At 41.7% G+C, this 203,684-nt stretch overlaps 1 protein-coding gene across 1 annotated transcript; it reads right to left on the bottom strand.

The window, feature by feature from the left end:
- Window positions 1–46,047: 46,047 nt before the first annotated feature.
- Window positions 46,048–168,974, bottom strand: CALB1 (calbindin 1). The gene is made up of 11 exons (XM_089679689.1): window positions 168,825–168,974; window positions 168,494–168,570; window positions 160,762–160,836; window positions 91,068–91,148; window positions 87,965–88,021; window positions 83,994–84,071; window positions 69,329–69,384; window positions 62,069–62,108; window positions 61,926–61,979; window positions 53,427–53,498; window positions 46,048–51,388 (listed from the first exon to the last, which is right to left on the bottom strand). Exons 1-11 carry the CDS (start codon window positions 168,901–168,903, stop codon window positions 51,275–51,277), a joined length of 783 nt encoding a protein of 260 aa, XP_089535815.1. The 5' UTR covers window positions 168,904–168,974; the 3' UTR covers window positions 46,048–51,274.
- Between the last annotated feature and the right edge of the window lie 34,710 nt (window positions 168,975–203,684).

Here is a 203,684-nt window from a genome sequence, read left to right as displayed (position 1 = left end):
CCCCTGTGTGTTTTTTTGCAGTATATGGTTGGATTCCCCTGTCTGAGTAGGGCTGCACCACTGAAGCATTGTTCCAGAGTAATTATAGACTCCACATGGGATCTTGGTCTGGTGGCTGTCCTTTTGAGCAATTGAGTAGTTTGTTCTTTTGTTGTTGTTGATCATTGTCATGTTGGAAAGTGAACGTTCGGCGTATTCTGAGCACTGTGGAACAGGTTTTCAATGAGGATATCTCTGTACTTTGCTCCATTCAGCTTTCCCTCAACCCTGACCAGTCTCTCAGTCCTTGCTGCTGAAAAATACACACACACACAGCATGATGCTGCCTCCACCATGCTTTATTGTTTGGATGCTATTGGGCAGGTGATGAGTGGTGCCTGGTTTCCTCCAGACATAATGTTTAGGCCAAACCGTTCAATCTTGGTCCGACCAGAGAATCTTGTTCCTCAGTCTGAGAGTCCTTTTTTGCAAATGCCAAGCGGGCTTTCATGTGTTTTGCACAGAGGAGAGGCTTCAGTCTGCAGTGATGGTTGTCCTTCTGGAACTTTGTTCCATCTACACACAGGATCTCTAGAGCTTAGTAAGAGAGGTGGTCAAGAACCCGATGGTCACTCTAAGATCAGCTTTTGGAAGACTCCTGGTTGTGCCAAACTCTTCCATTTGAGAATTATGGTGCTTGTGGGAACCTTCAGTGCAGCAGAATTTGTTTTGTAGCCTTTTCTAGATCTGTGCCTTGTAATAATCCTGACTCTGAGCTCTGTAGGCAGTTGTTGACCTCATGGCTTTTGCTCTGACACAGTATGCATTGTCAGCTGTAAGGCTTTTTATAGATAGGTGTGTGCCTTTTCAAATCATGTCCAGTCAATTTAATTTACCACAGGTGGACTCCAATCAAGGCATAAAAACATCTCCAACAATCAAGAGAAATGGGGGACACCTGAGCTAAATTTCAAGTGCTGTTGCAAAGGGTCTGAATACTTATGCCAATGTGATATTTCACTTTTTCCTTTTTTCATAAATTTGCAAACATTTCTAAAATTCTGTTTTCACCTTGTCATTATGGGGTACTGAGTGTAGATTTAATGAGGAAAAAAATGAATTTTAAGCAACTCTAGTATCAGGCAGCATTATACAAAATTGAAAAAAGTGAATGAGTCTGAACTTTATAAATGCACTGTATATGAGTAAGAAAGGTGCAAGTGTTTAGGGTGGCTGCAAAAGGAAATAAGTATTAGCAAGTTAGTAGATACAATATTGCAGGGTGGGTGGGCTCTTGTCATAATGTGAAGTATGCATATCACAGTTTCACATTATGGCACACTAACCTACCAGTGTGCCTTCCTCTAGTGATGTAATATCCCTTCTCCCCCCACCCCCAGAGTTTCCATCTACAGTCTGATATATACTGCCATTCTTCTTTAGAGTCTTCTGTGGCCTCCATTTGGCAGCCACTGATGATGTCACTCTTACACATGCAGGCTGAAGTTATATTGTCCTGGGACCTGGCTATATTCTTGTTATTTTACAGATGTTAGGAATGAGCCAGGTGTATACACAATATCGGGCAGTGTGCCGAAGATGTACTGTATACTTTGCCAAAGCACAGGTTTTTCCCATAAAGGCAAATCTTTTGTGACTTGGCCAGAAATGGCCTAAAAAAGGAGCAAATCAACATTTTCAAGCAGCACTCACAGCAGTTGGGCTAAACAGCGATGAGATGACAAGTTCCTATGATCATTGAAAGTGTGAAAGATTTTGTTGGAAAGTCTGTAACCAACGGCAAAAATGTCTTTTTCTGTAGGAATAAAAAGGAAACAAGCTTTAACACACGTGCCATTAAACGATTGAAGAGTGCTCCCGGTGTGCATAATGCCTTGACAGATGAGCAGATGTTGCACTGTTTGTCCTTGATAACATTAACCCTAACATTGTCCCCAATAAGCTGGCTATACACTTTACACTGCCACTGTACAATCTCTGTTCAAAGATTTTTCAACAACTGTTTAATATAAAGGAATGCCTAACTTATCCTTTCAGTTCAAATTTAAAGAGACCTTGTCACCCCCGATTGCATATGATGATTAACCTGCCAAGTACAGTCAGGTCCATAAATATTGGGACATCGACACAATTCTAACATTTTTGGCTCTATACACCACCACAATGGATTTGAAATGAAAAGAACAAGATGTGCTTTAACTGCAGACGGTCAGCTTTAATTTGAGGGTATTTACATCCAAATCAGGTGAACGGTGTAGGAATTACAACAGTTTGCATATGCGCATCCTACTTGTTAAGGGACCAAACGTAATGGGACATTTGGCTTCTCAGCTGTTCCATGACCAGGTGTGTGTTATTCCCTCATTATCCCAATTATAATGAGCAGATAAAAGGTGCAGAGTTCATTTGAAGTGTGCTATTTGCATTTGGAATCTGTTGCTGTCAACTCTCAAGATGAGATCCAAAGAGCTGTCACTATCAGTGAAGCAAGCCATCATTAGTCTGAAAAAACAAAACAAACCCATCAGAGATAGCAGAAACATTAGGCGTGGCCAAAACAACTGTTTGGAAGATTTTTAAAAAGAAGGAACGCACCGGTGAGCTTAGCAACACCAAAAGACCCGAAAGACCATGGAAAACAACTGTGGTGGATGACCGAAGAATTCTTTCCCTGGTGAAGAACACACCCTTCACAACAGTTGGCCAGATCAAGAACACTCTCCAGGAGGTAGGTGTATGTATGTCAAAGTCAACAATCAAGAGAAGACTTCACCAGAGTGAATACAGAGGGTTCACCACAAGATGTAAACCATTGGTGAGCCTGAAAAACAGGAAGGCCAGATTAGAGTTTGCCAAACGACATCTAAAAAAGCCTTCACAGTTCTGGAACAACATCCTATGGACAGATGAGACCAAGATCAACTTGTACCAGAGTGATGGGAAGAGAAAAGTATGGAGAAGGAAAGGAACTGCTCATGATCCTAAGCATGCCACCTCATCAGTGAAGCATGGTGGTGGTAGTGTCATGGCGTGGGCATGTATGGCTGCCAATGGAACTGCTTCTCTTGTATTTATTGATGATGTGACTGCTGACATAAGCAGCAGGATGAATTCTGAAGTGTTTTGGGCAATATTATCTGCTCATATTCAGCCAAATGCTTCAGAACTCATTGGACGCCGCTTCACAGTGCAGATGGACAATGACCCAAAGCATACTTCAAAAGCAACCAAAGAGTTTTTTAAGGGAAAGAAGTGGAATGTTATGCAATGGCCAAGTCAATCATCTGACCTGAATCCGATTGAGCATGCATTTCACTTGCTGAAGACAAAACTGAAGGGAAAATGCCCCAAGAACAAGCAGGAACTGAAGACTGTTACAGTAGAGTCCTGGCAGAGCATCAGGGATGAAACACAGCGTCTGGTGATGTCTATGCGTTCCAGACTTCAGGCTGTAATTGACTGCAAAAGATTTGCAACCAAGTATTAAAAAGTGAAAGTTTGATTCATGATTATTATTCTGTCCCATTACTTTTGGTCCCTTAACAAGTGGGAGGCACATATGCAAACTGTTGTAATTCCCACACCGTTCACCTGATTTGGATGTAAATACCCTCAAATTAAAGCTGACAGTCTGCAGTTAAAGCACATCCATTGTTGTGGTGTATAGAGCCAAAAATGTTAGAATTGTGTCGATGTTCCAATATTTATGGACCTGACTGTATATGTTCTCATATAGCGATGACTTAAACCCCTTTGTCTTAAATATTTGCCCCACTTTGCCTGACATAGAACAACTATTTAGAATCCCCCTCAGAAGTTTTCAGAAGGATCAAAGGTTCTGTATGCCAGCAAAGTTCTCAGTTGACCCTCTGCACACTGCCACACACTCCTATATACAATACTTCTAGCAAACATTTACATTAAAGCAGAGATTGCGCACCAAGAAAGGTTTGTTCAGTGCACAGTGTGTGAAAATGTATGTCAATGTTCAGAGAGTTCATTGAAAATTTTCTGTGTTAACAGGTGGTACCCCCCCAACACCTCCAGTATACACTCACCAGCCACTTTATTGGGTACACCCGTTCCATTGCTTGGTAACACAAATTGCTAATCATCCAATCACATGGCAGCAACTCAATGCATTTAGGCATCTAGATGTGGTGAAGACGACTTGCTGAGGTTCAAACCGAGCATCAGAATGATAAAGAAAGGGGATTGAAGTGACTTTGAACATGGCATGGTTGTTGGTGCCAGACGGGCCGGCCTGCCTATTTCAAAAACTGCTGATCTGCTGGGATTTTCACGCACAACTATCTCTAGGGTTTACAGAAAATGGTCCAAAAAAGAGCAAATATCCAGTTAGTAGCAGTTGTGTGGGCACAAATACCTTGTTGATGTCAGAGGAGAATGGGCAGACTGGTTGCTGAGACATTCAGATGGTAGCGTCAGAATTTGGCTTAAACAACATGAAAGCATGGTTCCATCCTGCTTTGTATCAATAGTTCAGGCTGGTGGTGGTGTAATGGTGCGGGGATTATTTTCTTGGCACTAGCAAGGTGTATCTAATAAAGTGGCTGGTGAGTGTATATCAGCAATTTGATTTTAGGTAGAAACATTGGCTCTGACATCACCCATAGTCCTGAAAGAAGATGGGAACCCTTACAGGATCTACATTAACAGATCCCAATGTTTCTTGGGCTGCTGCCACTGTTTGGACTGTAGTTTAAGTAATAAAGTAAAGGGAAACGTGTTAGGAGAAAAATGTAGGCTGGCAGTTTTGAACTCCACTGAGAATGCTAATTTGCTGGCTGCCATTCACATAATCACATAATTAGTCTGGCTGAAAAAATACAAAAGTCCATCCAGTTCAACCACTAGAGAAAAAAAAAAGTTATAATCCCATACCCACAGTTGATCCAGATGAAGGCAAAAAAAACCCCAGCAAAGCATGATCCAATTTGCTCCTGCAGGGAAAAAAATTCTTTCCTGATCTCCCGAAAGGTAATCTGATATTCCCTGGATCAACTTTACCTATAAATGTTAGTATCCAGTTATATTCTGTGTATCTAAGAAATAATCCAGGCCTTTTTTAAAGCAATCCACTGAGCTGGCCAGAACCAATTCTTGAGGGAGTCTATTCCACATTCTCACAGCTCTCACTGTGAAGAAACCTTTCTGTGTTTGGAGATTAAATTTCTTTTCCTCCATTATTCTCCACCATTCTGGTTCTTTGACATCAGTACTTTGACCTATATAAAAATATATAATCCCCCCTGCGCTCCACTGGTATGAACAAACACAACCCCAAAGATATGCAAGCTGCTACCACCTATTCCCAATACCACAGGATGTATGACATAAAAAAACAATATTGGTGAAGCGCTTCACATGAAAAACTAAATAAGTAGGTGCAATGATATAAAAATACATATAAAGTGACCACACTGTATTGAAAGGTATTGATAACTAATGCTAAATAATCCCCCCAAAAAAATATATAAGTGCCAAGTGCTGGGAGTGCAAAACAGGTCATGCGTTTGCTGACTAGATCGTGCCAAAATAAAATATATGCACAGTAAACATATTACACAATAACATTACACACTCTAACTGAAAGTAAAAAGTGCTCAGTAGGAGTATGAATATTGGTTAAAGTAAAATCCACAATAAAGTGAAAAACAGGTCATGCGTTTGCTGACTAAATTGTGCCAAAATACAATATATGCACAGTGAAATAATACACAATAGCAGTGCACACTCTAACTGAAAGTGACAGGTGCTCAGTAGGAGTATAAATAAATGGTAAAAAGTAAAATCCACAATAAAGTGCAATAACAAAGTGCTTGACATTTCATGTGCAAATAAACACCGCGATGTCAGTGCTTCAATTCTCCACTCCAAACATGATGCGTGTTAGCATGCCACACGTGTATATCGTAATCCAAAAATGGCTAAAGTGCCTCCTCACCTTAACCATGCGACCCCTAAGGGCCACAATGCTTTAGGTAATATAGCTCCACCAGACTGGGAATCTCTGTAATAATACTCCTGTAGTACCACTCGATCTCCTCTGCCAGGTCACTTATGCCCTCAGATGGTAATACCCCCAGGATTATCACAAGGCCATAGAGAGGTAGACAAAGAGAACCTCCATAGTGAAATGCCGTTTATTCCATATAGCAGATAAAAACAAGCCAAAAGAGAACACTCACAGTATAGCAGATCTCATACAGCTGGTCTCCCATGTGCTGTGGGTGTACTGCAAGGTGCTGGGTGTTCAATGATGGCGTCTGCTGGAAATGTTTAACCAGAAGTACTTTGACCTAGAGCAAGTGCAAAAATGCAAAATTCCAACTTGTCTCATTCAGTTGATGCACTCTTGTTGTGGTTCTTTCACGCACAGGCCACTAATTTGTTGAGCAGTAGTCGGCAATTGCAGCTCTTGTATTTATCTTATGTCAGGCATACTTTAAAGAGCAAGGCAAGATGGATGAGATAGGGTTGGTTTAGTAGCAGTTGGGGCTGCTCACTTAGGAAATTGAATGTTCTATTTGCAGAGTGAATGCTAATGAATAATGTGAACCCCTGTTCATTCTGAATACCATATCCTGCAAGGGGTTTTTATTAGCATATGATTGGGTATTTAAGGTGAATGCAGGTTCAATGCTTTTATAAATGTTCACTTTGTAAAGTGAATATTGCTCCTTTAGTATTATTAATCCCTAACTGTTTAATGGAATTCCCTGACCTGGTTATGCCACAGGTACCAAGACTACTTTCTAAATTGCATCCGGTATAGAGAAAGACACCAGTGTTGCTAAAGTGAACATAATCTTCTATTTTAATCTCAGCAAGGAAAATTATGTTCCTAACTGAAACCCAATGAATGCTTGGCTAGTTTTTCGTATTCAGATTTTGTTATCTCTTTAGATGCATCCCCAGTAAATATTACCATTACTTGATTTAAAGCTGAATTACAGGCAAATATACAACACAATAAATGCAGCTTTCTAATCATTAATACGTCATTAAATGTATTCTTTTTAAATACAAGCATTGCTAGTACCTGAAGAGGCACTGGGGACTTTGCATTTTTATCCTGATAAGGGAAAACTTCAAACAAGCTTAATAGCTCTGGTGAAGTGACTCTCACACAGCAAGATTTCCTTTGATGGTCACCCAACTCTAGCTCAAGCCGTAAAAATACAGAAAGAAGTGACAGGTCAAAACCAAATGAAAGAGTCCAATATCATTTTATTGTTGGTAAAAAAAAAAGTAATCCAGAGAAAAAAAGCATCCAGAGAAAGATACAGTATCTCCTACAAGAACAAGAAACAGCACAAGGGACACATCACACTATGTCCCATGTGCTGATGTTTTTGATATTAGCCAAATTTGGGTATTACTGTAGAATTCTGGGCTTTACTTAACTATGTTAAAGTGGTTCTAAAGCATAAACATACTTTATGCATTCCTTGCATTAAGGAATAGCTCCTTACCCCCCTGCCCTCCTTTTACTTACCTGAGCCCTCTTTTGTTTTGTCTGCAGCTCTTCTTTCCCCTCACTTCAATGTCTCGCTGGCTTTGCTGGGGCACTTGGAGCCATTGGCTCCTGTTGCTGTCAATCAAAGCCAGTGATGGGGGGACGGGAGCGAGCCCACACAAGCTGCTTCTCATGAGGGCACTGGACAGAGAAGAGGAGCCAGGAGTGCCATCAGGGGACCCGAGAAGAGGTTTAGGGGGCGCTCTGTCATTCCATCTCACAGAGCAGGTAAGTATAAAGATAAACTTTAAATACCCCCCCCCCCCTATCACCTATACTAACTAACCGGTGGCTATACTTACCTTTTTTCAGGCCACTACAGATCAGGCTCCCCTGTATCAGAAGTGACTTCAGAGGGGAGAATGAAGCGCCAACAACATATGGGCCACAGTAACCCTATGGGTGGCGTCATTGCTCAGGCATAACCAGCCTTTGTTGGAGCACTCCCTCTTCTGCCCTGCACTGACTGACATGGGAAATCATGTGACTGGACCAGAGTGGCCTGAAAAGGGGTAAGTATAGACATCTTTCTTACACAGGTTAGTTAGCATAGGTAATAGGAAGAAGGAGGGGTAATATTTGTAAGCATAGCTAGGTAAAGCTTGGAATTCTACTTTACAGTGCTTGTAAACCTCAGACGTGAAATTTGAACAAAGCATATCCCTCCATAGTGTGTAGAGAAAAAAGGTGACGAAGAGGGAGTTCCAGCAAATTGACAGCCCCCGCTCTGTTGCTGTGTGAATGGGGGGTGTCCCTTCCTTCCAATAAGCAATTGGAGCTCTGCTCACTGAGCTCTGAAAAGTGTAACTTGAGCTCTGCCCCCTTTTTTCTGAACTCTCAGACAAGATGATAAATTCCAGACTTTGAACAGATGTAGAGAAGAGAATACTGCAGATTAATAGGTACAATTTATGAAGGAGGATTTGTTTCTTCTCTATGTATCACCTGAGGATAATCCCTTCACTAGGTATACAGTTGCAAGAAAAAGTATGTGAACCCCTTGGGATTACGTAGAGTTTTCCATGAATTGGGCATAAAATGTGCTCTGAACGTCATCTAAGTCACAACAATAGAAGAACACAGTCTGCTGAACATAATACTACACAAACATTAGATGTTGCCATGGTTTAATTGCACGTAACATGTAAACATTCACAGTGCAGGGGGGAAAAAGTATGTGATGCCCTAGCTTAATGACTTCTCCCAGAGCTAATTGGAGCCAGGAGTGAGCCAACCTTGACTCCAATCAGTGCAATGATATTGGATGTGTTGCTGACAACTGTCCTGCCCTTAAAAAACACACACCTGTTTTGGGTTTACTGGTTTCAAGAAGCACTGTCTGATGTGAACCATGCCTCGCAGAAAAGAGCTCTCAGAAGACCTACCATCAAGAATTGTTGACTTGCATGAAGCTGGAAAGGGTTACAAAAGTTTCTCCAAAAGCCTTGATGTTCATGTGTCCACGGTAAGACAGACTGTCTACAAATGGAGAAAGTTTAGCACTGTTGCTACTCTCCCTAGGCGTGGTCGTCCTGTAAAAATGACTGCAAGAGCACAGCGCAGAATGCTGCATGAGGTAAAGAAGAATCCCAGAGTGTCAGCTAAAGACCTACAGAAATCTCTGGCACATGCTAACATTTTTGCTGACACATCTACAATAAGGAAAACATGAAACAAGAATGGAGTACATGGGAGGACACCACGGAGGAAGCCATTGCTGTTCAAAAAGAATATTGCAGCATGTTTGAAGTTTGCAAAAGAGCACCTGGATGTTCCACAGCACTACTGGCAAAATATACTGTGGACAGATGAAACCAAGATTGAGTTGTTTGGGAAGAACACACAACACTATGTGTGGAGAAAAAAAGGCACAGCACACCAACATCAAAACCTCATCCCTACTGTGAAACATGGCGGAGGGAGCATCATGGTTTGGGGCTGCTTTGCTGCCTCAGGGCCTGGATGGATTGTTGTCATTGATGGGAAAATGAATTCCAGAGTTTATCAAGACATTTTGCAGGAAAACGTACGACCTTCTGTCCGCCAACTGAAGCTCCGCAGAGGATGGGTGATGCAACAGGACAATGACCCAAAGCATACAAGTCATTCAACAAAACAATGGCTGCAACAGCACAGAATACGCCTTCTGGAGTGGCCCAGTCAGAGTCCTGACCTCAACACAATTGAAATGCTGTGGCATGACCTTAAGAGAGCGATTCACACCAGACATCCCAAGAATATTGCTACACTGAAACAGTTTTGTGAAGAGGAGTGGTTCAAAATGACTCCAGATCGTTGTGCAGGTCTGATCTGCAACTACAGGAAACGTTTGGTTGAGGTTATTGCTGCCAAAAGAGGGTCAACCAGTTATTAAGTCCAAAGGTTCACATACTTTTTCCTCCCTGCACTGTGAATGTTTACATGTTATGTGCAATTAAACCATGGCAACATCTAATGTTTGTGTAGTATTATGTTCAGCAGACTGTGTTCTTCTATTGTTGTGACTTAGATGATGTTCAGAGCACATTTTATGCCCAATTCATGCAAAACTCCACGTAATCCCAAGGGGTTCACATACTTTTTCTTGCAACTGTATGTAAGGGTTTACGACTCTTAAGCATCTATCAGCAATTGAAATACTAATTTTGGATGCTTTGACCATTTCTTTTACAAAATACTGTAGTTAGAACCCACAAAGAGATAAAGATTTTGGTTCCTTAGCCGACAGGTCATAGAGTACATGAGTTCTGTCTGCAGGTAACCAGTAAATTGAAAAAAATAGGGAAAAAATACAAAGGAAAAGGGTTGCCATAGTTACAAGGGAAAATAATGTATATCTTTGTAGAATGAAAGAAAAGACAGTAGGGATTACTGGTTTATTATAAAGGAATGGTGTCTTAAGAACAAAGTCTTATTCTACAAAGGAAGATTTAAGACACAGCAGATAGTTATTACAGATGCCAGCACAGATCACGCATTGGGGTCCAAACAACCTTTTGAAGTTGGATCTATAATAATACTTGATTAAAGCAGTTTTGAGAAGTACTTTCACTTCTACACCTTCGAGAAGAAAGGACATGTTTTAAAGAAGGAGCAGAATAATATGATACATTTAATATTTGTTATCTGTCGCACAAAAGCTTAGGATAAGGGACCATTAAACTTTCAATATATATATTTTTTTACATGCTATTTCTTTTATATTTGTTCTAACAAAATATTCTTCTTTCTTGACCAGTGCACATTTGGCTGCTTCATGGAGAATGAAATATATACTGGAAGAAAAGTGGTAAGAAGGAGAGTATGAGGAGGAGATGGATGGAAGGGGCACACTGCATTGAAGATGGTAAGGAATGCTGAATAGGATGACAGTGCAGGGGAAAGAGACACAAGGGATGTGATAAGAGCAGGACTGAACTGACAACTCATGGGGCCCCCGGGCAATAGGGGATCATGGGGCCCCTGTGTCCTTGCCCAAACAAAAAAGCCTATGAAAAAGGTACAAGGGGCATCTCATGGGGCCCCCTACTGACCCCGGGCCCTCGGGCAGTGCCCGAGTTTCCAAATGGTCAGTCCGCCCCTGGATAAGAGAGAGATCATCAACTGGAAATGGGTGAAGCTAAGCAAACGTTGGGGAAAGGGACGAAATATTGGATAGAAATTAAAAAGAAATGGCAGGGTGGACTTGGTCTGGTGTATACCTTCTTTACAACTCTCCCCCCCCCCTTTTTTTTTTTCTTTCCTTCCTTTACTCTTTCTTCTCTCGACTTTCTTCTGTGTATTTTTTTTGTATTACTTACATTGGTACAATATTGGTCTGTATTACGCACCTCTGCTCAGGTTTCAAGAGTATAGTCTATAATACAAGGGTGCTTCTCCCCCTCAGGAGGATAAGAGGATGTTGTATTTGAACTGATTGTAGTGTTATTACCTCCACTCCCCCTGTTAACCCTCGTATCCCTTTTGAGGTACTATCTTTATGGCCACCTATGTATAACTTATTTCTGTAAACGTTTCATTTTGATCAATGCTTCAGTGTTTTTGTGCTGTTTTGTTATTTCAATAAAAGGATTAAAACAGAAAATGAGAAGAGCTTATTGTATGAAAGGGGCAGAACATGTGCATGTAATTTTACCTAAACCCAAAACTAAAATTGTAATATATTGTAGCTTACTAGTTCTTGGAGTGGTGGCCGCATTTGTTTTCTGCTTTTTTTCACCTGGCAATCCTATAAATAACACAATTCATGTCACATCACTCCCCCACTGAATCTATGGAGAGAGTCATAGTTGTCACCCTAGGCTACAGCCCTGATATAGACTACAAACGTTTGTATCTCTTCATGTCCATTACATGGGTGGTGGGTGAATTGGTAGGTTACAGAAGGTAGCTAGAAAGGAAGAGATTATTTGGTGCAATTCACAGGAATTGACACGAGCGCTGCATTTTAGCAAGATCAGCTGGTATTTTCTGTGTTTGCTGGAAATGCTGTTAGCATGAAAAAAAGAAAACAAATGCAACCACCACATCAATAACTGTAGCTGTATTATAAGCACATTGAATAGAAGGCCACATTGAAAGGGAATTTAGTATCAGGGTGGTAAGGGAGAGCACATTGGGAAACTATACTGGATGGATGGGGGAGGGAGAGGGAGGGAGCATCAGATGGCAGTAACGGAAGAAGTGCACATCAGATAGAAAGGAATAATGGAAACCTTGGAACCCAACGTGGAGAGTAAATCCTCCATTCCAAATTCAATAAATATTTAAAGTATAGACACCAACGATGAGCAGTGGCCCATAACAACCAGATCATCAGAGTATCCTGTAATCAGAGCAATGAAAAGTGTTTGAAATAAAAAAGTGTATGTAAACCCAAGAGCAAAAATGTAATATAATGCAGTATATCAGTCCTTACACCATCTGTGTACAGAACGCCTCCAGGTAGACATATTGCATTGAATTTTAGAGAATATTACAGCACTGCAGATTCAAAATGAAAGCTAATTTTAATAACATTCAATTACAGTGGGCTCCATTCATAAAGCGTTATTTTCCTCTTTAACCGCTTCCCGTCCGCCCTATAGCAGAAGAACTGCTACAGGGCGGCACGGGGGCGCAAAAGCACATATATATACGTGATTTCACAGTTCTGGGTAGGGGGCGCGTGCGTGCGCTCTACCTGTGCTGCCATTCATGGCCTCGGCTGTCAATCACAGGGTTCTGGCCGGTGATTACTCGCCAGCACCCTGTGATTGCCGAGTATCTCCGACGGGGGGGGGGTGAACTGTTTGTAAACAATACAGTTCTCTCCCCTATCAGCTCCTGCACACTGCTTTGTATGGCTCTGCATGGGGTGAAAATAAGTTTAACTTACTACATACAATGGGGTGGATTTACTAAATGAATGGGGTTGATTCACTAAAGGCACATAGACTGAGCACTTTGCATGTGCATTTGCTCCAGAGCTTAAAAAATGAGGGGGAGTTCTGCTGACTTCCATCATCCAATCATGTGCAAGCAAAAATACTCTTTTTCTTTCCTTGCAAGTGATTATGTATTCTTTGTAAAGTGATGCTCATGTACTAATCTCTGGACCAACTTGCAAATTTCACAGTCTATTTGCCCTAAAGTAGAATTATACACAACACATTTTTTTCCATTTTGGATAAAGTAAGAGAGGGTTATAACCCCTGTCAGTTTTTTTTTCCATCTGTATCCCCATTGGAAGATTACTTTTCTGGGGACAACCCAAAATTTGTGATTTTCACTTTCAATGACAATGGTAAACCGGACATTTAGTGAGGGTGAATCTCCATAATGGGGACGCAGAGATCAATGAAATCCTGACAGGTGCTGTAATCCACCTTCACTCTATCCAAAAGTTAAAAAAAAAATAAATTGTTATTCTTTAACCACTTGCCAACCGTGCTATAGCTGAATGACGGCTACAGCTCGGTTGTCCAGTTCTGGAAGGGCGTCATATGACGTCCTCCCAAAACGCGTCCTCCTGTGCGCCCCCAGCGGTGCTCACTCAGAAATCTCCATGATCGCTGTGTCCTACTGACACAGCTGATCACGTGATGAGGTAAAAGGCCAATCAGATCCAATGACACAGCAGATCACCAAGTAAATACAGTTGCCAGTTATTGGCTGCACTTTCCTCACGTTGTCACAGCGTGAGGAAAGTACTGCCGATAACCGGCAACTGTCACAGAGCAGACCGGCACTGATTATCAGGGCACTGATGATCAGTGCCCACCAATGCCACCCATCAGTGTTGCCCAGCAGTGCCGTCAGTGCCAACTGCCAGAGGCGCCTATGAGTGTTGCCCATCAGTGCACATCATTGCTGCATATCAGTGCCGCCTCATCAATGCCCACCAGTCCCGCCTCATCAGTGCCACCTCATCAGTGCAGCCTATCAGTGCTGTCTATCCATGCCACCTCATCAGTGCTGCCTATCAGTGCTGTGTATCAGTGCAGCCTCATCAACGCACATCAGTGAAGGAGAAAAATTACCCGTTTGTCAACTGTTATAATAGAAACAAAGAAAAACTTTTTTTTTTTGCTCTTTTTTTTTTGTTTATAGCGCAAAAAATAAAACACCAAGGCGATTAAATACCACCAAAAGTAAACTCTGTGTGAAAAAAATTTCATATGGGTACAGTGTTGCATGACCGCGGAATTGTCATTCAAAGTGTAAGAGCGCTGAAAGCTGAAAATTGGCCTGGGCACAAAGGGGGTAATAGTGCCCAGTAGGCAAGTGGTTAAATAAATCAACCCCATTGATTTCCATATTTCCATATTTAGGTTTCTATAATAGGCAGAAACTACTCAAAATTGCCTATTACAATTTTTCCAATTCTTGCTTTTCTGGACCACTAATTGTTTACTGCATGCATTTCATTATTTAATTCCTTCTGTGAATTCACCTTTTATGCAGTATTTACTGAGCATTTTGAGTGTTTTGCAGTAAATACTGCAAAGCGAAATAGTGAATTTTACAGTTTCTGGATCACATTCAATATTTAGGCAAAATTTGTCCAGACACCTAAATATCGCATGTGATCTGCTTTGGTGAATGGAGTCTACTATGACTTGTGTTGCAGTTGTATACACTCTTTTTTTTCCCCACAAAAGTGAAGTTACCCTTTAACAAAAATATCATAGAACTGAGAATATTCAGCAGCAGATAAATCAAACCTCTAGCCAATTTCACAATATTTTTTTAGCTAGGGCAATGAAGGGTTGTAATTTAATTTATGTCAGGTTTTCATCTATGTCTGTGACCCATTTATGTATTTAAGCAGAAAACCACAGACAGCAATATATACATTGTTCTACCTTTTCCTCACTGATCTAAAATGTTTTTATTATATATTTATATACTGCATGTGTGTGTATATATATATATATATATATATATATATACACACATAACACACACTGTATATATATATATTTTTTCTTTTAATATGTGTATGTCACTGGAAATGTAAAACATTTTGAGAATGGAGTCCTGGAGTATTATGTGCACAGCATGGTTGAGGCAATTGGGTGGAGCTGGGAAAGCAGATGGAGAGTTTTCAAAAAAAGTTATAAGCTGCTTTCACACTAGCAGCCGCGTCTATTACCCTCCTGAAAAGTGGATTGCATTTCAGATGGCGGGTAAAGGTGGTTTGCAGGCGTTCAGGAGGCAATATTGCTACCTTCTGCTGCCTGTCTTTTTGGCCTATATTTTTGGGCTCATGGTCGAAGTCCCATTCACTAACATAAGAGAACTCGCAGGTGGTACTGCCTGTCAAACTTGGCATGTTCTATTAAAATTGCAACGGCGATATGTGCGAACAACACCATGTTCACTTGTATGTGGGAAGTCAGGGGGGGGGGGGTGTACGGGACAGAGAAAACCATGGATCAACAGACTGTTTTTACTGCTGAACCCCCCCCTACCGGAAGCCTGTTTGAAATGAGCCATAGGTTGCAAGAGATCAGATTAAGCTAATACCACAAACAAACTGAACGCAGAAATATATATTGCGGGTGGGTGAAAAAAAGGTATGTTTCTACAAATAGTAACTCCAAGGAACATCCTGTGCTGACCAAAATATATATATATAGATACATATATATATATATATATATATATATATATACTCAGCACGTTCTATAAAAAGTGACTAGGGTAAGTGATGCTACCAAAATTCTTGCAGCAGCAAGCAGCAGCAGTTTTATAGCATATAGGCCTCTTGCACACTACTACCTAAAAACGCTCAGTTTTCTGGCATACAGGTGTTTCTTTTTTTACTGATCTAAATGCAGCCCATTGTTTTCAATGTGCCTGTACACACACATAAACATGAACTGCGTATAGATCAGTAAAAAAAATAAAATAATACAGAAATCTGAGTTGCCGGTCAATATTTTTGCATGTATACGTGCAAATACGCACAAATCCACACATATGCCACACTTCCTTCATTAAAATAAAGCTAGAATGAATACCATCGTTACCGACAGATTAGACACTTTTTTAACTCACACTTTGGCCTTATACCATCTTCTCCGATTTCCTTTTTTGAACGTATCAGCCGAGACTCTCCTAGGGGTAGGGGTCTTATTTCTGATCTGTATCACCAATCGTTGGTCTGTCTTTTTCATACACCCCCCCTATATAGACAAAAATGGGAGGAGGATAGTGGTATCACTTTTTCAGATGAAGACTGGGATTCCATGGTGGACAACATATGTAAGTGTTCTCGGTCTCTTTCTGTTCGTGAGACGGCCCTTAAGGTTTTAACCAGATGGTATTATACCCCATCAAGACTACATGTAATGTTCCCACAAACATCCCCTTTATGTTTCCGGGGCTGTGACCTCCCAGGTATTTTGGTTCATATATTTTGGGATTGCCCAACCTTATCTATGATTTGGTGCAAGATATCGGAGGTGGCTACCTCACTGGTGGGTACCCCGGTACGATTGTCTTTACAGACCTGTCTCTTGGGGGCTCATATCCCGGGGGTCTCTGATGTTATTATGAGATTGATACATACTATATGAATTGCCACTTTATGGTCTATTGCCTTACACTGGAAATCCAATTCTGTACCCTTGGCCTCTGTTTTACACAGAGTTGATGCTGTAATGCTCATGGAACGTATTCATTATACCCTACTGGATAAGATGCACTTATTTGATAAAAAATGGGAGTCATGGAAGGATTATAGACATTTATTGTATGATTAACAACATTCCCAATGAAAGTTGACTGGCATATATTGTTGACAGATGTATCATACAACCTACTTTATCATCTACGTATTTCATGCACTTGCAACCTACTCTTTTCTTTTCCTTCTTTTTCTTACATTAATATACTTTTCTAAATTGTACTTTTCAAAAGTGCCTTGTTTTTGCTGTAACTATCATTCGAAAATGTACTGTTGTTTTACAGTCTACTCTTGTACAATAAAACCGTTTGTAAACAAAAATAAAGCTAGAATTTCCTATAAATTTCTACACTTGTGTGTGCAAGCTGATAAATATACAGCCCATCCTAGAGTTTTTTTCTGCTTGGAATGTCTGATGCTCATACATCAGTACAGTGTGCAAGAGGCCTACAGGTTTGTATCATATAAAACATGCAGATAATGCTGCTAACCAGATGTAGAAATATCTGTGGATGTGTTGAGATGGGAATGCGGGTAATATCATGCATGCATGACAAGAGAAGGCAGTTCTGGTTTCCTTATTATGGAAATACTGAACACGCCAGGCAGGTAAATAGATGGAAATAACAAACTGATTTCCGAGAAGAGGACAATGAAGAAGTGACAAACATTTCACAGGTCACTTTACATTTACAGAAACGAATGGATAATTGTATTTATATGAGAGCTTTGTGTAGCCTAGCGAGTTATACTGCATTGTGATGAATGGCTCAGTCCTGGACTGAATTAAATTAACGTATCACAAATATTTTATCCTCCAACAATATGTAAATATATACTATATTAAAGCCTGACTGATTATTGTAATGCGCGGTGTTAAATATAGTAACACTTCTAATTCTTTTTATCTGGCTGGACCAACAAAAATTCTATTTGCATCTAATTTAATTCGAACAATTTATGACCTGCCCTTTATAATAACCAATCCAGTTCTGAAGTTCCCCTTTGCTCCTTTTTTTTTAGCTAGAACAACTTTTTCTTAATCACTTATTATGGTAAGATAAATAAGAGGTGAGGCCTATTTCTAAATATTGGAAAAAAGAAAAATTCTTTAAAAACTGGATACTTATTCATATCTTTCAGTGAAATGTACTTTATTCTCTAGAAAAATTAATTATATGAAATGTATTTGCTAGGGATACAACTGCAAATTCAATGTAATGCAATTGTGGAGAAGTAGTTAAAGTGACACTAAAAAAATCTATATGTATTCTTAACTTTAAAAAATGTTCCTTCCATTGCTCTCTGTCTCCTCCAAATTCTTTTTTTTGCCGCTGTGATATGTCTTCCTGTTACAGGGTGGCTATGTTCATTCTCCATGTTCTTGCTGTATGTAGGAATATAGCCACCCTTCCTTGCTTGCTTCTGAGATGGACTAGGGGCTATGGACTGTGGGATTTGTAGTGTGCATAGAGAAGTGCACATAACCGCAACTGACGTGTACTGCTTGTTCCAAACAAACAGAAGTGAGGGAGAAAAGGAAAGATTTAGGAACTAGTGGAAGACATTACAAGGAGGCAGAAAACACAGCTAGAAACAATTTAATTAAAAATAGATTACAGGGCCATTAAAGTGTAACTACACTGCATCATAGAGCCACAAACTAAAAATGCTGTTTGATTCATTTTTAATATTCAAAGCAAACTCACCGAAGTCTCCATGCTTTGTTTTGCTGAGAAAGCACTTTGACAAATACACCCTAGTATTTGTCTGTGATCATCATGAGTAAGGGCAGATAACATTCCTTCCTTTCTTCCAGGCAGGATGGTGTGCTTAGCTGAAACGTGTTGACCCTTGGGGACGCATGCGAACACTGAAATTATTTTCTGTACTTTCTGTACTGTATTTTCTATACTGATATGGACTGGGTAATGTGTTAGGAACATAAGGATGCCTCATTGTTTGATGGAAATGAAAATGATCAACCTACAGAGTACTGAAATCAAAAACACCCTGAAAATCAAATGAAAAAATGATGCACCAGGCTAGTGCATTTTGCTGAAATCTCATTGCAGCAACTCAAAACGGTATTCAGTAGTTTGTTTGGTCCCCACGTGCTTGTATGCATACCTGACAACGTTGGGGCATGCTCCTAATGAGATAAATGGATGGTGTCCTGGGGTATTTCCTCCCAAATCTGGACCAGGGCATCACTGAGCTCCTGCACAGTCTGAGGTGCAACCTGGTGGCATTGGATGGACTGAAACATGATATCCCAGAGGTGTTCTATTGGATTTAGGTCAGGCAAGCGTGGGGGGCCATTCAATGGTATCAATTCCTTCATCCTCCAGAAACTGCCTGCATACTCTTGCCACATGAGGCTGGACATTGTCGTGAACCTGGAGGAACCCAGAACCCACTGCACCAGTGTAGCATCTGACAATGGGTCCAAGGATTTCATCCCGATACCTAATGTCAGTCAGGGTGCCATTGTCTAGCCTGTAGAGGTCTGTGTGTCCCTCCATGGATATTAATAATAATAAATAATCACCCTAAATCCCAAATTCCTGTATAAGCACACTTCACCCCTTCCCTTAGAGGTGTACAAAATATACAAATAATATGCTCAGTGATAAAATAATAACAATGACCCTTTCCTCCAATCTGTGAGTATAATAAAGTCCCGAAGATAAATCAAAAGTCCATAATCAAATACCAGAAATTATTTTAAAAAAATCAAATATCCCTTCAAAAATAAATAAATCAAAAGTGTCCAAAGATTGTGATAATCTCCTCAGCCTCTTGCAGCAACTTGATTTACCTCAAACAAAACAAAAATAAAAAACCACATAGTGCATTATCCTTAATAAATACAAATTATATAAAAAAAAACCATCCAGTGATATTTCACCCAAGTGAAAAAGGTGTAAACAACAAAAACATGTGCCAATACACTATGTATAGTGAAAAACCGTGCAAGTGAATCACTCTTTTTTTGTGCTTATAAACACACGCCACAGAGTCCACTTCTACTAAAGTAAGGAGTGAATACCCTTACCAATATTTAAATCACTTTATGCCTTAGTAACAATCCCCAAGAAGACTGTATGATGGGATGAGTTATTTTCGGCCAATATCCTCACATTTCACTTCCACCTCATAGTACCATGTGGATCCATCCACACTAGTATTTCAGACCGGTCTCCACCATATCCGCCATCCAGATACCCATGTATGAAACAAATGATAGTGTAATACCGCCACACACTCAAATTCAAAAGCTTTAATGGTACTGCTTACAGTGTTAAAATCTTTCATGACATATATGGAAAAACCTTTTTGCCGTCACCAATCCAGGAGAGTCCGAACCGCTTCTCACAGTCACTATTCCCCTCTTCAAGATGGCCGCCGCTCCACTTCCGGTTCCTCGTTTGCGTCTGACGTCACTTCCCACTGACGCGTTTCGTCATTGGACGTAATCATAAAGGGGGCCCTCCATATCCCTCCATGGATATGCCTCCCCAGATCATCACTGACCCACCACCAAAACGGTCATGCTGAACGATGTAACAGGCAGCATAACATTCTCCATGGCGTCTCCAGACCCTTTAACATCTGTCACATGTGCTTAGGGTGAACCTGCACAAAGGAGCAGATACTAGTCCTACCTATGGGTTAAGGACCAAATACGGCCCTCTCCAGCTCTCCTAGAGTAACTGCCTGTCTCCTGGAATCTCCTCCATGCTCTTGAGACTGTGCTGGGAGACACAGCAAACCTTCTGGTAATGACACGTATTGATGTGCCATCCTGGAGGAGTTGAACTTCCTGTGCAACCTCTGTAGGGTCCAGGTATCACCGTATGCTACCAGTAGTGACACTGAGCCTAGCCAAATGCAAAACTAGTGAAAAACAGTCAGAAAAGATGAGTAGGGAAATAAATATCAGTGGCCTCCACCTGTAAAACCATTCCTGTTTTGGGGGTTATCTCAGTGTTGCCCATTTAGTGCACCTGTTGTTAATTTCATTAACACCCAAGCAGCTGAAACTGATTAACAACTCCCTCTGCTACCTTACTGAGCAGATCAATATCCCAGAAGTTTAGTTGACTTGATGCTATATTCTGATTAAAAAGTGTTCCTTTAATTTATTTGAGCAGTGTATTTTTTATTTAATGTCGTTTGTATTGTGTGAGTTTCCTGGAAGCACATATAAAGTCCTTTCATATATGTCTAGTACTTAGTTGAAAAAACCCATCCTTCCCTCCTCAAGCCTCCTGGGATGTAGGACATCAGTTTCCTAGGCTTTGAAACCTGGAAAGAACCGAAGATATACTTCACTCTCTCAGTCAACACTGACTATTTTGAATCCTTATGCTGCCAGCATTAGTTAATAGAAAGTATATCCTATTTACTTGTTTGAAACTTTTTTTTAAATATTTCTTTAGTTACTTCCTTGTTTCCATGCCTAGGCAAATGATGTCATACATCCCAGGAGTCTTCAGGAGGGGAGGAGGAGCTTTCTCAGCTAACCACACCCTCCTGCCTGTAAGCCCGAACTCGGGGCAGATGGAATCCAGGAAGTAATTGCTACATGAATCATCTGCCCTTACTCAAGATGGCCATGGCTAAAAATGCTAGCGGATGATTTCTCAGCAAAATAAAGCATGAAGACATGGGTGGATGGGTGAGTTTACTTTGAATGTTAGAAACAAATTAAATTGTGTTTTTAGTTTGTGGCAGATACATTGTAGGTCCACATTAAGTAGTGAATGTACACAGATGATTTTTGGAAAATAAGGATATGGCTTAGTGTCACTTTAAATTTCTCAATAGCAATAACATATCACTCTTGTAGTCCTTTACTCAGATCAGATATTTATTGATATAACTGTTCCAGTCCCTCTAAACTTTATTTTACATGGTTGCCTTCACCTATTCTGTTTATCCAGTGAAACTTCAAAGTAAATAATTGCAAGCCTGTCACCCTGTATATCAGCAGGCATATGGTGACAGTTCTCTGAAAACAGATGGGATCTCTTCTTCATTTACACACCTTGACCCAATCTCTGAGCAGTGCCAGCCGTGAATTCTTTATGGCTTAGTGGCCTCTTCGAATCTGTAAATTTAGTAATGCTTGGTACTGCAAAACTGTGAACAATCTAGATTTTATCGCACTTTCTATGTTTTCCCATCTAGCACTTAATAAAGTATGTCAGCAGTTTTTACTTTCAATTATGTCTCAAGATGAAGAGGAATAATTCTCTTCCCAGAACATCTGACTGCATCAATTAAGGTGGTCAGAAGGTTATCTTGTTGATGTAATCTCAATTCTTATCAGTTTAGGAAGTTTAATTCTGCCTCTTCATTTCTTGACTTTATTTGTTATCCTTGAGGGATTGTGATTACACATATTTTACTGGGTACACTAAAATAGCTGGAAGACACTTCTTTTTTTAAAATGAAAAATTAAACAGAGACACGAGTCAATAAAAGAAAAGCCTTTTAATACAGTCTACCCTGTCCTATATGGTGACTTTTTTTCACTGTCTAATTTTTTAATCCTTTAGTAATTTCTCTGAAAAACTGACACCTACCTCACCCAACATCACTGCACAGGGCTAAACCGACACAAGAGGAGCGATGCGTGCTGCTTCAGGGGGTTGTGGGGCTATGCAGATTACATTGTAATCGCGCCTCTCCTGGTGTAAACTGCAGGGCTTGGCTCTCAGTTTAAATGCTGGGTCCTGCCCTGTGTGTCAGGTTTGCTTATAATGGCTACAGTATGAATGAAAGCTGTAAGCAACCATTACAGGCCTTATTCATAAACACATCATAAGAATATTGTTACAATATATTTATGTTTTCAGGTTGTATGTATAAGCAGCACTTGCAGGTTTCATTTATAAATACATTGTAACAGTATTGTTATGATACTTTACATTTTTGTAAGTGCTTATGAGCACTGATCTATACAATTTATTTTAATTCAACCCTTTAATAAAGTTTAGATATCCCTAATTAGGATTTATTAATGATCTTATCTATTTCTTCATTTTATTTTTTTTTTTTTACTTTTTCTACCACAAAAATACACAGAAATTGTGCAAAAGGGATCTCAGTTGATTTGCACCGAACTTCACACGTTGTATCAGAAACATCATTAGTGTCTCCACAAAAAAATCACTTACAGTTGTGTTCAAAATAATAGCAGTGTGTTGAAAAAAGTGAATAAAGCTCAAAATCCTTCTAATAGCTTTTATTTCCATACACACAAATGCATTGGGAACACTACACATTCTATTCCAAATCAAAACGTGAAGAAAAATATATCACAATTGTGTTGTTCCTCTAAAAAAATTGAAGAAAAGTGAATATTAGACTTCAAAAAAATAGCAGTGTTTGTTTTCTTCTTTACAAACTCAAACATTCACTATATAAACTGAAAAATGTTTGTAGATTTTGCTTTCCTTTGAATCACTTAATTAATATTTAGTTGTATAAGCACTGTTTCTGAGAACTGCTATACATCTGTGTTGCATGGAGTCAACCAACTTCTGGCACCTGTGAACAGGTATTCCAGTCCAGGATGATTGGACTACATTCCACAGTTCTTCTCTATTTCTTGCTTTTGCCTCAGAAACTGCATTTTTGATGTCACCCCACAAGTTTTCTATTGGATTAAGATCCGGGGATTGGGCCACTCCATAACGTCAATCTTGTTGGTCTGGAACCAAGATGTTGCACGTTTACTGGTGTGTTTGGGATCGTTGTCTTGTTGGAACACCCATTTCAAGGGCATTTCCTCTTCAGCATAAGGCAGCATGACCTCTTCAAGTATTCTGATGTATTCAAACTGATCCATGATCCCTGGTATGCGATAAATAGGCCCAACACCGTAGTATGAGAAACATCCACATATCATGATGCTTGCGCAATCACGCTTCACTGTCTTCACATTGTACTGTGGCTTCTTGCGGGGGCTTCTTGCAGATAGCTTGGCTTCACATAGGCGTCTTCTAATTGTAACAGTACTCACAGGGAACTTTACACCTTCTTTGATCTTCCTGAAGCTGATTGTTGGCTGGGTCCTTGCCATTTTGGCTATTCTTCTATCCATTCGAATGGTAGTTTTTCGCTTTCTTCCACGTCTTTCAGGTTTTGGTTGCCATTTTAAAGCATTTGTGATAATTTTAGCTGAGCAGCCTATCATTTTCTGCACTTCTTTATATGTTTTCCCCTCTCAGATCAACTTTTTAATCAAGGTACGCTGTTCTTCTGAACAATGTCTGGAACGACCCATTTTCCTCAGAATTTCAGAGAGAAATGCACTGTAACCAGCATGTACAACATTTGCTGCCTTCCTTCCTTAAATAAGGGCAATAATTGCCACCTGTTTTTCAAAGAATGAATGACCTCACTAATAGAACTCCACACTGCTATTATTTTGAACATGCCCCTTTCAATTAGTGATTCAATTACACAGAATCAGCAGCATGCATGTCATGACTGTTGGGTCTGTTGGATTTCTATTACTCTACTACACCTGCTAGTAAATTATTTGCCATGTAGAAATATCATTTCCACCAAAAACAGTGATTGATCAGGTTAGTGATGTCTGACTGCTATTATTTTGAACACAACTGTATAATGACTTATAAACTACATTAGTTTCCAGATGGTAGAAGAAATTTTGTTTAATATAATGTTTAAAAAAATACTTTTAGCACAATGCAACAACCTCATCTTGCCTTCTCCCCTAACTGGTCAGTTTTCTGTAGTACAAAAAATGGCAACCCTAGGGCCAGTGTACGGCAGCTCTCCTTTCTGTATAGATCACAGGTTTGGCCACTGTTGGCTTGAAAACAAGAGGGGAGGGGAGGTGTGGGAGATACACTTTTCGTATCCTCGCTTTGGCTATCAGAAAACCTTCTCTGATCACTGCTTAGGATGTACCATAATAATAGCAGTAGCATGGATGTCACCAGATCAGACTACAGCATTCTTTCTCAACCTTTTCACACAGAGAACCCCTTAAAATAACTTTCTGGTCTCTGGAACCCATATTAAGAATTACTATATCTATAATGCATTGGAAAGAATTCCCCCCTTGCAGATAGCTAAAAAGATCATTGGTGTCTTTTTTTTTTTTTTTTTTTTTAATTTAAATATTTATTAAATTTTTCATATTAATACAAAAACTCAAAAAGGGAAGTAATTCTCATACAGATAGACATTTATAACATTTCTGCCTTTCCCTTACTAAAAACTCTTTTCTTTCCCATCCCACTACCCCTTCTTCCCACCCCTCCTCCCCCTCTGCAGACTCTAACCCATTCTATTCTCTTGAGGCTTTTTAATTTTTTGTTAACATCCTAGTTCATGTTTTCCTATATTTCTCTTTCATTCCTGCTCTTTCCCACTTTTCCCATCTCCTGAGATAAACTCTCATTCTATCTTCCTGCATATGATATGATCTTTCCATTCTACCTATCTGGTTTACTCTGTTAATCCAGTCCACCTCCTTCGGTACCTCGACTCTCCGCCAAAACTTGGGTATCAACCCTTTCGCCGCATTCAAGAAGTACCAAATACCTGAATCTTTATATTTATTTACAGATGTCTCCACATTGTGTAGAAGACACGTCGTTGGGTCTACTCCTATGTCAATTTCCGTTATTTCTTTAATCAACTTGACTATTGTCTTCCAAAAAGCCTGGATTTTCGGACATTCCCACCATATGTGAAACACCGTGCCTATATCTCCACATCCTCTCCAACACATATTTGAACTTTCCCCATTCATCTTGTGTTCTACACTCGGTGTGATGTGCCATCGTGTCACGCACTTATAATTAACCTCCACCTCTCTCATACTAACATTATCGTGTATCAATCTAAACATCTTTCTCTGTCTATCTTCATCAAACCCAACTCCCATATCTCTTTCCCATTTTGTCATAAAGTTTAACTTTGTGTTTGTGTCTAATTCTATGAGTATTCTATACACTTTTGAAATACCGTGTTTCCCATCCCTTCGTGTCTCCAACAACCTTTCAAACATATTCCACTCCTGTTTTATTCTCAAAGGTTTCGGTAGTTTTCCAATAAAACTTTTCAATTGATGGTATTTCCACTCATCCATTCTAATAAAAATGTCTCCCTTCTTCTCTATTAACTCTTTAAGTGGTCTCAATTCTCCCTCCACCAATACATCTCTCAGTTGGGTATCCTCCTTTCTAAACCATCTCCCCGATATCTTGTTCTTTCCCGGAGGAAAGTACTCAGAATTCGTGAGAGGCATTAATATTGAATTAAATTCCCATTTCATATTTTTATGTAAATTGTCCCATACTCTAAAAACATTTAAAGTGTAAATACTTGTGGTTTCTTTAGTTCCCCTGAACTGTGGTGGGACCCATATCATCTGACTCAATCTAATGCCACTAAGATCATTTTCAATTGTTACCCAACTTTTCCCCTTATGGTTAAATGTCCAGTCATATATTCTTGCCAAAACCACTGCTTTATAGTATCTCTTGACATCTGGTAAACCCAATCCCCCTTTCTCTTTAGTCCTACTCAATGTTTCATATGCTATTCTAGGTTTTTTATTCTTCCATATGTATCTTGTTAACATTTTTTTCATTATCTTAAAGAAGGCTTCTGGAATTTTAATTGGTACCATTTGAAATCTATACAGTATTTTAGGCATAATTACCATTTTGACTAAGTTTATACGTCCTATCCAGGATGGATTTCCTCCTTCTAGTCTTTTTAAATCTTCCCTGATCTCATTTATCAATGAGATATAGTTTAATCTATACAAATGCTTAGATGAGGTAGTGAGTTTTATTCCTAGGTATTTTATCTCTTTTTCTCTCCATATAAAGGGGAATTCTTTTTGTAATTTTTCTTTTTCGTTCTTTGATATATTAATATTCAGAATCTCTGTTTTCGTTGGATTAATTTTTAAATTTGATAGTTCACCGTACTCCTTCAGAATCTTCATTATATTTGGGAGAGTTATTCGGGGATTCCCCACGTAGAACAATAAGTCGTCCGCAAAGGCCGCTACTCTATGTTCTATGGATTCTATCTGAATTCCCTTTACCGATCCGCTGTTTCTTATTATTGACAACAGAGGTTCGAGTGACAATACATACAGCAGGGGGGACAGAGGACAGCCCTGTCTTGTACCATTTGACATTCCAATGGGTTCTGATCTCTCCCCATTTACCGTGATGATTGCAGTAGGCTCCCTATATAGTTTACTTATCCACTCTCGCATTCTATCTCCTATCCCCAGCACTTTTAAGTTATCCATCATAAAGCCCCAGTCCACTCTATCAAATGCCTTCTCCGCATCAATTGACAAGAGCACCACCGGGGCTTTCCCTCTTCTACTCTTCTGAATAAGCATCAGGGTTCTCAAGCCGTTATCTCTACCTTCTCTCCCCGGTACAAAGCCCACCTGATCTCCGTGGATCCATTCAGGCATCAGATCTCTCAACCTGTTTGCTAACACCTTTGCATACAATTTAGTGTCTGTGTTCAATAGTGAGATAGGTCTATAGCTGGAGCACTGCGATGGGTCCTTTCCCTCCTTGTGAATAAGTACTACATGTGCCTGTAGGGATTCTCTCCTCACTTCCATCCCACCTCCCAGAGCATTCATATATTTCTCCAGCATGGGTAACAATACTTCACTAAATTTCTTATAGTACCTAACTGTATAGCCATCCGGACCTGGACTTTTTCCCCTCCTGTACTTCTTAATGCTATTTTAATTTCTTCCTGGGAGATTTCTGCGTCTAGGGAGTTCAACTGTGCTTCACTTAGTTTTGGTAATCCCGCATTTTTTAAGTATGTCTTCTTTTTTTCCTTCATTCCCTCTTGGGCTTCTTTTAGAGGGTCTTGGGGGCTAATATTATATAACTTTTTGTAATACTCCGTAAACACTTTAATAATCTCTTTATTTGAGTGGACCAGCTCCCCCTTTGAACTTTTTATCTTTTCTATATAATTCCTATTTTTCTTTTTATTCAAAGCTCTCATTAGATATCTTCCTGGTCTGTCTCCCCATCTATACCTCTCGTTCAAAACCCTGTTGTATACTCTTCTCTTCTCCTCATCCATCAACCTCTCTAGCTCCTCTTTTTTATCCAGTAAGTTCTGTCTCGTATCTTTTGTTATTTTCTTCTTATGGATCTGCTCCAAGTCCAATATTTCTTTTAAGAGCCCACTGACCCTCTCTCTTCTTTCCTTTTTCTTCCTTGCTCCAGCCGCAATCAAGATTCCTCTTATGAATACCTTATGACTTTCCCAGACTGTAGCTATCGATACTTCCTCTGTTTCGTTCTCCTTAAAGTATACCTTAATCTCTTTCTCAATTTTCTGAACTATATCCTCATCCAGTAGAAGAACCTCATTTAACCTCCACCCTAATCCTCCCGTCCACCTTCTTCCCCATCTCAACTTCATCGCGACCGGAGCATGATCCGAGAACGTCCTTGTCTCTATGTCAATTTTTACCAGATGATCTATTAGTTGATGTTCTATTAAGATGTAATCCAACCTCGAGTAAGTCTCATGTGTATTAGAGAAGAAGGTATAGTCTCTGTCTTTCATATGCATTATTCTCCAGGTATCCACCAGTTGATATTCATGCATCACTTTTTTCAAAGCTCTCAGAGACCTACTCCCCTCTCTTTGCACAGGAGAGGTATTATCCTTTTGTGGGTCCATACAAAAGTTTAGGTCACCAGCTACTATCAAGCGCCCTTTTTTAAAGTCCATTAATTTTTTCAACAAGCCCTTCATATACTTCTCCGAGTTTTTATTGGGACAATATATATTGGCTAAAGTACACTCAATCCCCTGAAGTCTACCTTTTAAAAATAAGAACCTCCCCTCCGGGTCGGTTCTTCTATCCTCCAACTCAAATCTCATGCTCTTTGCCAAACCTATTGCAACCCCTTTTGCTCTTTTAATTGGAGAATCTGCATAGTACCATGTTGGATAGTATTTGGATTTCAATTTCACGTTTGCCTCTATCTCAAAATGCGTCTCCTGTAAAAATACCACTGACGTAGCCCTGTGATGTAACTCGTTAAACAACCTAAATCTCTTCCCTGGACAACTCAGCCCGTTCACATTATAGGTTATAAACTGTAATTCTTCCATCTTTCCCAATTAAGTCCATCTCTCTTTCAGATTGCCTCTTCCTCTTTATCCCTTCTGTCCTGCAGAGTATTGACCCAATACCTCCTCCCCTCCCTTCCTCCCATCCAACTCTCATCCCCCCCCCCTCCCTCCCTCCCCCCTCTCCCACCACCCCTCCCATCCTCCCCTCCCTTTCCCCTACCCGTTTTTAGGCCTATAAACTGCCTACAAATCATTTGTGGATCTATTTCCACCATTGATTTAAAATTTGGGGAGTCAGCTCCGCCTATGTACGGTTCACCTCTCCTCCAGCCGCCCCGATTCCCTCTCTCTGTCATCTAGATTCAACAAGAGTCTTTACTCTTTACCTCCCTGCCTTAATCGGAGCCTCCAAGCAGGTCTCAGCATCTGGAGGGGGAAGGCCAGAGGCGAGAGAGAGAAGTAAGAGGAAAAAAAAAAAAAAATTCATTTTCCACTTAATTCTCCCTCCCCTCCCCCTCCACCCCCGGGGCCTCCCTCAGCCCGACCTGTTGCCAGTCCTCTTTTCTTATAACATTTATGTTTCCTATATCTTCTTTTTCTTCTTCCCACCCAGGTATCTCCATTCTTTGCAAGTCCAGTCTATCACAGAAATCTCTTAATTCATCCGGAAATCTCAAATACGCTGTGACCCCATTTTTCCAGCCAATCAGAAATGCTGAGGTACCCCATCTATACTGTACATTCTGTTTTCTCATTTGCTCCAACAGGGGTTTCAGGGATCTCCTTCTCCTTAGGGTCTCTACTGTTAAGTCCGCATAGATTTGGATAGTCAAGTCTCCACACTTAATTAATGATCTTCCCTTGGTCTTCTTCCAGATCTCGTCTTTGGCCCCAAAATTTTGGAACTGGACAATTATGTCCCTCGGTCTTTCCTTCTCATTAGCCCGTTTGAACTTTCCTACCCTAAACACTCCGTCCAAATCGATCCCATCAGATTCCGGTTTATCTCTTATGGAGTTTAGGGTTTTTTTAACTAGTTCATATAGTATTTCCCCTTTAGCGGTCTCTGGGATTCCTCGTATTCTAAGATTACTCCTTCTTTCTTTATTTTCTTGAACTTCCATCCTAAAGATCATTTTTTTCTGGTTATTTTCTAATTGACTTATTCTTTCCCTTAAATTATCTATTTTCTGGGCCTGGATTTTAACTTTCTCCTCCGTTTCTTCCACTCTTAATAGAAGGTGACCTAAATCATTTCGAATAGCTGTCATTTCATGTTTTATCGTTTTTTCCAAATTTTGAAACATTTCTGCCATCTCCTTCTTATTTGGTAACTGTAGTTCACCATCTAATTCTTTTTTTCCCAAGCCCTCCACTATTTGTTGGCTACCGCTGCTGTTCGTGCTCCATGATAATCTAGGGCTATTTCCTGAACTAGTGTCCATTTCCCCCTTTGCACCTTGGGCCCTTTCTGGCGTAGTATTTCCATATGATGTAAATTTCTTTATTGTTCCTGTTTGGGCCCCTTTGGGCCCTGCTCCCTTGGGACCTTTGTTCTTCATATCTTCTATATATCTTGATAGCCTTGCGATTTTTCCTATATCCTTTACTCTCCTGGGACACCTGGGCCTCCTTTCTTCTTCTCTTCTATCCCCTGGGAATCCTCCCCTCTTTGACCCCTTGGACACCTGTATCACTCAGGGGTTCACCATGCAATAAGCCCCCAACAGTTTTCACTCACCCTTCTCTTCTCAGGACGGTGGTTCCAGGCTTATGTGGAGGGCCTTCACTGCTGCTCAGTCCTGGGGGGGATTCCTCGGGGTATCCGATACTTTGTTTCTTTCTTTCCACCTCCTTTCTCTCTCCTTGAGGATGGTCTTGGGGAAGAAGAATAAATGTCCTGATATTTGTGGGTCTCCCTGACCCAGGATCAAACAGCCGGCCCGGGGGATGCAGTCAACTATAAGCTGGCGGCACTTTATTTTATTAGAGCACCAACCAGCCTCCTCTTTCCCTCCGAGGTCCTCCTCAGCTGGTCCCTTTCTCCTGCTTCACTCCTCCACTGGCCGCACAGCTTTCCAATCCTGTAGCACAGGGGTAGCCGTCGTGTCACTGCCGCTCTGACAGGGAGCCGGCCGGCATCTCTGCCTCCCAGTGATGCCTTGCGGCGAGCAGCGTGCTCACACCGCCCTGCTTCGTCTCCCCGGCAACCCGACAGCTGCACTGGAGTCTCCGCAGCGAGATCACCTTCCGGAGGTCCGTGCCCGCTCTCCTCTCCCCGCGCCAGTCTCTCCCCGCTTGGAGCCCTCCTCAAGCAGGTAGGGCTTCACTCCATGAGGGTCTCGGGAGATTAGTTTGGAGGTTTATCGGAGAGCACTCACATCGTGCTCTCCGACGCCGCCATGTTTAGGCTCCGCCCCCCTCGAGTAGATCCCGAGGTCTAATGCATTGGTGTCTGAGAGAACTTATTAGAGTGGCAAAAATTGGTCATTGTTCAAGGAACCCTTAGTAACCTCTAGAGGACCCCTAGACTGCCATGGAACCCTGGTTAATAAACCCTGGATTAGAGGTATGAAATTGTGTGAATCACTCCCATTCTGCCTCTTCTTTCCCATTTCAGCAGTCAGTGCATGCACATCCACTATCAGCCTGATCATACATTTCAGCTGATGTGTAGGAGATTATGGAAATTTATATGTAATAAGTATTACATGCAACTAAACACCAGCTTTTAAAATGATTATAGCTTTTTTTCCCTTATAAAATATATTTGTCCTTATTTGATGTTTTTTCATGTGCCTTTATTTTTTCCATAGCTAAATATTTCAGTTTCCTTCAGAAAACCAAAACCCTCTGGGTCAACTACATACATTGCAAAAAAAGACAACTCTGGTATACTTGCCTCTGTTGTATTTATGAGGGTTATTTACTAAAATTGGAGAGTCTAAAATCTGGTTCAACTCTGCATAGAAACCAATCAGCTTCCAGGTTTTATTGCCAAAGCCTAATTGAACAAGCTGAATCTAGAAGCTGATTGGCTACCATACACAGCTGCACCAGATTCCGGTTTTATTAAATCTCCCCCCAAAGTGACCATTCCCAGTGTGATAATGCATGTGGCTGATCTGTAGGTGGCATACATCCTAATCAGAGAAGAACACCCATTGTGGTAAATCTAATGATTTTGCCAGAGCTTCCATATTCCATGCAACAGGTTACTCTTAATGTGATCTCATTTCATTGCAGACTTCTAGAAGAGACAGTCAATTACAACAGCAGAGGAATTAATTTTATGGGAAATGCTGTTGACAAACTAATAGCAATTTACCAAAGTTGCAAGTAAGGTTGGAGTTAAAAGAAAATGTGGCTTTCTTCAGACTGAAATAAAAAGGTAATCAAAAATAACTATCAGCATTGCTCTTTAATGTACAGTATATCTCAGTGACAAGGCACATGGCTAATAGGGCAGAGCTACAAGGGATATGCCAGAATCCCCCCTTCACTCTTAGTCACCCATCACATCAGATGCCCCCCTATACATGAGAGCCCCTCATCACATCAAAATTTTCCCTATACATGAGTTCCTCATCACATCAGAACCTCCCCATCACATCAGAGTCCCTCCATTACAGAGCTCCCCACTCACAGAGCCGTGGCAAGAAAAATTGGTCTACCTGATATAGAAGAAGTGGATCCTTAGAATAAATGTAAATATCATATATTTGTGTTCACTGTTAAAATGAAACATTGTTATCGCTGTCATCTCTCCCTGTGACATGAAAAAGCTCTTTCCTTACCTGCTCAATAACATTACAAGGAGGTAAATAAGCTTGGCAGGGTTCCCAGTCGTTATTATGCAAATTGTATTTTCTGTAAACAGCAGAGCATATTCATTGTAATTACAGAAGATAATTACATTTCATGGATTGCCCTGATTAAGAATTAAAAACATCATAAACTGGGTGTTCTTTTTTAATTCTTCAGCATTGTGTGTATTTATTGAGTACAGATTGTTGCAGATAGTTTATCCGAAATGGACAGCTTTATTTTATTTTCATAGTCCTCTTTTCTCATTAGAATCATGAAAACACAGAACTTATAATTTGGGATGCAACAAATTTATATTTTAGTTATCAACTAAATTAAAGTTAAAAAAAAACTCTACTCAGTGTCGGATCAATCACCACACTAAACGGGAATTGTGTATATATTAGAAACAATACAAGTCATAGAGATAATCTACTGATAACAGTCTTACATAAGAGGACAAAAGGACCCCTCAGTGTCTTAACATTCATTCCATCTGTCCAATGGCAAAACCATACCACCATTTATACACAACTTTTCTGATTGCTCCTGACACTGTAGAGATGTTTGAACTGATTATTTTACATTTGTTTTCTTGAGACTTAGCTATCAGTGAGCAAGGCCAATTTCAATGAAGACTTGAAGATATGACCAGCAACCAGATTCTGTACCCAGCAGAATATCTACATTGCCTATTAAAAGGTCATCCAACACACCTAGGAATGGGCACATTCGCAACAACATAATTACATAGATGCCCAGCTAGCATCTGATTGAAACAAATTTGAGGAGACCTTCTTGACTTGGCTGGGAATCCAACAACTTTAACCACTTCACACTGAACACTTTCACCCCCTTCCTGCCCAGTTCAATTTTCAGATTTTAGCTCTGTCACACTTTGAATACCAATTACTCAGTCATGATCACAACACTATACACAAATTACATTTTTATTATTTGTTTTTTAGACAGATTTCTTTTGGTGGTATTTAATCATCACTTTGCAAATAATTGATCTTTCTTTTTAAATTCTGGCTAAAATGTATTCTACTATATTTCTTTGGTAAAAACAATACAAATCAGTGTTTATTATTTACTCTGTGTGAAAGTTATAGAGTCTGCAAACTATGGCATATATATTTGAAAACTTATCAATCCTGATGTACTGATGGCTTATCTCATTTCTTGATGCTCTAAAATGCCAGGACAGTACAATGAACCTTCAAATTACCCCTTTTTTGGAATATAGAAAGTCCAAGGTAAGAGGCATGATGAGTTTTGTGTCACAATTATTTGGAAAATGAAGAAATTAAATAAAATTAGTTTCTTTTTCATTCTTTTTTTACACACTGTTACCAGAGCAGTACAGCGTCACCATATGACTGGTATGGCGGTGATCAGGGAAACTGACTGTTGACAGTATATAAAAAATAAATAAACAAAAAGGTGCTACTGTACCGCTCTGCAGAGGGGATCAGATTTTTTTTTACACTATGATTGCATATTACAGTGATGAGCACTGTTATAAGCAATCATTTTTATGAATGCAATTCATTCATGTGCCATTTTGTACAATTGTGATAGCTGTGTTTCGCCAGAGCTATCACATGGAACAGGTGCGATGTGATTGGCCCTGTCTGTACCATGTGATCCCTGTGACCAATCACAAAGATCACAGTAGTACACAATGAATGGTTATGAATGAAAGCCGTTGTGTACAATTGACATGTGATCGCTGTGGTTGGTCTCAGCAATCTCGTGGTAGCAGGGCTGGTCAGGTACAACAATCTGTATTCCTCTTTGTCACAGTGGCTGACAGATCTCCACTGCATGGCCCCTAGGGTGCTCATAAGGTACATGCCTGGAGGACATCACATAACTTCCACCCACAACAAGGGTGCTCCCACCCAGCTTTTTTTTTTTAAATAGGCTAGGCGGGAGGTGGTTAAAGTTGTGCCCACTCCTAGGTGTGTTGGATGACGTTTTAATGGGCATGAGGTCTCCATAACATAATTATTATGAAGACCCAGGTGGCATCTGGCCAACACAAATCTGAAGAGGCCTTCTTAACCTGGTCCTGTTCACTGACTTACGGGGACAGCATATTTTATTCTAGTGAGTGCCAGGTCATATCAACACACTAATCAAAAGCCGTCTAGCCTGTACTGTCTCCCCTGCAAGGAGAGGAGAGAAAGCCATGGGGCTGCTTTCTCTCCTCTCCTACAGCGGAGAATCCGGAGCATCTGCCTCCATCCTCCACCTGATAGCCAACACCAGTATATACATCCCCACTCTCTGATCGCTCACACAGCATGGGATCGATGCAGGGAGATTTCCCGCACACCTCCTGTGTGAACTCAGGCTATGACAAGCCTGGGTTCACACAGGAGCTGTGAAGAAACCGCATGTGATGTGGACAGGAATCAAATTCCTGTTCAAAACGCATACTATTCTTTGCAATGCAATTTATGTCCATACATTTTGTATTGACGCAAATTACACCGCAAGGTATCGGTTTGGATATTGGTAGCATTTTCACGAGTATGAGTATCGGTACCAGTGCATCCTTACATTTAACTTTTTTTTTAGTTCAAATATGTCTCTATTAATGGTGTCTCAAAAGAGGAGAGGGTTGATCGGATCGTGCAGTACAGATGCTATAGAGATAATAGCTTACGGCTTAAATCAGGTCCACCTAGAGTGGGTCTTCCCTGGGGTGTTGCTGTAAGCTGCCAGCAGGCAGATTGTTTAATCGATCAATATATGACAGTGCCTCCAATATGAAATTAATTATTAAATATAATTACACTGACCAGTTATTAGTCCCTATATTTGTGCTCTATGCAGATGTTTTTAGGCACAAAAGAAAGCATGGACTATGGAGAAGGAAAATAAATAAAAATGTATTTAACAATTAAGTCCCAAACAATCATGTATAGCAGCAGAATTAATAGTGTTATGTAGACATGTAAATTTATATTCCTCAGTGAATACCTCCACATATACAGATAAATTATATGCTGAATATTAGCTGAATTCGATAATTTGCTTTCTATTCGTAGGTATCATACCTGTGTGCCAATAATTGAACTGAACTAGCAGACAACCAAGTAAGCACTGCCAGAATGCCCCCCAGATTCTTCTGTATCAGAATAAAGGGGTTGAGTCTATTCTACAAGCTGTGTTAATGCAGCTCATATTTAACTACTTAATCTCTAGGGGCTGGCTATGATGCCATGAACGGAATATATCAAAATCTAGCACACAAATAAGGCAATACATCGAGGTAAGTTACATTCAGGAGTAAGATGGAATTTTCAAGTACTGATCAAACTATACTATATCCAAGATGTTATTGGTGCTGAGTTAAGAGCCACACCCTGGTAGGACCTTTAAGGAGATCGATTGAGTGTCTCAGACAGAGAGAGCGAGCTGTAAGAGAACGTACTGAGGAGGATGATGATTCAAGATGGTGATTCAAGATGATCACAGATGACGAAGCTGTGAGATGGACTTGGAGATCAAGATAGTGATAGAACTGAAGATCAAGATCAAGGTGAACCTGAGGATCCCTTTTCTCTCTCAATATTCTCTTTTATTCCCAAAAACTCCTATTAACTAGGGATCAACCCAGAGGGTGTAGTTTGGACTATTTACTTACCTCTGATTGGGGAGCAATATCACCAATTAACTAATTATTTGCACAGCAAGTAGGTTAACATATCCACCAGATGGCATTCTAGACTAGAAATCCCTATAGTAGGTCTTCTGGGAATAACATTGGAAATTATTTGCTTCAATCTTATAGTGGATAAAATATTTTTATACCTAGATTAATTGAAATATGACCGTTTGCTTAGAGGGTATATAGCTATATTCATTTGCTTTATCCAGAGATTCATTTTAAGATACTAATGATTACTCCTTAAAATATTTGGTACAAATTTGCACCATTTTCCATCTTACTCCTGAAAACATATAGATTATAAAACACATATATTTCCTATGATAAGGACTACAGTAAACATAGACATGGTAATATTATTATGATTGAGCTCTTTTGGATAGTATAACGTTTGAAAAGTGGATTAAGCTTGGTTTACACTTTTGCGGCTCTGTGAGCCACGTTTGCATAGCCACGGCAGCCCATTCATTTGAATGGGTTACTGTGCCTGCATTCCATGTAGGAAAAAGGTTCCTGCACTTTTTTAAAATGTCAGCATCAGGGAAAAGCACCATGCAATTTCCTGCATCTTCCTGCACCCCCATATGTGCTGAGTTTTTAGATGTGTGGGGTGCCATTAAGAATGAATGGCAGCTTTGCGTGTTTGTAAAAGTGCAGCTCGTTTTGGCTGCGGGTGGTTGTGGGGGCAGAAACTGGAGCGATTCTAGCACCCGCAACAACCCGCACAAGTATAAACCTAGCCTTGACTTTTTACAGTGTTTTTCGAAAGTGTCCCACAAGTATCAAATATTTTATCTTATAAAATTATAAAATAGACCTAATAACCTTCTCCTTGATTCTTCTCAGGATTAAAGGATAAGTTCACTTTTTCACAAAAAATAATAAATGCACATTTTTTTGCAGGTAATAAATGTGCATTTAATATTTTTGTGTTAGGAACCTGTAAAGTACTGCAACAGCAATCGTTCAGCAAATCACTGGTGCCATGCAAGTCTCCTGCACACTGTCAGTGTAACTGCTTGATCGGACATCCCATACGGGTAAGCCGATACTTGCTGACAGGAAGACTCAAAGAACCACCACAGCACTCACAGCACTTGGGTAGTTCATTGAGGACTATGAGCTAACAGCCACTAAGGCTGTTGGAACTTGTAGTCCATTCGTTCACAGAACACTGTGAATGAATGACGTGGCCATGTGGATGGAATTACTTCAAATTACTCACAAAGACACCAAGTTACTCACAATATTCCAAGGTACTCCAAAATTACACATATTACTCCAAGTTACACTAAATTACTCGCAGCACTCCAGGCTACTCCAGTTTACTCACAATACTCCAAGACCACTACCAATGCCCCAAGTTACTCACAGTTAATCACAATGGCCCAAGTTATTCTCAGTACTCCAAGAATGCTAACAGTACTCCAAGTTACTCCAAAATCATTCACAGTACTCCAAATTACTCCCTATTTTGACAATACTCCAAGTTACTCCAAATTACCCACAGTACTCCGAGCTACTCCAGATTACTCCAAGTACTTCGGATTACTCCCAGTACTCCAAGTTGCTCCAAATTACTTCCAGTACTCCAAATCAATTCCAATACTCAAGTTGCTCACAGTACTCAAGTAATACTCACTATACTCCATGCTACTCACAGTGCCTTCTCCCCTGATTCAGTACTCACAGCCCTCATAGTACCCCAACTCCCCTGCCATCATTCCTATCAATGTGTTCAGCACCCTCACTCATAGCATGCCTGCAGCTCCTCCTGACAGTGTGTCCCGAACAGGGATGTAGATGGGGGGGTTCAACACCCCCAAATATCCTTCCCAAAAAAATCAAATGCAACTGTCTTGACTTCCTGCCCTATGACAGCACAGCAGTCAGTGGCGGAGTGTAATGAAACAGCAGCAAGCAGAATGTGTGTGATATAAGACATTAGGCAGTAGGCACATGTCACACTCACTGCCGGTCTGTCTGTCGGGCTGAGGTTGACAGATGATCTACTAGTAACCAGGCAATTGAGCACAGTGCTGTAGCAGCCGGTGTGCGCCATGCTGAGGGAACTGCTGCTGTCCAGCTCCAGCCAGGCATGTCCCAACTCCCATACCCTCACTCACAGCTTTTGCAGGCAGTGCGGGCTTAAGCGGCAACTGCTTTGGGCCCTACAATAATGTCTCTGCCTGGGGCAGCTGCCCCTTTTGCCCCACATTAAAGACAGCCCTGACAATACAACAAGGCAGTTTTATTTAGCTTTTTCAGCTTGTCTCACATATCCAAATGTCTGATACCATTTCAGTGTACCCAGTATTGTTCTTTCCAGGTGTTATTCACTGGTAAGTCCAACTCATTGTTTTGGGTTGTTTGTACTCCAGCAATAACTCTGTTTTATCAAATATTCCTTCAACCTCCCTTTAGTTCTGGGACTGGTAGACATTAATGTCTCCTGTAAGATTGAGTTAATATGAGAACTAGGCAACTTCATATTTTATAAATCAGAAAAACCTGACACCTAGTGCAGTCTCCTCCCTGCTTGCAGTGCATAGCCCTCTCCTCTTCTAAGAGTGTCTAATTATACTCAGTTATGGTCTAATTATACTGTGCTGGCCTAGCTCCTCTGCCCCTCTCTCCATCTCCTTGCATAACCTTTTATGTAGCAGCCAGGGAGTGACAAGTCTGAGTTTCCTGGGCCAGATGACATCAACATAGAAGAGTGATGGCAGAAAAAGACCACCAATGGTCTATCAAGTCTGCCACTTTTTTTTTACATATTTTTATTATTTGAGTTATTTGTTTACTTTTAACTATTTTTTTTTACTTTTTTGTCTGAGTATACATCTATCTTTGTTCCAAACATATTTGAATTCACTTAAGCTAAGTGTATTCTGACAGCAGGGGACTCTTCCCGCTGTCAAACTATAAATACACGCTTGGGAAGATTCCCCTATTCACCTTGAACAAAAAAACTGACCAATCTATGCCGAGCTTTACTGCTGACTGACTAACTTTTGGTAATATAATACTTTCTAAGGTAAGTTTTAAACTTTCCTCCTGCTAGTTAGAGGTCATGTCCCCATATTTTTATCTTGTCTTCATACTAAAAATACTGCCCGCTTATTCACCCTCTTGATGTATTTAATGGTTTCAATAATGTCTTCTCTTTCCCTTCTTTCCTTGAGACTTTGTACTATATATTAAAGTGACTGCAAAGCTTAATTTTTTTTTAAACGTGAGAAGTTCAGCTAAAGCTTGTTTGGCTGTATGTCTGTGGACCACAGGAGTGCAGTTCATTCTGTACTTCTGTGAACTGTTTTCAGCCGGCAGCGGGATAAAGTCCGCTGGTGATTGACTTTGCTCAACGATCCAGGCTGGGGAAAGATCACAACTTTAAAGTTGGGATCTACCCAGATCCTTGGATCGGCACCTGAGCCAGCTACTCCTGCCTCCTCCACAGCCCAGCGTTCCAGTGAGTACGGGGTGGGGGGTAGATCAGAGAGTGGTGGCTGGCAGTCACCAGTTCTCTGCTCATGGAGCACAGAGAACTGAGCGATCAGCAGCCTTTGATTGCTCAGTTCTCAGTCTTAGAGTCAGCGGGGGACAGATGCAGCATCGGACCAATGCTGCATCCACCTAAGTTAGTATGATTTTAGAAAAATAAAAATAAAAAACCCTCAACTTTTAAACTTACCTGATAAACCCACATCAGCCCACAAACAGTCCTGCTGCCAAATGCCAGATTCACCATTCTGGGTCTCATATGAGATCTTGTAGAATATTCAGATGTTTCTCCTCTAATTGTTTTCCGAAATGGCTGTCCTATGTCTGAAGAACTGATCTGGTAAAACTTTGCAGATCATAAATAAAATCTGTAGATATGCAAGGTCAGTGCTGGTACAGAACATCCTCTGTAATAGGTTTCTCTCTCTGCTCTTGGTAGTCTTGAAGGCTTCATAACCTTTACATCTACCATAACCTTTCAATACTGAGAAAGTTTCAGCCTCTCCTCAAGTTTCTGCGCATTGCGTCAGTGCAGACACTACACTAATGTTCTCTACTGTCAGCTATTCTACCAAGTATTTTCCATTAATCTTGTAGTTGACTCTAAGGTTAAAGCTGTTCGTTGTAAAGACGTGACTCTAAGTGCTCTTTGCTGCAGTATAAATCGCAATTTATGTTTTTTGTGAATTTGGATTCTCACTATTTCTAACTGAGTACTTTTTAATGCCTTAGGCACCAGAAGCTACAGAGCTCAACACAAAAATAAAAAAGTAGAATCAAAATAAGGCACTGTTCTTGCCAACCAATTATTTTCTAGCTACCATCTTTTTAGTGCAGGTTGGAAGATAGATGATACCAAAGGCACTCTGGTAGTCTGTTATGGGGCAGCATGTTGACTAAGTGGTTAGTATTGTGATCAAGCCCCACTTTAAACATTATCTGCCTCGAGATTCTTTGTTCTTCTAAGTATATGCAGGTTTCTGCCAACAATCCAAAAACTTACTAGAATGTTAACTGGCTTCCATTCATAATTGTTACTGTGTATGAGTGGGAGATAAAACGAATCTCTAACATAATCCATCTAGTCAATTATAGTCAATTAAAGAGCCTGAGATGGGTGACTCATCCCAGGAGATGTTTAGTCCAAGGATAAGTCAGTATGAAAGCCTGTTACTTTAATTTCTTTACAATTTGGGAAATTCAGGTTGGTTTTTAGAAATTATTTCTGCAAGCTGGAGACCTAAAGCTGGACACCAAGCAGAAATAAAAGAAAACTAAATGCTCTGTGCTTATTAATAAGTCTCTACCTTTTTTTCAAAAATAACACAGTGGCTAAATGGTTAGCACTTCCGCCTGGCAGTACTAGGGTCGTTGGTTTGAATCCCAACCACAGCACCACCTGCCTGGAGTTTGCATGTTCTCCCTGTGCCTGCGTGGGTTTCCTCCGGGACTCCGGTTTCCTCCCACACTCCAAAGACATGCTGGTAGGTGAATTGGATCCTGTCTAAATTGGCCCTAGTATGTGTATGTATGAATGTGAGTTAGGGACCTTAGATTGTACGCCCCTTGAGGGTTAGGGACTGATGTGAATGTACAATATATATGTAAAGCGCTGTGTAAATTGACGGCGCTATATAAGTACCTGAAATAAATAAATAATGTTATGCTTACCTGCATTACCTGAATCTTCCCTTCTCATGTCCCCATCAGTGCTGTTGGCTCCTCCTCTTCTTGGTGCACCACCATAGGAAGCCGCTTCCTATCGGAGTATACCTATGGGCTTGCTCTTGAGCCAGGACGTGTGCATCTATAGAATGCCCATGCACTACTCTCTCCTAATAGGATTTGATTGACATCAGCAGAAACGAATGGTAAATGCAGGGAATGCATTAAGGTAAAAAATGTCTTGCCATTAGAACCAATTTATGCTCCTTCAGTCTCTTCTCGTATGTTTTATCCCTTAGACTTTCATAATTTTTGGTGCCCATCTCTGGACTCTTATCAGTATATTTTTGTAAGTGAGGTCTCCAGAACTGGGCACAGAATCCTAAATGAGGCCAAAGTAAAGATCTCTTTAGGGGAATGAGGACCTCCTTCCTCCTGCTGGTGATCCCTCCAAATAAAATCTATTTAAAATGAAGGCTGCAAATGTTTTAACTGTTCGCCAAATGACAGCAACATAACAAGGGAATTAAGTGCTGAGGTACCAGGCAGCTAAAGAGGGAATAAACCAAGGCCTACAGAGAGAAGGCTGAAGATTTCTTGTGTTACCATGTCATTTAATCAGTAAAAACATAAAAGGAAACGTAATCCTTCCTCACTGTATCCAAAACTAGAAAGGTTTTTGGCATGACACAAATTGCCTGCTAAGGAACAGGAAGGGTTTAAAGTTAATGTAAACCTCTGAAATAAAGAATGAACAAAGCATAACGGTTTATAATGTGTACAAGTTTCAGAACATTGTTGTCATGAGACATAAAACAGAATTGCTCACTAATGAACAAAGCATATCCTTCTATAGTGTGTCTCTACCTTTTTTATTTAGTTGCAACTAGTGTAAGTACCTGAATTTGACTTGAAATCACCCTCTTGCAGTCACACATACAGTGGCACTCAAACTGGAAGATAGAGGAGCAGGACTGGAAGCCAGTCATGTTTGTGCATTCATATGGAACATGACATTAAGAGGAGAGGACACAGTGAGCAGATAGATTACCTTAACAGTCTCCTGCTACTCATCCAGTGGGGATGGAGAGAGGACATCACTGTATTCCCATTACAATCTATAACTGTAACAAAGTAGTGTCATCCCATTAAATGTGCTGTCTGGTAGGGCTTGGTATATTTTTAAAAAAACTTGTTGGACAGAAAATTGGTTGGAGAGTAAAACAGCCCCTTCTACAGTCAGGTCCATAAATATTGGGACATCGACACAATTCTAACATTTTTGGCTCTATGCACCACCACAATGGATTTGAAATGAAATGAACAGGATGTGCTTTAACTGCAGACTGTCAGCTTTAATTTGAGGGTATTTACATCCAAATCAGGTGAATGGTGTAGGAATTACAACAGTTTGCATATGTGCCTCCCACTTGTTAAGGGACCAAAAGTAATGGGACAGAATAATAATCATAAATCAAACTTTCACTTTTTAATACTAGGTTGCAAATCCTTTGCAGTCAATTACAGCCTGAAGTCTGGAACGCATAGACATCACCAGACGCTGGGTTTCATCCCTGGTGATGCTCTGCCAGGCCTCTACTGCAACTGTCTTCAGTTCCTGCTTGTTCTTGGGGCATTTTCCCTTCAGTTTTGTCTTCAGCAAGTGAAATGCATGCTCACTCGGATTCAGGTCAAGTGATTGACTTGGCCATTGCATAACATTCCACTTCTTTCCCTTAAAAAACTCTTTGGTTGCTTTTGCAGTATGCTTTGGGTCATTGTCCATCTGTACTGTGACGCAGCGTCCAATGAGTTCTGAAGCATTTGGCTGAATATGAGCAGATAATATTGCCCGAAACACTTCAGAATTCATCCTGCTGCTTTTGTCAGCAGTCACATCATCAATAAATACAAGAGAAGCAGTTCCATTGGCAGCCATACATGCGCACGCCATGACACTACCACCACCATGCTTCACTGATGAGGTGGTATGCTTAGGATCCTTCTCCATACTCTTCTCTTCCCATCACTCTGGTACAAGTTGATCTTGGTCTCATCTGTCCATAGAATGTTGTTCCAGAACTGTGAAGGCTTTTTTAGATGTCGTTTGGCAAACTCTAATCTGGCCTTCCTGTTTTTGAGGCTCACCAATGGTTTACATCTTGTGGTGAACCCTCTGTATTCACTCTGGTGAAGTCTTCTCTTGATTGTTGACTTTGACACACATACACCTACCTCCTGGAGAGTGTTCTTGATCTGGCCAACTGTTCTGAAGGGTGTTTTCTTCACCAGGGAAAGAATTCTTCGCTCATCCACCACAGTTGTTTTCCGTGGTCTTCTGGGTCTTTTGGTGTTGCTGAGCTCACCAGTGCGTTCCTTCTTTTTAAGAATGTTCCAAACAGTTGTTTTGGCCACGCCTAATGTTTTTGCTATCTCTCTGATGGGTTTGTTTTGTTTTTTCAGCCTAATGATGGCTTGCTTCACTGATAGTGACAGCTCTTTGGATCTCATCTTGAGAGTTGACAGCAACAGATTCCAAATGCAAATAGCACACTTGAAATGAACTCTGGACCTTTTATCTGCTCACTGTAATTGGGATAATGAGGGAATAACACACACCTGGCCATGGAACAGCTGAGAAGCCAATTGTCCCATTACTTTTGGTCCCTTAACAAGTGGGAGGCACAAATGCAAACTGTTGTAATTCCTACACTGTTCGCCTGATTTGGATGTTAAAGCTGACAGTCTGCAGTTAAAGCACATCTTGTTCATTTCATTTCAAATCCATTGTGGTGGTGTATAGAGCCAAAAATGTTAGAATTGTGTCGATGTCCCAATATTTATGGACCTGACTGTATGTTATCTTCTGTATGTTTTCCTGTAGTGTGAAGTTCTCACTTGATAGGTACAACCTACCTGGGCTATCTTATTGACACCAGGAGCTAGCAACAGATATTGACACTATAGGGTTTATTCACTAAAGCTGGAGAGTGCAAAATCAGGCTCACTTCTGCATAGAAACCAATCAGCTTCCAGGTCTTATTGTGCAAGCTTAATTGAACAAGCTGAGCTTAGAAGCTGATTGGCTACCATGTACAGCTGCACCAGATTCTGAGTTGACCAGTTTTAGTAAATCCACCCCTATGGGTTTGATTTACTAAAAGCAACTAGGCTGTTCACTTTGCAAGGGAAATTGTACTTTGAAAGTGAGTTTTCCCAGAGTGTAGTGAATGTGATAAAAGTCAGTTGCCAACATTTTGCAGTTACCTAAGGCCAGCCTTTGTAGTTTGTAATATTTGAATTCTAGTTTCTGGCACTGGCCATGGAGATACATTGCTTTCTTTATACACTTGAGGTCAGTAGCCCATATATGGACCTTTGCTAATAGAGACTGGTATAAACTATGCTTGTAACAAAATTGTGTAAAGCCAACCAAGCATATAATAAAAAATTGCAAAACACTTGTCAGTTACCTAGAGAAATAGGAAACTGGACTTACACGCAAATCAAGACTTTTCCTTTGAATGCTGGGAATGCCTACTGCCTCTTCATTGTAAGCATCCCTATTGGTTTTGTACCATGATGGGTAACCACAATGACCAACTGAGAGGCAACATTGTCAACCTCAACTTTTGCAGGAAAAATGGAGATTTGAATAAATCCTCAGCTGCCTAAAGTTATATAGCTATTAATTGTTGTGATGTGCAATTTTCATTTAAAATAGAATGCTGTCCAGCACTGTCAGTCCTATTCTGGGCTGAATGATGTCCAACATTACTCAGCCCACTTCCTATTAGTCCAAGCGGTCATACACAAATTCCTTGGGAATGCATCATCATGACAGAGTGGCTCACTGAAGAAAATTGCAGAGATGTTCCTACATGAGTGCTGTTCTATGCATAATTCTGAGAAAAACAGGATCCTACAAGTCACATGACCAGCCAGAAGACAGCTTGTAGGCTAAGTGTAGAATTGCGACTAAACTGCCATGCCTCTGAAATGTCCGGTAAATGTTGCACCAATGTGCCGCAACCATGTGTATTGCACCAAGTTGAGGACCATTTGTGGCATGTTTCCATTAGCTTGAATTGCTTGCATTCTGCATTGATATCACCCCCCAAACACGACAGGAACAATAATGCTTCCTGTGAGCACAAAGCAAAGCATCACAACACTGCCTTTGCAGTTTAGGAGGTGGGGGGGCATAAAATGAGGTTAAACTGCATGTTTTTAAAGCCAAACCACAAGTTTAAATGAGAATTCATTAAAAAAATATAAGTGCAGGTGGTATAAAGTATAAGGTATAAGGTGGGATGAGAATTAGAGGAAAAATCAACAATGCTGGGGAACATTATCTTTTTCTTGTAACCCCTTTTATTTTCTTTCAATTGACTATTCACTATCTGTGGAAATATATATGTTATAATGTGAATTTCTTAGTACTGTATTTTCTTTCCTGGTAAACATTTGCTATTACTAAAACTACAATGAAAATATAAAAAAAACAGTAGCAGCCACACAGTCTGGGTTTTGTGCACTGAATTTTATTTAGAGAATACAGAGAACATGGTGTAAAATATTATTTCACTAGAGTATTTGTCAGGATCTGCAGATCAGTGCAAATCACAATTACAAAGCGTCTTCATCAAAGGGGGTGTGCATTCTACATGACCAACTTTTCAGAATTCTGCAGACCATTCCATGTATGTATGTAGCCAGTAATATGTCATACCTGTTATAACATCGGCTGCTTGGTTGGCAAATACACTTTATAATAGAACACATCTGTTTATACAAGTGTGTGATTCTATTTTGCTGATCTAATATAGAGGCAAGTAGCAATGTGCAAATAGTAATAGTCTACAGCAACCAAAGATAATTTTTCATTGTCCCTAGTACTCTTTAGATAAATGACATATTGCGGTTGCTATGTGTTTCTGCACAGCATTTGCCTTTTTGTATTTTGTTTCAAAGTGGTGATATTACCATTACAACTTCAGAGTAGTTTAACATGCAAATTTTTAACTGATGTCAACTGAAAGTACAAAGTTTTCTGCAGGCAATATAGAAACAGTTGTAAAATAAATTATCTGGCTGTTTTGCAAAATAGATCCATAGTGTGTGCATGGTATTGCTGTGTGTATTTGATGCTCGTAGTTTATGGTTGTAGAGCTGAAATCTGGAACCTTTTGGGATAAACTCATGGGATATGCTACTGAGGACTTGTGGAGGTCCATGTGTCAGGGCTGTCTCTTTCATTACTGGGAGAATGACTTGGAATGTATATTGGGCATTGGGTAGTGCTTGTTTGTGTCAGTGATGAAGCAAAAATAAGTATGCAGGTCTGGAGCCTTAACTTCCATAAACAATGCAGCAGTGGCTTATCCATATTTGAATCTTGGCATGATATGTTTACAGTGTATCTTTACTAAAAAACTTCTTGTTGTTTGTGTTGTTTTGGATAGAGTAAGGAATGGTAAGAATCATTCTTTTTTTTTTTTTTGCTGTATGGGTCCCATTGGCGGGATGTCTCTTCACCTTTTGCTTTTCAGGAACAACAGTAAGTGACAGAGAATATCTCCAAAGTAAGTAAAAGGAAGATGTTCTCTTAGACAGCTGTCACCAGAACAGATAAACCTATTAGATTTCCCCGCAACTCCTGTTTTTCACTATACATAGCGTAGGATTCTCCTATCACTTTATGTCACAGTGACAATTGTCATCACCAGGAGATGCTTGGGACAAACAAAGGTCTATACTCAAAAAAAGGTAATGAAAAAAACAAACAAGGCAGACACTTTAGGCCATTTGATCTTTACTGCCATCACTCCTCTATGTTTCTACTGCAAATAGAGGGATATAAATCTCAATCTGAACTGCATATAGTATGTAGATCATGATTATAACTTCCAGGTCACTGACTGAGTTCCCTGAACCAGGGAACTAGCATTTACAGAAGGCAGTAAGCAAAGATAGCCTATATATTTCTTTCAGTACATTTGCTTTTTTATTCTGTCTATGACCATAGGTCTTTAAGGCTACACAGCCACATACAGTGCCTTGAAAAAGTATTCATACTTTCATTCTTGGCATTTTCCACTTTTTGTTATGTACGTTTATGTTTTTGGTTGTAACGTGACAAAGTGTGGAACATTTCAAGTGGTATGAATACTTTTTCAAGGCATGGTATATTGCCTATAGATCTGTGTATTACTCTCCAGAGTTTAACTTATGATCTAATTTTTTAGCACCATAAAGATGTACATCACCCTTTTTCATCTTGAATCTATATACAAAGATAACAAGGCAGCTTGCCACTTATCACTGGTCCTGTGGGCTGAATGTGGAAGAAAACTAAGCATATTTTTGCTGCCTCGGAGGAACACCATAAAAGAAAAATTATAGTAGGGGTTACAATTTTCCATTATAAAGTATGCCTCCCTCTTCCCTTGTTTTGCTTTCCATTGTAATGTTACGGTATAAGAGCACATGTACAATGAACATGAAATTCCACAACCCACCAGCCTCAGCATTAGTAAGGAACTAATAAACTTGCATCTTAGCCATTGAAAAATTCTGCTGTTCACAGTACAGCTTGTCCAGGACCAGGACAATGTTTATGGATCTCGGTGCTTTTTCCTATCATTTTTTAAATATGGAATCCATACTGAGCAAAGAATGCAAGGGAATGAAGGCTTTTGCTATGACTACTTTGGCACAGGTGCCAGTCTTGCTGCCAGTGTTCTTTATGGCCTCTCAATCAGCCATCATCTAGACTGTATGCACCCTATCCAAATGGGCGGTAGAGGCGCCAGTAATAAATATTGTGCTGGTTATGGGTAGCTTATAGCAGCATTTTGTGAGTAAGGTCTGATTATTATTGCTGTGGAGGCCAACAGTGGGGGTTTTTTTTTCAAGTGCATTTATCCTTTAATAAATAGACTGAGAATCATTACCTGACTTTAAGGCAAAGGACCATTTTTTTACATTCATACAACTGTGCAGAGCACTAGGTTTAAAAATGAGAAATAGGGGCCATTAATAAGTTCCTTATCAGTGTATATTTGCACAAGTAGCCATAAATTGTGCGTCCTTAAACAAAGGTAGACAGGCTGCAGCTGCCACCCACATACTCTCATCCCTTCAGTCAGTCGGTGTACAGTATTTTGTAACAAGATTAGCAGCTTAGAAATAAATAAGTCCTGGCATAGTTTCATGTAGCTTTTCAGAAGTTAGTGAACAATGTATTCCCTATGTCATGGCAGCCATGTGCCAACGAAAAAAACAAATACATGTAGTGTTCCTGCATATTCAGGGGGCCCAGCAATAATGTCACTTAAATAGATAACACTCTAAAATGGCCATATTTGGAACCAATAGCATTTGTGCAAAGCATTTTTACTGTTTCCTATGCAGATGTTATGAGGCCAGAGGCAGGGAAGAGGGTGCTGAGCATGTCTCTTTATACCCCAGTAGACTGCAAAAAGCCTTCAAATTCTTTTCCATCAAGTTCCAAGATGGCAGCCCATATGTAAATCCAGGCACAGACACATACCTAGATTTTACCACTTTTGCCTTCCGTACTCCCATGTTTTTCCTTAACTTTTGAAGGATTTATATACTTTTCTGTCAGCAGCAGTAGAGTAGAAATGCAGACATTTGCTAATGAAAATTCTAGCCACAAATCTTTGTAGTGAATTTAAAGCTCAATGAATATACCACAAACACAGACTTAGAAGTATTGAGCACAGTGGGTCTCTTTAGGAAATCACTGAGAAAACCAGTAACTGGCCTGTGGAGAATGGCAAAAACAGTAATTGTGGATGGCCAATACATATTTGACTGGGCTATAAACATGGAAAATGTTATCTAGATTTCCTGTTTAAAATTGGGAAAATCCAGATGATGACATATGTTGGTGAATAATGTTCATTTGGACAAATGTGCAGGAGAATCTCAACAACAAATGTGATTTTAAAAAGGTGACAAGTCACATTAAAAACCCAGCAAATTGATCAGTACCAGTTTACAAACATGTCTGAAATATTTTATCTGGACATTTATTCCAATGTAATGATCTTAGTGACTTCAGAATTGAGGTTCTGGGGTCACTTACCAATAAGGGATATCAACCATCTGCATGGCACTTGTGTGCTTTTCCTGTGTTGGCATGGGTTTAATTTCTGTAAGTCATGCCACTTTGATCATTGCTACTCCACAGAACGGTCATTTTGCTGGTAGACATTTCACTGTTTGTTTATATCTCCTAATGAATTCAATACACTTTTCCTTTTCTGTTTTAGGATAAGTGGACTTTCTAATTCTGTTTTTTAAAGAGAAACAGTCTTATTAAAGAATCAGAATACTGAGTCTTAAATTATTATAATTGCTAAGCTTACTTAGAAACTATTTTTATTTGATTCCTTATTTTGCTTAATGCACTCTGCATGAAGATCATTCTAGGCCCCTGTAGTTAGAGGTCACATTACAAGGCAATGTAAAATGAAAAATATAGGCAACTACAAGGCTCTGTGTATAATACTGTTGAGGTTACTTTAGGAGCTGGAAGACAGCATTTGTTATCTCTATGAGTTTATACAGTTGATGGGGCATTAAGTATCAGATCTCAAGCGGTTTCTCCTCTGTAGCTCTGAGATAACCTCAAACCAGGGTCGGACTGACAGCTCATGGGGCCCCCGGGCAATAGGGGATCATGGGGCCCCTGTGTCCTTGCCCAAACTCAATAAAGCCTATGAAAAAGGTACCAGGGGCATCTCATGGGGCCCCCTACTGACCCCGGCCCCTCGGGCAGCGCCCGAGTTTCCAAATGGTCAGTCCGCCCCTGCCTCAAACTTTCTAAAGTTAAATAAGGAGGTAATTGATGTGAGTACACCTCTTCCCACCCACTTCAAAGCTCTTCTTTGTCACCTCTATTTCTTGGTTCCACCGGGAGCCTGCTCCACATCACTTGCAAACAGAAAGAACAGGGTGCAAACCTATGACATCCTGGAACTCCAGTTTAGTTTAATGAGCAGGCTAAGATAACATCCAGCACACTGCACTGCTCACCTCCCACCTCAAACGATGTTCCACCACATTTCAACCACAGCAGGGTAGGCTTAGGCAGAGCTTAGGTCCCATGACTAAGCTCTGTTGTGGGTGAAACACGTTGGAACGGTGTTTAAGGTGGGAGGTGTGCAGTGTGTGTTGGATATCATCTTAGCCTGCTCAATAAACTAAACTGGAGTTTCAGGAAGATATTGGTGTGCATCCTGTTCTCTCTCTATTTATATAAGGGGATAAATTCCCATTTTTCATACAATATAGAATTATCATAATTTAAGGGTAAAATATTCTGATTCTTGTATAAGCATAATTGTGACTAGTTCACTTAAAAATGGCTGTCAGGACATGCTAGGACTTGTATTGCCGCAAAAGCCAGGGTTTCATATACAATGTTCCACCCAAACTAAAAATTGTATGTCCAAGCATATCAGAACCCTTACCAATGTACAGATATACATTCTCTCTCTGACAAAGACATTCTCTTATTTTTCTACCTTATAGTTACAAAAACTGTACATTACAAACAGTATAGAAACAAACCAAATGAAAAAGAAAATAAAAGAATAATTTGCAGCACATTCTGGCTAATTTGCTCTATGTGATTTAGATTTACAGATAAAAAATAGCAAAGTTTAAGACTTCTAGTTCCTATCCAGTACAGTAAATGGAAGATCCAGGAGAGTTGCTAGTTTTCATCAGCACAGAGGACTAGAGCCAGCTCCGTTCTGTATAGCTTTCCGCCGTCTGACAAAGCCATGATGTTCTTCTTGTATGACGGGATGCTGTTAATGTCTAGGTCCTATTTAAAGAACGGACAATGCTTTATAATCCAATTTAGTTCATCAAATAATCATCCTAGTTTGCATTCAGGCCAAAGATTGTCACATTTTCTTAAAGGGAAAAGCAAAGGGTTAACTTTTATGCCAGACTCCAAAATAATTTATACTTACCTTTCCTAACCCCTGACATTTCTCTGGCTGTCCATATCAGCATGCTTGTTTCAGGTCGGTGCTAGCAAGTCAGAGCAACAGCCAAATAACTACTATTTTCAGAGGTCATAAATGGATGCCCCTTTATTTTTCTGATGAAAGGGTTACTTTAAACATTTCCCTATACAAGCTCCCACAGGCTCAACATATAATATAGAAACATTTTGAATCAAGATGTAGCCTTATGACAAGCAAACTGTAGATCTTTTCTGGAGCTCATTGCTAACCCCTTTTTTGCCATTATATGTTGGTGACAAACTTAACCTTTATATTCTGATGATTAGGTTGCCAGTTGATAACCCTGAGCAAAGGGGAGCATCCATCAATTGCTGAGAATGACCTACTGCATTAATTTAAAAAGCACTGGATGCTTTTCTTGCCACTAAAGTAAGTCAATCTAGGAACACTTGGCCTACAGTGAATGATCAAATGCAAGAAAATGCAAGAATGATTATCTACAAACAAATCAAAGTAAACCAGTACCTTTGTTAGTGGTACTGAACTGGGTTCAGCACCACAAATGATTCATGCACACACATTTAGAAGACCTATCCAGCATCCCAGTAGCTCTGAACCTCAAGGAGCTATTCTACACCATGCCATTTTCAGCAGTTCCTCGTATCAAAAGCCTGTCTTTCCCTCATTCCTATTAGGTAATAAGACCACCATTCATAGTGAGGATCCAATAGAAATGTACAAGATTCTGCAGATCCGTTCTTGACTGTATCAGGAAGTATTGAGTTTTGCATGTTGTAGTACAGCTCTGCAGTATTCATTGCACCCAGGACATATACCTGCACAACTAGGTACATTCTACTATGGTACAGACAGGTTTACTTTATTAAATACAAAAACAACAATAAGAGAAAAAAACCAATAAGGAAAGTAAGGTAATAAAAGGAACTGGTCTGGCTGTCTTTGAGGACAAGAAAAACTGGCCTTGGAGGTTTTCTTGTGCACCAAACCTTCCATAATTGGTGGCAGTTTTTTTCAGCCTTGGAAAATACATACAGTATGTATGTGCAAAGTGAAGTAATCTATACTAAACAGTCAAACCAAAAAAGTGACATGTCTTTTTGGCAGAATATAAATTATCCCAACTGCATTCCGTATATAAGTATTCCTTAACAGATTGCTCTATACTGAGAAAACATTAATATACGTTTCATTGTAGAACTAGGAGTGTGCACAGATGCACTGTCATAGACAGCTGCTGGCACTACACAGTCTTTAAAGAAAGAAGTCTTGGCCACATCTATCCCCCAGTATGCATTCACACCACCTGGACCATTCATACCTGTGGCTGCTCCATACTCATGGTGGGCCTTGCCAAATTAATGAATGGGTTGATTGGCGTGAATGTGCAGAGCTGGACATGGACTGGAATTCTTTCTGCAAAGGCTGTGCTATGTCCAGGCAACTAGGAAGTGGGAATGAATTTAAGTATTTTGTTAGGTGACAGGGAATGTAGGTGGGGGGACATTCTAAAAGTGAAGCTGTCCTTTAAGGTAAGGGATATGAGGGCGAAACACCAATTGTACACTTGTTTTCAGTATCAAAAGCCCCACAATGAGTAATACAGGTGCTAAAAACTGACTACATTGCTTAGGGTTACTGCACCTTGCACATCACCATTGCTGTTTGCACTGCCCTATTCAATAAGCCCAACTATTTCTTTTCATATAATTTTTAAGCAGCACCTGTATCTGCATTATAATGGCTCAGGCAACTTAATGTGTCTCTACCAATTACAGGTTTCTCTTTATCCCTCTTCATAAATTAGTCAGGTTTTTAAAACCTAATTTCAAACCAAATTATAATTTCCAAAAATAAAAGTCAGAGCTTTACCTTTTTATTTTTTTCACAGAGATCTTTCAGCAAGGCATCCAATTCATTATCATCTATATAGCCGCTGCCGTCCTGCAAGATAAATGGAAAGCCGTCGAGTGAAAGACGTGCATTTAATGTGCTGCGCCGCTGCCTTCCAGTCTGAGCTTCATGTAAATGAGCTCAGCGAAGAATTTTTACTTTATATTTAATGGACTCTAAAGTTTAATGAAGTCTCTTGTTTTATTAAGTCAGACAGTCATAGCTGGGAAATTGCTTGCTCCACACAGCTATGGACAAAGATGGACTCCTGGGACAACGAGAGGAAATGCTCAGTGTGATGTCTGTTTTCAGCTGGAGGATATCTTTCCAGCTTTGGCCTCAATGCATTAAAGTAAGTAAACTATAACTGCATGACATTGGAGGGTTGATTTACTAAAGGCAAAAATACTGTGCACTGCAATTGAAGTTGCTCTAGATCTGAAGGTAAGCGCTGCTGATTCCTATCATCCAAAAATGCTGTTTTTTATTTTTCTTGCATGTGACCGGGTATTCTTTGCAAAGTGAAGCTTTACCTCATTTACCAAGCTCTGAAGCAACTGCAGTTGCAGTGCACAGTATATTTGTCTTTAGTAAATCAACCCCATAGTTTTTTAAGCTCCGTAACAAACAGGCAGTTACTGCTTTTTGTTTTTTAAAATACACTTATTTTCACTGTTATTTTTTATCATTTGTGCTGCTATCGCTTTTCAGTCACTTCTAGTATATAAACACTCACTTCATTGATAGCTACATAGCATTTCGTAGTGTAGGTTTCCTAATAATGGTAGTGGACCATGCCTGCAGAATGTGTCAATTGTAGCCTCCAGGAGAAGCCCATGTGACAGGGTGACAGCACAGGAGCATAATTGGGAAACAAAGACAGAAGGGGTTAGTTACTAAAACTGAAGAATGCAAAAGCAGTTTCCAGTTTTTATTGCCAAAGCTTAATTGAACAAGCTGAAGTTATAAGTTGATTGGCTACCATGCACAGCTGCACCAGTGAGTGATCCAGGTTTAGTAAATCTCCCCCAAAGTGTTGTCACCCTATAACAGGAAATGCCTTAACAGGGCCCTTCATGGTACGACCATCTGGTATTATTCAAATGAAAGCTGCACATTTAAAAATATTGAAATTGACTTTTTAAATTACATGGACATGTAAAAATTATCAGGTTGTAGTAATTTGGTTTACATTAATTATGCTTTTGCTGGTGTAGCTGCATACCATCATCATGTTGTGTATTTCATTTTTCACATTTGTACCAAACATAAGAAGAAGGGATTTACTGTGAAAGTGTCCTAAAAATACTTCCTTTTCAGAATAAAAACCCTTCTTGTGAAATTGTTATTAGTTAGAAGTTTTCCAGTCTCCTGAAGTCAGGAACATTTGAAGAATTTTGACTCGTGTGTATCCAGTCTCATTAGCCATAATTGTCGAGGTCTCAACCAGGTGAAGAGCCTTACTCCTTTGGCACAAAAAAGATCTTCACCTGTCTTGCTCTAGTTAATGCTGGTCATACACGATTAGAAAATCGTTAGAAAAAAAATGGATGGATTTATAAAGATCTGTCGAATGTGCAAGCGATAACGCCATCACTGTATCAAAATTAACAACATAAATGGTAAATCTTTTGTCGATCGATTACACAATGTTGATGGACTTCCAAGGTTATATCTTAGCACACGCATGCGCTGTAGATTTTTTCTAACTGCTTTGCAATTATAATCGAAAATAGCCCACAAAAGTTTTGAAAATCAAACAATCGAGCATATTGAACACTTTTTCGAACGATTTTCTAACCGTGCATGGCCAGCATTAGATGTGATTTTAATCAATATAACATAATGGAAGGGGCGAGAACAAACACACACACTATGTTGCAAAAAATTTTGGGACACCCCTCCAAATCATCGGATTTAGGTGTTCCAATCACCTCCATTGCCTAAAGTGTATAAAATGAAGTACCTAGGCATGCAGACTGCTTCTACAAACATTTGTGAAAGAATGGGTCACTGGGGAGCTCAGTGAATTCAAGCGTGCATCTGTGACATTTCCTTGCTACAAAATATTCCACAGTCAACTGTTAGTGGTATTATAACAAACTGGAAGCGAACTTGGAACAACAGCAACTCAGCCACAAACTGGTAGGCCACGTAAAATGACAGAGCGTGGTCAGCGCATGCTGAAGTGCACAGTGCGCAGAAATCATCCATTGCCTGCAGCGTCAATAGCTAAAGACCTTCAAACATCATGTGGCCTTCAGATTAGCACAACAATGGTGCATAGAGAGCTTCATGGAATGGGTTTCCATGGCCGAGCAGCTGCATCCCGGGCTTACATCACCAAGTACAATGCAAAACGTCAGATGCAGTGGTGTAAAGCACGCCGCCACTGGACTCTAGAGCAGTGAAGACATGTTCTCTGGATTGATGAATCACATTTCTCTGTCTAGCAATCTGATGGACGTGTCTGGGTTTTCCGGTTGCCAGGAGAACAGTACTTTCCTGACTGCATTGTGCCAAGTGTAAAGTTTGGTGGAGGGGGATTTTGGTGTGGGGTTGTTTTTCAGGGGTTGGGCTTGGCCCCTTAGTTCCAGTAAATGGAACTCTTAAGGTGCCAGCATACCAACACATTTTGGACCATTTCATGCTCCCAATGTTGTGGGAACAATTTGGAGATGGCCCCTTCCTGTTCCGACATGACTGCGCACCAATACACAAAGCCATAAAGACATGGATGAGTGAGTTTGGGGTGGAGGAACATGATTGGCCTGCACCCCAACCCAATAGAACACCTTTGGGATGAATTAGAGTGGAGACTGCGAGCCAGGCCTTCTTGTCCGACAGCAGTTTCTGACCTCACTAATGCGCTTCTGGAAGAATGGTCAAACATTCCCATAGACACACTCCTAAACCGTGTGGACAACCTTCCCAGAAGAGTTGAAGCTGTTATAGCTGCAAAGGGTGGGCCAACTCAATATGGAACCCTATGAACTAGGACTGGGATGCCATTAAAGTTCATGTGCGTTTAAAGACAGGTGTTCCATTACTTTTGGCAATATAGTGTATGTTCTTATTCAGTCTGAGCCTGGACTACATATTACAAAAAGGGAGGCAAGAGAGTTATTTGGTTATATTTAGTGAGTTTACCTAATTTGGGTAAACTCACTAACACCCTGGGAAACATCTCTTACATGCCTGAGTCCCACTCTGTGTACCTTTATATAATACACTCCTCTTCATACTACTATCCTCTGTTCCCAAATCTCATTTCTTTACCCCTCTGCTCCACCCCAAAACTTGCACATCTCCCCCTCATTGCTATCATCTCCCTACTACTGCTCTCATCACCCCCCAAAATGCCTCTTCTACTCCTCATTTTCCTCTCCTCCATTCCCAAAATCCATTCACTATATCCCTCTGCTCCTCCTAAACATTTGTATATTGTGTCCTCACTGCTTCCTTCGCCCCTCTATGGCACCCACCACCTCCTCCTATTACTCCGCTCTCTCACTGACCCGAACACCTCCACTAGGAGTTTCTCACGCTCCTGCACATCCCGCTCCCATGCCACTTTTCTCACCCTTCTCCTCCTCCTAGCCGCGGGAGACATCTCCCCGAATCCTGGCCCTCCACCACCTCCCTCACCCGCACAACACCCTCCCGCCTCCATGTCCTACCGCAACCCCCGCAACCTAGTATCTGTCCCCCTGCTCCCTAAAATCTCCCCCCCATTTTCATGTGCACTCCTGAACGCCCGATCGGTGTGCAACAAGCCTACCGCCATCCACGACCTCTTTGTTTCCCGCTCCCTCAACCTCCTGGCGATCACGGAAACCTGGATCCAGCCCACTGACTCTACCTCCCCTGCTGCACTCTCCTATGGAGGTCTCATCTGGACCCACTCACCCAGACCTAACGGTCGTAAAGGTGGTGGGGTTGGTCTGCTCCTGTCACCGCAGAGCACCTTCCGAGTCCTCCCAAACCCCCCCCCCCTATCCTTCTCCTCCTTCGAGGCCCACTGCGTCCGACTATTCTCCCCAACCCCCCTGAAGATTGCTGTGATATACCGGCCTCCTGGATCCATACCCCGCTTCCTGGAAGACTTCTCCTCCTGGCTACCCTTCTTCCTCTCCTCTGAGCTACCCACCATCATTCTTGGGGATTTCAACATCCCTGTCAACCTTGACAACCCGGACACAGCCCGTCTCCTCCACTTAACCTCCTCCTTTGCACTTGCACAGTGCATACAATCCACCACCCACTCCGACGGTAATATCCTTGACCTTGTCTTCTCCAACCGCTGCGCTCCCCGCAACCTCACTAACACCCCCTTCCCTCTCTCTGACCACAACCTGATCACCTTCTCTATCTCCTCGTCCTCCAACGCCTACCCCTCCAAATGTCACACTACTACCAGCCGTAACCTCCGCAACCTTAACCCTACCCCCCTCCACTCTGCAGCTGATCAACTCCACGACCGCATCCTCCCCCTGTCCTGCCCCGACTTGGCTATGACTGCCTACAACAACGCACTGTCAGCAGCCCTTGACTCACTAGCGCCTTTAACCACACGCAACATCAGACTCCGACCGCTCCAGCCCTGGCAGACTGATCACACCAAAACCCTCAAACGACGCAGTCGTGCCCTGGAGCGACTATGGCGCAAAACAAAATCCCAACAAACTTTCACCTGCTACAAATCTGCCTTCCGCACCTACACCTCCTCCCTCCACGCAGCCAAACAAGCCTACTTCCTGACCCTCATCAAGGCCCTCTCCTCCAATCCTCGCCGACTCTTCTCCACCTTCAACTCTCTACTCTCTCCACCCCCACCTCCACCCAGCACCTCACTCACCGCCCTTGAGATTGCCAATCACTTCAAAAACAAGATTGACACAATTCGCAAGGACATTGCCGCAACTCACACGCCCTCTCAACCCGTCCCCTCTCACACAGCTACCCCATCATCCCCCCTCCCCCTCGACATTACCCGCAGGGACTTCGTCACTGCTCAAACTCCCTCCAACCCCGTTCCCCCTCACTCAGCTACCCCCTCATCACCCCTCTCCCACGGCCCCACCACTGCTCTGACCTCCACTCCCACCCCACCCTACATTCCTCATACTGAAGCTCCCCCAACACTCCACACCTTTGACCTTACTACCATCGAGGAAGTCTCCAAGATCCTCTCTGATGCCCGCCTCACCACCTGCCCCCTCGACCCTATCCCCTCACAATTCCTACGACCTCCCTCCCCCTCCATACTACGCTCCCTCACCCACATCTTTAATCTCTCCCTCTCCTCCGGCACTTTCCCCTCCCCACTGAAGCATGCACACATCACCCCCATACTTAAAAAGCCCTCCCTGGACCCCAATGACCCGAACAACCTCAGACCCATCTCCCTGCTCCCATTTACATCTAAACTCCTCGAGCGCCTCGTCTACACCCGCCTATGCTCTCACCTCAACGACAACAACCTCCTCGATCCCCTACAGTCTGGCTTCCGCCCCCTACACTCCACCGAAACCGCCTTACTCAAACTCTCCAACGACCTTCTAACCGCCAAAGCTAATGGCCACTATTCGGTGCTCCTACTCCTTGACCTCTCTGCGGCCTTCGACACAGTTGACCACCCCCTCCTCCTCAAAATACTACACTCCCTCGGCCTCAGAGATTCTGCTCTCTCCTGGCTCTCATCCTACCTGTCACAACGCTCTTTCAGCGTTACCTATAATGCTACCACCTCCCCCTCACTCCCCCTCTCTGTTGGGGTCCCTCAAGGCTCTGTCCTTGGGCCCCTTCTCTTCTCCATCTACACCTCCTCCCTTGGCCAACTCATACACTCTCACGGCTTCAACTACCACCTCTATGCCGACGACACACAAATCTATCTCTCAACCCCCCACCTTACCCCCTCGGTCTCTGCCCAAATCACACACCTACTGAGCGACATATCAGATTGGATGTCGCTCCACTTCCTTAAACTGAATCTCTCCAAAACCGAGCTCCTTGTCTTCCCCCCAGCCCGAACCCCACCCCCCATTGACTTCTACATCACATCCAACAACGCCAATATCAAACCCGCTCTGCAGGCCAGAGTACTTGGTGTCATTCTGGACTCCAACCTATCCTTCCAGCCCCAAGTCCAAGCTTTAACAAACTCGTGCAGACTCCACCTCCGCAACATCGCCAAAATCCGCACGTTCCTAACCCCAGAAACCACTAAACAGCTCATCCACTCCCTCATCATATCACGACTCGACTACTGCAACTCCCTCCTCACTGGCCTGCCTCGCCGCTGGCTATCCCCGCTTCAGTCGATCCTGAATACGGCTGCCAGACTCATTCACCTTTCCAACCGCTCCATTTCCGCCACCCCCCTCTGCCAATCCCTCCACTGGCTTCCGATTGCGCAAATTGATCAAATTTAAAATCCTAACACTGACGTACAAAGCTGTCCACCATACTGCCCTGAACTACATCACTGACCTAATATCCAAGTACCGCCCAGCACGCACACTCCGCTCCTCACAAGACCTCCTTCTCTCTAGTTCCCTGGTCTCCTCCTCCCATGCCCGCCTCCAGGACTTCTCCAGGGTGTCACCCATCCTCTGGAACTCCCTGCCCCAACCCATCAGATTATCACCTACTCTCCTCTCCTTTAGGCGCACCCTGAAAACCCATCTCTTCAGGGAAGCCTACCTCACCCCCTGCTAACTTGCTGACCTCCTCCACTCTTCCTACCACTCCATCCCCCACAGCTATCTCCTCCTGTACCACTATCCCATCCCTTCTAGATTGTAAGCTCGAAAGAGCAGGGCCCTCGATCCCCTCATGTTTTGCATTGTATTGGTATTGTTCTGTCACATGTTCTGTCCCCCTTTGTAATGTACAGCGCTGAGTGAACTATTGGCGCTTTATAAATACTGTATAATAATAATAATAATAATAATTTGTTTACTATGGATCAACATCTGCTATAATTGGACAAAAACTGTTTATATTTCTCTGAACCTTCAAGATTGTCAATGTCAATTGAAGGTTGGTATTCAATACTTTAAATTAGGCTGGGGGTTATGGGGCAATTTAGACAGATTTTATTTAAGCATATTTTTTAAATGAGCCAAATTTGTGAAAACCTTCAATTCAATCTGTGCTCACTTTAACATTGCCACACCACCTAGCACACCTCTACAGGTGCCTGCATGTAATGTCACATTTTTTGAAGTATTCCCTGAGAGTCCCTAAATTCAGGATCTCTAATATGCAAATAGAGATGTCAGTGCCTGAAGCTATGCTCAGCCCTACCCCTTCTTATGCTTAGTCTCACTAACCAATTGTAAGACTAAACGCAAAATAAGTAATCATAACCTTTAAATATGTAAAGTCAATGGATTTTTTTTCTTACATGATTTAAACATCACTTTGCTAGGGGCACTAGAGGTTGTCTGGTAGGCTAAATGTTCAGTCTGATACCATCTTAAGGAATCAGTTCTATTGTAAGTTGAAGGATGTGGGTTTGTGAACAGTTCATTAATAAGCTAAAAATATGAAAATCTATCTTGTTACATAATTATCTTTGTGTATCTTCCATGTAATGCTATTCATACTTGTGTTTTGCAATAATGTTCAATGGTGCTCACAAAGTGTTAACAACCAGAAAAGAAATGTTTCAATCCACTTAGAATTAAATATATTCTATTAAATATATTTATTTAAAGGGTGATTCCATATTTTCCATAGAATAGTTTAGAACATAACTTTTTGTCTAAGTATCTGATGGTAAAACCTTTCAAGTGTAAAGCACAGCAAGCTCTCAAGGAACAGAGATCCTTTTTCAGCAAGATGAAGAAGCCTTTGAAAGTTTGCTATGGTTTCTGGCAGTTATCTATTAATGGTATTACCTTCAGCTAGTTATTTAGACAAAAAGTACTATTCTGAAACTATTTCACAGCTTCTGACTGCACCTCTACTGTAAGGAAAGTCCCTCTTTTGGAACCAAATCCCTCTATCCCTTATTATTTCTGTCTTAACCCTTTTGGGGACATATAATGTGTTATAATTCACTAAACACTTCAATGTCTAAAGGCCTGTTACACATGCACACTGCAGTAATGCATGGTAAAATTACTGCAGTACGTGTGTTGTTGCGTTGCTGTGAACCCCAAGGCGCCCCCACTGCAAACATGCGCAGCGACATACCACTACAGAATGGATCTTGCACTATTTTTTCCATTCACTGAGTGCAATACAGCCCAGCCCAACACAACAAGCACAGTGCAGTGCAAATGGGCCCTAAATGATTTAGGTTGATTTTTTAAATATTAAATTAAAAAAATAGTTGTGAGAAAAAATCATGAGTAGTTTAAAATAAAATGTTCTGTGTAAATTCTTTTTGGTGCACATAATTGGGCTGTGGTAGAAAATCTACATAAACAACAATGCAATAAATACAGAATTATCTTATCATACCTTATCATATAATTCAAAAGCCTTATTGAACTCTTTGTTACACATCTTGACACCCTAAAAATGAAAGGATAAAAGGAATACATTTAGAATATTTGGCTCCTTTACCATCATATTACTGTGTTGGAGTAAAATGTGATTCATACCTGGAATTTAAGAAGGAAGTTTTCTTGTACAGGTAGTAACCTATGAGAAAAATGCAAAAAAATACCAAGACTGCAGTTTAAAATCACAAGTCAAATTTACAGTTTATTTAAATGGTTAGTAAATAATTCACACAATCAAGACTTCCAAAAAGGGTTTTAAAGTGACACTAAACAATATCTTTATTCTCCAATACAATTCATTCACTACTTAATGGCCATGTAAACTATTTTTAATGAAATTGTTTCTTAGTGTGTCTTTCTGCCTCCTTGTAATATCCTCCATGAGCTACCCACCCTCTCCTTTTCCTCTCACTTCTATTTTTTTGAAATGAGCAGTGCTTGTTGGTTACGGTCATGTGCAAAAGGTATGGCAAAAGGGCCACCTTAATCATTCTTTGCTCTCCTCAAAACCCTGATCTATGATGTTGTGAAAATGAAAACTAATCTAATGCCACCTGTCCTTCCCCTACTCAGTTTGCATCTCCTGTTTATTCTACATCTGTCATATTCTGGATATCCAGTTGTCCATACGTTTACATTTTTACCCCACTTCTCAAACAATGCTGGGTTTAATAATCTGAACTAGTCAAATTCTCATCTAGATCTTGGTGCTTTTATGATAAGGATGAATTTACATAGACACTATTAAGGAACATACTGTAAGGAAGATGATTTCTGCACACCTGTGGATCAACATTTCTCACAACCAGACCACACTACGGAAGGCATGGAAGTTTCAGCTCTTAAAGGGAACTTCAAAACTACTCAGGGAAGTAAAACTTTTGAACTAAGAATGATAATTCTATTTGACACAAAAGATACGGGACTAAATGTTGACCTTGGCTTTCTAAATCATTATCCAAAAGTTTTAGGACCATCCTCCTCACCTTTGTGACTGTTACTCCCCCTCCCAGTCTATTGCCCTCTCTCTGCCTTGTCTCACTAACTATCCAAGTTTAACTACTATTGCTTTGTATGTTTGTTTGTACCTTTTTCCCTTAGAAATTCTCTTACTTACCATTCTGCTAAAACTTTGTGTATTACTACTGCTTTGACCTTGAAGAAGGTGGTACATCCCAAAAATGTGGATGTAAGTGCAAATAAAAAAAGTATGACACAGAGTACTCAATTGTTTTTAAGATTGGTTATATGCTCACATTTTACTTACAACATTTATTTACTGCACTGAAGGAATCATTTTCTTATATCCTTTTTTTTAGCTTAAAGGGAATTTGTTAGGAAATACATATTAGGAACTGTCATTGCTGTCGTATTTTGAAGATATGGGTTCAGGGGATCATCATTAGGTTATTCACTATGTCACTGCCCTACAGCAAATTATGTGCATGGGGAATCCCAGCACCCGCTTCACCATCTTGTTCTGGATTAGTGTTTCATCAAATAGTGAAAGGAGGATAAGAAGGAAATCCTTGAATAATGTAGTGTACCTTCAAAATTATTGCAGCAATGAATGCTTGTGTATTTCTTTCTTAACTCTTGTTAGTCAGTACACACCTGCCATTAGTGAAAGTGACTCTGACTAAGTCTATACAAAGTTCATCTGTTCTAGTAGGAATTTTCTAACATTGACTCAGTTGCCTCTCACAACAAAAGCCTTGTTCCACAAAGCGCTTACAAAGCATCAAAGTGATCTCATGATAGGAAGGTATCAGTCAGGAGAAGATACAAAAAACTTTCCAAGGCATTTGATATACCATGGGACCAACAAGGAGAGAAAATATGGCACAAAAGTGACATTACCTAGAACTGGATGATCCTCCAAAAATTATAGAAAAAACATCAAGAAGAAAACTGGTCTGGGAAGCTGCCAAGAGGCCTACAGCAGCATTAAAGAAGTATAGCCAAAGCATTTGGGCTATACTTTTCCTGGGGATCACAGGATTGCAATTCATTCAGCACTCCTTGAACCATTTTCAGTCGGCAGCACGCTAAAGCACAACGTTGTCTGACGTCACTCAGCCGGGCCAGGTTCTAGAAAGACCAGCAGCTGGCTCAGCCTCTCAGTGAGTCGCTGAGAGCCTGAGTCAGCTGCTCTTTCCCTTTCCACAGCCCAGCTCTCCAGTGAGTGCTGGAGGGGCAGAGCCAAAAGCCAGTGTCTGACAGTGACCACTCTCTGCTCAAAGCAGAGGGGAGAACTGAGCGATCTCAGTTCAGAGCCAACAGGGAACAGCTGCAGCATCAGACTGATGCTGCATCCACCTAGGTGAGTATAAAGGTTTTTTTTTTGTAACCTATACTTCTCTTTTAATCCACCTAGGTGAGTTTAAAGGGTTTTTTTTTAACCCATACTTCTCTTTTTTCTTACTAAAATAACATTCAAGCCTGGTACATTTTGCAAAAAACTACATCATGTCTGGTAAAAGCATGTGGGAAAATACCGTATTTTATGGTCTGATAAGACCAAGATTAAACTTTTTTGGCAATAATTCCAAAATGTATATTTGTCACAAAATCAACACTGCACATCACAAAAAAACACTATACCTATAGTGAAGCATGGTGGTGGCAGCTATATGTTTGGGACTACTTTTCTTCAGCTGGATCTTCAGCTTTTGCACCATGTGATTTCCCATCGGTTCATGCACCTGCAAAAGCGCTATGGTTTGAGATGTGTGGGGGTGCCATTAAAAATGAATGGCATCCCCCTGAGTTTTTAATCCCTTCGCACCTAAGGGTAAAACAAATCTTAACGCCTAAGTGCAATTTTGCAACTTTGACGTGTTAGCAAAACTGTACATATCATCAGAACTATTTTGTTTATCCAGGCGAATTATACTTTGTTTTTTTAGGACAAATTTGACTTTCATTTGGTGGTAAATAGTAATAGATATCTCCTGTTTTTTTAATTTTTATCAAAGCAAAACTGGCCCAAAATGGTAAACAAATTTTTTTTTTAATTTAGCTGTATATTTCTTGTCAATACGATAACCTACCATCAAAGAACAACCCAAAATAATTTTTCCTGCTCCTGACAATTGCAGCGATATCACATATGTGTATTTTAGTTGTTGTATGTACCTGTAATACAGCCCAGAAGCAATAGTGTGCATTTTGCTTTTTTTTTTATTCTGCCACTAACTAAACACTGATACTAATTTAAAAATTAAAAAAAAAAATCCTGACCAAAACAAAAAATTCCTGTCCCTTGACCCTGACCTTGGCAGAAACACTAACCCTGGCACTGACCTAGATCAAAACTTGATCTAAATTTACCGTATTTGCCAGCGTATAAGACGACTTTTCAACCCCTGAAAATCTTCTGAAAAGTCGGGGGTCGTCTTATACGTCGGTATGTCAGGGCGGCACTTTTTCCAGGGGCGGTGTCCTCCAACGGACACTAAGTACAGGGGTGGGCAGAGGGGCTGCTGTACCTTACCTGGCTCCGGTCCCGGTCCCACGATGATCCGGTCCAGGAAGCGCGGCTGCTCCTTCTTTCAGTTCGGCCGCTCGATGGTCACGCGGCCGCTCGGCTCCGCCTCCTTACCGGTGATTGGGCGCCAGCGCACACAGGCGACCAATCACCGGCGAGGAGGCGGAGCCGAACGGCCCCGCGAAAATCAAGCTGCCGAACTGAAAGAAGGAGCAGCCGCTCCTCTCCCCCACTGACACTAACGATGGGGCACTATTCCTCCTCCACACTGACAGCCATGATGGGGCACTATTCCTCCCCCACTGACACCAATGATGGGGCACTATTCTCCCCACTGACACCAATGATGGGGCACTATTCCTCCCCCACTGACACCAATGATGGGGCACTATTCCACCCCCACTGACACCAACGATGGGGCACTATTCCTCCCCCACTGACACCAATGATGGGGCACTATTCCTCCCCCACTGACACCAATGATGGGGCACTATTCCTCCCCCACTGACACCAATGATGGGGCACTATTCCTCCCCCACTGACACCAATGATGGGGCACTTTTCTCCCCACTGATACCAATGATGGGGCACTATTCTCCCCACTGACACCAATGATGGGGCACTATTCCTCCCCCACTGACACCAACCATGGGGCACTATTCCTCCTCCCCACTGACACCAACCATGGAGCACTATTCCTCCTCCCCACTGACACCAACGATGGGGCACTATTCCTCCCACTGACTAATGATGGGGCACTATTCCTCCCACTGATACCAATGATGGGGTGCTATTCCTCCCACTGACACCAATGATGGGGCATGATTCCTCCCACTGATACAAATGATGGGACACTATTCCTCCCACTGACACCAATGATGGGGCATGATTCCTCCCACTGACACAAATGATGAGGCACTATTCCTCCCACTGACACTAATGATGGGGCACTATTTCATCCACTGACACCAATGATGGGGCACTATTCCTCCCACTGACACTAATGATGGGACACTATTCCTCACACACTGACACTACTCATGGGGCACCATTAGTGTCAGTGGGAGGAGTAGTGCCTCATCATTGGTATCAGTGGGAGGAATCATGCCCCATCATTGGTGTCAGTGGGAGGAATAGTGCCCCATCATTGGAATACCATACTGAAATAGCATACCATATTGAAATCAAATCTGATGTTTTTTTCATTTTTATTTGGTGTGCGTTGGAAGAGGGGTAGTCTTATACGGCGAGTATAGCTCAAACCCTATATTTTAACAGGAAAAGTAGGGGGTCGTCTTATACGCCCAGTCGTCTTATACGCCGGCAAATACGGTAATTTTTTTTTCAATTATTTTTATTTAATTTTTGTTTTTATTTTACACACACTTAAGGGACAGAGAGAGATACATTGTATCTTCTCCATTCAGAGAGAGAAAACAAGGGGGCAGGCTTCACTGTAATTGATCACTGTGATAGCCAATCAGAGGCTATCACAACAATCAGGTGACCTGGAATTGGGAGTTCAGGTCTCGATCGTTAGAACTGGACCACGGTTTTCAGTGAGAACTTGGCCTTTGTGCTGGGAGTGCTTCACGCGGTGTGCTCCCAGCACAAAGACAGGTATGCAATTATGTGGCCCCATGGAAAAAAGCCCAGTCCAGTTGGGCCGCATATTCGCATACATTTGGAGTGGAGGGGTTAAACAGCAGTGTGTTTTACAGGTGTGGGAATTGCAGCCACCAGCGACAGTGTGAGCCAGGCCTAAGTCAAGGTGGGGGGGGGGACAGTTCTAAGTATCAGTCAATTTTGGCAGAAAATCTTACGGCCTCTGCTAAATCACTGAAGATGAAGAGTAATTTCACCTTTCAGCACTATACCAACCCAAAGAACACCTCACCAGAAGAGGATCAAAGTTTTGGAGTGGCCCAGCCGGAGCTCAGACTTGGACTGTTGGTGAACTAGGGGTCTTTGGGTGACCTGAAGAGGGCTGTGCACAGGAGATGCCCTCACAAACTGACAGATATGGAGCGCTTTTGCAAGGAAGAGTAGGCAAAGATTCAGAAGACAAGATGTGCCATGTTAATAGACTGTTACCTAAAAAGACTGAATACCATCATCAAATGTAAAGGTGCTTCAACAAAGCATTAGTTTAAGGGTCTGCATATTTGTGCAACCACATAATTGTAAGTTTTATGTTTTTGTTACATAGTTACATAGTTAATCTGGTTGAAAAAAAGATACATGTCCACCTAGTTCAACCATTAAAAGGGGGGATAATATATATATATATATATATATATATATATATACATATATACACACACACACACACACACATACATACAATCCTATATAAACATTCCTAAACCCACCTCATAGCTGATCCAGAGGAAGGCAAAAAAACCCAATATAGCATGATCCAATTTGCTTCAGGGAAAAACAATCCTTCCTGATCTCCCAAGAGGCAATCGGATATTCCCTGGATCAACTTTACCCATACATATTAGAATCTAGTTATATTATGTCAATTTATGAAAGAATCCAGGCCTTTTTTAAAAACAATCTATTGGGTTGGCCAGAACCAGCTCTTGAGGGAGCCTATTCCACATTTTCATAGCTCTTACTGTGAAGAAGCCTTTCCGTATTTTGAGATTAAATCCCTTTTTCCTCCAGACGTAAACTGTGCCCCCTTGTCCTCTGTGATGACCTTAAAGTGAATAAATCTACACCAAGTTCACTATATGAACCACTGATGTATTTATACATGTTGATCATATCCCCTTTAAATCTCCTGTTCTCAAGAGAGAATAAATTCAGTTCCTCTAATCTTTGCTCATATCTGAGCTCCTCCATGCCCCTTATCAATTTGATTGCCCTTCTCTGCACTTTTTCCAGTTCCCCAATGTTCTTTTCGTGAATTGGTGCCCAAAACTGAACTGCATATTCCAGATGAGGTGTTCCTAATGATTTGTACAGGGGTAATATAATATCTCTCTCTCTGGAGTCTATACCTCTTTTAATACAGGAGAGGATTTTGCTCACTTTAGAAACCGCAGTTTGGCATTGCAAGCCATTATTAAGCTTGTGATCTACCATGACTCCCAGATCCTTCTCCACCATTGATTCCCCCAGTTGTACCCCCCTAGTATGTATGATGCATGCATATTCTTAGCCCCCAAGTGCATAACCTTACATTTATCAACATTAAACCTCATTTGCCACATAGTTGCCCAATTAAACAGTGCATTGAGGTCGGCTTGTAAATTGGAGACATCCTGTAAGGACGTTATTCCACTGCACAGCTTGGTGTCATCTGCAAAGACTGAAATGGGATTTTTAATCCCAGACCCTATATCGTTTATAAATATATTAAAAAGTAAGGGTCCCAACACTGAACCTTGGGGTACACCACTGATGACCCCAGACCATTCAGAGTATGAATCATTAACCACTACTCTCTGAATACGATCTTTTGGCCAGTTTTCTATCCATTTACAAACTTTGTTTTAGTGTGTTTTTAATTGAATTGCAGAGTATAGGTCACATTAAAGGTGGAAAAATTCAGAAGTGATTTATCTTGGTCTGACTTTTTTTACACATCAAGAAACCTGGAATTTTTACAGGGGTGTATAGACTTTTCCTTTCCACTGTATATCCTCTACAGTCTACACAGTATTCATACATACTACCTTCCTGATGTACTGCACTGTTCTTGCCAAGTGCCAATCACAGCACACATCAAGGTTACCAGGGCATTCATAAAATCGCTGTCTAATGTTTACTGCTGCACTCGGGGGTGCACTGTTCATGGCTGTAAATGGCTTAATGGACAATCAGACAGACATTTAACCTTTCATTTCTACTCTTACCGTGCCATCTCTGTAAGTCCTAGTTTTCCATCATTATTTGAATCAAACATCCTCAGCTGGAAATGAAAAAAGAAAATGAGACTGTAAATCTTGTACACACAGCACACATTACACTTTGATAAGCAACATGTTCCTTATCATTTTGTCTTTTCACACATGTGTTCTGTTTTCATTTTATATAGACATCAAATGGGCATGTATATTAGCAAAACTTGCTTGTTTTCTTTATAACAAAGACCCACAAATAACAAACCTATAAGTGGAAAACCATTAAAACATTTGTGACACTTTTCTGGAGGTATTGGCCCTTTAAAACATGGACCAAATTCACGAAGGTAACGGTGCTGACCAATCAAAATTCATTTAGCCTGTACTGTCATCCCTGCAAGGAGAGGATTTCAAATCCCCATGGCTTCTCAACTCTCCCACAGCTGAGAATCTGGAGCATCTGCCTTCATCCTCTGCCTGATAGCCGACACCCATGTATACATCCCCAAACGCACTTCTCTCCAATTCTCCGCTCAGCATGGGATTAGTGCAGGGAGGTTTCCCGCACCACTCCTGTGTGAATGCAGGCTATAACAAGCCTGAGTTCACACAGGAGCAGTGTGGAAACCACATGTGATTCAGACAGGAATCGCATTCCTGTTCAAAGCGCATGATATTCTTTGAGGTGCAATTTGCGTCTATACATCGGTATCGGTACTTGTACTTATGGATCAAAAAATTGTATCAGTCCATCCCTAATATATACCATAATTTGTAGACTAACTCTCACACAGACTAAATAATATACACTATTTGGGGTTACGTTTACCAAAGAAATGTAGCAGATTACAGGTTGGCCTAAATTTATGATAAAAGATTACTTGTTTGCAAAATGTTATAACAGAAACAAAGAAAAATGTGGGGTTTTTTTTTCAAAATTTTGGGTATTTTTTTGTTTATATAGCAAAGAATTAAAAACCCAGTGATAAATAAATACCCACACAGGAAAGCTCTATTTCTGTGAAAACATGTTATAAATTTCATTTGGGTACAGTGTTGCATGGCCGAGCAATTGCCAGTTAAAGTTGCACAGTACTGAATAGCAAAAAATGCCTTGGTTATGAAGGGGGTAAAACCTTTCAGAGGTCAAGTGACTAAAAAGTCACTGTAACAACTGAAAAAAGGGTATATTCTTTGCCTTCTTCCTCTACATCAGTGGTGAGCAACTTTCTTGATATGAGGGGTTCAGGTGCAGGCCCCCAACATCACCAAAGGGCCACACATAAACTTCTGTGAATTTTAAGTAATATATAGCCAAAGACTATATGCATGGTACAGGAGATGGTCAAAGACTGCAAACATGCTGCAGGAGAATTTGAGACTAGGGACATACTTCAGGAGTCAGTCATAGACTGGAGATGTACTTCATGAAGCTGCTACAAATAACTGGTATAACAGAGCAATAGGGGAACACAGATTAGTACCTGCAGAGACCATGAGGGCCACACAAAAAGTGCCAAAGTGCCACATGTGGCCCTCGGGCCGCAGGTTGGGCACCAGGGCTCTACAGCATATCATTTTCCCCAGTACTAAGGGTGCTCTTTAAAAGTGCATTTATTCATTAAAAGCGTATCTGAACCCAAGAACAATAATGTAATATATCACGGTTTGCCAGTCCTTAGATGCAGTGGTGGCATTCCTGTTATTTTCTATGGCTTTTTTTCCTTAATTTTCACCCAGTGAACCCTTCTAGTAAGACATTTCCTGACAAGCGTGACAATGCTCACACACTGTACTGTACCTAGAGAAGAACAGTGTTGTCACCCAAGGACAAGACGTGTATTAAGACTATAGAACACCTTCCCCTCTTCCTCTTCCAGTCTCCATAACATATTGGACACGTGTTCTGTTGTCATACCAGAATGCACAGAGCACAGAACATACTGGATTTCCAACATGATCAACAGGTATTTTTGAACATGTATAACAAAACACTATATTTAACAGATAAAATGGGAACAAATAAGAGAAGTTCATTATTAGCGTTTACATACGCTTTAATCATTCTTCCATATTACTTTTTTCATTAAAAACGGTTCCTTATGGCATTTTGAAGTTGTCTAAAATATTGTCTAGAACATAAGCTGTCATATGAGCCCATTTCACATCATCAGGGTACCATTTCAATGTGAATAGAGAGGCATTGTTGGGAAAGCAGTGGCACACTCAGCTAGATTCTGACACATGGTGTCTTTCAAGGATGGAGCCTTTGAATGCACATCACACCACAGGAGAGGAAGAATCGCTTCTGAATGGCACTTAAAATGAAAACTTCAGACTATCAATAAATGAAGGAGATGGGAGCCACCTTGGTGTAATGGCCCATTGTGCTCAGAGTCCACAAGCTGCTCATGTTTATTCAAGGAGCATGTCTGGCTGCTAAGTAGCAGATAACACACCTCATTAATACAACAGCTGGAATGGGAGTCAGCACATTACACAACAGAACATCACAGATCATCACACTCAGCCAGATTTTCATACACCTTTTATGTTGGAGAAACGTTCCCCACTCCTGAAAAAAAGGGTGCATGTTCCTTTCAGAAGACGCTCATATGAATTCTCACAAAGAAGATGTCCTGCCACTTAAACTTAAGCTGATTTTTTTTAATTTACCTTTTAAAATCAATTTCTGTGATTACTTCACTGGGATTATGGATCTTCTCACAGACACAGAGCAGGAAGGAGAAGTCTAAATGTCACTGTGAGGACCCAGGTCTAAACCTACAACCTCTGCTGTGTCTGGCAGTGTCTCGTCCTGCAAAGCCACCTGGAATGCTGGACAATTCCTTAAATGATCTTGCCTTGAACCTTGTTTCTTTTGAACTTTGAACCCTTTGCTCCTCTCATGAACTTCTTATTTTAGCCATGCCTTTGCACTTCCTGTTTGCCGGATTATTTTGCTCTCTCCAGCCAATATTTCATCTTATCACTCCCGCTGCCGTCTGTTTCTCCACTACCAATCGTTACTGACCTTTGGCTTGTTCTTCGACTATGCTTCTGCTTTTTACTGACCTTTGGTTTGTTTACTGACTACACTTCTTCTTTATCCCTACCTGCTATGTCTGCTACTGGACCTTGGCTTGCTTACCTCCTGGTGGGGCAATAATAAGGACCGCAATCTCGTACTAACACTTAGCAAAAGCATCCATCATCAGGATCTCTAGTGAACACCAGTTATTGCTTAGACTGTGCACCTTGGATGAGTTTGTGTGATCTGCCTGGGTGACTCTCTTGTATACCTATCCTGCTGGTCAGTGGGAGCCTCTCTACTGCTATAGCTACTGGTCTCCAAGCCCGACCCCTGACCATGACAGTCACTTTTCCAGATGCTGTGCTTGTAGGCTCACATTTACCAAATTAATTTGGACAGCACTATGATGTTGAACAACATGGCTGGAGGTAGAACAGGGCTGGTCTACGCTAGCTGGCATTGAGGGGGAGGGCTTTCAGTGAGACAATGCTCTACTTAGTGTACATGACCATGCAACCCAGTAGCCCTTATGGTTGCAGTAGTTGGACAGGGTGACAACACTGCAGTGTATTCATTTTAGGTCATTTAACATTATTACTCTGTCAGAAGTGTTAATAATGGCAGAAATGTTCTTAGATAGAAGAGATATTTACAGATATAGCAAGTGTGCAGTTTACACTAACATTTCAGATTTTTATTTCTATATTTTGCCTATAGTTCTACTTCACTTTCAGTATGCCTTGTGTCTGGTTACTGCAACTTGAAGACAGGGGCGGATTGACAACTCATGTAGCCCCCGGGCAATAGGGGATCATGGGACCCCTGTGTCCTTGCCCACACTCAAAAAAAGCCTATAAAAGGTACCAGGGGCATTTCATGGGGCCCCCTACTGACCCCGGGCCCAAGTTCTTGAATGGTCAGTCCACCCCTGCTTGAAGAACACCAGTCATAAAGGAAATATAGGGACCGTCACTGCTGACCTTCTAAAAATGCTGCCTAGCTATAAAGTTGCCTGCTGAGTTTGATAATTTGAGCCATTGATCTGGAACTACTGAGGTTGGGGAATTTTTAACATGGCTTCAGCCAAGCTTCAGGCCTGGTGGCTATGGTCTTGTTCCCCTAAGCTACTCCAAACTTCTAGAAATATATTAAAAAAGAATGTGTGGATGTGTGAAAGGTATGGTTTGTTATGTGAGAACAAGCAAAACAACTCTTGAGTCATCTTGCCCCAAGTGATCATGTTATGGCTTTGTAACATATAGCCTGTGAGCATGGGCAATGCCAAAAGTAAATTCTATCTTGGCAGTACGAGAGAGAAATCTCTTTTCAGACTCTCCATTAAAATTTTAGTGGAAGGATGGAAACTGCTGGTAACACGCCACTATTTCGAGAAATGGTACACGATGTTAAACTAAAGTAATTGTAAACCCTCACCTTGTAAAACAACCCATTCAGTTTAACATAGAAATGAAAAGCAAAACATTTGTGTATAGATATAAAAAAAAAACTGTAAACACTTTTTCCCCTTTTGTATAAGTGATCCCATTCCCTCTGTTCTCAGCTGCATAAGAGCTGTGGGAAGGAGAAACAGCAGCACACTGATCTTCCCAGTGAATGGCTGTGCGGGGGGGGGGATGTGTCAGGACAAGTCTGATCATTGGAGGAGAGCAGGCTGAGTTCCCAGCACATCTAGAGAACTGACCATGGTGTGTTCTAATAAGTGTAGTCAGTTTTTAATAGAAAAGAAGTGGGACTTAACACAAAGGAAGCAATACAAAGAGAACAGGATACTTGTCATACAAATACACAGCACAACAGGCCATATCAGGAATATGTTGGGTTTACATATTCTTTAAAAGTGGTACAAAATTTATATGAGCTCATAAAACATCTGTTTACAAAAAAGTGCAGTTTGGGTACAATTTCTGTAAAATTTGTTCTTGAATAACACGTTTTCTTGATCTGTTTTTGTATCTGTTTCCTGGAGAGAAGCTGAATTGCTTAGCTAATCCTTTTTTTTATCTGGATATTTCTTAAATGTTGTTGAATTATATGCCGATGTGTTTGTTGATTCTTAAATCTCATAGAGTAAAAAAAGACTACATACTACTTATATGATGTAGTAATGGGACTGTTTTCTAAAAGTTTCTTTCTGAGGATGTCAGTTGTTTTCCATCTCTGCTATATGATCTGTAAATTTGGGGATACATTTTAGAATTGTCACATGCTCTGCTACGTTTCCATTTTGTGCAATGTCTGAATTTGTGGGACTGTTCTCTTTTAAGAATAGTTGTGAATCCCCCCTCCTCCTTTTTTATGTTATAAACAGAGCAGCCTTAAATGTGATGCCTGCTCAGCTGTGTACAGAGAGAGAAAGGAGATGAGATGAAAGAAACTGAAGTTCTGTTAGCGATACTATGTGATACTTGTATTTGGGTTATTAAATATTCTGATGTGTGGACGTAATGGCCAAAATGTTCTGAAATGTAAACAATTTTCCTCTTCTGCTTTTAAAGTGTCACGTACAGTTGTGTTCAAAATAATAGCATTCAGACATCACTAACCTGATCAATCACTGTTTTTGGTGGAAATGATATTTCTACATGGCAAATAATTTACTAGCAGGTGTAGCAGAGTAATAGAAATCCAACAGACCCAACAGTCATGACATGCATGCTGCTGATTCTGTGTAATTGAATCACTAATTGAAAGGGGCATGTTCAAAATAATAGCAGTGTGGAGTTCTATTAGTGAGGTCATTCATTCTTTGAAAAACAGGTGGCAATTATTGCCTTATTTAAGGAAGGAAGGCAGCAAATGTTGTACATGCTGGTTACAGTGCATTTCTCTCTGAAATTCTGAGGAAAATGGGTTGTTCCAGACATTGTTCAGAAGAACAGCGTACCTTGATTAAAAAGTTGATTGGAGAGGGGAAAACATATAAAGAAATGCAGAAAATGATAGGCTGCTCAGCTAAAATGATCGCAAATGCTTTAAAATGGCAACCAAAACCAGAAAGACGTGGAAGAAAGCGAAAAACTACCATTCAAATGGATAGAAGAATAGCCAAAATGGCAAGGACTCAGCCAACAATCAGCTCCAGGAAGATCAAAGAAGGTGTAAAGTTCCCTGTGAGTACTGTTACAATTAGAAGACGCCTATGTGAAGCCAAGGTATCTGCAAGAAGCCCCCGCAAAGTCCCACTGTTGAAAAAAAGACGTGTGCTGAAGAGGTTACAATTTGCCAAAGAGCACATTGACTGGCCTAAAGAGAAATGGCGCAACATTTTGTGGACTGATGAAAGTAAGATTGTTCTTTTTGGGTCTAGTGGCCGGAGACAGTTTGTCAGACGACCCCCAAACACTGAATTCAAGCCACAGTACACTGTGAAGACAGTGAAGCATGGTTGTGCAAGCATCATGATATGGGGATGTTTCTCATACTACGGTGTTGGGCCTATTTATCGCATACCAGGGATTATGGATCAGTTTGAATACATCAGAATACTTGAAGAGGTCATGCTGCCTTATGATGAAGAGGAAATGCCCTTGAAATGGATGTTCCAACAAGACAACGACCCCAAACACACCAGTAAACGTGCAACATCTTGGTTCCAGACCAACAAGATTGATGTTATGGAGTGGCCAGCCCAATCCCCGGATCTTAATCCAATAGAAAACTTGTGGGGTGACATAAAAAATGCAGTTTCTGAAGCAAAACCAAGAAATAGAGAAGAACTGTGGAATGTAGTCCAATCATCCTGGGCTGGAATACCTGTTCACAGGTGCCAGAAGTTGGGTGACTCCATGCAACACAGATGTACAGCAGTTCTCAGAAACAGTGCTTATACAACTAAATATTAATTAAGTGATTCAAAGGAAAGCAAAATCTTCAAACATTTTTCAGTTTATATAGTGAATGTTTGAGTTTGTAAAGAAGAATACAAACACTGCTATTTTTTTGAACAGTCTAATATTCACTTTTCTTCAATTTTTTTAGAGGAACAACACAAATTTGATATATTTTTCTTCATGTTCGATTTGGAATAGAATGTGTAGTGTTCCCAATGCATTTGTGTGTATGGAAATAAAAGCTATTAGAAGGATTTTGAGCTTTATTCACTTTTTTCAACACATTGCTATTATTTTGAACACAACTGTATATAAATCCAGTCTACTTGGATTAAATTTTTACTGCACAAGTCAGTGGTCTGGGTTCATATGCAGAACAGGAAAGCCAAATAAAAGTCAGAAGTCCTTATCTACTATCTTGTTCCAAGTGACTTAAAGTGTTACTAAACCCACAACAGTAAAATCAGTCTGTATATGCAGTAATGCATGCTTGTTCTACTCACCGTGGAACCTAAGGGGTTATTCCTCCGCATTTTGTAAAATTGCTGTTTGATCCTGTCTTTTCTGACCCTCTCCTTCTACTTTCTCCAATTCATCTGTCTTAGTACAGAGCAGCAGTGTCAAGTCTGTACATGCTCTGTTTGGTGTGTATTGGTAGACAGTTATGGTTTTTTTTTGGGAGGGTGCATGTGATCGGCACAGGGGTCAGAGGGTCAGGGGTCATTCAGCCTCATAGGACAGTAAAAGGAGAATGAAAACTCCTCCTGCAAGATTAACCAGTGCTTGGCTGGACACTGAGAGAAGTCACAGGACTGCTATATACTGCAGATGACAAAAGGTATTTAGCAGTTTATTTTTTCTAAAATATTTGTAATGACATGTTCTGTGTACTATGGAAGACCGGATACAGTGAATGCAGGGTCATGGGTTTAGTAACACTTTAAAGGACAAGTTCAGAAAACTCAGAACTCAAATTCATCATGAACTCCCACTCCTACTGCCTGGCTCTCCATCAAAACAGACAGATTCGTACATCCTTTTTTTTTTTTTTTTCGGCTGGCACTTGTGCTGCAGTTTCTTCCATTCATCTCTGTATAACTTGTTGCACCTGCATGTTGGGGCACAGGCAACAGGCTAACAAGCAAATGTAAAGGCTGCTTGGTGAATGGAGAGCAGGCCAGTGGGAACAGGTATGTTCTGCAGCTGAGATCAGTGTAAAGGTCCAGTAGGTAGCAGGAAGTGTTGGATGCCCCCAGAGTTTAATTAATGAACACACATTAACTTTTTTTTAATGAACTTCCCCAAAAATTCAAGCAGAGCTTCACCCAAAAGGTGAAGCTCCACTTGTTTGTACCTTCCCCTTCTCTTCTGCCACATTTGGCACTTTTTTTGGGGGGGAGCGGGTACCTGGTTTCGTCGCTGTGAACTGAGCCAGAAGTTCAGCCTCCCCTTTTTCCCCCCACAGTCTTCTGGGACACTTCACAGGCCCAAGTAGACTATGGGACTATTCACAATGTGCAGTGTGACCTACGCATGCACAGCAGGAAACCAGCTGTGAAGTCGCAAGGCTTAACTTCTGGTTTTCCTTACTTGCCATGCCGGCGCCAAGAACCCGAAGGCTAGTGAAAAACCAGCCCGGGTGAGGTCGGCACTGGATCCCTGGATAGGTAGGAGTCCTTATATTAAAAGTCAGCAGCTACAGTATTTGTAGCTGCTGACTTTTAATTTTTTGGGGGAGCCTGGAGTTCAGCTTTAATTAAGTAATAAGGGCAGGTAACTAGCATTCTCAATGGGAGAGCTCAGAAATGCTGTTTACAATAATTGACTTAGAGCAAGAATACAATCAGGAGTTCTGACCAGTTGTTCGTACATTTTTGTTTGTGTAAATGGAGGTGCAACTAAATAGTGCATTTAATGTGACAGGTAATATTTCCTTCATGTGTAGACTTTAATCTTCATTACATTAACCACAACATTTACAGTAGGAGGACCAGACAAAAATGAAGAGTTACACCTACAAACAAATCTATACCACCAAAGACATGGAAGGTGATTGGCACACATCTCCTCACTGTCATACGCTATAATGTATAACAAGCCATTGACTTTGATTTCCAGGAAATATCTCTTATGTTATTCCTGGAAATGACTTTATTTATACATTACCAAAATGTCCTCAGTTATTAACTGAACAACAACACAAAGCAGTCAGTTTCATGATTCATTCAATTCTTCCTATAAACTATCTTCCTGTCATCCACTCATTTGTGTCCCTAATACTTCCTAGGATAATGTGGAAATGGAAAAATGTTTTTAGAATCAATTAGTTTAGTATCTGCAATAATCTGTCTTGATACGATGGCATGACTTTGCTAGGCTCCAGGACAATATCATGAATAATTAGAGTAGTTATAACACTTCAGGAGCAAGGTCTCTCTGGAAACTATTTTAAAATTCTGACAGCTGTGCAGTGGGAAGAGGTTTCCATAAAATCAACTAGACAAAAGGACAAACAGCAAATACACAATGCAAGTCATAAACAAGACTAAAAAGCGGAAGGGATGTAAAAATAGAGTTAATTGGATATGCCTCTGTTCGATTCACGGAAGTTCAGCTGAACAGGCCGAAAATCTTCGGAAACACTCAACCTAAATCTGAGCACCAGTAAAGTCAATGTTGACCAAATTTCCGTGGACTGTACGATGCATTTGTACAAGGGGGCAGGGCTGGCTCAAGCTCTAGGTGGATCATTGAGAGGTTGAGCCAATTGCCAGTCCAGGCTACTGGGTGGATCCCGACCATATGGTTGGGATCTTTTCAGAGCCTGGACCGGCTCTGTGACGTCAGCCGACCACAGACTTTAATGGCTGCAAATGGGTTACAAGAGTGCAGAACGAACTGCACTCCTGTGACCTACAGGAGAAGTATAGCTGAAATAGCTATACTTCTCCTTTAAGGTCTCTTTTACATGGGCAGACTCTGTTTAGATCAGTATTAGATCAAATCTGTCTGTTGATCCCCTGCTAATCGAGGCAAAGAAGGTGGCTGACAGGCCTGTGTCCACACAGAGTGGTCACCGACACAGCCTGCTCTGCTTTATGGATGGCCGGGAATAAACGGACTCTGCTGTCCATTTACCCCCGACTGCCCTCCAATCTGATTGACCTTGATGAAGGGGGATTGATCCCCTTCTGTTTTTTTTTTTTTTTTTAACGATCTGGATCGGATTGGTGGTATGCCAGTGTAAATGGACACAAGTCCATTTATACCCATCAGTCCATAGGGGTAAATGAAGGGTCCAACCAGGTCCACCTGAAAAACTGACAGGCAGACCTGATCAGACCATTTTTGTGGAATGGGCCTAATTGAAGGATATTGTAATTTTTGTGTTTTTTTTCTTTTAAAGTGTTGCTAAACCCAGGACCCTGAATTCACTATATCTGGTCTCCCACAGTACACAGAACATGGAAATGCTATTATTTTAGTGAATATAAACTGCTAAATACCTTTTCTCATCAGCAGCTAAAGCAGTCTTGTGACTTCTATCAGTGCTCAGCAGAGCACTGGTTAAAGCTTGTAGGAGGAGTTTTCATTCTCCCCTGATTGTCCTATATGGCTGCAGTACCCCTGACCCTATGTCTGGACAGTGCTGATTGGCCCTGTGCTGATCACAGGCACTCTTCCAAGAAAAAAAAAACTCTCTAGCAAAGCACACCGAACTGAGCATGTGCAGCTTGCTCCCAAGGCTCTGTTCTATCAGCAGATGGATTGGGGACAGTAGAAGAAGGGGAGGATCAGAGAAGACAGGATCAAACATCCTTTTTACACATTGCGGAGATTAACCTCTGAGGTTCCACAGTGAGTATAGCTAGCATGCTTTACTGCATATACAGACTGATTTTACTGTTGTGAGTTTAGTAACACTTTAAGTCTTTATGAGAATGGGTAAAGGGAACCAGTGTACCCTGTACGCATTTCCCTGGGAGTTAGTGGATATTTGGTAGCCCTCCTTATTAAAGGGGGTTACCAGATTACACCATAAGCCCCCAATGGCCTCCAACTGCTTCTTGGGGCACATAAAGGTGTAGAAGAGGCCCCTGTCCTTCAACACAAGGGTACTTTTCAAGGGGATGGAATCTCCTGGTTTTTGCGTAGTCAAATAATGTTTCAATATTTAAATCTAAACCGCCATAAAAAAAATGGCTGCTGTATTACTTAAAACTGGTAGTTTCATGCAGCTCCAACAGTACTAGTCTTAAACATATAGTTTTTTTTAAATTCCAATATCCAAGTTACACAGTGGCGAGGATGAATTTGTCACCACTACTATTGTATATTGACAGTTGACCAACCATCTGCATCTAATTGGATACAAGTGCTGATTGGCTAACAATTTTCCGACTGGCTACTTCGGTGTTTCAATCAAGGCATGTCAGACACGAGGAGGCCAACAGGGCCACCCACTGTGCAAATTTGCACAGTGTATGGCCAGCTTTACAGTGCTGCCTCTCTTACAGTCAGCCTCACTCCACCTCCTCTATTCACAAAACATCTTTAGGGGAAGGAGTCCAGCAGTCTTTTATAGCCTCTATCAGAAGTTAGATTGTAAGCTCCAAGGAGCAGGGCCCTCCTAACCCTCTTGTATTGAACTGTATCGTTGCTGTATCGTCTCCCGTTATATTGTAAAGCACTGAGGAAACTGTTGGTGCTATATAAATCCTGTATAATAATAAAGTGACGAAGTTACAGTTCAGAAGCACAAATAGGAGACAGGGACAGAGCGTTGTCACTCCTTCATGGCAGAATCAACAGGTATTACTTTACTGAAAGCTGCAGATTTCAAAAATATTGAAAATGATTTTCAGAATTACATTAGTTTTAAAGCATATATAGAATTATAGTATTTGGTTTTGCTATCTATTCATTTAACTTTCAGTTTAGTATTACGTATCCTTTAACTGCTGGGAAATAAGGTCTTTGGCAGATCCAGAAAGTAGATAGCCAGTGCATGTTAAACAGTACTGCAGCAGTGAATGTGTCGGCCTGGAGCTGGAGTCTCATGTGCGCTCCTCTTTTCAAATTACATGCAGTTTTGCTCATTAGGAATTAGGACACTTAATAATAGCAGAGAGCGCCTTTCAAAGAGCAGTATCACTGCCTGTAATGACTTTGCCTTCAGAGCATAAAGCTTAAATAAGACATCTAATAAGACATCTCTCTCTACACCCATTAACTACTATAACTCAACAACCCAGCTTCCTTCTTAATCTATAACTGGCATGCTATTATTAAGCTCTGCTACACATAATATATCATTCAGCAGCATGAGGAGGTCAGTGTAATAAGTAGGTGAAATTAATATGTCACTCTTAAATGTTTAAAATTTCAAACCATCACTACTGCATTCAGCTAATCAGCGTGTATGTTTCCATGTTTAGCCATGGAGAATTTGTAAAATTGATTCAGCTAATAAGAATTTGCACTCCCATTTTAAGCCACTTACAGTTCAAACTGTCAAATATAGTCAGTTAAAATCTCTGCTGACATTTTAGCATGTTCACCTCCTTTATAAGGCAATCAGATTGTGACTTACAAGATGTAGTCAATCAGCACTGGCACTGCTTCCAAGGTGAGCATCAGTTATTGGGCAGGTTTGCAGATGGTGGACAGCAAAACAACCAGTAGATACAGTGTAATGGCAGTGATGGAAACAAATCAAATTAAAAATGCTATTGCAGGCATAAGGGGGATTGCTGTTAAGTGGTTGACCTGATTTAAAGCACAGGAGCCAGTTGATGGCCTTGTGACCTGGTGAGTTAGCATTAAATAGTAGCTGCTCATGGTGCCTTGCAGGGTAGGAATGGAAGATTCAAACACTGTTAGTCTTGAATGAAAACCAAGGGATGTGAGACTTTTTGTGGTGTGGAAAGCAACCCACCAAGAGCAGCATACCCAAAAGTCAAAGTGTTCCTCCAGGTCAGAGGTACCAAGGTGTAGGCCCAATGAGCCTATCCATGAAAAATAAAATTACAGAAATCAGCACAGTGAAAGCTGGAAAAAAAGGGTGATGACCTGTACATTGTCCTAGTATGTGCCCAGGCAGATAAAATGCATTCAAACTAAGAGCAATGAGAAAAGATGAGTACTGTAGAAAATAAGTAGAAAGAAATCTAAAAAGTATAGTTGCTCCGAAAAGAGTTAAAGGAAGTAATTATTACAGATCATGAGGAAGTAGGAAACGTGTTCATTGCAGATTTTTTGCACCCTCTCCATTGGTGGTAGTACTATTTTGTAGTCATAATATAACTTGCAATAAATTTGGCAAAACCAGTGTCCTTACTGACAATGACACAGAGCTTATTTATATTTACTACATGCATACTTCTGATGAAGCCACACCCATGACGTAACACGTAAGGGGCAGGGGCCGGTGATGTAAGAGTATTGTCATGTGACAACAAGCGGAGGTTAACATTCGGGAGATCAGCCTGCAATATAAATAACTGTCCGGTCCCAAGGGGGTAGCGGCATTGTGTCTGTATAACAGACTTGGTTCATGCACACAAGCTGCAGCCTCCATGGCGTCAATGCCTGGAATGTTGTGAACTTAGTGTGAGCTTAGTGTGAGCTCAGATCACTGCCGTGCACCATGGTAAGTGCACAATATACTGTAATGTGAGTGTATTGTATATTTTTTTAATAATAAATTATTGATTTTTACAGAAAACACTATGATGTTTTAATCATATTTTGGGTATTGGCCTCTTGGAATTGGTGAGAATATAAAGCCAACATCTATCGAGCAATGCAATGAATTTTGTGGTTCACTTTTTGACTGAATGTTGGGTAGGTCAAATCCATGAGGTGAACTGCTAGTGGTGGTGGACTAAGAATCACAAAGGGTGGTGGGATTACACAGAAGGTATATTGGCAGATTCAAGAACTTTACTGTGTCACTTTTTTATTTGCTGTGCAATCACGTGTATTATAGACTATTAGTTATTGTCTTTAATATCTACGCATTTGTTATTTATTAATTTCTGTTGGAGATTGGTGCAATGCTGAATTCACTCATTTCATTTAGTTATAATGTGTGATGTGGACAATATAAATTCAGTAGCAGCACAGTGCTGCACAGTATATACTGGTTGTGAAGGAATTATTATTACATGAGATTAAATTGGACCTTACCACTTCCTTAATCCCTGCCAGCCATGCTACAGGTACCTCCAGTTGCTTGCCCTGGGACCCCCAAAATCCAGGAACTGTATTAGACATACATACATGCCTCCCCTATGCTTTCCTGTTGACCACCAAAGATGAATGACAGCATTACAATCGAATAGCTTGGGCAGCAGGGTTGGGGGCAAGACCTGGTTTTGGGCACCTGAGGTCACTTTAGAAGGTAAAGTGAGCCTACAGGTTAGCAAAAAGTAATACATTCAGTATTAATGCAAATCTTACCATTCACATAGAGATTTCTTAACCAAAATATATCCAAACAATTTACATTGTGGAAAAATCCCCCCACCATCATGAAGATAACATCATATTCAATAAAATAATAGTATGGGGTACATTGCACTGCTCTTGCTAATCAATTAACTTGCCAAAAGACAGTCATTCATTAGGTCACCTGTGACATTGCTAGCAGAAAATTACTTTAAGGACGGTATAGCAAATTAGTACATTGCTTTTCTTATTTGCCTGCAATCATTTATAAAGTGAGCTCCAAGCTCACAATTTACAGTTTTACCAAGTAACATTTCTCTATAATATTGGAAAAACTTACCATGATTTGTGTGTATTCTTCTAACTTTGTATCTTCATATGGTTTGTTTGCCTTTCTTAGCAAGTCCTTAAGAAAACTCTATTTGAAACGCAAACGTTAAATAAGCAATTTAGAAATGTCAGAATTTCCGGTGAAACAGCAGAACAGTAATGGTCAGTGTATTTCCTGTAGGTGATTAACCAATTCAGTCTCAGAGCCTTTACTTTATTTAAGCATTTGGTTTTAAGTAAAGGACTTTTGTATTATGGTATTTTGTATTTATAGTCTATTTTAACATGTAATACATCCTTTTTTATTTTGGTCAGATAAGTTTTTAAAGTGTATGTAAAAGCTAAACCCTCTTATTTGTGTATAGAGTAGGGAAGAGTAAGATCCTTGGTCCTATTAGCATTGCTGTCTGTGTCACCATTGGAGATATTCATCTCTCTATCAGTACTAGGGATCAGCAACACAGAAAATTTGAATGTCCACATAAAGCAAAAAAATGGCGGTGGTAGGGGAAAGCGGAGGCAGAGTCTTCTTACAGAAACAAATGTTGCCAGGTGACAAGTGTCTAAAATGGGAATTCCCCTTACTTTGAGGAGATCTCCTCTCACTTTCTGTTGCATCTTTAGGACAGGAAGTGAAAGGAAATTTCCCCAGCAGGACAGAAAAAAAATAACCTGATGTGGTTTTAACCCTTTCCTACTTTATCCAGAACTGTAACAACATGTTTTGGCTATACATACACTTTAAATTATCAGTAGATTTTAATACACATTTTTATCTTATAGCTTTTAATAAAAAATAAATAGGCAAACATTATAAAAATAAATTTTCCAAGAAAATTTTCCCAGTGCAGCTTTGACTTAATTAGTGAGTCACTTCAAAATTCATGATATTTACTCTAGTCACATTTAAAAGATAACAGTTAAAGTATATGTAAACCCTCACCTTGTAAAACAACCCATTCAGTTTAAAATAGAAATAAAAGGCAAAACATTTGTTTATAGGAATAAAACACAAGATAAAAATACCCTTTTCCCCTGTTTTATAAGTGATCCCATACCCTCTAAGCTCCTTGTACAGTTGAGAAGAGAGAGCTGGGGGAGGAGAAACTGCACTATACTGAACTTCCCAGTATATGGCTGTGCAGGGGAGCGTGTGCGCAGAAGCCTGCTCATTGGAGGAGGACAGGCTGAGTTCCCAGCACAGCTAGAGAACTGTCTCCTGCCTAGTGTGGTCAGTTTTTATTGGGGAAAGCAGAGGGAGTGGCAGGAACACCAGGTTTTTCACACAAGGAAAGCAATGCAAAGAGACCAGGATACTTTTTCATACAAGTACATGGAACAGCAAACACATATCAGGAGTATGAAGTGTTGGGTTTACATACTCTTTAAATACAAACCTACTACACTAACGTTTACTGTATAAAGTGCATCTGTCACACTGCTCTGGTTCTCTTGATAGCCCCCTGACACTTACTTTCCCTGTGCTCCCCCACCACAGTGTTTCCAAGGGTCTGTATCTAAGTTTATTTTGAGAAAAAGGGCCTTCCCCCTCCCCTAGATAATTGAACTCAGGTATGGTGAAGGGCTGCTTAGGTACTAAACCACCATGGGAAGAAAGGAAGACATTCACAACCCCCGTCATGTTGGACGTACTTTGTATTACTAAGGGAGTAAACTTGTGAACTAGATTGTTGGGACTGCTATAGTGGTATCAGTGGGACATGTCTTATTAAGAGGACCTGTCATTTTGCTCAGAATGGGCAAGAACTGTGATGTGTATATGTACTGTATGGCTTGGCTTATTTAGGTGCATGCACCCATGCTCCTGAGGTCAGACCTGGGCTGTTTTTTCTGCCTAAACCCTGACAAGTCATAGCCCCATAACAGCTGGAGAAAGCAAAACACAGATTATTACACAAGTAAAACTGTCTGTGAGAAAGCAAAGAATATTCTTTGTTCACAGAATATTCATCACAGAGTTTTTTTTAAATTTTTTGTTCCATGAGCCAATAAATCTATTTCTTTGTACCAGTGACATTATCACAGGGGTTACAGATGAGACATCTGGGAAGGTACCATGAGTCACATCTTCCAAACCAGTACAGGGTTAATAGAGTATTTATTTTATCCTATTTGAATTGTTTATTTACTTTCAAACCTTATTTTACCGTATTTTTTCCTGTGGACCTCCCACCCTCCTTTGTATTTCTGCATCAACAGTTCACTTATAATAGTGCTTTATTGGGTGTTTTAGTGCCAGAGCTCAGCTGGTAACTCAATTCTATCAGAGATGACATCACTGGGATGTCCCATGATCATAATGCTTGAACATTTTATTTACATTGAGAAAGCCGTAAGGTTCAGCATTTGAACTGAGCACTGGACATCAGCTATCACTGTAACCAGTGGTTCTAGCACCAAACTTTACTGGATTTCCAAAACCATTTCAAGACCTTGGAGGCCTGACGCCCATACTTGACCTGCAGTATTTTTCCAATGCAAGGCCAGTATGTTTTGGATTATTGTACTTGTGTGTTGGGTTGCTATTCTAGATGAATGGCACAGCACATCATACTGTATTGTATTATATTGTATATTCCATTACTATGCTTATGGTAAATCATGGTATAACTCCTGTATAACTGGGTTATCACAATGCATGGATGTAAAACTAGCAACACTGGAACTGAAAACAATGCCTTAGAAAACTGCAAAATTCACAAAAACTATGGGGGAGATTTATTAAACTGGAGCACTCAGAATCCAGTGCAGCTGTGCATGGTAGCCAGTCAGTTTCTAACTTCAGCTTGTTTAATTAAGCTTTGACAATAAAATATGGAAGCTGACTGGTTTCCTGGTACAGCTGCCCCAGATTTTGCATGCACCAGTTTTAGAAAATCTCCCCCTATGTCTATGTTCCAATAGCTGTCCATGGGTCTCACACTTCTTGCTGGCAGATTTTGACTCTTGCCTGATAAAACGTGATTTTTGTACATGGTCAAATTGCATAGCCTATGACAACTCAACATGGCTTCCAGGCATACACCCCCTGCATAGCTTTTCCTGTTTGGTTAACCCTCTCAACTAAATATATCTACAGGTTTTCCCTGTTTGTGGTTCTAGACCTTCTGCTGGTTACTTAATTGCCTATTGAAGCACTTTGTACTTCTGATACATTGATGTAATGTTATATCTATACAAAAATTAAACCAGTATTGCATATGTTCTATTTGATGTATCCTCTAATTTTCAATACCAAATCTGAACAAGAAAACAATGTCTGGGACTGAAGTGGTTAATAAACTTAACAAATATCGAAACCTCAATGCAGTCTCAATTTTAGAACAATCCATAAAAACATAATCTGAGCTATTTATGGGTTTATGCGGCTCTGGTATCTATGCATAAGGGCCATACGCAGAAAAGACAATAAATATAACCTCTGTGTGGTCATTCCTACTGTTGTGCCAAAATATGAATTAGGTAAAGAAAAATAGATCTTTTTTTTCTACCCTTCATATGAGAGACGGAGTTAAAATGGTTGATAGGCTACACTTAAAGACCTAAGCTGCTTTGCTTTAGAGTCTACAGAAATATTTTTTTTCCAAAAATCAGAATACTTCTTAAAAATCACCTTTATCCCTCCGCAAGGGCCAGTAGAAACTATTTATACTATACTGTGTATATGCTGGCTGTGTTAAAGCAGCTCCAGTGGCAGACTTTGAAAAGGATAAACTGGTTCCAAGCCTTCATAAGCCTATTTCGAAATCTGGTTTGAACATTGTTGTGTCAATAATTACCACTTGCTGAGATTATTTTACTCTGTAATACCTATGGTGCCAAATGTATATTCTCTTTTAATTTCACCAGCAATGTATTTTTTTGAACTTTAAAAAAAAATTAATATCTAAAATATTATGTATGCTGTCTGCACCCTAGAGGCAGTATTTCATATGTTAAATAAATATTAATAAATATTACCTTAAGTTCATCATTTTCTATGAAGCCGCTGTGATCAGTGTCATATCTCCGCCAGGTCTATAAAAATAAAAAACCCAGGTGAAAAAGTCCTGTGTTGACAACAGTTCACTATAACATTTTATTTTACACCAAGTACAATATCAGCTTGAGTTCCATGTTAGGTGGAACCATGATTTAAAGAGACCCTATTACTGTACCCATTCAGGGCAAAGGGACAGATTTTATTGCTACTCCACCCCCTAGCCCACTGCTATGTTTCCCCAGGTGTTTACAATCTTTATTGTCGTAAAGAGCTCTGTAAGCTTTTGTATGCTGTAGTGATGTAGAAGCCAGTGGGAAGGTCCACAGGAGACATACTATCTGACATACCCAAAATAGTCAACTAGCAGCCCAGCTCTTCAAGACAGAAGGAATTTGACACACTGCCCCCTAGAAAGGTAAGTATACAACCATACAGGAAATCCCAAACAAGCCCCCAGATACTCCCAGAGGGGCCACAGTTGATTTTTCACAGGTTCTTCCCAAACAATGCAAGGCAGCCAGGTGCACAGCTACAGTCCATCCACTCTGGCTCAATAAACAGTTTAGGGGTGTCTTTTTTTTTTTTTTGTTACTAGAACTTGGGAGGGGGGATTGAGAGTGGTGCAGGAACTCCAAAACATGATATATGAGGGGCGGCTGAAAACTTCTCGGCCTACCCATGAAGCATTTGTCTTAGCCCAATTTTATTTTTGCTACTCATAGTACATATCTTTGCAAGGTTCCATACCAAATTTCTCACAAATAGCTTTTTCTTTGTTTCAGTTATTGAAGACTGAAGCGCAGAAGGTCATCATTGTCTGAAAGATTGAGAAAGTGAGCAAACGTGTTGTTATCCAACACCTGCTGAAAAAGGGAATGAGTGGACAGGACATCCACAAGGACATGATGGAAACATTAGGGGAGGATGCCCTTTCCTATTCCACCATTAAAAAGTGGGAGGGGGAATTTCAAGGGGGGGAACCCCTCTGTCCAAGATGCCCCTCGCAGTGGAAGGCCAGCAACTGCCTGACACACGCCTGTTTGCCATTACAACATCCTGGATTGCTGGGATGTTTTACTCTGTACAGGCAGTTGCTGGCCTTCCACTGTGAGGGGCATCTTGGACAGAGGGGTCCCCCACTTGAATTCTGCCACCCACTTTTTAACAGTGGAATAGGAAGGGGCATCCTCCCCTAATGTTTCTATCATGTCCTTGTGGATGTCCTGTCTACTTATTCCCTTTTTCATCAGGTATTGGATAACAACACGTTTGCTCACTTTCTCAATCTTTCAGACAATGATGACCTTCTGCGCTTCAGTCTTCAATAACTGAAACAAAGAAAAAGCTATTTGTGAGAAATTTGGTATGGAACCTTGCAAAGATATGTACTATGAGTAGCAAAAATAAAATTGGGCTAATATGAATGCTTCATGGGTAGGCCGAGAACTTTTCAGTCGCCCCTCGTGTTGCTAGTAATGGACAACTCTCACTTAGCAGCAGTAACACTTCTATAGGTAGACTTAAAGAGGAGTTCCAGCTGAAAAAAAAAAAGTCAGCAGCTAGAAAAACTGTAGATGCTGACTTTTAAAATACAGCCACTTACCTGTCCCTTGGTCCAGCGGTGTCCTCACCACTGCTGGTTTCACCAGCCATCTTTTCTCCCTGGTGCATCTTTAGTGTGGGCACCCCACTGTGACAGCTTGTGGCTTCACAGCCGGGTGCTCACTGTGCATTGTGAATGGCCCTGTAGTCTTCTGGAACCTGTCATGTGTTCCAGAAGACTACAGGGACGGAGGACAACTTCCGCTTCCGATCACCTAGGTGGTCGTAGTGGAAGTGGGAGCGGGTACTTGTCAAATGTGGGTATCTGCTCCCCCCCCGCTCCCCAAAGGTGCCAATCCTTAATGGGGAGCGAGGGACAAAGCATTAAAGCAGAACTTCCCCTTTTGGGTGGAACTCCGCTTTAAATAGTATACAGTTCACAGCTGGGAACCACGAAGCAGAATAAGCATAAAGTCAGCTTGAGTAGAATATGGTTCACAGCTAGGGACCATGATCCAGCTATAATGCAGATAAAGAGGTTCTACTCACAAGGTCCTGGCAATGGTCAGCCCAGAGGTGCAGCTTTCAGCAAGGTAATATAGCCTCCAGTTCAGAAATGGAGGGTCCAGGGATAATCAATCCCTCTTCCTCTCAACATGCAGATCCATCCCCACAGGGGGAAAAAGACAATCCTCTCAGGATGGTAGACTATTTAACAGTAACCCAGTCACCATCTGGGAACACCTCCCCAGGGCTAAACCCCACTAAATATTAAGACAGGGTATTTGAATTCTCCCTCCCTAAACTCTAGAGGTAAGGAGAAGCAATCAATCTCACATGCCTGTGAAGCCGCAACCAGACCAAACTAAACAATCCCTGCTCCTGTGATTGCAACAGAAGTCTGAAAACTAAATTTACCTGACAGCCGAACTGGCAGGGTATTATACAGGTTACTTTTGTTTATTTTACATTTTTCTCTAGGTTGACAGATTTGCTATAACCCTCCTCAACCTATCTATAGTCCTATTAGCTGCACAGAATTCACTGTAAGGCATTCACTGTGCAGAAGTAAAGTAAACTGACTGGCAGCATCACCAGTTATTTATTACAGAGAAAAAAAATGCTGGAGGTAAAATTTAGATTTCTGTTAACTTGCTGGGATTTTTAACCCGATGCATTTTAACTTTTATTACAGTTTTACGTGATTGAGAATTGGTATTCAAGGAACATTAGGGATAATTTATCAAACCAACAATATGAAAATACATTTTCCTTTTTTATTTTTAAGTTAGAATATATTAATGTAAGTAGATATGTGAACCAAACATAGAAACAATATTACAGTAATAATATCCAGAAGGATGTTTAATTTAACTTGATAAAATACAAGCCATAGAGATAAATGCAAATTGTTAGGCAAAAGTACTTTCATACAAGAAGCAAAGTTGGCTGCCAAAGCAAACTACAGGGCAAAATAAGTAATACAGTTTTCCCTAGTTCCATGGATGAATAGCTACATAGCACACAGTTCTGTAATACCTGCATGAATTCTTCACTTGACTTCAGCTGCTGTCTGAAGAACAACAAGAAGTTCTCTTCAGTCGGTAAGATCTGGGCGAGCTGGAAAAGGGCAGATAATGGAAATGAGATGCATATATTACCAGGTAGCCTTCATTTTACAAGCACAAATGTGTGTATGCCGGTATGTAGTTAAATCAAAGCTTTGCTCACAAAGGGTGTTTTCTTCCCCATCTTGCTTTGAAGTTAGTAAATATAGTAATAAATAAATAAACAAATCTCCAAACAGGGCTAACTGTAGAGTGAATATTTACCTTTCCCACTGCCTGTGTCACCAGAAGGCCACCCCATTCATGAGAAATCCTCAGATGAAGTCCACAAGTCAATTGACACTTCCAGGCGTGTTACAGGACACAGTAGTAATATGGGAGATGGTGAGAGGAACCACTGAATGATGTGGTTCACTAACAAGATAGACACTCCTAGATGTGTTTATTTCCCAGCAGACATCAGCAATGGATTTCTCTCGTAGGGACCAGTGTTTTGGCAGAATGGGTATTTAGAAAGGCAAGCAATTACTATGTTCTTTTGTAGCCAGCAACCCTCTTCTGAGATTTTTGTTTGTACCGAAAATATCACTTTAAGAAGATCAAGAGGCTATTGGAAAATCTACAGGTAAAGTAAAAAAAACTAGCTTGCAACAACCAAGTTTCCTCCATACTTCTAGATGTTTATGATACATATAGTGTTGGTGTCACCTGGTGCGGTAACATTTGGTGACACCCCCTCTGACGTTCCCCGCAGGATGGATTGGATCTGCGGATTGAGCATAATGGATTGGAGTCTAATCCATTATCCTCCCCAATCCGCAGATCCGATCCATCCTGCGGGGATCTTCGGCTTGCAACCTAACTGATCTCTCCACCAGCTCCACAAAAAGGTAAGTTTTAAAGTAAGCCCCCCTCTCTCTGCCTCCTCTCTCTCTCTCTCTCTGCCTTCTCTCTCTGCCCTCTTTCCCCCCTCCCTTCTCCCTTTACCTACTTCATGAAGCTGCAGTGCTGTCCCCAGGGTCCGGGGATTACACACTGACCTTCTGCATACTCTGCCCACGCCTCCAGCTCTCCGACTTCAGCATCCGTGGCAGGGATGTGGATCCGCCCCTCTGCTGAAACTCCAAGAAGGAGAGGTGTTCAAAGTGCCTGCCTCACTGTCCGTCCCCTCATGGGGCCATGTAGTGACCCCGGGCCCTTGGGCAGTGCCTGAACGGTCAGTCCACCCCTGGTGGAGCGGGTCCGGTGTCACCCCGTGGAGAATGTGTCACCCGGTGCGGAGCACACCCCCTGCACCTGCCTAGAGACCCACCTGGATACATAGTATCTGCCTTATTCAGTAAGTTTTACTTTTAGATCACTTAAAGTGTGGAGATGGAGTGTGGAGTTTTCAAGGTACACAGTAAACAATTGAGGCCACTTTCACGCCTCTGCACCAATGCAGTCATTAATGTGTTGGGGTGCCATCCATTATAAATGGCACACCATTGCACCAAGGCAACATACCTGTGTTACAGCACAAAGCATGGTAACACACTATCATGCATTACAGTTCACTGCTGAACTGCATTGGGAAAAAAAAGGTTCAGGACCAATTTATTGTGCACTATGGTGCATTGACAGCCCAATAGGCTGACCTAATGCAACGCACATTGCTGCAAAAGGTAAAAAGGGGTCCTTAAAATATGTTACAGTAAAGGTAACCTTGGGAGAAGATTTGTTGAAGCAGTACTATTTGCCTAAGTTTTTCTGTTTTTTTTTCAGTGCCCTAATGCCCTTTGGAGAAAACTCAGCTTAGAATAAATGTTACTCCTTAACAATCAGCCTTTATTAAAGTATTGCAGCAAAGAAAATGCTCTTTGAAATAAAATTGTGCCAGATTATTGCACCTCTTAATCTTAATTAAAGAGCATCTTCGGTCCCCCCAAAAACAAATACTGTAGTTGCTGACTCTTTATAGAAGGACACTTTCCTGTTCAGGGATCCAGCTCTGTCCTCACCTGGGCTGGTTTTTGGGTCCTCGGCATGTTTACTGAGGGAAGTTGACTGCAACTCCTTGTGGCTTCACAGCCAGCTTTCCACTGTGCATATGCGAGCCGCCCTGCGCTTTGCGAATGGTTCCGCAGGCTTCTGGGACCTGTGATGTGCCCCAGAACGCTGCTGGCAAAGAAATGAAGGGGCCGCACTTCCACTTGGGTCGCCTAGGTGATCCGAGCAGAAGTAAGAGTGGATATCTGTCAAACCCAGCTACCCACTCCCCTCACAAAAAAGTAACAGTGTCCAAAAGTGGTAGAGGAGGGAAGGAGGAGGGGGGAAATTGAACTTTCCCTTTTGGGTGAAGTTCTGCTTTAAGTTTTTAAGTTAGTAAAAGCATTCTGTAATCTTCCTGAGTCTATGAAATATATAAATCTGCAAACCACCTGGAAGAACATTACCTGCTTGCCGTTCATGGCTTCTGTGATTTGCAAGTTAAACACAATATGCAGTTGCTGAAGTCAAGTAGCTTAACAGTGCATCCATCATTTGCATAGATGGCCCAAGGGCAACCAGTTAGAGGTTTGGATTTCACTACCCACGGTTTTTAGGGGGAGAATGAAATTCTAATTTCTCCAGTTTTTAAGGATATTGAATGTTATAAAACTAGCTATGAGAGCAGGAATGCCTTCTGTTTTCAGAAAGTTCTGCTGAGATCCATTGAAAACTAATGACCATATGCCCTCATTTATCACATTGTAGACTGAGAAGTGAATGTTAAAAAACAGCTACAGGCGACACATATGGAAAACACCTCTCCTTCACTTATGTATTCCTATGAAAGTCATAAAATCATTTTATATTCAGATTCTGTAATTATATACAATGTGTTTTTATACTGATCAGCAACATGCCAGCTAGATGCTGAAATCAAGCTTTCAGAAATATCTGCTCTGTAAGCTGATGGCCAGAATGGGTAGATACTTAACATGATGCAGCTAGTGGGATGATGTTCAATAATATTCCAAAAACAAAAACTCAAAAAATCAAATGGAAGAGATATTGAAGGAGTCTGCAAAGACCCAGACCCTGAAAGTATTGTCACTGTGTTGCATATAGCATTTATCTCCATAATCTACTTAATAATTAATTTTTTGTGTTTATATCCAACCAGCAGGTACAACCTTTGGCTAATGTTCACATATTCTCTTTATCTCCATTCCTTCTATTAAAAAAAGATGCTGTTTACAGGTCTCAATGGCTCAAGCTGAAATGTACACGCACAAGTTAATGAGTCAGAACAGTGACTCCCTCTTGTCCCTCACCATACAGCTATCTCTGAGGCTGAAAAAATGACTACTGTAGTTTATTAGACAACCCACAGTACTCTAGAACTTTAAGACGAGTATGTACACAGTCATATGAAAAAGTAAGCACATCCCATGGATACTGTTGACTTTTCAACATGTTTGAAAAGACATTACATTTTTATTCTACAGATAAAGGTGATGTACATAAAAAAATAATAAAACAAACTTATCAATAAATGTTATGGAAATATAAGTACATCCTTGGCATCAGAAACTGGTATTGCCCCCTTTAGCAGAAATGATGTCCTGTGAGCATTTTGTATAACTGCCCACCAGTCTCTGACATGGATATCTCTGACCACTTCTCCATGGAAAATTCCTTCAGTTGCAAGATGTTAGTGGGATTCCTTGCATGAGCTGCCCATTTTAAAATCCCCCTGCCAAATTTCAATAAGTCAGAGTTTTGACTAGAGCACTTTACAGTCATCCATTTTTTCTTTTTGAACCATTCCTTGGTGTGGTGGATGAACTGGTACAATCTCTTTCTGATTGTAGATGCATTTACTTTGACCCCCAACATTTGTAATAGTTACCTGAACACCCCAGAAATAATATTTGGGGTTCTTGGACACCCAGCTTTTTGGTTACATTTCCTGGGACAGCCAACCCATATGTAATAAAAATATATTTTAAATATATTTTAAAAATATTCTTCCCAAATATATTGACATATATTTGAAATACTACAATTTTGGCCATATTCAATATATTTTAAAATATATAAAAAAAAAATTATATATATATATATATATATATATATATATATATATATATACACACATACACTGTATGTTGAAATGTGTTTTTATTACAAAATATATGAAAAATATTTTTAAAAGTACATGTCAAACATACTGTATGTCTTTAAAAATGCAAATCTATATTTTTGGAATACATTTACAAATATATGTAAAAATATATGTTAAAATTAGTTTTTTATATGTTAAAAAAAATCTGAAGAATATATTTTAAAAAAATATATTTTTAAAAATATATTTCATATATATTGTAATATATAAAAAATGCATTTCAATATGCAGTATATACAGTATATTGTAAATGCATTCCAAAAAAGTAGATTTATATTTTTAAAGACATACAGTATATTTGAAAATTTATTTTGTAATAAAAATGCATTTCAACATACAGTATATATATATATAGCGTTTCAATTATATGTCAATATATTTTGGAAGAATATTTTTAAAATATATTTCAAATATATTTTTCTTCCATGTGGGAATCCTTTAGGATGAGTTAAATACAGGGTATTTGTTTTACTTTACAAGCACTTTGGCAGGTAAAACCGTTGCAAATAGATGTAGAATCGATTCATGAAGTCAGTCAATGAAAAAAAAGAAACTAAAAATACAGATTCTCAGCCAAATTAAGTTAATGAATCAATCTCTTTACTCATTCCGACATCTACCAGGTGTCCAAAATGAAATAAGGCCTTAAGGACTGAGCCATTTATGAGGTGCTTGCTGTTCCATAACATTAGGATGGAGAGGCACTATCCACAGCATCTCCGCTTCACTTTATCGATTTTATCGACGTAAAGGGTTGACCAGAAAGTCAAAGCTCTCAAATAAGCCACTTGGTAATATTGAGTTGTATTGGAAAGGCTAAGCTGCCCTGGCTGCAAGAAGTGTATAGAACCAATTAGGAAAGCCTGTATCGTTTATATTTCCAAATAAAGTTCAGTAGGTCATTTTGTATCTTTTTAAGATGGAAAGTACATACAGGGATTAGCAAAGTCTCAGAAAGCTATTTTTAAGGTCACTGTGCAACTGAGGAAGGAAATGTGATGGGCTTTCCACTGGGATAGGGAGTTTCTAATGCCATGATATAAGGGGAAAATTTCTCTTTGTAGAGTGCTTCATAAGTGGGTAAGTAAAGGAAAGAAATGCCCAAGTGACTTTACTGAGTCATGCTTACAAGTTAAAAATATTACATTTTATTAAAAATGAACTCTCAAAAAATCACTGAAAACAGACACATAGATCATGATCAACAACACAATACATCAAAACCTAAAATACAGGTTCAGATGAGAAAGCATTTAGCATGATCACCGCATTGACATAAATCAAGATTTGAAACCAATCCCGACACCTTTCGTGAAGCAGTGCTCACTTCTTCAGGAACATAAACAGTCATGGGCGCAGTGACTATGGAGAGACCAGGTCAGTAGTGAAAAAAAAATAGATGACCTGGTCTCGCTGTAAACACCACACCCATGACTGTTTATGTTTCCTGAAGAAGTGAACACTGCTTTACATGAGTTAAAGTGAAACTTCACTTTCTCAGTCAACATTGACTATTTCGAATCCTCATGCTGCTAACATTAGTGAATAGATAGGAAAGTGTATCATATTTACTTGTTGTAACATTTGTTTTTTACATTTCTTCCGTTACATCCTGGTTTCCATGACTAGCCAAATGATGTCATCCATCCCTGTAGTCTTCAGGAGGGAGGAGGGGCTTTCTCAGCTAAACACACCCTCCTGCCTGAGCTAAGGGCAGATAGAATCCAGGAAGTAAATGTTACATTAATCATCTGCCCTTACTCAAGATGGCCACAGCCAGAAATGCCAGTGGGTGTTTTTCTAAGTGTTTTTTTTCAGCAAAATAAAGCATGGAGACATGGATAGATAGGGGAGATTTCTTTGAATTTTAAATTGAAATAATTATGCTTTTGGTTTGTGGTGCTCAGATATAGTGTAGTTCCGCTTTAAGGTGAGAAGTACATCATCTAGAAAAAGAGAAATCCTAAACTCTTATTTCTAACTAGGATTCTATGAATGGATCCTGGGTACTTTTTAACGATAGCACAACAAGTGAATAATTCTGGTTATCTTGCCAATTCTGAGTCTTCCCAATTACTTATAACAACAAAGCCCGGAAAAAGTGGAAGATCTCTGAGGCCCTAAAACACATTTGTCGTTTTATGTTTTCCTGTTATGAATTTGTACCAACAATTGAAGATTTAAACTCCTAGAAGTTCTGTTTGGCACTCTCACTCGACATTGTATACAGCATTCAAAAACTAAATTCTAAAGCAGCCAATACATTTTTATTTATTTATTTCAGGTACTTATATAGTCCTGTCAATTTACGCAGCGCTTTACATACATATATTATTATTATTATACAAGATTTATATTGCACCAACAGTTTGCTCAGCGCTTTACAATATAAAGGGAGACAATACAGCAACAATACAGTTCAATACAAGAAGGTTAGGAGGGCCTGATCCTGGGAGCTTACAATCTAAGAGATATTGTACATTCACATCAGTCCCTAACCCTCAAGGAACGTACAATCTAAGGTCCCTAACGCACATTCATACATACACATACTAGGACCAATATAGACAGGATCCAATTAACCTACCATCATGCCTTTGCAGGGTGGGAGGAAACCATAGACCCACACAGGCAATACATCAGTCTCAATTCCCCCATTCAGACACTCGATGTGGATGGGGAATCCTCCCGCTGAACTATTGTATTCTAACAAACTTCCCCACCACCAATTCACAGATCAGCGTCCCAGGCTACATCCAGCAGCGCTGATTGAGTAAGGAAAATTCAACAGGGTAGTTGAACAGAAGTCAATTGGTAGATTGATTTCTGTACAACCACATCCACAATGCATTGATTGAAATTTAGTCTGTCTCTGCTGATCCGGCTGATATTTCGATCCATGTACATGTTATCCCTGGGCCTGCCTGGGTTTCCTCCTGGTACTCTAGTTTCCTCCCTCTTTCCAAAGAAATGCTTGTAGGTTAATTGGATCCTGTCAAAATTGGGTCTACTATGTGTATGCATGAATATAAATTAGGGACTGATGTGAATGTACAATCTATATATTGTATGTAAATCACTGCGTAAATTGATGGCGCTATATAAGTACCTATAATAATAATAATAATAGTATCACCATGTAAACTTCATAGACTTCATAAATCTCCTTACTTCTCTCCAGATGTCATAATCATGAAAAAGTAAGAGATATACTCCAATGGGACAGTAACCAATAATCTACGCTTTAATAAATAAGTAATATTAATAATAACTAGAAAAGCTACAATTTCTGGGGAAATTGTGTGAAGTGTTCTTGCCTCCACCAGTAGTCTACAACTGGAGTGGGCGGAGTAACTGGGTGGAGTGGCTTGAGTAACTGTTGTGTGGTTGGAGTGGTTGGAGTAACTGTGAAAAGGTTGGACTGGGCAGAGTAACTTTATGGAGTGGGCAGAGTAACTGTGTGGAGTGTTTGGAGTGAGTAAAGATAGTAAATATTACACTAACTAATTGATTGATCAAATTTAAAAAGTGCACATGGCAAGCTTGATAGAGTGAGAAATGCATTTCAACTTTTAATTATTTATATAGCACATTTAATTGCAATGTTGTTGCCCAAAGTGCTTCACAGTTACATTAAAACATACATTTATAAAAACATTAGCAGCATTATCACCTCAAATACTCTCTACTGTAGAAAACTTATTTCCAAACCTTTAACCAGAAGCCGGCCAAACTGTCACGAATTCAAAATTAGATTTCAAATAGGGCAGAGAAGAGCAGTTAAAAACAAACTGCTCCAAATTGCTGACTTCACTGGCGTCTTCAAATGGTCGTAGTTTTAAAAACTATAAATCCTACAGTGAAGAGCTTTATATTGTGAGAAGCACAAGACCCAGACCTACATTTTGATGCATAGTATGTCTCTGAAATATTAATAATGAAGGCACAGTCACAGTTTAGAAATTGCCCTTCAAATTTGAGGTGGCTAGAGTGGAGTTTCAATAAATGTCAATGGGCGGCGTGAGTTGCAAACAAATGGTCATATTGTGAAAACTATCAGGACTATGGCTTAGCCGTGGCAGCAGGGATAGCTGAACGTTTTGATATAAGATTTGCGTAGGTGGGCTTGAAAATGAGGGAGTGATGGCAGCTTAGAAATCATGTCCTGATTTTTCAGCTCACACTCTAGCTTTTGTCAGCTCCCACTCTAGTTTAGAACATTCCGCCATTCATTCCTATGGGACCAATTTCACCACAAAAACGCCGATATTTTGTGAACCATTCAGCGAAACGTTCCACAAAGTAATAGCACACCAATCAGGAACAATCCGCATGTTTCTGCATATTACTGTCTATGTAGTGTAAAAACTGTGGGAGGAGTTAGGGTGGTAAATTTGGCTATAATAATAAGAATATATATGTGAGATAACAGTAAGTGGTCTTGCCATGCAAGAACACCTAATAATGCATGACTGGCCTTAGTCTTCCCCATTCTTCTAACAACAGTGGTATTGCTCTAACAAAGTTGTCCTTGGAACAAGTCATAGAGAATCTCCACAATGGAGCTACAGACAGCAATAAAAACCTGAATGACTACAGTTTCACTTTGGAAATGAGGAACAGCGGCAATTACACAAATCTGGTTATTATAGGCCTGTACGTCTTTTGTGTAAATCTGCAAAACGTGAACAAGCTCATTTGAATACATTCCAACAAATACCAACTTAATCTAGCCTGTCATAACTATTTGCACATTATTTGCACACACTTAATGAAATGTGCTGCATTTGTATACTATATATTTGAAATATAATGCCCTTCAGTGTAAACATGTTACGTCAATATGTTTATGAGTTCTAAATTAATAAGAAGACAGTGATCCCTGGGAAATGGTATGAATCAGAGCATCATTTAACTAATGGCTCACAAACCAAATCAGGTTAAGAGGAATTTTTGATGGGTTAAAAGTTCATATTTTAAAAGAAAAGTTCCATGGCCTTTACATGGTGCTTAGTAAGTGGTGTTATCACAGATGTGTTCTAAGACTCCTGAGCTGGGAATTAATACTGGTCACTGGACGTTCAGCATGGCACCTCATGCTGCATTCGGCACACATGAATGATACAACCTTTATCGGAACCTTCCAACCTTCTGTCGCCAACCACATTATTTGATTACCAGAGTGAAGGTGCTCTTTGCAGGATGTTGTTTGATTCATATGCAAAGCTCCACCTCAGTACTAGGATGTAAAGAAGGCACCATGTTGTAAGCATGTACAGTATCTCACAGATGTGAGTCCACCCCTCACATACAGTCATGGCCGAAATTGTTGGCACCCTTGATATTTCTCCAGGAAATCATGTATTTCTCACGAAACGTATTGCATTAACACATGTTTTGCTATACACGTTTATTCCCTTTGTGTGTATTGGGACAAAACAAAAAAAGGGATGAAAGAAAGCAAATTCGACATAATGTCACACAAACCTCCAAAAATGGGCTGGACAAAAGTATTGGCACCCTTTCACAACTGCGGATAAATAAGAATGTTACAAGCATGTGATGCTCCTGTAAACTCACCTGGGGCAAGTAACAGGTGTGGGCAATATAGAAATCACACCTGAAAGCAGATAAAAAGGAGAGACGTTCACTTAACCTTTGCATTGTGTGTCTGTCTGTGCCACACTAAGCATGGACAACAGAAAGAGGAGACGAGAACTGTCTGAGGACCTGAGAACCAAAATTGTGGCAAAATATCAACAATCTCAAGGTTACAAGTCCATCTCCAGAGAACTAGATTTGCCTTTGTCCACAGTGCGCAACATTATCAAGAAGTTTGCAACCCATGGCACTGTAGCTAATCTCCCTGGTCGTGGACGGATGAGGAAAATTGATGAAAGATTGCAACGCAGAATAGTCCGGATGGTGGATAAGCAGCCCCAAACATGTTCCAAAGACATTCAAGCTGTCCTGCAGGCTCAGGGAGCATCAGTGTCAGCGCGAACTATCCGTCGACATTTAAATGAAATGAAACGCTATGGCAGGAGACCCAGGAGGACCCCACTGCTGACACAGAGACATAAAAAAGCAAGACTACAGTTTGCCAAAATGTACTTGAGTAAGCCAAAAGCCTTCTGGGAAAACGTCTTGTGGACAGATGAGACCAAGATAGAGCTTTTCGGTAAAGCACATCATTCTACTGTTTACCGAAAACGGAATGAGGCCTACAAAGAACAAAACACAGTACCTACGGTAAAATATGGTGGAGGTTCAATGATGTTTTGGGGTTGTTTTGCTGCCTCTGGCACTGGGTGCCTTGACTGTGTGCAAGGCATCATGAAATCTGAGGATTACCAAAGGATTTTGGGTCGCACTGTAGGGCCCAGTGTCAGAAAGCTGGGTTTGCGTCCAAGATCCTGGGTCTTCCAGCAGGACAATGACCCCAAACATACGTCAAAAAGCACTCAGAAATGGATGGCAAAGAAGCGCTGGAGAGTTCTGAAGTGGCCAGCAATGAGCCCAGATCTAAATCCCATTGAACACCTGTGGAGAGATCTTAAAATTGCTGTTGGGAAAAGGTGTCCTTCCAATAAGAGAGACCTGGAGCTGTTTGCAAAGGAAGAGTGGTCCAAAATTCCGGGTGAGAGGTGTCAGAAGCTTATTGATGGTTATAGGAAGCGACTGATTTCAGTTATGTTTTCCAAAGGGTGTGCAACCAAATATTAAGTTAAGGGTGCCAATACTTTTGTCCAGCCCATTTTTGGGGTTTTGTGTGACATTATGTCATATTTGCTTTTCTGCCTCTGTTTTATATTTGTTCCAATACATACAAAGGGAATAAACATGTGTATAGCAAAACATGTGTTAATGCAATACCTTTTTTGTGTGAAATACTTGATTTTCAGGAAAAATATCAAGGGTGCCAACAATTTCGGCCATGACTGTATTTGTCAATATTTGATTCTATCTTTTCATGTGACAACACTGAAGAAATGAGACTTTGCTACAATGAAACGTAGTGAGTGTACAGCTGTATAACAGTGTACATTTGCTGTTCCCTCAAAATAACTCAACACACAGCCATTAATGTATAAACTGCTGGCAATAAAAGTGAGTACACTCCTAAGTGAAAATGTCCAAAATGGGCCCAAAGTGTCAATATTTTGTGTGGCCACCATTATTTTCCAGCACTGCCTTAATCCTCTTGGGCATGGAGTTCACCAGAGCTTCACAGGTTGCCATTGGAGTCCTCTTCCACTCCTCCATGACGACATCACGGAACTGGTGGATGTTAGAGACCTTGCGCTGCTCCACCTTCCATTTGAGGATGCCCCACAGATGCTCAATAGGGATTAGGTCTGGAGACATGCTTGGCCAGTCCATCACCTTTACCCTCAGCTTCTTTAGCAAGGCAGTGGTTGTCTTGGAGGTGTGTTTGGGGTCGTTATCATGTTGGAATACTGTCCTGCAGCCCAGTCTCTGAAAGGAGGGGATCATGCTGTGCTTCATTATGTCACAGTACATGTTGGCATTCATTGTTCCCTCCAGGAACTGTAGCTCCCCAGTGCCGGGCAACACTCATGCAGCCCCAGACCATGACACTCCCACCACCATGCTTGACTGTAGGCAAGACACACTTGTCTTTGTACTCCTCACCTGGTTGCCGCCACACACGCTTGACACCATCTGAACCAAATCAGTTTATCTTGGTCTCATTAGACCACAGGACATGGTTTCAGTAATCCATGTCCTTAGTCTGCTTGTCTTCAGCAAACTGTTTGCTGGCTTTCTTGTGTATCATCTTTAGAAGAGGCTTCCTTCTGGGATGACAGCCATGCAGACCAATTTGATGCAGTGTGAGGCGTATGGTCTGAGCACTGACAGGCTGACCCCCACTCCACCCCTTCAACCTCTGCAGCAATGCTGGCAGCACTCATACGTCTATTTCCCAAAGACAAACTCTGGATATGACGCTGAGCACGTGCACTCAACTTCTTTGGTCGACCATGGCAAGGCCTGTTCTGAGTGAAACCTGTCCTGTTATACAGCTGTATGGTCTTGGCCACCATGCTGCTGCTCAGTTTCAGAGTCTTGGCAATCTTCTTATAGCCTAGGCTATCTTTTTGTAGAGCAACAATTCTTTTTTTCAGATCCTCAGAAAGTTCTTTGCCATGAGGTGCCATGCTGAAGTTCCAGTGACCAGTATGAGACAGTGAGAGCGATAACACCAAATTTAACACACCTGCTCCCCATTCACACCTGAGACCTGTAACACTAACGAGTCATGTGACACCGGGGAGGGAAAATGGCTAATTGGGCCCAATTTGAACATTTTCACTTAGGGGTGTACTCAATTTTGTTGCCAGCGGTTTAGACATTAATAGTTGTGTGTTGAGCTATTTTGAGGGAACAGCAAATTTACGCTGTTATACAAAATGTACACTCACTACTTTATATTGTAAACAAGTGTCATTTCTTCAGTGTTGTCACATGAAAAGGTAGAATCAAATATTTACAAAAATGTGAGGGTGGACTCACTTCTGGGAGATACTGTGCATAATGACATTCTAAGACGTTATGTATGGCTTTGTTAAATTTAAAAGTGGTATTAAAGTGTTACTAAACCCACAACAGTAAAATCAGTCTGTATATGCAGTAAAGCATGCTTGTTATACTCAATGTGGAACTTAAGGGGTTAATCCTCTGCATTGTATAAAAAGGCTGTTTGATCCTGTCTTCTCTGCCGCTCCTCTTGTTCAAATGACCATGCTGATAAGACAGAGTGAACCCGTAGCCCTTCTGCACATGCTCAGTTTAGTGTGTATTGCTAGAGACAGTTTTTTTTTGTTGGGAGAATGCATGTGATCAGCACAGGGCCAATCAGCACTGTCAAGACAGAGGTCAGGGGTTTTGCATCCTCTTAGAGCAAAAAGAAAACTCCTCCTACAAGCTTTAACCTGTGCTCTGCTGGACACTGATAGAAGTCACAAGACTGCTCTAACTGCTGATGAGAAAAGGTATTTAGCAGTTTATATTTACTAAACTAATTACGCTTCCATGTTCTGTGTACTGTGGAAGACCAGATATAGTGAATGCAGGATACGGGGTTTAGTAATACTTTAAACCCAAAAGCAAACATTTATTATACTGCAGCACACCAATTCTTAGATATTGTGGCTTCATTGTTTTTCTTTTTAGGCTTTCTTTCCTTTGTTTTCACTGGTGATCTGGCCAGTAATTCTTTGTAAAACAACCCATTCAGTTTAAAATGATCTTCCCAGTGAATGGCTGTGCTGGGGGTGCTTGTCACCACAATTCTGCCCATTGGAGGACAGACAGGCTGTTCTCCCAGCATACCCAAAAAACTGACCACAGTGGGATGAATGTTCTCTCATGCCTAATGTGGTCAGTTTGAAATAGGAAAGCAGAGGGACTGGCAGGAACATCAGAGATTTCATACAAAGGAAGCAATATAAAGAGAGCAGGATACTTTTTAACACACGTACATGGTACAGCAGGTACATATCAAGAATATGAAATGTTGGGGTAACATACCCTTTAATGGATGTTTTAATTGTATTGCAATACATAGTGACTGCTGACAACAGCAGCTCGCCTGGAAAGCTGATGGTAGGTTAAGATCTCACCGCCATGGATTTGGGTAAGCTCTGCCGCTGTGTCATTTGGGTAAGAGAAATGCTATGCACTGTTATGCATTGTTCCATAACATAACTAGCTACAGGGATTCTGTGTTTACTATTACCATTTTCAGTTGTCACAATTTAAAAAAAAAATCTAAATACACTGAAAATAGTTGTAGGCGGGGTTTTTTTCCACAAAGAAAAGGTGCAGAACCTCCCCTCTTCTGAGTTACTTCTTGACTCAGACCCCCCTCCCAACCTCCAAGCACCATTCCTTGGTTCCACCCCCTCCCCACCTCCAAGTACCGTTCCTTGGTTTCACCCCCTCCCCACCTCCAAGCACCATTCCTTGGTTCCACCCCCTCCCCACCTCCAAGCACCGTTCCTTGGTTTCACCCCCTCCTCACCACCAAGTACCATTCCTTGGTTCCACCCCCTCCCCACCTCCAAGCACCGTTCCTTGGTTTCACCCCCTCCCCACCTCCAAGCACCATTCCTTGGTTCCACCCCCTCCCCACCTCCAAGCACCATTCCTTGGTTTCACCCCCTCCTCACCTCCAAGCACCATTCCTTGGTTCCACCCCCTCCCCACCTCCAAGCACCGTTCCTTGGTTTCACCCCCTCCTCACCTCCAAGCACCATTCCTTGGTTTCACACCCTCCCCATCTCCAAGCACAGTTCATTGGTTTCACAACCTCCCCACTTCCAAGCACCATTCCTTGGTTCCACCCTCTCCCCACCTCCAAGCACCGTTCATTGGTTTCACCCCCTCCCCACTTCCAAGCACCATTCCTTGTTTCAACCCCCTGCCCACCTCCAAGCACCGTTCCTTGGTTCCACCCCCTCCCCACCTCCAAGCACCGTTCCTTGGTTTCACCCCCTCCTCACCCCCAAGCACCGTTTCTTGGTTTCACACCCTCCCCACCTCCAAGCACCGTTCCTTGGTTTCACCCCCTCCCCACTTCCAAGCACCATTCCTTGGTTCCACCCCCTCCCCACCTCCAAGCACCGTTCATTGGTTTCACCCCCTCCCCACTTCCAAGCACCATTCCTTGGTTCCACCCCCTCCCCACCTCCAAGCACCGTTCCTTGGTTCCACCCCCTCCCCACCTCCAAGCACCGTTCCTTGGTTTCACCCCCTCCTCACCTCCAAGCACCATTCCTTGGTTCCACCCCCTCCCCACCTCCAAGCACCGTTCATTGGTTTTACCCCCTCCCCACTTCCAAGCACCATTCCTTGGTTCCACCCCCTCCCCACCTCCAAGCACCGTTCCTTGGTTTCACCCCCTCCCCACCTCCAAGCACCGTTCCTTGGTTCCACCCCCTACCCACCTCCCAGTACCGCCCTTTTTGAGGAATACAGAACCAAGTATCATTTTGTGGTGCTAATTAATCTGTACAGGCAGCACTGTGGATAAGGGGGTACCACCAGCCCTCCTGTATGGGGCCCAGGCCAGCAGGGGGCCCAGGCAGCTTGGTGAATATGACGAGGGCAGGGAGGGTGATCGGTACGAAAGGAGGAAAATTACTGGAATCTATCCCCTGTTTGGCTCTCTCTGCAGCAGCTGAAAGCTGGCTTCTCCTCCTTTCCCTCCCGCTGGCTTTCAGCTGCTGCAGAAAGAGCCGTACAGGGGATCAGTTCCAGTAACTGCCCCCCCTGCCGCACCCATCACCTTACCTGTGCACCATATGTTTCTTACCAGGTCAACCTGTGTGTCCCCACCCTTGCAGTGCTGCAGGTTTCCCTCCTCTCCTTCTCACCAGCAGCTGCAAACACACAATAGAATCCTTCAGGATGGAGAGTGGAGGAAGAGTCCAGTAAATATGTCACATTTACCAGCCCTTCCTTTCCTGAATGAACACAATGTGTGATCAGCATCAATCTCTCACTGTTTTCATTCATAACTGAAGCATAGTAAACTGTTTTTTTTGGGGGGGGAGGGAGGGGAGCTGCCAGGTTGGCTGTATGGGGCCCCATGGTTTCTAACAGCAGCCCTGTGTACAGGATTTGTTAATTATAACAAGAGAAGCAGTAAAATAGATCCTTGGAAGCCAGCACCAATATACTCCCCCCCAGCAACAATAGATTCTCCCAGCAACAATGGACCCCTGCAACAAAATACCACCTAAGCAGCAATAGGCTCCCGATGGCAACAACCAGATATCCCAGCAGCTAGCATCAATAGACTCTCCATGAGCAAGCAATAGAACCCTCCCTCAACAGTAGATCCCTTCCAGCAACAACTGACCCCCAAGCAACAATAGATCCCCCACCAGCAACAACAGACCTCCCCAGCAACAATAGATGGCCCCTCCAGCGACAATAGATCCCCCAGCAGCCAGCATCAATAGATCCTCCAGCACACCCCAGAACCCCTTGCCATTACATACTGGAGGTGACAAAACTGCGTTCCCCTGCATTCTCGCTGAAAAAAAAACCCTGATTGTATATGTATTTATAGAGCAGTTGCAGCTCACAAAGAACCATTCCATGACAAAAGGACGGAAAGAAGATGTACATCTTGTATGGCTATATGATGGCAACTAGAAATAAGAGCAATTTGCTCCAAGTACATAAAACTGCCCAGTAAATTATTGTGGCAGAGCCTACCACTAGACAAATCCTTTTCCCTCTGTCTGACCTCCCGTGTACCTGTTCTTGCATTGATACCTAAGGGCAAACAGGGCTTAAAAAATCACAATGGTCTTGTTTTTTCAGCTTGTAAAAGCATCTCTATGTTAGCCTATGTGTCCATGCACACATAGGCATTTACAGGCATGTTAGAAGAGGAACATTTAGAGGCTAGAAAACCCCCCCCAAAAAAACTGAACATTCAGGAAGAGGAGCTTTTGGGCAGAAAAAATGTTTGATGCATGTAAGCCCTTGATACATTTAACACTTGAGCATTCATTCATTCCAATGGATAGAATAAATTAATATTCTGGCCAATGGAACCCATAAATGCTCAAACACTTGATGTGCCTAAACTCTCCTAAACCAGTGCACAATATGCGGCTTTAGGCACATTTTAAAATTTCTTGAGAATTATGTTCATATAATAATTAATGAGCAATGTACAACCCCTGTTCCAAAAAAGTTGGGATGCTCTGTAAAATCTACATAAAAACAGAATGCAAAGATTTGCAAGACTCATAAATCCATATTTTATTCACAATAGAAAAAAAAGAAAACATATATCATATGTTTAACCACTTGCCCTGCAGAGGATTTACCCCATTTTTTGCGATACTTTAACTGACAATTGCATGGTCATGCAACACTGCACCCAAATGAAATTTACGTCCTTTTTACCCCACAAGTAGAGCTTCCTTTCTGCGGTATTTGATCACCTGTGCGGTTTTTATTTTTCTGCGCTATTAACAAAAAAGACCGACAATTTTGAAAACAAAAAAAACAATATTTTTGACTTTTTGCTATAAACCATATCCAGTAAAAAAAAATTGAAAATCTAATTTCGTAATAAATTTAGGCCAAAATGTATTCTGCTACGTCTTTCCTAAAAAAAAGAAATAGTGAAAGTATACTGGAATTTTTATTTATATATTTTTTATACTAGTAATGGCAGCAATCAGCGACTTATAGCAGGACTGCGGCAGGCATTCTGACACTGGGAGGGAACTGACATTCCCACTGACACTAATACTGTGATCAGTGCTAACAAATAGCACTGTCACTGTACTAATGACACTGGATAGGAAGGGGTTAAACTTAGAAAATGTGCCAATTTAAGAAAAAAATAAGGTCATTTTGAAATTGATGGCAGCAGCCCATCTCAAAAACGTTGGGATGTTTGCCATAGTGTAGCACCCTCTCATTTTCACAACACTCTGTGCCTGGGAATTGAGGAGACAAGTTGCTGGAGTTTTGGGAGAGGAACGTTGTCCCATTCTTGCCTGATAGCCATGCTGTTGTCATAGATGCAGTATGCAGTTTAGCATTGTCCTGCTGAAATATGTAATGCCTTTTCTGAAAAAGATATTGTCTGGATGGGAGTATAAGCTGCTCCAAAACCTAGATATATCTTTCAGCACTGATGGTGCCTTTCCAGATGTGCAAGCTGCCCATTCCATATACACCAATCTACCCCAATACCTTCAGATGTAGGCTTTCAAACTGAGCACTGACAATGAGCTGGAAGGTCCTTCTCTTTATTCCAGAGGATGCAGTGTCCATAGCTGCTAAAAAGAATGTCAGATTTCGATTCATCTGACCACTGAACAGTTTTCCACTTTGCAACAGACCATTTTAAATGAGCTTTGGCCCAGAGAAGACAGCAGGATTTCTGGACCGTGTTCAGATATGGCTTCTTCTTTGAATGATAGAGCTTTAACTTGCATTTTTGGATGGCACAGTGAGCTGTGTTCACAGATAGTGATTTTTGGAGGTATTCTTGAGCCCATGCAGTGATGTCCATCACAGAATCATGCCTGTTAATGCAGTGCTATCTGAGTGCCCAAAAATCACGTGCATTCAATATTGTGTTTTGGCCTTGTCCCTTGCACCTTTCTCCAGGTTCTCAGAATCTTTTAATATTATGTACTGTAGATGATGATACTGTATATTTATAATGTTTTTGCATATTCTACTCTGAGGAACATCATTCTGATATTGTTTTTAGATGGAGCTTTTCATAGATTGGTGAGCTGCCCATCTTTACTTTGGAGGCACTCTGACTCTCTAAGATGCTCTTTTTACACTAAGTCATGTTACTGACCTGCTGCCAGTTAACCTAATTATTTATTTATTTGATTTATTTCAGGTACTGTTATAGCACTGTCAATTTAAGCAGCGCTTTAAATATATATTGTACATTCACATCAGTCCCTAACCCTCAAGGGGCATACAATCTAAGGTCCCTAACTTACATTCATACATACATATACTAGGGCCAATTTAGACAGGATCCAATTAACCTACCAGCATGTCTTTGGAGCGTGGGAGGAAACCCACGCAGGCACAGAGAGAACATGCAAACTCCAGGCAGGTGGTGCTGTGGTTTGGGATTCGAACCAATGACTCTAGTACTGCCAGGCAGAAGTGCTAACCATTTAGCCACTGTGCTGCCAATTAGTTGCAAAATGTTCTTCCAGCCCTTCCTTGTTAGTACCACTCACTTTGCCGGCTGTTTGTTGTCCTGTCCCAACTTTTTTGAGACGTGTTGCTGCCATCAATGTTTATGATTACCTTATTTTTTTTCTTAAAATGGTCCATTTTCCCACTTTGATATGTTTTCTATTTTCTATTGTGAATAAAATATGGGTTTATGAGATTTGCAAGTCATTGCATTCTGTATTAAAGAAGATTTTACACGGTATCCCAACTTCTTTGGAATTGGGGTTGTATTCAAAATGACTACAGTATATGAATGAATGAGCTCTTCATATCAGGTAGAAAGGCAGGTGTTTACTGTGCTCAGGACTCTCTTCTCACTCCATGTGACATCCATGTGACATCACTGGGTGCGTGCCTGAGCAGCCAATCACAAGCACCATCATATGCTAACCCCCAAACCGGTTTGATTTCATGGTATGTATAAGCCTGTGCCCAGGGGCGGACGGACAACTCATGGGGCCCCCGGGCAATAGGGGATCATGGGGCCCCTGTGTCCTTGCCCAAACTCAAAAAAGCCTATGAAAAAGGTACCAGGGGCATCTCATGGGGCCCCCTACTGACCCCGGGCCCTCGGGCAGTACCCGAGTTTCCAAATGGTCAGTCCGCCCCTGCCTGTGCCTATCAGTGACAGATACACAGAGGTAACTTTTCCCTGTATAGTCCTTGGCCTTATATTGTTCTCCATCATAAATAATAAAGACATTTCATATTCGCATATATATACTTCGTCACACAATTCTAAAGTCAGGTTTGTAACAGTAAAATGTAAAAAGTGTAAAAGATGTGATTCTAGTTGCTGCACCAAGTGTTGTGTGACCACCAGCTGCAGTGATAGAAATGAATTCCTGGTTTCTGAACTTAAACAGATCCTGTCACCCACAGGTAAAAGCACAGTGTCAGTTTTTTTTTTCTTTCTTTAAATTACATTTTATTCACTTGCAATATGCTTTTGTACTCTCTGTGTTGGCCCAGCTCCTCTGCCCCTCCTTTCCCCTCCCTATATACCTTGTTATGTAACGGCTATGGGAGGAGCAAAGGGGAATACTATAGGGTGTCAATTGAGCGACAGCTTTGAGTGCGCTGGGTCTGCTGTGATCACATCCAAGATGGTGACTCCTAGCAGTAGTCTCAGGGATTTTGGATGTCTATACAAGGGAGGCTTTTACATTTGTTAAATGCTCATATAAACGTAAGATCATTGTAGAAATGAATAGTCTAGTCTCTTTAGAAATTAGAGCTTTTAAATAAGTATTGCTAAAGATCTTTTGGCCATACTTCTCCTGTGGGTCACAGGGGTGCACTTGTTTCTGCACCTCTGTGACCCAGATTCATCCGGCTGTGGGCTAAAGTTCACTGTCAGCTGACATCAATAATGATAATAATGTCAGGATCCGCCCAGATGGCTGACTGGCAGATCGCTCAGCCTCTTAGAGCGCCGCTGACAGCCTGAGCCAGACACACCCGCCCCTCCACAATCCAGTGCTCCTGTGAGTGCTGGAGCGCCAGAGCACAGAGCCGGTGACTAACAGTCACCGGCTCTGTGCTCAGAGCAGACACAGGAACTGAGAAATCAGCAGTCTTTGATTGCTCAGTTCTCAGTGTAGAGTTGGGGCTGGACAGCTGTAGCATTGGACTGATGCTGCAGACATGTGTACAGTAAGTTGTACAGTAAGTTTATCCAGCCCTCTAATGTAAGAGGGAACCCTGATGGGACCAAATGTAAGGAGGGACTCTGATGCGGACTTTCATGCAAGGGGGACTCAGATGTAAGGGGGACTCCGATGCAAGGGGGACTTTAATGTAGACTCTGATGTAAGGGAGCTCTGATGGTGACTTTGATGTAAGGGGGGACTCTTATGTGGGATCTCATGTAAAGGGGGACTCTGATGTAAGGGGCTATCCGATGCAAGGGGGGCTTTAATGAGGACTCTGATGTAAGGGGGTTCTGATTACTACTCTTATGCATAGGGGGGACTCTGATGTAACGGGGACTTTGGTGGAGACTCTGATGTAAGGAGCCTGTGATGGGGACTCTGATGTAAGGGGAGTGTGATGGGGACTCTGATGTAAAGAGACTTTTGATGGGGACTCTAATGTAAGGGGGTTTTGATTGTGACTCTGATGCATAGAGGGGACTCTGATGTAACAGAAACTATGATGAGGACTCTAATATAAGGGGGAATCCAATGTAAGGGGGACTTTAATGGGGAAGCTGATGTAAGGGGGTTCCGATTGTCACTCTGATGCATAAGGGGGACTCTGATGTAACGAGGACTTTGATGGGGACTCTGATGTAATGAGGACTTTGATGGGGACTCTGATGTAAGGGGCCTGTGATGGGGACTCTGATGTAAGGGGAGTGTGATGGGGACTCTGATGTAAAGAGACTTTTGATGGGGACTCTAATGTAAGGGGGTTTTGATTGTGACTCTGATGCATAGAGGGGACTCTGATGTAACAGAAACTATGATGAGGACTCTAATATAAGGGGGAATCCAATGTAAGGGGGACTTTAATGGGGAAGCTGATGTAAGGGGGTTCTGATTGTCACTCTGATGCATAAGGGGGACTCTGATGTAAGGAGGACTTTGATGGGGACTCTGATGTAATGAGGACTTTGATGGGGACTCTGATGTAAGGAGCCTGTGATGGGGACTCTCATGTAAGGGGAGTGTGATGGGGACTCTGATGTTAGGGGAGTGTGATGGGGACTCTGATGTAAGTGGAGTGTGATGGGGACTCTGATGTTAGGGGAGTGTGATGGGGACTCTGATGTAAGAGGACTGTGATGGGAACTCTGATGTAAAGAAAACTTTGATGGGAACTCTAATGTAAGGGGGTTCTGATTGTGACTCTGATGCATAAGAGGGCCTCTGATGTAACGGGGACTATGATGGGGACTCTGATGTAAGGTCTCTGTGATGATGACTCTGATGGGTTCAAGTTTATTTGAAATTTATTTGCTTTGTAAAACTTTGTAAAACTTTGTAAAACGTATTCATTCATCTCATTCTGATTTGTTCATTTACAAAATGGACTTTGATGGGGACTCTAATGTAAGGGGGTTTTGATTGTGACTCTGATGCATGGGGGGACTCTGATGTAACGGGGACTATGATGTAAGGTCTCTGTGATGATGACTCTGATGGGTTCAAGTTTATTTGCGATTTCTTTGCTTTGTAAAACTTTGTAAAATGTATTCATTCATCTCATTCTGATTTGTTCATTTACAAAACAGATTTTTTTTTTGCCCCCAAATATTTGTAAAATCTGCAATGCGGCCCTCACAGTGAACGGTTCGGAGTCCCTCCTCTACAACACTGCAGTCTTCACATTTTGTCAGACTCTCTTTGAACCTGATGTCCCCCTGATCAGCTCTCATGTCATATGGAATCATTTTAGAGCTAATAATCTCCTGAATCACCTCTTCTAGTGTGGAGTGAATGGCAGATTTATGGAGCTCATTCCTGGTGGTGTACCAGAGCTGTCCCCATGCTGCCACTCATCAATGACCACATCGCTGCTTATCTCCTGAAGATATAGAAGCTGGAAGGTCAGGCACAGTTTGCTTTGCAGCGCTCCACAAATCACCCGGCCACGACTCTCACAAGTCTCTGCTCCAGCCGCAAACGTCTGACTCCAACATTAGCAAGTTTATGAGGGAAAATGGAACAATTCTGAACAAAAATAGCATTTTTAAACCTGAATATTTATTGTACTTCTAAAAATTGGAAAGCAGGAAGACAGGAACATTGTGCAGTCTAGATATTTCTAATGATGTGGTTTGCATAGTACAGTGAGGTGATATTTATGTAGGGAGAGCATACCATACACAGAAAATAGGGCAGGAAGGATAGATAGTGAAAGGCAGTGCAGGGGAGATTCTGAATATCACGGTGAAGGAAAGGTATCTAGGTCCTAATATATCTAGAGGACATATCCTAAAAAGAAGAGACAAATGGGAATGGGGCAAACTAAGGCTGGCCATACATTATACAATTTTCTTGAGACTTTTGCTTTAGATTTGCCAAAAACCATACAATACGAGGTCAAAACTAAACAACACTTTCAATTATATCCAATTAGGCGGGCCCTTGCGCTACATAGTTGATGGTAAATCTAAAGGAAATTGGGCAGAAATTGAACCGCAAAAATTGTATAATGTATGGCCAGCCTTAGACTGGCCATACACTATACAATTTTATGACACTGGGTGGGAACTGACTGCTACTGACATTTCAATGACACTAATACAGTGATCAGTGCTAAAAAAAAAAAGCACTGGCACTGTACTAATGGCACTGGGCAGGAAGGGGTTAACATCTGGGGCAATCAAAGGGTTAACCGTGTGCTGTTTTACTGTGTGTGTTTTACTAGGGATACATGCTGCTGTGTATTTCTCTGACATGCACTCCTGGCTCCCCTTGCCTGCTGAGTGCCACCATAGCAATCTGCTAAATATGGGGGCACTCATGCGGGCTTGCTCCCAAGGTCCACATCTTGTGTTCACTGACACACACAATGTGGCTCAGCCCCACCCTGCTCCCTCCTCAATGGCTGTGACCAGGGGCGGACTGACCATTTGGAAACTCAGGCACTGCCTGAGGGTCCGGGGTCAGTAGGGGGCTCCATGAGATGCCCCTGGTACCTTTTTCAAAGGCTTTTTTGAGTTTGGGCAAGGACACAGGGGCCCCATGATCCCCTATTGCCCAGGGGCCCCATGAGTTGTCAGTCTGCCCCTGGCTGTGACTGACAGCAGCAGGTCAACGGCTCCCGTTGCTGCCTCTGAGCCAATGAGGACAGAGGGAGAGCAGTGATGCTGTTCTCATGCACAGAACTGGATTGATATTGGGCTCAGGTAAATATAAGGGGGGGGACAAAGAATGCATTAAGGTAAAAAACCTTCTATATTTAAAACCACTTTAACCTTGTACCTACAGGTAAGCTCTTACCTAAAGCTACCAGGAATATCTCCTAAATTTGAACCATTTAGGAGATATTTACATTGGCTTCATCCATTGACCTCACCACCCCTGATACACTAGCTCAAAGGGTGGATTTTTATATGTGAACCTTTGAAAGATTGCAAGAAAGAATATTATTATATATATGAAGAAGAATTTACACCTATGAACTTTGATTTATTATATTTATTTGTGTGTGTATACTGTACGTATTTGATATTTGGTTTACATTTTGTTTATTGGGGTAGACACGATAAAATTATGTTTAATTTTGCATTTAGGGCACACTGAGTGTACCCTGAATGCTGAGAGCACTGTGCCGCAATAGTAACCCCTCCCATAGGGAAGATAAATATATGTGAAATGTATTTTAAAAGTATTCTTCCCAAATATATTGAGATATATTTGAAATACTACAATTGTGGCCATATTCAATATATTTAAAACTATAGTTCAATAAACAAATAAATATATATATATATATATACTGCATGTTGAAATGCTTTTTTATTACAAAATATATGAAAAATATTAAAAATACAATTTAATTATACTCTATGTTTTTAAAAACAGAAATCTACTTTTTTTGGAATGCATTTAGAAATATATGTAAAATATATGTTAAAATTACTTTTTTATTTGTCAAAAAAAAGCTGAATAATATATTTAAAAATTTTTTTTTTTAAAATATATTATTCAGATTTTTTAACATATATTTTTACATATATTAATAAACGCATTCCAAAAATGTAGATTTGTCTTTTTAAAGACATACAGTATATTTTAAATGTATTTTTAAAAACATTTTTCATATATTTTGTAATAAAAACACATTTCAACATGCAGTATACAGTATATATATATATATATATATATATATATATATGTATTGAACTGTAGTTTGAAATATATTGAAAATGGCCAAAATTGTAGTATTTCAAATATATGCCAATATATTTGAAAATAATATTTTAAAAATATATTTCAAATATATTTTTCTTCCATGTGGGCTGTGCGCATGCAAAGTAAGTTAGCACATATGAAAGAACTTGTTTTCAAATCCCATACACTCAGAATCTGGTGCAACCATGCATGGTAACCAATCAACTCCTAACTTTAGCTTGTGCAATAAAGTTTTGACAATAAAACCTAGAAGCTGACTGGTTACTATGCACAGCTGCACCAGATTTAGTAAATCCCCCCTTTGTCTATTTTTCCACCTCCACCTGATGCTCTGTATGCTAATTTTATTGAACTAGAGTTTGAAATATATATTGAATATGGCCAAAATTGTAGTATTTATATTTTATATTTTAAATAATATTTTAAAAATATATTTCAAATATATTTTTCTTCCATGTGGGCCGTGCGCATGCAAAGGAGTGACATCATCACAGCCCAGCCTTCCAAATAGCAAAAGAGATCAAACCAAGATAGAAGACTGGGCGGAGACAGAGGTTCCGGGAGCGGTGACAGCACAGCATATAGCATGTAGCATAAACGTGCAGTTGGCTCAGTTTGAAAAAATAGAGTTTTATCACCACTAGGCTGTTCACTTTGCAACCCCAATATATACAGTAAGTTAGCACATACGAAAGAATTTGTTTTCAAATCTGGTGCAACTGTGCATGGTAACCAATCAATTCCTAACTTTAACTTGTGCAATAAAGCTTTGACAATAAAACCTGTAAGCTGATTGGTTACTATGCACAGCTGTACCAGATTTAGTAAATCCCCCCTTTGTCTATTTTTCCACCTCCACCTGATGCTCTGCATGCTAATTTCGGTGTATAATAACTCTTTTTGTAAATTTTGTGTGTAGCACTCTCCTAGGTAGATGCTAGAGTTAGGTAAATAGAATTAGTTGTGTTTGATAGGTAAATTCAGTTGTCACTTTGTAGTCAGAGTGACTGTAATTATTTGTTAGGTAAACGTTTAGTTAGCTCACTGTACTTGGTGAACTGTGATCATTTAGTTAGGCCTTCTTTGTGTGCTCAGGTGCTGCTAGTCTGCCTATAGCTTCCTCTGTATCCAGGAAAATGTAGACGTTTCTGGATGATAGGTGTGGATGTGGGTTTATGCAGATGGAGCATGAATATTGATACAGCCCCAGCCTATCCCAGAGAAACTGGCTCTGAGGCATGCTGGGTACCTGTATATATTCAGTGAGCACACAGGGCTCTGGGTCTTTCCTGTAAAGGATTGTTACAGCCTGGGACAGAGCATGTTGCACTCCCAGGCAATTACTGCCATGCAGCCTCAATTGGACGACCTGAGGGCCTGAATGCTGAGACCTGGATCCTGCTATGCTGACTGAGGGGCTGTCTACTGTAAATCTGGTCTGGTATCACAGAGGAAGGCATGCAGCTGCTCTTGGACCTTGTGGGTACAGACATCCCTAAAGTATCTTAGAGACATTAGTTTGACAAAGGGGGGGGGGGCTGAAACATGTAAACACGCCCTTGTATGTAGTGACTTCATCCCCTAGGAGAGCCAAGTATAGCCAATCGAAGCCGAACAAGCTGTGAGTACCCAGAGGTCACCACACAGGCATACCAATCCACACTCCATCTCGTAGCAGCACTGACAGACTGACACCCAGCTGCTTCCTGCACGACCATGCCTTTACCAGCAGCTTGCCTGCCGATCTCTGCTGCTTGCCTGCCATTCTAAGGCTTTAGGATGACGTGTACACTAACTACCCAAACCCAGTGAGTGCATTATGTTTATTTACCATGAAATGTTTATGTTCAGTTTGTACTTAGATGGAGGCGCCCTCCTCTGTTTGCTTTTTATAAAGACTTTGTGATATTTAACTGATGCTAGGAAGTCAGCTGTGGGTCTAGCAGAGTGAACACCGACTGGTGTTCCAAAGAGATTTGTCTATTTGACCTACTTCTTAAACTGACACTGCTCTGGGGCTCTAGAGAAGTTACTACTACTACTACTACTACTACTACTACTACTACTACTATGGCCTTAAGCTGAAGTCCACTGTTTGACTCAAGCACGGACTCTTGAAGGTTAGCTAAAGTCCTCAATGTACATAGTTCCTATTTTTGGAGTATCCCACTTATTTCTCTCATCCAAATCCAAGTTCTCCAAAAAAAAAATAACACCCCTAAATTAGTTATGGGAGAAACATGTGAAACAGCCTATGTGCCTGGCTGTGCGGGCGAAGTAACTGGGGAGGACTTGGACAGTATTTCTGCAGCTCCTACTGGAGTAGCACTACTCATTTCTGTACTGGGACTCCGCCTGGCCTGCCATCTACATTATATCATATTGTTTGCAATGCACAGAAATGTGAAGAAGCCTTGTGTATAGTATAGCACTTTAAACTTTGTGATTATGATTTCCATGTACAAATTTGTATACTTATCGTTTAATTTTTGCTAAAGAAAAGAAAGTATCATGAGTTTTAAAAACTATTTGTTTGGTGTGCTGACTTAGACCGGAAACCTGACATTTTCCTAAAGGTCTTGTCTGCCTTAGGTTTATGTCATATTAGCAATTCTGCCAGTGGTGACAACTTGCCAGCAATAGAATTACCAATAGGGATGAGTGGTGACATTATGGATCATCATTGTCAAAATGTTGTCAAAATATAATAAAGTGGAACTTAACCCTGCAAATACACTTTTATTATTTGTCCTGTCCCAGCACAATAATTTAATGGGCTTTTTCTTGTTTTTTTCCAGTGCCTCTGACCCCCCCCCACCACCAATCTGGCCTAGGCCAGAATTACATGTCCTGCTCTAGCAGCCCCCTGGGAGACCTCCATCACATATCCCAGGAGGCCACCAGAGCTTATTCACTGAGAGACAGGGGTAGAGCCAGGCTGCCTGAACCTAGAAGAAGAAGCTGGCTGGAGGGGACCAAGATGGTGGCCTGGGACACAGATACAGACAGCTGAATATTGGATCATTGCAGGACAACGCTGGATCCACTGGGCAGGTGAGTGTGCAGTTTCAAGAGAACACACCATAAAAGGTATGGAGAGGGTGAGTTAAGTTCCTCTTTAAAGTGATTTTAAAGGTAAAAATGTTTTGTTTTTAAATAACAAACATGTTATACTTACCTGCTCTGTGCAATGGTTTCCTCCTTTTTTCAGCTCCTCCCCTTTGGCGAGTGCCCCCATAGGAAGCCACTTCTTATGGGGGCACTCATGTGGGCTCACTCCCGAGCCCCACTGTCTGTGTCCATAGACATAGACAGTGGGATTCGGCCTTGTCCCCAATCCCTCATCTAAGGAGTTGATTGACAGCTGCAGGAACCAATGGATCCCACTGCTATCAATCTGCCCTGTGGGGAGGGAGAAAGAGGAGAGAGCCGCTGCTCTTGTGCACACCACTGGATCAAGATCAGGCTCAGGTAAGTATAAGGGGGAGGGCTTTGGAGGGGAGCTGGGCACAGAGGTTTAAGACTTTAGCACCACTTTAAGCTCACTCTACTTGGGTGAAGTTTGTTTGAAAAAAGTGAACTACTATTTTATTATTATTTAGGGAGTATTTTTTATTGGGGGGGGCATATGTATAGGGAAGTGTTCTTTGTGTCCACACTTCTTTTTTTTTGTGCATTTGATCATTATTTGTTTATATTTTTTGAGAAAAAAAACAGAAGATGATAAGGCAAATGAAGGGTTTGTTTTTTTTTTTAGCACAATAATGCATCTAGGATATTTAAAAGAATATTCCGTAACTCTAAGGAACCATTTAAAGCCAACTGTACCCTTAACATTGATCAAAAACCTCCTTAATTTCACCAACCCCATTGTCTCCAATTTATTATGCCAAATGTTGCCGAAATCTCTGATTTTTACCAAATGTTGAGTTAAAAGAAAACTCTCAATTTGGTCCATCCCTAATTACAACTTGCCACATGGCCCTTAATGTGTGATTAATTTGGATGTTCCATGTTATGCCCAGCGCCACTCATAATTGACACCATTGCTATTAGTTTGCCTTCATCAAAGGTTGTTTGATGTCTGGTGATGTACACAAATATAGGCTGTCATGCTTCAAATGACATGCAAAAGAAAATAACTGACAGCAAGAGAGCTGCCAAAACATTTTTTCTGGAAAACTGATGAATCAAAAAATAATTAGGTTATTTCATATATTTCCTGTTGGGAAGCAAGAGTAGCTCTAGAGCGAAAACTGCTAATTCAGCCAGCTGGATAAGAAGAATTATTAAGAACTAAAACCTGGCTACCTTTTGGCCCTGGAGTAGTCAGAAATAAGTTCCGATGATGCCACAGACTAGCTACATGTTTAGAATAGATAATAATGGTAAATGCATTCTTCTACTAGATAATTGTTGTTTCTTCTCCAAAAAAGTGTTAGAAATATCTACCTGGGCTTTATGAGTCATGGACATCAATTAATATCACATAAATATGTGATGGTCTCATGTATGAAACAATCAGTATTTCCATCTTGTGTTTTGGGTTTTTAGTATTGTACTGAGGCTTGATGGTACATCCTAAGAACCTTTCTATTTTCTCCCTACGCAGGGAAAACTAAAGGTAACGCAAATAAAAAACAACCAGCCTGTCAATCCCATCATTCTCCTTGCACATCACTAATTTACTAACAGACATATAAGTATGGATGTCCCACCACTTCCTCAATCTCAGCCTTTACAAAACAGAACTAATAACATTTCCTACCCCCATGTCTGCTCTCCTGACTTCTACATGAAGATCAATGGCACAACTATCAGTCCTTCCCCTCATGCCAGGGTGCTAGGTGTAACTGCACTGGTCCTAGGGTCTGACCTCTCCTTTTGGCCCCACATCCAATTGCTGTCCAAATCTTAACCTCCATAACATCTCCAAAATACGTTCCTTCCTAATAAGAGTCGAACTGACCCTAAACACTAAGCCATGATGGATGAATCTCCCCTGCTGGCTAATGCATTCTAACAGTCAGCTTCAGCGACTGTCAGAATACCCAAAACAGTGCTTTCATCTGATTAGCCACAGACACTGTTCAGCTGACAATTTTCCACCCAACTCCTTGAACGAAATATAATTGTTCAGTTGATTTTTGTTGAGCCAGGTGGTGCCAACAGGAGCACCCAAACCATGAGCCCTGTATGGCAGCATTTAACCTCCGCTTATTCCTGCAATCTTTGTTTAGTTTTATAGCCAATATTTATTAAAACAAGACATTTAATGGCAGATCGTAACTGATGCAAAGGCTTTAGCTGTCTAGAATTAGATGTTGAACCTGCTTAGCCAACAAACATTTGCATGTTTTCGCACTACATTTTCTTTCTTCTGTCGAATGCCAATGCCACTCTGCAGAAACTTCCCTTTTAAAATATAGACATACTATCTGCTAAAACCAACAATTCCCACTCTATACTCTTACTGTTAGATATCTCTGCTGCATTTAATAAAGGTGACCACTTGCTCCACCTCAAAAAACTTCTTGGCCTCTTTGACTCTACTCTGTGCCGGTTCTCATCTTACCTATCTCACCAAACCTTCAGCATCACCTACAACTCTACCTCCCCCTTTTCCTCTTTCTGTGAGAGTCCCCCAAGTTTCTGCCCTCGAATCTCTTCTCTAGCTAATCCTCCTCCTTGGATTAGCTGATAGCTTCCACTGCTTCCAACACCATTTCTGTGCTGACGACACCCAAATCTATTTCTTTACTCCTCTGCTCATCTCGTCAATCTCCTTGCACATCACTAATTTACTAACAGACACATGTCATGTGATCGTGACAATACGTGAGGGGCGAAGCCGGTAACTTTAATGATGGGAGCAACTGGAAGTGACGTGGACCCTCTATATAGTAAGAAGTGCCTTGAAGTTTTTATTCAATTTAAGTGTAATTTTAATTCTAATAAATCGGTTTTGAGATACTACACTGGACAACAACTTAGCGGGAGGTTTCTGTGCAGAATCTGGAATGGGAGAATCCCGAAACAGCAGGCTGGCAGGTGTTCAGAGTCGAGCGGCTCAGGTGTAGCAGCAGGAGCTGTATATTCCGTTACCTTTGGAGTAGCTGGTTTAGAGTTCTGTAGGGATGGCTCCAGTGGTGGAACAGTAACACTAACAAATAGAGACATTGCCAAGATGGTAAAACGCTCCCAAAGCTCCTCCAGCAGATGCTGAATCCTTTCCAGGCACTACTCCCTTATTGGGTTCTCCCAGTGCAGACTCAACCAGGCCTTGATGGATGAATCCAAGTGCGGTCCCTCTGAACTGACCAGCTAGGGACCCAGGGAACCGATGGTGGAATACAACACTGAGACTACGCTCGCTAATTGCCTAGGTTCTAGACAGGAGTTTGCGGTCATGCAAAATCAACATTAAAGCACAACTCCAGACTTAGAAGGGAGCCCCAGTGAACACAGTTAACTCTCTAGCATCCTGAGGCTAACTTGCTGTACTGTGAGCGCCGGCATCCAGTGACATGTCCATAGTTATCAATGGATATAGGAAAGGAACCTCACTCTGTAACTATGTGCTTGCTTTCTCTCAGGGGCCCCCCCTCTACATAACATAACTCTCCCATGACTTCCAGGCTAGGTTCCCTAGATACACTGTGCCACAGGTCCAGTCCTATTATGTAGGGAGCCTTCTGCAAGTAATGCGTCTAAGCACTTACCCCTTACTACCAGGGTACCTGTCACATTAACCTCTTCCTAGGCAACTGCCTACATGTCTGTACTCACAAAATAATAATAATAATTTAAAAAAAAACACAGTAAAACAGGAAGCTCTGTAAACGTAAAGTGGAACTACATTGCATCTGAGCACCACAAACCAAAGACTCTAATCAAATTTTAATATTCAAAGTAAACTCACTTATCCATCCATGTTTTATTTTTCTGAGAAATCACTTTGAAAAACACCCCCTAGCATTTCTAGCAATGGCCATCTTGAGTAAGGGCAGATGATTCAAGTAGTATTTACTTCATGGAATTCATCTGCTCTTAGCTCAGGTATTCAGGCAGGATGGTGTGCTGAGCTGAGAAAACCCCTCCTTTCCATTTGAAGACTCTTGGGATGTATGCTATCATTTGCCTAGAGCTGGAAGCCAGAAAGTAAATTAAGAAATCCAAAAAAATATAAAACAAGTAAATATGATAGAATATGTGGAGAAAAGGAGGAATCACCCCTGGACTTTGGAGGTGCCCCAAGAAGTATAGCACAAGATATTATAATAAACTATAAGGTAAATATCCTCCCTTGTAATCTTTGTTCATACACACCGGTAAAATCGAAGCAATTAGAAAAGGTCAATGCGGCAGAAACAATTAGTCATACACAATAGTTTGATCCTTCATTGAGATGTAATAGTCCTGAAGTATTGACTTGAATCAGATTCTATTCAGCAGTGGATAATAATTGTTCCTCTACATGTTTCGCAGGATATTATACCTGCTTCCTCAGGAGGATTAAAGCTGCTGACTGCAGATAAAGGATACAAAAGACAAAATATCATATATTTTTCTATCTGTTTACTAATGCTAGCAGAATAAATATTATAAATGGGCAGCACAGTGGCTAAATGGTTAGCACTTCCGCCTGGCAGTACTAGGGTCGTTGGTTCGAATCCCAAACATGGCACCACCTGCTTGGAGTTTGCATGTTCTCCCCGTGCCTGTGTGGATTTCCTCCAGGTACTTTGGTTTCCTCTCACACTCCACAAGACATGCTGGTAGGTTAATTGGCTTCTGTCTGAATTGGCCCTCGTATGTGCATGTATGAATGTGAGTTAGGGACTTTAGATTGTGCACCCCTTGAGGGTTAGGGACTGATGTGAATGTACAATATATATGTATGTAAAGCGCTGCGTAAATTGACGACGCTATATAAGTATCTGAAATATATAAATAGTCAATGTTAATTGAGAGAATACATTTCCACTTTAAGTACTACAGGGCCATCTGTCTTGTTTCTATAATGCAAATTACACCTAGTAATTCTGGCAGTAAAGGAGATGTAGATCTGCATACTGCATTAGAGTGACAACACTGTAAAGTGCCTGTGGAATTAACAGCAGCATTGTCACCTTTCCTCTAACTTGATGCTGAAATTCAGTTCTTCATGGTGACATCAGTCTCATTCTGTTATCCACCAATAGCAGTGAAAGGTAGAGGGGAAGTGAGCTTTTATAGCTAATGCTGCCCTCCCAGTCTCTGCTGAAATGGAAAGAAATGGAATTGGTTACAAAACCTCACACACCTCAAAAAAATGTTATGGCCAGAAAAGTGGAGGTGGCTTGAGCAAGCTGCACTTTATCATTATACATATTTTTATGCAATTTTAAAGCTGCACTTCAGTGAAGTTTTCAAACTACCCTTGCAGTGGAGCTTGTTCTCTACTGCAAAGGTTAACCACTTCAGGACCACCTACCGCAGATGTACTGCGGCAGAGCGCCCCCCTGAGCCACATCATGAACAGTGCTCAGCATAAATGAGTACACCCCAACAGACTTGTCAGAAAACTTTTACTTTCCTTTCAGAATCAACATTTCTATAGGACACTATACTTTAAAATACTCCCACAAATGCGGGACATTGATTGCAAACAAGATTTGTTAATTTGCACACATAAAAAAGTATTTTTCCTAACAAATTCATTGAAGACCATGTTGCAAAAATGAATACACCAAAATGAGAGTCTTAGGAGAAAAGGTAAATTTTAGACAACAAAATCCTAATTAATAAGAATTCAACTACAGGTGAGTCTAATTATTCATTAAACAGGTGTCCAGCAGACAGTTGATTATAAAAGGGTGTTACTTAACTTAAGAAATTAAAATTTAACAAAGATTGAACTGAGATGGAACTGCAATGGAACTACAACCATCTGATAGAGGTCCAGGCCATCCACAGAAGTAGAAAGCCAAACTGGGGTGACTGTTTTCTGTGACACATTACAGAGTGCACTGTAGAGGAATGGCATGTATGGGTGTCGTTCACAAAGGAAGCCTCTCCTAAAGCCCATGCACAAATAAAGCCTGCCTAGAATTTGCCAGGGCCCATGCTGAAAAAGAAGAAGACTACTGGGACTTTGTACTCTGGAGTGAAGAGACCAAGATATATGCTTTTGGGACTGATGGCTTCAAAACTGTATGGCGTCGCAAAGGTGAAGAGTACAAAGAAAAATGCATGGTGCCTACAGTGAAACATGGTGGTGGCAGTGTCCTTCAGTGGGGCTGCATGAGTGCTGCTGGTGCCGGGGAGCTGCATTTCATTGATGCTATTATGAATTCACAGATGTACTGCTCTATATTGAAAGAGAAGATGCTACCATCACTCCGTGCCCTTTGTCATTGTGTACTTTTCCAACATAATGATGATCCAAAACACACATCTAAGGCCACTGTTGCATTTCTGAAGAAGAACAGGGTGAAAGTTATTCAGTGGCCAAGTATGTCTCCTGATCTGGACCCATTTGAACACCTATGGGGCATTCTAAAGAGACAAGCTCAGCATCACTCTCATCCAGCATCCAGGCTCTAAAAGAGGTCATTCTTGAAGAATGGAAAAAGATAGATGTTGCAATATGTCACCAACTTGTTCATTCCATGCCTAGAAGACTTGGTGCTGTCCTTACAAATCACGGAGGTCATACAAAATACTAGATGGAGTAGTTTTTGTTGTGGGGTGTATTAATTTTTGCATTAACAAGTTTGAGTAAACCTGAAGATTTTGTAATCCAAGTTATATTATTAACCTTACTTTCATGTTTCAGCTAAAAAATGTTCTATAAAACTCAGTTTTGTCAAAATTTTGGAAATTGTTCCTTTGTTCATTGAGATATTGATTAAAATCTTACTTTTCAAAAAGGGTGTATTCATTTATGCTGAGCACAGTACATGTACGGTATCCGGCATTTCTGGGTAGAGGGCATGCACCCAGCCACCACCACTTCTGTGCTGTCATTCGATACAATACAAGCCGATCAGCAGGTCCCAGACAATGTTTTATGGCCGTACCTGCTGATCAGCTTAGCAAATGACAGTTCAGACCCCTGTGTTTACTAACAACACAGGGCTCTAAATGTAGGGCTTGTTTTTTCTTTCCCTGCAAAGCAAGGATAAAAAACAAACACATTGTTTAGTAAAAGCAACATACATTACACATTGTTGACACAGTTAACCATTTGATTGCCCCCAGATGTTAAACCCTTCCCAGCTACTGTCATTAGTACAGGGATAGTGTATAGTATCAGCACTGATCACTATATTAGTGTCACTGGGAATGTAAGTGTCAGTTAGTTTCAGACAGCCCACTGCACCATCACAATCCCACTATAAGTCCCATTATAAGTTACTGATCACTGCCATTACTAGTATAAAAAATAAATAAAATTAGAACTTTCACACAAACCAATCAATATACACTTATTGGTATTTTGTTTTTACCAAAGACATGTAGCAGAAAAGATTTTGGCCTAAATATGTGAAGAAATTTGATATTTAAAATTTTTTATTGGATATATTTTAAAGCAGAAAGTGAAAAAATGTAGTTTTTTTTTTAAATATTCAGTCTTTATTCATTTATATAATAAAAAATAAAAAAAAACAGTGGTGATCAAATACCACCAAAAGAAAGCTCTAATTGTTTGAAAAAACTGATATAAATTTCATCAGCATATAGTGCTGCATGTCTGCACAATTGCCAGTTAAAGTAGCACAGTGCCGAAGAGCTAAAAAAAGACCTGGTCATGAATGGGGTGAAACCTTCTGAAGCCTTCAAGTTTAACATGCTTTAATGATAACCTGAACTGACAGACATACAAAGGCTGCCACTGCTGACTTCCCTCTGAAAGTGTTGGTTGCATGGCTGTATTTTCCTTCTAACTTTATAAACCATCCATTGCTCCACAAGTGCACCCAAAAAAAAAATATTCCTAATATATTAATTGCGATTGGCTGTTGCGAACACTTGGAATGCTGGATATACAGGAGCATTTGATATAAAACTGTAAATAGTGCTTTGGCTGCAAGCAAAATCTAAACATTTTTCTTTGAACACAGTAAAGAAAAAAAGAAAACTCCATAGAACACAATGTAACAGGTTAAATTAGCTAATAAATATTATTTACAATACCTGTGCTTGCTGACTTTTAAAAATGCAGCCGTGTTCACTGCACTCTGGTGCTATCTCTATGAACATATGAGACTTTTCCCTGCCCTGTTCATTTTGTTTAACCTGTTAATTAGCAGACTCAATAGAATAATCAGATGAATTAAGCCATACAGACAACACACATATACACTATATTGCCAAAAGAATTGGGACACCCCTCCAAATCATTGGATTCAGGTGTTCCAATCACCTCCATGGCCACAGGTGGATAAAATCAAGCACCTACGCATGCAGACTGCTTCTACAAACATTTGTTAAAGAATGGGTCCCTCTCAGGAGCTCAGTGAATTCAAGCGTGGTACCGTGATAGGTTGCCACCTGTGCAATAAGTACATCCGTGAGATTGCCTAACTACTAAATATTCCACGGTCAACTGTTAGCGGTATTATAACAAAGTGGAAGCAACTGGGAACAACTGCAACTCAGCCACAAAGTGGTAGGCCACATAAAATGACAGAAAGGGGTCAGCGCATGCTGAAGCACACAGTGCACAGAAGTCAACAACTATCTGCAGAGTCAATAGCTAAAGACCTTCAAACTTCATGTGGCCTTCTGATTAGCACAAAAAAAATGTGTAGAGAGCTTCATGGAATGGGTTTCCATGGCCGGGCACCTGCATGCAAAGCACCAAGCACCAAGTGCAATGCAAAGCGTCAGATGCAATGATGTAAAACACGCCACCACTGGACTGTAGAGCAGTGAAGACATGTTTTCTGGAGTGAAGTATCACACTTCTCTGTCTGGCAATCTGATGGACGTGTCTATCTTTGGCACTTGCCAGGAGAACAGTACTGGCTTGACTGCTTTGTGCCAAGTGTAAAGTTTGGTGGAGGGGGGATTATGGTGTGGGGATGTTTTTCAGGGGTTGGGCTTGGCCTTTTAGTTCTAGTGAAGGGAACTCTTAAGGCGTTAGCATACCAAGACATTTTGGACAATTTCATGCTCTAACTTTGTGGGAACAGTTTGGGGTGGACCCTTCCTGTTCCAACATGACTGCACACCAGTGCACAAAGCAAGGTCCATAAAGACATTGATGAGCGAGTTTGGGGTGGAGGAACTTGACTGGCTCACACAGAGTTAGAACACCTTTGGGATAAATTAGAGCGGAGACTGCGAGCCAGGCCTTCTCGTCCAACATCAGTGCCTGACCTCACAAATGTACTTCTAGAAGAATGGTCAAACATTCCCATAGACACACTCCTAAGCCTTGTGGACAGCCTTCCCATAAGAGTTGAAGCTGTTATAGCTGCAAAGGGGGGGCCAATTCAATATTGAACCCTACGGACTAAGACTGGTATTCCATTAAAGTTCATATGCGTGTAAAGGCAGGCATCCCAATACTTTTGGCAATATAGTGTAAATCTTTCCTCTTTCAGCAAAATGTCTGGTTATAGTGCACCCTTTTCCACAAGCTCATGTAGCCTCACTACCACACACTAGACAATGATATGGATATTGAAAAGTGCAGAATCATTTAACAAGAGTTTGCATTTCCACCCAGGAGCCCTGTGAATGGCCCAACAAATCTTACTGCATTGAGCACTAGTTACATCTACGCTAGCCACACAACAAAACCAAAATTCAGTTTCAGAAAGGGAAGTGACAAGCAGGTGTAAACCACAAAACAAGTTCTATACCGTAAAGAAGGTGTATTCAAACTTTTCACTACAAGGGTCACATCGCATACAATAATTTACAATTATTCACGTGCCAGAGAAAAAAAAACAGTTTTATAAATTAATAAATACACATTAGAGCCCCCATCAAGGTCTTCATCAGTCCCACCTTACATCAGTGTCCCCATGAGAGTCACCTTTACATCAGGGTCCCTATTAGAGTCCCCTTATATCAGAGTCCACATCAGAGTCTCTCCTTACATTAGGGTCCCTGTCAGAATGCCCCTCTACATTAGAGTCTTCCTTTTAGCAGAGTCCACATCCGACTACCACCTTATACCACCTTTCCTGTTCTGCCCTGACCATCAGGAGGATGTAGAGGAGAGGTACATACAATGCTTTTTCTTTTGTATTAGCTGTCCCAGTCTAACTAAAAGCAGAAGCAGAGGACACAACGACTCTAAGTGGAAACTGTATAACAATTTTATTTATACAAAGTAAGTTTGGCAACTCACATCTTTTAAAAAGTATACAGGCTCATAGGGATGAAGTGCAGAAAATATCTATCGACAGATGTTGTTAGATGCTCTGGAAGGGATCAGCAGTAGGTGCTGCACATGGGAGAGCATGGGTGAAGGAGCCTGGCTGAATTCCTAGTATGTCCGGAGCTGGTGGTGTTGCGTCTGACATCATCAGAATGCTACGCGTTTCTGAGCATACGCGGGGACCGCTAGGAACTGGCGTGCTCTTTCCTCAGGCATAGATTGTACACAAGGGGGAGCCTTATATGGGACAATGATGGCATGACAGACAGGACTAGGGGTGGAGAGAAGGGGAAATGAGTAAGGGGGCTGATACACAAAGAGTCAGCGGAACGATGGGCACATATATGAATGAATAAAAGCATAAAAGCAGGGGACGAAATAAATACATAGATGACATCATTGTCATCTGGGATGGCCCCCCCTCCTTCGTGGCCAAATTGCTCGCTCACTGCAATAATAACCCCTATGGTCAACATTTCACACATGAAAAATGTACAGACTGTCTCTCTTTCTTAGACGTAGAAATGAGTCATGAGAATGGCCATATCATTGCCAAAAACTACACCAAACCCACATCAGGTAATGTTTTTTTTACATTATCAGAGCTGCTACTACCCCACTTGGATACAAAACATTCCTAAAAGTAAATTCTGCCACCTCCGACAAAACTGCATGAAACAATCAGACTACATTGAACAAAGCCTTACCCTTAAGCAAAAATTCACAAAAAAAGTACCCTGACACACTTATACTACATAGTCAGATTTACCACCAGATTCCATGGGAAACATCGGAAAATCAAAAACATTCAAAACAAACAGTGGAATATCCTACTGGAGGACCCCCACCTGAAAGATATAATTCCCCAGAAACCCACTATTACCTACAGAAAAGCTCCCAACTTAAAAAATAAAATAGCTCCTAGTAAACTTAAGTCCTTGCAGCCCAATTCAGTTCCTTCCCTTTTCTTCACTCCCATAGTGGGCATGTATAAGTGCCGTAAGGTTCTATGTAAAACTTGTTCCTTTGCTATACATGGCCAAAAGGATTTTTACAATAGAGGCAAGCATTATAAACTCAATGACTTCCATAATTGCTCATCCACTTTTGTAATTTATTGTCTCAAGTGCCCTTGTGGCCTCCTCTATGTAGGTCGCACCACCCGCACCCTCTGGTCCAGATTTGGCTAACATCGTCACCTAATCGAAGGGGGAAAAGATGAACATAGCATCCCCAGACACTTTCTAGAGACCCACCAAAAATCCACCACATGACTTCAGGTCTGGGTCATCGATGCTATGCCCACTGATCTCCCTGAGGCGAAGCGCCTCCATAGGCTCTGCCACAGAGAAACGTTTTGGATACATACCCTCGATACCATGTCCCCAGCTCGCCTCAATGAGGAACTGGAGATCACCACCATACTATCATTTTCGATCTGTAACCTTCTCACGCCGGCCGAATGCAAATGTGCAGCCTCCCGGTGTCTGGGCCTAGATGCCGAGTGGCCGCATATTTGTCCGGTACTCACGGAAAGGTCCCGATCTCCTCTTTCGATTGGGATCTTTCCCGATCATGTGACCGCTGTGATGGCGTGTCACGGCGGTCACATGACCCTAAACCCTGCCCCTCCTTCCTACTTCTGAAACCCTTAAAGGGCCAGGAGGCGCCGGCACCAAGGGGTTAAATTGTATTCCATGATATCACGGTCATCTTGTCATATAACTACATCAATCTTTGTTCACAGGTGTTCTATCCTTCTTTTTTTGGGGGTGGTCCATACCCTACTGTCTGTAGGTGGTCATAGGTTTAGTAAGTAGTGCCATAGAGAGATGTATGATTATAGAAATTCATTCATGGTAAAGCTAATGTTCATCATACCATTTCCATTCTATTGATATAATACACACACATACCATTGTTCGTTCCTCAACCCACACACACGCATATGCATGCACAGATATCCCCCCATATCGTGTGTGCATTTAAACATTTTCCTACTTTCATATCTGTCCTTTATATATATTCATCCCTATTGTATTCTATTTAATTTTTTCATTCTTTTGTTTCTTTATTCATCACGTTATTTCCCATCTATCCATAAATCCAACTATTTACACATCACTTGTCCACTACAATCCCATCCATATATACATATGTATGCATTCATACCCATTAGCCTCCTTCCTTAATATAATATAATTTCAATGTACATACATGCATCCCTGTATTCTTTACATTACTCACAACACACTATTTGTCAATTATATACCCATTGATGCATATCCATTTACTCATAATACTCATTATACTTGCTACATCATATTCTATATGTACCTATGTATTTCCTTACTCCTATTATTCTTTGCCATTCTTAATGTATCATTATCTATTGTTCATTCCTTTTTATTCAGTCCCGTTTTTATATATTCATTTATTCTATATGTTTTACTTATTTATTTGGTCCCCTGCTTTTAAGCTTTTATTTATTCATATATGTGCCCATCGTTCTGCTGTCTCTTTGTGTACTGGCCCTCCTACTCCTTTCCCCTTCTCTCCGCCCCTAGTCCTGTCTGTCATTCCGTCATTGTCACATATAAGGCTCCCCCTCTTCCCCTTGTATATGATCTATGCCTGAGGAAAGAGCGCGCTGGTTCCTAACGGTCCCTGTGCATGCTCAGATGATGGCAGACGCCAACACCATCAGTTTCGGACATACTAGGAACTCAGCCGGACTCCTTCATCCATGCCCTTCTGTGTGCAGCGCCTCCTGCTGATCCCTTCCAGAGCACCTACCAATATCTGGCGATAGACGTTTTCTACACTTCATCCCTATGATCCTGTATACTTTTTAGTAGATGTGAGTTGCCAAACTTACTATTTATAAATAAAATTGTTATACAGTTTATACTTAGAGGCGCTATGTCCTCTGCTTCTGTTCTTTTACTCTAGAGCGTGTTTTACTCTACCACAGCCTGCCCTATTGTCAACTGGATTACCCTCTGCCTGATCTGGAGCATATTCCATACTATATTAGACTACATGGACTGCATGATCCATGCGCCTGCCTATTCTCCCTTTACTTAACTAACAGCAGAATACTGTTCCAAAACAAGAAACTCTTGAAATCACTAAATGTAAGTCCTTAAAGTGTACGTAAACCTCAAATCTACTTTTCAGTATGTTTGATACCGTGCCACACTGTATACAGTTTCTTACTCAAATACATTTTGTGAAACTGTTTCAAAGTTTCTTACCTGAACATAGTACCAGTAACAGCATTTTCTGTTGCAGGCTAATAGCACTGGGGTTGATTTATTAAAACTGAAGAGTGTAAAATCTGGTGCAGCTGTGCATGGTAGCTTCTAACCTCTGCTTGTTCAGTTGCGCCTTTGACAAAAAATTTGGAAGCTGATAGGAAGTGGTTTTACTGGCAGGGTCCCCACACAAGAAACCTTGCAATAGATTTGCAAAACAAATCATTGTAAGCAGTGTGGCATTATCTCATACTGGAAAATAAATGTAGGGCCTAAATACATTTTAGTGAGTTATATTTAGTGATTTTAAAATAATATTCTTCTCTTGAGTTTTTCTCTACGTGTGTCTGAAATGTAGAATTACCCTTTAAATGCAGGATTAGTATCGACCCAGTTTCCCATGGGGAACCACAAAAAATCCATTATTTCTCCTAATGGACCTTAAAGCATGAACTATTTAATTTTGTAACATTGTCCATCTTGCCCCTTTATGCTATGTATACATTACATAGAGGTGGAGAACAATGACACATTTAAGCACATTTTGTCCTTGAAGGTCACTTGAAGATCAGAATACAAATGCAGTACTTACATACAAGAATAACCTAGTTTAGAACTCAATACAGACACTAATAATCTGTACAGAACCACTCTAACAGATACCCCATCCTCCAAAACAAAATATAATTATAGGGCAGCCTGAAATGTAATTGTTTGAAATCTATCATCCACTTTGGAATAAGCTGTAGTTTGGAATTATTTAAAATATAATTTTCCAGCCAGGAAGCCTAATCTGAACGAGGGGTAATTGAAGCTGATTTTTCTTTGAAGGCCCAAAGGCATCTCCAAAGAAGCCACGAGAATGATTTAATTCCTGCATAATCCAAGTTTTTGAACTTTATTCAATTTAAAGCTTCAGTAAGTAAAGTCTACAAGGTAAAAGGAATGGCTGAGTGTACTTAGCCATTCAGTCATTGTTTATTAAATCTTGTAATCTGAAAACTCAAGGTATATGTTGAGTCCCTCACAAGATTCCAGGCACTGTGTATATAAACACACTGACTTCATGGCTCTCTTCCTATAACAGAACATATGTGGGTTTTTGTCCAAGCATCTGCCAATGAATGAAAAGTGTATACATTAAAAAGAACTATTATGATTTTTGGCTTTACATCCACAAACAATTTTTTTTTTATAGATACAAATGAAAGTACCGTATTTTTCACTCCATAAGACGCACCTGACCATAAGACGCACCTAGGTTTTAGAGGCGAAAAACAAGAAAAAAAATATTCTGAACCAATGGACTGCAGACATAGTACAGGAGATGACCAGAGACTGCGGACATACTACAGAAGATGACAAGAGACTGCGGACATACTACAGGAGATGACCAGAGACTGCAGACACAGTACAGATGACCAGAGACTGCGGACATAGTACAGGAGATGACCAGAGACTGCGGACATAGTACAGCAGATGACCAGAGACTGCGGACATAGTACAGGAGATGACCAGAGACTGCGGACATAGTACAGGAGATGACCAGAGACTGCGGACATACTACAGGGAATGACCAGAGACTGCGGACATAGTACAGGAGATGACCAGAGACTGGGGACATAGTACAGGAGATGACCAGAGACTGCGGACATAGTACAGGAGATGACCAGAGACTGCGGACATAGTACAGGAGATGACCAGAGACTGCGGACAAAGTACAGGAGATGACCAGAGACTGCGGACAAAGTACAGGAGATGACCAGAGACTGCGGACATACTACAGGGAATGACCAGAGACTGCGGACATAGTACAGGAGATGACCAGAGACTGCGGACATAGTACAGGAGATGACCAGAGACTGCGGACATACTACAGGGAATGACCAGAGACTGTGGACATAGTACAGGAGATGACCAGAGACTGCAGACTTACTACAGGGAATGACCAGAGACTGCTGAAATAGTACAGGAGATGACCAGAGACTGCGGACACAGTACAGGGGATGACCAGAGACTGCGGACATAGTACAGGGGATGACCAGAGACTGCGAACACAGTACAGGAGATGACCATAGACTGCGGACACAGTACAGGAAATGACCAGAGACTGCGGACGTAGTACAGGGAAAATACCAGGGACACAGTACAGATGACCAGAGACTGCAGACAGTGCAGGGAATAACCAGAGACTGCAGACTGTGCAGGGAATAACCAGAGACTGCAGACAGTGCAGGGGATGACCAGAGACTGCAGACAGTAAAAGAGATGACCAGAGACTGCTGACCTTTGGGGAGGGAGGGGGAGCAGGTACCTGAATTTGACAAGTACCCGCTCCCACTTTCACGGAGTTGTCCTTCCCTCTTCTTCCCGCGCCGGCTTCTGTGACATCCGGGTGCCCACTACGCATGCGCGAGAAGCGCTGTGCTTTGTGAACGGCCCGGCGCCTTCTGGGACCTGTCATGTGTCCCAGAAGACACCGGACCATTCACAAAGCGCAGCGCATGCGCAGTGGGCAACCGGCTGTCACAGAAGCCAGCGCGGGAAGACTGTACAGCGCTGGAGCGAGGAACAGGTAAGGCCCTGCAGGAGAGAACAGCTGAGCGGCTGGCCCGGTGTTCTGACATGGTGGCGGCAGAAATACCAGACCGGCCGCTTTATATTCGCTCCATAAGACGCACTGACATTTTCCTCCTTTTTTTGGGGGAAAAAAGTGCGTCTTATGGAGCGAAAAATACGGTAGATTGTTATCAAGGTTTAGCCTCTGAATCTGTAGGGCATGCATCCCTGTTATTTGAGAGAATAGGCGACATCCATGGCAGTGACGGTCTTCCTCTTTGCAAGCTCGATATAGACAATGGCATCGCAGATGACATTCTTGGAGAAGACTCCTCATAGATGAGTCTGGAGATGCACTTGACTCCCCCTCTGTGGACCAAACGTGGTGGGTTGGGGTGGGTTTGGTGATATTGTCCCATAGCACCTTCCTGTGAAACTTAGCGCCTCCTTTCCCCAGACTCTTCCCTCCTTTACCATGTCCAGACATGACCAGGCTTCTCTGGTCTCTCTCCCACCCTAGGATGGGCTCTTATCCTTATACTATATTTTGCCTGCCCATTGTTAATACATCTGGTTACTGACAAGACTATCTTTGCAGAGTTCTGCATTAATCTTTGTTTTTGGGACACGCATGATTTAGTTTTCTTGAGGAGACTAGCAATTATTGGAAGCCTCTCACCTTATGTGATTCTACTATACTCCATAGATCCTTTATTTCTCTATTTATTGGCTGCTGTAGTATGGTCCTTGCTAATGGGCAATATATTGGGGCGCACTCCCTTTCCTCTGCCCAGACGTGTTAGCCGGGAGGCATCTTCACCCAAATATCTGTGATGTGTATGAGCAACGAGCCATTCTTGTATATTTTGAATTGGACACTTTCTATCATGCTATATGTATCTATATGATGTTTTGTTATGTTATAGACCTTTCATATTTATTCCCTGAAGAAGAAAAAATGAGTTCTGAAACACGTTGGATTTGTCTGGTTACCATCATTGTTCAAGCTCATATGGGCCGATAGCCCACTTGCCAGTTGATCTATTACAGACGGCCAGGTTATATAAATACTGGACAATGTTATTTAATTCTTGAGTCATGAATTGTTGTACTGCAGCTTGATCTCATTGAATCTGTTGATTCTTTTTATTAAAAAAAACATTTGTAATAAAAATGTATTGTTTTATACTGTTGCACACACATTTTTACCCTACAAAGGGGGATATCTGTATATCTTTCTGATCTTTGTCTTGGTATTGGGATGCTGGCAAAAACAGTATAAACGGTGGGATATTTTCTGTAATATTACAGAAGTTTTGACTACTCATCTGTGTGGCTTTGTCAGCAATGATATCCTTATGGGTAACTCAACACAATTACCATGGAATTTGTCAGGGCACATGTTGATTATACAAAAACAAGATGGGAGGTGTGAAAATGTACAATGCAATCAGGCCCCTTAGGGGGTAGCTCTACAACATAATGTCCCAAGATGCAGTGGAGTCTGGGTGTATAGGAAGCACTTATCTACCTTCCTGCATCTGTGTATGTTTGGACTGATCAGCAAGTCAAACACACACAGGAAACATGCATTAGCTAGCAGTGGATCCCAGAACCAGGATTACAAGTTGAAGCTCCATGGAATAAGGTGAACTTTGTCTAATACAGTGTTGGTTAATTTTAGGACCTTTGTATAACTAAGTGCTCCCATACAATTTGCCTATAACCATGACACGGCAGTATGGTTAGGCTGAGAGACACTCTAAAATCAATTGCTATCTCTGAACATCATTGAAAGCAACAGCCACTGTCAGGCTCCGCCCAGCGGGATCTCTAGTGGTCCACGGCACGGGGTTTCCCAGGACGCGGAGTCTAAGTCCCAGTCTGCCTTTTCACCAGAGCCCCTGATGGTGGGGATGGACTTGGTGCAAGACTGGAACCAGGTCGCGTCCCTGGGCACCCCCGGCGGTGGCAGAGGGGTCCCGCTGAGGGTATGTGCCCGGGATGAGTCTGCTGTGAAGGGGATGACAGACCCTGATCCGAGTGGGTTGGATGGGATGACAGATCCCGATCCGAGCGGGATGGATGGACGACTGCTAGGAGTGAGCGAGGTCAGACTAGCCGGGTCGGTATCGTGCGGGCAGCGTGGTACAGAGGGAGCAAGCGGAGAATGGTCGGGGTCACAAGCCAGGTTCAGCAGGTAGCGGGCAGCGTGGTACAGAGAGTCGGTCAGAGGGATGGTCAGGAACGAGCCGGGGTCAGAGCAGGAGAGGGTCAGCGTAATCAGAACAGGCAGAGTTTGGCAACAAGGAAACGTACTAGCAGGAACACAGGAACAGGAACAAGACCTTGCGGCACTTTGGAAATGCACAGGGCAGATTTAAATAGGGCGCCCTGAGTTTCCATTGGCGCGGCCGCGATCGCTACTGCGCATGCGCGGCCGCCGCCGCGATCTCTGTATTCGCCGGCCAGGAAGAGTTGGCGATCTGCGCATGCGCGCGACGCTGAGCGGCCGGGATCCCTGACATTGCCCCCCTCCTACGGGCAGCCTCCGGATGCCCAACCGACCCCTTCCTAATGCCTGGTTCCGAAAAAATCTCTGCACAAGTCTTGGGGCGTGCACATTTTGGGCCGGCTCCCACAAATTTTCTTCCGCCCCATACCCTTTCCATTTCACCAGAAACTGAGTCTGGCCTCCCCTTTTCCTACAATCCAGGATAGCCTCAACTTCAAATTCCTCCTCCCCATCCACGTTTACTGCCTCCGGTGGTTTAGACCTTCGGTCCGGGACGGGGTCTGGAGTTGCTGGTTTCAGTAGGGATACGTGGAAGACCGGATGAATCTTCATAGATTCAGGCAGAGCGAGCTCGTATGCTACCTCATTGATCCTGCGTTTGACCCGAAATGGACCCAGGAATTTGGGAGCCAATTTCTTCGATGGGCAGGACATCTTTAAATTTGTGGTGGACAACCAAACCTGGTCCTCCGGCCGCAAACTCAACTCCCCTCTTCTCTTTTTATCAAAAGCCCTCTTATTGCTCTCCTGGGCCTTTGCCATCGCCTCTTGGAGCAATTTGCTATTAGAGGATAAAAAGCTCAGCATGTCCTGCGTGGCCGGAACCGTGACTTCCGGAATCAAATCCGGCAAAAAAGTGGGGTGGAACCCATAATTTGCGAAAAAAGGAGCCTGGCCTGTAGCAGAATGACTCGCGTTATTATAGGCGAACTCCGCTAGCGGCAGGAGGGTCAACCAGTCGTCTTGGAGGAAGGTAGTGTAGCATCTGAGGTACTGTTCAAGTGTCTGATTCGTTCGTTCTGTCTGGCCGTTTGTTTGTGGGTGATATGCAGAGGACAATGACAGTTTAATCCCAAGCGTCTCACATAGAGCTTTCCAAAATCTAGACGTAAACTGAACCCCCCTATCTGACACAATATCCTTGGGGATTCCGTGGAGTCTTACCACCTCCCTGATAAAAACCTGTGCGGTCTCATGGGCTGTCGGTGTGTCCTTTAAGGGTACAAAATGAGCCATCTTGGACAACCGGTCTACAATCACAAAGATTGCTGTGTGTTCCTGGGAGGGGGGAAGCTCTACAATAAAGTCAACGGAGATCATGCTCCAAGGTCTGTCAGGTATTGGTAGTGGGCGTAATAGGCCCCAGGCCTTGTTTCTGGTAGTTTTATTCCTCTGGCACACAGTGCAAGTCTTAACATATTTCTCGCAATCCCTGGCCATAGTGGGCCACCAAAAGGTGCGTTGCAATAGTTCCAGGGTCTTGCGTATTCCAAAATGTCCCGCTAACGGGTGGTCGTGGCAGTATCCAAGTACCAAGGTACGGGTCTCCTCGGGAACTACAATCTGGTCTTCTTTCCAAAGAAGCCCCTCCCGATTCACTAAGGAAATACCGGGTGTGCCTGGCATGCCTATGGATGCGGTCTGCAGTCTGGAGCGGAGCTCAGATTGTAGGATCAAAAAGTTCCCTGAGGACAAGATTGTGTCGGGTCGGGGCGTCTCTTCAGGGTCCCCGAACATACGGGAAAGCGCGTCGGGCTTAGTATTCTTTGATCCTGGTCTATAGGTAATGTGAAAAGCAAATCGCGAAAAAAAAAGTGCCCACCTAGCCTGACGTGGTCTCAAGCGCTTTGCTGTCCTCAAATATTCCAGGTTTTTGTGATCTGTGAATATCAATATTGGGTGTACTGCCCCTTCTAATAAATACCTCCATTCCTCTAGTGCCACCTTGATTGCTAGAAGCTCCCGGTCCCCAATATCGTAATTCCTTTCTGCGGAAGTCAGTTTTCTAGAGAAAAAGGCCACTGGGTGCATGAGCTCTTTAACGCCCTTCCTCTGCGACAAAATCGCCCCCACTGCGTTTTCGGACGCATCCACCTCCAGGATATAGGGCATAGATGAGTCAGGATGGCTCAGGATAGGGGCCTCAGTGAATAACCTCTTTAAAGTGGTAAACGCTTCCTGCGCTTCTGGTGTCCACTGGAAACAGACCCCCTGTCTGGTTAACTGAGTAATCGGGGAAACTAAACCTGAAAAGTTCTTAATGAACTTTCTATAGAAGTTTGCGAAGCCTATGAACCGTTGGACCGCCTTCTTGTCAGTGGGTATAGGCCAATCTAAGATAGCTGACACCTTTTGGGGATCCATGGCTATACCTGTAGTGGAAATGGTCAGACCCAAAAAGGAAATGCTATGCTGCTCAAAGCAGCACTTGTCTGCCTTAGCATATAGACCGTGTTGGCGGAGTCGTTCCAAAACGTACCTCACATGCCCCCTATGGACCTCTAAGGATGGGGAAAAGATCAAGATGTCGTCTAGGTATACGACAACAAAGATGTCCAGATAGTCCCTAAATACATCATTAATGAAGTGTTGGAAAGTGGCGGGCGCGTTGCATAGGCCGAAGGGCATGACCAAGTATTCAAAATGCCCGAATCTAGTGCGGAATGCTGTTTTCCACTCATCCCCCTCTCTGATGCGGACTAGATTGTATGCTCCCCTCAGGTCCAGTTTAGTAAAGATAGAAGCTGACTTTAATCTCTGAAAGAGCTCAGGGACTAGAGGTAGCGGGTAACGATTCTTGACAGTTACTTTGTTCAGGTCTCGGTAGTCTACACAGGGTCGTAGGGATTTGTCTTTTTTTTCCACAAAAAAGATACCAGCCCCAGCTGGTGAAGTGGAGGGCCGAATAAACCCCTTGCGGAGACTCTCGTCAATATACTCCTTTAGAACCCCTAATTCCCGTTCAGTTAATGGAAATATTCGCCCAAAAGGTATCTCCGAGCCTGGGAGCAAATCAATCGGGCAGTCATATGTTCGGTGCGGGGGCAGGACCTCTGCCCCCCGCTTACTGAATACATCTAAATAACTATGGTAGGCTAAAGGAATGGCTAGAGCCAATTCTGCCTCCATATCCAGACAGAGCAAAGCATGCGGTGCCGGAGACGCACTAGGGAGGCAATGCTGCTGGCAATAGGATGACGTGAAGTGAACTGAGCCAGACTTCCAATTAATCTGCGGGTCATGGGCTTGTAACCAAGGGAGGCCCAAGATCACCGGAAACAGGGGGGATGCGATGGCATCCAGGCGGAGAAGCTCCTGGTGATGGTTGGCCACTGTAGTAAAAATAGGTGGAGTTTCACGGTCCACTACCCCTGACCTAATTTGGGACCCGTCAGCTAAGAAGATATTTAACCCTGTCTCCTTTGACTGTAAAGGAATCTGCTGCTGAGCTGCGAAATCCAGATCTATGAAGCAACTACATGCTCCAGAGTCTATAATTGCGGTAGTTACCACAGTTCTCCCTGGCAGCTGCAAGGAGATAGATACTGCTAGATAACTGGTGTCGTTCTTAACCTTAGGAGTAACCGTGGAAAATATCGCAGGAAACCTCCTCCTCTTGGCAGGGCAGGTATGTACTATATGGCCCGCCTCCCCACAATAAAAACAAAGCCGGTTTACCTGACGCCTCTGGCGCTCCTCAGACGTTAGTGGAGACCGAACCCCTCCTGCTGACCTGAGATTTGACGTATTCGTGAATTCCTGGTTCCGGTTGACCCGTGGAGACTTGGTCTGGACTGGAAGTCGCCTGGCTGATCTCTGCTCTTGGCTGGACCTTTCCCTCCTACGTTCCCGCAACCGGCGGTCAATCTGGATAGATAAGGTTATTAGGCCCTCAAGAGTTTCAGGCATGTCAACTCGGGCCAGCTCGTCCTTCAGTGGTTCGGTTAACCCCATGCGAAATTGGTGAGACAGGGCCGCCTCATTCCATTTGGTGTCACCACCCCAACGCCTGAATTCGGCGGCGTATTCCTCCACTGCCCGATTACCTTGCCTTAGGGTACGTAGGGACATTTCGGCCGTCGTGGCCGTATCTGGGTCGTCATATAAGAGCGCCATCGCTTTAAAAAATGCTGTTACTGAACCCAACTGAGGGTCTCGGTTTTCTAGTAGTCGGTGGGCCCAGGCTTGGGGTTCCTCTTGTAATAAATAAATAATGAACCCGACCCTTATGGTTTCTGATGAGAACGTTCGAGGCTGGAGGTCGAAGTATAACTGGCAGGAAATACGAAACCTCCTGAATCTACCTCGATCCCCGAAAAAATGTTCCGGTAAGGGAACTCGGGGCTCCGGTGCAGATGTCAGAACTAGTGTTTCCCCAGGGCGCTCTTTAACCTGCCCGGTAGGGGTGGCTAAGGTCTGCAAACGGTCACCTAATTCTGTATAGCCCTCCTGGAGGAGCCTAACCCCCTCTGTGAGGGCGGCAATGTGTTGGCACAAATTGTCCAGGGGGAAGGTTCCCCTTCCAGACTCAGTCATGGCCGCAAGGTACTGTCAGGCTCCGCCCAGCGGGATCTCTAGTGGTCCACGGCACGGGGTTTCCCAGGACGCGGAGTCTAAGTCCCAGTCTGCCTTTTCACCAGAGCCCCTGATGGTGGGGATGGACTTGGTGCAAGACTGGAACCAGGTCGCGTCCCTGGGCACCCCCGGCGGTGGCAGAGGGGTCCCGCTGAGGGTATATGCCCGGGATGAGTCTGCTGTGAAGGGGATGACAGACCCTGATCCGAGCGGGATGGATGGGATGACAGATCCCGATCCGAGCGGGATGGATGGACGACTGCTAGGAGTGAGCGAGGTCAGACTAGCCGGGTCGGTATCGTGCGGGCAGCGTGGTACAGAGGGAGCAAGCGGAGAATGGTCGGGGTCACAAGCCAGGTTCAGCAGGTAGCGGGCAGCGTGGTACAGAGAGTCGGTCAGAGGGATGGTCAGGAACGAGCCGGGGTCAGAGCAGGAGAGGGTCAGCGTAATCAGAACAGGCAGAGTTTGGCAACAAGGAAACGTACTAGCAGGAACACAGGAACAGGAACAAGACCTTGCGGCACTTTGGAAATGCACAGGGCAGATTTAAATAGGGCGCCCTGAGTTTCCATTGGCGCGGCCGCGATCGCTACTGCGCATGCGCGGCCGCCGCCGCGATCTCTGTATTCGCCGGCCAGGAAGAGTTGGCGATCTGCGCATGCGCGCGACGCTGAGCGGCCGGGATCCCTGACAGCCACTTCTTCCACAACCTAATCTTCTGACAGCTATATTATTCAAAATGGGAAGAGCTTAAAGGCAGATAACTAAAAGAGGAAATGTTATGTTTGTTTTTAACATTTAATATGCAAAAGATATACAGTTGTGCTCAAAAGTTTACATACCCTGGTAGAAATTGTGAAATTATGGCATTGATATTGCAAATATGACTGATCATGTCAAAAAATGCTCTTTTATTGAAGGATGATGATCATATGAACCCATTTATGAAACCAGAAATCACCCAAATGGCCATGATCAAAAGTTTACATACCCTGGAAAGTTTGGCCTTGGTGCAGACACACAAGGTGACACACACGGGTTAAAATGCCAATTAGAGGTTAATGTCCCACATCTGTGGCTTTTTAAATTGCAATCATTGTCAGTGTATAAATAGTCAATGGGTTTGTTAGCTCTTATGTGGAAGCACCGACTAGGCTAGATACTAAGCCATGGGGTTCAGAAAAGGACTATCAAAAGTCCTGCGTAACAAGGCCTTTTTGTGTCATCGATGCAGTAAAGGCTTCTTTCTGGCACCTCGACCATGCAGCTCATTTTTGTTCAAGTGTCATATTGTGCTCCTTCAAAACAACCACTCTTTTTCCAGAGCAGCCTGTATTTTTCTTGCGGTTACCTATGGGTTTCCCTTTGTATCCCGAACAATTCTTCTGGCAGTTGTGGCTGCAATCTCTCTTGGTCTACCTGACCTTGGTTTGGTATCAAGAGATCCCTGAACTTTCCACTTCTTAATAGGCGATTTAACAGTACTGATTGGCATAGTCACGGCTTTGGACATCTTTATATGTTCTTTTCCATCTTTATAAAGTTCCATTACCTTGTTACGCAGTTCTTTTCTGATCCCCATGGCTCAGTATCTGGCTCAGTATCTAGCCCAGTCAGTGCTTCCACGTAAGAGCTAACAAACTCATTGACTATTTATACACTGACACTAATTGCAATTTAAAAAGCCACAGATGTGGGACATTAACCTCTAATTGGCATTTTAACCCGTGTGTCACCTTGTGTGTCTGTACCAAGGCCAAACATTCCAGGGTATGTAAACTTTTGATCATGGCCATTTGGGTGATTTCTGTTATCATTATGATTTAAAAAGGAGCCAAACAACTATTTGATAATAAATGGCTTCATATGACCATCATCCTTCAATAAAAGAGCATTTTTTGGCATGATCAGTCATATTTTCAATATCAATGCCAAAATGTCACAATTTCTGCCAGGGTATGCAAACGTTTGAGCACAACTGTATTCTTGCTTTGGCACAGTAGTGATGCTCACATGGACAAAAGATCCTGAGAGTAAAAGATATGCTGATGGTAACACATCTAGGGCTAACCATACTTGGAAAATCTTTAGCAATAAATTGGACAAAAAGTTCACTGGTCCTTCAAGTTGCGGAATGAGTATGGACTAAGAAGCCCAAACAGTGAAAACAGTGATTAAATGTAATGTCAATGTTGGATTTTTACTACATTGCCATCAACACAAAAACTACACTACTGATAGAAGTAATTTTACCATGCAAACCTATTAAGTACCAGATAATCCAATTTCATATTGTCAGGGCAGTAGGTTTAAAGGGAACAGTACCAAAACACACAAATTACCATTTTTTTCTTTTTCTTTTCTTTTTATTTCACATTTACTGGACAACTAAAGACACTGTTTTTGGATAATGTAATGGGGAGGTGGCAAAATGTTTGCTGAGGGAAGTCACCAGACTCTCTGCTGCTTTTTGCAGGACCTTTGTTGTTGAACTCTGTAGTAATGTTCCCTCCTAGATTGTAAGCTCAAAAGAGCAGGGCCCTCAAACCCCTCGTGTATCACATTGTATTGTTTTCGTACTGTCGCATGTTCTGTCTCCCTTTGTAATGTACAGCGCTGAGCGAACTGTTGGCGCTTTATAAATACTGTATAATAATAATAATTGTACATCTTCATATAAAACACCACTGATTCCAATAACAACACATAATATGGATGGTGACAAAATGAAGACAAGGGGATATTGCCCTGTGCAAAACAGGGTCATTGTTCATGTGTGCCCAGGATTGCATAATCTCCAAAAAGAAAACTTCTTTAGAGGATGATCATTTTAAACATTCAAAGTAATGTTTATTTAAACCTTATTAGCTGCAGTATATCTTTAGTACATCCGGCAAAACACAAAGCCACCCATCGTGATCAGATGACCAAAATCCATAATCTACTGTACTATATATAAGTGTTTTAGAATGTAATACTATTTTGGTATATGTAAAAAAAAAACATATTGCCAGTTCATGGTGTCAGTAAATAAAAAAATATCACCCTGTGGTGCTTGGACAAGTTCTGTCAGTTCTGTAAAAATAGAATGCCGGGTTCTAAGATAATTAAATAAGTATTTCAGTAAATAATGGTCCCCTGCTGTTGCTTCCTCATCCAAACCCTTATCTAAGGAGTGGTGATGAGTAAAAATAGGTGGCTGCTGGGGCCTAAATGGCTTTGTAGCCTAAGGTGACTTCCTTAATCGCCTTGCCCTTAAGATAACTCTGATTTAACTATGCTGATGGCACCCAAATCTGTCTCTCAACTTCTCACCTCACCCATCCAGTTTCCTCTTACTAACTGACCTTTCAGTATAGATTTTACACCACCTCTCCCATTTAAATATTTGTAAAATGGAGCTCATAATAATCCTCCTCTTTTCCCCCTATGACCCCTACCCTGTCCCATCAACATTAATAATACAACTAGAAATTCCTGTAAAAAGAAGAGGCATCATACTAACTTTTGTGGCAGCAGGTGCCTAGAAGTTCTATCACAATGCTGCTTCCCTGCAATTCCTTCACAATGCTGCTTCTCTGCAGTTCCAGGTATCCAACCCAGGGCTGCTGTTAGAAACCACGGGGCCCCATACAGCCAACCTGACAGCCTCCCCCCCACCAAAAAAACCCCCAGTTTACTATGCTTTAGCTATGAATGAACACAGTGAGTGATCAGTACCAATCAATCATTGTGTTTATTCAGGAAAGGAAAGGGGTTGGTAAATGTGACATATTTCCTGGACCCTTCCCCTGCTCTCCATCCTAAAGGATCCTATTTTGTGCTTGCAGCTGACGGTAGAAAGTAGAGGAGTGAAGCCGGCTGCACTGTGGGGATGGGGGCACACAGGGTGGTATACAGGAGGGTGTTGGATGTGTGGAGGGGGCAGTTACTGGAACCGATCCCCTGTATGGCTCTCTCTGCAGCAGCTGTAAGCCAGCAGGGTGAAAGGATAAGATGCTGGCTTTCAGCTGCTGCAGAGAGAGCCATACAGGGAATCTATTCCAGTAATTGCCCCCTCATCGTACCAATCACCCACCCTGCCCACATCCAATTCACCCAGCTGCCTTGACCCCATACAGGAGGACTGGTGGTACCTCCTTATCCACGGCCCTGATCTGACCAGTCAGATGGGCGGAATTCCGTTTCCCCTGGTTCTTCCCGTTGGCTCGTATCTCCTGTAGTGATGTATAAGATGATGGGCAAAACCATGGTGCATGGTGAGGGAAGCATGTATTCACATGCCTGAAAGTGCAGTGGCCTGTGAGCAGACATGGGTGGACATGTGTAGTGGCATTTCAAGACATGGGTGGCCAGAAAAGTAAGTATAGTGCTTCATCTATTCACAGGTATTCCTTTTGCTGTATTGATCCTATAGTGACTGGGTTACTTTAAGTTGTAAACGGAAATTCTGAAAATAGCAATATTTTCAAAATGAGTTTGATTCGTGATTTCTGCGCATACTAGCGTCTAATCCTTTAAACACCTTTCCTGATCTTAAGATAAGTAATAATATATGCTTTATCTTAGTCACTAAGAATACTTGCTAGCATTGGAGCATGTCATATCTGTGATATGTATGGAGTGACATTTGTAGTGTCAGGAACTGCATTATGCATGAGCCCTGACAGATATCTCTTTGTATGTGTATATTCTTTGCACAAAATTTATACATATCATCAAAAGCTCCAAGAATAATAAAAGACATGCATAGGATAGATAACATTATATATGGTTAGAATAAAATATAAACCTATATATGCTATAAAAGACATTTCTTGCTTAAAATGTGCATAACACCGAAAAATGATGAACCTTTCTAAGTATTTATACGCAGCAAGGACTAGCTCTGCAATATCTTCATGAACCAAGGCTTGTTTTGCTGTCTGCCTTATTAAGTTTATATTAAGTTTATGTTTTAATCAAGTTAAAGTGGAAGAAGAGGATAAATGTAATTATTCTTAAAAATGTCCCTTCTCATCTATCCTTCCCAACCTGTATAAAAAAGATGTGTATACTTACCTATTTTTAGTCTGGTTTGGTCCAGTCATGTAATCCCCTTTGTCAGTCAATGGCGACTGCAGGGGAGAGAAGGGAGCACCGACAACAACTGGAACATGAGAGTCTATGAGTGATGTCACAGCTCCCAGAATTCCCAGCTGTTATCAAGCACTCCCTCTTCTCCCCTGCAGCTGCCACTCCCTAAAACAGGCGATCACTTGACCGGAACAGAGCAGGCTAAAAAAAGTAAAAGACACAGCGCAAGGATTTTGTGAGAAATGTCAGAACCAGGGGCAGAGTGACCATTTGGAAACTCTGGCACTGCCCGAGGGCCTGGGGTCAGTAGGGGGCCCCATGAGATGCCCCTGGTACCTTTTTCATAGGCTTTTTTGAGTTTGGGCAAGGACATAGGGGCCCCATGATCCCCTATTGCCCGGGGGCCCCATGAGTTGTCAGTCTGCCCCTGGTCAAAACTAATGGTAAAGTCTGCAAAAAAACCCCCCAAAAACATACAGCCTCAATCATCACTTATGGGATGATCCAGAACCACATACGACCGAGTGAGGGTTGTGCTATGATGGTTGCAGCACAAAAATCAAAGTAAACTTCAATCTTGCTCTAAACTCCAAATAGGTATTTTATTCAATAAAAAATAAAAATTACTGTACAAAAAAGGATGATAACACTTCACAATATAATCATGTGGGAATGAACAGTGAAGGCACAGGTTGATCATACAGCTGATGGGTATGAAAACATCCTCAACTGCAGAGATGGATGGATGTGAGCACATGGAAGCTGACAAGGACACCCAGCATAGAAGTACATCACGGCTAGACAAGAAGGCTTCAGGCGGAATAAAGCAGTTATTTGGACTTTAGTCAAAGATTGGACTTTGACTTTTAAGATAGTGCTGCCACCATCATAGCACAACTCTCATCTGGATCAACCTATACTGGACAATTGTGGCTATATTTTTTCTCGACAGACTTTGTCATTATTTCTGGCATTTCCAGCAAAGTCCTTGCATTGCATTCATGTGTCTTTTTTTGTTTGCTCCTATCAAATAGGATCTCTTAGCAGCAGGACCTGTTGGGACATTTTCAGCCAAGGTTGAGATGGTTTAGCGCCTTGGTTTCTTTTTAGTACTTTAGTAAGTATAGTACTAAGAATAAGTAAGTATACACATCTTGTTTACACAGGTTAGGCAGAATAGGTAGCAAAAGAGAGAAGGGGACATTTTTAAGACTAGTTAATGTTAGGCTGGAATTCTACTTTAACTAAAAAATCAGCTGGTTCAACACAAATAATACACCCATAGAATTACCTTTATTATCTTCCCACAGAATATATATGCCCAAATAGCTATATTTCCTACAATAATCTCTTTCAACCAATTTTACCAATATCACCCCTTCTAATAACTGTTTAACAACCACCCAAAACTGAACACTACATCTGGCTTTGCGAGCTCTAGATCTGATTAACAAAACTAGTTCAAAGAAGACTGGGACAAATGTAAAGCATGTGCTCATAGAAGCCAATCCATTCCTTTCTCTAAGATGAAGATCTAGATCAGCCATTTTCAACCAGGGTTGCCTCCAGAGGTTGCTTGGATGTTCCTTGAGCTGTTGCTGAAAGACTTCCTTTTATAAATTCTTTATTTTAACTGTTTGATAAAAGAAAAAAGAGTACACTCTCAAACGGTCAATGAAGGCTACGGGCGAAGTCAAAGTTGAAAATAAAAATTCTAAGACCTCCTATCTAATGGTACTTGCACAGTTCCTGATCAGGCACCATTTTTCAGGACCAGCTACATGACACCAATTATATTTTTGGTTGTCTGTGAGGCTGGCATTCTGACCACCAACATAAGGGGGGGGGGGGGCACTCTTCCTACCGGCCACCAAGACAAGGGGCATTTCTACCACTGACACTCGATGAATTGGGTTTAGCAGGGGTTTTCCGAGACCTGAAAATGATTTCAAAGGTTGAGAAAGGCTGATGGTTATAAACCAAAAAAGATTTCTTTGCTCTCAGTGTAAAATAGTACATTAATAGAACAGCAGCACACTAACAGTCTGGATAAAAGAAAAATAAAGTACTTATACATAATAGGTGCATTATACCTATAAGACTAACTTAATAAATATAATCAAATAAATATGTAAAATGCAAAGTGAAAATCATTTCATAAGGATAGGGATCACAGCATTTAGAGACCAAGCATGCAGAACGCCACCACACACCATGTGGTGGTGGGTGTAATTATGTCACAGGCCAGGCCAGGCCATGCCATGCCCATGAGCACATTTCTTTTAATAAAGAGGTTGTTTTTAAATGGGATTACACAATGTGGTCTATTTTTGCTCTCCTATTTTATTGGCTCTGAGGTACCTGGTGTATTTACAGAATGGAGTGGATTGAGTCCTTTAGCCAGAGATTATTTCTAAAGAACTGCTGATCTCTTGACACTTAGAAATCAATAATTTCCGGTAGGATGGTGGAGCACATACTGGTAGCTGAGGTGGCTGACACTGAAGGAGGCACTGAAGTATGGTTGTGTAGCACCCTCCTAGGTAGCTAGGGGGAGCTAAGTTAAATTTTTTTTATAGATAGAGGCTGCGTATCAGCCAAGGAGAGATAGTTAGAGAGGAGTCAGATTTCGGTCAGGGCTTAGAGGCTCTGCAGATTAGCATTCTGGAACTTCCCCCTGATCTAGAGACTTGGAGAAGTCTCTAGAATTCAGAGGGCAGGGGTGAGGAAGAGCTGGTCTGCACTCTCATGGGATCCTGGCCAGTCTCAAGCAGGAGTCAGGACAGCTCTTAGGAGTGACTGAACCTATTCAGCAGCAGGACAGTTTGGGTGAAAGATGGAGTGAGCAGGATGGTGTGTGGAGCCTGTGAGGGGGTCCAGGAGAGGGGCCTACCTACAGGCAGAGGATCTGGAAGGGAGGATCTCTCAGCCTCATCATCACCTGAGAAAGGACAGCCTTGGAAGCAGGGAAGGAGCCAGTCCAACAAAGGGCCTGAAGGAGGCCACAAACACACAAGCTTGCAGGAGAGACTGAGTGAGTAATTACACACCCCCGGGCCTGGATAAAGGCAAAGGGCATTCAGGTGGGAAACCTAACTAGCCCCCATCTGGGACTGCTCTTATTTACAGTGGCAGCTTCTAGGACGTCTTGCCCAGGGATTCCCCCAGGAAGCTGGATAAAGAGGAGATTTCATTTGGGGTCTGAGGTGGTACATCAGGAGAGGCTGGATAGCTCTCCAAGAAGAGAAAACCCTTCTGAGCACTTGTGCATAGTTCCAGGAAGTTGTCCTCAGTTTAACAGTTCCTTGGGCATCCCATGTATCCCTCATCCCTATCCAAGTTTAACTCCCCTAATAAAATCCAAGAAAACAGGTTCAAGGACTGTTTACTGTCTCTGGAATTCAAAGCTTGAAGGAAATATGTGTTGCCTGGCTTTGCAGGACTATAGGGGGATCCAAATCTTTAGTGACTCCTAACGGGGTAGTGCTACAGTTGTTTAGTGGCATGTCACTTGTGTGTTAATAAGGATTCTATGGGGAAGATTTACTAAAATGGGAGCACTCAGACTCTGGTGCAGCTGTGCATGATAGCCAATCACCTTCTAGCTTCAGCTTGTTCAATTAAGGTTTGACAATAAAACCTGGAAGCTGATATCTATGCAGAGCTGCGTCAGATTTTGCATGCTCCAATTTTAGCAAATCTCCCCCTATGAACTCGCAGATAATTTGTATTTTTTATAAGATGATTTTCACTTTGCATATTGCCCATATATTTGATTTTATTTATTGAGTTGATTTAGATGGTTGCTATATGATCTTCTAGTGTTCTTTGCTCCTGTATAAGTCATCTCCACTTAAAATTGCCATTTGGTATTTTAAAAGATCTTAATTCCAGAGCCCCAAAACCCATATTTATGCAGACATCCAGAATCCTTATTACCAGTTACAATTACAGATGCAGATTACAACCTGTCATTACATTTTCTGTATATATACTTAAAGGATGGCATGAGGGCATTTTTGTGATTAATATTTACTTCAGCCTGCAAAACTATCCTACAGTATAATTTTACATAACTTTTTTTACAGTCTGTTATTATCAGCAGGAGAACCACTGGTATGGTTCATGGTTTATGTACTCTGAGTTGTTATTGGGTATGTTACATGAATACAGTGTTTTCCAAAGTTTTAGTTTCATATATATATATACATACACACTTTAATGGCATCCCAGTCTTAGTCTGTAGGGTTCAAATTTGTCACTGATGTTTTCTTGATTGCATTTTTTCTATTGTATTTATATATAAACACGTGTCACTTTGTCTTAGGAGAATATTCCCCCAGTTTGGGGAGTCACGGATGTTCTGCACTAGTTTGTGCAGGGTTTTCATTTTAAAATCCCTGGTAGGGATAATTCTGGGGATTTTTTTGATTGGTTTGTTTTTTCACTACATGAGGTCCTGGTTGAGGACCAGTTTTCACATTGTTTTGCACTACGCAGTTTTTGGCAGTAATTAGATCTGTATTGGATCATATCACTATAGATATGCTCATTTGCATGTTTATTTGATATTATTTATTACTATAACCTATTAAGTTATATATGTATATTTTTATTTCTTATGTAATAGCGATACACTATTATTATTGTTTACACTGCATCTGAGCACCACAAACCAAAAAACTCTATTTAATAATATATAATATTCAAAGTAAACTTTCCCATCCATCCATGTCTCCGTGCTTTGCTGGTAAATCACTATGGAAAACACATCCCTAGTATTTCTTGCTGTGGTCATCTTAAGTAAGGGCAAATGACTCATGTGGAATATACTTTCCTATCTATTTACTATTGTTTGCAGCATAAGAATTAAAAATATTCAGTGGTGATGGAGAGAGTGAAGTTCCACTTTAGATTACATAAACCATAAACATCAGGTTCACATTACAATCTTGTCTCCTAAAACCTCATCTTCTTTCAGATGTCTGTTTTTTGGGGCAACCTACAGTTGAGTTTAATGTTATCCCCCTAGAGCGTACTCATGAGCAGACTCCAGAAACATGTGAGGGGGGGCCCAAGGTTTGACTGCCCAGTGGCTTCCACAAAATTTAATTCGGTACTGGTTTACTGCTCCAACTATCCAAAACATTGATACGTCATTATTGCCTAGGCACAGAAAGGTCAGAAATGCTTACAAAAATGTATTCAATGGTGGGAGAGGGAGCGACAAGGAGACAGATAGAAATAATTTGTTTGATTGATTGAAGGTCTACTTTAGGTATTGGTTGCCACATTAATTTGCTTTTTTGCTTATTTCCCTTCTTTATCACTTGGTAATCCTGCAACTAACCCATTTCCCATTTTACAGATTTCCCATTTTACAGATTTCCTGTCTTAAAGGGGCAATACTCACTTCCCTGTTTGTATAGAGGGTGGAACATTGTCACGCTAGCCTGCTGTGATGACTTGGACTACAAATATGTTCTCCTTTCTTCCTTCCATTACATAGGTAGTGAGGTAATGTGTAGATTACAAAATATAACATGTTTTGATATAAAAATTCAGAGCAAAAAAATTGACAAGAACATTGCATTTTTGACAAAGACAAAAGGTATTTTCTGTACTTGCTGAAATTGTTCTTAGCTTGAAAAACAAACATTAATGCAGCTATTAATTTTAAAGATTGATAAGATGCAATGTATTAATGTTTGTTCTTGCGTTTAGATATCCTTCTTTATATCGTTCCGTGCTCTGCTAATGCACCGTAGCAAATACTTCAATCCTATTCAGAAAGACCATTCAATTTAATCAGTTTTAATTGCATTTGTCAAGATCCCTCATTGCCAGATGGAGATGCTTCCAAAATGCCTCTGACAGGAGCACTTTCGTCTTATTCTTTACAATCCCCCACTCTCCCACCCACCCACCCAAGATTTGCATGAATCACTTCTGATGACAACAGGGGACAAAGCAGAAGCAGAGGTGGGCATAAAAAGCCATTAACCAGTGCCTTAGGTATGTGGAACGTGGAATTTCTTACCTAGGAATAGGCGTGTACTTGAACAAATCCAGGATAATGAAAGAAACACCCTGGACACAGATCCCTTATATGCACTTCTTGGTACATTTTTTTTTTAGTTTGACGGTAGTATATGTGTAATTTGCCTGCGTCATAATGTACCACTGCTTATCAGAAAAATGTGCAAATGTGTGTATATGTGCTCAGATATCAAATCTGCAAAATAACTAAATGCATATGGACAGCAAGACTTACAATAATAGGACAACAAAAATATCAAAAATAATAATACAAAAATGTGTTGCGCTGTCTCTTTAAATAAACAAAATATTTGTAAATAAACCCACTTGCTAAATAAATATAAACACATAAAGATTTAGGCTCCATGTACGCTGGCTTAAAAAACATTGCTCCAAGAGGAGTTTAGCATTTTGCCTGTAAAAGCAGCTAATGTTGTCCTATGTGTCCATGCACATTATCCAAGGAGCAGGGCCCTCCTAACCAAGGGCGGACTGACAACTCATGGGGCCCCCGGGCAATAGGGGATCATGGGGCCCCTTTGTCCTTGCCCAAACTCAAAAAAGCTTATGAAAAAGGTACCAGGGGCATCTCATGGGGCCCCCTACTGACCCCGGGCCCTCGGGCAGTGCCCAAGTTTCCAAATGGTCAGTCCGCCCCTGCTACTAACTCTCTTGTATTGAACTGTATTGTTGCTGTATTGTCTTCCTTTGTATTGTAAAGCGCTGAGCAAACTGTTGACGCTATATAAATCCTGTATAATAATAATAATAATGTAGTATAGAGGTGTTTTTTAGGCTCAGAAAAAACCCTTCTGTTTTGTGTTTTTGAGAGCTTTTTTCTGGTAGAAAAAATGCTAAATGCTCCTAAACGCTCAGTTTCCGCCACCCCCCTCTGCCAATCCCTCCACTGGCTTCCGATTGCGCAACGGATCAAATTCAAAATCCTAACACTGATGTACACCATACTACCCCGAACTACATCAATGATCTAATATCCAAGTACCACCCAGCACGCACACTCCGCTCCTCACAAGACCTCCTTCTCTCTAGTTCCCTGGTCTCCTCCTCCCACGCCCGGCTCCAGGGTGTCAGCCATCCTCTGGAACTCCCTGCCCCAACCCATCAGATTATCACCTACTCTTCTCTCCTTTAGGCACACCCTGAAAACCCATCTCTTCAGGGAAGCCTACCCCACCCCCTGCTAACTTGCCGACCTCCTCCACTCTTCCTACCACTCCATCCCCCACAGCTTTCTCCTCCTGTGCCACCATCCCCTCCCTCCTAGATTGTAAGCTCGAAAGAGCAGGGCTCTCAATTCCCTCATATTTTGCATTGTATTGGTATTGTTCTGTCCCCCTTTGTAATGTACAGCGCTGAGCAAACTATTGGCGCTTTATAAATACTGTATAATAATAATAAATGCTTCTAAATGCTCCTCAATGCTAGTACAAAAAAAAAACACTCAAAATTTGCATTTTTTTCTGCCAAGAACACTGGTGTTTGCATGGAGCCATATTGTGCAAACAATAAAACAACACAAAGTCCTAAAAGCTTCAAAATAAGTGAAAAAAAGTGAAGAAAAAAAACTTCAACGTGAAAGGAATCGCTTCTTCTGTGCCACCAATAACTTCAGTGATTCAAACAACAACACAACAGGCTACTTACCAGAAGCCTAGTCCTCTCTACTTAAAAGAAAAGTATGGTATTTCTTTTTTTAAAAAAATCATACTTAGCTAGGTGGATGCGGCATCATTCCGATGTTGCATCTGTCCCCTGACAGCTCTAAGGGTGAGAGCTTAGAGATCACATGACCGCTGATTGCTGAGTTCTCACAGCTGCTCTGAGCGGAGAGCGGTGATTGTCAGTCACTTCTGTCTGATCTGCCCCCTCCCTGCGCTTACTGGAGTACTAGGTTGTGGAGGGGGAGGGAACAACTGGCTCAGGCTCTCAGCAGATCACTGACAGACTGAGCCAGGAGCCGCTGCAGATTCTAGGGTAGATTCTGACTTTAAATTCAAGATCTTTCCCCAGTCTGGACTGGCTGAGTAACGTCAACATGTGATAAAGTGCAGCGCTGAGAATGAGTACATAGAAAATAACTGTATTAAAACAATATATTAAATAGTTTGTAAAGTGACTGGTATCATAAACGGGAATCCTGTGTTCATCTAGAACTTGGTGCTTGTGCAGTCAAAAATGAGAAGAATGCACACTCACCAGAGCGCATAATAAAATGCGCATTTGTATGTAAATATCCTGATGTCATCAGAGGTCATCCAGGTCTGGACAGGAATGAAGTGAAACCCCTCACTGTATAAACCTGGGTCCTGAAGCATCTGGTTTGTAATGGAAGGATTAAATGCAATTTTCTCCTGCGCTCCGGGACCCAGGCCGGTGGTGAGTAGATCAAATCCCAACAAAGCAACCACCGGGGCATACAAGGTCGTGCAGCTCCAAACCAAGGCTGGGGAAGCCCGAACAGAACTGTGAAGTAAAACAAGAAGAAGCGCACCAACCTTGCGCATTACCTCAGTAACCAAAACAGAGCTCTGAGGAAGAAGGCATGACCTTTGAAACGCGTCAGCTGTACTGAGTGGCTACCCCCATGATGGGATTCGCACTGGCCTCTTGCCTTTGAAGTCCCTGGGAGGACTTACATGCCTGTTTTTATTCGCTGTTTGTGAGTACCATTCTTTTACTAAATAAATTTTGGTTGCTGAGGTAATGCGCAAGGTTGGTGCGCTACTTCTTGTTTTACTTCATTGTAATGGAAGGATACCAGAGGTCCCTTTAAGGGATGGACAGGTCAGCTCACCAGGTGCATAGGGCTCCCTCTTTGGGTCCTGGGAATCTGTAAAGTAATCCTCCCCAGGAGAGTTTAAAGCAAAGAGAACTCCATAGTGTAGTATGATAATTTTAATTTGGTGAAAAAACATCCAGAGAATGACTTGGAGGAGCCAATAACGCCGTGACGTCATGCCGCTGGAGCAACGTGGAGCTCCGAAGGCCATCTTTATGCCAGGACGGTTAGTCCATGTTATACAGATGCTTACTTTTTCACCTGGATACCTGTCATTCTCTGGATGCTTTTTCACAGGCTTATACAGTGAGGGGTTTAATTTTAGTGGCATTGAAGGTGGCCCTATTAAGCTCTAATGTGATGTGCCTTCACCAGAATTTGTGTGTGACCCAAAATTTTAAGAACTGCTGCTGTCAGAGGGGTATGGATGCTTTGTGTACAGGAATAATCAGTCTCTATTATTGGAGTATATAAAAATTAACTACACAAAATTGAAAAATTAATATTCAAACACGAATAAAATAAAAAAAAACATATAACATATCTTTGTCTGTATTAAGAGATTTTTCTTCAACTACTGACTTGACTGACATTTATCAGGCAGCAAATAGAGGAATTATCATTTATTTCCTAGCCTGTGAGATGCTTATCAAATGGACAGGACATAAGGAAAAATATACCAAAGAGGGACACAGACAACAATAAAATATTGGATATATTGGATAATCTATTCCTTCCTTACACTATACACAATGAAAAAGGTTTTGGCTACAGTCAGGGATATAGACACAACTTTTTTTTATACAGTTTAGTATAGAGTAGGGAAGGTTTAAACTCTTGTCAGTTTATTATTGCTGTCTGTGCCCCATTGGGTAGATTTCCTTTCACGTCCTGTGCCAGAGATACACAGGATCTTGCTGGCTTTATGCTGGCAATGATGGCTTTTTGCTCATCTTACTTAATCATTACCAGCTGAGCTCAGTTCTCTGGCTTTCTCATGTTGCAGCTTTCTTTGAAACACCTCTGCAACATTGGATGGTTGGTTTACTCTGCTACTGCCAACATAAGGCTGGCAATATGCATTAATGACCGTGGCAGCTTGCATCATGTCTCTCTGCTTTGCTCTACTTCTGATGAACCAGCTGGGGAGATTCACTGTCTCTATATGTTCTACTGACCACGGTCAGTAGAACATACTGTATACAGAGGATGGACCTTCCCAGGAAGGATGCAGAAAACAATAAAATCTTTCCCTACTATTTTCAAAAGAAAAAAGTTTTGTCTATACATATACTTTAATTCCACCTTGCTAAGAATAAACAAACATTGATTTTATGTTTTCTCAGGTGACCTAAAACCTTGGCAGAAGAGCAACTGGTTCTTGGCTACCAGGAACATTGTAGGTGTTGCATGTCATTTGAGACTGGAAAGTTTATTCTTGGCACTTGGACAGACTCTGGTAGACTTTTAAGAAGATAGAAAGAAATGCAAAATTTTCAAGTTGTTCTCAGAAAAGGAGGGGAGAAGAAATCTTCCAATGGTGATGCCTGTTCTGGTGACAAATGTCTAAGTCCCTTCACTCTGGGGATATTTCCACTAACGTTGTGTTGCATCTCCAGGACTGGAAGTTAAAGCAGAACTAAACCCATTGATTTAGCTTTTTTTCCCAAAACAGTTACATTCAAGGTTTGCCATGAATGATAACTGTTACAGTTGCTTGTGCTGTCAACTGAACTGTCAAGCTATCAAATGGCTGGTGTCAAAACTGATCACCTTTGCAGCACCATGGCAACTGCAGATCAAACAAAGGTTTCTATGGCTGTAAAGGATAGAAAACTCTATCCAAGACTCAAATAAAACATTTTGGTTATAGACACATTTTAAGCTGAATCAAAGAAAGCATTTTTAACTTAACATAGTAAATATGCAAATCCGAATCCTTAGTTCAAAACAACCTACTAAAAACAATATTGTAACTCGCCTAGGTACACCACGCCTGCACCAAAGTAACCCAAAAAATGATAACTGCTGGGCAACAGTGACCTTACTTTACAATATTAGGAAGCCAAACAAGAGGCAAAACAAAGAACATTCAACACTTAATAATATTGTTATCAGAGCTGTCTCAATTAATAGTCAGTGCATATCGCTGTGATGTGATAAAAGATTCAGTATACAGTACTGTATATATATATATATATATATATATATATATATAAAAAGCAATAAAAAAATAAACAAGTAATTGATCTATTATTGGAAAAGAATACTTTCCAATAAAAGAATACACCACCATTAAAATTATCAATCAGGTTAGGTGAGCAATAAAGGCAGCAAGCTGATTAGTCAAGCTCAGACCTCGACTTGTCTGACCATGGCCCCTTATAAAGAGCTTTCAGACCATCTAGGAAGTATAGTACCTCCATGCTCTGAGTCTGCCTAAAGCTGCCCACATACTTTACAATCAGATCTCTGTACAATCTCCAACAATTATGTATTGCAAGAGGCCACCTGATTACATATAAAAGAAAAGGGCTCCCTAGGAAGGCATTTGCACCGCATAGTAGCTGTTAGTAGTTCTAAAGAAATTTGTGCAGAGATTGTACAGACAGATAGTGATGTGTTTGGAGAGCCTTAGGTGTTTGGAATCTTGTCTGGTTCAGCAGGGACTGGCCGAGATTCAAACCATGTATGGGCAGGCTGAATGTACCCAAGATGATCGATCGATCGATCAATTTGGGTACAACCAGCCTGTCGGATATTACATGAGATTATTGCTAGCGGCTATTATAGCCACAAGCAGTAATCCCTGTATTCCCCTGGAGGTTACAGCTCCCCCCACTGGGAGAACACAATGACTCCACAGGAGAGATTCCCTCATCAACACTGACTGTGGTTGCAGGATAGAATATAGCTACATCTATAGTCAGTACAGGAACCACTGCTTTCAGGCAGCAAGGTATCATAAGATATGTAGTTCTTAGAGATTGAGGCCTCATGCACACTGGGGTTTTTGTAAACACTTTTCTCCTGGCAAGAGAAAAGCAGCTTCAAAAATGCACCTAAGCTGTGTTTTTGCAAACACATTTAGGATTTCCAAATGCTTGGGCATTTATTTAGTTGGCCAGAATATTAGTTTACTCTGGCCATTGAAATGAAAAAATGCTGAAGCACTAAATGTTCCTCATACATAGGCACGTATAGACTCATTTGGACGCATATACAGAGTTCCTGAGCTTGTGTGCATGAGGCCTGAAAGTAAATAGCAGAGGAGAAACTGCAAAGCGTGCAGGGAATCCAGTACGTGGGAGGAAACAGATGACCAGCAGACAGTCAGAACTCACAACATGAAAAGAGAATTTTCAAGTAAGTTTATATTGAATTGTCAAAAATAACTAATATTTGTATTGTATTACAGTGCTGATGTTATAAAATGAAAATGTGTGCTGTGACTATAGAACTCCTTTAAAGTACTGCAGTCAGAGATGGCCAGGCAAAAAACATTTTCAAAAGGGTATCTTTGTCTCCAGACAATTTTCCTATCCAAATTATGATTAGCAAAAAGAAGCCAGGCTAGGGATGAGTAAAGTAGCTTAGCATAACTCTTAGCGTGAATAATTGGATCACATGCGTTGGTTCTGAAATCCAACATCTGCATGTTAAGTCACATGACCTGCAGCAGTCCTGCATTGTGAGCACTGACATCAGCACAGTCTACAGCACTTTCACCGAAAACTGTTGGGGTACAGTGTTCATGTATTTTGTGCGACAACTACATTAGTATTAAGTAGAGATATAATCTTCAACCAGTAGATGGCAGTGTTTATCAGTTTGCAGCTGCATCCATGGAATACTCTATGTCTTTTCTCTGCATAAAGTTTCCTGTTTCCTTTTTACAGTGAAGTGGAAAAGCACATGTAGACTGTGCACTGCCTGTTCTGTAGGGCTATACTGAATACAGAATTTATAACCAAAACTCTACTGACTTCAGAACCCTAGTGCATGCCACTGCAGCTCCAGGATATATGGTCCAGTGCCTCTAGACATACTTTTAATGGAGCATGTGTGATGTGTTTGATGACTATATTACCCCTTCAAGCCCTCCCTAACGCCTTTCTCAGGCACTGCTTTACCCACTTTAATAATTCTTAAACAGCAGCTTGAGAAAGCAGTATCTAATAGTCTGGGTGGCACATGGCTAGCTTAATTGGCTGCTGTCTAAACTGGCCCAATATTTACAGAGCAAATTGACTATGCACATGCATGCCAGTCCCAAGCCTGAGCAGCTAGGGAGGATTGAGGAAAGACCTCTTTCTCCAATTTATTTGTTCATCTTTCCCTTTATACAATTTTCCATCTCTCTGCTATGCATTCTTTTATGTTTAATAGAGATAATGGAGTTCTGTTAGAACAAGACAGTCAGCGCACAGTTGCACTAAGCACTAGAAATGCAGTAGAGGTTGGAAAAAAAATCCCCAATTCTATTGAAAAGGCTTTACTGCATATCAGATATTGTGCCCAGCGAGCTGGTTGACAGAATCACTGAATTTACACTGATCCTCTTTCTTCATTTCTAACGTTACATGCCTTTCCTTGTTCCTGAGCAATATATTGACGACATACTGTGGATGTAGAATGATTGGTTGCCTGGAGATTCAGCAATGACAGCCTAAGGATTTCTCTCATGAGTCATTTTTTTGCAAACCAGAAGATCCACTCCAAGGTGTTTCTAATTTTTGTTGAGTTTCTTTACTTATAACAGACATTAGGAGGAAGAGACCATGCTTCAGCATGCAGCAGTTGAAATATTTCCATGGCCTATTCATCAACTGGCCCAGTGAGTTCATCCTCACATGATGTTATTCAGACAAAGAAGACATCTCTTACCTCCACTATTCCAATTTTTGCATCACTGTTCTGTCCATACTGCTCCACAAAGGCCTTCATGTCCTCTGACAATTCCTGAAAAATATGAAATGGTAGTTTAATTGATGCATTTTTTTCTCTATGCACCCTGGAGATAAATAGGCTGTGTTAAATATGGCTAAACATTTAAGAGGCAATTCAAGGCAAGAAGTGGAGGTAGTCGATGAGCTTCTAATGCTGTCCTGCAAATACTGCCTCTGCATGAAAGTCAGCCAGTGTGCTTTAGTCTGAATGCTCTGTAAACTGTTGTAGACAGTATACACAATGCTGAGCAAACTTTTTGGCGCTATATAAATACTGTATAATAATAATAATAATAATCTAGAAAGTAACTCATGTGGTCACTTGGAGTGTATGTCCTGATCTGGGTAACTTCCTTTCTCTCTGCTCTCTGCATGGTCAATCACATTCTGACTTTAAAAGAAGGTTTCACCTTACTTAGTGGCTAGTACTGATATTTATTTAATTCAATAAAGTTGAAGAATTCGAGATATGGCATACCATACCTGTAGGATCCCTCAAGAAGCTTGAAATCACTGTAGTAGACACCACTACTCTAGTTATCCCCACTACCACAGGGTCCTGTGCTGCAGAGCTTCCCTAATTTAACACAAGAGGTTAACCCCTCAGCAAGGGCACCATTCAGAGTATGCTTTACTTTTTCTCCATGAAAGCAAAGCTTTCTTTGATTGGATAAGGTGGAGAGATGGGACAGTGATATCATGCTTTTCACCTTGTCCAATCAGCGAATGCTTTGCATTCATGGAGAAAAAGCAAAGTATACTCTGAATGGTGCACATGCCTATCGACTGACCTCCTGTGTTCAAGATACAGCAAGGCAGCCGCTGAACACAGGTCTTGGAAACTACAGTGATTTCCAGATTCCAGGGGGATCCCACAAGCATGGTATATACATAGTTACATTAGTCCAAGCTGCACCAATATAACTATGTTTAATATTCATACCTAGAATTCTTCTTTACAGCTGAACTCTGAGCACATAAAATTTAATTTAAACATATACCTTTATAACCAAATAGGATATAAATCTACTTAGTGTGCACCAAATGCCTTTTCAATCACAGATATCATACAAGTATTGGTGAGATCCTCACTGTGCTGTACATAACCTGTTTAGAGGCTAGAGCTGTGGAAGGGACCCAGCAGGTTCACCTTCTATAGGCTGCCTGCAGAAATCTACAGGAGGGGGTGGAGACAAGACCAGTCACCCTGTCCAAGGAGAGAGAGCAGCAGTGACCAGTCTTTATTACAGGAAGTTCCTACACGGGGACAAGTCTCACACTGTATTACTGAACGGATCTGGAAGAAATAAACAAAGCACACCAAGATTCAAGTAAGAATACACGTGCCTCTTATATTTAGGCAATATTGGCTTATGCCAGACTTTAGCTTTAAGCACAATATATATACATTTATTTGTAGGTATTTGGTACATTTATTCTACAGACCAGAATGAAGGATGGTTATAGAGAAAAGGGACAGAAGAATGAAATAGGGATTGTGCTTCCAGAAAAGGGACACCTGGAAACCCTGAAAGATAGTTTTATTCCATGTACCATATGTACAGTAGCAGATTGTGAAAAGAGTTTATAATTTCACGCAATGAGAGATTACAGACTAAAATGAAACTGCTCACCTATTTCATTATAATTATTATAATCCAACCAGTCTGTGTTGCAGATTCCCAAAAGCATCTTTATTGGGGTCTTAGTTATTCAGATTAGATATAATTTGTTGATGAAACATGAAATATTAATTCACCTTCTCCCATGCCTTTCCTTCCACTGGTTTTATTAACATTGTTTGCAGAATTATCAGTATCACCTCTTCCCCTGGACTGAAGTCACCCATACTAGGCTGTGTGTTCTGAGGTTAAACACTATATTCAGTTATCTAAATGAGAGACTAAGAAGATTTCAGCCTGCAGATTGTGTAATAGCAATTATTAGCCTGCTCAGTCTTCTAAGACATGCATGTGATCAGGGAAGACAACGGCTCACAGATAGAGCTGTGGTGTAGACAGAGGGGTCTACATTTCTAGTGCTTAGTGTAACTGTGCACTGACTGTCCTGTTCTAACAGAACTCCATTATCTCTATTAAACATAAAAGAAAGCATGGCGGAGAGGTGGAAAATTGTATACAGGGAAAGATGAACAAATAAATTGGAGAAAGAGAACAAAAGTAACGTGAGAGGAAAAAGAAAAACAAAGACAGCCAAGGAAGGAAGGAGGAAGGGAGAAGGAAAAAAAGGAGTGAGGGAGAAGGAAAAAAAAAGGAGGGAGAAGCAAAAAAAAGGAGGGAAGGAGAAGGAAAAAGAAGGAGGGGGGAGAAAGGGAGAAAAAAGGGAAAGAGATGTAAAGAAAGGAGGGAGAGAGGATGGACAGAAGAAAGGAAGGAAAGAGAGGAAGGATGGAAGAAAGGAAAGAGGGAGAGAGGAAGGACAGAAGAAAGGAAAGAGGGAGAGAGGAAGAACGGAAGGAGGGAGAGAGGAAGAACGGAAGAAAGGAAAGAGAGAGAGAGGAAGGACGGAAGAAAGGAAAGAGGGAGAGAGGAAGAACGGAAGGAGGGAGAGAGGAAGAACGGAAGGAGGGAAGGAGGGAGAGAGGAAGAACGGAAGGAGGGAAAGAGGAAGAACGGAAGGAGGGAAGGAGGGAGAGAGAGAGGAAGAACGGAAGGAGGGAGAGAGGAAGGACAGAAGAAAGGAAAGAGGGAGAGAGGAAGGACAGAAGAAAGGAAAGAGGGAGAGAGGAAGAACGGGAGGAGGAAGAGAGGAAGAACGGAAGGAGGGAAGGAGGGAGAGAGGAAGAACGGAAGGAGGGAGAGAAGAAGAATGAAAGAAAGGAAAGAGGGAGAGAGGAAGGACGGAAGAAAGGAAAGAGGGAGAGAGGAAGAACGGAAGGAAAGAGGACGGAAGAGAGGAAGGAGGGAGAGAGAAGGACAAAAAGGGGAGAGGGAGGAATAAGGAAAGGAAAGGAAAGAAAACGGAAGGAAAGGAGATTAGAAGAGAGAAAGAAACAAGTAAAAGAAAGGAAAAGGGAGAGATTAATGAGTGGGGAAGGAGAGGACTCAGAGAGAGTGTAAGAGAAAAAGAAACAAAATTTGGGTAATATAGATGTCAGAGAGGGAGGTGAGAGATAACAGAGAGAAAGGGTTGTGGTGATGAGCAGAGGGCACATAGCCCACAGTAGAGATTAATAGATCACAGCAGGCAAAGGTACAGGAACAGTAAAAGAGCAGAGGATTAGTTCAGGTCAGGGACAGTCATCCACTTCCGTGCATCTCTAAGACACAAGTCTTCATAAATACACTGGATAACAGTTTATATTCCCTTTAGGACAGGAAAGGCTCTCAATTTCTTGTCATTCAATACTGCTGATGACTCCAGATTTGAATGCTGCTATTTAAAAAGATTGCTTTGATTCCACATTTTAGCGAACAGCCTTTAAAAGAAACATTTACTGAGGTGATGTGGAGCTACAATTACTAAGCCCTCCTTCTGAAAATGCCAGTTGCCCGGCTTTTATGCTGTCACAGCTTGTTCAGCACTTTCTGCATCATTGTCTTACAATCAATATGTAGATCAGGATTCCCAGCTTAACTTTAGTTGGCACGTGCTTGTTCCAGGTGGCTACCTCAAAGTATTAAAGCCAGATGCTGCCAAACAGTTAGCATTTTCGGGAGCTGGTTATCTTTGGATGTCCCCATATTTCTTGCTTTATGTGGTTTCTTTGAAATTAGATATTCTGCTCCAGAACTGCAAACTGGAGGGCATGGGCGGACTGACAACTCATGGGGCCCCCGGGCAATAGGGGATCATGAGGCCCCTGTGCCCTCACCCACACTCAAACCACACCCAAAAAAGCCTCTGAAAGGTACCAGGGGCATTTTATGGGCCCCCTACTGACCCTGGGCCCTTGGCCAGTGCCTGAGTGCTCTAATGGTCAGTCCGCCCCTGCTGGTGGGTATATTTTGAAATAAAAAGGTCACTTGCTACTCTTCAAGATTCTGAATTAATGCAATCTATATGCTCCAGTGAATAACATTTCTTGGACTGAAATGAACATTTTAATGGTTCAGCAGGTTCATTAAACATTTACATTTACAAACAGGATGACTTTGTGAATGTTTCAGAAAGTTACATAATATATATATATATATATATATATATATATATATATATATATATATGTGTATATATATCGCGCTAATGAACTGAATTTAAAAAACATGAAAGAAAGGAAGGTGACATTAAAATGGAAAAGCTGATTTCAAATTATAAATGTGTTTTTCAAAGCTGGGACATACGGTAAATTGATGTGATATTATACAAAGTATTAGTTATTTCAGGTCTGAGGGACAGCTGGAGTTATGAATGCCACAGAGCAGACAAAGATCAGAGAAGAGGTTACATTAGAGGATTATAAGTGTCAGATGGTAATCACTACTGATTCCTGACATAAGCTTTGCAGTAAGGAAAGGTCATATCCACTGGTCTGGGATTATTTAACACATTACACAGATGGTACAAAAATGGCTTTATTTAACAACATGGAGAAAAGTGCAATAGAACTGACACAAAGCAGAGAATCTCATAACAACCAATAACAACTCAGCTTACATCAGCTTAGAGTGCTAAGTCTAATGATTGTTGATTTTGAATAGGCTGTTATAGGATTATGCAAACCACTATTAAAGAGTATACATTACAGCTTACCATCCTTAGATATGGTGGCTGCATTAGTTTTCTTTTTCAGACTTTTTTTCCTTTATTTTCACCTAATGACCCTGCCAGTAACAAACTTGCTTTCCTAGGTTGACAATGCTTACTCACCATACTGTATCTCGTGAAAGGCAGCATTATCACCCTTAGGGTTCGTTTATACTGGTGTCACCTTTGGAGAGTGATCCACGATGGATCGCTTTTCAGAGTACATTTGAAAGGTAGTTATGCTACCTTCTCACTGCCTGGTTTACTCCTGAAAACCTGCACCATTGCGTTATGACTGTGTGCATTGCATGTGGCTCCAATAAGTTGCATGGGTTGTATACTGCCTGCCAAACATGGCAGGGGGGATAATTCTTGTAGTTTGCATTATGGTGCTGGTATGTGTACAATTCCATCCACTACCTTTACAATGTAAAGGAGAAGTACAGTCAAAGCTCTTTTGTGGATCACGAGAGTGCAGTTCGTTCTGCACTCCTGTCACCCGTTTTTAGCTGATAATGGGCTGAAGCCCACTGTCGGCTCAGCCAGTCCAGGCTGGGAAAGATCCTGATTTCAAAATCGGGATCCACCCCAGAGTCTGGAGGGGCACCTGGCTCAGCCTCTCAGCGATCCACTGAGAGCCTGAGCCAGCCACTCACTCCCCCTCCACCGCCCAGAGCTCCAGTGAGCATGGGGGGGGGGGGCAGAGCAGACAGCAGTGACTGACAGTCCTGTTCTCTGCTCGGAGCAGCTGTGAGATCTCAGCAATCAGTGGCCATGTGATCACTGAGTTCCCCCAGCGGGGGACAAACGCAGCATCAGACCAATGCTGCATTCACCTAGATAAGTATAAATGGGGGGAAAAAAAGTCCACACTTCTCTTTTAAGGAGTATCAGTTGGAGGGGTGGTAAAAACACATCTCAAGCACATACTTTCACTCCCCCCCTGCAACCACAGCTTCAAACAATGCTTTAAGCTACTGTCCAGATTTGGAAAACAAAAACCTCGCCCTCTACTCATTTCCACTACATAAGGAGGAGATGTTTTGTAGCCCACAAAAGATAGTTGGGAAAGCTGATATCATTGTTTGAGGCTTCAGTTACAGGAAATTCCAAGTACACTGTATTTCTGGCAGGATCAAACAGTATTCTTGCTGAACATGTACATCGCTTGAAAGGACAAAACTAATGTAGCCACCACATCTAAGGACTGATGAGATGCAGCATATTATTCTTGTGGTTTGGAAACACTTTACCATTTATTATTAAATTAGACACTTTAAGGTGGTAATAAAAAGGTAGAAGAAAATGCAGTATCATATTGGCTACCAATGCAATGTTAGTAATTGTAGACTGACTGTACTTGGTCTGTACACATTGCACACAGTTTCCACAATCTGTGTACACACAAAATAATCTGCAATTAAAACAAATGTACGTGTCCAGTTTATTAGTCAGCATCTGTCACATTCCACAAATATTTTGATACATCATCACCAACTCATTAATAAACTGTAAAAACATAAAAAACAATGTATATCTTTCCACTTTGCACATTTACACACTGTAACTCTGCTCAGCTGCTGATTCAATCCAGTTAACTACTTATAGAGAGCTAAGGCATGAGAAGATCTCATATTGAGGTCATGAGCAGCGCAAAATCAGAATGTTCCAAATTCCTGTCCTGACTCCTTTTTAGTTTATAACACACAATTGAAAATATTACAGATAGTGGATAACACTTGTATTTGTATTTCATACTTAATTTATAACATCTATATAACTTATTTATATTATACTTATATTATTATATAAAATTATACTATTAGTACTATACTTATTATTACTCATATACTAATTTATAATATACACACACATTATGTACACTTATTATATATAGACATATAGATATCTATTAATATTATACTTATTATTACTCATATACTAATTTATATTATACACACACTTTATGTACACTTATTATATATAGACTTATATATCATATAACATATATATATATCTCAAAACAAAAAGGCTGTATTGCTTTTTTCAAGTGAATTTTTGTTCTCTGTGCTTCAACCCCATGCCTTTTAGTTTATTTTTGGTAATCTTTGGGGATTAGTCAGGTTTCGAGCATAGGCAGAAGCTGATTGGAGTTGGTGTTCACCCACACAAACTTTCTCATGGTATACTTAAGACAAAATAATAATAATAAAATTAAAATATATAAATGTAAAAAAATTAATTATATATATATATATATATATATATATATAGTTAATTTACTAAAACTGGAGAGTGGAAAATCTGGTGCAGCTCTGCATAGACACCAATCAGCTTCCAGTTTTTTTGTTTGTCAAAGGTTTTTTGAACAAGCTGAACTTAGAAGCTGATTGGCTACCATGCACAGCTGCACCCGATTCTGAGTGCTCCAGTTTTAGTAAATCTCCCCCAAAGTGACATTTCCCAGTGTGATTAATGCATGTTGCTGATCTCTAGGTGGGATGCTTTCTTAATCAGAGAACACCCACTAGATTTTGTACTCTCCAGTTTTAGTAAATCAACCTCATAGAGTATATATATATTTTTATTTTCCTTTTTCTGTCCTTTTTAGTATACCGTGATGCTTTCCAGCACCCTGTGCTCAGTCTTCCAAGCCAGAGAGACATTCTAGTGCTGGATCTGTATTACAGCCCCATGGCTGGCTGCTACCCTGGGCTCTAGGGGACAAATTTAACTGACAGATGATACTTTAATTAGAAGCTGCAGCTAAAACTCACATCGATTTGGAGTGCAATGCAACCTGCTATGCAGGATGACAAAATACATAACGGAATCTGCTTCCCTTGCAGCTTTGATTTTGGGACGCTGCAATACTAAACTAGACCCCAGCTTGTAAAATACACAAAAGAAAAAAAAGGGAGCGAAGGCAAGTCACTGCTAATCCAGCCAAGAATGACACATACCAGTCCTGCTTTCTTCCTTGCTTGTAGGAGCTCCTGAATAAAGTTCTGCAGTTCTTTCCCTTCAATGAACCCATTCCCTGCAAACACAAACCAACACATCATCAGATCCCCCTCCGGTGCCATCAAGACTGACACAGACACAATCCGGTAGATCAAAGGCAGACTTTGAATGTCAGAAAAGAAAAGTTGAAAAAAAGAAAAAGCAGCAAGAAAGTGGAAAATAAAAAAAAAGGAAAATAAATAGCTTGAACCTTTTCCATGCCAGGGCAGTGCATCCCTCTGGCAGTGAAATGGTTACTGGTTGAGAGTTTCTAGGTCTAATCATATTCACCATCGGTATCATAATGACGCCAGATTTCCAGAAACTGAGAGGCTGAAATTTCCACCCCTTGGAGAAGAGTCTCTGCCATAGTGTGAAAGTGCCGCCGCCGCTGCTGCGCTGTCCTCGGTGCTGAACTGGAGCGGCTGATGGACTTCAACTTGCCAGCTCAGAGCCCTGCAGTCTATATATGGCAGTGGCTTTTAGGGTGGCCCCGCCCACTGCACCTCCTGTCAGCCCGGCCACACCCCCTTCTTTTACTTTGCTGTCACTTTTGATGTCTAGCTCACCTTGACTTTCCTGCCCCCCCCCCAGTGCCGGTGCAATATCCAGTTCTCCCGGCAATTGAAGAAAAACAATAAACTTGGCAAAGAAGCAGAAGAACAGGTTTGTGAATGGGAAGATCCCAGGGTAGAATTATGAATAAATGATATATTACAGGGTGCACGCTGCTTATTTTCCTGGATCTCTGATTGCAGCCTTATGGCTGGAGCTTGCTGACTTACTGGAAAAAAGTAATTACAGCACAAACTTTAACCTTTCACTCTTTATTGTTTTTCCATCCACAGAACAGCAGCTATTGTAGATTTATTGCGAGTCTCAGTGTCTATAAATCTGCATTTACAGCGATCATTAGTTTGAAAGTGCAGCTCAGCTCATCCAAATGGCATTTGTCAGTTTTAGGTGGATGTGGGAGAAATAAAACACTTTTACATCTTTCCTCAACATCTCTCCATGTTTCTAGGTTCCTTGACTGGACCTGTTGGCTAGGATCTCTCCTAAAAAAAATATCTTATTGATCCTGCCAGAAATCCAGTGAGCTTCTAACTTCCTGCAGTTACCAACAATGGGGTACTAAAATCAGGAATATCGGTATCAGCCCTGCCTGAGGTCTTTCTGTGGACTACAACACTCCTATTGATGTTCTGAAGAAGAAAAGAGGGGGAGGTGCCCTGTAGTTCAGACACATTTTCTGTACTTGTGTGACAACAATGTTCCTTCACAGATACAGTCAGGGCCATCTTACAAATTGATTGTACCCTGGGCAAACATTTTCATGGCCTCCTCCTATGCAATTTCACTCTCCACCCCAAAACCCCCACAATTACACAGGACCCCTTCCCTCATACTACCGCCATCATAATGCAGAACCCCTCCCTCATACTTCCTCCATCATAACACAGGACCCCTCCCCCATACTACCCCAATCATCACAGGACCCCTCCCTCATACTACCTCCATCATAACACAGGACCCCTCCCTCATACTACCCCAATCATTACACAAGGCCCCCTCCTCTATAATACTTCCATCATTACACAGGACCCACGCTCCTCCATCATAACACAGGACACCCTTCCCCATACTACCCCCATCATTACACAGGACCCCCCTCATACTACCCCCATTATTACACAAAACCCCCCTCCTCGATGATTACGCAGGACCCCTCCACCATACTACCTCAATCATAACACAGGACCCCTCTCCCATACTACCTCCATCGTAACACAGGACCCCTCCCCCATACTACCCTAATCATTACACAGGACCTGCTCCCCCATACTACTCCCATCATTACACAGGGCCCCCTCCTCTATACTACTTCCATCATTACACAGGACCAACACTCCTCAATCATAACACAGGACGCCCTTCCCCATTTTACCCCCATCATTACACAGGACCCCCCTCATACTACCTCCCTTATTACACAAAACCCCCCTCCTCGATGATTACGCAGGACCCCTCCACCATACTACCTCAATCATAACACAGGTCCCCCCTCATACTACCCCCATCATTACACTGGACCCCCCTCATACTACCAACATTATTACACAAAACCCCCCTCTTTGACGATTACACAGGACCCCTCCCCCATACTACCCCCATAATTACACAGGACCCCACACCCATCCTCCCCCATCATTGCACAAGACCCCCTCCCCCATACTACCCCCACCATAACACAGGACCCCCTCCCCCATATTATACCCATCATTACACAACCCCACCTCCTCCACCATTACACAAGATCCCTCCATCATACTACCCCCATCATTACACAGGACCCCCCTCATACTACCACCATTATTACACAAAACCCCCCTCCTCGACGATTACACAGGACCCCTCCCCCATACTACCCCCATAATTACACAGGACCCCACACCCATCCTCTCAAATCATTGCACAAGACCCCCTCCCCCATACTACCCCCACCATTACACAGGATCCCCTCCCCCATACTATACCCATCATTACACAACCCCACCTCCTCCAATCATTACACAGGATCCCCCACCCCCATACTACCCCCATCATTACACAGGAACCCCCTCATCATACTACCCCCTCATTACACAGGACCACCTCCACCATCATTACACAGGATCCCCTTCCCCTATATTGCCCCCATCATTACACAGGACCCCTCCCCCATACTACCCCCATCATTACACAGAACCTACTCCTCCATACTACTACCATCATTACACAGGATCCCCCTGCTCCATCATTACAAAGGACCCCCTTCCCCATACTACCCCCATCAATAAACAAGACCGCTCTCCCTCATACTACGTCTATCATTACACTGGACCCCTCTCCCCCATACTACTCATATTATTACACTGGACCCCTCTCCCATACTACCCCCATCATTACAGAGGACCCCTCTCCCATATTACCCCTATCATTACACAGGACCCCTCCCCCATACTACTCCCAGTCATTACACAGGCTCCCGCTCCTCCATCATTACACAGGATCCCCTCCCCATACCACCCCTATCATTACACAGGATCCCCTCCCCCATACTACCCCCATCATTACACAGAAACCCCCTCCCTCATGCTATGTCCATCATTACACAGGAACCCTCCCCCATACTACCCCATCATTACACAGGACCCTCTCCCACATAGTACCACCCTCATTACATGGGACCCCTTCCTCCATACTACCCTGGTCATTGCATAGGACCCCCTCCCCAATACTACCTCCATCATTAAACAGGGACCCCTCCCCCATAATACTCCTATCATTACACAGGATCATCTCCCCCTATACTACTCTCATTATTACACAGGACCCTCCCCCATACTTCCCCCTTCATTACACAAGACACACCCCTCCCCCATACTACCTCCATCATTACACAGGACCCCCTCCCTCATACTACCCCCATCATTACACAGACCCCCCCTTCCTCCATCATTACACAGGGCCCCTCCCCCATACTACACCGATCATTATACAGGACCCCCCTTCTCCATCATTACACAGGACCTCCCCCCTCTACAGACCCCTGCACTGCCCCTTCCCAGTATTAAGAGGATGTCAGGTGAACATCAGGCACACTCTGCTGAAGTTCTTAAATGGGCCGATGGTCTGCAGCTTGTCAGACATGGTTAGGGAGAGGGGTTGGTGTGACTGTATCCGGGACTGACAGGCACTCTCCTTGGACAAGGTTTACCTTACTGAGCTAGCCAATCACTGCGAACGCTGCACACCCAATATCCTGAGCGATAGCCAAATCCACTTAGCTCAGCTGCTTTGGACCCCACAACAATGACTGGGCCTGGGGCAGCTGCCCCTTTTGCTCCACATTAAAGAGGGCTCTGGATACAGTGCTGTGAGTGAGCATTGTTAATCTAGAAAGGGTGTTACTGACCAAATCACCAGGTGAAGGGAAAAAAGGAAAACAAACCTGAATGAAAAATGAATGCAACATCCACATCCATGAACCTTGTAAACTGTATTATGCTGCAATGCATTCTAGTTTAAAAAGGATACCTATTACAAGAGAGACATGGATGGTGCTTCTGAAAATGTTAGTTGCTTGATTGCCATGCTGAACCTGTTACTTCAGCATTTGAGTGAAAAAGTATACAGATTTGGAATCTGACTTTTCCTCTAATTTTCTGATCTGCATACTTGTTCCAGGTCTGCAACTGAACCCAGTAGGTCAACATAAGAACCTGTCAAATAGCATTTTCAGAAGGAGACTAGCAATAAGCAGCCCGATATTTTCCTTTTTAAAAGATTTACTTTAAATCATGGTAAGCAGAACCCATTCACATTTCTCTGCTGCTCAGCAAGTCCCGAACAAGACGCACCTAAATTCCCTCTGTAACACTAAATTCCAGGTATGATTGTCCATTCAGAGAACACCTTGTATTCACTAAAAAAACCAAGGTGTTCTGTAAAAGATGGCAGTGCTGAGCAAGTGACCCTCTGTTGTCAGTATGCAGTGGGGTAGCCGCTTGGCACAGAACGTGGAAGATCGCAATGATCACTGTAGTAGCATCAACTACCACAGTGATTCACCTTCCCCAGCAGCCAATCAGGCATGAGATATGCATACTTTACACTGGTCTAAGCTGGACCAACGTAACTATGCAATTAAAACCATACCTGGAGTTTAGCCTTAAAAGATAACAGTTTAAATTAAAAAACTTGGCTGCAGTGGAAGCCAATAGAGGTCAAAGTGGCCATCCTGAAAGGAGGACAGGTAGTGGGGAACTAGGTCCATCTCAGGCTAGCTGTTATTTACAAAGGGCCAGCCAGAAACAAACGGAACTGCCCTCTATCTCTCTAAAGGCACTACCTGTCCATTTACAGTGCTCTGAAAAAGTTTTTTTTTCTTCATATTTGTCACACTTAAATTATTCAAATCATCAAAAAATGTTAATATTACACAAAGATAACCCAAATAAATACAAAATGCAGTTTTTAAATGAGAATTTAATTTATTAATATAAAAAGGCTGGTTGGTTGGTAAGGTGGATGAGTCTGGCCGCTGAGTTCAGGATAGACTGAAGCGGGGATAGCCTGTGTTGGGGTAGGCCAGTGAGAAGGGAGTTGCAGTAGTCCAGACGTGAGATAATGAGGGAGTGAATGAGTTGTTTAGTAGTGTCTGGGGTTAGGAACGAACGTATTTTGGAGATGTTGCGGAGGTGGAGCCTGCATGAGTTTGCCAGAGATTGGATATGGGGTTGGAAGGACAGGTTTGAGTCTAGAGTGACACCTAGGACTTAGGCTTGCGGGGTGGGACTGACTGTGGTTGGTGTTATTGGTCGTGATGGAGAGGATGGGGGGGGGCACGGGCTGGGGGGAAAATTATGAGCTTGGTTTTGGAAAGGTTCAATTTGAGGAAATAGAGTGACATCCAGTCTGATATGTCGTTCAGTAGGTGGGCAATACGGGCGGAGACTGAAGGGGTGAGGTGAGGAGTGGAGAGGTAAATTTGCGTGTCATCAGCGTAGAGGTGATAGTTGAAGCCGTGGGAGTGTATCAGTTTGCTGAGGTCGGAGGTGTAGATGGAGAAGAGAAGGGGCCCGAGGACAGAGCCTTGGGGGACCCCAACAGAGAGGGGGAGAGAGGGGGAGGTGGTAGCGTTATAGGTAATGCTGAAGGAGCGTTGGGATGGATAGGAGGAGAGCCAGGAGAGAGCGGAGTCTCTAATGCCAAGAGAGTGTAGTTTATTAAGGAGGAGGGGGTGGTTAACTGTGGCGAAGACCACGGAAAGGTCGAGGAGTAGTTTTTTGGAAACAAAAACTGCCTAGTGCAGTTATTTTGTTTCCATAAAACAAGTTAAATGTTTCCATTCCCTGAACAGCTAAGCAGTGTAGCTAAACAGCTAATCAGTGTATCTAAAGTCAAATGTTTTATTTTATTTATGTATTTATTTTTGCATTTTGGATAATATGGGGAAGGATTAGGACCTCTGTCAGGTTTTTATTGTTGTTTGTGTCCCTGCTGGGGAGATTCCTTCTCTGTTTTTCATGGTCACCAGGACAGAAAGTAATGGAAAATTAGAAATTTCTAGTTGTCACCAGAACATTGATAGAGGGGAAATGTTCCAATGAGGACACTTGGTTGGGTGACAACTGTCTAAAAGAAGTTTTCCATTGCTGTAGAGTGGGGGTTCTCAATCATCGTCAGACAAGGACCTGGTAAATTCTTCCAAAACCCTCCACACCCCAACAGTAAATAAAAGGTTTATACTGATACAAAAAAAGTATGTGAATGCAAAATATGTAGTAGATAAATACGATTTGAATAGTATAATCTGGCAACTATGAGTTACTGTAATTTAATTAGATATACTACAACAATTATTTAAGTCTATTTAAAAGTTTATTTCTTCTCATTCTGGCTCTGGTGTCTTTTTCTTTATCCTTTTTTCTCCTCTCACGTGCTCTCATGCTCTCTTTTTCTCTCTCTAATTTTTTTCTTTCTCCCTCTCTCTCTTTTCTTCCTTCTCTCCTTCTCTTTCTCTTTTTCCTTGTCCTGATCTCTCTCATTCTCTCTTTTCTTCTCCCTCTACTTCTTATTCTTTCATTCCTTCCTTCTCTCCCTCTCATTAAGTGTTCTTGCATGGCAAGACCACTTACTGTTATCTCACATACAGTATATATTCTTATTATTATAGCCAAATTTACCACCCTAACTCCTCCCACAGTTTTTACACTACATAGACAGTAATATACCGAAACGTGCGGATTGTTCCCGATTGGTGTGCTATTACTTTGTGGAACATTTTGCCGAATGGTTCACGTAATATCGGCATTTTTGTGGTGAAATTGGTCCCATAGGAATGAATGGCGGAATGTTCAAAACTAGAGTGGGAGCTGACAAAAGCTAGAGTGTGAGCTGAAAAATCAGGACATGATTTCTAAACTGCCATCACTCCCTCATTTTCAAGCCCACCTACACAAATCGTATATTAAAATGTTCAGCTATCCATGCTGCCACTAAAAATGTCCACGGCTCAGCCATAGTCCTAATAGTTTTCACAATATGACCATTTGTTTGCAACTCACGCCACCCATTGACATTCATTGAAACTCCACTCTAGCCACCTCAAATTTGAAGGACAATTTCTAAACTGCGACTGTGCCCTAATTTTTAATATTTCAGAGACATACTATGCATCAAAATGTAGGTCTGGGTCTTGTGATTCTCACAATATAAAGATCTTTGCTGTAGGATTTATAGTTTTTAAAACTACGACCATTTGAAGATGCCAGTGACGTGAGCAATTTGGAGCAGTTTGTTTTTAACTGCTCTTCTCTGCCCTATTTGAAATCTAATTTTGAATTTGTGACAGTTTGGCGGCTTTTGGTTAAAGGTTTGGAAAAAAGTTTTCTACAGCAGAAAGTATTTGAGGTGATAATGCTGCTAATGTTTTTATAAATGTATGTTTTAATGTAACTGTGAAGCACTTTGGGCAACAACATTGCAATTAAATGTGCTATATAAATAATTAAAAGTTGAAATGCATTTCTCACTCTATCAAGCTTGCCATGTGCACTTTTTAAATTTGATCAATCAATTGGTTAGTGTAATATTTACTATCTTTACTCACTCCAAACTCTCCACACAGTTACTCTGCCCACTCCATAAAGTTACTCTGCCCAGTCCAACCTTTTCACAGTTACTCCAGCCACTCCAACCACACAAAAGTTACTCAAGCCACTCCACCCAGTTACTCCGCCCACTCCAGTTGTAGACTACTGGTGGAGGCAAGAACATTCACACAATTTCCCCAGAAATTGTAGCTTTTCTAGTTTCCTTTTCCTTCTCCCTCTCATTCTCTCTTTTCTTTCTTCTCTTCTCCTCATTCTCTTTCCTCTCCCTCCCTCTTTCCTTCTCTCTCTCATTCCTTCCCTCTCTCTCTCTCCTTATTCTCTCTAATTGTCCTTTTCCTTCTCTCACTCTCTTTCTTTCCTTCTCCTTTTCCTTCTCTATCTCGTCTTCTCTTTTCTTTTCTCTCTCGCTTTTCCTCCTCATTCAATTCAGTTCAAATAGGTTTTAATGGGAGTGCCAAATACATTTTAGTATTGCCAAAGTGATTTAGTAATTTTGATGGTTGGATAGCAGGAAGTGAGTCTTATCCTCCAGGACCTTCTGGTCACATTGCTGGCACAATTTGCTTTTCTTGGGTTTGTATGTCTGTCTATGCCATCCTAAATCATCCTGAGCCTTTGTCTTTACTGGGTTAGGGTCTGTCTGTCTCTGAGGTCTACTAGCATCTCCAGGTATGGCCAGTTTGTAGTCTTTATGCAGAGACTGGCAAGTAGTTAGTTTCTGGGAATTTGTTTGAGAATTTGTTTGGGAATTTGTCTGGGAATACAAAGCAGTGTGCTTACAGTAAAGCACACAGACACCGCCCCCAGAAAAAAACCCTCCATGCACACAGTTAACCCTTTGATCACCCCTCATGTTAACCCCTTCCTGCCCAGTGCCATTAGTACAGTGTCAGTGCTTTTTTTTTTAGCATTGATCACTGTATTGGTGTCACTGGGGATGTCAGTGACACCAAGTCAGTTCCCCCCAGTGTCAGAATGCCCGCCGCAGTCCTTCTATAAGTCGCTGATCGCGGCCATTACTAGTAAAAATAAAAATGAAAAAATCCCAGTATATATACAGCCATTTGTAAACGCTATAACTTTCATGAAAACCAATTAATTTACACATATTGGGGTTTTGTTTTAGCAAAGACATGCAGCAGAATACATTTTGGCCTACATATATGATGAAATTAGATTTTTTTTATATTTTTACTGAATATGTTTAATAGCAAAAAGTAAAAAATATTGTGTTTTTCTCAAAATTGTACAAGCAATAAAATACCACCGAAAAAAAACTCAATTCATGGGAAAAAAGACGTAAATTTCATTTGGGTGGAGCTTTGCATGACCACACAATTGTCAGTTAAATTAACACAGCGGCATAACGCAAGAAATGGCCTGGTCAGAAAGGGGGGTAAATCCTCTGGAGGGCAAGTGGTTAAGATTTTGTCAGGCCACATTGATGGAAATTTTGGATAGACAAGGCGCTGATGAGTTGTTGCAGGCCACACTGTTTGACTGGTTCTTGTTGGTCAGTAAGGCTTTATGGCAGGGGTGTCTAACCTGTGGCCGTCGGGCCCCATGCACCCCAAGACTGCTAATGCCTAGTACATATGATCAGATAATCTGATGACTTATTTGTTTTTTGTTGCATGCGAGTCTCATATCGAAAATAAAGAGGTTACTAAAATTACGAAAATTCCCGTATGACAGAATACAACTTCAGAAGTGATGTACTGTATTGTATTGTATTGTAATGTATTCTTTCGTTTCTGAGCATGCGTGGTCTTGGTTTCTCAGTTTTTTTCAGATGAATACTGTACTAATTAACCACTTGACAACCGGGCTATAGTTGAATGATGGCTACAGTGCAATTGTCCAATTCTGGGAGAGCATCATATGACGTCTTCCCAGAACGTGCCCTCCCACGCGCCCCCAGCAGCGCGCACCTGGTGATCTCTGATCTCCAATCACAGTGGCCTTTTACCACATGATCAACTGTATACAATGACACAACAGATCACTGGATAAATTCAGTTGCCAGTTATTGGCTGCACTTTCCTCACGCTGTCACAGCATGAGGAAAGTACTGTCGATAACCGGCAATTGTTAGAAAACAGATGATCAGCTCAGATGATCAGTGCCCAGCAGTGCCACCCACCAGTGCCACCCACCTGTGCCCAGCAGTGCCCCCCATCAGTGCCACCCATCAGTGCTGCCCAGCAGTGCCACCAGTTAGTGCCCACCAGTGCCTCCAGTGAGTGTCATTAGTCAGTGCCACCCATCATTGCCCATCAGTTCTGCCTATCAGTGTTCATCAGTGCCACCTATCAGTGCCCATCATTGCTGCATATCAGTGCAGCATCATCAGTGCCAGCTCATCAGTGCCGCCTATCAGTGCCCAATGAGTGTTGCCTATCCGTGCCACCTCATCAGTGCTGCCTATCCGTACCACCTCATCGGTGCCACCTATCAGTGCCCATCAGTGCTGCCTATCAGTGCCCATCAGTGCTGCCTATTAGTGCCCATCAGTGCAGCCTCATCAATGCACATCAGTGAAGGAGAAAAATTACCTGTTTGCTAAATTTTATATTAGAAACAAAGAAAAACTTTTAAAAAAAAAATTTTTTGTTCTTTTTTTGTTGATAGCACAACAAATAAAACACCCAGCGGTGATTAAATACCACCAAAAGAAAGCTCTGTTTGCAGGAAAAATATGATAAAAATGTCATATGGGTACAGTGTTGCATGACCACACAATTGTCATTCAAAGTGTGACAGCGCTGAAAGCTGAAAATTGGCCTGGGCAGGAAGGGGGTATAAGCGCCCAGTAGACAAGTGGTTAAATGAAAACTGTTCACTCTGTTATCATACAAGAAACATTTTTGTGCTTGTTCCTTCGGATATTGTCGCATGAACTGTCGTGATCTGCTGTTGAAAGCTGTGTACTAACAATCAGAATATTGTATGATTTCTCTGAAAGCAATTTTTGTCATCCGATTTTTTGATCGTGTGTACAGGGCATAAGAATGTGGTTCAATACAAAATCATAAACTTACTTAAAAAAGTAGATTTGTTTTGGAATTTTTTGTAGAAATGTGTTTATACTTAGTGATAACAGGCTGCAGAAAAATTTGACAGTGTCTCTTTACTAGACTTTTATAAGTATTATCTTTCCAAAGAAAAATATCCTTGGCTTCACAATCATGCCTTATTCATGTCATCACCTGTATTTGTGATAAACTATTTTCAAGGATGAAGCACACGTAGGGCAAAATTGGAACCAAAATATCTGGTGAGCACCTTAAGAATTAATTGAGAATTGCTACTAAATCCATCGAACCAGATACTGATGTGTTAGTTTATCAAAAACAGTGTCAAATATTGCACTAATTTTATGCTGCCCTCTTTTACAATAAAAAATATTACAAAAAAATGAAGTTTTATTACTCAGATAGGTACACTATCTATGTCAGTGATCAATAACTTGTGATCTGCTCATCAGCTATCCTTATTGTTAGTGTATTTTATGTGTGGCCCAAGACAATTCCTCTTCTTCCAATGTGGCCCAGGAAAGTCAAAAGGTTGGGCACCCCTGTTTTATGGTGATATGAGGTGGACCTGCCATTTTTTAAGTGGTCCAGTATGACAGTGCCCTGTTCTGTGGTGCGAGCAGTAAGGGGAATCTACCCAGCTCAGACTGGCAAGTTTTGTTGGTGGGGTTCCAATGGACCTGAAAGAAGTGCATGTAGAATTCAAAAGAAATACTGTATTTCTGTTGGGTTGGAGTCCTGTTTGAGTTGGTCTGAGTTGGCCCCCAGTCTTCACTGCTATTCTCTCTTTTTCTCTAATTCTCCTTTTCCTTCTATCTCTCTCTCACTCATTCTTTTCTTATCTCTTTATCTGTTTCTCATTCTCCATTTCCTTCACCCTCTCATTCTCTTTTTCTTTCTCTCCCTCCCTCTCTGTTTCCATCTGTCTTCTATTCTCACTCTCTCTTTTTCTCTCTTTCCCTCTCTCCTTTCCCTCCTCTTTCTCTCTCCTCCTTCTGGCTCTCTCTTTCCCGCTCACGCTCTTTCCTTCTCTCTCTGTCTCTTATTCTCTCTTTCCTCCTCTCTCTTTCTCTATGGTCCTCTCTCCCTCAATCTCTCTCTTTTTCAGTCTTTCCCTTTCTTTTAGTCCAACTATTAATCAGTGTCTCTGTCTCAAAGAAAACCCAATAGTGTAGATGTCTTCTATTAGAAAATTCTTCTTTCTTTCACAAGTGATAAACTCTGCTTCCTCCACTTAATACCCCTCTTAAAAATGTGGAAGAGTGTCCACAAAATCCACCTTCCTTCTTGGTTGAACTCCTAAATCCATCCACTTCCGTATGGAAAATGTACCTCCGAAAATAGCATACATGCCCCCCTCACATCAAAAGAAATATTCCCAGTGTTGGTGAACACACTGACCACCACCTCATATCTCATGCACCTTATCAAATGAAAAGTCCACTTGCACAAAGAGAAGGGGGGGGGAGGGGCTCCTCTCACTCCACAGCGTATTCGATTCACATTGGCATCATAACATGTGACAAAGTATACTCAAAATAGTGTAGTAGGCAATGATAGGGATATCGCTCTTTAATAATAAAATGTGCTTACAAACAAGCAAGGTGTCTCAGCATAAATTCCTAATGGCAAAACAGTATGAAAACCTTTTCCAAAATGGCCGCTCTGTAACTTCCGGTTTACGTCCAAAGTTCACCAACACTGGCAATATATATTCAGATGTGAGGGGAGCACGTATGCTATTTTGAAGATATGACACTATATGTAATTCCTTCAGACGTACATTTTCCAATACGAAAGTGGACGGATTTAGGAGTTCAACCATGAAGGAAGGTGGATTTTGTGGACGGTCTTCCAAATTTTTAAGAGGGGTATTAAGTGAAGGAAGAGGAGTTTATCACTTGTGAAAGAAAGAAGAATTTTCTAATAGAAGACATCTGCACTATTGGGTTTTCTTTGACACAGAGACGCTGATTAAGAGTTGGACTATGTGTTTTTGACTTTTGGGGGAGAAAGTATTATTTGGTGTCTTGGGTTTATTTATCACTTACTGTATTAGCACTTAGTAGTACACCGATACATTTACTTATTTCCCTATCTTTTGTTCTCCCTCTCTTCTTTTCTCATTTTAGCATTGCCAATATAATTAACTCCTGGGGCTCCTCTCTAATTATGCCTCCATCCCTTTTCTTTTTGTATAATTTCCTTTCTTTTTTCCTTCCGTCCTCCCTTTTGGTCTGTCCAATCACATTTTTGCTGTTACACACGGGTGATAAGTTTGCACCAAGTGGTACATTAGCAAAAAGTCCTGTTTTTAATGTCCATTTACAGTCTAAATAACCATCTTGTAATGACATAAATGAGCTGTGCTTGTATTTTGTAGGACTGCCAGCAGAGAGCAATGTTGCAATATATGGAAGGCAATCAGTTTGCAAAACTAATTGAGCTCTGCACATTTCTCTGTGGTTACATGGGCCCATCAGACAGCAGACAGGAAGCCTCTCAGCAATAGGCCCAAGAGTGATTTTCTCTCACTTCCTGTTGGGGCCTTTAATTTTCTCTTGAGAGATTTATCTCCATTTTCTGCTGAACTCTAGAGAGATTACCACTCACTTTCTGTTGAGCTCCAAGACAAGAAGTATGTGAATGCTGGTCCTGCATTGTACAGGACAACTCCAAAGAGCTGTGACCAGCAGCGAAAGGATGAGGCTTCAGGAGACCAATCACATGAAGAGGAAGAAACCTGCTGGAGTGTGAAATAAGGTAAGTATATCACCTTATTCATCATCCCCTTGGCAAAATGACCAGCTGACCCTTGCAATAGGGATCAGGACCCACTGCAAAAGCAAAGGTTTTTACCCAGAGTTCAGCTTTAAAAAAAATGCAGCCACCACATCTTAGGACTGTAAGCTGCAATATTTAATATTTTTGGTGTTTTTTTCTGTAAAGCTAGAAAGCACAGTTCTCAGTCAGTAGACAAGACCCATATGTTCTTTCAAATGACTGCTAGAAGCCAGTCCACATTTTCCCTGTAATTTTGCTGCACATAGTGAAGAAGAAAAGGAAGACTTTGTGTCTGGCAGAAAGTAATTAGTAAAATGCCACGTGACCATCTACAGCACAGGATGCAAAACAAAGCTGGTCCAGGTATTCTAAGGGCTCGTGTACACTGCAGCTGATAAACTCACGTTTAGGAGCTTTTTTGCATTTTTTTTCAGCAGCCCCTGAACTCTCCCTAATGTTTTCCTGTGTGTCCATGTACACATAGTCGTTTACAGGCAGTTGAGTTTATAGTCATTTTTTTTAATGCACCAAACTTGCGTTCAGGAGTAGATTTTATCGGCGTTTCAAATGCCAAATGCTTGTAAATGAGTGTAAACACGGTTAACCGCATTTATAAGCGTTTGCGTTTAGAAGCGTTTTTTAACTGTTCCATGTCCAGATGCTGTCCAGAAATGCATCACCATCAGAAATGCATGCAAAGCATTTTCCAGGTACTCAAATGGACCTAGTACACCAGTAGGGGCGGACTGACAACTCATGGGGCCCCCGGGCAATAGAGGATCATGGGGCCCCTGTGTCCTCGTCCAAACTCAAACCACACCCAAAAAAGCATATGAAAGGTACCAGAAGCATCTCATGGTGCCCCCTTACTGACCCCGGGCCCTCGGGCAGTGCCGAGTGCTCAAATGGTCAGTCCGCCCCTGTACACTAGTGCAGTCAGGTCCAGCTTTCGCGTGAAGGAAAAAAATTATAGAATGTGCCGCATTATGCTTATGATGGGATCCCTAGTGAATACAACCAGAAAAGACAGGTCATCACAACACATACTGCTCTCTCTGCTTCTGGTCTCTCTATTTCTCTCAAAATGTCTGAAATAGTTAATTTTTTTACAGTTTTTCAGTGCTAGAGGGCTGCTGGGGTGGGCTGTGAACCCCCCAGATTTCAGCTGCGCCCACTCAGGCAACCTCTCATGGATACTGTGCCCAGGCAGAGTTGCCAAACCATTCATCAGGGAAGCAGTCTGTAGGGGCGGCTGGCTGCATCTGCCAAGCCTCAGTGTGTCACAGACTCCAGGCAACAAGCTTTCTAGAATCCCTTTAAGAGCTCCTTCACACTAGCTTTGGACACTGAAGAGCAATCTGTGTTCAGATCACTCTTCAGAGAGCATTTGACAGGCAGGGAGGAGGTGTTGTATCACCACCTCCATCACCTGCTTTAAACCCTGGAATCCCACATTAACACACCGCAACCGCATGCATTGCATGCAGTTGCGAGGTGCTTGCAGAGCAGCCCCATTCACTTCAATAGAACACAATTATCAGGCACTATGCCCACAGAAAGCAACAGAGGGTATCATTTTTGTCATGGCCACGAAACAAAGAATCAGTGGCAGAATGTGCGCACACAGCCATGTGTTGCCAACCATCTATAAATTTACAGATGGTTTGTAAAAAAAAGAAGCACTTTTCTCCTGTCCATAAATGCGGATAGGAGAAAAGAGCCCCTAAAAAATCCCCTTGTCATCAGCTCTGAACTGCACATGCTCAGTTATGGAGACATCCTATCAGAGAATTGCCAGCCTTGGCCTCAGATCAAGCAGCAGGGCAGGTCCAGGTGTAGGCAGGTCCAGATGTGGGCAGGTCCAGGTGTGGGCAGGTACAGGTGTGGGCGGGTCTGAGTGTGATTAGGTCCAGATGTGGGCAGGTCCGGGTGTGGGCAGGTACAGGTGTGGGCAGGTACAGGTGTGGGAAGGTCCAGATGTGGGCAGGTCTGGGTGTGGGAAGCTCCGGGTGTGGACAGGTCTTGGTGTGGGCAGGTCCGGGTGTGGGCAGGTCCAGATGTGGGCAGATCTGGGTGTAGGAAGGTCCAGATTTGGGCAGGTCTGGGTGTGGGCAGGTTTGAGTGTGGGCAGGTCCAGGTATGGGCAGGTCTGGGTGTGAGCAGGACCGGGTGTGCACCTATACAGTGACATCATGGCACTCATCAGGCATGCCTTATGTTCACATGCTCTACCGCATGAGTTTCGGCCGAACTTGGCAGTTCGCTAATCGGCTGGCTCTGGAACTGTACATTCGCAGGTAAGCGTAAGCAATAAGGGGATTTTTTTTAAAAGCCTTTTCATGCCAGCCCCACCAGTGGAGAAAGGGACACTCTTCTGGGCTCTGATGTAAGGAGCGGTACTCTGATGTAAGGTGGGACTCTGCAGACTCTGATGTAAGGTGGGGCTTTGCAGACACAGATTTAAGTGGGACTGTGATGTGTAGGGGGAATACTGTAGACTTTGATATAAGGAAGAATTCTGAAGTGAACATGGCGCTCATCCTGACTGCTACATTCTATACATTTTTTTTCTACTTAACCCTGACCCATGTACTTTGTACATTATGCTGTACATAGACCTGATCAATCTGTTCATTGTCTCAACTGTTCTTGGTTTTAATAAAGTTCTTCTTAAGTTCATCTTTATAGAAAATCTGTAAGATGACCTAACACTAGAATTCTTTACTTTCTGCTATTAAACATATCCAATAATAAAAATAAAAAAATCTAATTCAGCTACATGTCTTTTGTAAAACAAATCCTAATAAGTGTATATTGATTGGTTTGAAAGTTATAGTGTCTACAAAATATAGTATATACATTGGAATTTTTTTTATACTACTAATAGCGGTGATCAGCGACTTATAATGGAACTGTGTGGCGGGCAATCTGATACTAACTGGCACTGGGGGGAACTAACTAACTTCCACTGACTTCACCAGTGACATTAATATGGTGGTCAGTGATAATACTATACACTGTAACTTTACTAATGACACTGGCTGGGAAGGGGATAACATCTAGGGCGATCAAAGGGTTAAATGTGTGCCTAACAATGTATAATGTGAGTAAAGTGTGCTGTTTTTACTAATGGATCTATTTATTTCTCATCCCTGATTTGCATTGCTTTGCAGGGATGAGAAACAGATAGATCATTCCTACTGTACAGAGCCCTGTGTTGATTGTCAATACAGGGCTCTGGATTGTGATTGGATACAGTTGATCAGCAGGGTCCCAGCCATGAATCATTGGTCGGGACTTGCTGAGAGAATCACACTGTACAATCACAGCGGGTGTCAGCAGGGGGTACTCTCTGTACCCAGAAGCAGGCAGCAACGTGCCAGTACGGCATTGTTCCTGCACAGGCAGCCCATCCACAGTACATTGCGGGTGGGCAGTCTGGAAGCAGTTAATCCATCCAAAAAAGTTAGAGGGGAAAAACACAAAGGGAGGAGTGGAGTTCCTCTTTAAAGATCATGGCTTCATCCATTCTTCATCCAATCAGAGAACGCCTTGTATTCTGATTCTCTGACCACCAAGCGAGAAACCCCTTGAGGTCACTATGAAGCAGGAAAGCTGCTTGGCACAGGACCCAGAAGATGGAGGCAATTACTGTAGACAGTGATTATCAGCTTCCCCAGAGGTCCTACTGGTATGAGATATAGACACTTACATTGGTCCAAGCTGGACCAATGTAGCTATGCAATAAAGATCACACCTAGACTTCAGCTTTAACAGTGCTGGATTTAGTGATGGTCAGATTTAGCACATACCTTTAAAGCTCCATCTGTTTCCCTTTTTTGCCTGCATGTTGAATGAATAATCCCCATTAGTATAAAGGAGAAGATGCAGTGCAGTGGGATACTTTAAACATAATGAATGCATTGGGGCAGCACAGTTGCTAAATGGTTAGCACCTCCGCCTGGCAGTGCTAGGGTCATTGGTTCAAATCCCAGCCACGGCACCTCCTGCCTGGAGCTTGCATGTTCTCCCTGTGCCTGTGTGGGTTTCCTCCGGATACTCTGGTTTCCTCCCACACTCCAAAGACATGCTGGTTGGTTAATTGGATCCTGTCTAAATTGGCCCTAGTATGTGTGTGAATGTGAAGTAGGGACCTTAGATTGTACATTCCTTGAGGGTTAGGGACTGATATGAACGTACAATATATATGTAAAGTGCTGCATAAATGGACATTGCTATATAAGTATCTCAAATAAATAAATAAATTGCATCAGATCACATGCTAAGCAGTGCTGGGAATTAGCTGATTTGGCATTCCCATTGAGTTGTGTGGCAAGAAAAACAGTTCTGACAAAAAATCCCAGGTAAACAGGCATGACAGTAGGCCCATTGTACCATTCAACCCCCCTTTACCTTCATCCTTCACCTTCTAATGTGAGTCTAGTAGCAATCTTTGGAAAGACAAAATTAAGTAGTTTGGTAGAACTGTTGTCCGAACTGCCTCTGAATGCTGTATGCAGTTTGCCACTTCCCCATTACATACCAGAGGTAGGTTTTAAGTCATGATGAACTTAGTCAAGGTGTTGGAGAACCACTTGGCAGTCAATGTCCTTCCCCTATAAGAGGCTTGTAGTGTTCACAGTGGCTGTGCAGACCAATGCGGACCTGGAGTAGGCAGATAGTAATGCTGTCTAACTTTAAAGTTTCAGCCTAAGTCTTTGAGGCTTCTGCAGCAGATGCATGTGGTTACAGCTCTGTTGCTGTAGCTGTGGAACTTGTGCCTCCACCAATATGAAGTGTCCATGTCACACAGGCAGTGAGATGGACACCCAGAAGAAAAACTCACCGGATATAAACAAAAGAAGAGAAGATATACTAAATCTCATTGTGAACAGTACAGGAAACTGTAAATGCCACTAAATCAGGCTAGATGCAAAAATTATAAAGTAATTAAATCATGTGTGAATAATACAAATCCCTTGCTGCCACTATATAATGATCCAAAATTAATATAAACCCACAATGAATTTGTGAAAAAGTAGCGCACACACTTCACAGTGCTAAACTTATCATAACAAATTAAAATTAAAATATAAACATGCTATCCCAAACATATTAACATATATACTAAAACTATTTTCCAGTGAAAACCAAAATTCAATGATAGAAGATCAAGTGTTCAAATCAATACAATATAGTGAAAAAAGAAAATCCAGTGATAAAAAACAAAGTCCAGTGATAAAAAAATGTCCAGTGATGAAAACAGAACATACAGTGTTCAAAAACACACAGTGGTCACAGTGCGCCCCCACTGTTTTAATGTCCTCAGAAAAGACACTGTTGCGTCACTTCTGGTTTGCCACGCCCTTGAGTGACGTGGGTCCGTAACTGGAAGTGACGCAACGGCGTCTTGTCTGATAGTTCTGGAGGTGGTGAAAGCACCAAGCGGTCCCCACTGATTACTACTACTACTATTATGGGCTTGATTTAATCTTATACATTGTAAGTGCAATACATTTAGCAATAAAGCGATATATCTTGGGTACTACACCATTGGAGCGGGTCTTGTTCTTCTCTCATTTCATGATGTGGTTGGGCATGGAGTAACAATGGAGTGGATACTTTGTGTAACCCTGGCATTTGATTGTTGAATGAGCCAAGTTTGGGAATGCCCAGTACTTACCAGTTGAAGCCCTCTTCTGTATTCTACATAGCAAAGGCAGAGGACATTAAAACACCGGTGAGTGCACACCCGAGTGGAGGTGCACTGTGACCACTGTGTGTTTTTTAACACTGTATGTCCTGTTTTCATCATGGGACATTTTTTAATCACTGGATTTTCTTTTTTTCACTATTTTGTATTGATTTGAACACTTGATCTTCTATCACTGAATTTTGGTTTTTACTAGAAGATATTTTTAGTATATATGTTAATATGTTTGGGATAGCATGTTTATATTTAAATTTTAATTTGTTATGATAAGTTTAGCACTGTAAAGTTGTGTGCACCACTTTTTCACACATTCACTGTGGGGTTTATATTAAAAGAAGAGAAGAGGCTTGGGATCAAAACATCAATTGACCATGAGTTCAGGTAGAACTTATTTATGTTTTAGCGATGAACTAGAAGGAGGGTGGGAAGGTGTTGGTGCTTTTCCAGGGGTGGGCTATAAGGTACTTGCTGGGAAGATCCAGAGCTGGGATGTATATAGTTATGTCATCTAGATAGCACTAGGATTGAAAGCATCAGTCTTTGAAAACAGCTAGGAACTGAAACTAATCCATGAGGTACATGCTTGAAACAAGTAATTAATGCAATAAGGCCCCTACTTTCCATACCCAAAAAAACATGCACTTTGCGGATCCAGTGTAGAATAGAATTTAGCACCTAGTTCTGAAAATACAACCTCAATGTGCAAGGGGAGAATATCAATAACAACAGCTTTATATAGCACTTTGTTCAGGCATCCATAAAAAAAACTTGCAGGCTTCTGAGTATATCATAACAAGGAAAGTAAGTGGAAGTAACATGTACAGACCAAAGAAGGTATTTTACATGTAACAGTTGTAAAAAGTGACATCTACAGGCTGGAGGTATAAACACCACAGTTCTCTGGTGTGAACATGTGTCATTGACAAATAAGATGGCGATGCCTGGGGAGGCAAATTACAAAATTCCTTCTCAACTAAGCACAATCTTTGGCTTAAGCTATGGGCAGATGGATTCCAGGAAGTAAATGCTACACAAATCTTCTGCCCTTTCTCAAGATGGCTGTGGCTAGAAAGGATTGTGTATTTCAAAGTGGTTTCCCAACAATATGAAACATGGAGACATGGATGGATGGGTGAATTTGCTATGAATATTAAACATGAAATAAACAGAAATTTCAGTTGATGGTGGTTAGATACAGCTTAGTTCCAATTAAAGCTTCAGTTCAGTGATTTTGGCTAAGCTGAGATGATATCATCAGTATGCTACAGTAGGAGGAAGCATTTCCTCATTCAGTGATCAGACTGCAATGTTGTCACTTTGTAACAAGTCACAAGGTAGCAGTGTGCAGAAGGGGCTAATCTTTTTGAACAAAATGCACAAACACTAGGATTTAGGCTCCATTCACACCATGCAGGTGATGAAGCATGTGTGTGTTTTGGCGCATTTCCACACATCACATTTAGGGCAGCCTATTAATTCTAATGTGTGAGAAATGTGCAAAAGAAGTCCCTGATCCTTTTTAAAAATTACGCTGAACCAAAATGCATTGTACTTTGGCAAAGAGCTGCATTTTTTTGTGCGTTGTGGAAAAGTGTGCAATTTTGCGCATGTTCTCATACCACAGAAGGGAGAACATAGCTTTACACAACTGTAATCTTTGAGCCAGCATCTCAGTCAAGGAATTAGGTTCTGATGCTGAATAATGCCTGAACAAAGATGGCTTCATCATTTTGGAGATGAAAGCAGATGAAGGCATTTTAATGAGGCGTTCTGTTGTTTCTTGGATTTAATAAATATCTGTATGCATGTAGTTAAAAAACAATATATCTAATGCTAGGTTCGCTTTAACAGCCTATTGCCAGTGCCAAGTGCTGTCACATGGGTATTGGGTCCCTAATCCCACACCCATACTGAGTTGTTGAAAGTCTGCATTTGCACAGAACCCTCTGATGGGCTCCAGCAGCCAAGATTGTAACAACTAATGAATTTTCTGGAACCTGATGGTGATTACTGTCCACCACTTACTTCAACAGAAGACTTTTTCCAGTAAAGCTACACTTTAAAATGGGGTCAACAACTTTAATAAGATTTCATACTTATGCCACTAAGCCCCATGGGTTTCTGACAAGCTGATGGCCATTCTTTTTTCATCCCTTGAAACCCTGTTGGTTGATTGTGGCTGGTTGGGCGCACACTGCACTGTTTGGGTAGACGTCATAGGGTTGTTAATGTTTGCAGGCTTTATCATGGCATCATCCTGACAGTTATATCCTCCTGGGGCAGTGGCAATATTTGTCTACAAATCGCGGGAGAAAGATTCTCCTTACTGTCCACATTGCAAATGTTGGGATTTCTTTGTAGTGGAACTGTACGATTTGCAGTATGTTGTAGAAGGGTAGTATTTGTATAAGGGGCTGGATCGATATTGTCATATGTATAAATCTTTTTATGTATGTAAAATACAATGTTTTGGTAAGTACTAGTCCTTGTTAAAGTCCTATATTAGTTAGGGTATAGGGTTGTGCTCAAAAGTTGGCATATCCTGGCAGAAATCATGAAATGTTGGTGTAGCGCCCTCTAGGTTTAGCTAGATAGGATTTGTTTTTTTTAGTCAGAGGCTTGCTAGAAGCCTGGGCTGAGTCAGCCTGGGAGTGAGGTAGAGATGTTTTCTCAGTACAGGCTGGGAGGCTCTACAGGTCAGGGCTTCTGGAGCCCTCCCACTTTCTAGAAGAGGGGTGGAGGAGGGGAGGAAGCCTGGATTTGCATGTTTAGGGGAACTTGCAGCAAGGGGAGTTGGAGTCAGATGGAAGATGGACTGAAGGAAGGTGCTGGAGTGTGGAGCATGGGGGGGGGGGGGGTTATCTATAGGCTGGTGCTGGATGGAAGGATTTCCACTTTACCACTGTCTCCTAGGGAGGACATTTTGTCAGGAGGGAAGGAGCCAGCCCAGTGTACAGCCTGAAGTCAACGGGCAGCACAGTGGCTAAATGGTTAGCACTTCCACCTGACAGTACTAGGATTGTTGGTTCGAATCCCAACCATGGCACCACCTGCCTGGAGTTTGCATGTTCTCCCTGTGCCTGTGTGGGTTTCCTCCAGGTACCCACAGAGGAATCCCATGAAGGCACAGGGAGAACATGCAAACTCAAAGCAGGTGGTGCTGTGGTTGGGATTCAAACCAATGACCCGAGTACTGCCAGGTGGAAGTGCTAACCATTTAGCCACTGTGCTGCCCGGGTAGACCAAAAAAGATTGTACCAACAACTGCCAGAAGACTTTTTTGGGATACAAAGAAAAACCCACAGGTAACCTCAGGAGAAATACAGACTGCTCTGGAAAAAAATGGTGTGGTTGTTTAAAGGAGCACAGTAAAACGATGCTTGAACAAAAACGAGCTGCATGGTCGAGTTGCCAGAAAGAAGCCTTTACTGCTCCAAAGCCACAAAAAAGCCCTGTTACAATATGCCAGACATCACCTTGACATGCCTGACCAGGCTTTTTTGTGGCATTGGCCACATGATTTCTGCCAGGGTATGCAAACATTTGAGCACAACTGTACTTGGACCTGTTAATCAACAGCAACTGGAGTGCCACAGGTTGCTTCATCTTGATGGATTTTCATATTGTCCCATTTGCACAGAGCTTATACTTCTGTAGGCACATCACAGCGAGTCTGCGAGTTTACATGTTACACGGAGAAACGGTACAATAATTATTGTCTGGGAAAGGATTCATTACAGCTTGTTTATGGAGCAAGAGTATAATTTAACAATAAGTTCCTGTCGTTAACTGGAGAGTGATAAAACAAAGTGATTTCATTCCCTTTGACTTTATAATACCTGCAGGATATAATGTGTGATTTGAAACTCAACAGAATAACATGATTGTAGTCTCAGTATATAGCAAAGTGGAAAAAGAAAATTATGCCAGACAAGGGGAAAGGTTCATGGTCGAAATCTTGTAAATGAATCTACAAAAGTTAACTGAGCTAATTATTTCAGCAATAAAACAACAAATGGGATAAACCTTAACATAAACAGAAACCTCCATGATGAATCATAAGCATCAATTTTAAAAACCAACCTAAGACAATAAATAAAATCAGTTAGTAAGCTTCTTATGGCCAAGAAAAAAAATACACCAAAATATGAATTTTTAGAACCCCATGTATTTATATTCATCAGGCTTTATACAGTTCACAAAGCCTCTTGTTACATGATTCTGTGCTCTGCAACCAACCTCTCATGCTTTATTATTTTTGGATAAGGCAGCTGTAGACGTCAATGGGTTGATATACTAAACAAGGGAATGTTCCCTTTGCAAAGTGAATGTTCACTTCAGGAAGGTAAATCTGTGTTCACTTCATTCATAAAATCATTGCTAACAAAATAGTTCATTTTTATTGGGTAATCAACATGAATATTGCTTTACTTTCTGCATTAAGTGAACGCCTGAAAGCTGAAGTCTAGGAAGGATTTTTTATTGGATTGTTATGTTGCTCCAACTTGAACCAATGTGAGTAAACATAGTGTATAACTGATCGACTGCTGTGGACTGCAACAATCACTGTAGTAGTCACTTCTACTACAGGGATTGCCACTATCTTCTGGGTCCTGTGCCATGTGGCTGCCTTTCTGCATAGCAACCATAGGGGGTCACTCTCTCGGTACATCCGCCATTCACAGATGCCTTGTCATTTTTAAAAAATTTTTTTTTTTTGAATAGAAGACGTTCTCTGATTGGACAAGGTGAAGAGATGGGTGGTGAGTTTGTCCCCTAAAGCAGGTAATTTTTGTAAATTCATATAACTTAAAATTAAAAGCGTTTCAACAAATTATATGACATTGTATGAATTTCTTTTTTTAACAGAACAGTGCAAAGTGCAATGAAGACGTGTAAAGTTACCTCGGAATTAAGTGACCTTATTACAATCTTTTGACCGTATTGCTATCCTCTGGGGGAGATTTACTAAAACTGGAGCACACAGAATGTGGGGTGGCTAAGCATAGTAACCAACTACCTTCTTAGGGCTCATTCACACTTGGCTTTATTTCTAACTCTTGCCAAACGCCCCTATAGCGATTGACAGGCATTAGACAGGCGTTTGGGAAACGTTTTTAATGCTCCTCAAACGCTCCCCAAATGCCCTATGCTCGGTTTTGAGGCGGTTGATAGGCATTTGCCAAGCATTAAAACTGCACCACAAATGCCTATAATGAAATTAAAATGGTATTAATGCTCCACAACCGCCTCGCAAACCATGTCGCAACCACACTGCAAACGCCTGCCAGGCGTTTGCAGAGCGGCACCATAGACTTGAATGGGAGGCATCAACTCCTTCTGACTCGACACAAGGGGGTTTATTTACTAAAGCTGGAGAGTGCAAAATCAGATTCACTTCTGCATAGAAACCAATCAGCTTCCAGGTTTCATTGCCAAAGCTTCATTGAACAAGCTGAGGTTAGAAGCTGATTGGTTTCTATGCAGAAGGGAGTCTGATTTTGGACTCTCCAGCTTTAGTAAATAAACCCCAAGGCGTCAGTTTTGCCTCGACGTTAGCGCTTCAGTATGAACAGTACTGTGTGCTGCCATGTGCAGAATTTTCATAGGCATTTGAGAAACATTAAAAATGCTTCCCAAACGCCTGTCTGACGCCTGCTGACAAAGCTAGTGTGAACTGAGCCTAACTTCAGCTTGTTCATTAAAACCTAGAGCTGATTGGTTACTATGCACTGCTGCACCAGATTCTGTGTGCTCCAGTTTTAGTCAATCTCCCAATTGTGCGTCTCCCATTATTTACAATATTTTTTTCAATATTTTTACAAGTAAATTCCTAAAAAAAAGCTTCAGTAAGAACATTAGATTATACACAATGTTGATTTATTAAAGGTGTAGAAAGTTCATCTCTACTTTCCCCAGCTGTGGTATATACAAGTATTCATCAACACCATCAAATAATAGATCAGCACATATTTTTCTAAATAAGAAAAGACATGCAAAACCCAAAATTCATCAATTATTATAAAATTATAAAAGCTATTTACATAAGTCTGCCTTTAGTATTTGGCTGCAAATGGATTAAAAAAAATTGTTCTTCAAAGTTTGGACTTGTAGCAATGAATGGACATTGTGTTATTCTCAGTGAGGGGATTGTGGCACTAAATATTATTGTCAGTCAAACATCCATAACACTAAAATGTCCTCTAACACCAAACCCTCCTTTTATTAGATCTATAATCATTTAATTGCTGATCAGGGGCGGACTGACGACTCATGGGGCCCCCGGGCAATAGGGGATCATGGGGCCCCTGTGTCCTTGCCCAAACTCAAAAAAAGCCTAGGAAAAAGGTACCAGGGGCATCTCATGGGGCCCCCTACTGACCCTGGGCCCTCGGGCAGTGCCCGAGTTTCCAAATGGTCAGTCCGCCCCTGTTGCTGATATACCACTTTAACTTTGAACCAGCCTGAACAGAAGAACAAACATGTAATATACTGCAGCTTATGCAGTAGTGTATGCAGGTTTTGTGCTGCCCTTGGCAACACAAAAAACGGACACCCCCCCTACCCGGCAGAGAGAGTAACTGACACCAACACCAAAATCCCCCCCCTAGCACAGAGAGAGCCTGACAGTGACCAAAAACACCCCTGCCCCATCCCCCCCTTCCACTAACACCCCCCACCCTCCGACGACAAAGAAAAAGACACTCACTTTACAGATCTGTACATCCCCAGGGAACGACAGACAGGCTCTGCATACACCATCAAGCAGCCCCCAGCCCACTCGGATCCCACCTGGTCCCCATGCCGCATATGTCCCTTCTTCCAGGGGGCACTGCTGCCCCCCTAAAAAATGCCTCCCTAGGCAAATGTCTTGTTTGCCTTGTGGTAAATACGCCCCTGATCTTAAGAGTCCTTGTATGTGATGGTTGCATTAGTTTTCTTTTTTTTAGTTTAACTTTTCCATTAATTTTACTTGGTGACCCTGTCAGTACCAGACTTCCTGTCCAAGAGTGTATTACACAGAAAAACTGAGAATCATGAATCTGATAGGAGCTCAGCAGAGCAGATTCTACCGAAATGTGTCACCCAGTAGATTTCTGGCACGATCAGTAATTTTTACACTTATCAAACATATGTATAACAAAATGCTTTCAATTCTATATTTAACACACAAAAGAGAGCAAATAAGAAAAGTTCTTGTTAGGGTTTACCTATTTTTAAAGCCAATGCACAGCTTTCTGAGCCAGGGGTTGGACTTTAATCCTTAGGCCTCAAGCACACTTTGCATAAAAAAGGTGGCTTATACAGGCATTTTCCATTTTTTCTTTCAAACTGTAGACGCAACTCTGTTAGCCTGTGTGCATGCACATTTGGGTTTTTATGGGCATATTTGTAGAGGAGTGTTTACAGGCTGGAAAAAAAAAACATCACATGTGCATTTTTTAGATCAGCTTTCAGGCAGAAAAAATGCTTGAGGCACCTAAATGCACATAAACACACCTAAATGTGATATGTAGGTGTGTCAAGTATGCATTTTTTGAGTATTTTGGGGAAAAATGCTTATGAATGCAAACACTTGGAAACATGCCTAAACAATGTGCTCCATAGGAGCATTTTTTATGCTGCTTTGTTTTACAGCAGTTTTGGCATTTCTGCTGCCTAGTGTGCATGGCCCCTATCCTTAACCTTTAATACATCATATCCCAACCCTTTAAACACTATATATTGTACTTACCTTACTGCTATGACAAATGTTGTCCTTCCACTGGTGGTCCAAACATTTGTGCTTAAATGACATGATTTGATCAACTAAACCTCTTAGCACAGCCTCTCTCCCTGCCATGAAACACTTTAGTATCAAAACCGTGAGGCCAGCCAAGTCTATGTCAATGGAATATTATTTGGTGGGGGGAGCCTAGGGAGGGAATAGAAATGGGAAGATGGAAAAATTGGGAAAAAAGACAGGTTTATATTTTGTTTTTTGGCATTTCTTGTTTTTTTTTCTAGAGAAAATGAAAAATAAAAAAGTAAGAAGTATGGAATATGTTAATTTACAATGCTAAATAATATATATATATGACATGATATTCAAACTATATAACCTGAGGACTTTATTTAAAGATTTCTGAGACTTTATGTAGTTTTAAAGTGGTTCTAAAGGCTCAAGGTTTTTTACTTCATGTATTCTATGCAGGAAGGTTAAAAAACCTTCTGTGTGCAGTGGCCCCCACAATCCTTACCTGAGCCCCCTCCAACCCAGTGATGTTCTTGACAGCCTCTGCTGTCTGGGGACTTTTCCTCCTCATTGGCTGAGACAGCAGCAGGAGCCAATGCACTTCTGCTAGTGAGTCAATAAGGAGAAAGTGGATGGATGGGGCCGAGCCACAGCTCTATGTGTCTTATGGACCCATAGAGCAGCGGCTCAGGGATGAGCATACAGTGGTGCCCCCAGGGCTGCTTGAGGAGGAGGAGCAAGGAGCACTAGCGGGGACCCGAAAAGAAGAGGATCAGGGCTGCTTTTTTAAAAATCACTGCACAGAGCAGGTAAGTATGACATGTTTGCCATTAAAAATTAGTGTCAATTTAAATGATTGCAAACTCTCAGCTGAAGACAAGCAATCCTGGAATACAATTCAAGTAACACTGTACTTGTCAATGCAGTTCTTAGACAAGAGAAATGTGCATTTCTGTCACTAGGGGGCACTGCAGGGAAAAGGCTCCAGTTAGTTTGCCTGTGGGCTCCATCTTGTATCTCCTACAGTTGGGTGATTGTTGGGATACAATAGATGATAGTTTCTGTCCTCTCAGGCCTTCATTGATTCAAGTAAGAGGGTAAATTTGACAAATTTATCTTTATAACCTTTAAATGATTTCTATAAATGTTCTCCACCATCACAGAATAATGTTTACCTATAGTCTGCTCAGTACATTGTTTTTTCTTTTCCTCCTCTCAGTAAAATAATGAGACCAACATCTAGAGTTTGGAAACATTTCCACAGTGCAAATTCTCCTGAGAGCAAAGCTGTAATTTGCAAATATTGTGAATATTCATTTCTAAATGCTACATAGATAACAAAACATATCATTACATGCCAGAGGTACCTTAAAGACATTAAAATAGTTTATGGAATGTAATGATGAGGACCATAATGAAAGTGCGTGTAGCTTTTCCCTCCAGAGTTCCCATTCAAGAAACACTCCTTCTGGTGTTTCTGGATCATCACAAAGTGTTTCTTCACTAAGCACCATCTACAAGGAAGGAAGAGTTGCAAACTACGACCTCCCAAAAATACACAATCCATTCATTTATAGATAAAATGACACCTGAAAGTCGGAGAAGAATGATCAAGCTCTTGCAAGAGCAATATATTCTTTTGGATCAGCATTGTCACCTGTTCTCATGTATAGTTGAAATGTTCTTAATGCATACAGTGCTTCCTATTCCATTTGTAGTAAGAAATACAATTTTAAAAAGCAAGTTTAGTTTATTTACTTAACCACTTGCCTACCAGGCACTTATACCCCCTTCTTTACCAGGCCAATTTTCAGCTTTCAGCGCTGTCACAGTTTGATTGACAATTGCGCATTCATGCAACATTGTACCCATATGAAATTTTTATCATTTTTTTTCTCACAAATAGAGCTTTCTTTTGGTGATATTTAATCACTGCTGGGCACTTTACTCTTTGCGCTATAAACAAAAAATGTGCAAAAAATTTTGAAAAAAAAAAACTATTTTTCTTTGTTTCTATTATAACATTTTTCAAACAGGTAATTTTTCTCCTTCACTGATGTGCGTTGATGAGGCAGTACTGATGGGCACTGATAGGCGGCACTGATGGGCACTGATAGATGGCAATGATAGGCAGCACTAATGAGGTGGCACGGATAGGCGGCACTGATAGGCAGCACTAATGAGCTGTCACGGATAGGCGGCACTGATATGCGGCACTGATGATGGGTACTGATGGACAGCACTGATAGGTGGCACTGACTGGCATCACTGCTGGGCACTGACTGGTGGCACTGCTAGGCATTGACTGGCGCAACTGCTGGGCACTGACTGGCACAACCACTGGGCACTGACTGGTGGCACTGACTGGCAGCACTGCATTGATGGGCACTGGTGAGTGGCACTTGTGAACACAGGTGGGTGGCACTGCTGGACACAGATGGGTGGGCACTGCGGGGCGCAGGTAGGTGGCACTGCTGGGCACAGGTGGGTGCACTGATGGGTGGCACTGCTGGGCACTGGTGGGTGGCACCTCTGGGTACTGTTGGGCGGCACTGCTGGGCACAGATGGGCGGAACTGGTGGGTGGCACTGCTGGGCACCGATCATCAGGGCACTGATCATCAGTGCCCTGATGATCGGTGCCGATCCCTGCTCTGACAACTGCCAGTTCTCGGCAGTACTTTCCTCGCACTCTGACAGTGTGAGGAAAGTGCAGCCGAGAACCGGCAATTGCATTTCCCGGTGATCAGCGTGTCATTGGACATGGCCGATCACGTGGTAAAAGGCCGCTGTGATTGGCCTTTTACCACATCACGTGATCAGCTGTGTCCGTAGGGCACAGTGATCACGGAGATCGCCGGGTGGGCGCCCCTGGGGGCGCGCAGGAGAGCGCGTTCTGGGAGCCGCAGTGTAGCCGTCATTTGGCTATCTGCGGTTAGCAAGAAGTTAATAAGCTGTACTTTTATTTCAAGCATAATACTTTTATATACAGTGCATTTCACCTTCCTAGTGTAACAAAATGACTATGGGTTTGTAAAACTGACTTAATTTCCAGTTTTTCCAAAATTTCCATTTTTTTCTAGGAAAAAAAAACTTTTTTTCCCATGGCTGCAAAATTTCTAGAAATTTAACATCTCCAAGAGGGAATAACACCAAGACTTCCAAACAATCAATTCAGCTAGTCATCCCAAAAAGCCCAACTAAACTGTTTCAAAATGTAGGTTCAAAAACAAACTTTTTATTGCATGTGGCACTTTAGGATAAATGATTTTAAAGGGGCTATAGTAGTGATCTCTGCTAGCCTCATGTATCATATCCCAAGCCTCTTACTGTCTTCTGCAATGTTTCCAGTCCTCACCAAACCTGTAGTGCTCCCACCATGTCTGACCCTCTGGTATATCTGCAGGTCATGACAGTCTTCTTCAGCATTACATATTCTGAACATAATGCATGGCCCTTTTTTTTCAAATTCTTTTTCTGGCTGCAGAAAATTTTAAAAATGTTATACAATTGTTGCTGGCTCAAACGTTGTGTTGACAAGCAATTTAGTGTAGGAATCTGCTGCCATCTACTGTCTGTATTTGTAAACAGTTTTTACTTATTAATTACGTCAGTGTTGGTTACAGACAGGTACTTCCATTTCCTGCTAGCTGGGTCAGAAACCCTGATAGGAAGACTGTGATGTTATATAAAGATAAGTCATATGACCTAATACACACAGGAGCTGCTGTATTTTACCCAGGCCAGAAGCAGTGGCTATTAGGCAAGTATTCCTACGTTCTAGTAGTTGGAGGATCTCCCCGTCACTGCTTCATCTTCAGGTCTCCAACACAAAGACAGATGTTGCATCACGATCATCCTTAGGGGCCCCTGCAACTGAACTTTGCTGCAACATTCATCTGGAGGTATCTCTATTAAAAGTTATATATGCGTGGGTATATGTACACAATTTCACCAGGACACTTGCTGGGCCCTTTGCTGACAATACCTGTTTGTACATTGGATGTAAGTACAAATATTAATGTATTTCATTATTATTGAAGCTTTTATCATTTCCATACTTGTGTGCATCTATATATTTATGGCCATGCTTATGTTATATACAGTTGTGTCCAAAATTATTCAACCCCCACTGAAATTGAGTGTTTTGGCCAGTTTGACATTGCTTTTGATCATTCAGTCATCTTGCTTACATTTACATTAAAGAGGCACTTGTAGGTCAGACAAATATAACATAACAGTTATAATGAAATAACCACAAATGTCTTTTCTGTGCTCACAGCATTATCAGTTTTATTCAACCCCCAAGTGACATTCAATCTTAGTACTTAGTACAGCATCCTTTTACAGTTATAACAGCTTTTAAACGTGAAGCATAGCTTGACACAAGTGTCTTGCAGCGATCTACGGGTATCTTCGCCCATTCTTCATGGGCAAAGGCCTCCAGTTCAGTCACATTCTTAGGCTTGCGCACTGCAACTGCTTTCTTTAAGTCCCACCAGAGGTTCTCAATCGGATTTAAGTCTGGTGACTGCGATGGCCACTCCAAAATGTTCCAGCCTTTCCTCTGCAACCATGCTCTAGTGGACTTGGAGGTATGCTTGGGATCATTGTCCTGTTGAAAGGTCCAACGTCTCCCAAGCCTCAGGTGTGTGACGGACTGCATCACGTTTCCATCCAATATCTCCTGGTACTGAAGAGAATTCATGGTACCTTGCACACGCTGAAGCTTCCCTGTACCTGCAGAAGCAAAACAGCCCCAAAGCATGATTGACCCTCCACCATGCTTCACAGTAGGCAAGGTGTTCTTTTCATCATAGGCCTTGTTCTTCCTCCTCCAAACATAGCGTTGATCCATGGGCCCAAACAGTTCTAATTTTGTTTCATCAGTCCACAGAACACTATCCCACAACTTTTGTGGTTTGTCCACATGGCTTTTGGCATACTGCAGTCGACTCTTCTTATTCTTTGGAGACAGCAAGGGGGTACGCCTGGGAGTTCTGGCACGGAGGCCTTCATTACGCAGTGTGCGTCTTATTGTCTGGGCTGAAACTTCTGTACCCACATCTGACAAATCTTTTCTCAGTTCCTCAGCAGTCACACGGGGACTTCTCTCCACTCTACGCTTCAGGTAGCGCACAGCAGTCGAAGTCAGCATCTTCTTTCTGCCACGACCAGGTAGCGTTTCAACAGTGCCCTTTGCCTTGAATTTGCGAATGATGCTTCCTAAGGTGTCTCTTGGTATGTTTAACATCTTTGCAATCTTCTTATAGCCATTGCCCTTCCTGTGAAGAGAAATCACCTCTTCTCTTGTCTTCCTGGACCATTCTCTTGCCTTCACCATGTTTGTAACCACACCAGTAAATGTCTAGAAGGAGCTGAGTATCACAGTCATTTTAAAGCTGCCTAATTGGTGCTTATTATGCTTGATTGCTGCTCGGTGACATCCACAGGTGTTTTCAATACCTGATGGAAAGCACCTGTATGAACCTCTGTTCTTCAGAGTGGTAGTCTTTAAGGGGTTGAATAATTGTGGCAATGAAGAAACCACATAAGAACCATTTACTACTGTATTACATAAACAATTGATGTCATTTTAGTTGCATTTGGGTAGTTACAACGTCCTTGTAGGATTTGATTCTGAATACAATTCCAAATGTACACTATAGTCCCTAAACCCCTTTACAGCATTGGGGGTTGAATAATTTTGGACACAACTGTACTAGTTGCAATAGTTCCCCTGCTCCCAATTACTTTGATTAGATTACTGGTTAATTTCCCCGGACGGGAACCCCATCTGTTCTTATGGGGGCTTGTCCTGGGTGGAGGCATTGCCTAATTTATTATTAAACCCACTCTTCCACATAGTGAAGGTTCATGTTATTGTAGGACCACCCTCATAAGGGCAGCTGTGTTGTGGGTACCCCTAAGCATCTCTTTGCACATCCAGGCAACAGGTATTTCTCACACAGACTTGCATCCAAGAGACAGTAACCAGTCCATGGGCTTGGTTTTGTTGTTTTATTAGGGGTAATCAACTTGGATAGGGAAATAGGAAATTTGGGGTGCCCAGTTAACTTGAATCAATAAAGGGGGGACAACTTCCTTCCTATGTACAAAGACAGATCCTGAACTGTTCTTTTCTTGAAAGCCGTCAGTTGTTGCAGAAAATACCAACAGCCCTTTATGGGGAAGGATCTAGCAGCCCCTCAAATTTAACTTAAGTAACTACATGCAGGGATATCTTCTCTCCCCCTGTACAGCTGCACCCAGCTTCACAGCCCACAAACACTGCCAGCCCTCCTAGCTTCTCAGAAAATCTCCTGGGACAAGGATAAGGAACTGAGCCCAGTGTTGTCCTTAGAAAGCTTGCTACTTGTAGCAGTCTTTTCCATTGTAGATCCCAGAGAGTGCTGCTGTACTCACTCTTTCCTCTTTGCTCCCTGCTGCTCCAGGTCTCGATCCCATTCATGCTACGCTGCTGAATGTATCCTCCTGCACCAGCCCAAGCCCAGCCTGGAGACCAACCCCCCTAGACCTAGGGGACCCCTCCCAGGCACCAACAGTCTCCTCAGCACTCTGCCTTTCACCCGACTCCTCTGTCAGCCTGACATTTCCATATTTTGTGGGCCAGTCTACCACTCTACTAGGGCCTCCAAACCTGGGATTGGCTGGACTCCCATAAACATGCAGATTAGGTCTCCACCCTTTTCCTGCTAACTGACGTCTGGAAGGTTCTATGGTGCTCCAGAGTCAAGAGGAGGTGATAGAGCCACAACCTGTTAAGTCATCCAGCTGACCTGCAAAAACCTGACCTCACTCACAGATTCACACAGTTACCATGAGTCATACATAATGATTTTACCTACAATACACTATTCTACTAGCACACTAGAAGGTGCTACATTATCTTATTTACTTCCAGGTTTAGCACACTATCCTGTTTGGGGATGGTCATTTCTCATAACCCTCCCCAAAGAGTGTTACATTAGTCTTCTAAATCAAACAAAAATAAAATGTTTCCTCTGCTGGTGTAGATGTGTATGTTGTAAAAAAAGAATCTCAAAGAGGAATTATATCAACTGGGTACGGGTGATTGCTCCTGCCTGTTTCTGGAAGAAGCTTCCAGAAAATAGAGCTGGAATGGTGAATATTTGTCATACCTCAGCCAATCCCTGGAAGGGGATGTCCAGAAGGTGGCTGGGGAGGTGATAAATGTTTGGGAGGTCTGTGCAGAGTTTTCTTCTCCCTCTGTTAGCCAGTTCCACTTCTCCTGAGGCTGATTCCCCTGGAGGGCATTCCTTGGGAATCCAAGTCTGAAGAAAGATTCTTTTGTCTCCCTCACTAAAAAGTGCTGTGTGGAAGCTGGGTGGCAGACAGCTCCTGGGACACTGTGAGCAAGAACCGAGTTTAGGACTTTCATGTGTGTCTGCTGCTATAGGATTAGTGCTATCAAGTTTGTCCTCCTCATGATTTTGATAACGTTTTATAGTATCCTGCACCCTTATTCCTCTCCTGTTCAAGTTTTTGGCAAATCCACAAAAAAACATCCCCTAGACCGGGTGTTGGCAACCCGCGGCTCCAGAGCCACATGCGGCTCTTTTTCACCTTGGCTGCGGCTCCGGAGCACACTGCCCACCAGGTGACAGGCAATAGGGCAGCAATGGGCAAACTATGGCCCGGCGTACCTTTTAATCTGGCCCGCGGAGCTAGGCTCCCGCTAGGCTCCTCCCACAGTCCGCCCTGAAGACCGGTGTAGCATGAAAATCTGTTTCCTATGAGGATCTGTCCCCCTCGACGTATCTGCGCATGTGCCGAAGATCGCCGATCGGCTGCTAATGCCTGAAACTGTCACATGCGCAGATACGTCGAGGGGGACAGATCCTCATAGGAGACAGATTTTCATGCTACACCGGAACGGCGCGGGAACACGGCGAGAGGAACGCGCGGAGCAAAGGTAAGTGAATTGACACAGGGGGGACTTGGGGACTTAATATGGAGGATGAATTACTATAGGGGGGATGAATTACTATATGGGGATGAATTACTATATGGGGGATGAATTACTATATGGGGGATGAATTACTATATGGGGGATTAATTACTATATGGGGGGTGAATTACTATATGGGGGATGAATTACTATATGGGGGATGAATTACTATATGGGGGATGTATTTTCAGTTTTAAAAATGTGGCTCTCAAAATAAATTTCAATCGTGGT

The sequence above is a fragment of the Staurois parvus genome, unplaced genomic scaffold (assembly GCF_062004578.1).
Source record: "Staurois parvus isolate SC_StPar_1 unplaced genomic scaffold, SC_StPar_1.0 ptg000230l, whole genome shotgun sequence".
Classification (NCBI taxonomy): domain Eukaryota; kingdom Metazoa; phylum Chordata; class Amphibia; order Anura; family Ranidae; genus Staurois; species Staurois parvus.
This window is presented reverse-complemented; position numbering and strand designations above follow the sequence as displayed.

What these genes read in the sequence shown, in the direction of transcription:
- CALB1 (XM_089679689.1), bottom strand. Translation starts at nt 168,903, where the DNA reads ATGGCAGAGACTCTTCTCCAAGGGGTGGAAATTTCAGCCTCTCAGTTT. An exon ending in GGACTTACAGAGATGGCACG is followed by an intron (nt 62,109 to 69,328) that starts GTAAGAGTAGAA and finishes TTTTTCTCATAG; the next exon opens with GTTACTACCTGTACAAGAAA. An exon ending in TCTGTGAAAAAAATAAAAAG is followed by an intron (nt 51,389 to 53,426) that starts GTAAAGCTCTGA and finishes TTCTTTAAATAG; the next exon opens with GACCTAGACATTAACAGCAT.